Consider the following 275993-nt stretch of genomic DNA (forward strand, 5'->3'; position numbering starts at 1 on the left):
CGATCATTACAAGAGCCCTCTCTCCTGGCGTACCTTGTGGACACATCAGTGAGCCAATTAAGCAATTGGCTCGGTTAACGGAGGCTCCCAGGAATAGACTTCCCTGCTATAGAATAACTGCGCAATAATAAATCGTCTCATAAATAAACAGCCTGAGAAAGCATTACAAGATACCCAGAAAAAGCACTATATCATAAGCAGAAGCAATGCTGTGCACTTTTAGTGTGTCTATTAACCCATGGCATTGCCAACACTTCTCTGAACTGGGGCTGGTGTCCCTGTGGGGGCTGTGGGACTGGTCCCATGGGGGTGGACATGGCCACAGCATCCCTGGAGCCCCGGCAGGTGCTGCCTGCCCTGTGGGACCTCTGTTTGCCAGCAGCACATAGCCCCCAGTTATTCACCTATGGGAGTGCCATAAATGCCACCCCAGGTTATTTACAGCTCCAGCAGTAACGTGGGGCTCTGCCAGGTTCAAATGTTTGCCATAAATTGTAGCAGAGCAAGTGAGTCCTGGGATAGGAACAGGGAAACTGGGACTTAAAGGATAATTTCACTTTTTCCTCCAAAGCAGAACATATTAATAAAAGAAAATATGATAGTAAAAAATAAAATATAAATAATACAAAATACAAAAACTGTCTCCCTTAAAGAGTTCTTCTTTATTTGGGGTTTTTTTTTGAGTGACACAACAGGCTTCCCCTTCATGCATGGGGGGCTGCAGACCAGGGTCTCCCCAAGGCTGCCAGCCCCCAGCCCCACTCCCCACACCTGGCTCTGCAGCCCTACAACCCACTGCACCCCACAATTAAACACCCAGTACCCTCTTGATCCCCAAAGCCTCCCCTCAGCATCCAACCCCCCCAGGGACTTGTGAGAGGGCTCAGGGACAGAGAAACTCTAGCCATGCCTTCTCCTGCTTTCCCGTCTTCTACTTTTAAAGGGCCCCATCCCCTCATCCCCTCCCATACAGAGTCTTTGGTTTTGAGGGTATGGAGAGAGGTGTTCCTGCTCTGGTGAACACCCACTGTGGGTGCTGGGCTGCTGTTGAGGAGGACAAGCCCAGGGCCAAGGGAAGCAGGGATCAGTAGGAAGAAGCTGTGTGTGTGCAGGTACGGTACCCAGAGGGAGGGAAAGGAGAAAATGTGTTTAGCTAGGATTATGTTTTAATCTGTTCCCCCTAGTAGAGAGAAGAAAGCTGGGCTTGTCCTGGAGCTGCACAAATATTTTTCTATAAATGTTGAGGTTTTGGAGTTTTTTTTCTTATTTGGCTTGTACCAGGTGAGAAGAGCCAGAGTCTGGTTTTGCTCAATCCACCCCATTCCCACTTCCACTTGCCATTGGAACTCTACCCGTTCCCCAGACAAACAGGTTTGCTGCAAGGGCAGAAAATCAGTAATTATCTCTGGAAGTATTCTCTATCATCAAGAGTCAATAAACAAAGGCTGTGAGTGTCCTCGGCTCATGGCACTCCAGAAGCACCTACCAATTATTCCCTTGACTCAGCCAGCCGTGCCTGGCAGGCGGGGGTCCTCCATTGCCTCCTGCAAGACATTGCCTGCTTTGGCCAGGTAGGAGGAGGAGGAAGAGGAAGAAGAGGAGGAGGAGGGGTGATGCTCTGCTTTGAAAGCTGTGGCAGATGTGGATGGATGCTGACCTGGTTTGGCCATGGGCCTGTCCATTTGGAGGGGACAGAGGATGCTCAGTGGGGCTGGATCCAAGCTGGTTTTCCCAAGAAAGGTGGCATGGAGCAAGTGGGGAGTTACCTGCAGGGTGGAGAAACAGCAACAGCCACAGGACAATGCGTGCTGTGTGCCAAGCTGGGAAAAACCCTCAGATCGTGGCGGGAGGCTGCTGCTGTAGCATCTTTAGCCTGATAAATGCATTTTGCAGAATCAAACTGTTGCAAGAAGGAATTCACCACCTTTCCAGGGGCAAATACCTGTTTTATGGCCCTTTCCCCTGCAAGGCTCCTGGCTGATCCCTCAGCCCTGGGCAGAGCCCAGAACCCAAGTTTCCCACTCTGCCTGTACCCGTATCCAGGTGCATCCAAGGTCAAGGCACTTGCCAAAGTGCCTTTTTTTTTTGGCCCTTCCTTTCTCTGCCCGCAGAAAAGCCATTTACACCCACAGGAAACCCAGAAGCACCCACAGCCCTGGAGCAGCTGCAAGGCTGTGCTGGTCCCTTGGGCACAGGATGGTGGCAGTGACCACCCTGTCCCCTCCCTCCATCACCCTGCCCAAGTTTCTCCAGGCAATAAATAAAGGAGTGGCTGGGAAGTGGAGCTGCAGCCTTCCCTGGAAAGAGTGAAGGCTGTGGGCACTGGGGTGCATCCACTGTGGACACAGACCATCCATCAGTGCCCAGCTCAGAAGCTTCAGGATGATGGACATGGTGTGAGGGGGCTGCTGAAGCTGATATTGGGGGGCTGACCTGTGCTCCCCTTGTTTGGGTCGACAAAGGATGAGTGATGAGGATGCCCATGTCCCCTCCATCAGTGCTGGCTCCACTGTCCCTGTGCAGGAAAGAGGGAAACCTGTGGGGTTTGAGCGTGAAAAACCATGATGGGAGTGGGACCGGTGCAGGGTGTCACCTCCAGGAGGTGGGACACCGCCAGACAGCCCCTGAATCTCAGGATGCCTCTCCATCATCTCCAGATGGACAGCAGGGGCCTGCCAAACCCCTGTGTTCCCCTCCCCAGGACCAGGCGTGTCCCGCCCTGGCTTTCTGTGCTGGCCTCCGTGGAAACAGCCGGCTTCTCTGTTGGCAGGAGGGGGCTCTGCAGCTCACCTGCCCACGCGTCTGCTCCAACAAAAGCCTTTTTCCCTCCGTGCTTACCTACCAAAGCCTCCCGGCTTTTAGGCAGTACAAGGAAAAAAAAAACGCGCAGGGACGGACACCGTGAGCGTTCCCTTCGCAGGCTTCTTCGGGAAGAGCGGAATGAAAGAACAGGAGCCGAGGGAGGGAGGGAAGACAGGCCACGTCCTTTTCTTCCCCTTGGCTCTAAAAAAGCTCCAGACTGGAAAGGGGGATGGAGGGATGGAGCTGAAAATATGATTTTTTCCCCTCTGAGTGGCAGTGGCCGTGGCGGCGAGTAGCCCCCGGGGATCATGCGGCAAAGCTGCGCAGCCGCCGCTGCTCTCCGAGTGCCATCGCCGAAAGGTCTGACGCAGCTGGCAGAGGGGGACAGAGGGGGGCAGAGGGGGCAGAGCCCGCAGCCACATGTGTCCGGGCAGAAGAGACAGGGCCCGGCTTTCCAGACCGGGAGCAAAGCCCCTCGCTGGGCTGCGGGGGGCACAGGCAACCCCCGACCGCAGGCAGAAGCTCCCAGCGCCCCGAGGATGTACCCCGGAGCGGGGGAGAGCAAGGCTGGTTTTTTCTCACTGCCCTCCCCGCTGGCAATTAGCAGCCTCCAATCACACGAACAGCACCGCTGCCTGTTGAAGTAATTACTGCCTAACGAGGCGGAGCCAGCTTGGTCGGATCCCAGCCTCCAGCTCGGGTCTGGCTGGAGGAGGGAGTTTGGGGATGCTCAGCACAAGTTTGGGCTGCAGAGCGGGAAGGCATCGGGCTTTTGCCTCCAGCTTGGGAAAGGTGGAAGGGGTCAGACTCAGGATGCACGTCTTCCTCCAAGCCAGCGCTGAGATGATTCCATTCCTGGCTCACTCCATTTCCCGGGGACCGCCCAGCTCCTGCTCCCCTTCCTCCAGCAGCTCCCTGTGCCTGGCAGCACCTCTCTGTTCTGAACCCATGAGCCAAGTCAGGAGCAGGAGGAGGTTTGAATCCCCCAAACTGCTCGAGCTCACTCCTCACCCTTCCTTGGCCACCCCTTGTACAAAAGTCCATTTCCCTGGGGAAGCTGAGATCTGGATAAGGTGGGAGAGGGACAAGGGACAATCCCCACCCTTTTACTTTGTATTCTAATCTTAAAACTCCTTTCACGACATGATCCCCTGGGAAGATGCTGCCCAAGACCAAAGGCATTGGGGAAAGTTGTTTGGGGAATGCTGATGGGGAAAGTGGTTTGACCCCATGCAATCACCTCTTGCTGAGTTTTTTCCCCTGGATTTTTCCCCCTCTGGATTATCGTGCTGGGGCAGTGGGAGCTGTGGACAGAGGAGCCTCCTCAGCCCCTGCCATGCAGGGCTGCCCACACCACAGGGGGATGGAGCAGGCAGGAGCAGGCAGGAGCAAAGTGCTGCGTTTTGGCTTTTATAGACTATTACTGATAATGGAGAAGAACAAAAATGCTTTAAAATAAAGCACTCGAGGGCGTCAGCCTAAGCGTTAAATAGGCTTCTGCTAAAATGCTGTTTCCACTGAAAAAGCTTCCTGATTTGGATTCGAGGCATTACCCTGCTTGGGAGAAAGCTGGAGCTTTGATAAAGCCAGGGGGACAGGCAGCACCATCCCGGGAATGGGGCTCTTGTGCTTCTCCTGCGGTGTGAGATTGCTCCCACCTGGCAGTCAGGATGCTCCTTGCTCAGCTCACTCCCGCCCATGCAGAAATGCCTCAGGAGAGCACAGTCCCCCTAAATTTCAGGCTTTCCATCCCTGTGAGGAGCAGCGCTGCCCCTGCAAAACACACAGAGGATTTTGCAGTGTTAATGGGCAGCACAACGGCAAATGTGTAAACTTTTACTGCTCTGGAGAGTAAACAGAGAGTTTGGGGAGCAGACACTTCCCATTAAGACACACTAATGAAATGTGGAAATGTTTTAGTGTGCTGTAATTTTATATATTTTTGAGCGCAGCTGCAGTGCTGTTCCATTTGTGGCTAATTTAAGCACAATTAAACCAGGCTAAATTACAGCCAAGTACACCACAGGAACTGATGTGACTAAGGATGTGTCCAGGGGCCCTAAATCTTGCTGACCTTGCTGTCACCGTTCAGGCTGGTTTGCAAGCTGGGTCAAGAACTGACAGCTCCTGGAGCTCGCCCCAAGGTCACAGCAGAGCCCTGAGGACAATGGGATCTTCCACCCAGGGTGGGGCAAGTACCCAACGCCTCCCACGGGCTCCAGAGCTGTTGGCGGTATCTGGGTGTGTCTGGCTCTTGGAAAGGTCCTCTTCCCTGCTGGCTGTTGTTGTGAGCTTGGATGAGCCCAAGGCTGTGGCAAACCCTTCCTGCTTGGCCAGAGACCCCCACTCCCCCTTGCAGCAGCCCTGATGTCCTTTCTGGGTCACCTCCTCAGCCCCAAATTACCTGGCTAATGCTGAGGCTGCATCCACACATCACCCCACGTGCCTCCTGGGGAGGCTGATTCATCTCAGAAAAAAAAGCCCTAATTTTTCTGGAGAATGAAGGAACTGGTGGGATTTTGTTCTTCCTTTTGGGTAAAGGAGGAAGAGAATACCTGGAGGCTGGGTTGTGCCCGCTGGTATCACCTCCTCAGCATCCTGAGCTGGGTTGGTGGCTGCACTGCTGGGTCCTGGCTCCCTTCAGCAGGGAGGGAGTCCTACAGCCTTGGGTCCTGCATGGTTTAGGGTGCAGAGCCTGTTCTCAGCAGTTTGGGGGTGGTTTGTACTGCTCTGGTTAGCTGAGGATTAGCTGGCCTTGCACCAGTAAGGGTTGCTCCGAGGGTTTCAAAAGCACCAGCAGTCAGCTCAGTGCTCCTGCAGCCCCCGGCACAGGGAACTGCCGGCTTTCCCAAGGGCTTTTCTTGTTGATTAAGGCAATTGCAGTAAATCCCCTGTGACAACTGGTTTCCAGCTGAACCAGGTTAGACCCAATTCAGCTCAGGGGAGCAGGGCTGACATCCTCCCACAGCCTTTAGGGATGCTCCTTGTGCCTAGAGGCACCGTGCCCCTACAGATCTGTCCCCCACCTTTCCTCCAGGCCGATGGGCACCAGGCTTGGCACAGGAACAGCAGGATAGGGTCCAGCACGGCCAGGATTGTCCTACTCAGCCTTGCTGCAGGACTCACATTCCACTTTCACCTTCCTCCGTGCTTCTCCCCAAAATCTGGGGCGGAGGCAGCACCACCCACTGCCCCTCCGGCAGTCAGGGGTGAATGGGGAAGGTGACTCCGTGCCCCACCTGCCTTAACACCCACCCGGCTCCTCCTCTGGGTCCCTTCGGCTGACAGCAGAACCCACACACAGCCCCCTCTGCTCCTGCTGCCTCTTTACAAGCCCCGTTAACCAGGCCACGCCTCATCAACTCCAATTAGCGGACAGGTCGTTTCCCTGAGCCATCAGCCAGCTCCATCGCCCGCGGCCCGGTGAGTGCTGCCTCGGCATCCCCTGGTGCTGCTGGTCCAGCGCCCGGCAGGCACGGATCCCACGAATCCCAACGCTGGAGGAGGCTGCAACCTCCCCAGTGCGGCCGCCAGCTCCGCTCTAATTAATCCAATTACAACACTGCGTTGGCGGCGCAACCGGTGGATTAATTGCGGTTCGTTCCAGGTAGATGGAGGCGGAAACATTCAAACAGGCTTCTTGTTTCCTGTTAACTGTGCAAAGCCCAGGCTCAAAGCTGCTGGGATGGAAGGAATCCTGCCACCAGCGTCATCGTCGTTGGGACAGCAAGGAGCTGGGTGCCTGCAGAGCGCTCACATCGCTCCCAGAAACAAATCCTTGCCTGAGACTAAAAAAAACAAAGATTAGGGGGACAACGCTGGGAGCAGGAGTACAAAGTAAAAGGCTGCTTGCTCTCAGACACACACATATATATATATATATTCAATAGAATAAAAAGGAGATTATTGGAAACAACTAATTGTTCAGACTGTCAAAGAGATGAAAGTGTCAGAAGTAAACAGATGCTCGTCACGATTCAGCGCTCATTAAGGCAGGAGAAGGATTCATTTCATATGCATGATTAACTCCTGGCCACTGATGATTTACACAGCAGATGATCAAAGGAGAATTAATTGCACAAATCGGGCTGCTGCCAGCCTGGCCCCGGTCCCCAACGCCACTGCCGATGGCACAGCCCGTGGCCCCCAAAACCAGAATCGCCCTGGCCACTGCTTCCCCAGGCCATGCCTGGACCCAGCCATGAGCTGTTTGCCCTCAGAGCTCTCAACCCATCGAGCCCCCATCACTGCCCAGCATCTCGAGGATCCTGGGACACCAGACACCGTCAGCATCACTGTGAACGTCGGAGGGTTTCCAGCTCACCAACACCCACCCCAATCATCCCCTCCCCGTTAGCAGTAATTAACCCAGGGAAGGTGTCTCTCCACTTGACACCTTTTTTTTTCCCTTGTGATTGAGTCGCTCTCTGTTACAAATCCAATCTGTAATTAAAGGACGGAACTCCACTCCCTTCACCTGATTTATTTTTTAATACCGTCTCCTTTTGATCTCGTTTCTCTCTTAATTAAATTATGAGCTCTGAATCAACACCACTACCGAAGGTGCTCTGCCTCACTCACTTCCCTCCTCCAAGAGGGAAATAGTATCTCCAAATCCTGAGGACAGGGAATCACCAAGAGTTACAGGAAACAGCAGCTCTGCTCGTGCTGGGATTTCATGAGGAGCACAGGGGCTGCATCCTGGTGGGCTCATGGAGAGGAAACATGAACCCCCCCGGACCAGGTGGGGAGCAGGAAGCGATGCTGTGGGTGATTTTGCAGCCACTTTTGTCCCTGGCAGGTGATGGAGGACATGGGGCAGCTGGGAGAAGCATCACTCTCCTGCCTGTGCCCAGTCTCAGGGATGGGAAACCCTGCTGGAAATAACACCTGGACTCTGCTGGGATGGTCCATCTTTGGGAACAATCGGTTGTGAATCCGCAAAGGCCCTGCAGCACTCACCAGCTCCGGGATCTCAGCCCATTCTCGAGCATCCCTGGCATGTGTGGTGCCTGTCCCCGCATCTCTCCTGCACCATGGCACCCCCGTGCCCTCCAGGCCTGCTTCTCCTGCACTTCCCCTCTCAGCTCTGAGGCCACCACGAAGGGACAGTCGGATGTCAGCCACCTGAGCCAGCAGAGCCCTCCCCCACCGCGGACACGCGGCACGGCCGGCGCGCATCCCTGCGGCTGCAGGAGGGGCAGGGAAGCCGTGTGTCCCCGGGACCAGGATGGGACAATAACTATCGCCCTATCGCCGTGCAGTCTGGGTGGTGACAGAGCTTTTAATGACGGATAATGGTGGTTTGCATTTAAATGCACCGCACTGTTGACTCATGACTGCAGTAACACCGGGACAGGAGGAATAAATGAGGGAGGGCTCCCAGGAGCCTCATCCCACTGGAAGCATCTCCTGCGGACACCCCAGAGTGAGGGCAGGGGAGGCGGCACAGACGCCTCTGCCTCATCCCCTCACTGAGTGCAAATGAGCCCGATGCCAGTTTAATGAACTGCTGATGACTATCGCCTTTATTTTTAAATCTGAATTCCCGCAGGAGTCACCTTCAGCAGGGAAGCAGCCCTTCCCCAGCGACGGGAGCGTGGATTGATTGCCTGTATCTGATTAGCAATTACACTCGGCGCACTTCAGTGGTAAATACCAGCACCCTGGGCTAGGCACGAGGTGATGGCAGATTGTGGGGTCCCGGGGGAGAGGGCTGGGGGGCCGGGAGCCTGCAGGGCTGGGACCCTGGGTTCGGTGCCTGCACAGTGCAGAGCCGGGGGCGACAGGCACCTCCCGGCTGGAGGGGACAGTCCCTCACATGGTTTGCTACCCAAAGATTGTGAAGGCTCCGTGTGGTGGGCTGAGCTCACCACCCTTCCCTCCCCCAGGATAACTCTCTCCTGCTGCCGCCGAGCTGGTACTTATAGGCGTTTATGAATTGTGCCTTTAATAAGGCGCTGGAATGTTTGCCCCATAAATTCTAAAGATCAGATTTATGGATGAGCTTTTACTGACATTACAGACTACTAATAAATCGGTTAAACCTACAGAGAAGATTGTACTGCCCCATTTTACGATGGCACAGTAAGCATATAAAAAGGCCCATAAGGCAGCAAAGCAGCTGGGGGTGGTGATGCCTGGCCACCGTGGCAGAGGGGCCATGTGCTGCGTCCCCCAGGCCACCTGCCCTGCTCTGGAAGCCACCAGCCATCCTTCTCGGTGGGGCTGTGGGATGCCCGGGGCTGAATGAGCAGCCCGCCAGCTCTTGCAGCAAAGCCAGGGATCCCACCACATCCCCACTTCCCTGGAGGCAGAGGTGCCTCAGGGGAAGCAGAGTCAGTGCCGAGGCACTCGAGAGGGTGGAAGGGACACAGAGGACGCTGCTCCGACCATGCTGCCTCCTCTGCTCAGGAGAGGAGCTATTTGCAGAGCCGTCTGCTCTGAGTGCGCAGCTATTTCTGGGAGAGGCTTCATTGAGAAATGCCATCTGGAGAAAGGCGGCAGCGGAGCCGCAGCTCCAGGATCTGGTGGGTTCCCAGGGAAAACGTGGAGTCTCTCCTCATTCCTAGCCACATCAACTGGCTGGATATTGGGATGCTTTGCCCCTAATTCAGAGCCAGTGAAACCTGGTGGTTTTATCCTCACTCCCACCCTTGGCAGGGCTGGTTCCAGCCTGGGGAGATGCTCAACCTTCCCACGTGACGCCTAAGATTTAGGCAGACAAGTCCTGGAGACACCCTAAGACCAGATCCTGGTGCCATCATGAGTGATAGGAAATGTGGGATGGAGGGCTTGAGCCCAGCACCAGCTCCGGGAATGCGGGTACCATGTAAGACCCTCTTCCTGAAGAAAAAGGGGCTGAGTAGAGCAGTGGCAGGAGGAAGATCCCACTGCTGGGATGCCTGGCCAAAGCATGGGGCTGAGAGCCAGCAGGCTGGGAGCTGGTGGGCTGGCAGTGACCCCACATCCAGCCTGTACCTCCCAGTGCCACCAAGCATGAGGAGCCCCCCATGAGAGTCGGGACATTGCCCCAGGAGCACAGGGAGAGATGAACAAACAAAAATGCAGTATTTTCTTCCACCACCAAGTTTCCATCAGTGCTGGCTGGCTGGGTTTGATTAAACCTCTCATTTATTACATTCTGCAATATAGTTTTGCTACCAGATTAAACGCACATAAAACCCACACAAAGAGTCCCAGCACATCCAGTCCCCAGAGCCAGCACAAGCCACAGCAGGATGGGCGGGGGGAGGACAGTGGTACTTTGGGGTATGTCAGCATCCCCTCCCAGAGTCCCCCAGGCTGCCAGCCTCTCCACCAGCTTTTCTCCAGCCAAGAATGCAGCTTTGTGTGGGTGGATTCCCTGGGGATTGCAGGCATGGGGGATCCATGCAGCTGAGAAAGGGCCAGTGGAGCACTGCAGATGCTCCTCCAGCGCTGGGCTCACCAGTACACATCACCTGGTGAAGGGACACCCATGGGACATGGCCACCCAGCCCTGATCTGCCCTTGTCACTGAGCTGGACCATCCCCTGGGACAGCAGGTCTCCATGATGATGCAATCCCATCCCTGATCCAACCCTGGCAGCTGCTGAGGAAGAAGTCCTGCTGTTCAGAACCATCTCCACGAGGCCTATTCCAGCATGCAGGTGCAAGGTGGCTGCCCCAGCAGGCTCTCAGCTCTCTGCCTGCTGCCCTTGGAGGAGCTGGCTGTTCAAACTGCACTCAAGCACTGCAGCTGCCGGGCTGTGCAGGGTCTCCGTGACACCATCCCTGCTCCCAAGCACTTGAAAAGCCTCTGTGTAAAAGAAATTAATAACAAAGTGAATTGCACTTGAATGCAGCTTCTGTAGAGATAAAGCAGTGGCAGGGGATCGGTGGAGTGTGAAGGAGGAGTTTAACCTCCCCTCCCTATGCCCCCAGGCAGTGATGGATGATGACATTATCACAAAACCAGGTCAGATTAAGACCAAAACAAGCTGAGATCCACCAGGCTTTCTGCTGGGGTCCTCACCGGCAGGGATGGGTGTCAGAAGGCTGACAGCAAATGCCAAATGATCGCTTCCTACACAGGCTGAGCTTCCTTCCCAGCCCAGTGGTTGCAAGCTGGGAGGGCTGGAGATGCCTCCTGACACCAGTGGGGTTCTGGCTGGGTCTCACCCAGCAGCCAGCGATCAATGCTCCCCCCGAACCAGCTGCCTCCAGCTCTAAGCTGGGCTGGGGGTGTTTGTTTGCTTTGTGATGGACAGAGTTTGGGAAAACTCCATCATAAAAGCTGTATGGCCTCGTCTGGAGGCTGTGGGGTTTTCACCCCCAGCCTTTGCCAAATCAGTGTAGCAGCAGATCAACCGACCACGGAGCTGCCCTTGATCCTGACAATCATGGAGAAACGAAAAATATATTTTAAAAAGATGCAGGTTTGCAAGGGCACAACTCTGCGTGCCATGGGCAGGAATGAGAGGCTGGCACATAGAAGGAGCATCTCCCACAAGCTACGAGTCCCGAGGGGGACACAGTGTTTTCCCAGTTTTCAGCTGGAGTTTTTAGGGAGCAGCATCTGCAAAATATCCCTGGCTGGGGAAGCAGCAGCCACCGGGACCTCGGCACCGCAGCTCCATCATCATCAGTGATTAATGAGACGTCTGAGCTGTCCTTCAGCACCAGGAGATATTAGGGAAAAAGCCTGCGGGAGAAGCAAAGGGCTGGGCTGGTAACTCCAAACCTCACAGACCCACCCAGAGGCTCCTGTTGGTGTCTGACTTGGCACACAGAGTGTCCCATCCCCAGGCAGTGTCACCCTGGCTGGCATCCCTCCCCAAGCACCACTGTGCTCCTGATTCCCAAAGGGATTTGTCTTGCAGGGCCCCTGCAGGTGCTGGCAGGAGAGGGAGTCAGGAGCCATTCCGACCTGTCAGGGTAGAGCAACAATGTCATTCAGAGCTAGGATCTCACCTCCAAATCCCTCCTTCTTTGACAAGAGCACAAACCATCCCCTCAAATCTTCAAACAGCAGTTCAAAGCCTTTACATCACTCTCAAGATTAATGAGCAGCTAAATAATAATCCAGGATAAGTCTTATCAAGGCATAAGAACCACAACGTGGTCAGTTAGTGATGAGTGGGATCCAAGGCAGGAGAAAGTTTCATGTTCCTGGTTAAATCCAACATCTCCCAGGAAAATGCAGCCTCTTCCCATAATAAACAGCTGTGTCAAGAGTCAATCCTCACCAGAGGAACATTTTAAAGCAAACTCACCTGGGGCAGAGGGTCTGTTTGCTTCACGTGTGTTAACCTCAGGCAGGGCAGCAGCAGAGCTCTGGTCATTGTGGGGCAACCCAAATTCCCACCAGTGGGTTGGAGGACAGATAATGGTGGGTCAGAGCTGCAGGGTCAGGCAGGTCCTGGGGCAGGAAGCTCAGTGGAGGCATGGGCATGGCCTGAGGATGGACATTAAACAGTCAGACCTGGGACATCCTCACATGCAAGCAGTAGCAAGAGGAGAAAGGACTGCTATTCCCTCATCCTGATCTGGGCACTGAGCCCAGGGACCTCTGCCACAGCCCAGAATGATGCCATTCCTGCTCTCGATTCCCACGTGATGCTCACATCCCACTCCAGAGGCCTGCAGGGTACAGCCCAAACCACAAGTGGAAGCCCATACCCCCACCAGCCTCGGAGTGCCATTCCTTTTCTACCAAGCTCCCTTTTCCCAGGCACCTCTGAATTCTAGGAAGAATAAATAAATAAATAAATACATACATACACACATAAATAAATAAATTTAAAAAACCTCCCTCTGCAGCAAGCTGGCTGCACCAGAACATTTATTTCATACAATGCATCATTTATTTTCAATTATCGTGGTGCTTTCCCCCTGCCCCCTCCTCCCTGCACATCTCGCTGGTGGAAAGTTTGCAGAGTTGCAATAGAGCCTTGGCAGGAGCAGCGGCTCCAGAGGAGGGACAGACAGGATGGGGACAGCACTGGCACCTCTCGCAGGGCCAGGAGGAGGCAGGCAGCCCGGCGGGAGCAGGGGAGGAGGGACACCTCGGGGCTGGGGTCAGACAAGGAGAGCTATCCCGGCTGTCAGCTCACCTCCGGATTAACGCCGGAGGAGCTGACAGCAGCGAGCAGAGCAGAGGCGGTGACAGGGACACGGCGGGGGAGGGCACAAAGAGGGATGAGAGCAGCGCTAGGGGCGTCTCCTTCCTCCGGTGTCAACCCTCCCAGCCCCAGCCTTCTCTCCCTTCCCCTCTACTCCAGGGACCCGCTCTCAATGCCTGGGTGAACCAGAGCTTGGGGTTGAAGCCAAGTCACCCTTTGGCTCACAGGAGACATCCAGCCCTGACCTCTGGGACGCAGCTGGAGATGCAGCTTCCAGAGCATCCCAGATGGCTGAAAACCCCCAGACCTCCAGGGGCCAGGCTGCCCCTGAGGCCGGGGTGCTTGTGTGACACCCTGTGCCATATCCTCATCCCACAGGAGATGCTGAGCTGTGACCCAGGCAGGGAATTCAGTGTCTTCACCCCACACTTGCACACCAAGCAGCTTTTTTATTCCCAGGTCTACCTCAGCCAAAGCCATTTGAAGATCTCTGACGCATCATGAAGGATTTTCTAGTGGGGCTCAGCAGACTCTTAAGATTTATATCAAAAAGGCCCAATTTATTGAATTAATGCTGCAGAGCAAAGCCATGGCTGCTTAACAACTGGAGTATCAGTATTTTACAGCAACATAACTAATAAGGCCATTAATACAAAGTGGGCTCACTCATGACATTTATATCGCTGTAAATCGCACTCTTAGCACCGGAATTATTTATGCCATCCCAGGCACTCGAGAAGCGCTGCCATCCTTTATCAGGCTGAAAGATTTGAGCCAAGAGACAACGAATATAAACACAATAATAAAAAAAAAAAAAAAAAAAAAAAAAAAAAAGGAGCTCAAGCAGAGCTGGGACAGGTCCCTGATGCGGAGGTGGGGCTGTCCCTTGCTTCCCAGTAGGGATGGGACCGAGGGAGACCTGTAACCCAGCCAGGTCTCTTGAGACTGAACCTGGCTGCAGCTCCCCACATGCACCAGATGTGCCCTGAGCAATGAAAACTCAGATGATTTTCACAGAATCACAGAATGGGTTGGAAAGAATCTTAAGGATCGCCTAATTCCAATCCACCATGGGACTGCTTTTGCTTAAGGCCCTGGGTGCATTGGGTGGAGAACACCGACACCAATCCCACTGTTACAAATTTGAAGCAAGGATTGTGGATGCAGCCAGGAAGACTGAAAACTGCAGAGTGAGGAAGATCTAACCACCCCACCCCCCCCAAGAAAAAAAACCCCAACCATCCCCAGCACTAACCAAGCACCTGGGAAACTGCAAATAGGAAGGAGATGAGGGCAGGGGGCTGGGAGAGCTGAGGAGCCCGACAGACCTCACTGAGTACTAATTATTCCCGGCATTATCTGCGCAGACAGATAAGGTTTTCATTAATAAACTTGACGGGGATGTGGCAGGGGCAGAGGGAGCAGCAGCCGCCGCTGAGAGCGAGGCAAGAGCTGTGGATGAACCACCAGCACCAGCGAAATGCAATCAGGACAGGGAGCAATTAGGGGCCCGGCCGGCAGCGGCGGCAGCGGAGGGGCGTGGGGACAGCAATTAGCGGCCAAGCCTGTTCCCGCTCGGCATTGCTGTGCAGGCTGTCTCCTAATTCACAGCACGCCGGAAATGAAATCGTTAGCGATCTTCCAGAGGCAGGGCCTTGATAAGCCCGCTATCTGGAGAGATAAACCCCGGGCGGCACGGGGAGGAGGGTGAGGGAGAAGCATTCCCCCCCCCCCCCCCACTGCCTCGCTGCACCAGCACTTCTCTGTTCTTCCCATACCCAAAGCTCTCTCCCTGTGGCACAAATCCAGGGGAATGCCTGGGAAATAGATCACTCTTACCGTGGAAAGGTGAGATAAATCTCACAGGGACTGGGTGTCTAAGAGGATCAGCGCTATGCAAGCAAGCAAGAGGCCAGGATGGGAGGTCAGCTCAGGCCCAGCCCAGGAATACATGTTTTAAGTTCATCATGCAAGACTGAAAAAGGGAAAAAAAATCCCATCCCTAACTTTCTAGGATCTCCTTTCTCATACCTTATCTCCCAGCTTCTCCATAAGCCAAATCCAACCTTTCTCCAGCTCTTCCAGACAGCAGCAGCAATTTGCTCTGCTTGGCTGTAATTAGCTGCAAAACCACCTCAAAAATTGCCTGTTTGAAGAACATTTAAGGAACTAAAAAAAAAAAAAGAAAAGGAATGGAGCTGCAAGAAAGCAAGCAAAATCCATCATAGCTAATTATTTACTCTTGATTGTCAAAAAAAAGATGGGTTGATGGAAGGAGTTGGTAAGCGGGACGATAGCGGGAGTGTTGTCGAAGGCAAGCACTGCAGTGGGATCCAAAACCAGGAGTTTTCATAATCTATGGGCTGTTAATTATCAAAACTGAGGTCTCTTGGAGCTGCCTGAGTGAAGATTAATTAGTTTTTGGAATAATAGCTAAATTGATACTGGGAAGGAGTTTGGGTTCCAAAATAATGGCTGAAAATTAGCCAGCCTGTTTCTCCATTTCTCTGTGTCATGTTCAGGAGGACATTTGTCTCTGTTGCTTTTTCAGAAAAGGGCCATTAATCAAATCAGCAGATGGTTCTTCCCAAGCCTGGGGTGTTGCAGAAACACAAAAGGGAGGAAGAATCACCAGTGCTAGAGAAAAAAAATCCTCCAGCCCAGTGATTAGCAACTCCAGAGTCATTTCCCTTGAAAGAGCAGGATCTATTCAACTGGAGTAACTCTTCTGGAGACAAGGAACATCTCCCGTGACAAACAGGCACCTCCAGGAAAGGGATTTGTCTGTCTTGAAAACAAATTACCTGCACTAATCCCAAATACCAGGATTTATGTCTCCTGGCTGACCCAGGTTTGATGTCCAGGTTGTCAGTCAGTGCCTGCTCAGGCTTTCACCCATGAGTGGGCCACACACATCAGACTCATCTCTGCACGTCCTGGGGGTTTGTGTGCTGGCTTGCCCCGCTGCAGAGGTGCTCACCACTACCCTCTCCCAGCTGGCTGTATGTTCCACAGGAACATTTCCATGTAGAAACATCTCCTGTCAGCACCGGTGACAGCTCTGCTATCACATGCGGCTGGGACCATCTGAGGGGTTCAGGGGCTGTCACATGAACACGCACACAAAGAGTGCCATGGCACATGTCTTTTTTCCTGGGAAATCAGCCAGCGGGAGCCTCAGCTCCTTGGGGAAGCCCCCCAGTCATCCCTGCCTTCCTGGGGTGGCATCAGCCACAAAGCACCCTCGCAGAAGGTGCCCTCACAGGTGGGACACTGCTCCTGAAGGGACCCTGCTGTCCCAGCTCATGGGGAAGCAGGTCCATGTCACAGTCAAGCTAAGGTGCAGGCAGCTGAAGGCTGCCCCATCAATCACCAGCCCCTGCTCACGGTGCCCCTTGGCTCAGAGGAGCATCTGCTCTGTCACACACACAGAGCTGACACGTGTGAAACCCTTCACAGCAAGCACTGATGTGCCTTGCCTTGGATTTTATGGCACAATAAATAACAGGGGAGAAGCAGGCACCCATCCCGTCAGCACTGCACCCTGCCGTTCACGGTGCTCCAGCCCAGCCCTGCAGATATTCCTAACTGGATGTCATCACTCCACACGCGGCTGAGGGACAGGAGGTTGTGCTCCCAAGGCCTTGTTCCCTTCCCTATCCAGCAGCCTTTAGCGAACAGGCATCACCAACAAAACCCATCCTTCCAAGCTGCTGGTTATCTTTTCACAGCCAAACGAGGGGCACGTGGCTCAGTTCGGGGCAGCCTCCTCCAGCACCTGCCAGAGCCAAGGTGCAAAGCTCAGACCCTCTCCAGGAAGATGACAGCTCCACCCTTTGCCATAGGGAAGCCTCCTGGAGCCCATTGCCCTGCTCCCAGCTCAGAGCAGGGACCACCCACACTCAGAGCCACCCCCACCTCACATCTCCCAGCAGCAGGATCAGACCTCAGCAGTTTGTTTGCTATGGAAGAGGCAGAAGCAGCGCTCAGAGCAGAGATCCTTTGGATAAGAGGGAGCGGGTGGCAGGCCTGCAGCAGGAGAAACCACTCGGTTTATCAGCACGGGTCTCAGAGTACCACCGCGGTGCAGGCAGCCGGCAGCAAACAGCTCGTTAGTCACGGGGAGGCTCCTGCTGCTCTGCCAGCCCGGCTGAGCCGGCTCCCGGCCGGGAACACTGTCCCCCACCGGCAGCAGAGCAAAGGCGAGGCAGGGAGAGGGAGGGGGAGCACTCCTTGAGGCTGCTGGTCCAGCATCATCCTCAGCTCCTGGAGCGTGTGGGCTGGGTAACCTTGTGGTCTCACCCCACTGCAATGCCTTAACTGGATTTATCACTCTGCCATGCGCAAGAGAAGTCAAGTGGATGCTGGATCCTTGGCCATTACTTTGATTTTTCATCCTTCACCTGCTGTGAATAAAAATAAAAATGACAGTGAGAGCGGCAGCCCCCCAGCCCAACACCTGCCGTCACCCCCAGAGCAGGGTGAGGAGCACCCATTGCTCACTGTGCCCTTCATGGTCCAGAAAGCCACTGATTTATCCCCAGGTGCCAAAAAGAAGGCAGCTAGCCAGCAATCTTTAATCAAAACAGAGGTACCTCTGCCTCAAGGAAGGGCCAAGTTCTGTGCAGAACCCAGGAGTAGTTTTCTGATTCGGGTGTTGTCAGCCTTGCATGGATTCACCTTGTTGCCAGAAATGCACACACTCAGCTGAGAAGATACTTGAGTTGCCAAGTTTTGGGGTGTCTCTACTAAGAGCAGAAGTGGGGGAGTGCCAGGGCCCCAGGGAAGAGCTGTGTTTCAGGAGCTGTAATGGAGCTGGCTTACAGAGGCTCGGGATGCACAGTCTCCACATCACCTCCTCCAGTCAGGCCCTGGGAGGGCAGGCACGGTGGGCTGGGGAGCAGATTCAGCTCCAAGGCAGGATGCTGGGGCTTGCTTCCTTACAGATATCTCCATGTCTGGTGTTTTCAGCTCTCCAGTCCAGCCCCAGGCTCTCTGCCGGCACACACCCGCTCCTCTGGGCTCTCCAGCCCAGCTAACACGGTGGGGTGAGCACATGGTCCCTTCTCCAGATTCCTTTCCAGTTATTTCCCAGCCCCAGGCAGGGGGATGGTTTTTCATCCCCTTTCTGCAAGGTGATTAAACGCTGCACTTGTAAAACACTTCATTCTGGGAAACAAATTATGCAAAACACACTCAGTGGGATCTCATACAAATGGATACAGCTGGCTGACAGTGGGGACTCTGCACCCAGGATTTACTTTCTGTGGGAAGCTGCCTGGCCAGCCTGCTCCATCCTGGGAAGGGGTGTTCAGCACAGAGCTCTGCTCCATCACAGCCCCCAGGGACGTCCTCTGGGGAGGGCTGGCTGGTGGCACACATGGCACAGGGACAGGCTGGTGTGGAGGAGGCTTGAGCACCGCACAGAGCAGCTCTGGAGCCCCAGCACATCTGCATCTCCTGGTGTTCCTTATTTTAACCCTCACATGGGTTTTTCAGAGCACTTCTGCTGCTGTTGGCAGGGCTGAAGCACTCATGCACCATGCTGGGATGAGAGCATCTGGATGGATCTTCACTCACTGTGTTTCCAAGCAGCTCCAGGGATGCTCTAACTGCCCACAGCCTCCACCAGTGCTCTCCCAGCACCAGACCTCACTGACCAGGCACAGCTTTCCACATCTTGGGCCACTAATGATGGGCAAGGAGGCTGCTCAGCTGCAGACAGGCACTGGCCATGGCAGGCATCAGAGGACAGAGCTCACTCTTCTGGAGTGGCTCCGGGATGCTCCAGGGGAAGGGACTGCAGGCAGTAACATGCTGGATTAGCACCAAAATCAATCCAATCCAGAGCCTACCTTGGGTGCGTCATTGTTACAAAGAAAAAGACAAAAAAAAAAGGAAGAAAAGAGAAATTAAGATTCCCTGCCCCCGAATTGCTGACTCATGAGTGACTCAGGGGCTAAGTTTAGCTGTCGAGCTCTCGGCACTGCTGGGGTGAGCACTGCTGACTTCTCCTTAACCTTCTTATCAGACCTTTCAAGCAAACCCTTCAGCAGCTCAGGAGAGATTCTGCTCATGCTCCAAGGGGATTATGAAGCACCTCTGAAAGCTGGGATGAAGCATGTGGATGTCCTGAGGTGCACACACAGCTCTCTGGTGGGGATGCAAGACCTGGGAGTGGAGACACAGCACCGAGGGCATCACACTTGGGGAGTCGCCATAGCAACAGGGAATTCTAACAGCAATTAGGTGTGGGCTCCGCTGCATCGAACCGAGGGATCTGGGGACAAGGGGCTCCTCTGGTTCACAGGAGGTAGCACTGCCTGACCCCAGTGGACAGACCCCAAATGGCTTTGCAAGTCCTGCAGGTGTTGTTCCAGCCTGGCCTGGGCAGTGGGGATGCCCCCTGGGGAAGCGCAGAGCTTTGACCCAGACCAATTTCCACAGCAGGGTGTCATGTTCAAGACTTTCTGATCAAAGAAAACTCTCAATTTCTGAGCAGTGATCGTATCAGCACCACAGCTTGACCCGGCTGGGAGCTGAGTTGGCTCCCAGCCTCAATCAGACCTGCTCCTATCAGGTCAATCTTTACACAACCTCACACTAAACCTTCATCAAGCGCTTCCCAGGAGCCCAGCCTGGAGAGCAGCCCAGGGCTCATGGCTCATCCAGAAAGCTGCTCCTCACTCCTCTCCAGCCCCAGGCAGGATCTGGGGGACCTGCCTGCCCCGAGCCCCCCACGCTCCCAACTGCTGCTGCTTTGGGCCATGGCAGGAATCGGAACAGATTCCCACAGGGTCACTGTCAAATGAGCTGAAGGCATCATCCCTTCTCCACAGAGAACACCACACACTCAGCTTTTCCAAGTCCAATAGCATTGCTGAGAGCTTTTTTCTTTCCCCCTTTTCTTTTTCATATGCTAAAAATCAATTCCTCCTCCTCACTGCTAGTAATTCCACTGAAGTTTCTCATCCCATTGTTTCCTTCCCTTCACAATTTCTACATTTTCCAGGCTCTGTACTGGATGAAATGCTATCCATTCCCTCTTTCTACATAATTTTTCACATTTTTGGCTCGTGGTGGCCCCTCTGGCCAGGAGACATGCTCTGGCACTCACTTCCCTGGCTAGGGACATTCCCTTTTCATCAGACAGCTTCCAGGAAGCCCTGGGAGCCACAGAAACTTGAGCAGTGCTGTGTTCATGCCTTTCTTCAGCATCCAACCTCCCCTTTTATTTACAGGTAGAGAAGGGGTTGTGGCAGCGATTCGGCTGCTTCCTCCCAGTCTGGAGGCAGAGGGGGGCAATGCACATCTGCAGAGGGGAGATAAGGGAATGGGGCACCTCCAGTGCCTGGGATCTTATTAAAGGAGAGCTGGCTAGCGAGATCCTATCGCTGCCCAGAAATATCTATGACTTCATCCTCGATGAACGCGGACAAATCAAGCGAGCAGGGTGGGCACTGCTGTGGGGCAGGGTGCGCAGGGAGCGAGGGGAGGCTGCCCCTTCTCCAAAGGACCCCAAGTCACGCTGTCCCCTGGCCAGCGTCACTGGTGACGGATAAGCCTGTAGCAGCTCGGACCTGGCAATTGTTCAAGCACACGGCAGCACCAGACCTGCTGCCCACAGCATAGAGCTGGGGTTTAAACCCGCCAGCCCCCCACTCATTCAGGGACACAGGGGACAGGGACAGCTCCTGGACGGCCATGGCACCACCTCCCAGCCCTGCAGCCTGGCTCAGTCAGTCCCATCTCCCACTGCCAGCCCCATGGCTGCAGCTGGTGAACCGTGCCCCAGTATTTTCCCACCCCGTGCTGCTTCCCCAGGAAGAGCATAGTTGATTTGCCAGAGTTTGTTCCCACCTCTCTGTTCCATGGCAGAGGGAATCGGGCACCACAGCAGCTGATAAGCAGCTGCACAGAGCCAGGTTTTGCTCCAGCAAAGCCTAGAATGAGTTGCAGCCAGGTGAAGATCAGATTTCCAGATCCTTCACTTCTGCCCGGACATCTGGGAGCCCAATTTGTCTCTGATACCGTCATGTGCTGCTTGTTCCTCTTAGGAACAAGCACAAGGCAGACAGCAGTGCAGGGAGGAATCCCTGCCAACAAACACCACTCGTGCTGGACACAGCCAAGAGGAGCCACAGGGACAGGACCCAGTGCCAGAGGCTCCTTTCTGCCAGGGCAAAGCTCACTTTGTCCCTGCAGCAGTTTGGCAAAGGGGTTTTGGAGGGCAGCAGGAGCCTCACTGATGCTTGTGGGGCACAGACAGGAGCAAACAACAGCCAAGCAGTGACAGCAGTCTTCTTGGCAGACTAAACACTACAAAAGCCATGTGAATAACTGCAATAAATTCTCCCCACCCTTCGAAAGGGAAGGCAGGTGTGCAGGAGCCTGCTCCGAGCCCTCCTGGAAAGGCAGAAAGGATGCAGCTCCTCACCATGACCACTCCAAAAAGCCTGTGCACAGCTGCCAGCTCGTGGTAATCGCCTGAGTCACAGGGGCCTTGGTGCTACCTCCCACCTCATCCTCCCCTGCACAGCATGTGCCCTTCCCACTGCTCCAGGGAAGGGGGGCAAACACGGAGCCCCCACAGCCGGGCATGTGGGCAGAGCGTGACAGGGTGGGCTCTGCTCCCAGGGGAAGCTTCCCAGCACTACTTGGGAACGAGCTGTGCTGGCCAGGAGAATGCTGGGAGAGGGTGGCTGAGCTGGAGACACTTGAGGGAGCAGAACAGGCCATGCACGGCAGCAGGGAATGGACATGAGCATCAGTGGAAGGAGGTCAGAGGAAGGAGCACTTCAGGAACAGGAGACAGAAACAGCTACCAGGAGCTCACAGAAACACAGAATGGATTGGGTGGGAAGGGACCTGAAAGATCATCTACCTCCAACCCCCCTGCCATAAGCAGGGACACCACAAGTTGACCAAGAGGAGCAATATTTGGGGAAATGAGCAGGCCCCAGTATGCCAAAGCAAAGGATGGGAAAAAGCTTCTGTCAGCTCCCCTCATCCTCAGTAAACACCACCCTGGGAGCTCCTTGCCTAGGATCACAGCCTGCCCAGCTCAGTGGGGCAGGAATATATCCCACATGGCAGAAAACACGTTTCTGGGAAAGCACAACACATCCAACCAACCAACCAGCAAAGTGTGTTAGCAGCATGTGGCTCTGAGGGTGCCAGCCCAAACACCACCAGGACATCTCCTAGACAACAAGGCCAACCTACCTTGAGAGCCCTACAGCTGGAGAGAATTCCTTGTGCTCCTCAGCATTACAGAGCAGCCCTGATCCTTTTGGACTCCCCAATTCCTCACTCAGGCATCTCTGCATTCCACTGTGGTGGAGGCAAGAAAGCCCCTTTGGGTGATAGAGACTTGGCCTATTGCCATCAGCTCCCCTCTGCAGGCCCACAGCTGCCCCCATGCTCCAGCACATGCCACCAGAGGGGATCAGGGACATTTAGGGATCCAGGGATGATGGCAGGAGAACAAGGTTCTGGCTTGGTGCTAAGTTTTGCACTGTGCTGCAGTAACCCAGACTAAATTACCATTTACACTGCTCTTTTGTAGCTAATAGAATAAAAACCACAACTGGCAAACGGCAGGAGAGAACTTCTCCCTGTGACAGCTACCGAGGGAACCCATACCCTTTTCCTTCAGCCCCTCTGCTCTGACACTAGGGCAGGTTCCCAAGATACCCCAGCTGGGCATTTGTCACCAGCACCAGGGTGGCAGGGAACAGCCAGTGCTCCTGATGCAGCTCCAAGCTGGTTATGGAAGGAGAGTCTATTTAAAGGAGTCAGAGCCTTTTTAACCTACCTTTCTTTGAAAGGAAGAAAGCCCACCTAAATATATCATCCCAGAATTAGAGCTTTTAACCTGCCTGCCTCCTGCAACCCATTGTCCGGCGCACTGAGATCCGTTTCCCTGGAAATGGCAGTGCAGGCTAATTGCTGTTTGAAGCCTTTCCTCCTACAGAGCAGAGCAGCAGCCTCGGAATGCCATTCCCATCTCTGATAGCTCTCTGTCAGAACAGGCTTCCCAACCTATTTCTTCCCGGTTTTCTCCCTGGACAAGCAAGATTTAATCAGAAGCAATTCCCTACAGAAGCCACCCGAGGGTGTGTGCAAAGGGGGAGCTGCTGAGAACACACAAGGGGACTGACAGCTGCTGGGGACTCAGGGGACCCTCAGCAATGGGATGAAGCCTTCCCTGCAAGTGAGTCAAGGCAGCCAAGCAAAGGAAAAATGGTAACAGGAGGAAAAGCACATCTGATGTATGTGGTTTTTCACCTAAGCTCCTGAGAAGAGCAGGTTGTCAGAAAGCAGGACAGGCATTGCAGTGACAGCTTCTTATTTTGTGTAATTGCTACACCTCAGGAAAAAAAAAAAAAGCCTTATCGCGAGCCAAGATGATTTTCCCTCAAGAAATCCTTGAGGTTTGGTGCTTCCATTGAGCTCTGCAGAGAAGAACCCTGCTCCCAGTCAGCAGCTGGGGCTGGGAAGGCACTCCGTGGAAAGGGAGAATACTGGGGAGGAATGTGGCCCGGCAGTGCCCTCTTTGGGCACAGCCACGCGCAGGGTGTGCAGCCACATCTCTCCTTTATCGGCTGGAACACACTAGGGACTTTGTTCCTCGCTGCAACAGAGCCGGGCTGGAGATGCTCACACGCAGCAGGTGTTTGCTCTGGCAGCCTCCCCTTACCAGCCACAGCCCTGCCTGCTGGGACAGACCTGCCAGACCCCGGCACAACGGGAATCACCTGCAAGAGGAGCCATCCAGAGCCCCGCGGCTCCTCCTGCCTGGAGCTCCTCACACAAACCCCACAGAGGGCAGAGATGGGGTGTCTGGAGAAGCTGAGGCGCTTGGATCCATCGAAGAAGCACTTGGGAGGGAGTATTGAGGAGGCTTTGCCAACTCAGAAAGGGACCTGGAGCTGTGCAACAATAACCCTGCAGTTTGAGTCAAACACCCCCCACAGCCTTGCTCTGCTCCAGCCCTTCTTGTCTGCAGGTCTGGTCAGGATTTCCAAGGGGAGAGACCCCAACGAAGACAATGCCTAGGCTCTTTGCTGGCACACAACAGCACTGTGAGCCAATCACCTCTGAGGTTAATTAGATAAGGTTCTCCAACATGGTCTCTGGCAGAGCAGGATTTCCTTTCCTCTGCATTAAGCCCTTTTTTAACCCTCTGACAGGTCTCAACATTGCAGTGCCCCCATGGCACCACTGACCATTACAGGGGATCTGCTGCAGGACGTCAGGGGTGAGCTGCAGAGAACCACGAGCAGCAGAGAAAGAGCTGAACAAGTTTAGAAACGGTCAGCTCTAGCAGCAGCCCCAGAATCCAGCCAGGATCTGGGGTGAGTGCAGCAGCAGGAGACCCTGCCCTGCGCTGGTCATGCACACAGAAAAACAAACCAGGCAGAAAAGGAAGGAGGAAAACACCCTGCTCTCTACCCCCGTGCAGACCCTGCTGTCTGACCTAATCTCCCCACCAACTCATCTGCATCCACAGCCTCTGCTTCTCAGCTGCCTGCACCGCCCAAGAGCCGGCAGAGAGCCAAGATCCCGGCTCCAAGACATTAACCTGATTCCTTGTGACTGGGTAACCCTTCCTCAGCCCACTCCAGCCTCCCCCAGGGCTGGCAGGGCTATGGTGCTGCGCAACTGCACAGCGCCACAGCTCCAGAAAGCTTGGGTTGCCCCTTCCTCTTCTGTGGCTTAATGGAAATGCATAATAAGATCTCAGCACGAGCCGAGGAAATTGCCTTCCTTTATCATACCAGTGCCTTGCCCAGGCTAGCTGGGGAAGGAGAACACAAGTAACAGCCAGAACACTCTTCTGGGGGCAGCAGAGCCCGACAGTGAAGGAGTCAGCAGCCCCTTTGCCCCTCAGATTTCCATTTCATTTGCATTTTAAGTTTGGGGACTGCTGAACTCAAGCCCTACAAAGGGCAGGGGATGCTCCAGGGCCAGATTCCTGCTCTGCTTGTCAGTCATGGAGAGGGAAGACATGCTCCCTGCAGCCCCTGCTCACCGCATCACGAGGCATCACCAAGAGCACAAGGAAGAGGTCAGGATCAAGAAACAAAACCAGAAACCCTCTGGCAGCATCCTGGCATGCTCAGCCTAGGAAGAAGGAGGTCACGCTTCTCCATGGATACTTGGACAAGGATATTAAAGAGGATCATCACAGCAGGCAGGCAGTGATCCAAACTCACTGGTTTCAGGCATTTCAGAAGCCAAAACTTGCCTGCAGGAGCTCCCAGAAATTATCCCAACAACACAGTTCACTGCAGCACTAGAGGCTCTTCCTGCAAGATCCTCCGTAACAAATGGCCCAGTAGCATTCCAGATGGCCAATCCATCCAGGCTGCCATCCCTACCCACTCCTGAGAGTGTGGAACACTTCCTGTACCCACAAACAGGAACTATGGATCAGGCTCAACTGGAGACAGAGGCTGGGTACAACTGTGTCCTTGGCAGGCTCAGCAGGGCTGAGGAGGAAGAGGAGCATCTCAGGAGGCTGCCACAAGATAAAACCAGAATATTTTGCAATAATTTGTCAAAGTCTGCAGGAAACATTGGAGTTTTGGCAGCGCCTCTGGAACCAAACCAAAACCAGGACCTCACAGTCCTATATAAATACATTCACCCCCACAGATCCGAGTCCCATAGGAGGGGAAGAGGAGCAGTTCTTTTTCCCCATTTTCCAATGGTCCCTGGGAAGCATAAAAAGGTGAAGGTGTTGCTAGTGTAGATGGCAAGACACAGCCTAGTGGTCCATGAGCTGGAGAAGGGAGAGCTGCTCCACCCCCAAAACATGGGAGGCTGCTCCCTTCTCTCAACCCGACCCCAGCTGGAGACAAAATGGAGATGAAACTGGATGAGGGTGGCAGGTGTTGCAGTCTCCTTGTTTGGACACTTCCCCAGCATGGGGCTGGAGGGCTCTGCCCCACAGACCGGCTCATCCTGGAGGAGCTGGTGTCCCAGGTAAACAGCTCAGCCACCTCTAGAGGAATTGGCCACAGGGCTACATGTCAGCAGAGCTTCAGTTCAGCATTGCTGCAGCTCTGAGCAGCAGCCTGTGCCAGGGAGAGATGGGAGAAACACAGCCTGATGGCATGCTGCACAGATGCCATCCCTGGTGCTGGCAGCCTGAAAGACGAGTGTGTAGGGCCTCATTTGCTTTGGCCTCGTTGATTTTCTGCAGCTCTGCCCTGAGGTCCACAGTGAGGTGTCTTTTCCAGACTTGCAGGAGCTCTGGAGCAGGATGAGGACATCCAGATCCTTCCAGGACAAACGAAAGGGAACAACTGAGACAGCAAAGGCACCACAGGACCTTTGGGTTGACACAGCCACAAAGAGAGGATGGCATTCCTGCCCCTGGCCTGTTTCCATGCCCCAGGACAAGGACTGCCTTGAGCAAAAGCTGGGGTATCTGGGTGCAAATCAGCTCGTGGTATCCCTGGGAGGCAGGATCCGCCCAGAGTCAGCCCTGGCTGCCACACTCAGGCTTTTCAAGCCTCTCAGATCCCAGCCTGGAAAGCAAACTGCAGCAATTACCCGCTCTTGCCACTGTGAATAGCAACACTGTAAATAAATTACATCTTGGAATTAATAAGTGTTGCCTAAATGGGGTTTAGCATCTTAAATTCCCGAAAATCCTTGTAAGATGACAGAAAAGGAAGAAGGGAAGGTATTTACTTGGCCGGAGAGCCCTAATCTAGCCCTAGCAGTAGGCAGGACACCCAAGGAGACTCAGCCCTGCCTGTTACGGGGTTGTCATGCTCCAGCACCAGGATATGTCCGTACATCCCGAGGTCAGACCAATTTTACTCCTGGCAGCAGAGCAGCAGTGCTGCAAATTGCTTTTAAATACCAAGCTAGAGCTTGAGTGCTTCCAAGGCAGAGCACCAGGGATGAAGAGAGACCAAACCAGAGAGCAGCTGCCAAGCTGGGCCTTTGTACATGAGGCAGAGAACCTTTGGCATTCAGCATTTGCACTGGAGGAAGCTCAGTGTTCCTCTCCTCCTCCTGACAGCTCTTTGGTGTGTCCCACCATCACCATGGTGAGAGCTAGATGAACTTTGGTTACCTGGGAGCACTCAGAGCCTCTGGTGCCATGTGAGGAAATCATTTTGCAGCCAAAATCCTGCACAGATTCCCAGCAGACAATTCCCCTGGCACCAGGCTGGCAGCTTCCTCCAGGCTGCCCCCTCTCCCATGCCAAGTCTGCTCCATCCAGCCTCCGAGCAATCTGTCCCCGTGCAGGGAGCAAGGTCTTGTCCAGATCTTTCCCTTGCCTGGAGCACATGTGGACTTGTGCCTGATGAGAAGCAAGTCAGAGCCACACGTCTGTGTGATGCTGATTGTTTTTGCTTTCCTTCACATTTCTCCCAGCTGCCTCCCAGACAGCCCAGGGTTTCCAAGGGGCTCCATCTCCCAGCCTATTACTGGGAGATCAGGAGACAGATAACTGGGACAAGAGCATTTTCTAGACATCCAGCTCCCTGGGGCTGATCCCTGAGGATCCCTCAGTGCCTGCTGATGGACACGCATCCCATGGCACACAGAACTGGCATTGCTGTGGAGCCACTGTCCTCCTCCCCACACAGATATCCTGAAGGTTAAAGCACCACTCCCCTTTTCTCCTGCCCTCATCATTAACACATCCAGGTGAGCAGCAAACACAGCCCCTGACACTGAGCACTAGTTTTCCTCTCCACTACCTCCTGGGGGCCCGGCATGGAGAAACCTTAGTGGATCCAACACAACTCCCAGCACAGAGCAGCTCCACTGCTCGATGCAAAGTTTAATTTGATTTCTCACTTGAATAACTGAGACATCCTTGATGCACATCCTTCCGCTCCTTCCAGATAAATCTGCTGCATACAATTAGCACCAGGAGTCACCTGCATTTCACCAGCCTTCCCCTCCACTCCAGCCTCCACCAGCACCTCCCAGGGATGCAAAGCAACCCCATTCCCACCTTTGGAAAGGCTTTTCCATGGCATTTGCCCTCCTCTAGCAAGGGGAGAAATGGGGTTAAAAAGTGGCAGCAATCAAGGAGAGCTGATGGAGGGGGCAGAGGCCAAGGCAGGAGCTGCAGCAGCTTTCCCAGCTCAGTCTCCAGCTGTAATTCCTGCAGGAGCACAGTCCAGGGCAGCAGCATTCCTTGCTGCCCCGAGCCGCTCTGTTCCTCCCCAAAACCAGCTGCACTTTAACAAGGCTTGGGTCAGCTGTATAGCCCCTGAAGAGCAGCAAAGCACAATGCTCTGGAAACAGGGAGCAAACGCTGTGATTGCCAAGAAAATATGGGAAGCGCAGGTGGGAACATGGTGTTCCTTTTTTTCTTTTTTCTTTTATATAAAAGTCTGGAGGTTTTTCTGGCATCTGTTTTCAGGACGCTCTGAAACTTCAGCCTACAATCCCCAAAGCCTGGGGAGCACAGACCTGCTGAACCAGGGTCATTGTTGGGGCAGGAGGGAGACGCACAGCTTTCCAAAAAAGAGAAAGCTGAATAAGGAGAACAATGTTGTCCTGTACGAACCCACAGTGATGCACAGGCAAAGGTCTCACCTGAGACTGGAGAGCCCCCACAGGCTCTGGCTGTTTTCTGTCTGGTTCAAAACTCACTGGTGAGCCAGCTTGACTGAATCCATTCCCTTCCCCGAGCTCTGAAGCACAACAGTTGATTTTAAAACCTTACAGCAAACTGTTGGGGAGTGAAAAATGGATTTTCAGGCATTAAAGCACAGACCAAGGAGCAGACACCTTTGATTGAGAAATCAATGCCGGGGTTTTACAGCACTTCACACTAAGCAGCGGCAGAGCCCTGCATGTGCCTCATCCCTGCAGGGCAGGGGGGAGAAAAACCAGCAGAAAGCAGAGAAATTAAACACTGATGCTTCCCGTGGCCTTACCAAAGCCAAACATAACATGTTTTCAAAAGAGACTCTTCAGATTATAAACTGACAGGGAAAGGGTCCATGCCAGACCTTTCAGAGGGGGCTTCACCTGGCTGCTCTCGAGGCTGAGGGCTGGTCTCTCCTCAGCCCCTGCTAACCAAGACCCTGATCCAGTGGGTAACATTCCTGCCCGTGGCAGGGGGTTGGAAGTAAATGGCCTTTAGGGTCCCTTCCAACCCCAACCATCCTGTGATTCTCTTATCTCTTCCAGCCCACTTCATGAGGTGATCCCCACCCAGGGCAGCACACAGGAGCTCCTGCTGCTCTGTGAACCAGCCCTGGGTGCAAGAAGGACAGAAGGACAGAAGGACAGATATTAAAAGCAGAGCCTGGGATTGATGAAGATGCCAAAGGGAAGGAACAAGTCACAAAGGGAAGAGCAGGAACAATCCCTGCACCCAACAGGGATGTTACAAGCGAGAGAGACAAGCAAACAAATTAAAACAGACCACAAGAACGCCTGATATGTTTTAAAGCCTTCTCTCAGCTTTCTTCTTCTCTTTTGTATGTTGAAAAATAATCTTCAATTGCAATTGCAATGCCCCCAGAGGGAAAAACACCCTGGCATAAGGCACACTTCCCTCTAGGCAATGTGAATCTGTATTACCAGAGCAAAAAGCCTTTAATCTCAAAATCATTCCTTTCCAGAGCACTTGACCCGAAAGGAAGTCTCCTTTATTTCTGTAAAAGTCACTTTCTCTCCCACATCCTGTGGCCTCAGAAGGGAGCTGGGAGGCAGCTCTCTGCACTCCCCAGTGCCTGCCCTGTGCGCCTCCACCACCCTGCTGCTGCCAGGGCACTGCTGGGGCAGGGACAGCCCCTCTCTTGCAGCACCAGGGTGGCAGCAGATCCCCCGGCCAGCAGCTCAGGGACACCCCTGCTCCCCAGAGAGCTCCTCTGCTCCTGCCAGGCTTGACAAGCCCCTTCTGTTTAGAGAGAGGGACAAAGGGGGACCTTCTCCAACTGTTTCCGTCCCTCAGCAAGAGCCAACGCAGCCGGTGCAGTCATTGGCATCTGACTTGTTTCTCCTCAGATGCTCCAAGCCAAGAGCGCTCCTTTCCCAGACAAGGCTGCATCCACAGCACCCGGGTGGTTTTGGACAGCTCGGGGGTGCCACCAGACATGGCAGATAGAAACCAGCTTGTGCAGGCAGCAGGGGAGCTGCTTGTGTCCCAGGAGCTGTCGTGACTCCACGAGGAGCCAGCTGTGATCCGCACCCCCAGTGGTTCCCAGTCCCGGGGATGTCCCCATGAGGGCTGAAATGGAGGGGAAAAGCGGTACCAGCAGTTCAGCAGGAGGGGTGGAAAGGCTGTTTGCCACAGCCAGAAGGCAGCCAGGAAGCTGGCATGGGTGAGACAAGAGCTCCTGGTTCCCACAGCCATCTGAGATCCAGGGAAATTGCCACGGACAAGGATCTTTGAACCAAGGCTCCCAGCCCAGCTTCATCCTGTGACAGGGGCTCCACATGCCAGGAACATGCACCTCTGCTCTGCCCTCCAGGACATCAAATACCAGACACCTGCCCACACAGGACACAGCTCAGTAGAGCAACCCCAGGCTCATAAAGCCAAAACCCAGCGTAAGTCACTGATTCCATGCTGGGTTTTGCAATGGATTTGCAGTGTCATGTTGGGAAGGACAGAAGGCTCATGGAATTACAGCATATTTCTGCCCCTCCAAGCTGACAACCACCTGGATCACAATGTGCTGGAAAAACCCAGGGACTGGCTGTGCAGAGCTCTGCAAATTTCATGTTTTTAAAGCAGCCCTTGGGGTTGTTTGAAGCACCTGCTGTTGGGATCCCTGCACACAGCTCCCGAGCACAAGCTTTGCTTTCTCCTGAACACACACATACACACAGGTCTGGGCTACTCACTGGGCTCAGCCGTCCTGGAGGGAGCAGGTTTATCAGGCAGGACTGGCAATAAAGGTACCGTGTTGGTGGTGGTTCCTTGAACTGAATTGCTCTCAGTGCACTGGGGACGTGAGATCCAGTGCAAGATACCCACAGGGTTCTATAGAATAAACACAACCTGCTTCAGTTCACACAAACCAGCCCCACAGAAACATTAAAACTCAACAGTGGGGCCGTCAGCTGCTTCAGGTTGGACTGATTTCTGCATGCCTTTTTAGGGAGGCTTTTCTTGAGGCTTTTTTCTTCAGCTGACAACCCCCTCAGCCCCTCTCTTTCTGAGGGCCCCAAGGAAAGTGAATTCTTGAAGGAAAATAACCTCTAAACCTCTCAGAGATAAATAAAGTCCTATTAGACTAATTTTGAGGATGCAGGGTGGAGAAAGCTTAAGCTAAACAAACTAGTGGAAAAATTGATTTATTAAAGTGGTGGATGCTATCAGGGAAGCAAGCAATTTCCTGCAAGCACCATAGCCCATTCTACTAGAACAGATCTGTCTCAGCTTCCTAGCAGCGTTTCCTCTCCCTGCCCCCAGAGCAGCTCCAGTGGTGTGATCCCCTTCAGTGACCCATTAGCAGCCATGGCACATTTGCCATTGTGTAAGTGGCAGCAGCAGCAAACATTACACTCTAAATAAATTTTCGGCGGCTGCAGAGTGGTGTAATTAATTACAGGGTGTTTCACAGTCAGCAGCAGGCAGGGGAATGCACAAGGCTGTGGGAAAAAGGACATCAGGTCCCCCTCCTGCTGCCTGTCCCCACCCTGCCCTGCCAGAGGAAACACAGGACCGAGGGCTGAGACCAGGCAGCAGCTGGAGCTGGAGTCAAGGTCAAACTCTGTTTCACAGCTCATCCCAATTTGTGAGCTCCAGCAATTGACTGTGTCCCCAGCCTGCTTCGTTTGGGCACATCCTTGATCAGCAAATAAAGAGCCCTTGCTGTCAGTGCCTGCAGAGGTGTAAAGTTAATCCTGCTCCAAGTCCACTCCTTGCATCTTCCTTTTCCCACATTCCCTGAGGATCAAGACCTGCTGACAGAGCAGGAGCAGATGAGGAAGAAACAGTGTTAAACCCCCTGAATTGGATCCCTCCAACTCTTCCCTTGGCAGACAAGAGCCCTCAGCTCTCTCTCCCTGCTCTCCCCTCCTGCACTCCCCGTGAAGCCTCCTTTGGGATGCTGGTTCCTGTTGCCCACCCAGCAGCTAAATCACTGGTGATTGCTTGGTAAGCCTCAAATTTTCCTGAGTTTAGGACACAGCACATGCTGTCAGCGTGCCTTGCTGCCCGACAGCTGGATCCCAAGGTCATCAGCAGAAGCAAATGAAATAGCTCAACCCTGGGAGAAATCTCACATAAACCTCACACCACCACCACCACTTCAGAAAGTCGTCAGAGACTTTTGAACTCACCAGGATGGCACAAATGGCAAGATGGGAGCCTGCAGGACTTCTCCAGGGAGAGCTGACAGATGCCTTGGCCCTCTGCTCCTCCCATCTTGCATCCTCCCTCATCCAAAGACACTGGCCCACATGAAGGTGTCCTCCTGCTTCTGAGGGGTGCTGCCCTCACCTGTAGAGACAGAGACAAAAAACCCCAGGTTTTGTTTCCTGATGCTGAACAGAAAACTAAAGTCTTAAAAGGCTGGTGGAGTTGAAGTGTCAGCATTCACGATGAGCCCCGAAATCAAGAACCTGAGACAATCCTCCTCTTCCTCCCTTGCTTCAGCCCCACTCCCTGCTCTCTGGCAGGGCATCCCTCCTGCTCTGACTGGCTGCCGTCTCTCTGAGCAACACCAAAGCAGTGTTGAGCAGAAGGAAAAAAAGATCATATATATACGGCAGCCTTTGAGCCATGCTTTTAATATTTCATCTTTCTTTTTCTGCCAGAAGAAAGGAAATTCCTTATGCTGGCTGGGCTGCAACCTCACCACCACACCCTTGAGCCTCAGACAACCCTGGCTGCCAGCCCCTCCAGGTGGCACCCCACCCACCCAAACATTGCCTGGTGCCAGTCAGGAGGTGGCACTGAGGGGACAGGGAGGGCTGGGCAGCTGCCTCAGAGCTACAGAATTCAAGATATGGCAGAGAATCCCTGCACTAAGCTCCACAGGCCACTCAGACGCCTCCATGGACCAATTGTGGTGGAAACTTATTCAGGAAAGGTGACGGGTCAGTAGCCACCAGGTCACCCCAAGTGACACCTGCCAATCCCTGCCATCACACTCCGTGTCGGAGCCAGCCGCCATCCCACCCGCACACATCAAGCATCATCTGCGTCAAGCCAGCTTTTATTTTTAAATTTACTGCCTGTAAAGTATTTTGGCTTTAAATTATTCCGCAGCCTCCCTCGGTTCGGCAGCGCTTCCCCGTCTAGACAGAACAATCTTGTTGTCAGTGAAACAGATTCGCCCTGACATCCCCGCAGAGATGCTGCTGCTGTTTTGTGGGAAGGAAAAGGGCTAAAAAGCTCTTTCTTTACAGTTTTGAAATGTGATTCCTGTCCATTCAACTTCAAACAAACACCTCAATAAATAATCCTGCCGTCTCAGGTTTGAGCTCTCCATGTTAGGAAGCGGCATGGATGGCTCAGCATCAGTGGGATCCTCCATCTCCCACTGCTACTTCCAGTGTACCTGCCCTCCTGGGAGCAAGGAATTCCCACCTCTCCTGTTCTTCCAAACCCACCTGCTTTGGCTCTTTCCCAGGCTGCAGACCAGGCTGGAGTGCGGAGATCCCTGTGGCAGCAAAGTCCCTGCTCTTAAACACTGACCTGGATCCTCCGTGGCTGCAGGACAAGCCTTGGGTGGCTGGGTGGGAGATGCAGGAGAGGCATCAGCAGCCTGAAAGAGACATTAAACCAAGTCAAAATATATCTTGCGTACCAGCTTTGTTGCCAAGGCTCTGCCAGCATGAAAGACTACAAATACTTCCTTTATAATTAAAAAAGCACTTTTCCCCCTTGTTCACCAAAGCAAAGATAAACCAGAGTGAGTGTTCAACAGCACCTCGTGTCAGCCTGTGGTACTTGGAGAGAGAAAACAGCCTGATCCAGCCAAAAATAGCATTGTTCCCCTTTTGCTCTGCCAGCGACACATCCTTGATGTCTGCAGTCAGAAGTGACAAGTTCCAGTTGGGCATCTTTCCACCTCCTCTCCTGGTAAAACAGCCACCCACCTGGCAGCAGGGAGGTGATCTCCACCTTGTGTGGGGCATTCCCTGCCTGGACATCACCCAGGGGGAAGGCACAGCCCCAGAACTCAGCCCCTGAGGAGCTGGACACACAAACAATCATGCAGGAACAGAGGGGCCTCCATATGAGGGGCAAGAGCTCAGCCCCAGGGATGCTTCTCAAGGGTGCCTGTGGACAGGGGGGCTGGCGAAGAGCTAAGCACACCAACAGGCACATCTATAGGGTGGCAAAGGGCCATATTAGCTGATTTTATTCCCCAAATGCCTCTAGACCTCCAGGAGGTGCCCAGGTCAGAGCAGACTGCATCAGCCCTCCTGTGTTAACATTTAATCCCAGTGCCAGAGCATCACACCATAAATCAGTTGCAAAAGTACCGTGCTCAGGAGGAGACACTCACCTCTAAATAATCAAGCAGAAAAAATGCCTCTGAATATTCAAATGGGAAAAATGAAGTCGTGAAGCAAGAAGGGCTCTCAGTGCTCTTTGCACAGGCACCCACGTCCAGCAGAGCAATGGGAAGAGCTACACCAGGAAAAGCTTCTGGACAGCTAACCTGCTTCCCACCCTTTATGTGATATATAACCTCGTGAATTCATCCCTGTCCCGACCTCCATGGAGATATGGAAGTTCCCTTCCCCCAGCTCTGGGAGCAAGCTGGCTCTGTCCCATAGGGAACAGCAATCCTGGCTGTGCCATATTTGGAGCAGCCCCCAGCACACCCACCCCAGCCAGGAGCAGATGGCCCCAGGATCCAGAGAGGCAGAGCGGGGGAAGATCCCACCATCCCAGAGATGTGCCATGCAGAAGCAGCCCAAAGGACTGCCTGTACCAGGGAAAATAGCACCAGGAATGCATGGCAAACAGCAGATGGATGTGGCCTTTCCTGGGTGCACAGATCCCACACAAGATCCTCCACCAGCACAGAGCCCATGGATGGCTGAGAGCATTCTGCAGCAGCACTTTCTGCCTCTCCCTTTACTCACAGCAGTATTTTCACCAGCTCATTAATTCAGTGAGGTTTTGCCCCAGATCTGGGGGACCAGATCTGGGAGCAATTGCTTCTTTGAGGTGCCTTGAGCACCTGCTCTCTCTGTTGATGGAGAGTGGAGAAAAGTCCTCTCCTCCGCCCCTCCACCTGCACCAGCCCTGCTGATGCCCAGAGCCATGATAAATGGAGCTACAGCTCCAGTGGAGTGTTTGCTGTCCTCTCGGGATGGAGGTGTTAATGCATGGGTTGAGCTGGGGGAGTGAAGTGCTGGAAAATGATGCAGAAAGCTCATTAGCACATCCCTAATAGCCCTGAAATTGCTGTGAGGGCCTCTGGCAGCTCTCCTCCCCCTGGGTGGGAGGAGCCATTCCTGACAAGGCACCTCTGTGCTTGCAGTGTCTCCACGCCGGGCACTGGCTCACCTCAGCAAATCTACTCCAAATCCAATGACGCCAGGAGGAGCCGCTGTCATCAAGCACCCAGATTTTACTGCTACATGCTGCTACTGGCCTCTTTGAGAAGACTGTGCCTCAGTTTCCCTGCCTGTACGGAAGGGCTGTGACACCTTCCACCCACCTCAGTGAATATCTCCTGCTCTTAATTCTTTTTCTGCACTCACAGAGCTTCAATTATACATTTTTGGGGGGGGGGGGGGGGGGGGGTGGTTTCAGGCAGTTCAGAGGTGCTGACTGAATTTCCAATGTCACCCAAACACATCAACACATCAGCACAGAATCCCAGAATGGTTTGGGTTGGGAGACACCCTAAAGCTCCTCTCATTCCAGGGACACCTTCCACTAGACCAGGTTGCTCCAAGCCCCATCCAGCCTGGCCTTGGATACTTAACACATCCCGGGTGTCCCGGTGCTCTCTCCAGTGGGAGATGAATGTGGACACTGCTCCAGGCAGGTCTCCTCCAACACACACTGATTAAGCTCAAGTGCTCAAGTCGCAGGTTGGATCAAAGGAGCAATTCTGGTTCACCAGAACTGGGGCAAAACCTTCTCTCTGATTTAATGAGCTGGGAAAATGCTACTCCTGGGGAAAGAAGGGAGCACAGGGCAGGAGCAGGTCCCGTGTCCCACCTTTAAGCGCTGCATCACAGTTCCACTTTTCATGGCACCGGAACCTGCACTGAAGGGATTTGATGACTCCTGAGAAATCCAAGCCAAGAAGCTTTTAAGAACTCCTGAACTGCCTTTTTAAGACGCAGGGCACATGTGCAACTAATCCAGTCTTAAAACTAATGAATTAATTTACCTTAGGAGAAGCAAACCAGCATAAATTAATATCTCCCAGTAGTATAACATAAGCATGTTTTATCTAGAGATTATGTTGATTAAATCATCAAGTGCCATAATCTTCTCTTCGTACCTCAGTAAGTTGGAGAAAAAAAAAAAAAATCCCTAAAAATGTAGATACAGCCTTCCAAGCCACAGGAGGGGAAGTGCACGTTCAACTCCAAGCAGTTTCCTGGCTCAGCAGAGTGTGCACAGGAGACTCCCCACCCTGGAAGAAACTGCTCCAGCTGGTGTGGTACCAAGAGGTAAAATAAAGCACCGTGTTCCTCGTGGAAGAGGTGCCAGGAGATGAAGGAGCTCAGAGGCAGCACAGGCGTTGCACCTCTGGGGTTTCACTCCGCAAATGGAACTGAAGAGGTAAGATCTGGCTCCTCCAGGCCCTGTATCTGCTTTCAGGATATAAGACACCAGTGCCATTAGTCATGCGAGCTGGATATTCCAGTGGCTCAGACCCACCACACAGGGAAACAGTGCCTCAGCAGAGGGGGGAGAGCACAGAATCCCCTTTAAAACATCTCCCTCCCACCTCCCTCATCTCATTTCTGCTTGTTCCCACCCACCCTGATGAATCAACAAGACCTACCCGGACTTTTTCCACCTGCCGGGGGCGGCTTTTCAGACAAAGCCGGTTCCTGCGGGACTCAGCTGCAAACTGTCTCCAAGTAATCATGCCCAGGCACTTCAGGTTTAATGGCTTTGTGTGCTGGCTGTTTGGATTGCTGGAGAGCCCTTGGGCTGGGCACTTCAGACACACAACACCTTTTATTCAGAGCCAATTCAGAACCTCAGGCGAGCTGGAAAGTTTCCCTGGAGAAGGACAAAGGAGCTCGTTAAGAGGAGGTGTCCAAGGCCAAAACAACATCTCCAACAACAGAAAGCCCCTCCCGTGAAACAGCAAACTCTAAACACTGTTTGTACTGACCCCAGACACCAGCAGCAGGTCTCCAGCAAGAAACCTGGATTTACAAGTCAAACCTAAACGTGAGCAACACAGACTCTCATAGTCTCCGGTGCTTATGAAATAAGTGGATTTTGCAAAGAAAGGGCAATTAACAGATGTTGTTGTATTTGGTTATTGGCAAGTTGGGGCAAACAGTGAGAACCTGCCAGCAGTGCAGGCACCACAGCTCCGTGCTTGTTTCCTCACAAGTGTCATTTCTCCACTTTTGTAAGAGCTTGAGAGCCTTCAGAAGAGAAATGGCATTATTTCAAAAAATGTTTTAAAACCAACGTGAAGTTGTCAAGAGGAACACTCTGCTCAGTGTCTCGGGCAGAAAACACATCTCCATCCAAACACTCTGTCCCTGGTAGGAAAAATACACGTGTAAAGGATCCATTTTCAGCTTCTGAAAGGAGGCAGGTTCTGAACACGAGTTTTTCCTCGGAGAGGAGACACTGTGTGCTGTCTTGCAGCATTACAAATATGGAAGCTTCAAGAAGTTTCCCGACTTTTTTTTTTTTTTTTTTTACTCATTTCTGTGGTCCCTCAAACCTGCCTGATGATTCAGAGAGCAGAGGAGGGTTGTGTTTCTTTCTATGAACACCTTTAAACTAAAACACAGACCCAAGCCCTTTTCTCCCCTAGAAGCAAACCTCCAAGCCTTACTGACTTCCCTAAAATGATCCGGGCAGAGGAGTGTAATTTAGGAACAGTTCTTCACATCCTTCTGATGCCATTTTACTGTAGAAATAACCTATCTGACCCTCTCCCTCTGAGAGTGTCTCTGCCTGCCCAGCTCTGAACAGCATTTCCCTTCTAGGCTTTATAATATCTTCAGCTCAATTAATGGGGCCCCCAAAAGCCTGGGGACTCCATTACTCCTAAATGAAACATCTTCAAAGACATTAATACCACTTGTCTTCTGCAGGACCCTCATTCCAGGCGAGGCTGACATGTTGACATATCTTCACACTCTTTTTCATCAAGGAAATGCACCATTACACAAGGTTAATTTTTTTAGGATTGATAGAAAATCTCTTCCTCTAGGTAAACATAAGACAAACATCTACACATTGTGTGGAATTACATGTCAAGCCACTCGGTAAAACCAACTTATCTGCCAGGAACAAGCCTGACAAATCCTCAGTACAGATGTCTTTCTTTCCCCACTTTAAATTGCACACAGAGGCCTCGAAGTTCAGGGGAAGGGAGGGGGTTCCCCTCATTGATCATCCCCATCCTGCCTGTGCTTCCACCTCCCTGCTGAGACAGCTGCCTTTGGAAAGGAGGATTTGGAGAAGATATCTAGAGGAAAGCCTTAACAAAAAAAAAAAAAAAAAAACCTAAAAAAACCAAAAACAAAACAAAAACCCACGACGGGAAGGTTGCCTGAGCTCTCCCCTCCCTCCTGGGGCTGGAGGTGTGCTGGGAGAGCGATGCTGTCTGCAAATGGCACCTGTGCCACATGTGCCCCTGGCAGAGCTCGTGGCAGAGGATGTTCAGCTCCCCAGTGACAGTGACCAGCAGAGCCGTGTCACTGCTGCTGCTCATTCCCCAGGAGAAAATTCGACTGAGGGAATTACTCCTTACAGACCTGAACTACAAGCACGTGCTTTCTGGTTTTTAACACATTCCCCTCTCCCCGAAAGCTGAGGGGAGAAATCTTTACAGCAGATCAAAGCCCACAGATGTCAGACAGTTTTTCTTCCTCTCCTTTTGCAATCCTTTAGCTGCTTGATGCCCTGGGGGAGCCAGAGGTGTCAGGGAGAAAGCCCATGATCCCTTCAGGATGGATTTCATTGTTTTTAGCTAATGAGTTCCACCTTGGAGAGTGAGATCCTCCTTTCCAAGAGCCACAGTGCTACCCCAACACCACAGGTCCTCTCTGAGCTCCAGCTAAAATCTGGATGGACATTGCCATTCCACACTCAACATCCTGGACCAACAAATGATTAATTATTCCCAGAGAGCTGCCATCTGTCAGCCGATCACGGACGAATCTGATTAACAGAACATCCCCGTGATCTCCACCTACTGCCAAGGGAAATGTGCTCTCTTCCAATGGTTTATGCAACCAGCTTCTCACACTCAACTACCAAATGTAGCTGGTGGGCTCAGTATCCAGAAATCATCCAGTCACCTGCTCCGGAGTGAGCCTTGGCCTGTCCAGCTGGATGGAGAAGGGACAAGAGGGTGACACTGAAGAGACAATGCACTCAGAGGTGTAGGTGAAGTTCTGACATAGCCAAAAACCTACAGCAAAGCCTTAAGGAAGGTTAAGCTGCCCTCAAGCCCAGAGTAAAAGCTAAGTTGAGGAAGGAGAAAGTAATTTCTAGGTGAATTACAGAGCCAGCCCTCAGCCTTTGGCTGATCATTGTTCTCCTGTGCCTCAGCCTGCCCGACTGAGCCATCAAGTTTGTTCTCATTTACTTCTCTCTGTAGAAACCGTTGAGATTTGTATTTCAAAACCACATTGGGAGTAAAATCAGTGGCGAGACAGGCAGCAGCAGGCACTGGATGCCCTTCACAGCAGCGCCCATGCAGGAAAGGAGGATGCTCTGCCCTGATGCTGGGCTGGCTCCTCCCGCCCGCTCTGCTCAGCAGCCGGCGATTGCCACAGCAACAAGAAACAGAGGAGAAAAGTATTTCTCCAGAACGGATTTGGTTGCTTTTAAATGGATGAACATAGGAGAGTTTGTTTATAAACGTCAAGAGCAGGTCGGTGTGAAATTGGAAATGCGAGAGGGGTTTGGCTCTGTGAGCAACACGCGGAGTGAGGGGATGGAACACCTGAGCCGGGTGTGGGTCCGGAGAGCTGCAGAGTCTCAGCACTCGAGAAACCTTGTCACTAATGCAGACAGTGCTGCTCACCCCCTCTGTCCCCAAACTCCACCACAGGGCTGAGCTAGAGTGATCTGCCTTCCCAAACAAAGACCCTAGTGCTGGAGTTCCAACCCCATTGCCAGCAGAGCCGTGCAACCACACAGCAAACAGGGGCAGGGAGGTCGAGCACGAGCCTGTGCTCCGCCCCAAAACGGTTTGAGAGGTTCATTAAACCAGTTAATGGTGCGGGAGCAGCACTGACACCATGCCGCCCATCTCCTTTGTAACAACGTCCCAAAGGGCTCGAGCATTTGGCTGGAGCTCTAAGGGACACAGGAGCTCTCAGGAGTCCGGTCCAGCTGTGCCAGGAGTGAGAGCGGGTAGCACATCCCAAAAAACACAGAAGGTAAAAATCCAATTCTTGGGTGAACAGCGAGGCTTTCCATGTGCTCTGATGATGATGATGGCTGGGTTAAACACCCAGGCAGCAAAACTCACCCTCACCGCCTGCCCTCACAGCAGGCATTTGGGACACAGCTGCTCCCTAAAGGAGACCTCGGGGGAAGCAGGGTGAGAGCTAAAGAAGCACTTTGAACAGTCACATTTTTGTGATTGTCCTGGCAGTCCCTTCACAGCACACTCAGCTCACTGAGGGAACAACTGCAGCCAGACAAGTGACAGGCAGGGTCGAGGACCAGGACAGCTCCCAGGTTAGAGGCACATCCTGCAATCCCCAGTGACAAACCACGTACCCAGAGCCTGCCTGGCTATGCACCACATTCTTCTTCATCTGAGACATTGATTCAACCAGGTACTTGGCAATAAAAGGCTGCAGAAGCAGTGAAAGGGCTCACTATAATACATTAATTAAATAAAGGTAGCAGTGCCTCAGAATTTAAGTGAATATGCAACACCACCACTGAACAGGGTGTGTAACACAGCATGGTTGGGTGACTGAAGGAGAGGGCTCGTGCCTCTGCTCGGCTGACTGGCTGCATCCATTAATTATATCCCCATTAGGCAGGCAGGAAATGCTCCCACCAGCAGCACCTTCCTGCTCTGTCATTCAGCCCAGGAACATGACAGGTAGAGCAGAGCTGAGGCATAATCGAGATGGAGCACCTGCCAGGCAGGATGGATAGGGAGGAACCCCTCTGCTCGGAGGCTGTGCGGGTTACTGATACCTTGGGTTAAGTGACAAGATAAAGAGACCCTGCATGCTTCGGGAAGGCCACGGCCAGTGTTTGAGGCTGTTCACATCCGTTACAAGGTACGTGGATGAGATTCCCCCCGAGGCCCTCAGCACTGGGGTAGCAGAGGCTGGCACAATTCCACCACATCCTTCATGCTCCCTTTGGCCCTCATGGGATTTCCGAACAAATGACGCCTTCAGACTTCTTTGAGAAAGCCAGCTTAGCACTGAGAGGTGTCCAGCCCTGCTCACTGCTCCAGAGACTCTTCACTGGGCCCATGCACAGGGTGCCCAGAGAAGCTGTGGCTGCCCCATCCCTGGAAGCGTCCAAAGCCAGGTTGGATGGGGCTTGGAGCAACCTGGGCTAGTAGAAGGTGTCCCTGCCATGGCAGGGGGCTGGAAGATGACCTTTAAGGTCCCTTCCAACCCAAACCATTCTGTGATTCCATGATTCCCTCCAAGGACAGTCCAGAATCTGCCTTCCATGCCCCACCTCCCTTGCCCAGACGCACCACACAGGCAGCCCAGGTATGAGAGCACCAACACTGCAGTTTTGCACCCCAAAATATCTGCTAAATACTCCCCTTCACAGCACCTGGAAATGGCAGACAAGCAAGCGCCTGTGTCTACTCAGATGGACAAAATCCTCTAAGAGCAAAGGCCTGCTGGGGCAGAGCCACTCACTGGGTTGCCACCAATTGTCCCTTCCTTGGAACAGACAAGGGTTTATCCATCATCAGGGGACAGACACTGCATTTCTGTATTTCACCCAGACTTTCAAAGCTCTTTCCAAAATTGTTATTTCAATGAAGGAGGAAACAAATCAATAGTTTTGAATTCTCTCAGGGGAGAATGAGGCCAAGAGGCTGAGGCAGAGCTAGTAACAATCCTACCATGTTTTATTTCCCTTTCCTGAACTGCAAAACTCCAGGCTTGGTCCAAAATGAGACCTAATCAATACTCTAATGCTGAGATCCCATTACACACTGAGCATCCCTGGCTCCCAGGTTAAAGGGTCAAACTCTCCTTCATGTCTTAGTTTTCCAGACAGTCTTAAACCAATTGTTTCAGCAATTCCCAATCTCAATGGATGAGATTTTTACTACCCCAGAAATCCTTTCCAACAGAATCTTTGCCTCCTGTTTTTATACCCATTTTGTGCAACTGTGTTACACGATTTAGGATCATCAGTATTCAGAGTCTTCCCCATTACGTGATGCCTTGTGATGTGTGAGGTTTGGAATGTTTCTTCTCTAATCACATCAGAAAAAAAATATTCCTGTGGCTATTAGGCAGTGTTACTAAATTTTAGTTCATGGGCAAAAGGCTATTTCTTCTCCAAAATGAGTAATTCTTCAGTGTTAAGAGGAGCTTGACATGATCAAGCAGCTGCCTTCAACTGTCTGACAGACCAATTAATTGTTTATCAAACACCATAAAAAAAAAAAAAAAAAAAAAAAGGAAAAAGCCCAAAACAAAAAACTTGACTTACCGCCTCATTTAATGATGGAAGCAGTCATGGAGCTCCATACATGTGTCCTGAGCCTGTCCTCCAAATCCATGTCAGCCAGTGCCACCAGTCTGTTCACTTTAAAACCCTTCAGTCACCAATTTCAAATAGGATTTAAACCATCAAGCAGAAACCTTGACTGAAGACACCAATTTTTCCCCTGGACTTGCATTTGTATTTATTTTTGTTAAAGCTTGTTAGCTCTCATGACCTGGGCTGGCCATTAAACCTGCAGAGATCTGCAGGCAGCGCCCACCCTCCAAAGAATCCTGAACTCAATAAAAATAAGGAGCATTAATAAAGTGAAATGAAAAACGTGCATTTCATCACTATTCTGCCTTTTTTTCCCCCTCACAAGATTCGGGGCAGAACATGGGGATGCAAATTAGAACTAAATGAAAAATGACAAAGCTACCTGAGGCATCCAGAGAACTGATAGCTTTCAAATGTGAGATTGATGGAATAAATCAGCAGCTGCTTCCCGTGGGTTACAGCTCTCGGTTCCAAAGCCCTCCAAATGCCTGGCTTTGCTCAGAGCATTGCTATTTTAGAACCAAAGGCTTAAGTAACTCTTCCTGTGCTGCTGTTCAGCATTTTAATTATGTGAGGGGAGTTGAGACACCCATCCTGTTTAGATATACACCATGGAGAATATTTTGCATTTCTTTTGTCACCTAAATGTTATTTAAATGTTGGTCCCAAGGTTTCTTTGAGCCACTCTCCCCTTCTGCTTATTTATTAGCATCAAATTAGAGTAGAAAAAAAACCCCAAATATTTTATGGGGGTTTTGGTTCTCATAAACCCAAGCTGTTCTTTGTGCCTATTTAAAAATTAAAATCAGTATTTTACAGAAAAGCATTCTTGCATAAAAAGGAGGAATCTAAATAAACAGAATTACTCCACTGTAACGTGATAAGTACTTAAGTATTACAAGATATTTTGGCATCCCCAAAGTTTGAGCTGATGTTAAATATTAAAGGTGTTTTCCACATTCAGCAAAACATTGCAATAGTGGAATTCTTTAACTGTATGAAATTTGGAGTTTCATTGACAACAGGTTTTCAATAAATCATAGAAAAAAAGAAACGTGCATTCTTTTGTTTTCTAAATATTTCACTGTATATTAAATTCTTAGTTTTAGAACTGGGCAAACTAAAAATAGTAGCAGCAAACCTTAGACACCCATTCCAGATTTTCTGAATATTTCAGTGTTTGCTTCTGTGGAACAAAAACCCAAAAGCTGCTTTTTCTTTTTTCTGAAGGAGGAAGAACGTCAGTTATTCACAAGGGTCACAGCTGTTTCTTGCTCTTTTAGGCTTTATTTTCTTTAAGTTCCCCAGAAATTTACAAAAAACAAGGCAAACAATTAAGGTTTCTGTCATTAAATCCCTTTGTCTCTTTACAAAATTCCAGGCAGAGCACATAAACTAAAAAAGACAATTTTGTGTATTAGCATTTGTCCTTGGAAAAAGCCTCTTTGGAAACCTTTCCATGAGTATGATGTCAAAAAGCTCCTGGAAGTTGGCTCCCTGATCTGGCTTCCTTCCATTGGAACATCTAATGGCTGGGGGGGATGTCTTTTTTATTTTACATGTATCAACATCACAGTCCATTGCTCAAAGCAATAAAAAAAAAAAGTTTAATATGAGTCAACAGCCAACTGCAATTTAACCCTCAACAGAAGTCTATTTTTGGCAGAAGGTTCACCTTTCTTTAAAATTACTGTAATGACGAGTTAGAGCCATTTCCTAAATTTACTTTGAATGCTGTTCATAATGAGGATTAAATTGTTTCATACCTGCCGCAAAGCTGTTTCTGTTCAGAGGGCTGGGATCCTTCAAGACTGATGATAAGCAGGCAAAGAGCAGACAGAAAAGCCAATTTTCTCCTAGAATTCAAGCAAGACCTTGTCCATCTCCTTGAGTAACTTGTCTCTATTTTTCCAAGCTGTGGCAGGAAATCTTCAATTCTACAGCTGATGTCTCTACTCTTGATCTCCACATGCCTCATCCTCACCACAGAACTACTTGTGCATCCTTTTAGGATTTAAAAAAAAAAAAGGCATTTGCTTCCCTGAGTGCACAGCAAGGCACTGCACTTTATCACTTCCAGCCCTGCAAATGGCTCAGGCCATTACAGAACAGCCTGCCAGGATAAAAAAAAATACAAGATACAATATTCATTTACTCAGTGAGACACATCTACTCTTTATGGCGATCAACAAAGGCAAGGCAGACTTTCATTTCGTTAAGAAACTGAGGATGAAGTAGCCTATAAACAAAATTCCTTCAGTGTAGCAGTTAAGTTTGAGCCATTTCCAACAGTATAACCCCTACTCAGGGCTGCCAAAAGCAGAAATTAACTCTTCAAAGGCTGACCCAAGGGCACTGGGGAAACTGGCAAGGAATTCTGACAGACGGAGGTTGTACAAACCTCACACATCCTTCCTGGAGACACAAGATTGGTGTGAAAGAGTTTGAGACCAGGGTTTGCCAACTTCCATGAGGAAGCAGTGCCCTGATTCACCATCAGTTCATGGAGCCCCTCTTCCTGTCCAACACGCGCTGACGTCCCCTCCACATTTCTATTTTCTTATTAACACCCAAAATTACCCCAGAACAGGGAACACCACGGAAGCAGATGGCTGTTGGCAAAGTATCTCCCCCAAAACTGAACCTAAGTCCCCAGCTATTCTCACAAATACATATATTGATAAAGTGATACAGACAGGAAATAAATCCTGCTACTTCCTTAGCACTTTTTATTATTAGAACAATGTTCATTTAAAGACTCAGTGACAAATCCTGTCTGATACATCATCACCTTATCAAAAACCTGTGACATGTGCAGAGAATGTTAAGTTATATTAAGTAAGCTGTTAAACTTGACAAAATCCAGCCTGCTGCTTTCTGCCTGCCTAAGCTGCAGTAGAGATGGCACATTGTCAAGGGGTGGGAAACACCCTCTCCTTCCTTGCCAGAGCTCTAGATCCACTCAAAACTCCAAACACAGCAAAAACCAAGTCAGGTGTCTCAGTCACATCAGGAACTCAGCCATCACACTCCACTCCAGACCCACATACAGGCGTCAGTTTTTGGGATGTGACTGTCACCCAACTGCAGGAAGGAGATGGGCACAGTCATTGCAGCTCCCCTCCCTTTACTCCATTTACCCAGATACCAAAGAAAGGCTTGACAGATGTTAACAAGAAGGCAGCTCAAAAGCAAAACCAAAAGATGCCTCAAAGGGACAGATATTGAGAAAGACAGAATTTACAGTTTTTTGACTAGTAATCAAAAGGAGCACAAAGTTGTTCTGCACAGAAGGCAGAAATGTGACAGCACTGCCAGGGCACCATGTGGCTCCTGCCAAGGCAGTCACACATGGCATTGGTGGTTCCAGCCATCAGTGAATGACTGGGAATAATAAAGGAATGCCAGAGGCAGATCTTTAAACACCTAGGGAGTACCTTAGCGTCATTATTTGGGCATTTTCACTTGTGCTGCAGGAGGGCAAGCATAGAAACCCAGGGTTACCTCCTGTAATTAAAAAAACCTCCATGGGGAGCCCTTTGCAAAGCATTTCAGGGAATGACGGTTCCAGCTAACAGCACATCAACACCACTTTCTACTCTATACCAGGCTCCTTGGGAGGATACTACAGATCCCGTATCTCCTGTCAGCAGGATCCCACCTGTTATTCTGAGCATCCACGAAAAAAGGGAAATTGATCTTTTGCCTCTCTACATCTGTGAGTGATTATAGATACACAGAGTTTATACAGCCTTGCTATCTGCAAAATCCAGGTAATTGTTCCTTTAATTTAGTCATCCACCTATTCCAGGTAATCTGTATCAGCAAACAGACATACTCTGCTTGTTCATTGAAGGGTTTTTTAATGTGAAGAGAAATGGAAGCTTCTGACTAACCACGCATGACTCTGAGCTACATTAAAATCACTGTATTTTCAGCAGTTTCTGAGCTGTTCACACCATCCTAAAAAACTCTCAAGCGCTCCAGTCTTTCAACAGTCCACCCAATAAAGCTGATGTTATGCACCAGGTATTCTGGAGGCATCTCTCAGCTGCAGCTGAAACCTGGCAGGATTCATCTTTTGCCCAAAATCCTGAGCCTTGCAGGAAAACAAGGCCAAAAAGCATGAATAACCTCAAGCCTTGACAAGCAAAGCTTCGTCCACGGGTCTGACTCCCAAAAGAAACATGATGATGTTTTTGACATACGAGTCCCATCTGTGCACCACGAAACAACGATGAAAAGGAGGATGATGCAAAGTCTTCTCAAACAGTCAAAATACAAAGAGAGCGTACGGAAGCTTGATGCAAAATCCAGAAATAGTCCAGGGCAGTGCTTGGGCATCACTAAAGGTTTAAGGACTACTGGGGATTATGTGGCCAGCCACAAAGTGTCTCGTTAGAGGTCAGGACTGTTCCCTGCTGCTGGGAGGAGTGAGCAGCCTGTGAGCCCCTGGCAGAGGTTTGGTGATCCGTTAAAAACCAGGAAAGGGCTGGGGAGAACAGAGTCAGGCGGCTGAGCGCCGGCGGATCACGAACACGCCCCGCTGCAGCTGGCCCAGGTAGATCCTCATCTTGGTGCTGTCGCTGGTTTTCCTCACCCAGATCTGCAGGAGAGAAAGAGCAAAAAGAATGGGGCAGGGTAGGGGAGAAAAAGGGAAAACTCACAGAAAGCAATACAGAGACAAATTAACTCTGTGTCTTAGTGGCAGAGCTGAGCACCTCAGGGGGCACAGATCAATGAGGTTAATCCCTTCTCCCTCCCCACGGGAGGCATTTGCAACCTGAGCAGAAAATGAAATAAGGTATCTAAACTTCACCTCCTTAACTTCCTGCTCAGAACAGTCCTCAAGAAAAATTACTCTTTCAAGCACCACCAGGAAAGCAGGTTCCTCCTGCTACAGTTCACAACAGAACCGTGGCACTGAGCTTTGCCTAATCAAGAGTAAGTCTCTCTAGATCCACAGATCATAAAATTATCTATCCTGGGATTTGCCCAGACAAGTAACTATTAGTCAAATGAAAAGCTTATTCTGATTCTGTTCCATGAAGCATTTCCCACAATGTACCACAGAAATCATGTCTGGAGATAAAAGGGCCTCTCTCTTAAACACCTGCATGGAAGGATTCATACCACGTGTTCCAGAGGACAAAGTGCTGCCACCGAGGCAGCCACTCCAGAGAGTTTTTAAAATCACCTTCAAGGCGTTTAGATCTAAAAACATGTATTTTAAAAATCAAGTTGGCGCAATTTCCTCTGCATTATATCCTTCTAGTGCATTTCAACATATTTCAATAAATACATTGAGCAATAATTATCCAGCTCTTAGTACTGGAGTCTTTTAGGAGGGAAATCCAGTATTTCCTACTGCAAAGGATTATAAAGTTATGCTGGCCTATGATTTACACTAAACTTTTCTTTTTTTATAATTAGCTACAGGTCTGGTGCAGTAGATTGATTTAACTCTTATTATTTTAGTTATAAATTGACTTTATTAACAGGACCCCTCAATGTAAAATAAATTTAGTATTCGCCTGGATTTCTACTTCAATTATTTCTCCAGAGAAATTAAAATCAACATTCATTGATAATCAATCTCCCAACGGCAACATTTCCAAGGATTTGGCATGTTTTGCTTGCTAAAAGAATTCAAAAACCCACAAACTTTGAACAACTGTAGGAAACAAACAAGTACAATTTTATATTCTACCACAGTATGATGGAATGATACATTAGTTTTGCTACATTACAGTAATAACTTTAAACAAATTTTAATGCATCCATGAGCACACTACCACTGGTTTTATCTGAACACCCAACTGAGTGCCACAACTGTCACTGAAAGGGAACAGCTGTGACACAAACAGATCCCACATGCAACTCAGTCTGGGGAAAATAAAGTGTTTTCCCTTAGCTGCCACAACAAATTAAAGTTCCTTTATTGCCTGATTGAGGAGAAGGGCACTCAAGTCTATTATTTCTTTCCCTGAAGTGTCTGGAATCTGCAAGCAAAGAACAAAGTGCTCCCTTTTGCCCAAGTGCTGCAGGAGCTTGCAAAATGTAGGATTATCCTTCAGAAACAGAGCACATGTCTTCCCATCTCAAAAAGAGATTTCTCAAGTCAGTTTTATCTTGGGTTCAGCTTCTTTACACACCAGACAGAACCTATCTTTAGCCCTTACTGGACCCCTATCTTTCCCCCCTTTCCTGACAAATAAAAGCAGCCCAGCACCTCGTTGGCACCCACAGAACTGATCACACAGCTGATTTTTGTGTTCTCTTTAGACTCCAGGTAAATAGCTTGGCTCTTGTGGTACCTGCAAAAAGAAGAAAAAAAAAAAAAAAAAGAAAAAGAAAAAAGGAAATGCATAAAACCATTATTGATAAAGCTGGACAGAGTAAATGTGAAGTCTGCCTTTCTTTCCACACAACTTTCTCCATCTTTACAAAATAGTGGGTGATCTGATCACACACTCTGCATTTAATGGTATTTTGAAATGCAGGAGGGTCTTAGTTCACTGAAAACAGATTTCACAACTGCAAGGGGGAGAGGCAGAGCCCCAGCCACAACCCAGGGGAACAGTGACTGACAACACACCCAAGCTTCAAGGTTTAATCCAAGCAGCCTTTCCCATTTCAGACACAGGATGGATTTCAGAAGGCAACTCCTTATCATGCCTGACAAAATATGACAGAGCAAATCACAGATACTCAGCTTATTCCCCAATACAGAATTACTAGAGCACCACCACTAGCAAAAGTGAATTACCCTCAATCAGTGCAGTCTGTGCATTATTTAATGAGACTTCAAATTTCTAATGCTGTCATGTTTTGTGAAAATACTCAGAATGGTAACTGACTTTGTAACGAGCTGTAAATGCCCGCCATAAGGAAGCCATGACTAAGCACATCCACTTCATCCCATTTTAGATCATATTTTAAGCTCTATATTGTTCTTAATGTGTTGCGTATAAAACAAAGCCTTTGAAATTTGTAACTCTGAATTGTTTGATTCCATGGACTTGCCTCTTTCACAGCCCACATTTGTCTAAGTGCTGCAGTGTGCCAGCCCCAAAACCCCAGTTTCTGTTCATTCTGCCTCATTCTGTTCCATAGGCAGAACTAATTACACTGGAACAGGAGATTTTTAAGTAAATCATCTTAAGCAAGCACCAAAACACTTTACAGTTATAAAAGCATAAGTGTAGTTCCACCTTTCCCCTAATCATGATTTTATCTGGGCAATCCAAGCTGCAGAACCCCTGCACAGATATTCCCTCAGTAGCTACCCAGTGCAACCCCCTGCAGCCTGACTGCCATTTGCAAAATGCACAGATTTACTTAATCTTTACAGTTATTGCTAAAATAACCATACTGTACATGTGGAAGTCTTCCAATGGTTGATTCCACAATCTCTTCCTACTGGCTCCTGCACTCAGAATTTTCATAGTGTTTGCCAGTAACTGGAATGAGTGTCAGCTTTGAGCCTTCCAAACACACTCATTACCCATGGAGGGAGGGTGGTGAGGGAATAAAAAAATCCCCACATCCTGCAACCTTTAAAACAATGGTTGGGCACAGGTGTCTTTCTCCTTCATCTTGACAGAAACACTGTCAGTGGGTTCCAGGGCCGTGCAACAGCAACAATGATCTGAGCCAAAAAAATCTCAGTTTAGCAAGTCCAGATGTCATTAAATGATACCAAGATACTCAATAAACTACTACAAACCCAAGGCCTCACTAAGATGAGACAAAAATCTCAGTCCAGCAGTGCCCCACCATGCCATGCTGTGAGTACTTAAGCAAGGATCTTGATACAATCAGCAGGAGTGCAGGAGATACCAGGACAAACAACAGCTCTCAAGTATTCTGTGCCCACACGGCCAATGAAATATTTTTTCCCCACTTTCATTTTTTGATTACCAAAGCTGATGACACACGTCAGAGGCTTCATTCAGCCCTTGGATTTCACATCATGAATTACTCTCCATCAGGAAATTAATGTTAATTGTGCACAGAAAAGGCAAAGAACCAAGTCAGCAGTGTTTCACTGTAGAGTTGTCTCAGCTGTCTCACGCTCCACGCTCACAGAGACAGGGCAGCTGAAGGCACAGCACCCTGGTGCATTAGCTACCTGGTCAGGTCTCACCCTTTTGCCAAGTTTATGTATCCAGAGAGAGACTGAATTGAGGAAATTACCTCAGATGAAAAATGCAATGGGGTTTAAGTCGGCTTTCAAGAAAGCAAAGAGCCAAACAACTCTCGCTGTTGCAGCAGGTAAAACACACTGAGGCAAGCAGAACTAATTCTATTTCCTGCTATAAAATATTTTGCTGAAAGGCTGAGATTTCCAACTGCAACTCCATCAGAAGATTGAAAGAAATCCCTCTGCATTATTGTATGCAGCAAAGCTAAAAAGCAAAAAGATGGTTGCTTTACAGGAACTGTGGTTTAGGATTTGCTGGGGGAACACAGAGCTCTGAGGATAAAATACTGAGTCTAATTCCACATTCACCTGAAACACTCCACTTTGGAGACGTCTGTGAAATGTCTCTGCAAGACCTCATGGGGTTCATTACTGGCCTTAAACATTCCCTGTTTTCAGGTAATTGTCATGCAGGGCTGCATCAGGAAACAGAGAAAGTCATTCCTGGGCTGTCAGGTTTAGGATTTCTGTGTATGCAGCACTCTTTATGCACTTTAGGAAGAATTACCCTCCCCCTACCGAGAGTTACTTCATTATTTTAAAACACCAGCTACTTTGCACAAGTACTATTACTATCAATCAAAAAAATCTAAGCAGAATTATTACAACCAAAAAAAAGGTAAAATACTGGTCTTAAAACAGCATAAGAACAAGGCAGCCAGGAAAGACAACAGCTGGAATTCCTGACAGTAAGACCCCCATGACAACTGAATTCAGCAAGATGAAAGTATCTGTTAAGTGGTTTTTCTGTCCCAGCTAGATAACCTTCAGAGAGAGCTGGTGCTTTGGTGAGATTCATTTGGGCTCACTGAAGCTCTTCCAGGTTTACATTTAATGGCAAGTTTTGAGCTTTACTGACAGATTACTTCAGATGCCTTTTTTTTCTTTCTTTCTTTTTTTACTATGAACACTTTTCAAGTACTCCATATGCTTCAAAATTCTGAAGAGTTTATTCATCCAAATATATCCTGGGGATAGTCACTTTATACACAAAAAACTTTATGAAAGCAAAAAAAAAAAAAAAAAAAAAAAAAAAGCACTTGATGAATCTGTGGAATAAGTAGCCTGTTCAGTTCTTATCTGCTTTATGCTTCATGGATGTTTGAACTGCAGGGAGCAGCTTTTATGAGAGCTGTGTACACTGAACTCTCAATTAAACTGCAGTCAGAAGGAAAAACTGACCAACTGGCCAAGGTGATTGCTGTGTAAAAAACCAGCTTCACACCTACTTCTGTGATAAAATTACAGCCTCATCATGTGTTATGTTGAGGCACCAGAACACTGAAGTAGGCTACAAATAAGCAGATGACTCGCAAATTGCTTTCTGCTCAAGGAGTTCAAGATTACCCCCTTGATTATCCAGGTTTGCAAATCTCATGGATTAAGTTTAAGATCTATTAAGACTCCTCTGCAGAATTTAATATTTTCCTTGTGTTTTGTGAGGCTTGTACAGCTGTATGGCCATAAACCTCAACAGACATAAATCCAATCAGCAATTCTGAAGTTGCCTCTCCCAGGTGGGTTTGATCTTTAAAGGTTATTTGGATTTATTAGAAGCATTTTTCATCCTGAGCAGCTGGTGGACGATTTCTTCTGCCACCTTGTGGAATGCTGGGAAAACTGAACCTCAGGAATGTGAGTGGTGCTGACAGCAAATCATGGAGAGTGTCTGTATCCAAGCTGGGCAGCTTCAGTTACATACCACTGTGGCTGCTGCTGGCTCTCCTACCTCGTATTAGGTTTGACTTCCTGACTGCCACAGTGGGCCATAGAAAAGATTCAAGTCTCCTTTTATTGGAGCCACCAGTTATCTCTGAAAGCCTGCACAGTGTAAACACTCCATCATCACCTCTGCTTTACTGGATCAATGCTGAGCCTGTGCAGGGAGCAGCAAATCTCTGCCCAAAAGCATTTTGTCCACCAATTCTTTGATCAAAGCCATTTCTCTCTGCAGCCTCTGCCTCCTCACTACTTAACATTCAGACTGATGAAAACAGAAATTCCCCAGGCCTCACCATCTCTTGTCATAGTAGAGTTTTCCATCTTCTATCCGAGCTTCAAATCGCTGTGCTGGAGACTCTGCTGGTGTAGCTGGGAGGTGCTCGGGAGAGGAGGGGGAGGCTGGAGACAGAAGAGACACTCTGGTTAAAGACCAGCACGAGTCCATCAGCAGCACCTCTGACTGCAAAACTACAGTTAATAAAGTCATGTGTACAGAAATAACAAGCAGAGAAAACAAAAACTCAAATATCCATCAGGAAAATATTATGTATTGTGATGAGTAACTCAACCTCTGCCTTGAGTTAAAATATTCACTGAAATACAGCATTTATCTGAAAAAACATTTATGGATAAGTGATGGGCAATATGTCCTTGATTTTGTTTTAGTTATAATCCACAGTTAATTAGTTAAATATGGTTAAAATTACTGAGGCAAGTTAGTCCCACTCTGTCTTGAAATAAAGTGTACAGGCACATCTAGAGAGCTGGAGGCAGATTGACCAGAAGTGGTCAATCCCTGAATGGACCTGACAAGCAGACAAGGTGCCCAGATGCACCTGAATGTAATGGAAAACCTCTTTTCACAGCTTGATTGTTCCATGCCCAGGCATTTCAGCCACCAAAGATGCACATGCCCCCCTTCCCATCCCTGACCAACATCAGCACCCCACAAAGAACAGCAATTCCATAGGCAAAATGCACAGCCAAACATCTACAATACCATTCTCTGTTCAGAACAGCACCCCTGTGAACAAGTTCCAATGCGTCTGTAACTCACCTGGTCTCTTGGGTGATTTAAGCTACATGGGAAGAGAGTAAAGCAGTGTTAGAGATCTGACAGGAGCCACAGAAGCTGCAGTGCTAATTTCGGATATCTTACTTTCCATGCTCTGAGTATTTCTATTTTAAATGCTCTGTTCAGTGGCATAACACATAACCAGAGCAGTGTGCTATAAACTGCCAAAGGTGCAGATAATCAATATAATGATACAAAAGCCCAAAAACCTGAACTTCAGAGCATTCAGATAACCCACTCAAACGAATCAAACCCATCTAACGCACTATTTTTGAACATCATACAACATTTCTCTGGGTACACAAAATACAGGAGATAAATCACTAGGGAAACCTCAACAGCTGGCACAAAACCAGTGTCCCACTACCATCCTGAAATGCCTTAAGGAGCAGCTTATATCCTAAAAAATTAGATAAGCCTTCAAGTGTTCAGCAAGAAAACAGTATGTAAATCCAAACTAGAAAAACTATAAACACGCACACTGCCCCCTACCCAGCTTGCTGAAATACTCTGACAGCAGGGAGGAAAAAAAAATTAATTAAAAAACCTACCCCACACTAAGGCCTAAACCAAAGGCGGACTATGATCTCCCAGAAAAACACACTGACATCTGTTCAGCCATGAGGAAGAAACTCCTTAACATAGCTCATCCCTTGGTTCAGACAAAAGGTAACATTTTTAGGTGACAGTCATTCTAATTAGGTTAATTAAACCTCAATAAAAAGGAGGAGATACCATCTCACTAAATCTTTTATTGTGCTACTTCAGAAAGCCTACAGGGATGAAATAGTCCCACATCTCAAAAAGGAACATAAAAGAGATCTCTGTTCTCTTCAGGGGAAAGCATTTGCCTTCTCTTTAAAACAAAGAAATACCATCAAAACAACAATCCCTACCTTATTCAGCGTCCTTAGGTCCTCCATTATTTGCTCATCAGTCAACAAATAATTTAGCTGAGGTATCCAGAATTAAGGTTTCCATAAACTCTTGACAAGCAAGGCTAAAAATTAAAGGTCAATGACATTTCACTTGACTAAATGTAAGCCAAAAGGTTTCCAGGATTTTAATAAATGTCTTACTTGAGCTTTTTTTCTTTGTCAGAGGAATTAATATAAGTCCATCCCCACTGTCTTAGCAGCAGAGTGCAAAATAATTTTAACTTATTCAGACTCAACCATCAATGAAAAACCTTGACTGCACTGACATTGACTTCACGGAGGCATCAAGCACCAGCATTTTCAGTGTTTTTCATCTTGTATTTCTGTGGAGAAGAGTCTGTGAGCTGAAACAACAGACTCACTTCAGGTTTTTACAATGAAGCTAAATCCCACTTAAACCTAGTTAAACAAAACTTTGTGTGGCTGGGGATAAATAAGAGACTACAATGCACCTAAAAACAAACCCAAAACCTGAGAAAATACAAGTAAGTGTATGATAATCTTATTAGAGGTCTGCTGTATTCAGTTTCTTCAAAACAAGTGTTTGGCCAAAAGTATTCAAAGTATTAAACTAAACTTAACAGTTGTTGGGCTCCATTGCAAGGATTTTGGTTCTGACAGACTTTAATCCTCTCCCAGTGAGCAAAGGCAGAGACTTTCATACTGTGGCTGCTGTATCATGCTCAATTAGCAGGTCATGTTCACCATGAAACTCATTTACTTTGGATGAGATAGGGGCACTAATAAATGATTTTTTTTTCCTGAAAGAGTGAACAGAATCTCCAACCAGAAGGAGGTTAATTGAAACTGGAGATGCTCATGACCATCCTGCATGAACTCCAAAAGTTCAAGGTTTGATATTGCCTTCAGAAAATGAGAGTCACTCAGATAAGTTTTTTTTAATCCAAGACATACAAGTTTAGAATCTAATAAGAAGCCTCTGCAAAGCAAATATCCTTGCCTTCCTCTCCAGGTGAATTTAATATACAAATAGAAAAAGTGCCTATCATCACAGAGGAGCTAAAAACGTATTTCCAGAAGCCAAGGAACATTTTAATTCTGAGACATGCAGCAAGGCAGATGCTAAGGATTACACAGACATATTTTTCTGACTCTTGTGATACATGAAAACAAGATGAATCTTCATCTTTTCTCATTCAAAGAACAAATCTAGCACTCCTTGCTTTTGCTATGCATCTCTGGATTAGAGATCTGAAGCCTTTATCAGAAATTGAAAAACTAGTTTGATATGACAAATATGATCTTTCTGGTAAATGCTTTGTCATGTCTTGAAATGAAAAAAGCCATTTACTATCTATGGAATCAATTATCTCAGCATATATATATGTAATGTTCGTTTAAAGTTTTTCTTTTGTGAACTAAATTGCCTGTAGAATTCAAACTATTCTCACTGACAAAAAAAAAAGTTATCTCATGATACTGTAAGGTTTAAGTTAGGATACCAAGGGATCTCCAAACACTGGTTTCTATATATGTATTGTATTATATAACTGCTATATTGCTTTAGCACACATCATACAGGACAATTGTGCTTCAGTATTTCCCAGGTTAAAATCTGAACCTGACATTTCATTTCATTTTCCTTGCTGTACAAAACAACAGAGGGGTGGGTAGCACAGTGGCTGCAAATCCAACAGTGACTCCATGAAAGGATATCAGGGGCAGGTTTCCTCCTCTTGTCTGGGATAGGAACTGGATCATTTGGTCGCCGTCTCAGTTTCCTTGTCATAATAGGCTTCACTTCCATTGAATCTGTAGAGTAATGAAGTTGGAGAGCTGATAAGACCAGAGAGAAAGGAGTAAGCAGCAGCAGCTTTCTACACAAGGCACAAGGAATATAATCTTTCCTCTTTCATACAACAAATTGCCTTTTTTTTTTTTTTTTTTTTGTGATAGCTTCCAGCATGGAAGTGCTGACAGTGAATCCAAGTTCTCTCTCCCATCAGGTCACTGTTCAGTGCGGCAATGCCATGGTTACAGCTGCTCCAGGTACAGATAAGCAGCACAATGATGCTACAAGGATTCAAGGCAAATTCTTTTCATGCTAATGTTATCTGCTTGGGAACAGAGCATTTAAAAGACCAAGTTCATGGAGTTCTTTCCCAACCCAATTTGGATCATTAATAGCATGTAAAACATCAGCTACAAATCAATTGCGCTCTCATCTACAAGGCAGAAAAACAGCTTTGTCAAAAGATTAGAGAAAATTTCTGCATTGAAGACTGCTACAAGTCTGCTGGAGTGATTTCAAACAAACAGTATTTAAATTCAGATTATCTAAGAATGATTAATGAAATGAGCCTAATTAATAACACACAGAGCAGCAGTTGACAGGAAGTAAACTGCAGCATATGCACTGAGGAAAAACAAGAAAGTCTGTTAAAAACTTAAAACACCAGTCTCATCACCAAGTAATTATCTGAACTTCGTTTGCCCGAATGTCTACAGGTAACCTTTACTGAACAACTTTACTGAAAAATCTCGCAACTCATTCCTTAGTTCATGAAGTTATGTTGAACTGGCAGCCAGGAGACCATATCATAAATGCCAGACACATCATTCCACCTCCCTTTCTATGTGCTGAGATTTATTTGCTCATCTCTAAGCACCCCTGAATCACACCCTGGGTAGCACTTCAACCTGTGAAGCCCCTTTGGCTCCCTCTAGACACTAAAACCTTGAGCAGCTCTGCACGTGGAAAATACACCAAATTCCTTCTCTCCTCATCTCAAAGGTGAACAAGGATGACCATGAGACCAGACTTCGTAAATAATAAAAAGTTACCAGGGAAACAGCATAACTCAAGCTGATTTCAAGTCCACATCAGCCCTTAGAGTTTGTATGAAGCTAAGAGTACCATTTAATATGCCAGAACATGGTTTAATTCTTATTTCTGAGTATTCATTAAATTGTTAGTTTATATAAAAACCTGTAGATACCATGCATTAAAGGTGTAACTCATGGACAGGCCTCGGCAACAAAACCAACATTATCAGTCCATGAAGTGCAGGAGCTGCTCTCAGAGCATCAAATCAGACTTTTGGTCCACTATCACAGCAACAGAACTCTGCAGGAATAATTAACCCCTGACATGGCTCCCCTGTGTCCATTACCACAGAGCACTGCAAGGCACCAAGGGTACCAACTGTCTCAAAAAAATCTGTCCATTTAATATAAATTTTCTAGAGCCTGGACACATATGTAACCCACAAATCTATTTTTTCTGGCTTTAAGCAGCGTATTTCAACCTTTATTGTTTGGCTTTCTTCAACTACTTGACCACTCACTCCTGCAGGAAGACCAGGACACAGCTTTACAAGCTGGCATCACTGGTTAGGTCAATACTGTGGCATATCTCAATAGTTTTACTGCTACATCAGGGAACCAAAGCAGCGTCTTTCCCTGCATATAAGCAAGCCCATCATCCACTCTGCTGCTTCACTGGCACTGCTTGATTCACCTGGTAGCAATCCAGGTCACTGAATTTTGAGCTGCTTTCTCCATTAAAAGACCCTCAATTTGTGTTCTGCCCCTCTTGGCATTTCCCACCAGCGGTCTGTGTAAACCAGCACTGCCACCTTTACCTAAGCACTGCCACCTTTTCCTAAGCAGAAGCAGAGTGGATAACACAAATGACAGGTGCTTATCTTCTTTACCTCCTGTTAATTCCATGGTTAGCTTTTCATTCTCAATCATCTTCTTCTTCTCTTCCAACTCCGCTATCAGATTTTCCTTAAGCTCAATTTTCTTATCTTCAAACTCCTTTGCTGCTGCTTTCTTTTCCTTCACATAATTTTTCTCCACCTGATCTGTCTAACGCAAACCCAAAGAGCAAGAAGGTTAATTAAGCACTCAAGTTAATGATATCGCAACAGCTTTTCAAACGTTTTATTGGTCAGCTTTTCAGTTCAAAACCGGTGTGAGTTCTAAAGATTATCAATATTCACAATCTACAGAAAAACATCTAAATATGAGTACCGTGCTATTATATTGGCAAAAGAATTAGTTGTAAAAAGACATTTTAATGTTGCATAACAAATCAAGTCTCTAGCAGAGAGCTCTGCAGATTTATAAACAGCACTTATCACCTTAAACACCCTTTTTAGACCAGCCCAGGGCACAGCCAGATACAAGAGGCCAATAGCAAATATTTAATTCTACTTTAACAAAAGCGCAGAAGTTACTTGAGGTAATACCAGCAGTAAGCTCTACTACATCTCAAATGTAACAAGCCAGCTTGAGGAAGAAAATTTCTTTTAAGCCTTCTGGGAAAACAAGCCCAAACACAAGTTGATAAAACAAGGTTTATGCCTCTTCCATCTAATTAATGCATATTTTTGATAAATTAAGAGTACTTACTTCCAGCTGCAGGAACAGTTCTGAAACACAAGAAATACTTAATTTATTACCTTCAAAGCTGCACGAAATTACTTCCTTAACATTTTAAGCCATTGAATATTGCAGCCAAGACAGGAAGTGAACCAAATAATGCATGTACTTATCCAACCTCTACTCTGACTTCACAGCTTTATGTTGAAAATAAAGTGACTACGAAAAAGTTCCACAAAAATGCACTGTTACTAGAGGTTTTTTACAGATTGTCACCACACTGAAAAGCTTCCAGTATTCTACGCTATTCGGTTCAGCTACTATTCCCAGAAGTACTAAACAGGCAGTCCAGCTTCCAGTTTAATTAATCAACTAATAATAGAAACTTGAAATATGCAGCTAAATATTCAAAGTTTTAGCCAACTTCATGAATCTCAGCAGTGACTGGTTCACAAATAATTCTGCAGCTGTCAGAGGCTCAAATGTGTGATTTCAGGCTGGTTAAGCCTGGGGCAACAACAGAATTGCTGTGCAGCACTGAGGGTTAATTGCCAACATATGGCAATGATTAGTTCAAGTCAGGCCTATGGATGAGGTGAGTGGATTTCTGGGTGTGAAATAGTTCTGCTGATGATGCTTGTGTCATCTCTAACAACTTGAGATTAAGCAGGATGGGACCCTTCTTGCATTTCTTGGAGGAGTAATGCCCAAACCAAAATTTTTACTCAAAATAGCGGCAACAAAAGCAAACTAAGGCCCCTGATCAGCCCTCAACTCACCACATTTCACCAGCATACTAAGCTTTGGCAATACCTGAAATAGTAAAAACTTCTGCAAAGATCCCAAGCTTCAAACATGTTTTGGAGAAGGCTGTAGTAGCAACACTGTACTACTCCACTATTTTAAAAAAATGTAAAAAACAGCAATAGATACACACCAAATATGAGAATGGTGCAATAAAAATCAAACTTCCTATTTGCAAAGCATGAAAGCAGCATTATGCAGACAATCAAATACAGGTAAATCTAAACTGTTGTTTTAATAAACCTCAGCATGGCAAGGACAAGCATAAAAGACCCTTATTCCCGTAGTACAAGCAGCTGGATTTTTTAATCATAAAATTCCAAGTGATCACCACCTGCCCTCCTGTGGAAGAACTCTGCTGCTACAGCACTGCTCGTGGCCAGCCAGAAATACCAGTTTGCACTTAGGCTTAATTTTACCAAAACAGCCCAGGCTTGCCAGAATGCAGCTCTAGTGCATGTGAAAGGTCTTTTTGAAGGTCCTTTCCAACCTAAATCATTAGTGAAATTCATCTCAGGGGACAGATTCCTGTCATCAAGAAGTTGTTCAAACCAGTTCAGTTCCTCAAGCAAATCCTTTACCTTCCCAAGCACTTTCAGAAATACAGAATTGCCTTCTTTTTCTAAAGGAGGAGCAGCTACATTTCCTATTTCCACATAAAGCCTTCTATAAAGGCCCTGCTTCAATATCCAAGGTAAGAACTACCTAAAAGTGAACAAGCAAGAGTGAGGGCAAGCAGATGGATCTGATTCCCAAGCCATTCCTCTACAGCAACACAATAAAAACACCCAGAAGGATGAGCACTGGGCACTTCAAAAATGAACTTGGGCCTTTGCTCCTTGAAACAGAGCAGGACACAAAGTCCAGGCAGCCCATTCCATGGCACAGTCATGCAGAACAACAGTTCCAGTAGCAAATCCTCTGTATTCATTGCTCCAGGGCATAAAACAGATCTTTGGGAAAGCACCTGCTCTTAACTTCCCACTCCTGCAAACTGAAGGAGACAGGGCACCCAAAAGCTTCAGCAAGAGCCACAAGACAACAAACCAAAGTGGGAGACTGAGGGTTAGGCAGATAAAAATAAAATAATCTTTTTACTTGTGCTGTTTCACACAAATGAAGACTAAAACTGTTTATCAGTCAGCAAACAGTGCTGATCAAGGGAAAAAAATTATCAAGGTAGAGCCTGTCATGTTTGGTGGACTCTGAAAAAACCCTAATATATACCCAAAGATCCCTCTGCTCCAGCAAGTTCCTCTTCTTTAAAGGGCAGAATTACCTCTTTTTTACTTCAGGTGTTATACAAGACAAACATTTAAGTTATTTGCGGTGTTTTAGAGAGAAATTCCATTTACCTGCATTTCGTATCCTTTCTTTGTACTGCTGGTCCAACTTTTTCATCCTTTTCTGATACTCCTGAAGAGTACCTAGTGGAAATAAATTGTATATTCCCACTGAATTTTTTTTCCCCAAGTATTAAATATCCTCAAGGAGCCATACACCACTCAAAGCACATTCCCTGCTTTTGTGAAAAGGGGATTACTCCTTTTAAGAAATGTTTTAGCACAGAAGCTTAACTACAAGTGGAGTTAAGATGGAGAAAAGATGGGAAGCGGCTGGATTTTTAACTCTGCAGCACAGCTGAGAGCCAACGTGCAGTGAAGGATACTGCTCACATCTTTCAAACCCCCCCTCCTTCTATGACATTTGGAAAGTGCTGAAAATAAAAAACAAAGCTACTCTTCGAAGCTTACCTTCCTGCAATTGCTGTAACTGCCTCTTCAGAGATGCCAGTTTGTCCTGATACATCCTGCAAACACAGCATGAAACTTTAAACACCAAGCACACATAGTCTATTCCACCATCTCTTTAAGTTACATGTTTACACAGAATCAAAAACTTTTCAAAACTTCAAGAAACAAATGAACTACAAACTAAAAGGATTTTATTCAAATGAAAGGTTCTCATTGTCTTAAAAATTCTGGCACTTCTTTGGTTCTACAATGGGTTTACAATTTGGGATAAAATAGGATTTTTTTTTTTAATGTCAAAATCTAAAATGACATTTAGATCTACAAACACCAGAAACTTCACAGCAGAATCATTCTTCCACTATTTCAAGTTTTATTATCTGTGTATTAGCTCCTCACATTATTAAAAAAACCACCAAAGTCTATTCCTGGCGCTGCTGCAAACCTGCCTTTCTTTTACCACACATCTGTGGTTTAACACTGGCCAGGTCTTCCTGACTTGTATAAAAACAGGTCTCTGCCAGTAAGCAAGAACTCAAAATACTGCAAAATGCTCCTAAACACCATGGGGAAACTATTGCAAGTCTCCAAAAATCCATTTCTGATTCAGGACTAGAATTCAATTGTTTAAGGCATTTGGACAGGCATCTTACTTCTCCTTAACTTATCTAAAGCAGAGCCTTTATTTTATTTAAAGGATCTGTCTACAGCAGGATCCATTTGCAGCTGCTCCCAGAACTCATAATTATTTCTTTGCCCAAAACAGCAGCAGCCCTTAATTCCCTGAATTTATATAGAACAGAGAAAGTAACTGGGGGGAGCAGAAATACAAGTGTATGGACTCATGAGCTATTCCATTGGGGTAAGCACTTTGAACTCCCCATCTTGGCCCAAAATTTGGCAAGTTTTAGGCAATAAACACCCCCAAACCCACAAATAAACAGAACTTCACCTTACTTGCAATTTGAATGGGTTACTTACTGTTCTTTCATTTCTACAAAGTCCTCCTCCTCATGCTTTGCCAGGTCTGTTTCGCTGGCATCCTCAGTGTCTAAATGTGGCAAAAAACAACTTGTTAAAATTTAAGAAGTATTTTTAAAAAACCCAAACTAAGTAGTAAATTATTTAAAAACAAGGAAACAGGCAAACAAAAAAAGTCCCCAAACCTCAGGCAATTTAACAAAGACAACCTGAGAGATTAATTCAGGATTGAAATGAAGCATCTCAGCTTCCTACAACTGTGAGTTTTGCAGTGCAGCTTTGTATCAAGTCTGAACAACTTCAACTTCAGAGAGCCTGGGAATTTCTTCCCATTTAAGACAACGGGCTCTACATTAACACTCACACAGGTGAGACACAAACAGTCTAAAGACTGAAAGACATTTCACAAACTTGTTACTAGAGCTCCACCAACTCAGTGCTGCTCGGATTGACCACAAAGATCTCACCAAAGAGAGCAGTTACTGGCTGGGATCTGAACTTCTCAGCTACACTTCACTTAGAAGTACTTCAACATTCAAACAAATACCAGCACTGCCATAAAGATAGCTGCATTTTATAAATAGACAGTATAAACTATAAATAAAGTAAATCACTGTGGGATTGCTACGAAAAGTAGTACTAAGATTTTTCAGGCTTCTCTTTATAATATGTGGGTAGCTAAGAATCCATTACCTTTCCAAAGAGGGGTCAGTGTGCCTGGACTTTATAGGGTACAGATGAGAAACCTAAACCACAACTAATTCCCTACACATAGAAGGGGGGCCCAGCCCCTTAAACCAAACCTTTCTCAGATTTTTCTTAAACTACAAACAAACAGTTTAAACTTAAGATAAAATTTAACACGCCAAAGATAAACCAACAAGCTTTTCAACTGCAAGAAATGTACTTAAGTGTCTGTATCACCACAAAGGACTTCCATACTGTTGTGAGAGCCCTCATTGACCCTGTCACCCTCTGCATCTTTAACATCATCCCACACATAACCAGACCAGAGGGGATGGAGAGCTCTGCTGCCAGCAACAGCCACTGTCCAAGAGTTCTCCTACATCCCCCTTATCTGCTATTTTATGCCCTCTACACTCTTGGATATTCTGGGTTTTACTTAATTTCTTTTTCTCCCCCGCTCTCTGGTTCTCCTACTGTCACATCCTCCTGCACTGCTATGCTTCTGTCCACACTTTCTCCTCCCTTAGCCGCCTCCTTCCCCCTCCAAACTGCGGAAATAGAACCAATATACTAGATTTCTCCACTGTTTCCACCCTGCTGTCCCACTCAATGCCCCTGCTCAGCGCTCTCCTGTGTCCCACTGCCTCCTCCTCACCTGGGAAGCCACAACTCCACCTCTCCGGTGGCTTCGCTGTTCTACTCTTCCGCGGGGAACCGCTGCAACCTGACAGGTAGGTCCTTGTTTCCTTCGGGTGTTCTCGCCGCTCCGAACCCTTTAAGCACCCTGCCCTTCCCCAAGCACCCTGCGGAGAGGTCCTCTCCATCCCACACCCCCACGAGAGCCCCCATTCCAACCCCCTGTCCCACTCCGTCCCCGGGAACCAACCCGCCCCCTCCCCACACACCCTCGTCGGAGTCGCGGGCCCGGGCGCTCCGCTCGCCGTCCTCCTCCTCGGCGCTCTCCAGCTCCTCCTCCTCGTAGTAGTCGGGCGCAGGGGCCATGGCAGGAGCGGGCGGCCCCGGCGGGGCTGCGGGCGGCGCGGACACGAGTCCGGCCGCGCTCATGGTCGCGGGCGGGACGGGACGGAGCGGCTGCCGCTCGGCAACCGCGGCGGGAACCGCGGCCGCGCTTCCGCTTCCGGGCGGCGCCGCCGGAGCCGCGGCGCCCCCGCCCGGCCAACGCGGACCCTGCGGGCCACAGGGTTAAGGGTTCGAGTCCCGGCCCCGCCCGGTGCGTGCGACGAAGTTAAACTCTGCTGGCGGTGGGATTTAACTCCTCAGCGGATTGTGGCCACCTGGGCTCGCGTTCGTGGACCAGGCTCTGCTCAGAGGTGCCAAGAGACAGAACAAGAGCAGCGGGCAGAAACGTGCACAGGAAGTTCCACCTAGATATGAGGAAGAGCTTCTTCACTGTGCAGTTAGCAAGCAGTGGAACAGAGACCAGAGAAGCTGCGGAGTCTCCCTCACTGGGAATACTCCAGAACCGTCTGGACACAATCCTGTGCCACGTGCTCTGGGATGACCCTGCTAGAGCAGATGATCCCTCTGTGATCCCTTCCAACCTGACCCATTCTGTGATTTTATGATACAGACACACAGCAGAGCTGTTCCCCTGGCACGGAGCAGGACCTTGCCTTGTTGGGGATGGACTCATTAGGACACTTGTACTCTTTCGAATTTTATTATATTTTAATAGACAAATTATTTCCCTGTTCCTCCATACTCAGCAGAGCCCCGCCACGGCACTGTGATCTCACCCAGGTGAATCAGTTGCTTCCTGCCAGTGAACAGCAGCTTTTGTAGAACACGTGCCCCGCATCTGCCGGGTACTGCTTATCCTCCTGACTAGACACTCCTACAAAAATAACGATCAAGATACATATCCTGTGGTGAGAGTCATATGCAGGATCCCACTCCATCTGAAAATGCCTCACATTGGTATTTCAGACTAAATAGCTCATGTATCTTATTTCTGCAGCTCTAATTCACCTGGGAAGGACTAATTAATCTCATCACCTCCAGCGCAGCCACACTAATCGCTCACCTTCAGCTGTGAGGTGCATTCCTCACATGCACAACTTACTGACTCACTGAGGCATTACAAACACCTCACCGAGGGGAAGGAAATGGGTTTGATCTGAAGCACTGAGCTCCAAAACCTGCAGCGCTTCTCCAAACCCGCCGAGCCGGGTGCTCAGCGCCCGGAGCAGCACCAGGTCACACCGTGTTCTGAAAGGACCTGTAATAACGCAGCGCAGCCACTAGGCTTTCCTGCCGTTCACCCCAAAGGTCTGTTTGCCCAGACTGACAATTTTTAACTCGGAACACCCACGCCAAGTATGCTCCGTACCTCTTTCCATAAGTCAATATTGCCTCTAACAGGAGACGAGGCTGAGGCACGGCCAAAAGTCGGCACCCGTCCAAGCAGCTCCCAGAACTTCTGGGAGCGTTTTTGTCTCAGAAGAGAGACACCACCAGAGCTGCTCACCACCTGTCCTTTTCCAAGGCATGCTGTGGGTTATCAGCATTTTGGAAACCCCTCCTTTTCCCTTCTCCCCGCTCAGGCAGCGTGGCTGGCAGGGCTGCCTGCGGCCATGGGGTGAACAGGAAAGGGCGTGCCGCATCGCATCAACTGCTTGGTGCCCACGGGTTTGTCCTCTCCCCAGACTCACATCTGGCTTGAGCTCCTCCAATCACTTCCCAAAGCCATCCAGTCACTGAGCTAAAAATAAAATGGGGTTGCAGGATTCAAGAACTAATCAGACCCCACTCAGAGTTTTACAAACACTAATATTTCTCTTTTCTCCTCTATTTCCTGTCTGTATCTGTTCCATCTGTCCACGTACTCGGCTCACCAGCTCCCCTGCCAGCCGGGTTTGTGCTGCTGGGGATACCAAACCAGTTTTAAGTGTCTCTGAATCGCAGCTGCCCTCCCAAGGATCATCTGCCCTGCCTCACTGCTGCCTCAGCTCTTTCTGTTTGGAACTGATCTGGCCTCCCAGCACAGCCCTTCACACATCGGGCAGGTGCAGGCACCAACACGAGGGCACAGGAACACCCTGACCAGGAGCTGTGTGTATCCAGTGGGTAAAAAACCGGCAAACTGCTGCTGCTGCAAAGCTTTCTAGCTCATTCTGTGGTCTAAACTGGGATCTCACAGTTGCTCCCTCCATGCTAATTCCTCCTGTCTAATAGGAGCCTGCTGGAAACACCCTCTGCTGTCATCTCTCAGGCATTCAGTGGGAACCCGAGGGAGGAGGCTCAGCTTTAAGGAATGCCATGTTTCCCTTACAAATGCAGAAACTTAACTGTCTCCGCCCCAAGGAGTTGTCAGGGAAAGTGTAAAGTTCTCTGTCGAGCTCTTGTTCTTGGCTCGTGCTTCCATCAGAGCTGTTGTTCTCATCACAACTCAGTCAGTGCTTTATACACATTCAGTTTGGGGAGAGATCTCTGCCTCCTGCTTGGTCAGCATCAGCTTTTCACAGAGCTGCTGACAGATGAGTCGTGCTCACTGTGCTCTTCTTTCCACTTGTAAGAAACAGAGGGGGGAAATAAAGTTACAGAGCTCAGCTTATAAACAGGAAACTCATTGTGTGAAATTACTCGACTACAATGAGAAAAGCTGGTATTGTACCTTGGCCTCCGAGGCACAGGACACACCAACACCCCTCACCTGGGACTCAGGGCTCTCAGGTTTCTGTACCTGTGGTTTCACACAGCTCTCTAAGGATGGTTTTTAGAAGCCCAAGAAGCGGAACAGCTGTCAGGAGCAAGTTGGCAGAATGAGGCTGCACGAGGTACTGGCAGATAAAGCTCTGCTCCTTCAGTTTTATTTAGAAAAATAATTAACACCCCACTCCCCCCCCCCCACCATAAGCCTCTGCAATTATGAAGTGTTTAGGTTCAGAAGCTGTGGAGAACCCCCAAGTGTGGGAGAAACAGCACGAACTCACCTTGCCCTCTCTCTGCTCTGAGCAATTCCTAACCCAGAGTTCTCACCCCCTGCTACAACTCCTTTTCCTTTGGGGCTTTGCTACCAAATCACAGCTGCTCCTATTTGGGTACTAGGAGCCTCTTCCTGCTGGGACCCGCCACAGGACACACAGCCCCTTATCAAGGCTCCCCCAACACCTGTAACAGAAGCTGCAGAGCTGCCTTTTTATGGAGCCCAAACACTGTCCCCTCATACAGGAGCTGGTTGTGGGCCCCAACACCCCCCCACACACATACACACACTCACTTAAGACCACTATAGACCCTGACAATGTATACACACACACACGCACACTCACCCACCCCTGAACTAATTATGGGCCCTAACACCCCTCCACACACCCCTGAGCCTGATATGGGCCCTAACACCGTTCCCCATACTTGAAACCACTGCAGACTCCAACAGCCATCACCCTCCCCAACACACACCTGAGGTTACTATAGCCGCTCGGCCCCTCACCCCCCACTATAGGTCCGTAAGTCCCTTACACACACCTGAACCCGCTGTGGGTCCAACCACCCCCCCCATACACACCTGAGAGCACTAAGGGCCCTAACACCTCTCACGTCCACCTGAGTCCGGACACAAACACCCCCACCCTAGGCCCCTGTAGACCCTAACACCCCCACACTCACAGCCCGATCTCGCTGTGAGCCCCACACCCGAGGTCGCCATTCCCCCTCCCTCAGCCCCCCCGGCTCCCTCCGTGCCCCGCCAGACCGTGCAGGCGGCTCAATCGAGCGCCAATGGCGCGGGCGGTGCGCTCCATGAGGCTGCGCCGCTCAGCGGCCGGGCTGAGCTGCCAGGCGGGGCAGTTGAGCGCCGAGCGGGGCCGGGCAGGAAGCGGCGGTGACGGGCACGGCCCGGCAGACACGCTCCGTCTCCGTCCCCCTCCTTCTCCTCCTCCTCCTCGTCCCTCCCTGCCCGGGCCCCGCGGACGTGGCCCGCTGCCGCCGGCCGGCACCAGGTGAGGCACCGGCAGAGGGAGCGGCGCCGCTGACAGGCGGGTCTCGCTGGGGCGTGGAGGGCAGGAGGCAGCACTGGGACTGGCAGCGCGTTTGGGGCTAAAAAAAGCACTTTGTGGGTGCTGCGGCGGCGCGGGGCGCTCGCTGCCGGGACGGGGGGCGCCGGGTGTCCTGGGGTGTCTCCTGGCGGGGCCCGCCCGGGGCTGCTTGGGGTCGGGGCAGTTCCCGCGGGGCTGCGAGTGTGGCGTCTGGGGGGTCTGAGAGCCCGGCTGGGGGCAGGGCAGGGGCAGGGTGGGGGGCAGCTCCTCCGCACCTCGTGCTGGGTCCGGGAGACCGGGACAGCCGCTCCTTCCTTCCCTTCTTCCTTCGCTCCCTCCTTCCCTGCTTTTCTCCCGTGTGCCGGGAGCTGTCCCTGAGAGCTCTGTGGAAGTTGGAGCTCCAGGATAGCAGCCCCGAGCGCACGGAAACGCCCCGGTGGGAGCGTGAGGAGAGGAGGGAGAGCGGCCGCCTGCCTTCACCTGGAGCCGGGCATGGCTCGGATGAACGGCGCTGCTCCATTGGGATTACCCTGGGATCCGTCCGTGAGCAGGAATGTGACCTGGTGAATTCAGGGGAAGAGGGAGCTGCGTTTCTGTCAGTTTTGAACGGAGTTGGAAGCAATGACGTAGGTCTGGTGCGAGCAGATGTCTCTGTCCTTTTAATGACATGGAGAAATTATTTGCTGTAGGTGCTGGATGCCATCGAGCAGCACTCGTACTTGCGTGGGAAGGAGAAGGAAGGAGGACACGAGGCAAGTACTAAGCCTTCAGAATTTTGTTTTATAAATACGTCTCGTGTCTCCTCACCCCGCTTCCCCGGGAACGTGAGTGGAACGAATTCCCTAATCCTACAACTGTGGTAGTTCTAAACTTTAGTTCTGGTGGCATCCAGGTTTTCCCTGGTCATTTCCTCAGCCTGGGCAGAAGTGAGCAGCTCGGTGCTGGGTTTGCTATCCCTAGCTGGGCTGTTCTCCCCAGAGTGGGGGAGAAGCCAGTGGGACACCGCTCTGGGAGGTGTGTGGAATGCTTAGCTCACACACAGTCCAGCAGCAGCTCCGTGTTTGTTTAAAAACAGCAAAGCAGGCGATGCTGACTCCAGCCCTGGTTATGCCAGAAGGATTTGGAATCCCCCTGCCCACCTTTGTGGAATCAGTCAGGGTTGTGGATCCGTGTGGATGCTGTTCCACAGAACACAGGGTGATTTAAAGTTACTGGGTACAGCAGCACTGGCTGTGGTTTGTGGTGCTCGTATTGTTTGAGAATAAGTGGGTTTAAGTCTGTTCTTCAAGGTCTGCTGACATATTTTAGCAAGTCTTTAAAATGCTGCAGTGCTGGGAGTGATGCAGCTTGTTTTGCTGGTCATTATTTTGATGTATCCTGTACCAGATTTATGAGAAGACACGTGTTGGTGTTTCTATGTTGATAGTGGATTGTTTGTGGAGAGAGATAATAACACCATGCTTGTTCTCTCTGTTTATGTGCTTAAAATTGGGGTATTTCTGGTAGGTAGCTATTTCTGAGTTCTCAGGGGCTAATTTAACAATATAGGGTATGTTTTAAATGTAAACTCCTGTCTGCAAACTCTCTTTTAACACTAAGCTTCATACAGATATCTGACAATTCTTTCATGCATCCACAGTGAGGCTGCAACCTGTTCCTATCTACATAAATGTCTCATTTATCAAATCCAGTTTTCTTATTTGCTCTCCAACTCATCATATAACTTCCTCTGGCATCTGATTTGAGGAAACCTTGAGCTGGGTTGTTTTCATCCACCCTTCTCTATATGAGGGCTTTCAGGTTGCAAACTAATTCTTGTTTGTGTGTGTGTATTACTTACAGTGATTCTCTGTAAGTACTTCCCTTTTACATTGTTTCATCATTATCAGTTAAAAAGGATCTTAGCAAGCTAAAGCTTTTAAAGATGAGGTATTTCTACTTTTGTGCATTCTAAATGTGGATCCTGCATCAGCAGGGTTTTACTGTTAGATTTCTTTTCCGTAATGTGTTGCTGGATTTCAGCAGAAATGAGTTCTGTTCCTTCTGAATAACCTGCTGTCTTATCTTAAAGGAAAAAGCCTGTTTGTATGGAGCTGGGCTGGAGTTTGCTGGAGTGCTGGGGAGTGGGGGGTGGGGGGAGCAGGGACAAGGCAGTGGTCAGTGAGTTTGGACCGGGAACACAGACTCGCTGTTTCCTCCACTTACGGGTTTTTGTTCCAGGTTGTTCTGCAGCCTCGTGAGATGCTGCAACATCCAGGTTATGAGAAATGCCAGGGGAGGAGGTGTTTGTAGAACACTTTAATATTTATTTGTTGCTTTTACACAAAAAAAAAAAAAAAGAAAAGGTGTCTAAGGTTAATGTTTTTAAATAGGAAACAGATCTTTTGTTTTAAGACAGAACTCTAAATCTTTTAACAGGACTCCTCTACAGTTCAGCATTTACAGCAAACTGAGTTTGACTAAAAGTGCAGCTTTGGCACCAAAGGTATTCAAGAAGTAGATTTCTATAAAATTCTGTTGCAGCACATGCTCAGCTTTATTAATAGACGCATCAGGGAAATTCACAAAGTGAACCCAAAAGAGTATTTTGTTTTGTGCTTATTATTTTCAAACTACTTCCTCATTTGAAGGCCATTGATTAAACCAGAAGGATCTGATTGCCTTTGGCTGTGTAATAAACATGATGCAATTGCTTGGTGCCTGCTTGGTCATCAGTTCTTCCAGGGGCAGCTCAGTGAGTTTCCCTGACAGTCTTTTTATCACTCCCTGAAATCACTCTGGCAGCTTTTTTTTTAATTTTCTGAGTGAAGTGTGTTTTAGAAGATATTGATCTGGTAAATTTAAGGTTCCCTTTGGGTAAAAAGAAGGAAATCTCTCCTCTGATTTTTATGTGGGTAGCACAGGTTGTGACTTTGCATTGTGATCGTGTAGTGGGCATCACTTAAAAGTCTTCACTGGCATTGCATGCCAGGAACTTTCATCTGTGAGAGCCTCAGCTCCTCCTGAACGCGGAGGAAAGTTGAAATAGAAATCAAGGTAAATTAATTGGGTGTGGTCATCCCTTTCTTGAGTTACTGAAGGATGTTGAATATCCGAGTTATTAATGGTAATGTGGCAGCTTCTCAATTTTTATAAAGCCCCACTTCCAGCATTAAAGAGCAGTGTTCCTAACGTGACATGTTGTCTTTATTCTGTAGAAGTAAACCATGGGAATCCACTTTTAACTTCCTGTTAAAATAAAAAACATGTATTTTTAAAAATCAGTAGGTTTTGCTCTAAGATTCAAGAAACCTGGAGTACTGCTAGTGTTCATTTTTAAATTATTTTAAAATTTATTTAAATTAATTAAATACTGAAATTAGATTGACTAATAAGTTTGTTCTTGTTCAGGATGGCAAAGAACACGTATTTGAGTAGGTTGGAAGATTTCTTGTTTAAATGGTCATGTTTGTGTTGTTTTACTGGACTTTCTCTTTGTGTCAGAAATCGTTAGTTTAATTTGTAAGGGCAGGGAAATCTCAAATTTAATATAGGGAGCTTACAAAACAAGTTTGTCTGAGTTGCTAATGAACTAGGCACTTATGCCCTTGGACAGGTAATAGCTTGATGTTGATGTAATTGCTATTTTTTTTCCCCACCCAGAATATTAGGTCAAACTGGACTCCGGTTTGCTTAGAATTTAATGAAACCAATCATTCCATGGGAGCGTGTGGTTGCTTGTGGTCCGTCCTTGGCTACTAAAGGCATTCAAATAGGGGCATTCTCACAGTTTGGCCTCCATTTGCTCCTCCTCCTTCTGTCACTGTTAATTGTGATGCTGGGTTACCTGAGAGCCCAAGAAATTCCTCAAAAGGAGGGCAAATGGCGACCTTGGTGTTCCATGACTTTGATTTGGGATAAGCAGGTTTTGTGCTGCAGTTGATGCTGTCTTTGGGAAGAGAGAGAAAAAGCCGTTTGTACTTCCCTAAGAAATTGTCACTGTCAGAGTGGAGATGTTAACCCCAAATCCTGGATAAGCCATACACTTCCAGCTGCATTCCACTGGAGTCTAAAACACACACATGGGTTTGGTTTGGGTTTGTTACTTTTCTACAACCTACTCCCCAGGATCACTGTGGTGTAGAACCTGGCACTGGGAGGAATGAATCTGGTATGCAGTATATGTATTTCCACGCGTATTAAGCAGTTTAGGATGAAAGGTGTTGGGACTACCAGATACCATCAACATTTTGTGAGCAGGATGTCATGATTAGATTGGAACTGCTGAATGTGTGCCAAACGTTGTGGTGAGTCTGTTTTTGGAGAGATGCAAACTCTGCTCACTTCCTGCATTAAACCTCATTTTCCCCATATTTTTATATGTGAGCTGTGATTCTGTTGCACAGAACCTGGCATAATATTGAGCAGATTTATTTAGGGTTGCCCTTGAACGTTGTGAGCATTTAAGCCAGATTTACAGGAACACAGTCAGTGATGATTCACGTTGAGATGATGTTTTTCTCCCTTGTAATGGAACATATGGGACTACGTAGCATATGGTACCACTGAAAATTGTTAAACGTGGAGCACTGATTTATTACACAGCAAAAAGGGTTGGGGTTTTCAGCCTAACACTGAGCAGAAAGCTTGTAAGCAGCCCTGGCTGTTGACTTGTATTGGGTGCACTACTGTGTTGTGTGGTAATTTCAAAGGATTCCTTTAAATGGAGACTGAAGGCTTCCAAAAGTTGCGTGTGTGCCCTTTTACTGTGGTTCAGTCTTGCTCTGTGGGATACAGCTTAAAAAACCTGAAAAAAAGAGAAATCCTTTCTCTCAGATGGGAAGCAGAGGTATTAAAATGTGTAAATAATTTTCTTCCACTCTTACTACCCAAAACACCTTCTTTCTGTGTTTGGGGTTTTTTTTTGGTCTTTGTGACTTCTGGAGGGTTGTTTTTTTTTTAAACTGAGGCAGGGAGAGGAAACAAACACACACCTTAGTCCTTCCAGTACACAAGGGAAAGTGGACTAAAGTGCAGCTACAGAGAACATAAATTCCAGTCACCTATTTCCTCGTGCTCTCCTGTGTTTCTTAACTACTCATCTTTTGGATTATTGTAATCTCTCCAGAGCAGGCATCGCTTCTGGTCTGGCTCTGCAGGGTCTTGCTGCAGGGTAACTGAAGCTCCCAGGTGCTGTGGTCATACAGGTAATTAATAGTTGGTCATAAAAATACATTGATTAAGCTTTTTCAGAAATTATTTAGGCAAGAAACTTCATTTAAACCTCAGAATGATGTTTGTGTTTGTTTCGTCTTTTTCTAATGACTCAATTTATTTGTACATCTTAAAGTACTGATTAAAACAGACTTTATGATAAATTTGCTTTTGTTAGGCCTAAAATACATGATTAAGAAAGAATATATATTGTAAATTTTCAGGATAAAAATCAGGTCTTTTTTCCTCCCTACTTGGTTAGGGACAATCTACCTCTCAGTTCAGGGTTTCTTGTGTGTTTCTGCTTACTCTGCCTGGTTCAGGTAAAGTTTGAGTATGCTGTGTCCTTTAGAATGGCAACAGATATTTGACATCATTAAAAACTGCTGTTATTTAATAAAAGGAAGTAGTATCTACCCTTGAGGGAATTAACTAATGACCTCTTGTTACCATCGCCTTCAGGATCTTAGATCCTCCCTTTGCTTGCCTCATTCTTAGTCATAGATTGGAAGAGGAAAACAGGCTTTTTTCCCCTCCCTCCCTCCCAACTCTTGAGCAGTTTCTCAACTGGAGATGAACTGATGGTTGACCTAAACCCTGTGAGGAAACTGAAGTGGGGAACACACTCCCTTTCCCCTTGTGGAACATACTTCTGGTGTTAAAACTTACACACAACATCTCAATTAAATCTAATTCTCAGCCTTAGCCTGCACATAAAATATTTTTTAAAAAGCGTTAGCCCAAATGAATTTTAATTTATAGCATTTCTAATCTCAACACTGGCAGTGGTGTCAGTTTTAGCTCTTTAAAAGAGGGGAAAAACATTTCTTATCTGGAAAGTATGTGAGTGGCAGAGCAGATAAGATAATTGAGCCCTAAATGTGAGCTGGGATGGAAACAGGCTCTGTTGAGAGTCAGGTCTCATCTGCTGTGCCACAGTCCAGCGGTGCTTTAATGCATAATAATCCAGGGAGTTTGGTCTTCCTGGGCAGGACACAGGGAGTTTTCTCTCTGCTGTTTTTTCATTAAGAGACACTAGCCTTTAGTTCCAGTGTGAGACGCTCGCATTCTCAGTGTCAGGAGTTTTCTGTCATTTGGGAAGCAAACAGCCAAAAATAGGATTTTATGGCTCTCCTGCCTGTAAAACAGTTAGCTGCTAAAGTGAGGAATAGAAATAAAAAAACCTTCCAACTTGTTCCACTCAGGCAGCTTTCTCTCAACATTTCTTGTGTGCTTTTTATCTGTGGTGTCTTTTCTCTGTGGAGAATCCCCACAGAAAGTAACAAGTTTTCTGTTTTCAGTTCTTCCCTTGGACTGAAAGATCTTGTTGTGGTTTAGAGGTTGTGTGTTCAGGACTTGGGCATGGTCCACATGGGTGGGAGAGAGCAGCACAGGTGTCTAAAACCAGAATAAATGAGTAACTACTGGAATTAGTTTTTTGCTGCACAAAGTCTTATTTTTCCTTTGTTTGCTTTAATACTGGTTTTGCAGTTTTCCACTTGGTTCCATAGGGTTGCCTTACTAGAAAGTACCTAACTTCAAATTAAGTTAGACTCTTACAGAATAAGACATGAAGGGTTTTGTTGCAAAATCAGTATTGGGCTTAGTATGTTGCTGCAGGAAATGTAGACCAGGAGTTAGACCTGCTGCAGGTATTGAAGCTGTAGTGCAGAAAAAGATCTGCTTCTTTGTAGTGCCATATGGAAATGCCATAAATCAAAATTTATCTCACTTAGGCATTCGAGACCTGCAGAAATTACAGGTAAATATGTGATAATACAGTCTGAGCAGTTTGAATGATTGACTTGGAAAAGTGCTCCAGATTTTGGGTGTGTTGGGCACCTTTTCTACATTGCAGGTTTCCAGTTCTTATGTTACAGGGAGATTTCTGCCAGTCTGACTTAAAGTAGCAGAAAGTTGCTGACTCAGGCTTATTGTTAATTTGCCTTTTCCTGCCTACCTGAGTATTTTAGAGCAACACTCTTTATATTTTTAGAGCAGTCTTACATTTTTTTGATAGGCTGAGTCCAAGCTGGAGGTGGTCAGGTGAGATCGTGGTCTGATCTGTTGGACAGTTTGTGATGGATCCAGGCTCTGGAGACATCCAGGGAGGCAGAGGGACAGAATCCCTGTTCCAGTGCTGTGCAAGCTGGTGCTTGGAGCCCCAGGCTACCAGTGCAGCTCTGCTGGTGTTTAAGGTCAACTCCTTGGCAAATATTTAAGCAAGGCTTATATTCAAATGCTATTTATAAGACCAGACTAATTTCTTTCCTCATAATGATGGCCTTTTGGCTGATGACAGGGACTGGAATCTGGAAGATCTGGATTCTGTATGCCACTAGTCAGCTGTGTATCCACAGGGAAGTTGTTTGCCAGCTTTCTGCCTCACTTTTTATCTGTACTTAAATGAGAAAAAAAAGAAAAAAAAAAAGGCTGACTAATACCTGCCTCACAAGGCTGTGAGAGCACAGTTAGTAGCCTCATGCTGTAAGATCTTTGGAAAACACTGTAGGAATGTTCAAGGGGCTTATTATGGTTAAAGTCCTGCAATGGGAGAACTGGTTAAGCCTGGGTCCATTCATTAAGGAGCCTTAATAGCTGAAGCTCTGATAGTGGTTGTTCCCTGGCTTCACCTGCAATTACCCTGGGTAGATCCAGGCTGCTGCAATTCCGGAGTTTCGGAGTGGTCTGGAGCAGAACTGGAGCATGTGCAGGGATGTTTGAGCCTGCCTTGAGCGCTTCATTGCGATTTCACGGCTGGGTTTGCATGCAGGTCATGCCGTATCCTCAGTGAATTTTGGCAGTTCAGCATCGTGATGATGACTTATTCTGCCACTAGTGAGCCCTTAGCACCTTCATGCCAAAAGAAATGCTATATAATCAGCTGGATTTTTCTTGTGTGTCTGCCTAACTCAGAATTTGCCCTGCTTTTGCTTTGTGAAATGAACAACAGCAAAAGAATCTTTAAAAAATGTATTAGGCAACAGAAATTTTAGTATTAAAAGGTGTAAACCATTGAAAACCTCTTTGATTTGGTGATCTTCAAGCTCAGGTCTTTTGACAATCTGTGAAACTTTTGTTTGTGAATGCTCATGTTGTGGTTTTTAAAATTAATTTGGTAGTATGTTTAGAAAGTGTATATTGGAATTTTATCCCTTTTGGCCACCATTATAATAATGTAGCTATGCAAGAAAAGGAGAAATCTCCATTTTTGGGAGGGCTGGATACCAGTGTTTATTTCCCAAACCAAGTAACCTTGTTAGTCACTAGCAATAGTACCTTATTAAACTTTAATAACTTTCTTTAAATTCAGTCACTTGAAAGTCAAGATGCAGCCTTGACAGCTGGAGGTCCAAATCCAGACAGTTTTATTTATCTTCGCAGTTTCATCTCTTCATTATTATATACATAAGTTGTTTTCTGTGTCTTGGCAGATTTGAAATGTATTGACTGAAAGAAAAATAGAAACTTGGATTCCTATTGAAACACAGGGCTGAAGGAGGTAGGGATCAGGGGTTGGGTGCAGGAAATGGATTGGTTGAGAACTTAAAATCATGAGTCTGTAAATTAATATTAATTTTGAACTGATTTTAGTGCTGAATCAAAACCAGCTGTTATTCCACCTCAACTTCCTCCCACTGAGCTGGGTTGGCACAAACCTTTGTGCTACCAGAGGGTGGTTCAGATTAGGAAACTGGTCCAGCTGTGAAATAACTGGGGTAGCAAAGCCAGGAGTTGGGAGATAGGAACAGACAGAGGGAGGGTGAGGATGGTGCTGGATGGTACAAATGTCCCCTGCTAAATTACACTGTGAGTATCTTTCTAAAAATATATATAAACCAAACAAAAACCCTCCTCTGCCACTGTTAGATTTCGGTTAATGAGTAAATTAATGAGTTTCACTTTCTGTTTCTTGGGCCCGGGTTGGGTCCAGCAGCATTTGGGTTGTCCTGGGGAAGACTTGAATCATTGGTAACACTCCTTCCTTTCGCTGGGGTTGTTGTTGTTGTTTGGGGGTTGTTTTTGAAGTGCTTTTTTTAGGAATCACAATTTTGATGCTTTATATTACTTGCACCTGCTTTTTATCTTTTTTTTTAAGGTTTTGTGTTCAGATTTAACTGAGAAAAGGCTTTTCTGAGAGGCTGACACATTTTGCTATATGTTCATTGTTCAGTGTTTTATAACCTATGTGCAGAAATATCCCTGCCTTAAAAAGTGGGGGAGGAGCCCAAGCAGAATGTTTGTCTCAAGGCACTGACAATATTGACTAAATGATGATACTATATTCATCAAACATAAAGCTGTATTTCATATCTCAGGTATACAGTGGCTTTTTAAAATGTTAGGCCATGGCCCCATATCACAGGAATCACATGAAGGTGAAAAGTTACTTCATAATATTAAATCCTACTTGTTGTTTAAGTGTGAGAATTACTTGCAGTATGTAACCAAGATCCTAAAGTTAGAAAAGGAAGCACCAATTTATATTAGTTGTCTACAAATAGACTGTTTCATTAACACAAATGAGGAAAGTTTGTTTTTTCTTCAGGAAGATCATTGTTTTGGGTAAACAGTGCAGCACAAGCCTTTCTGAGCACTGCTAAGGCTACCTGGCTTGCAAAACCATCCAGGGAATTTGTGGTGGGTGTTTAAAGAATAAAACATCTCAGTTTAAAGAGCATTTGGCTCCTGATGGCAGGGCCTCCCCATCGAGAGAGCGTTTGCAGCTGCTTTCAGTGAAGTTGTGGGTAAGAGCCTCGAGGGTGTGGAGAGAGGAAGTCAGAAAACTTTCATATTTATGATCTCTGTCTGAACAAAGGGGATGCTTAATTGGTGTCATCATTCATCAATGAGGAACTCTTGCAAAGCAGAGCTGAAAGGCTGAGGGTCAGAATGAAACCCCATCTGTATCCCGTGCCTCTGTATTCCAGCAGCTTGGAAGTTGTGTTGGAGATGGTGGGGTTGTGGAGGTGAACAGTTACCACTCACCCTGGCAGGAGGAACTTCCGAGTGCTGATGTCGCAGAACCACAAGGGTTTGCTACTACTATTTGTAGAAGGGGGATGTGGGGCAGAATCTGCCTCCCCCAGCTGAGCACAGAGTGAAGAAACCTCGCAAAGCTCATTGTCTTAAAGAATGAAAGGATGGCTGTGCTGGGGTCTGTGCTGCTTGGGGAGCTGGGGGAGTTGTGGTGCTTGAGTTGGCCTTTAAAAAACGGGGTGTTTAACCACCAAAGAGCAAAAGCTGGTGGTAAGAGGTGGCTAGGGAGCTCTGTATCTGTGCAATGGGAAAGGTTTTGGTTCCTGTTTGGGGATGTCCACACCCTGCTCAGGCTGCTGTGCCCAGCAGGTAGTGTTACCTCTGGAGCAGGATGATACCAGCTCCATGACCTGGAGCCTTCTCCTGGGCTATGTGGGGTTTTTTTGGTCTTCTTGGTGTCAGGGCACCAGTAGACCAAAAACTGTTATCTTGAAAATTTTGATTCCATAAACTACCACGTGGTGTATTCTGTCTTCTCAGGGGAAAATCTGTATGCAGTGTACCAGGGTTTTCTTGTTCAGGAATTTGTGTGCTGCCCTTTTTTTAGGTCAGGTTAGGGGAGAGCACTTCGGCTTTTTATTGGGAGCTTGCAAAGATTTTGGAGGATCTTTGCTGCTTTTGTAGGTTACTCTGATGTCTTGGACCACCTTTGAGTGGGACATTCTGCACAACTGAGTTTTAGTTTTACATTATCCTACTTTTCCTTTTTTTTCTCTCCTCCCCCCACTATTGCTATCACCCTTTATGTTTTATGTACTAAAAGTAAAGATCAAATACACCTTAAAATGTCCTCCTGAAGAGGTTGCATGTTCAGGGGTTTGATCCCTGTACTGACATAGTACTGAGATAAATGAATGTGTTGATGTTCTACAGTGAGATTGGGGAAAAAAAAAAGAGTTAATGAGACATCTGGGTGGAGGGAGCAAACCTCAGAAATGAAAATTGCTTTTCTGTTTTATGACAAGTCAAAATATTTTGGAATTAAAAGCAAAACTGAAGCTGAGTAAATTGATTTATTTTTTTTTATTTTTTTTTTATTTTTTTTTTTTTTTTTTTGAACCACTTGTACTTGGAGCTTATTTTATGTAATTACTGGGGCGTGACTTTAAGTTCTGGGTAGGACTTCGTGGCTTGTTAGCATCGGGTCGAGTCTCTGATGTTGCAATGAAGAAGGAAGTGAGCATGTGTCTCCTTGGGGAGGGGGACTGCAAAGCACGCCTGCCTGCATAAGATGGGAATTGCAGCTGGCTGGGTATTTTTAGCTTCAGAATACCTCATTGTGAACGTGAATTTTGGTTTTTTCTTGTTAATCAGAGTATTTAGTAAATTAAGCTCTCAGTTACTGTTTTAAAGAGGTTTTTTTCATTCCAAGATGCACTAAACAGATGAATTTTTCATCCCAATTTTATTCATTAAAGATTTTAATTTTTTTTTTTAAACCTCCAAAGCTGCAGGACTGGGTGTGTTGCATTTCACGAGTGTCTCTATCTGCTGTTGGTTTTTGCAGTTGTCCATCCATAGGTAGGGATAGTGGCATACTAGGGATTGCAGGGAGAGGTGAGGCTTTATAGATCATCCTCTGTTTCTCCAGATAATTAAAAAAAAAAAAAGGGAAAAATAGTGGATCTGATTTTGTTCCCTCCTTGTAAAAACATGCAGCAATAAGGACTTTTTCATGGGTTGGAGGGAGAGGCAGAATACAGCCTCAGTTTCCATCAGTGTTTTCCAGTCATTTGCTGTAACAGTGATTCAGTTTTGTCCAGGTGTTCATCCTGGCCTGAGGTGAGACATATATAGAATGTTTCTATTTTAAGCTCTTCAGCGTAATGGATGAATAAACTCACCCTTCCTATGCTGGTTTTTGCCACAGTGGGTGAGCTTCCCTTTCTGGGTTCTTTGTTTTGCTGCACTGGCCTAAAATACTCGCCCTCTGAAAGCTCTTGGTGTGCTATCCACACCAGTGGAAGAAAATGTTCTGACCATTTTGCTTCAGGGTTGCTGATCTTAAACTGCACTGTTAAAAATACCAAGTTTTCTGAAGGCACACAGTGATGTTTTCCTGGCTCCCTGCCTCTTTCCCCCAAATTGATGTGATCAAATGCCACCAAAACTCAGCAATCCCTAGGTCAAGTGCATAGCCATGTGCATTTGCTGCAGCATTAATAGTGGTTATTCCAGCTTTCTTAAAGAAAATAAGGATGTTTTAATAAATGGAAGTCTTCTGCTTGTCACAGTAAGTACCACACAAACAGGTTATGTTCCAGGGCATAGAGTTTTGAAATTATTTTCGTACTGCTTTAAACTGTCTCATGCTGACTCAGTTTGGCTGTAAAAGGCTGAAGTCTTGTGATCTAGAGCAGGGTTTTTTCCTGCTGGGAGAGCAGGTGTATCCTGGAGATCAGTTTTTCTCTATGACCAAAACATTTTTTATGTTGATCTTGAAGGATCTGCTTATCCCAAATACCATTTCACTTGCTGAGCTTTGGGATCAGTCTGTCTTTGCCAGTGTTGGTGGTGGCCCTTTAGCATTTTTTGTTTAAGAAGCTGAATGGAAGTCTAGAGTGTCTGATCTGAAATCAGACAGACCTGAGGGGGAATGCTTTCAGTTATGGGTTCAATAAACCCACTCTGGAAGGAAGGACAGGGCAAAGGGCCATTTCCAGGCTGCTTGTGGCAGTACCTGTAACTGTCTGAATTCTGTGTAGCTTTTCCGGGATCTTTCTACAGTAATCTGGGTATATTCCACTGTTTTCAGAATCGGCTTTAAAATTTTATCCTCCCTCCTTAATTAGATGCCGAATGATGCATTTACTGAATTGAATCAAGAAACCTCTGATGGTTCAAATGGAAATCTTGAGCCCATGTGTAAGGCTGCCAAATTTATTTGCTGAGGTTTGGAACTCAGAGCAGTGAGTTGGGACTGACTTGTTGGGACTGACTTAAACCCAGATCCCAAACCCTACCAGAAAACAAATTTTGCTGTGGAATTTGTTTGAAAAGTTTCGAGCATTAGAACATTTGCCGGCCTGTATTTAATTTTAATGATGATATATTTTAATTGGCTGTCAAAAACGTGCTTCAGATAAATGCAATGCACTTCTCTTTATGTGCTGGTCACCTTGTTCCTTGTCCTTAAAGTGCTTGGGCTCTGTGTGTCCCTGTTTGGGAAGATAGTGCAGCCTTTTGAAGGATGCGTTTTCTGTGCAGCCTTTAAAATCTCTCAGGTTTGTTGGGTGTTACCCTTTGAGATTTACAGGGCAGTTCGTGTTTGTTTTGACTGTTACTTTATCTCACTTTGTCAGTAAGTCCAGTCTCTTCTGGCCATGAGTGATAGGAGGGGAGGATTAGGAAGTTCTGGGAGGCTGTGTTTGGAATGCTGCACTTCAGGGTGCACGCTTGGATTCTTTTCCTTAGCCTTTGTGGTGATTACATGATCGAAAGAGCTGTAAAGGTACTGTGATGATAGAAATGAATTAAATGGTTAAATGTCTTAATCATTCATATGTGAAATGACCTTTCTGCTTGTACTTCCCTTGGTGTTCTTGTGTATTGGCACATCTTTGGTGACAAAACACTCCTTGTCCTTCCCTTACACAGCAAAGGGGCTTCCTCAGCTCATTTATTAATTTTTAACCTTGATACTGACATTTCACTTCCAGGTTTGGAAGCTGTTTCACCTTGCCGACACAGAAGTCAGTGGTCATATTTACAGTGTAGTGGTTGGTTAATAAATGTCCCCATGGCAGGCTGGGGGATGTTTGCCTGTGTGTTATTCTGCACACACTGTGGGAATTGTTATGTCTTCCTGAGTAACACTCACGCAGCAGTAATGGACGTGAAATGGGTTTTAAAACACTGTATAAAAATGGCAGTGTTCACATTCAGCTCTTTACCAGAGCTATGAATGATGCAGTGCTGAGAGCTGGTGAAGATGTATTTCTGGGTGCGTTGCTTTTTTTTTAAGAGGCATTTTTAAGCTATATGTGTTCTGTGTGTGTATAGTGGGGTAGCTGAATCATTCTGTGTGGAAAAGAGCATTTTAAATCTACTTACGTATCCAGTGCCAGCACAGGTAAAATCTTTGGGTCCTCCTTTTTTCCAGGCTAGGTGAGTGTCGAGGTGCAGTGTAAGATTCCTGAGTGTAATTCAGGCTGTGCAATGCTATGCTGAGAACTGAGCTCCTTCTGCATCCCATCAGGGCCCCTCAGGGGTGCTGTGCTTCCTGGGCACTGGCAGCTGAAACTCAAATTGGGGCAGCCAGCTCACTGCACGGATTCTGCAGATGTTCCTGAGGTGGAGCTTCTAGCTACAACTGACCTCGTGTGCCCAGCAGCCCTTATTGCTTGGAGACACTGCTGGATTTTAAACCTTGGTTTGGAAAATCAGTTCCTGCAGTTCTTGGGAGCAGCAGTGCTGTGCTTGTCTCCATCAAACAGTTAAGCTACTTAGAAGCCACAGTTTTAATCTTTATGGAGAAGGAAAGGGGAGTGTTGCAAGCACACCTTATATAATGCATGTAATTACTGACATTACCCACACTTCTTGTGCTAATACCAACTCCTGGGCATGCAGCTGGCACTTCCCCAGAAAGGTGTCATGTGACAAATGTGTTATGGCCATTTTGCTGAGCAGGTTTCCTGTAACAGCTGCCCATGAGCTGCTCTTCAGATTCCCAGAGATCTCTGACAAACCTGTTTTGGTTTGTGTTTCAGTAGTGCTTCCCATAGTGTAACTTAAAATGCTTAAGGGGAGATGGAGGCCATTGTATGCACAGGCCTGTCTATGCACTTCCCTGTTGCTCAGGGAATTTGGATTTGTGTTTTTGGGAAAGCAGGAGGGACCTGGGGATTGAGTAGACTTGTGAACATAGAAGTTTTGGTTATAATATTCAGATTTTGTGTCTTCATCTCTTTTTTGTAGTACTGATTGCAGCTAGAAACAAGACTCTATATTAATATGATTGTGTTGACATCTGTGGACTCTGCTTTGGTATTTAATGAATGCTGCTGTGCAATTGATGGCCATATGATGGCTGAAAAGATAAGAAATTCTGATAAAATTGATACTCTCCTTCAGAACTAAAACCAGCTATGGATTCCTGCTGCCTGGTCTGTGCCTTACTTTGTTGCTGCCAACTGTAGCGATCTGATACTTCAGAACAAACCCTTAACTTAGTGTAAATATTTGTAAAGAATCCCAGCTTTACTTTACATCAGGTATTTTCTGAAAAGCCCCTGTCCAGAAATCTTCTGAAGAAAATTCAGTGTCTGGGAAAAAAAAAAAAAAGCAATTTAGGTGATGTCTGATGCTGGCAAGGGGGTTCTGTGAGTGCTGGGGAAAACTCTGTGTATTAGTAGTTCTCTTTGTCTTTGTTGACATGCTACTGCTAATTTATTATAATAACATGGCAGACTATTCAAATGGGGTGCCACATTTAGCTAAACTAGGTGGAAATATATATTTAAGTTCATCCTTGAAGAACTTCATTGTCAGTGTAAATATTGCAGATAAATTGGTGGCATCACACTTTACAGAAAGTTTTGTCTTAAGAGAGCTAAAGAGCGGTCTGGGGTTACACAGGCAGCCTGTATGAGTCTGGGGACTCATTCTCAGTAAAACCAAACTCTCCTCTGGATTTATTCCTTTATTGGGATAGCAAATGGTTTTTTGTCCTCAAACCCAGGGCTTGTAACCCTCTTTTCAGTCGCTTCCTTGGTGAAAATTAGTGAATCTTGTTCTGTGTCCATGGTCTTGCGTAAGCAGCTGTCCTTCCAGTTGCTGGCTTGTGGTGGATTTGTTTTAGGCTCTCTCCACTGATGAATGAGGATGTGACTTTCAGGTGGAATTTCTCTTTTGTCCTACTGGATTTTTATCAAGAGTCCTGGTAATTCAAGAAGGCCATGGTGTACTCTCTGAAGGTGAGACTGCTGCTGTTTGGTAATTCTAGGAGCTCCAGGCCTTATCTGGAAGGGTTATTAGTTGGCTACTTGCACACAAATGTCTGAGCTCTCGTCAGATTAGAAGTCGAATCCAAAAATGTATCTTTAGCTTGCAATATAACCAGTGATCCAAAACTGCATGAATCTTCATCGCAGTCCTTCATCCACTCACCTTCTTTGCAGCTGTTTTGATCATGGTCTAAAAATACTGAAATCGGTCAACACTATATAAAATAACTTCCTAAATTTGGTTTGGACCTTGAATTTGTGCCTAGCAGAAGACTCAGTACCTGCTAAAGTAAGAACTAGCTGTGTGCTGTCAGTGAGGCTGTGTTCCTTCCTTAGAGGCTATCTGGTAACATGACCTGACTCTTAAAATCCAAATTACTCTGACTGACCAGCCTCAGACCTCAGGTAAGTTTAAATTTTGTGCATCACAGTCCCTCTGTTACAGTGGTAGCTTGTTTGGAAGTGAGAGGTGGACATGACCAGGATGCTTTTGAGTTCAGGGTTTACTCCAGAGGCCAGTCTAGAGGCAGCAGCTGCTGTGGATGTCCTCAGAGGGGCTTTCGTGGGGCTGTCGCGTCTGAGTGAGGGGACAGCAACAGATTCAGCTGTTGGCAGAGTGAACACAAAGTATCTCCGTGATTGGGAACATCTGGGGATGCAGGAAGCAGTGTGGCTGTTGAAAAGAAGGCATTTCTAGTCTGGTGTTTTGGAATGGAGAGAAATCATAAGGTGAGAGAGTTTGATCCTCTGTAGTTTTGTCTAAAACAGAAGGTGCAGGGGGAGAGATGAGATTATTTAAAGTTTGGGGAGGGACAGATGTGGTAAAAGATTAGAGAGTTAGTGATGCAGTACTTGAAAATGGAGGCAAGTGCTGTGGGGTGTTGCTTTGTTGCATATTTACTTCCCTTCTTCAAAATGTCCTCAAATTCTTGCAATTTATTTAAATTTGTTTCTCTTCTTCCAGTCTCTTCTGACCTTTAACATTTCTTGGCAAATTTACATTGCATTCATATTAAACTGGGGAGTATTTTCCCAAAATAATCTTTCTAATTGTAATCTCTTACTTGCAATCAGCAGTATGTTACATATAATGTACATTTATTGATAGAAGTTATTTCTTCTCATTTGTGTGGGTGTTACATATAGTCACATCACTGTTTCAATCACTGGCTGCCTGACTGGTTCCTAGAAAATACAGGGGAATTTCCTACCATGACTCATGTTGGAAGTAGCAGATGCTACATGCTCTCAAGCTGTGTATGGTAGCTCTGGAGTCTCAATAAATTTAATTGAGTGTTAGGGACACAAAAATATATTGGATTACTGTAATAATTACACACTGCTAGTATTTATCCCTTTTTAATGAGGATAGTTAAGCAAAATCCTTATGGGGTGATGTTGCTTTCTTCCCTTTCTGTCCTCTGGCACTGCTGTGGAAACGTGTTTCTGCTTTGAAATATCAGTTTTACCCTGCTGTCACTGGGAGGTAGCTCCAGTTTTAGTACTTTATAATTCTGAGACACCTTCCCCATATTTTTTCTTTTCCTTTTTTTTTTGGCACCCTTGAAAGTGACCCCTGAGCCACATGTCACTCACAAACAGTTCCAGTCCCTTATCAGCAGCAGATTGTGTCGCTGGCAGTGGGTCTGTGCTCCTGGGGAGTTCCTGGGTACCTGCTGATCCCAGATACAGAAATGAGTCTGCGAGTGTTGTACCATGGCCAGCAGGCTCACAAGGGCCTCTGAATGATCTGTTATGGGGCAGGTTTGCATTCAGTGGGATCACCTTGGATGTGCAATAGCACAGGGAGGATGGGATTAAGCATGTCCTAGAACTGTGCCCTGCTGGGATGTCCAGCATGCTGGGAGTTGAAGAGACAAGGAGCTGCTGGGCTGGGGGTGCCTGGCGTGGAACACAGCTCCCTCCTGTGTGGAGGAGGAGAGGACAGAGGCAGTTTGAAGGGATATGGAAGGGAGTGTGGCTCTCCTGCAAGCTGAACTTGCGAGATGAGATACCCAGCTCTGGCTTGTAGAGTCTAGGGATCAGTTCTCATTTCAGCATTATCCAGATAAATCCAACCTGCTGCTTCAGCAGCTGATGGGCCTGTTTCTTCCAGTGTGTAAGTCTGGATTCTCACATAGGGACAAATCTTGCCTGGAGGCACATGGTGCTCCAGAGGAGTGCAGTCATGTCCGGACCCACTTCAAATCCAAGAGATCATTATGGCTTGCCCTTTTCCATAGCTGAGTGAGGGGTGGCTTGCTGAGAGTGAAATTTAAAGCTTTGGGAAGCAGTGGAATGCCAGGCTGTTGGTGTGCAGGGCTCTGTGAGATGCCCTTACCCACCTCCTTTGTGTAGAAGCTGTATATAAGACTTGGAGACACAGGACCGTCTCATGCTTGGGGAACGTTCCCTGAATTTACTCCTTTGGGTGCCCAGGATGTGTGGTATTTGTCTTCCTGATGTGTCTTATGACTATATTTTAACGTGGGGCTTGTCAGTTTGGGAAGGTCACCCATCCTGGTGTTGGGGGCTAATCTGGAAATGAACAGAAAAACGCTGGCTGGGCTTCTCAGCCCCAGATTTTGGGTGGCAGTTCCTTTGTTCAGAAACACTGAATGAGCCATGCATGCCTTCTCTTCTGGGACACTCAGTGAATTAAGTGAAGAAAGATGTAATTACATTGTTACTTGAAGTTTTCCTGGGAAATGGCGAGTCCTTAAGTGCTTTTCCCACTCTGGTGCCTCCTCTGGATTGTAGAAATGGGCTTGTCCTGTAGTGGCACTGGAGCGAGCAGCAGCTCTCAGCGGGAAACTGCAGTGTTGCATTTGGTCAAGGAGCCAGTTCTGCAAAGCCAGGCCCAGTTGGTGGTTCCCGGCCCCAGACTGGGGTAAGTGGGACAGGGAGGGGGCCCCGTCCCTGCCGTGCCTGGAAAAGAGGAAGCCTGGAGCTGAACCTCGCTGTGCTGCACTTCCCTTGAGAGCAAGATGAGGAGAGGCAGTTCCTCTGCTGGGCTTCATGTATCATTAATGGAGAGTTTAAGCACAGTATATGCTTGCTCTGTAACCTTGCTTTGCTCCTCATATTCTCTGGCAAAGTTTGCTTCTCACCAAAGAAACGTGTAGCTGAGTTTTTCCAACAGTGGCTGCATGCAGCATCATCTCAAGTGGTTGGAAGCTTCTGTGTTTGAGTTTGCAAGATAAAGTCTTTGGTTATTTCTGATATTTTTTTTTTCCAAAGTCACATAATACTTAAATTTGGCCAGGCTGGAAATACTCCTTTCTTGTGTGTGTTGTTTGAATACAAATACTCAGTGTTTTTCTCCTCTAGTTACACTTTTGAAAGTGTTGATTCTTTTCAGTATTATAAAGAAAAATCACCAAAATGTATGGTTATTTAGTACAAAAACCCTTAGTAGAATAGTTCAGTGCAGCTTCCCCTGAAGGCTTTCCCTCCTTGGAGGCAACAGCTTTAAAATTATATGTGTAAACTCAGGGTTGCTCTTCTAAGACCATTCTTGTTGTCAGATGTAGTTATACATTTGTACTAGGTACTGATTAGTTAGGAAGACCCATAAAGGAGTTTTTTCCCCATTCCTCTGGTCTAGAGTATCCTTTTCTAGGAATATATAGAATATGTAGAAGCTCCTATACAGTAATGACTCTGATACAGGTGACTTTCTAAAGTCCCCTGAGCTCCTTTGACATTTCGGGCTGATGTGATCGTAAAGTAAAAGACTGAACTATCATGAATTTATTAGTTAATACTAGAATTTTTCATTCCTTTAATTAGTGGCAGGAAAACATATTTCAGTCATAGAGTGTCTCGGCTGTGCTTAAAATTAACCAGAACAAAATTATGAGCCCTGCAATTGAGAAGCTGTCCACAACTAAAAATATTCCTGCCTTAGACCATGGGATTAGATTTTTTCGTAGTTTTACTACAAATATCCCCTTAGGTTCATTATGCCTTGGATGCTGAATCCATAAAATAGGGCTGTTAATATGTACATGAGGCACCAAGTAGTGCTGGAGACTTTCAAAAACTGGTAGTTCCTTGATTTATTCATAAAGCAGGGAGCATAACTCTTGAAAATTTGATCAGATGCCAGTTCCTTCAGTAGCCACTCGATCCAGAAACCTTTTTATAGCTGTGCTAACATCTCTGAGGACTGTTAGGCTTAATTAATGTTTAAGACTCTTATACAGAACATGTCATGAGAAGGGAAGCTCTTCTAACGAGCATGGGGAGGCAGGCAGGAATTTGGCTTCAGGGAATGGGACTGCAAAGGATGTACCAGCATTTGACTTGAGTAAGTTTGTGTCTATTCTCTCATTTAAAAATATCCTTTCTGTGTTTTTTAGAGAATTACTGTTATTTGGGGTGTTGGCTGTGTGCAGAATCCTTCACATGGACTTTCTTTTAGATATTTAGAAGTATTTTTAGGTTATAAAAAACACAGAATGGCCTTATTTAAAGTGTATATTTGTCACAAAAAGAAGGCTCTTTGCTGTGGTATGAGGATGGCGAAGCCTGATGAAGCAATCCTGAAAATGTTCACTGTCAGGCAAAACACTTTAATTTCTCCCATCTGCAAAACAAAATAATATTTATATTCTCTCAAGGGTCAAGTGAGGGGACCATTTCTCCAGGAAACTCAGCATCTTTTCTTGTACATAAACTTGTTATGGATCCAAAAATGAGTGTTTTCTCATGAGCACTGACATCTCCCTGCACAAATACCTTCGGGGCTGTGCAGAATATCATCAAACAACAGAAAACCTTTATCCTGTGGGCATGTCTGGTGCTTCTGGGGCTAGAGTGGAGGTGGGTGATATTCTTTATCAGGAGAAAATTGACTTCATCTGTTGACATCTTGCTTAACAAAGGTATCAAAACCCTCAAACCTCATTTCCCTGCTCTCTTTCCTCAACTTCCCCAAAATCTAAGTTACAAAAGGTAAATGGAAAAGAAACTGTAATCACAAGGTAGGAGTGGTTGTATAGGTGTTTGTATATTTTTACCTGGGGAAAAAAAAGTTGGAGTATTTCAGAAGAATTTGCCTTAATGCTGTGAAGGGTCTGTTTTTGTGGTTTAGAACCCTGTATCTCACATAAATACATTTCTTAGAGGAGCTTAAGCCGAGTATCCATCCCCTAAGCAGGTGACGTTCACATCATGAACGGAGAGGAGAATGAAGTGTGGAAAAACAGGAGGTTTGTCCAGCCCTAGTGGTGGGGAAGGACTCAAGTCTGTCTTAATAGAAAGCAGAACTGGAATAGACTGACATAAATGACTGATTTTTTTCTGATTTAAGTCCAACAACATCACCTGCAGGGGAAAACACTGTTGGCAGAGATGTTTCTGGTGATGAAAGCTTTACTGTAGTAGTTAAGCTTAGTTGTCTTTAGACAAAAAACTCATGTTTTATTTAATCTCCATTCAGGCTTTTTTTCCCCCCCTAGTTAAAAAGGTAACAAGTAGGACATTGAGATAATATCAGTGAATGAACTATAGATATTTTATTCAGCAAAAAGACCATTTTGGTTTCCTCTTAGAAAAGTTTAGGGTGAGATTTAAGAATACGATACTGAAATTCTATTACAGTCTTCAAAGCCTTTAGCATTGCTTTCAAGGCAAGGTTTGCAGGAAGAAAATGTAATGGAGTAATTTTTAATAGAAAATGGGGAGTTTTTGTCAAAAATCAAGACTTAAAATCAAGGATGCCCAGCCTTGTCTGGTGGTCGTGAGCTTTGGGTTTTTCCCCCTGCAAAGACAGCTTTGCTACAGCAGAGGATGTAAATGAGCAGTTGTGTAATCGGGGCCTTGTCACACAGTCATGTTGGCTAGGAGCTATTTTATCTCATTATCTGTCCAAATAAACAAAGCTTTAAGTGGTCAAGTGATGCCTGAACATCTCTCTCTGGAAAGCACTGGGCTGTAGCTTCTCAAGTGGCTCTGAGAAAGGTGTTTAGATCAAATTAGGCAATTGTGGAACACTGGGATATTTCATGGCTCTGGCCATGGTCAAATGTAGCTGTTTGTCAGTGGAGACCAGTCCTGAGCCAGCCTTGGTGGTGACAGAATCCACAGAGTGCTGCTTGATATTTTGATCAGTGTTTTATCTACAGTAACCATACTTCAAATGGCTCTGATTGCCAGAACATCCTTGGAATAAGTCTGACGGTTCCAAAGAGCCCTAGAAAGCATAACTGGAATTTGTCTGTTAGATGAAAACAAATCTACAGAGAGGAAAAAGCGGTTTTTCTTCTCCTTGCTTCAGAAATTTGCCACAGAAATAGGAAATAGATCAAGAGTTTTTGTTCATTATCTTCAGCTGTCACTCTTGACATTGTTGGAATACACTGAAGTATTGTATCAAATAGAACTATAATGTTTGGCAAGGATAATTTCTTACTAGGAACAATAAATGTGGCTTAAAGCAGTTTTTTTGTTACTTGTCAGGTTAACAACAGGTTTGGAGTGAGATGGTTTGAGCAAGTGTATGTGAAGGAAAGAAAAGAGTGAAGTGAGGAAGGAATGTGCTGGATTGCTGTGGGAGTTTGCCGGGGATTTACTGTCAAATTCTGGATGGAGGGAGAACTGAAGTAAATCCAGAGGGAAATGGTGTGTGGTGCACTTGTGTATGGTTGAGGGGGATGCTGAACTGGGTCTCCTGAAGGATGGGGACAAAACCCTGGGAGGTGCTGCTGGGATTTTTGCCTTGGTCCTGGGCTTGGGCAGCCCATGTGGTCTCACAGAAGTGAAATTTTTCTGTTTTCCACTGCAATTATCAGTTACCTTAGCTCTTCATTCTGAGCCTTGCACTCAGTATTGCAAATCGGTGAATTAATTGATTGAGAAGGTTTTGTTGCTATGATCAGACTAGAAACATGTAATATTTTTATGTCCATCCATATTTTTGGCCACGGCTTCTTGTCATTGCACTTATCCCAACACTCCATTTGCCTGTTTGACTGCCTCTGCATGCTGAGCAGATGTTTTCAGAGAGCTGTCTACAGCAACCCCCAGGTCTTTTTCCTGTGTGGTTACAATTAATTTAAAATTCAGCAATGTGTAGAGTAGCTGAAAATATTACTACTGCTGTCTGTTACCCTATTCTTGTACCAAATGCATTTCATTAGCCCCTGTTCTGCTTGCTGCTGAGATATCTCAGGTCTGAGTCACTCGAGGTAGACCTGGCTGTGTGTGTTTTTAACATAATGATTTATCACCTCTGCTATGAATTAATGTTATCAGTGAGATAAGTGACCAAAACTTTTTTGGTAGTGCTAATTCAATACACACAAATCTGTGTCATTACTCCAGCAGCCCTCTCAAAGATAGAAAACAGCTAAATGGCTTTTTTGGTATTCAAAATAGTAAATTATCATTAGAGCAAAAATAAAGCTCAGTCATATCTTAGAGCAATCTCCACGTGGTTCTTCCTGCGCAGTGTTTGCCAGTAAGCCTGGGTTTTTGTTAGCCATTGAACACACATTCTGACATCAGCTGCCAGTTCCTTGGCTTCTCATGCAGAAATAGAGATGCTTCTAAATTATGGTGGCCTTTGCTTTTGCTTTGCTATCCTTTTCATTATATTTTCTTGTTTTAGTGATGTCTCTGGCCTGAATTTCTATTGCCTGTCCCCCCTGCCCTCAAATGCCGTGTCTGTCACTGCCACCCACAGAAGCTCCCCTTTGTCCCTGCTGCCCCCCCTCCCAAGCGCTGTCACTTGGTATTTTTATGCAGTGATCTGATGTGATCTGGGGACTTGACATAGAAGTTGGGCCAGCAATTAGGAAGTTTGACCCTCTCTTCCTGATGGCTTCCTTTCCTGGGCTCTGTGAGTCTTCAGATGTCTCCATCAGGGAGCTCAGTGACCAGAAAATTGAGTTGAAGCTTTGATAATGATTTCTCCAGCTGATACCCGTGGTGTCTTTTGCAGCATCCGTTTTTCATTTTTGGGAATTCCAAAAGACAGAAATGCACTCACTGTTTGTGCTAAAAGCTTTTCTAGTTGGTTGGAAGGGAACTGCTGCTCGCCTGATTATGTTCATATCATAGCAAATTGCACTGCTAAAGTACTTCATAAAATACTCTGTTTCCATGGTGATCTACCTTCCACTTTTCCTAAAAGGACCCACTAGGTCCTGGGAGACAGACTCTACTTTCTTTGCCTGTGAGAAGATTAGTCACATCCTTTATTTTCCCCTTAGTTCTGCCTTGTTTTCTTTACACCAAGTGGTTTGAGTTTACTGATCATTTTTTTTCTCTCCGCCTTTAACATTCTCAGCACATTAAAGCTCATCTGAGGATGTCCCTGTGCACAAGGATGTGGTGCTGAAACTTGCATTTGGAATTTCAAGTGGAAAAATGAAATTTAAGCATAGATTATTTTAAATGAGAATTAAAGTAATTTAAAACTGTGTGGTGATTCTTCAATGCTGCAGTGCTAATTAATAAAATAGAAAAGAGAGAATGCTGAGGGGACAGGTACCTGCCAGGTGGCACATCCTAATTCAGGTGACTTTCTCCTCTTCCCTGCCTCTGCCAATCTCCCTTCAGTGGAACCAAAACTCTGTTTGCCTGAAGAAGCCTCTGACTTGACCTGCAATGTTAAGTTCATTTTAAACATCTGATTCCAGTGCTCGCTGAAGCAAATTTTTGTTTCCCCTCCAGTTCTAATTTAAAATTTTAGTTTTTCTGCATTAAAGCAACATTAAGGGCCTTTTCTGACCTGATAAATCCCAAGATGACAGAACTTAAGGCTGAAATCACAGACCTGGACCTCTCAGTTATCCAGTTATTTAAAGAGTCTCTGGGTGCTGCATATTCTCATGTAATGGGAATAATGACATGGTGTGGTAGCTGTAATTTCAGTCTTAACTCAGAAATTTTTTTTCTGCTAAAGCAAAACAGTTGTTTCAGTTCATAATTCAGCAGGATTTTGATTTGGGTTTTTTGTTTATTTGTAGTCTTCCTTACCTTTACTCTGGAACTTGTAATGGATATATTTGATAATATATTGAGGTTTTTCTTCCTTATTTTTTCTTCATTTTCTTTTTAAATTTTCTTTTTTTCCCCCCATTGTGTGTGATCCCCATTATACTCTCCTACCTAGAAGGAGCCATTCATCCATCATTCTCAGTTATACTCCTGCCTGAAAACTGGCATCATTCACTGTGGGTTTTCTTGCCATCTCAGCAGTCTGTGTCATGCTGTTTGGGGGTAGTTTGCTGTATTGTGGCAGGTAGGAATATATTTATTACTTTCTTAACCATGATACTTTGGTACTTCCATGATAACTGTGATAACTTGTGCATGCAATTAATTGTCATAAGGGTGTTAAAATGATCCTGAAGAAGAGGGATCCATGAGGGGGCTGTCTTATAAATACATATGATGACTGAGCCAACTTTAGTTCTTTGTGGGTGTTGAATAAAAGCAGCACATGATCTTTCTTCTTTCCAGACTTTAAGCCATCAGTGCTCTTTTCATAGAGGATAAACACTGTCTTCTTGGACACTGTTATTAGATGATAATAAGGAGATTTTGGATGTTAGCCACTCATATTTCACTTCTGTCTGTGTCCCATAAAAATTGCAAGTTATAAAAGAATAAACTTAGAAAGCCAGTGGGTAAGTCATGTTATATTAATGACTGATATTTCCTTAGCTGGTACCTGCTAGACTATGTCTATCATCCTTTAATAATAGTATTCCCATGTGAAATTGAGTTTTTTTGGTTTTCCCTAATAAGCTTTTTCTTCTTTAGCTCCACTCCTGAAGCAGACTTTGGCACCTGAATGAAACAGGCGTAGCCATTTCTAATGGTACGAGAGTGGAACAAATTCCTGTTATTTATGGTAATGGTTGCAGTTGTACCTATATATTGGTCAGGAGGAGAGCTGGATGTGCTGGAGTCAGAGACACTGAGAGCAGGCCAAGCAGAAATGATAAACTGAAGTAGTCAAAAAGGCCATTTCCTAAAGTGTTATCGCTGGCTGGCACAAAGGAGGCAGGAAGGAAGGAGGGCTGTGAAAGGAGAAGTTGTAGCAGGGAGAGATTCAGGGGCAAAGAAAGGGGGAAGTATAACACAGTGAAAAGGAGGTGTCTTGGGGGACATATATCATAGAATTGTGGAAAGCCACATTGGGAATGTGGTGGAAATGTGTTGGCGTGCTATGGCTTTCTCTGCTTCTTAAACCAGCAGCAGTGCGAGGTCAGGATGCCCAAGCCTTTCCCTTTTATCCTTGTAGAGGAGGAAGAACATATGCAGCACTGTGCAACTCACTTGCTGTAAAATTGATATTTGGGGTTGTTTTATTAGGGTTGTTTATTAATAGACAGTCATGATGAAGATCCATGGATTTTCTTAGAGTCATGAAGAACATCACACATACCTTCCCCCCTCCCTTCAAAGAGGAAAAAAAAACGTTAAACCCCTACAGTTTGTTTTCTTGTGAGGGGTGTTCTCACCCTGCATGACCAGGGAATGTATTTTTTTTTCCTCTTCCGTGCACACAGCCCATATCTGTTTCCTTACTTTTTGTAAGGACCTCCTGCATGATTCCTTCTGGCCACTTTTACTGTGATGCAGCTTCCAGAAAATCAGTACCTGAGTTTACGTTCTCTTGCAAAAAGAGAATAAACAGGATTTTTAAATAGAAAACTCCTTTTTCAAAGTCAGATAATGTTATGACAAAATCCATGTAGCTACACCAGGACACTTACTCGTTACCCTGCACTTACATAATGACATCCCATTTTGCCCCAAATGGTATTACAGGCTTTTCTCATGTAAATATGTTTATGTTCATGTGCCTCTCCTAAAACACAGCTGTTCCCTGACTAGCACACAGTAGCATAATTGTATGTTAACCTCAGGTAGTTAAATCTAACAGTCCCCACAGTTTCTGGCTTTAAGGGACAAACTGGAAGTCAGGCCATCTAAGTTGTGATAAGGAAACTACTTTCAGAACGCAAGGAATTTTATTGTGTTCAGAGTTATTGTAGCAGTTACTTCTTACACTTGAGGAAAACTTGAGATGGAGATGAGGTTTCAGCCTCATTTGATGTTTAAATGACCTGGTGGCCATTGTGGTGGCTTCAGTGTCCCCCATGGGGATCCTACAGCTCTGAGTTGTAATGCAGGTGAGTAGGAGCAGCTCAGATCTCACTGCAGCATCACCCGGGACACTCTGGAAAGCTCTGGGAATAGATTTGTCAGTTGCTGGATGGGTTTTTTGTTTTCTTTTTCTTGATTATGTGGTGGTCAAAATATAAACTCTTTTTAAAAAGCGCCTAAAAATAGCTTTAAGCCACAAAATGGATCCAGCTCTTTGGAAGCCATTACATGAATAGGTAGGAAACTCTGAGTGTGCTGGTGTCTCTTGAGGCTTCCACAAACAAATCCGATGACTTATTTGTGCCTCTGAATAGCACACACAGCATAATACTCATCAATTTATAGTGGTCTGGAGTTTTAAGCAATATGATGAAGAGCCTGATAAAAACGCTAAAGAGAAGAAAAAGATGATGAAAATAGGGAAGCAATTTTCTCCCTTTCATGACCCATCTGTGATGCTTTTTAGAGACGTTTTGGTGAGAAGATCTGATGAAATTCGTATTTCTGTGTATGATGCTATTTGGGCTTATGTACATTAGGGTTTAAAATGATTCATGGATCTTTCCTCCCTTCCAGATGTACTGCTGAATTATTTCAAGTGTGCCATGATGAAATATTATGAAATGTTGTTGCTGGGAGCAGGAAGCCTTTTTTCTTCCCTTTATTTTTAATTAGGCAAGGTTTATTTCATGACTGAAAGTATTTAATCTTGTTAAATAAACCTGAGAAACTCTAATAATGCTCTCTAGATTTTATGATAAAATACAGCTTCTAATCCAAGACATGTTAATTACCCTTAAACTTAACAAGGCATACATATTTCATTGAATTGTTTTAAATTCAACAGGAAAACTATTGGGAAGCAGCATCCAGTGCCTCTTGCTTTTTCATTACAGATCTATTGTGAGAATGATGCTGTTTGACTTTTAAACTAAAGCCCAGGCTGTACCCCATGATTTTGGGTAGCTGTGATTATACATATTTAGCAAAGCAGTGGAATTCCAGAGAACGATTGGGACTATTCCTTTGGGGAGGGCTGGCCTGTGGCTTGACTTCATACTTGTTGAAACATTCCCGATGACTAAAACTGATTGTTTCTTGACTTTAAGCCCATTGATTTTACATTTTTATGTTTTTTAAAAATAAGATTGTCTTATATTTTAAGTTTTAAATAAGTTTGTCTTTTGCTGCATAAATAGTGGTCATAGGGGAGTTATAAATTGAATGTTTCCTTTAAAACTACTGCTCCTCATCAGGAAAAAAGCTGTTTTTGTTAAGGTATTTGTCTCCAACAAGCCCTGCAAGTTACTAGCTGGATTTCATACCCCAGGGGCACCGTGCAGTGATGGCCTGGGTCAGAACAGTTGTGATTCAGGGTTTTATTAGCATGAGTAATCTGTGAACTCCATATGACCTGATGCACACATGAGCTCTGGACAGCCCTGAACCCAGTGCAAAGTGCCCGGATGGAATTCCAGGTGCATTGCAGAGCCGAACACACCAAAGGGAAATTCTTGCTCTTCTTTTTAGAAGCTGGAGGTGGTGAAGAGCTGTGGTTGCACCCAGATATTAATAAGAATGCTGTGTGGCATTGACTTGGGTGTTCTGGGAAGTTACTCCTTGGAAAAGCCAAACAATAGAGATGGTGTTTGAGGAACTGGTGCTGCTGGTGCCACTCGTGTGGTTCTCATGACATTGTCCAGCTCTCCTGGCAGACTGTGTCCTGATTCCTGAGTCTGCTCCTCCTGCTGTGTGCCCTCAGGGAACACTACCCTGATATCTGCAGAGCCTCAAATGCTCAGGAATATTTGTGTTTCCTGCTGAAGGTCACTGGGTACCTTCTGTTCTGGGTCTGTACCGAGTGAATCATTTTGCTTCAGAGAAATCTGAGGGAAGGATGTGAGAGGACTTGCTGCTTCTAGACCAGAGTGAAATCTTTCCTGAGTGTCTTGGAATTGGTGATTAATTTAAGCAGACAAAGGCTGTAGTAGAGGTGCTTTTTGTATGCCCTGTCGGTAGCTTGAGTTTCCGTGCCAGGTATGCGAATATGACTGGTTTAAGCATTAAAATAAGTGAAGTGCCTAGAAAAAACCATGTATGTTGTGTTCACTTACATCAAGTTAGCTGGGAAAGTAATTCTTAATAATCAGAGAAATGACACTGAACAGCTTAAAAATGTGGAGATTCAAGAGTGTTCTCCAGAAAGGTTATCTAAAATAAAGGGCTGCTCATCCAAGGTCGTGGTCTTCATGTGAGGGACTCAGCCCAGAATGAAGTGTTTGTGTTTGGCCTGGCCAGCCAGCCATGTGTACCAATTAAAGGGAAGGGGAAAAGCTCCAGCTTCTTGAAAACAACACAAAACCCACCCAAATCAAACCAACAAAATCATGTTAGTTTGTGGGTGAGGACTGCAGGGGAACTTGGGCACCTTCCTTACTTCAGGTTTGAAAGGTTCCTTACACAGGATAGTTATCAGCTGAATTTATCTCAGAATTTCCTTCCTTATGTTGTTTTCCAGATTTTGGAGAGACTGAAGTGATGAAAGGGGGCTCTGTGCTTTCCATTCTTGGGAAAATAATTCTGGTGTGAATTTATTCCCCTCAAAATAGTCATCTAAAAATGGGTGCATGAACCATGTCATGTTGCTCCTCCTCCGAGTGGAATCTGATGCTGGTCCACCCTGTTTCCTGTAGTTTGTTTTTCTGCATGAAGTGGAAAACTTTGTCCTTGTTTTGGGAAGTACCCTAGTGTAGTTAGGAACTAAAATTAATTTTCTGCATTTCTGGGCATATTTGAAACAGCTCTATGGTGCTGTGAGATGCAATTCAAACTGTGTTTTTACAAGCCACATACTTTGAGTTCTCAAGTTTGTCTTATTGACAGACATAATTTTAGATCCATGGATTATTTGGGAATGTGGGTAGTTTAGCTCCTCTTAAAGGTGCTTCCAGTTATGTTTTGTTCTTTCTTTTATATTCGGGTCAAGGCGTTTTCTGTTGTTACTAATAAAGCACCTGGAAGTTGTAACTGGTAGGGGGGAATCTTTGTGCAGACACCTGTAGCAAAAGCAGTTAATTCATGGTTTTTAAATGGGAGGGTTGCTTAGCATTGAGGAAACTCTGCTGTCTGAACAAAATGCTCATCTCCCAAGCCCTCAAAATCTTGAGTCACTTGTCACTCCCAGTGTGATTAATGATGCTTCCTTTTGAGGTCTTCAGGACATGCAGAGTCTCAAATGCTGCTTTACAAGGATGAAAAGCAGAAATCAGGCTTCTAATAGAAATTTTCTTGCTGTGTCAATTCAGCACTTTGGTAATGAAAAGAACCTGCTCAAATTGACCATACCTTGAACTTGAGTTTTTTTTTTGGAATGGCACTTGACTCTTACAGTGCTCTGCCTTGATTTAAACAATTTTTGGTTCAGTCTACGCATTCAGAGAAGGGAGTTGTGATGTTAAGGATTTGTGACCTTGCCAGCCTAAATGGAAGTGGTGTGATGTGCATCTGTGGTGTTTTACACTGCCAATACCCAAATTGTGTATCTGGTGCTGTGGTGGTGTCAGTGCACAGGGTTCTCAGTGTTTGTGGCACTGTGGGATCGGTATGGATCATTCTCTGATCGTGTTCAATCAACAGGACTCAGGTTGCTGCTGATGCACTTTCCATCCTAAGTTTTTTGATGTTCATTACTGGAAAATAATAGTCCTGCTGAGCAGATTTACTGAGAATATTTATTTGCATCACTACTCATGTCTGCCCTAATTGGAAAATGACATTATTATTTAGGGCTTAACTCTAAGTATTAACATTTAGCTTCCCATTGTAAATACCTTAAATACTGGAGCTGCACAGGCTTTATTAATGGCAGAGAGGTTCATTTGACTGGAGATGGATAAATTGTTTTCTCTGTCAGTTTGTTTTTATTGTTTTAAAGCCAGATGGATTTTTCTGTTGGCTGAAGAATGCCAGACCTGAAATACTGCATTCTTTGCCCTGTCTGCAGGTCTGTAGTAAATATAGCACCTGTAGGTGAGGCCAATCAGCTGAAAATGAATAATCATTTCATTCATTTGGCTTTTGTTTATACTTGAGATTTTTTTTATTTTTAAGCAAAACATTGCAGAACCTTTTTTTGGTGCTCTTCAAATAGCCTTTTAGCACCTCAGTAGTATTGGCCTGTGGTGAGATAAAGTAACAAAAATAACATTTTTGGTAATGCTAGCTATTAGCAGGAAGATTTCTGCTCATCTATTTTTTCCCTAATAAAGGAGAGGATGAGTTAATGTGTCATTAAATCAGGTGCCTATTAATTCAGATTTTGGCAGTGTAACTATTGCAGTATGCTTAACTTGGAAGCATTTGTACTGTGCATGTAGCTACATTTTCCATGAGTTCAGGCTGATTCCCAGCTCTCCCTGTGTCCCACTCCCCTGGGGGACGGCGGTGGCTCTTTGGGGGTGTTCCTACAGCCATGGGAGTGGGTGGCTGCAGTGGGTGACATCCCTCACTGTGACCTGATTTCAGCTGATGGGTCTCACTGGTTGGCACTCCTATCCCATCTTTTCATTGCTCATACTCTCCCTGCTGGAATTCAGCAGTGTTTGACTTACTAATGCCCAAGACTTTCCCTGGAATCTCGTGTGTCATCAGGTAGAACACAGAGAATCAAGTAATGGACACTTTGTCAGCTTCTCACGGAATCATGGAATGATTTGGGTTGGAAGGGACCTTAAAGCCCATCCAGTTCCACTCCCCTGCCATGGGCAGGGATACCTTCTGCTATCCCCGGTTGCTCCAAGCCCCATCCAGCCTGGCCTTGGACACTTCCAGGGATGGGGATTTTTTTCTGAGCTTTGTCCTTTTTATAAATGATCTAAAAAGCCTGGGCTGAGAGGAAACTTCCTGTGCCCTAGCAAGCTTAAGAGTCTTTATAAAAGACAAAGAACTTGGCATTTAACCTCTTTTCCTGGTTTTCTGTCCTGCAGTGATATATAGTCCAAGGTCTGTGGAGCACAGGAAGTGCTTATCCTCGCCTAAAGTCACACCATTAGCATTCTTAGCCAGTTCTCCTTGTACTTTCCAGTGGGGCCCTGGAGTCACTGGCCTTTACTGGATGTGGTGTTTTTGTGTGTTAGAATTAAGGTGTAAAACTTAAAAATCATTTACCTAAACACTGTTACTTGTTTTTCTTTGCAGAATAGGAAAGTCTGGAGGGCCGGGAGCACAGGACAATGCTGCTGGAAGGAATGTGAGCCACAGAGCATGGTTGGTGCCACAGTTATCCAGGTGGGCTCCTCTCACTGCACCCCTCCTGGCTGCTCCATCACTGACCCTGAGCCGGGGAGGCTGTCTCAGCATCAGGCCAAAGTTCTGCTTTCATCCAGATGGCGCTTGAAGTCCAAAACCTTCAAAAACCTTTGATGTGTGTTTTAGTTTTAAATTTATCTGATTGTTACGTTTCAGTTGGTCTCTCATTAAATGTTGCCCTGTTTTATATCGTGGCATAGGCTGAAGGTCCCTAGAGTGTGTTTGCAGGAGTCTGTTGTGCACAGACAAGATGTGGCCTCAGTAGAGGTGCTGAACCATGGGTGTGAAAGTAGCTCTGAGACTTGCTCTGGATTGATGGAAACTGCTCCAGGTGACTCAGCTGCAGCTCATCTGCCGGGTTTCACATGCCAAAAGCAGATGGGTAGAGGCCGCCATTGCTTTGCGCACCAGTATTTAATGAGTCAATGTAGATTTTTCAAGATGTTTTGCTAAGAAACGGAAAACTTTCTGATATTTGGATGTTTCCTCCTTTTTTTTTTTTTTTTTTTGTCTTCCCACCTAAATAAAATTTTGGGGATGAGTAATGAAAATCTTCATTTAGATGCAGTTCAGTTCTGTGCTAAGGGAAGATGTTAAGGAGGCAAAGAGCTGCCTTATATGATGGAGTTTAGGATTCTTCAAAAGCGATTCCATGTCCTGGGAGCGATCACAATCCAGCAGCACTGGTTGTCTTGAAGCTCTGAGTAAATAGAGAAATAACAATTACATGGCTGCAAAGTGTTGCTGTGGAATAGCAGCTGACTTTTCTATGAGCACCAGCTGGCAATTGGGAGTAGAGAAACAAAGCAAACAGCCCAGAAAAGTAGGAGGAACAACAGAGAGAGTCTAAAAACTGACACATCGGGAGCCTGGCGTGAAGAATAACAAACTCCTGTCACAGGATGTTTTGCATAGCAACAGGACTCTTGAATTCAAGTGGACTTCAGTGTCACTGCAGCACTTGCTTCCTGTGTGAGATAAAGAGCTGTTGTACCCTGAATGCATTTTAATCTCTCTATCTTAATAGAACTAATAATTAAAAAGAATTAGCTGGAGGAAGTGATAGTGAAGCCTATTGCTGCTGGAAGTGTTTCCTCCCATTTTGCTGTCAGGGGAGTGTGAACAAAAACACATGGAAGGGAAGCAGACTAAAGATGAGCTTTTCCAACAGGTGCTGAGAGCTGTCTGCAAACGGCTTTGTCGATGAAGGAAGAAATTGGTTGGGACTTGAGAGCACAAACCAGTTCCTAACACACTTCACCATGCGCAAAGGGGTGCCAAAGGACCCAGAAATAGCTGACCTGTTCTACAAAGATGATCCTGAGGAAATATTTGTGGGTTTGCATGAAATTGGACATGGAAGTTTTGGAGCAGTTTACTTTGTAAGTATAGTTCTTTTTTTTTTTTTTTTCTTTTTGAAAACAGAATCATTTCAAGTGATGTCTTGGAGGTTTTTCAGCATTTGTAGAAGGAGGTGTTCTTTGAGATTTCAGTACTTTGTGTGCATTGGTTTTGTGATAACACATCTCAAAAATCAGCATTTCCAAACCACTCCTGATCTCTTTAATGTTACAGCTGTATTTATAGTAGCAGTTTACTATAGTCTTAATAGTGTACCTAACCATCTAGGTCAATTATATGGTGTTTTGTGCTGTTTGATGCTGAAAGCTGAATTTAAACAGCTTAAAATTAATTTGCCAAACTGGAATTTCAAGATACTTGGAGTTCATATGCTTGGAATTCACTGCAAATTCCTTTATGGCAAAAGCAAAGAGCGAGTCCTCAGAGGAATGGGAATTCAAGCAGGAAGGATGTGTGGCATTCATCGATACAGGCAAGAGAATTTAATCTGGAAGTGAGAAAAATGGTGCTTTTGCAGTTGGTATCAAACAAGGCCAAATCCAAAATACTGGGTTTGGAAATAGTTATAATCCAGTTGGTATTAGTGAGACTGAAATAGAATCAATATTGAAAAAATGAGTTAAAGACAAAGCTGCTTGGTAACGTGGTCGGTCACTCAGGAGGATCAGGTTCACTGGAATTTGGTTTCTGAATATCAGACAGTCAAGTATTTAGAGAATATCCCTTACACCTCTAGCTGACAATAGGTAGCATGAGTTATTTTAAGCATTCCAGTTCACTGTTTGGAGTTATGTGACATGATGGAGGTGTTGGTGGAGCTGTTGTTACAAGAGGAACCTTAAATTTTATGTCATATAAGTATTTCATGTGTATTTTGAGGGATAACAATGTAATTTCTCAAGGTATCATCTCAGGTATGGCCAAAACTGCTTCAGCAAGTGGCTGTTCCCCAAGTGAGCTCATACAGTGAGTTGTTTCAGCCAGGAACATCCCAAGCACTTGGTGCAGCCACAACTTCCCCCACAGCTCTGGGAACGTGGCAGCATGTCCTTCAGTGACAAATCACAGCTGTAAGGAGAGATACCGTGGTCAGGTGGAGCTGTTGAGAATTAATGTGACAGAAATAAAGCATTAATACATCTGAGTAAAATGCTCTTGATCTTCTCTGTGCTGAATCAGGGTGGCAAGTGGTGGGGAAGGGCTTTGCCTTATCCCAAAGTTCCTTGTTTTCAGCTTTTTCTATCTCATTTGAGGAGTGTGTGCTGTGAGGGGCCTGTGTCACCTCCCTTCAGTAATTCCTGTGCTCCCTTGGTTCACCCAACACAGTTTTTCTTTGAAGTCACCACATGCCTCAAAAAAATGTCATTAGTTAATACGTTACTTGAAAGGAGGATTTACCACATTTAGCTCCTATTATAGTTTAAGCTTTTAGCTGTCACTAATTTTTTGTCCCAAAAATGGTTGGATGTACAGAGATTTCAGCAACTGTTTTAAGACCAGAAGCTTGATGTTTTTTGCCCTTAACATGCAGAAATGAGGGTACTGCCAGTCCAGGCAAGCAGAGAGATCGTTCCAAAACCTGAGTTTTTGTCTCCAGTTACCATCCCTGCATCATCCAGGCTGCAGAAAAGTAGAATTTTGATGGCTGTATAATAGTCATTGCAAGACTAAGATCTGGTGCAGTGAAAGGAAAGCTTTTTAATGGAGATGAATTCCAGGTTGAATCATCTTCTTGAAGCTGGAACTTGAGATAGCTATTTAAGAATATCAGTGTTGTATGGAGTTTTTGGATGAAATCATGGAGATTTTGATGCACCTCTTTATTTGTTTCTTTGGAAAACATTTTGCCAATGGTTGATCTAAAACTGTTTCTATGAAATTCCAATAAAACGGTATTTTGCATGTTCTCAGTAGGTACGGTATTGGGCCTTTTACATATCAATAGAGAAGTAGCACAAAGTCTGAGGGAGGAACAGTGGATGTGGGCAAATAAAACAATGGAAAAGTGTCGTAATAATTGTGTGTAAATCTTATCCTGAGGAAGATGTCTCTGAGGTGTAGGAGCTTGCAAGGATATAGGAGAAAAAAGCCTACATTTGCCACAGGCACAGCTTTCTCTGTGGGGGGGGGCGGGGGGGGGGGAAATGATGCTTTTTTCAGTCTATTTCTTGCTTTTTTTCAATGTTTCCCTTTCCCTACTCCAGGCTACAAATTCCCACACTAATGAGGTGGTGGCAGTCAAGAAGATGTCCTATAGCGGAAAGCAAACGAATGAGGTAAGAGGAGTAAAGGCAATTGTGCATTCAGGAGCTGTGGCAGCTCCAGTGTAAATCTGAGCAGTGAAATGAGCTGCAGCTTTGGTTCGACTCCAACAGAACAGCCTTTAATGCAGGAGCTGCTGCTCCCTTCCACGGGGATTGTGGAGGTGTGGGGAGGGAAAATGAGTTTATGCAAATTTTGACACATAGTTCAGTTTAAGGAAGTGGATGGGGATTCAGAATGCCTGGATGGAGCTTGTTTTAGAAATAATTTCATTAAGAAGTGTGTTAAGAGCACGCTGGCGACTGGAGCGCATCTCTCTGAAATGTGAGAAACTCTTGAGGATCTGTAAAAATGCATAGACCTGCTGACCTCAGTCTCATTTCAATTGTTGATAATTGTTCATCTTATTTTTGTGCTGAACTTAGACCCTGTTCCTTTGGACTAGTGTGTGGATGTGCAGGGTGTGTTTGTTTGTTAATAGCAAACAGGGATGGTTTAAACTCATTTTTCCTTGCTTGCTTGTTGGTCTCCCAAATGTCAGTGGTTTTGTGCTGTGTTACAGAAGATGAGCAGCTCACTGCTACTCTCTGTAGCACTTAAGGTGTCTCTCGGGACAGTGGGTTTCTTGCTAAGTTTGAGGCCACTGAACAGTTCAATTTGCAAAGCAGCAGCATTTAAGTAAAATGTACTGCATTTAAAATGAGAAAAAGAAAATTGGTTTTGCAATCTTCAAGCTGTTAAATATGTCTTGGGGCTAACTCAGTGCAATAGGGACCCAGACAACTCATTTACAGCTGTGCTTTTGCAATTCCGACTTTCCATCTTTATATTGTAAAATAGTTCTATGGTCATTTTTCAGACTGTCCTACACTGTGTGGAGTACGAAAGGATGTAGAGGATTAAGAAGAGAAATGTATTTATACTTTTTGCTTTGGTTTTTTTTTCATTAGAAATGGCAGGACATCATCAAAGAAGTCAAGTTTCTCCAACAGCTGAAGCACCCCAACACCATAGAGTACAAGGGCTGTTACCTGAAGGAGCACACGGCATGGGTGAGTGAGGGGTTCTTTAGAGCAAATGGACACTGCAACACTCAAATCCTCAGCACAGGCAGGGAAATAGCTTTGGGTTTGTGGTGAACAGTACTAAAATAGAGTCTAATTTTGCATCTTCTGATGGAAAACTAACAAAACCTACTACTTACATTCTTTTCCTTTATCAGGGCGTTAAAGCCACCACATGATTTAAGTCTTGAATGTAAAGACATTTTTTACTTTCAAAATGCTTCAAGAGATACTTGAAGGCATGATGTTCTCTTTTTTTGCAGTTGGTTATGGAGTACTGTTTAGGATCAGCTTCTGATTTGCTAGAAGGTAAGTTTTATATATCTTGGCCTTTCTTTTTGCTAGTACTCCCCACCTGAGTATGATGGGAGACTGTTTCCTCATGGACTGGGGTTTTGTAGATGGTAGAGGTGGTCTGTCTGTCCCACTTCGTTCTCTGGGTAGAATTTGAGGCTTTCCCAGTGCTGCAGATAGTTGGCCTGCACATTTTAATTTTGTCAAGTGACGGTAGAAAAGTGTACAGGTATGTTCCTGTATTCTGTGCCTTTTTAGGCTGCCTATTTTCTGAATATCCATGATAAAATCCTGCAGAGATCACCTTTATCCTTGCCTTGCAGTGTGCAGGAATAATTACAGATGGTTTTTAGAACAAGAGGTTGATGTGACCTCAAAATAAGAACGGCTCCTGCAAAGAAATAGGAGACTCTAAGTCAGAATAGGGAATCAAAGCCAAAGTTTACAAAAACTAGTGTTCCTTGGGGGCCAAGATCACAGGATCACAGAATGGTTTGGGTTGGGAGGGACCTTAAAACCCTCACAGGGAAGAATTCTTCCCTAATTTCTCTTCGTAGCAGACTGGTGGGATTCCTTTTCTTTAAAAAATCACTTTCTCAAGCAAATATCCCATTTATTTTCTTCTGTTTTATTTTCTTGATTTTTGTTTCCCGTAGTTCACAAGAAACCACTGCAGGAAGTGGAGATCGCTGCCATCACCCACGGTGCCTTGCAGGGGCTGGCCTACCTGCACTCCCACTGTAGGATCCACAGGTAAGGCTGGAGCGTGCTGCTGCTGCTGCCCTTCCATCTGCTGCTCCCTGGAGTCTCAAAGCTGCTTCACTGGATTTAAACAGCTTTGGTAAAAGCTATTCTACCAAAATTTTCTCTGCCTTGTTGGCAATTGTTCTGTGCAGACCATGGTAACAAAGGCTACACAGGAATGTTGTACTGAACACTAATAGAATAATATCACCCTAAATTTGCCGAATAAATTGGAGTTCATTGAGCAAGACTATTTCTAAGACTAGATATTTTTTCTTATTTACATGTAAATAAGTAAAACTCTACGCTTTCAAAAATCAGGTGATGGAAGTGTTAAGGATAAAACTACCCGAGGAGAAATCAAAGCACTTCTTTCCATGGAAGGTGGTAGAACTCTGGAACAGCTGCCCAGGGAGGGTGTGGATTCTCCCTCTGTGGACACGTTCCAAACCCACCTGGACATGTTCCTGTGTCACCTGCTCCAGGGGGGTTGGACTGGGTGATCTCTGAAGGTCCCTTTCAGCCCCAACTATCCTGTGCTTCTGTGACCTGGGTTTCATCCGAGGGGTATTCCACCTTTTAACCTCTGAGGTGGGAAGGCGAATCTCCTCACCCAGAAATGAGGACTAGCTACACATTCCTGGTTTTGTGGCTGCTGAGGCAGAAAAGGAGAGGCGAGAGAGGGAGCCCTGGCTGGGCGGGGAGCAGTTTTTGTGCCGGTGGGAACGGCGAGGCTGAGGGAGAAGAGACAGGATTTAAGGAGCGGGGACCGAATTTTGAGATTGGGGACCAAATTTTGGGAGCGGGTCCCGCGGGTCCGGCCCCACGCGGGACCTGGCGCGGGGGGCCACCTGGTGGCGAGGGAGCGGCACTGCAGGCCCCGCGCCCGCTGGTCCCGCGGCGTGCTGTGGACGGCAAAGGAGGGAATTATTGTTGTTATTATTATTTAATTGCAGGCACAAGGCTGGCAGGTATGTTGTTGATACCCGATGTGGCTGTTGAGCCGTTGTATAGGATCACAGAATGGTTTGGGTTGGAAGGGACTTTAAAGCTCATCCTGTTCCATCCCCTTTCCACTATCCCAGGTTGCTGCAAGCCCTGTCCAGCCTGGCCTTGGGCACTTCCAGAGATCCAGGGGCAGCCACAGTTTCTCTGGGCAACCTGTGCCTCATAGGGAAGGATTCCTTCCTAATTTCCCATCTGACCCTGCACTCCATCCCTTGTAAATAGTCCCTCTCCATCTTTCTTGTAGGCTCCCTTCAGGTACTGGAAGGCCACAATTAGGTCATCCTGAAGCCTTCTTTTTTCCAGGCTAAACAATTCCAGTTCTCTCAGCCTTTCCTTGTAGGAGAGATGCTCCGTCCCTTTGGCTGTTGTACAGGGAAGGTGGCAGTGGAGATGACAGTAAGGGGCACAGGCTGTGCTGTCTCTCCTGTACATTTGAGGTGTTCATACTTGCACCCACAAGACTTGAGCACTTGTCCTGCAGCAGAAGTGTCAGGATGTATGAGTAGCACATGTGTATTAAATATTCCACAGTATTCCTTTTGAAGCGATGCTGTCCTGGGAATGGGTGAATAGAGGTTACTCTGGGCTTGCTGCTGAAACACTGTCAGTGAATTCTTTCTGTCCCAGCATCCCCTGCCGTGTGGGTGACAGGATATCCTGTGCTTGCCCTTTGCAGACAAAGGCATCTCACCAGAGTTTGTATCATGCTAAATCACTGTTTTTTCTCTTTTTTTTTTTTTTTTTTTTTCTCTATTAAAGGGATATTAAAGCTGGAAATATTCTTCTAACAGAACCAGGTCAAGTGAAACTCGCTGATTTTGGATCTGCATCTATAGTGTCCCCTGCCAACTCTTTTGTGGGAACGCCTTACTGGTGAGTGAAGCCTGCAGTGCTTTAGTCCTTTATAGAACTGCTCTCTTCCCTTTCCAGTGCTTCACAATACAAAAATAATACCTGGATAAAATCTTCATTAGCCAAGCAGTTTTCCTGACACCCCTGTGTCCAGACCTTCAGGAAGTGTGTCCTTATGTGTCCATAAGGAGAGGTTTAGGCTGTGCAGTGCTTGGAAATGGCTCCACTCTTGCAATGCCATTGGCTTAAAAATAACTCACACTTGCCATAGGTGATGGAAATAAGACGTTCGTGGAAAAAGGGGATCCTGTTAGTCTGGCTGGAAGTCACATGGCTACTTAAATCCTATTTTGAAGGAGTTGCTGAGGGGTCACCCAAGTTCCTTGGCATTCCCAGCACCGAGGGCCAGCACAGCTCCATGCTCCACTGATTTTGTGGCAGAGGCCCCAGGCAGTGCTGGGAGGTCACCATGGCCCAGCCTTGGAATGAGGCTATTTGGCATGAAGCCTTTTTTTGGAAGAACACAATTTAAGAGGCTGAATTTTTGCAGGCTGGGCCTGCCGCTTCTCTGTGCCTGCTTCATCCCTTTATCCTGGACCACCGTATTTCCCTGTTCCACTCATAGCTGCACACACAGGCTGCATATGTCTGCTGGAAATGCTCCTGGTGTGCCAAGGGGAAGCCTGGGGGAGGGTGCAAGGGGTGCCTTTAGGGCTCTCCCAGCCCTTGCTGTCAGCCTGCAGCTACAATGCCTTTGGAAATAGGGGGGGTCTCCCATGTGCCAGCATGTTCTGCTAACAGGAAGATGATTGGGTTGACCCTTGTCCCCCGCCTTTCCTCTTTCCCCCAGCCCCTTTCCTCTTTTTTTCTCCCTGCCTTTCCTCTGACAAGTTGCTGGTGTGGTCAGTCTTTGTTCCATTCCAGCACACTTTTCCTCAGCTCCCTGCTCTCTGTCCTGCTCTGTGGCTTTGCTAAAGGGGGTGAAACCACCTCAGTTTGTGTGCTTGGAGTGACCCTGTGTGTCCCCTAACGCAGCCTTTGCTCTGTGGTTGGCAGGATGGCACCAGAGGTGATCCTTGCTATGGATGAGGGACAGTACGATGGGAAGGTGGATGTCTGGTCTCTCGGGATCACGTGCATCGAGTTAGGTGAGTGAACCCACAGCAGCTGAGGTGGATAATTAATTCTGCGGTGTATTAGGAACTCCTGCAAAAAGGGAAGATCCTTATTACTCATAAGTTTTTCCTTTTAAAATGCCTGACTTGGAAAACTCTGACAGTTGAGTTAAATCTTTTACTCGCTGGCAAATCAAGAGCAAGCTGCTGATGCACTGTGCTTTCGTGTTAGTCTGGTGTGCTCAGTTATTCCCTGGAGAACCAGAGCATTTTGCTCTTGAGTGAGGAGAAACCCTGGTTTGTCATCTGTTTTCCAAGCTGGACTCGAAGAAGGTTGTCCCAGCTGTTGTGTAAAGGGAATGGGTGTCCTAAGGATTGTGTGTCAGAAAGGACCTACATTTAATTTTCAATTCTTCTTACTTCCCTGCCTTCTGAAACAAAAATCTTCAGTCTCAGCTGAAAAGTTTGTGCCATGAATCATCGTGGACAGGTCCTTTACATGAGGAGAAGGAAAGGGTTTGCACTGCAAAGGGCAAATGATACACATCCACAGAGCTTGGAGCAGAAGTGGATGTGATGGCAGGTACACAGAGCAGACTCTAAGTGTGTGTTTCAAGTTTGAATATTGACACTGCATGTGCTGAGTAGATTATTTTCAAAAATTAGTCTTGATATAGTTTCTATTTAACAGCAGTACATCAATAACTTATTATGAGGGTGAGTTCACTGAAAGTGTCACTGGTGAACGTTTAATCAGCAGAAATATGCATGAGATAACAGAGGGGGATGTGCAGGAGAAGAAATGTTGTCTCCAGAATTGAGATGGTGTAGATAACTAGTAACTAACATGGCTGTATTTTATGTGCCAGCATGCTGACATGGTCTGTATTTTGATACAAAAAATGCCAAAATTGGAAGTTTTAGACTTCTGTTGTTGCATATGGCCAATGACTTTTGTTTGTATGGAGTTCAGGTGTGTCACAACCTCTAAGGAGTAAATTACAGCAGTAGGGGAGAGACTGTGCAACCCTATGTAGACACAGTCTTGGTACCAGAATTTCTATGGAGCTTTTTACTCAGGAACCTCAAAGCCATTTTACAGAGATGATGGATTTGCTTTCTTTAAAAATACCCTTTTGAGAAGCATTAAACTTTTTTACGTTGCGAACTTTGCCTTCACCTGGTTCCCTGTCTGAACATGAGGTCAGGCAGCAGTGGGAGGAAATCTCTTGTTGAGCAGCACTTGGCTTTCTTTGAATGCTGATGTCTTAATTCCCTTTGTAGCTGGAGTAGGTAGTGGTTAAAGAAAAGCAGATTTGGTGCTTTGTCTGCATGCTGCATGGCAAGGACAAGGGACTTCCCTGGCCTGAAAGAACTGAAAAATCTTGGCACCGCTGACCTTGGTGAGAACCAGCCTCCCCCGGTTTTTCTGTGAGTTCTGCCCTCCTGAGAGGTCAGGGGCTGCTGGGCAGGTGCCCTCTTGGTGCAAGGACTGGGAAGGATTTCAGTGAGAGGGAGTTCATGGCACATCTGGCAAGTGAATTTGGTAACCTGTCCCACTTGCCGTGACAAATGAGGCAGGGCAGCCACTCTTTCCTGTAATCTAGATGTTCCAGCAGTGCATCAGAGATCTGTAGGGACTGATACAGAGTGTCCTGGCCCTGAACTGTGCCTAAGCTCAGTTTTACTCAGTTTCAGCTAATTCTGCCACAGCAGATCAGGTGTGAGATGTTGCAGTTAAAGCAAAATTTACTGCAAACTCTTCCTTATAATTTGTATCCTGCTCTGTTTGGATTTTGTCATCCCTCTCCAACTGAACAGTAGCTTTCCTTGAGTGAGTGTCCTGGTCTATCTTGGGATATTAAAATAATTGGCCTAAGTGTGATGACAACAGCACTGAGCATTGATTTAGCAGTGATACTCTGCTCATACTTCCATACATTTCTCTTTTCTTTCCAGACAGCCTTATCACACCTTTCTCTTCTCTTTCCAGCTGAAAGGAAGCCTCCACTTTTCAACATGAATGCAATGAGTGCCTTATATCACATAGCCCAGAACGATTCCCCTAGATTACAATCAGATGAATGGTAAGAGAACCATTAACAGCCGATTTGTTGTTTATTTCCCTGAAAATGCCCTGTGACATTGCACAGTTCAAACCTGACAAGGAAAGTGTTGGTTGCAGTGCAGTGATTTGTGTGTGTTCTCAAATCCTGTGTAGGCTGGCTCAATTTTGACCTTCTGTCAGTCTGGCTATTCTACAGTCTAAGTGTGTGGAGGTGTTAATTCTGGGGCTGTAGCTGCTGAAGGAATTAAAATATTCTTAGATGCATTAAACCAGCCATGGCTCAGCATCAGCAAAGTTTCCAGCTGCCAAAGATCTCCGTTAGCAGAAGAGTTGTTAGCATTGCTGTGCAGCTGAAACGTTGAGAAAGGGAGAATGTGGAGGTAACTGGATATTTTTTTCAGTGGGTGACTCCAAAAGCCATCAGAGCTCAGTGGCCAGTGAATACTCTCCATGCTCCAGGCGTGTTCCAGAATCTGAGCTTGGATACAAGAACAGTTTGTTACTCTGTGGGAGCAGAGGGCTTGCCCTGTATGCTGTTCCCCGTACCCAGGACTGGGATGTTGCTGTGGGGTGATGCTTGGCAGAGCTCACAGAAGGCTTGAAACAAAAGCTCCTGGAGAGGTGTGAAGTTCCCCCATTTTTCTGCTGGGCATTTAAGCAGCACAACTGTTTAATTGCTGATCATTTAATCAAATGATCATTTTATCAAGACCACTCCAGTTTCCTTATTTCATCCTCTCTGTTTTGTCCATTTTTCAGTATTCCAGGAGCTTGCTCTGCTGCCTGCAGCATGGTCCCCACGTTCTGTGCAGAGTTTGCAATGCAGAGCAGAGACAGCTGTGAACAAACAGCACCAGATCAGAGTTCTTGATTGCAAGCACTTGTTTACAGTGCCCTGTTTGCTCTTTGCTCTCAGAGGGCACAGGGAGTCACCAAGGTGCCTTTTGTGCTGCTTTTGAGTCCAGTGGCACCTGAAAGATCAGTTTCCTTCTTTCCAGCTGTGATAAAACCTCACAGAAAGCCTCAAGTGTTGCTGAACTGAGCATTGAGGGGCTTTACCCCGAGGCAGGATTACCTCCATAACTTCCCAGAGATCAGTGAGTGCATTTCTGGAGTTGCCAATAATTCCACTGTCATTTTTTAAAGCAGTTGAAGTAAAATCATAAATAGTGACTGGTACATGTAGTTCTAACCTGGTTTTCAGTTTGTGCTTGGGGATGATTGTGTGTCCATGTTGTTTCAACAGCCTTTAACTGGGAAAGAACTGATGGGATCAGCCTGGAATTTGGAAAAACCCAGTAACTTTCTCTGCCTTAGAACTTAAGAGCAAATTAGTCAAAATTTTTCTTTTGCTTTGCACAAATAAGTTTGAATATATTCTAGATCCTAAACTTTTTTGCATTTAGAATTTTTTTTTAATTTTTTTTTTTTATTTGCAGGTCAGACTCCTTTAGGGGATTTGTTGATTACTGCTTACAGAAAATACCTCAGGAAAGGCCATCATCAACGGATTTGTTACGGGTAATTTATCAAATCTTTTCCAGAAATTTGGGGGGAAATCTGTTTGTCTGCCGAAATAATTATAAAGATGGTGAACAAATATTTGTCCTTACAAAAATCCGCTCTTTGGTCGGATTTTTTTTTTGTTTTCTTTTTTCCTCCATTCATGCATCATACTTAGCGGTTAAAAGTAGCATTAAAAGGATAGGCCAAGGCTGACTTCCTCCCCTAATCAAACCACCAGACCCAAAAGTTGTTTAAATCCCTTTAATGGTTTCTATACTGAACCCAATTAATTAAACTTGTTTTGGAAATAACTGAATCATTTTGGAAAGGGTTTTTACAGGTCCTAATTGCCAAGAGCCTGTAGGAGGGGGACCTGGGAGTGATGTGTGTAGAGTTTGGCAAGGTTTTGTCAGTGAATCATAGAATCATAAATCAGTTCCAGTTTAAGTCATTTGGTTTCAGTTTACCTGGGAAATAGAGGAACTGTTTACAGCTCCAAGGGCTTTGCTTTTGGGAAATTCAGGAGCAGCCTTCCATTAGAAGGTAGCGGGGTGTGAAATCCTGTCCAGCCCCTTCTCCATCAGGCTTTGGCTTTTCTTCTAACTACTGTCTTTCCTTAAAATTGATTATTAGCCCTGCTCTCCCTCTGGCTGCTGGTGCCAGTGACCCCTCCAGGTAAATGATGAAGGAGCTATTTGTGCTCCCTTTGGCACCTGGTATATTTTTTTTTTCCTATGGTACATTTGTGCTGTGGCAAATAATCAGTGTTTTGTTCCCTGGTTCTACTTGTAGCACCCTGACCAGCTAATAGGTTTATGTTGTGGGTTTTGGAATGATTCATTCCTGGGGATTGGCAGCTGTGTTGCTCTCCAGGAACAGGCTGAGTTCATTGAAGGATGTGTTTTCAGGAGTACCTTGGGTTGGAGTCTGTACAAACAATTAGAGCTGAGATCTGAGTCTGAAATCCTGTATATTCTGTATTTTATATTTATATTTTATTTATATTTATGTCTGCCCTACACTTTTCATGTGGTCACACTTTAATATTTGAGTGCACACATAGAATGGATTTTGGTTCAGGATCATTGTTCCAAATACTTTGCTGCTTTCTAAAAATGATCTACAATGAGATAAAAATGGGTTCCTTTTTTTCCTAATCATAAATAAGCTGCAGATTGTTACTGTTCATGGAGAAATAAATGGTGGTTATCTGCGTTGAGGAGCAGAAATGATTCATTTTGTTCCTGTGTGAAATGATGTTTAGAACTTTCAGCTCTGATTCAAAAATAAATACCATCACTGCAAGCAGAAAATGGGTACTGAAATGACTGGCTGTCCCCACTAGCAAAACTCAAATGCACAACAGTTTGAATTCAATTAAAAACAAGAAACAAACTTGTGGCATGATGCTTTCCTTATTTATTTACAAATCATTAAAAGATGATTAGCTCATCCTTTCAGCTCTTCTGTTGAAGGCTCCTGTTTTAGGGTGGGCTGGGGCTCCATGTGCTGGTTACTTCAGCTCCAGGGGATGAATTCACTCTTGAGCTGAGCCCACAGGAGAGCTGTGAGGCTGAGCAGGTAAAGGTAACCCTCCTGAGAATTTCCTTGCAGGTGAGTCCAGCTGTTGAGGCTCTAACAAAAGCCCCTTGTGGCATTTGCAATGTGCAACAGAGAACAACATTTTCCCCCCAGTTTCTTTTTTTTTTTCACTGCAAATTTTTCTGTTTTCACTGTAAATTTTTCTACAGCATGCAGAGGATGTTTGTGCCCTTAAGCCATCCCCCTTGGGAACTACTAAGCAACACACCGAGCTGTAGTGATGCCATACAGAATATTGGCAAGTGGACACTCAGGTTGTCTGCTTTAGCCAAGGTTAAATGGGAAAGCTGAAGACTTTAATTTCCACCGCCAGCTGTACAGTTCAGGAGAATGTATCTGATAAATCAGAGAAGAGGCTTTAATAATGTTCTTAAATACCATTAGAGAATTTATTAAGTGTGCACTTAAAACCTGTGCAGGAGTTGGCAAGAGCCTGATTTTGTTTCAACTCTGGCTACAAAAGCTTTAGGTATAAACAGACTTGGTGGTCTCCTTGCTGGTTTTATGTGTGAATTGGAATAGATGGATGCAGGATAAATCTTTGCAGGTTGATTCTTCTTTGTCCTGGCTGCATTCTGTTAATTCTTGTGCCTCCAAGGTTTGAAGTGTCACCTCGTGTGTTTTGAGTGAGCCAGTTCAGGAAGGGACAAATTGTCTGTGTAACCTGGAGAGATCGGAAGACCTGACCCCAGTGCAAGCTCAGAGTATTTGGAGTTTTTGAGAAAGGGTATTGCCAGTTATTGAATATGAACAGATACGTTCCAGAATGGGAACTGTCACTTCAGGGGTCTCAAAAGTCCCCATTGTCCCTGGTGTTACCCCAGTGTCTGAAATGAGGTCCTTTATTTCCTTTAACTCAGCACGATTTTGTCCGCCGGGAGCGACCACCCAGGGTGCTCATAGACCTCATCCAAAGGACCAAGGATGCAGTGAGGGAGCTGGACAACCTGCAGTACCGGAAAATGAAGAAAATCCTGTTCCAGGAGACACGGAATGGCCCCCTGAATGAGTCCCAGGAGGAGGAGGAGGTACTTGTGATTTGTTGCCCCATTTACACTCTTACGAGTAATTTTAGGGCCAGGGAGATGTTCCTGTCCTTAGGGTGGCAGAACAAGCACAGCCTAGGTGAGGAATGTTGTTGGAGTATCATCTGGATCAGCAGAGAGACAGGACAGGATAATGATGAGTAGCCCTTACTCAGTGTTCAAACTGCCAGTTACTGTACATGTAAAACTTTGGATTTTTTCCAGTGCTGCCCTTTCTTCTGGAAGCTTTATGGAAGAAACTCATTCTGAGGGAGGTTCTCTGTGAGAAGTGACTCCCTGCCTGTGTGGAGGAGGGTCTTTGACAGCCCAAGCTTTTCTTTCTCATCTGCACAGTCAAAACAACTCCATTAATGTTAATATTTTTTCAATTACCATAACTTTACTGTAAAGTAATTGGCCTCTCATGAGCTGAAAGGCAAATCACCAAATTAGTAAGACTTATTTTTTTAAATTCTTTAATGTTAAAGAAGAAAAAGGTTAAAGACCTAAAATGCAGCTTCAGTTTAAATCTTGTAATAAACAACCCACTTAATCAGTGTATGATAATTGACCCTAACTGTGGCTGAGAGAAGGAAACCAGTCATTTTTCAATTGATGAGCTTAGATGGAAATTAATGTCACTTGGTGTAGGCACAATGCATAAATAAATCTATGACTGCTTCTCAATGAAAAACACTGACAGACAAATTGATGTCTGTATTCCTTTTGCTCCAGTGGAGTGAGGCAATAACACACAGTGAGGCACCCAAGCTCAGAGTATTTGCAGGGGGCTGGGTTTGAGGTTTGGGTGTGTCAAGTGCTCCTTTAAAGCTAAACTGGAGCTCTGGTTTAAGAAATGGGCACCTGGGTCTCAGGTGGAGCTGCAGGAGGAGGGGACTGGCACTTTGTGCTCCCCCTCCCTGTGAAGAAGCCCCAAAGGAGCAAGAACAGCAACTGCTGGGATTAAAGGTGCCCTCCAACTTCCATACCCGGAGCTTAGCTGGGGAGTGGGGGATTGTCAAACTTGTGTGCTGAAACCTTCCAGTTTCTGTCCCCACATGTGACAAGCTGTCAGCAGAATGACAGGGCAGTAGAGTGCCAGGGAATGGCACTTGGCTGTTAAGCACTTCCAAGCTCAACAGGAAACACTATGGTAGCGTTTGACTCCAAGGTGCATCTTCTGTTCCTCCTGTCTCCACTCCTCAAAAAAGCAGGGAGAGGAGCTGTTGTCTCTGCAGGGACTGGCAGGGATGCAGCTGATGACACTCTGCATGTGCACAGCATGGTCTGCACTGACCCTTGAGCCCCTGTCCCACCACAGGAGGTTTCATTGCTCGTGTGTGTCACTAACTGGCCAGGAGAAGGAGACCCAGCATGTGCTGCAGTTCCTGCTTCACTGGGGACAGAACCTGCTCCACTGGAAATGCCACCAGACACTTCCTTCTTCTACCTTGGGCTTTCTAAGGTGGAAGATGAGCCTTACAAATCTTTAATATGCAAAATACTACTAATGCTTTCCTCAGAGCCCTTCCAAGAAGGTTAAAGTTGAAGTCAGGAAGCCAATGCTAAGGTTGCAAATGCAATCTCATCTCTGTCCTTCATGCATAAACATTCATTAATTACACAGCCTCAGATCCTTCATTATGTGATTTCTTCTGCAACTCTATATAAGCATCCTGAAAATACTTTCATTCCCCTGCGCCTATGTTCTCTGTAAAATAGTAGTATTCTGGATTTTAAGTGCTCTCACGCAGGCTCTGAATAATGATCTGCTGATTGCTTAAAAAATAATCACACAATCAAAGGCAAATCTATCTAGTCTCAATTTTATCTTTCTGTCAGTCTCCAACAAAATGAGTTCCCTGTTAATTGATTTGTAATGGAATTCTCCCCAAGCTCCCTTCAGAGGCCAGGGCAAACTGGATGCAGCAGCAGGCTGCTCATTTTAGTGAGTCAAGGCTGCTTCACACCAGGAGCTGAAGGATGTTCACAGTTCTGTCCTCACTGTGAGCTCCTTGCAAGCCTCTTCGGTGCCACTAGCTAATTACAAAGGACTCCATAAATTCTCTAAATCAGTCCAGACTAAGTGCATACTCTGGGATTGCTGTACTCCTATGGGTATGGAAGAAGAAAAAAGGCTGCTAACTTCTGATACTTGTCTGTAGAATCAAAAATACCTCTTGTATGAGGAATATTTATTTATGTATATCCAAGTTTTAACCCCTATGATAATGCAGGCTCATCTGAGTCAGCTGCTAAGATACTTCACTCACCTTTATCTTGGCTGAAAACACAAGGTTCTAGGGGTTTTTAGCTTGATAAAATAGAATTGCTGACTGCTTGGGACGTGGAAGTTATCACCTCTACACCATGTAGAATGTATCAAATAATAAACAAATGGATTCATTGTCTTACATATTTTCTGATACAGGAAATGTGTTATAGCAGATCCTGACTCAAAGCATTGTTTTAATTCAAACTTGGATCATTTCTCTTAAATTACGAGGCTCCTTCTACCAGCCATCCAGTATTCCTGGATGTATCCTATCAAGCCAAGAGCCATGCCCAGACTTAAGGATATAAGGAAAAAAACTGACTTGAAACCTGATGTAATCAGATTGCAGGGGAAAAGGCAGAAGCTGCCTGCCCAATATGGAGAATTCCAGAACCCAAACAGCCCTTTGAGATGTGCAGTTGGCAAAATAATGCCCAAAGACCCTTGAAGTCTGCAGAGTCACCTTTAAAACAAATTCTGGGCGTTGCAGGCACGTGCTGGGCAGGTGATCCGCGGGATCTGTAACTGATGCCCCTTGTTTTATAGGACAGTGAGCATGGATCAAACCTGAGTAGGAAGATGGACAGTCTGGGCAGCAACCATTCCATCCCCAGCATGTCTGTGAGCACAGGCAGCCAGAGCAGCAGTGTGAGCAGCATGCAGGAGGTCCTGGATGAGAGCAGCCCTGAGCTGGTCATGATGCATAGTGACGAGAGCACCATTAATTCCACCTCCTCCGTTGTTCACAAGAAGGTACGTGTGCCCTGGTGCTCTGTGCTGAGAGCAGGAGCTGCTGCTGGGCTTGCCAGAGTCAAATTCTATGGGGTTTTTGTCTTTAAAAGCATCTAAATAACCTCTGTCCATGTTAAGAGGTTGCTACTGAAAGAGTTGTCAGTGCCTAGGCAGGGTCACCCAGACTCCCTGCATGCCCTGCCCTGCATGTGCACCTCTTCCTCTCTGCTTGGGACATCCTTGTTTCCATGGGAATGCCTGTCCTGTGTTCTCTGCTGTGCTGACAAGTGGTCCTAGCAGCCAAGCTAACCCTCTGCCAGGCACAGTGTGTGATTCAAACCTCCCTGCACTTGGATTTTCCTTGTGAGGAGTGGAAGCGTGCAGAACTTTGGACCCTTCCCACGAGGTATGTTTGGAGTTGAGTTCCACTCAATGCTTTCCTGCTCCTTTGCTGCATGCTGTGATCTGATGCCTTTCATTTTCTTAGGGCTGAATATCAAGCTAAGGTTGTCTAGCTGTAAGCCAGCATCTCATCTCCACTGTTTGTCTGACTAATAATACAGTTTTGGCTTGGCCTTAGCAGTGTCATTTGCTAGTGGGCAGCAAAATGTAGGTTGGTTGTGTTGGTTTCATTTGCAAGGAACTTCAAAGTGTACGTTTGCTTTTTGCCAGAGGAGCTAAAACATTGCAGCAGCATGAAAAGTATGAATTTCTTGTTTGTAAGGTTACAGTAAAGCTTGGTTGTCACTAACTAAATATTTGTAAGCAGTTTTTCCTCCTGAAGTGCAGGGTTTGTGTCACTGAATATTAAGAGGTATTGAAAAATTTTTTCTTCAACAAAACATGGTCCTACATATTTAAAGATACTGGTAGAGAAGTTGCAAAGGTTTTAGGGGTTTGCCTCTTTCCTAAAAACAGTTGACAGCGTCTTCAGAGAAGATTGTTTATTCAGAAAGGTGAAAACAAGGTGTTAGGTACCAAATGCCAGCCCATGGAGCTGTCCTGAATGAATAGCAGCACCACTGATGGATGTTCTGGGTGGTTATGATTGGAGGTCTTTCTTACTTTGTTTTCAAAATGTGTGCTAACTTTAATTTCACACTGTTAAATGGCCATATTTACTTGTGCATTAAAATGGAAGTTTGAGGGACTGATTTACACAGAACTCATAGGTTGTAATGAATGCTCAGAGTCATTACAGTTGATGAAACATGAGGTGCTTCCACCAGACTTAAATGGCATTTGTGGAAGGAGCAGAGTTCCTGCTTGTTTCAAGACTAATTTTATGTTCTGTAATGTTATCATGCACTTTTAAAGTACAAATACAGGATTTCCGATGCTGTGAATTCAGTCCTCTTAGACTTGTGTGTAGCTGTTCAGTTGAGTAGGATGCACAAACAGGACACCACATGGAAGTTTTATCTGATTTGAAAAAAAACAGGGTCTCTTGCACACTTGCAACTGAAGTGTTGTAAAAGAAATCACCTCTAGATCACTTAACACAGGTGTTTTAGGGTAATTTTGAGTGCAGAAAGCCCAGGTCTGCACTGATGGTCTTCATGTTAACAGTTAACGATTGGCTGGGACTGCTGATCCTTGGAGTGGAGTAGATTCCTTCTCCATTGGAAAATGTTCCATTCTGCTGTATATAATTCATAAAGCAGATTTGGACTCTGTGTAGCAGGACATATTTCAGTCTGCAAATACATTGTTTTAATTTAGTACACTATTTTTTTATTCTTTGTTACTTTTGCGAATGCAATTTTAAATGGAAAACTGCTTCATGTGTGTATTGTGTGTATTAATATTGTGTGCAGTGAAGAGACTAAAATTGCACTTCAGGGAGTTCATATCCACACGCATCCCACTTGATTTTCAAGGTGAAGTTCCTTGTCCTGGCAAGATTTCAGTTTGTCTTTGTGCTTTAACTGTGTTTCTGGAAACTGTGATGAAGCTGAGTTTTGGATATCACTCTGGAGCCCCTCACAAACACAATGGAAAGAACCTGGGGTGAGAGCTTAATTGAAGCTCTTGTTTTGCATTTAATCAGCCTTTAAAGGCTAAAAAGAAAATAATGATGAACATAATCAGCACTTTGTGGGTATAGGGTCATGTATGAGATGCTTTTGACATGGGCAAAATCAAAAGTGTTGTGTAAAATTGCAGTATTCCACAAACGTGGAACCCAAATTAACAACCTCCAGATTGTGTAAAGGGTGTCCAAGATGGAAAAATGGCCTGGAGTGTAGGTGTTTTCTATGGCTCAAAGCTCTGAAGTGTCAGAGGTCTTTTGGTGTTTGGGCCAGAGCCCCAGAATGTCATGTGCAAGTAAAATGTAGGATGGAGGAGTCTGTGGTTGTGTGAGATGCAATTCTCAGCCTTCAGTGCTTCCAGCTGCTGCCTGGTGTGGAGAGCCAGGCTGGGGTGGCCTTGGCCTGCAGGAAATCTGGAGCAGCCCATTCCCTGTGTGGTGCTTGGCTGGGAGAAGCCTCAGGCATCTCTGTGGAGCACTCTTGGCATCTGTCCCATGACCAGTTACCCTGAGGCACAGGCTTAGGGAAGAGGCTGATGGAGTAAAAGCACTTATAAACAACTCATTTTCTTTCTTTTTCTTAACAGCTGCTAGTTGGCTGTAACTTCCAAAAATGTTTTGTGGTCACAGGGTAAGTGAAATGACCTGTTCTGATCTGGTTAATTTTCACTGGCTATGCTAGTTCGTGGCAGCCAAGGTTCTTGGGGTTTGCCTGCATTTGGGATAAATCCTCTCTGGAAAACAGGCACAGCCTTATCCGGATAACTTCCACAGCACAATAGAGCTCCATGGTTTTAAACTTTTGCTTAGAACAAAGGTGACTCCTACCTGTCAGAACACACCTGTTAGGTTGGAAGAAAAATCACTGAACAGGAATGAAATTTTAAGAATAATTATAAGCCGTAATTGAATGTGGAGCTTTTTATGTTTTTTAGTTTATAGCTGTGTCCTAAACTCCTGGGAGGAAAAAAATGGCAATAATTTGAGCTACTCAGGCAGGAAGCCCATCCTTGGGATCAAACCCTGCTCCCTCAGGAGGACACCTTAATCAGCAGCATATTCTTTTCAGGAAATTCAGATGCCTGGCTTGGATGAGGAAGTTTTCCTTGCCCTGTTGCAGGTTCCAGGTTGGTGACCTCCTCCATGTACATCTCAGTATGGTCAGTGTAAGAACTCTGGGTCTCTTTTGAATATAGTTAAATAACTTTGCTACTCCATCCAAGGATCATCTTGCCTACGGATACACATTCTCACATCCATCTCCTTTTAGGAGTTGTTCAGCTGCACAGGTTGAGAGCTGAAAAGACAGTTCTGATACAAACCCAATTGTATCTGAGAGCCCCCAAAAATTACAAAATGGGGCAGGGAGTTAAACTCCAAATACATTATGCTTCAAAGACACATAACCCAGATTTTAAAATCAGATAAATATCAGTTTTAATTCGTCTTAAAAATGAAGATAAATTTTTTTGGCTCCCAGAGTAAGACAATAAAATGAGTATAGGCATCAGCTGATGCATCGGAGATGTTTTGTCACCTGCTTTGTTCAGTTGCTGGTAAATGGCAGTGTGAGCACGGATGACTTCCCAGAAATATTATTTTGTTGTCCCCAATGAATTTATTATTTTATTCCCACAAAACTATAATAGTAAGATGTAATCTTTTAATCTAAACAAAAATCAGGACTATATTGGGTTTTTTTCTACTGCAGTACTAACTTTTTGCTGTTTCTTGCTTCAATCTTAAAATCATCAGTGCTTTCTGAAACTTGGGCAGTAAAATGTCAGGGAAATCTTGTGATTAAGATCTAATTTATAACAAAAAGATGAAAAGAGGATGTTTGTAGTTGATCGTCACAAATTCTCACCCATTGTCTGTAATAATGAAGTACCTTTGCAATAACTGCTACAATCTGAGTGACTGCCCAGATCCGGTAAATGCACCTGTGCACATCTCCTGTTGGTGCTACAATTAATTTCAGCATTTGTGGGGAATTTTGTGAATGGAGAGAGCTCTGGGGTGGCTGCTGCACATGAGTTACAGCCAAGGGAAAACTGAGGGTGTTGTCCTGGGTGTCAGGATTTATGACTCACACATGGAAAAGATGATTTTTATGAGATGTAGAGGATATTGAGGTAATGGCTTGGTTTTGTCTTGCATGCGCTGGCAGTGATGACCCCTCACGTGCCTTCTGGAATCGTGTCAAGCAAGTTGGGGACAGGAAGCTTTGTCTTGAAAGACTTTTGATGCTCAAACCTCTCTGTCGATCGTTGAGGTACTTAATGCAGTGTATGAAGACAACCAATGCCACACTGTTGTTTTCCTTGCTCTTTAAATTCCTAGAAAGCAGGGATTTGCTGCAATTCCGTAGAAGTCCTTACTATGGCTTGGAAATTGCCTTTCCTGTTTGTGTAGGAGACTGGCAGCCCTTCCAGTTAGTGAGTCCTCCTGCGTCTGTGAAGGTTTTATTTGGTTTTTTAGCAAAAAAACCCAGTGTGAAAGGGAGTGTTCCTCCTGAGGAGAAGGTGTCCCAGCTTGGGGCTGGGCAGAGTTTGGATGGTCAAGGCCTTTTTTCAGTGAGGAGAAGGATGAAAAGACAGTGTGTGGTAGAACTAGGATGGGATTAGGAGCAAAAGCCACTCTGTAGCGGATTTTGAACTTACGGTTTGAGCACAAACTCACTGTGAAGTGCTCAGAGAATACACCAGGAGAAGCCATTTAGATCCAGCTGGAAGCCTCTGGAAGTTCCACCAGCTCTGGTCAGATAATGCTGTGGAAATACTTGAGAGGGGTTTTGTCCTGGCAATGTCCCAGCCAAATCCCTGGCCCCCCCCCCCCCCCACCTTGTTGTGATCAACCTGAAAACTGTTTATGTGGATGATACAGTCAGAAGAACAAATTATTCCTTTGGTAGGAAGCTGAAGATTGTGGGTTGTTGGCCCTGAAGAGAAGGATTTTAATGAGTGAGTTGTGCATGCCCAAACTGGCATCCTTAACGCAAATATTGCAAAAAAATCACAGAAAACAGGTGGAAAATAAAACATATACAGAAGATACATTACTTTAAAAACAAACCAGGGTTTGAAGTGCAGATTTGGGGCTGAGAGGTACCCTGACCCAAACTTGGTAAGTTTCTGGGGTGCTTTCAGTCAGATTTTACTTATTGAGTACCTTGAGCTGAGGTGCCACTTTTGGGTCTGTTTCCCACGCATCTGAAGCTAAAAGTTGGAAATAAAATTTCCTTATCTGTGCCAACAGTTATGACTGCAGTGTCTCTTAGCGAGTTTTTGGGAGAAGAAGAATTTTATTTTAAAATAAAAGTAGCAAAATTCTGTTTTCTGGGTTTGTAGGGAGATGTTTGTCTTTGCCATCAGTCACCTGATCTGTGGAAGGCTGGTGGAGATGTGGCTACTCTTAGATTTATTTCTCTCACCAGCTGTCCCTGGGGCAGTGTAACCTGTTAGATTTGGTAACTCTTCGTGCCAAGTTTTTTTTTTTTTTTTTTTTTTTTTTGGTAGTGGGACAGCTTTTCAAAAAAAATGTTTTGCCTGTTAAGGTTCTCTTGGCTTAGCTGAGAGTTGGTGGGTGCCTGTCTGCTGCAGAGTACTTTGATCCCAGATTAAGGGGTGCCAAGGACAACCACTGAGTTTTGTGCCCACTTGAAATTGGTCCTTTGGCTTGCTCAGTTGCAAAGGAATTTTCCCATTTCTTGCCCAGCTGAGTTTGAAATGTAGAATGTGGTTAATTCACATTCCTGAAGGGCAATTTGATTCTGCTCTGAGCTTCTCATGTGCACTGAGGTAACCAGAGATCCCATAAAACAAGGCCGGGGTGACGCTATGTCCTCTGAAAATTCACCTCACAAAGTAAATCACAGATTAATTTTCCAGCATAAAAAGCAATTGCAATTTAAACTTGTTATTTTAGGTGGTGTTTTGGAGCATTCTGAAAAGTCTAAATGCCCATTTTAAAAGTTGGGGTTCTTTTTCAGTGATTCACAGCTTCTCTAGACTTAATACTTCCCATTCCTCCTGCCATACCAGTGTAATGGAGAGAGGGAAGATGATCCAGGGATTTGGGGTATTGCTTAGCAGACCTTGGGAGCCCTTTGCACTCACAGGTGCTGCTGCAGGCTCTCTGTGACATGGGGTGACATTTGTCCTGTCCCCACCTTCATTTCATGGCTGTGTACAGGACTGGTGGCTCCTGTGTGCTGTTGTTTCCTCTGTGGTTCAGGTGGGTTAGTCTGGTGTAGATCTTTCCTACAGGGTTTGAGATCCCTCCAGTGAGGCCATGAGTCAGATTAAACTGAGTGATGCTGTTGGACTTTAAATGTTTAATTAGGATTTTCTGGGGATGGTTGTTCTAGAGCCTTAGATGTGCCTTTCTCAGGAAAATGGGCAAATCGAAGAGCCCTGTGTGTCACACCAACGTGCACAAGTCGGAAATCCGAGATCAGCCCAATTTTCAGTGATGTCTCTTGTGGTCTCACTGCCTTCCCTGTCAGACAGCGCCACAAATGCCCAGTGTAAGGATGACCAGTATAAAATGAAACTGCAGCTTTTCACGACACTCCGTATTTCTGTGGAGGACTGTCCTTTTTAGCTGTTTTGGCTCATTCTGTGTCCCTTGTGTGGGTGTAGGGGAGCTGGTGCAGACTTGGCTCTTTGGTGGCCTTGGGCACTGTGCAAAGGCAAGGGAAAGGTGAGCATGGAGTGGGAACAGTCAAAAGAAGGATAAGGAAAGGTTTTGGGGTTAAAGCTCTTTTAATCCATGTGGTGTTCAGCATTTAATATCAGCATTTCTGCACCTAATTGGCTTTTGCTTGAACTCATTCCCAGAATCCTGTTGAAAGGGACTGAATGTGTGTGGGTCCAGGTGAGAAGCAGCTGGAAATTGAGGCCAGCAGAGAGGAAAACAAGGTGTCTGTGGGGTGGGAAAGGAGCATGGGGATGACAGCAGTGTCCTGATGGAGACACCATGGTGGCTGGTTTCTCACTGTGGGGCTCTCTGACCTTCCTGGTGTCTGCTGGGGCATGGCAGGGTGGCAGAGCTGCTCCTGCTTATGGGGGTAGCTCTTCCCTTCAAGGGCTTTCTAGGCACTGACAGCCTTTATTTTGCACCCTTGAGAACTGGAAACTTGATTTAATTCAGGAAGAATCTCAGTCTTCGTTAGAGGTTTTAGGAGCTGGAGGTTGAGGATGGGAGTCATGACACTGTGGTGGGTGAAATGTGGCCCTGCAGAGCCAGTGCTGCCGGGCAGGAGCGGGGTGTGCCTGGTGTCCAAAGGCTGCTCCATCCCCAAGGTGTAGCCTGCAGGTGCGCTGACTTTTGGCAGTTGCCATTCCAAGTGGGAAAATCGCGGTGGTGTGGTTTTTTGCTGGCCTTTCTGAGGAGGGTTTCTCCTGGACCTTTGTTCCACTGCAGAATTTGCCCACGCCGTTTGGGAAAGGCACAGCTGGTCCTGGTGAAGCCTTGCCAGGGAGCAGGAGGGAAGCTGCACCGGGGAACCATTTCTGCTAAAACCCGGGAGCTGTTGCTTTAAAAAGGAAAAAAAAAAAAAAAAAAAAAAATCCTTTGTGGGCTGTGGAGAGAAAGTGCTAGAACTGTGCAGGATCATGACTGGAAAGCAGGATCCCTGAGTGGTCACGGAGGTTTTCCTGGTCCTCTCCAGCCTGCCGTGGATTTAGCCAGGATGCTCATCCCCCACAGCAGATAGCAAACAAGGGACAAAGAAACCCTATCGAGGACACACCGCTCGGCAAAGGGAATGAGGCAGGATGTTGCTCTGGTGTTAAAAGGGAACAGGATCTCCGTGGCTAGACATGGGAATCACGTTTTCACCAGGATCGCTGGGTTGCAGTGCTTGAAACCGACCTTCCCGAGGACTCCGATCACCCTGCTCCGCTTTCTGCTCCCGGCTCGCTTTTTTCTGGCACATATGTAATACTGGAGGTTTAAAAAAAAAAAAAAAAAAAAGGGAGATTTAAAAAAAAAAAAAAAAAGGCAGCCCGATCCAGGGATTCGGAGGCATCCCGCTAGCGATCAGCTGACGCGCTGAGCCGAGCTGCAATGTGTTGCTTATTCATTTTGTACGGTGGGAGCTGCCGGGGCTAAGCAGAGAGCTGAACTATGCCTCTCCTACAGCCGCGCTTGTGCAGACAGAGGGGTGAGAGAGAGGCAGCCGCCGCGGGAAGAGCACAGCCGGACTTTCTCCTTGTTTTTATCCATTTCTGCAGGATCATGTATTTATAAGGGATGAGGTGGGCCACAGGGATCGCAGGCCTGAGGTGCGGCCTACCCAGTCAGTGCAGAATCAGGCCCTCCACTACCGGAACCGAGAGCGCTTTGCCACAATCAAATCAGCATCTTTGGTAAGAGCCCCCATCCCACCCCACCCCATCCCACCCCACTCCACAGCCCCTTGCTGCCATTGCCACCCATGCTGTTGGTGCTGTTGGCATAGCAACTGGATATTGCACTGAAAGAGATTTTACCTGTGTGTGTGTGTGTGTGTGTGAGAGAGAGAGAAAGAGAGATATGTTAATGTGAAATATGTTTAATTTCTCTGTGCTTTTCCACTGTGAGATAACCCACCTTCCTGTGTGAAGTTAATACCATCTCATTTCCCCCCCGCTCCATTTCCCACCTGCCCCTTTTGTTAATATATTTATCTGCATGTGCATAAAGTATGTGTGAGATGTGTGAAAGCTGCTGAAACGCTGTGGAGATGCAGATGGGTTTGGGAACAATAAGATCGCTGCTGCCTGCCCTGAGCTGCTGCCTGGTTTTTTTTTTCTTTTCATTCATTCATTTATTTCAAGCAACTGTACCGTGACTGCATTTTCCAGCCTGATCCTGGAAGGATTGCTGGGCTGTGATAAGGGAGAGAGAGGGAGAGGGCTTACAGCGGGCTGTGGGCTTACAAAGGGGAGGGGGATGGGATGAATCCATCAAGATTTGTACTATTGCAAATGTGATTGCTGAGGATGCCTTTGTAGTAGGGAAAGGGGTGTGTGCCAGAAGAGTTAGTTGTGTGCCACCTCCCCCACCCCGCATCCGCCCGGGCTGGGAGCTGCCTTTTCCAGGGAAAGCAGTGAAAAATGGCCCTTCAGAGGTAAAATGAATGTCCTATTAAGTATTTCAGCCCGCTGGTATTAGAGGTCAGATGGACGGGGAGCATTAGAAAGTCCCCATGGTTTGGCCACGGCACTTGCTCAGTGCTATGACATCATCCTGGACCAACCCCGAAATTACACCAGCGAGCCCTCCCCTTCCCGCTTTCTCCTGCCTCCACCATCGGGGTTCTTCTTCCAGACCACCATTTCTGGATCCCCAGAATTGCTTCCCATTCCTGCATGCACAAGACACTGGGGGGGGGGAGGGTGTGTGTGTGACCACAGCTAAAGGTTGTGAGTGGAGGGAAGCAGCAGCAGCCATGCCAGCAGCCCAAATTTTTCTGTGTGATTGTTGCTGCTGCTGCTAAAATCTAAAATGATGCTGTGGCATCTGCCCAGATGCTTCCTGGGAGTATCTGAATCTCATCTTCTGCAGGTGTATTTCTGGGTGCCCATACCCTGAGTGCTCCCTAGGCTGGTGTCCCCTGTTCCCCACCAGTTTCAAGAGTGACCTAGAAATGTGTGTGTTAGAGGACTTCATGCAGCACACCTGACAGGGGCAGGATCCCTGCTCTCCTGGAGATCCTCTGCCCTGGGAATTTCTCCTTTTGGAGTGTGTTTGTTTGTACCCAGTGTAGTGCCAGCTCTTCTACTGCCTGCACTGAGCAGATAAAAGTAGGACCCAGTTAGGTTGGCTGGAGGGAAGAAATGATGAATGACTCATGTATCATACTCCAGACATACAATTTCATTGATAAATTGATATGTGTGATGAATATATTCATGTTCTTTTAGTCCCTGAGCAAAGCTGCTGTACCTTGTGTCCTGCCTTCAGCAGCAGAGCCCATAACTCCTGCCTTCCTTTGAAATGTCACCCCTGGGCTGCTTGGGTGGCTTGAAGGGATTGCACAGCCCCTTTGGGAGCTAATGGAAGTATGGGCTGTGAGGTATTCCCATATCCCTGAGCTCTGGGGAAGACAGCTGATATCCCAAGGTCACTCCTAAATTCCACGGCAGCCTTTGTGGGGCTGGGATTGTGTCTGCCTTAATTCCTTGCTCACTTGGATTTGCGGAATCTCTTTGCTGCAGTGACCAAGTGATGATAAAGATAAAATTAATTTTGGGTGGGGAAGATGGAAAGCTTTTTGGAGAACTTCCTTTTTTGGGGGGAGGTTCTGTGGAACATGCTCTGTTGTCCCTATCATACACACATATCCTCTTCCCAGTGTAGAGGGAAGTTCCCAACACACCACCTGAGCACTCTAGGAGGTGTTGGTGTGTCCTTACTTCTGAGGTTATGTGGTGAGGCAGAAGTGTCCCTGTGTTTGCCACAGAAATATTTCATTGTGATGAGCTTTCCCGTTAATAATCTTCCATTCCTGCCTCTTCATGTTCCAAAATGGAAATCTAGGGGGAAAAAATAAAAGTTTAAACTCCATTGCACAGATTCTGGGTGTCAGTGCTTGTGTTGGAGCACTTTTTATCACTGTCACCCAGTGCCTGGATGATGTCACTGGGGAGAAGTGCTGAATGCTGCTGCTCCTCTGGCCAAGGGAGAACTTCTTCCTGCTTCCTTTGTCCAGTGTTTGTGAGGAGGGCAAGGTCAGTCATGGAGCTGATACAGGGAGAAACACCTAAACATGCCTGGAATTTTTAGTGTGAACCCAGAAATTCAAGCTTTATTCATTTCTCCGTGTTAGTTTACTCTTTCAACAGCAGCTGGAAAAGATTCTTCCTATGTGAATGGGTGCTCAAGATCCCACAATGGTTAGAAACAAGCAAACCAGCAAGCTTTGATGGTTCCCTACATCCTGGCTGCTGCCCATTTCTCAGCAGCTTGGAAGCATCTTCCTGGGCACAGAAAGGTTGTGCAGTTGGGAGCATCAGGTGGCCTGTATTACAGAGAATCAAAAATGGGAGTTCTGGCCCCATAAATCAGTAATATGGGATGATACCTGGATGCAAAAACTTCCTTTTATGAGATTTGCTGAGAACCACCCCCCAATATGAGATTGGGGCAGTGCTTTTAGAAGAAAAGCATCAAGTCTGGGGCTGGTCACTCCACAGCTGTTCCTGCTGGTGCAGTCCAGGATCTGGGGCCCTCAAGTCCTTGCTATTCTCCCATAGATCAGGATATTGCAGATGGAGGTAAGACTGGCATTCCTACAAGGAATCAAACGTACAAGTTGGATCTCTTTCCAAAAACAAGCTGAAGCAGTTTCAGGGAGTGCAGAGATCACAGAGGAACTTGTATTAGACAGCTGAACACTCCAGGTGACCCTGTGATTTTAAGAGACTCCTCTGCCCTGTTACTCTGCAAAAGCATCATGTGAATATGAAGGAAACTGGTCAGACCTCCAGAGAAAATAGTCAAATGAACTATCCACAAAGAAACAGGCTGTGGATATCCTTTTCCAGTCTTACAGTAGTGCTTTAATATTGCTGAGATTAAAGAAAATAATGAAAATGAGCAAATGTATGTAAGAAAGATGAAAGAGCTTAACTATTGTCATAATTCAATCAGCAGTTTTAGTAGTCATTTTTTTCCTGGACCACCTTTCTGTTTAATCAGTTTTGTGTGGTAACAGTAACCATCACTCACCTGGAACAGTGGTGGAAAATACCCTGCATATTTCTGCCGTTGGAGTAAAAGTTGCCATCTGAAATGGAGACCAGGCACCTACATCTCCATATTTCACAGATTATCAGTGATCCATAAATTAAAAGTTACAACCAGAAATCTCTTGAAGCTCAGCAAGGTGGTGTTTGAAAAGAAGGGCAGAGGGCATGTTGATGAGACTACACCTCTCCACATTTTCAAGGGAAAGCTGTTTTTTGAATCTCTTCAGAGATGCACTGATCTGCACTTCTGGGTGTCTTTTAAGCTTAACCCCTTAGGTCCCCTCTGCCTCATGCATCTCCTTAACAGCTGCTTTTACAGTTTTCAAAGGCAATGATCGAGTAGTTAAAACTTCATAGAATGCCAGAATGGGTTGGGTTGGAAAGGATCTTAAAGCTCATCTCATTCCACCCCCTGCCATGGACGGGGACACCTTCCACTAGCCCAGGCTGCTCCAAGCCCTGTCCAACCTGGGCTTGGACACTTCCAGGGATCATGGGGCAGCCACAGCTTGTCTGGGTACCCTGTGCCAGGGCCTCCCCACCCTCAGGGGAAAGGATTCATTCCTCACATCTGTGACATCTCATTTCATAGTAAGATCAGACAGTGAGGACTCTATCAAAGGCCTTGGTGTTCTCTTTGAAATCCAAATGCCAGTGAAAGAACTGTGTGATCTCATCTGGGGCCTGCAGAGCCAAGCGTATGTGTCCATGTGAGCAGGATTCCCTGGATGTGACCAAAAAAATGGCACCAGGGCAGCCTGGCTCCACAACCAGGTACCTTCACATGGAGCTGTTCCCTTGCACCCTCTTCTGCTGAAGCACTGATGCTTTATTCCAGAGGGTTGAGTTTCTGTCAATGGACTCATCTGGCTGCTGCCTTTGTAGACCTTTCTTCTAAAATTTTGGACTTGTTCTTTCTCATCTCCTCTTGCTCTGAGAAGCAGCTGGCAGGGTCTTGCTCAGAGCTCTGCTTCCTCCAGCATAGAGGAGCTCAGTATTTTGGTTATTGAGAAGTGAGAACTCCTTTCCTTTAGGAGAGGGTTCAGTATCTTGGATAAACAATGTAAAAGGGAACTCTAAACAGCTGCTGGTTTGGAGGAGAAGTTGTGAGCTTAACTTCCTTATGTAAAGCTAAAATCTTGGAGGGGTGAAAGAAAGTTTGGATTTTATGGCAAGTGAACTGCCTGTGGGAGTAGGTTGGAAAAGACATCTCTGTTCTCAGTTCTGTGTGTGCCAAAGATAGAGAGAGATAAGAAACTGAGAAAATGTCATACCTTATTAAAAGCTGTTCTGTTTTATACAGGTTTTTTGTTCTCCTGATGACCTGATTGTTCTATGCTGCAGGGAGAGCTCCAGGAAACTGCAGCTTCCTGGTGTGAAGGATCCTGACATTTCCTGGTTATGTGGAGAACAGATTTTGTAGTTACCACCTTTTCTCCCATGATAATCTATGGGGTTATGTTTGTGGACTTCCTCCTGAGGGGCAGGTCCAATCTCTATTCTCTGTGACCAGGGACAGGACCCAGGGAATGGCTGGAGCTGTGTCAGGGAAGGGGTGGGATGGAGAGCAGGGAAAGGTTCTTCCCCCAGAGGCTGCTGGGCACTGCCCAGGCTCCCCAGGGAATGGGCACGGCCCCGAGGCTGCCAGAGCTCCAGGAGCGTTTGGACAGCGCTGCCAGGGGTGCCCAGGGTGGGGATGCTGGGGTATCTGTGCAGGGATAGGGGCTGGGCTCAATGATCCCTGTGGGGCCCTTCCCACTCAGGGTATTTTAAATAGTACATGGAGTTCCAAGTGTCTTTGTCTGAGAACACCAGAAAGGTGATTACTGGAACATCCCCAAATTTTTTTGTTAAAATGGTTGCTGGAGCTGCTCATTCATTAGGGGCTTAATCTTTAAGACCATAATCCTTTATTCATTCATAGTCTGAAGGACTTCTCTGGTACTGAACTGGGCATGTTCAGTAACTAATGTTCATTTTTTCCACATTTTCTCATCCCTGAGATCACCATGTGCAGACTTTGTCTTCGAAGACAATCCTGAAGAGTGTTGGACTTGATTGGAGATTATGGTGATAAATGAAGTCTTTATCATGAGCTTGCTGGACACAGACTAAATCCACGAGATGTCCACCAAGACTGCTGCTCTCCTCTCTCATCTTTAGGATGAGACGCTACTTTTGTTTTCTTCTGACTTTTTAGTGTCTCATCTTCTGCTGTGACTGGAAGGCTTTATCAGCTAGGCTTGTAATTAGCAATTGCATCCTATTGTTAGGGATAAATATCCCAGATTTCATGGGAAATCTTTCCAAGATGGAGTTCTTATAATGATAAAGCTGAGCAAAATTGGAAATGGGGTACAGAGGAGCAGGGGAAAAAAACAAGGGTAAAAGTTAATGAGTTTTGCTGTAAATAAAACAAGTGCACATTCTACGTCTCATTAGAGATCAGACCAAAGGAGACTGGCAAAGTTGCTGGAGGATCCTTAGATCCATTTTTTCTTAGGCTCTTGCTGTTTGCTTTGTTCTGCCAACATCTGGGAACAGAGTGTGCTGTGCAGAACATCCCATTGCTCACAAAAGGGCCAGGCCCCAAAAATAGCACATCCAGGAAGATCTTGTACTGCTGGTGGCTCCCAGGTCTCCATCTCTCTTCAAGTGCCTCACCAAGGCTGTTCTCTCCCAGCTGGATGTCACTTAGCATTGTCAGTGGCATGTGTGAAGTGTTGGGGGTCTGCCTGTCTTACCTGGCATCTGTCTCTTATCATTAACTTGGATTCTCAGAGGAATTTTCCTTACCTGGAAGCTTCTGGCAGGGATCTTATTCTTGCTGAACTTGACTGAAATGTGCAAGTTCCTACAAACACTTCCCAACTTCTTCCAAGTGTGGCTGTCCTTGCTACGCTTGGAAAAACCAAAAGCTTTTTGAACTGTAGCAGAACACAGAACACAGGGCTAACCCAGTGTTTGTGTTTCTGTGGTCATTCCTACAATCCCACATACTCCTGCTGGCTGCCTTAGATCTGTTTGGGTCTCGGGCATTTACAGGCTGCTCTGTTACACCAGTTGCTGAGGTGTGAGTACGTATTTAATCCAGCCAACTCCAAAATAACAACCTCGTAGTGGATACTCAGCCTCACTAAAGTGACCAGCCCAAGTATGACAGTGCTGTGGTCAGGATGGTTTTTCGGTTCCTTTGCAATCAGGTGCTTCCTTGGCTTTGGGAGGCTTTTCCTAAGCTCCTCTCCACACTCCTCCCAAGTGTTGGGAGTTATTTGAGCCAAGACAGGTGGCAGCACCTGCTGCCTGCCTTGGGTGACCTCAGTCAGGGTGTTAATCTGTTGATTTTGGAGCTCTGACTTGGTCGTGGCTTCCTGTCACCTCCCAGCCCTGGAACCAGCAAGTGCACTGGGATGGCTGCTCCCTAAAGCATCTGCTCTTCTGTTGAACCTGAACCTTTCCAGCTCTGAAGGTGCATCCCATCCTACATCTGAACTTTGAACATCTCCACAAAACTGCCTTCAAATGACAGCAGCTCTGTAGTAGGGGTCAGATTTTTGGGCTACTGTGGAGGAATCCATCAGGAAGGCTCTTTCAGGCTGCAGGAGGGACTCATAAAAGGGTTCATAAAGCTTCAGTGATCATCTTTAGAGGACTTAAGTGTGAAAGCAAAGGTCCCCTTGCACAGAATCAGGGGCTGCTGTTCCACACATGTACCAAGTTTTTGGTTCTCAGGTCATATAAATGATCAGCAGATCATCATAAGTGAAGTTCCTGAGACTGTCTTTAAAAAAATTGAAATCAGTCTTGGGCACTTTTCTTCTTTTGAAATGGAAGCATCACCATTTGCATTTTCTTCTGAACATTTTTGGCACAGCTTGTTGGTTTTTTTTTTTTTTCCTTCCTTTCACATGGATACACTTGGGCATGGCAATGAATGTGGAACTTGTGAGTTTGTTTCAGTTGAGCAGGTTTTAAAATCTGCTTAGACCATCTGATCAATCTTGTTAAGAGCACACAGTTCCAGAACAGCATTCACTTGTTAGAAAACTTTCAATTCTGAGAGGGAATGAGCTCAGTCTGCCATCATCTTGAATTTTAAGGGGAAATTTTGAAGGAAGATCCTCGTAGCAGAAAATATATGTTGAGGGATTGAATTGGCATGGGGATGACTTGAGGAGGAAGGAAAAAACAGGTGGGTTGGGGGCGTTGTGGATGCATCTTGGGAGTCCATGTCACCCTGAGGATCTGAGTCCTGTGTCTGAAGAAGGGTGTCCATCAGCCACCTTTGTTTCCAGATCTCCTCCAGTGTGTCTTGGAGTGATAGGTAACCAGTCGCTTCCTTTATTTGTAACACATTTTCTGCTCTGTTACTGAAAACACATAAAAGTCTCAGGAAGAGGTGGGGGCTAAAAGTTAGGAGAGAGAGAAACCTTGTGCCTTTGTGAACTGAAACAGCAGCACCTGCGGCAGCTGATTCCTGAGAGCAGAGCAGGGCCTGGGTTATGGGTGAGCAGCCAGCACAGAGACAGCTTGTGTGGGAAGGAAGGCCATGGAGCACTTGTTGCCCTGTTCCTGACCGCAGGTTACAAGACAGATCCATGAGCATGAGCAGGAGAACGAGCTGCGGGAACAGATGTCAGGATATAAGCGGATGCGGCGCCAGCACCAGAAGCAGCTGATCGCCCTGGAGAACAAGTTGAAGGCTGAGATGGACGAGCACCGCCTCAAGCTGCAGAAGGAGGTGGAGACACATGCCAACAACTCGTCCATTGAGCTGGAGAAGCTGGCCAAGAAGCAAGTGGCTGTGATGGAGAAGGAGGTGAGTGCAGGGAGCTGTCCCTGAGGATCCGAGGGACAAGAGAATCCAGGTCTCCAAGGGGGGCTGTGGGAGTTGCTGCTCAAAGCCATAGTCTGAGGTGCACCTTGTGCTCCCTGTCCTTGGCCAGAGCTGCCTCAAGTCACCCTTCTGGATGTGGGCAGTCCATTGGCATCCACCAGTGCACAGCTGGGTAAAAGAGGCTGTGGGAGCTTTATCTCACAGCTAAGGAGGTGACAAAGCCATCAGTCTAAAAATCAGCACGTTGATCCCTATAGTGAACTAGTGGGGTTGTGCCCTCTGGGGTGGTTTTGGTGGGGAAATAAGCACAAGGAAGCCCTCAGATTTATGTGAGCATTTTCTGTGCAAGTAGCTTTCCTGTGGCTGAGTGCTCATGGCTTTGTCTAGCACAGTCACCAAAATGACTGACCAAAAATCACAACACTGATTTGTGCTGGATTTTGCACCTGCTCACTCACCCTTTTTTTGGTTTGTTTTTTTTTTTTCCCCCCCCTCCTCTCTACATTGCAGGCAAAGGCAGCTGCAGCAGATGAAAAGAAATTCCAGCAACAGATTTTGGCTCAGCAAAAGAAAGACCTGGCGACCTTTTTAGAAAGTCAGAAGAAACAATACAAGCTTTGCAAGGAAAAGATTAAAGAGGCAAGAAATTCTCATTTTCGGGGCTGAAGGGATGTGGAATGAACGCGAACCAGTCTTTTGTTTTGATAAACTTGGACCAGCCCAGGGGTTTAAGGGATCCTGTCAGGCTTGGAAGCAAATTTGGATTCTCAGCAAGTGAATTTCCAGAACAATTTGTGAGGGTGGCTACAGGTGCCTTCACAATTTGCTGTAGAGCAGAATCTTTGAAACCAAGGGTGATGAGGGAAAATGGGACTTCACAGAGAGTTCTTCTTCCCCTTTCTCCTCATCTGTTTTCTTTTTCTAAGTAATCAGAGCAGCCATTCAATGTCCCTTGACTAAAAGCCCTGTGATCACTTACATAAATTAGGAAGAGAAGCAACTTCATATGTAGCTTATCTGTGCCAAAATGCATTACTTCAGTAGTGTCTCCACGACATTGCAAAAATAATTTGCTGTTAAGAAGGTAAAGGTGAGAAAATGATTATCAAGGAACTCAGTGGCCACTTTTCCTCCTACTCTTGGTGTGGGTCCTGGTACAGCTGTAGGGGCAGCAGGGCTGGGCATGGCCAGGTGATAGGTCTGGTTCTGTTGTTTTTGTAGTAGGGTTTTGGTGTCCTTTCATGAACTGAATGGCAGAGGAGGAGCCAGGAAGGTCCCCAAGTCCTGTGTCACTGTAGTGCTAAGGGAAGCCTTGTTCTGACCCTGCAGGAAATGAACGAGGACCACAGCACGCCCAAGAAAGAGAAGCAAGAAAGGATATCCAAACACAAAGAGAACCTGCAGCACACACAGGCTGAAGAGGAGGCCCAACTTCTCACCCAGCAGAGACTCTACTACGACAAAAACTGCCGTTTCTTCAAGAGAAAAACGATGATCAAGAGGCACGAGATGGAGCAGCAGAACATTCGGGAAGTATGGCACTCCTCACTTCCTCTCCCAGTGTTTCTTTAGCTGCTTTAGCTTTGTGTCTTGGCTGAAGTTAGGTCTTCATGTTTCTAGTTGCTAAATAGAACTGAGAAAAATGTAACAAAAAAGTTTTGGGAAGTGGTCTTCCATGCAGCTGTGGCTGCTTTGATCAGTTGAGGGATGGCATTGTTGACTGCAGACACAAACACCCTGTGGACCACCCCCTCTGGGCTTGCTGCTTCATCCCAGCTTCTGAAGTGTTGGATTTGGGGGATCCTGCCCCGGTTTGGGCTGTGGTGAGGGGCCAGGAAGAGCTGCGGGATGTGGATGTGGGTTGTCAAGGAGCAGCTTTTCACATCCTGCTTCCCCTCGTTGGTTTTTGCCCCTTGCCTCAGGGCTGCCTGTGGTCAAACACCACTTTGGAGAAAGAGTTTTCCACTTGGAGATGTTTCTGTGGTCATCACTGTAGTATCTGAATTCTTGCTTGATGTTATTTTTGGATAAAGACTGGCAGATGAGAGGGTGTTTTAGTGAAAGCTGAGTGAGGAGTGGTCAGAAATTTCCAATTCTACTTGGCCTGCTACCCTCAGGTTTTCCAGCATATTTTGTACTTGTTCAGAGCTTTGCTGCCCTTGAGTCCAGATGTGGCTGGGGCTGCTCAGCTGCTTTGCTGAGATCCAGATATCTCAACCCCGGCACCCTGAAAACGATTGACTCCAAAAAATCAGATTTGAGCACCCTTATCACAGCATGTCAGCTCTGTGGCAGAGTTCAGTTACCTAGCATGGCATTTAACCAGGAACACACCTGACCTCCTGCATTTAAGCTCTTACGAGAGACCTAATTTTCAGAATGATCTGAGTTTTTATTTCCTGAAAATTATGTCCCTACTAACTCAAATGTTCCAGTACTAACTACTTGGATCACTGAAGTAAATAACACTTTCAAAATGTGTTTTCCATGATATTTTAACTAACCACAGAGGTTGTTTTTGTGCAAGCGGAAAGTGTTTGAGGGAAGTGGAGTGACTTTGTGTTCATGCTGTGTGTGATCTAAAATCAGGTGTGGAATGGGCTCAGGAGAAGCTGGCTGAGCTATCCTGGATGAAAGCACATGGGCCACAACTCCTGCCTGGTCAGTGTCCCACCTGCCTTTGTGCCAAGTGGGAAGTGATTTTGGCACACCAGTACATCTAATTTTTAATCTTGGCTGTCAGGGGTCAAGTCTTGCTTAAATCTAAACACATGCTACACCCTTATGGCCAAGAGGGCAGAGAGAAACTCTGGCCCCGTTTCCTTCCCCATCCTCTCAGCTCAAACCTGTCCCAGGTGTAGCAGCCACAAGGGCTGAAGTTTGCAGGTGCTCCTGTTGAGAGTTACAATAGCATTACCACGTGTGAGCAGCAGCTCAGAATAATTAACATTTTTTTGCTTCTCCTGCAGAAACTCGTTAGGCTGAGGCAGCACTGGGCTCTCCCTGTGCTGAGTGCAGCGTGGGGTGGGGCAGCCCTGCTGTGCCTGGCTGATCCAGCACAGAGCACAGCGGTGAGGCTGTAACCTTAGCCTGGATCTGGGATGCACCAGCACCATCTGTGTCGGGGTACAGCTGGAGTCAGCTCTGTGCTCGACAGGGTGTGGCTGACACCTGGAGACACAAGTATTTGCAATAATTAGGGAGAGAACTGGTGTCTTCCCCTTCCTGGGCTTGTAGCTTAGAGAAGGTTATCCCGGACTGTGGACACCCTGTGCAGCACCTCTTGGTGAACGCTACAAAACTCTGTGAGCCTCGGGCTCCAGCCTCATTTTAAAAACATGCTGCACCTTGGGCCAGATCCCACCTGGACAATTCATTTTCTCACCTGAGGTGGTGTTAGAGCCATTGACCTCTGCTATGGCCACTCTAGTGCAGGTGACTGGGGAGGAGCTCATTCCCAGTGCCTGTCAGGGGCACAGGGGAATTTAAACCAGACAGGAGCCCCCGATTCTGTCGGTCACTCCAGCCCTGAGCACCCTGGGATGTATTCACTGAAAGCTGCTGCGAGTTTCAGCGGGCACAGAAGGCTTGTGTGAGGTCCTAGTGCCACCTGCTGGGGACTCCTGGGGCCATCCCAGAGCTGCCAGAGGATAGATGGATGGATTGGAGGGATGGGTGGAGGCATGGATAGATGGATGGTCGGTCGGTCACTAGGTGGTCACTCTTAGCATCCCCATGGTGCTGCTGGGTTCGTGTTTTCCTGTGACTGGTGAAGTCCCTGGTGTTGTGTAGAGGAATGAGCAGGACCCTCGGCCTCGTGAGCTCGACTCCTCCAGGCAGGGATTCCCCCTCCTCAGCTGTGTGTGTCTGGCGCAGGAGCTGAACAAGAAGCGGACGCAGAAGGAGATGGAGCACGCGATGCTGATCCGGCACGACGAGTCCACACGGGAGCTGGAGTACCGGCAGTTGCACACGCTGCAGAAGCTGCGCATGGACCTCATCCGGCTGCAGCACCAGACTGAGCTCGAGAACCAGCTGGAGTACAACAAGCGGCGGGAGCGGGAGCTGCACAGGAAGCATTTCATGGAGCTCCGGCAGCAACCAAAGAACCTGAAGGTGCTGCAAGCTTTCCTTCCTCCTCCTCTGGCCTGTGTCGTCCTGTCCATGTCTCTTCCATGCAGCACCGTGCTGTGGGACCACTGCTCTCCACACCCTATGCTCTCCCTTGCATCCCCTCCCTTTGCACAGAGCAGCTCTAGATAAGGGAAGTTGTGGGCTGGGGTAGCCCAGAGCTCACAGAGAGTTTTTAAAGTGCTGTGCTAATTGAGGTTGTTGGGAAAAATAGTCCAGTCCTAAGCAAAGTGGTACAGAACGTGTTTCTGATGAGCCGTGTGTTGTTCAGGCCCTTGCTGGTGTCAGCTTGGAATGATGAGGAGTTGGGTGCTGCTTTCAGCACCAGAGAGAAGACAGAGCACAGGGGTGTGCTGAGCTCTGTGCACTGCCCCAGTGTTGTTACAAACCCCTGAGCTGCTCTCTGCAGGAGAAGCCTGTTCCTCCTCCCAGTGTCAGCAAATCACGGAATATCCTGAGTGGGAAGGGCCCCACAAGGATCATCGAGTCTGAATCCTGGCCCTGCACAGACACCCTGGCAATCCCACCCTGTGCCTGAGAGCATTGTCCAAATGCTCCTGGAGCTCTGGCAGCCTCGGGCCGTGCCCATTCTTCCCCTTCTGGGGGGAAGAACCTTTCCCTGATCTCCAGCCTCAACCTCCCTGACACAGCTCCAGCCATTCTCTGGAGTTCTGTCCCTGGTCATCAGAGAGAAGGCACATTGCTGTCACTCTGTCACACCGTCACTAGTTCTCAGATCTATAGCCTCCACATAGTGCAATGTTGAGGTGGGAAGGAAATGGAAGGGGAATGATGCTGTGAAAAAGCAAATACGTTTTGGGAGGCAGGCGATGGGCTGGGTGATCTGCAGGAAGCAGGGGCAGAGGGTGGAAGTGCCCTGGGCTGAGGAGGGCAGAGAGTGGGTCTTGTTCCTGGCCAGGCTGCAGCAGGGCCTGAGCTGATGTTGCTGGTTCATCCCTGTGGGAAGCACATGGAGGGGAGCACAGGGGAGCTGTGGTTCCCAGCACCCCCCACCCATGTGGACATACCACAACCTCTCCATTCCCAAAGCCCTTCACGCTCTTCATGTCATTCCTTCCTTGGCAGGCTATGGAAATGCAGATCAAAAAGCAGTTCCAGGACACATGCAAAGTGCAAACTAAGCAGTACAAAGCACTGAAGAATCACCAGCTGGAAGTAACTCCAAAGAGTGAGCACAAGACAATTCTGAAGAGCCTGAAGGACGAGCAGACGCGGAAGCTCGCCATCCTGGCTGAGCAGTACGAGCAGAGCATCAACGAGATGATGGCCTCGCAGGCGGTACGTGCAGGGGGCTCAGGGGGCTCTGGGGCCTGGCAGCACCCTGGGAGGGGTGCTTCTCCCGCCATTGAATTACAAAAACTGTTTAACTAACACATCAGGTGGCACTTTGCCTCTTGTAGTAAGTGTCCTGCAGAACATGCATCCTTCCCCTGCTCCCGTCACGTGCTGGGGTTTAGAATTGGATCTTCTGAGGCTCTGCCTCAGTGTGAGCAGAGAAGCTGCTGTTCATGAAGCTCTTCCTGCCTTCTCCCTCTGCCACCAACACCAGCGGCTTTGGGAAGAAAGAGTGGTGTGTCACTTGTGTCAGAGCAGAGGAATTCCCAGCGGGGGTTTGAGTGTTGTTTTCCCGATGCTCTCACAGCTCCGGCTGGATGAGGCCCAGGAAGCAGAATGCCAAGCCCTGAGACTGCAGCTCCAGCAGGAGATGGAGCTGCTCAATGCGTACCAGAGCAAAATTAAGATGCAGACAGAAGCACAGCATGAAAGGGAACTCCAAAAGCTGGAGCAACGGGTGTCGCTGCGCAGGGCACACCTGGAACAGAAGGTACGTTCCAGAGGGGATTTTGGGGATACCTAGAGTTGGGCTGGGACACGGAGCAGGGGTGGAGCTTCGCTGGGAGGCTGCTGACTGTGCTCGTTTCAGATCGAAGAGGAGCTCGCCGCTCTCCAGAAGGAACGCAGCGAGAGGATCAAGTTTCTGTTGGAAAGGCAGGAGCGAGAGATTGAGACGTTTGACATGGAGAGCTTGCGGATGGGCTTTGGGAATTTGGTCACATTAGAATATCCCAAGGAGGACTATAGATGAGGTTAAATTTCTTTGCCATTTTAAAAAAAACCAACACAAAAAGCAAACAAAGTAAGGATAAAACTTGCAAACCCAACATTCCCCATGTTGACGGGCGTGCTCTCTCTCTTTCTGTCTCTCTTACTGACATCGTGTCGGACCAGTGCCTGTATATTCTTACTCCATCAGGGGCCCCTTTCCCCCGTCACGTCCCGGTGCAGGACAGCTCCTGGCAGTCTTTTCCATAGTATGTCACAGTATTGATGTCTCTGTGCAATGATTAAAAATGTTTCAGTGAAAACTTTGGAGACAATTTTAATGGAGAAAAAAAAAAACCATAAAAAAAAACCAACCCAAGTGGATGTATGTTGCTTTTGAGCAATCACTCATTTTACCACCAATCAATGAAAGTACAAGCAAAAAAATATTAATAATTAAAAGATATCTACGATCCCAGGGGGAGAGAGACTGAATCCGCAGCCTTACCTTAACTAGCTGCTGCATAATTTTATTTTATTTTTATTTTTTTGGTATTTATTCATCAGGAATAATTAAATAATAAAATTTTATTAAAGATTGAAAAAAATTTGATACATTTTACAGAAAAAAAACCTTAAATCGTGCTGTACATATCAGTGGTGACATATTATTACTTTTTTGGGGGTGGGGAGGGGCGGGGCAATGACGTGGTGATTTTTAGGAGAACCATGCCAGGGGCAGCAGGGACGAGCCCGGGCCCCTAGGCATATTCTTGATTGTATCATAAATCATTTTCTGCTGTCGCAGAGAATGTGAATACACTTAAATGAGCCCACAGGATCCCAGTAGCACAAATTGGGCTTTGTCAAATCGTGTATTTTGTGTATAGAAGGAATTTAAGGAGAGCTTTTACTTATTTTCATATTGTATTTTAACTGTTTCTCTGATCAAAAATTTTTTTACTTCTTTCCCCCGCTCCTGTCCCGCTCCAGCCACTCCCCACTCTCCAGTTCCGTTCCAGAGCTCAACACTGTCTGTTAGATCATCCCAGCCCTTTTCAGTTTTTCTTTTATTTGTTTTTTGGGGGTTTTTTTTTGTTCCTCCCCCAAGTCCACCCCCAACCCCATGATCTTGGACATAAATATTGCATTATTCACACTTTCAAACTGTGTATTTTCTTACAATAAAAAGAGGAAAAAAAAAAGGCTTTACTTCTTTTGCATGCACTTTAAAAAAAAACCAACAAAAAAAAAGGACAAAAAAACCAACAAAACAACAAAAACATTTTTCAGGTTCCAGGGAAGAGCATGAATAACTGTCAGAGCTTTTAATTATATTTGTAAATAAAAGTGTTCATCACAATGCCTGGCTGTGTCATTGCGGGAGGGGTGGCTCGTGGCCCAGCACCAGGTGCAAGATGGGGACAGGACACATTCCCAGGTGTCCCATTCCCCAGGTGTCCCTCAGCCTCAGGGCCTGGTTCCAGAGCTGGTTTCCTGACAGTGGAGGTTTTTAGGGTAATGAATTTTTTATTTTGTTCATGTCTTCCTCCCAGCCCAAGCAGTCCCAGGATGGATCAGCCTCGTGAGCAGTGCTCCAGCCTTAACTCTGGTGGGCCTTGGTCTGGAATAGCTGGGGATGTTTTCCTGGAAAACCATCGATCCTGTTGAAATGTTTTAATGGCTGGGCTGAAGAACTGCCCCAGGGCAGCATGATCCACCTTTCTGAGTTATGGAATCCCCAGTTTTTACATGGCTGCTGCTGATTCCTGTTTGTTGGACCATTGTCATGGCAGAGCTTTGATACAGCAGCTTGAAAAAAAGGGGGAAGGCTCTTGATTCCATGAAGTTGAATTGCATTGGCTTCACCTTCTTTACATTTTTATAGCCATCAGGCTTGATCAAAGGCTCATTTCTGCTCTAAGCACATAGGAGACACCCCCAGGCCTGACTGCAAAGCTGCTGCAGGAGCAGGAAGCACCTGGGACCTGCAGCTAGGCTGGGAAGTGGCTTCAGGTCAGTACTGCTGGGGTGTCAGATCTGCTGTGGCAATGTGGGGGCTCCTGTGGAAGGAAGGAGCCTCCACAGGTCTGGCAGTGTGGGAAGATCCCTTGGAAAGGAACTAAACGCTGGACATGATAGCTCTGAGCTGTGTCCCTCCAGCATCAGTGTGTCCCATGAATGGGGAGCCCTGGGCACAGGGTCCAGCCTTGTCCCCAGAGGACAGGAACCCCACACCACCACACTGCTCCCTGAGCATTGCCCTCATCCCCCAAGAAGACAACCAAGCACACCAAGTTCCTTGGGAAGCTTTTAATTGCACTGTGAGCAAACAGCAGGTCACCACAGGACTGAACAAAAAAGTAGTCTCAGCTTTGAGTGGCAGCAGAGAACAGAAGGAAGTTCTCCAGGCCAGCCCCTGCCTCCCCCTCGAGCTGCACCTTCACTGCTGTAGTGAGGCACTGGTCAAATGCAGTACAGGGAAAATAAAAAAAAAAAAAAGGGGAGGAAGTTTCCCTTAGACTGCACTCTCCTCTCCTGGAAAAGGGAGTCTCCACAGGCAGCATCCACCCCAAAGTGGTTCTGTACCCACAGCCCTGCCACCTCAAGCCATCCCAAGACAGCAGAGACTCCCTGAATTGACACTAATTCACAAAGGCTTTTGCTTCCCTTAAGCAGGTCAGTTTTCTAGGGACACCCATCAGCAGCTCTCTAGCTAGGATACCACAGGCATCAGCACAGGCCTGGACACAGGGACACAGAGCAGGGACAGCGACAGGGTGACATTTCCAGCGGCCAGAGTGGGACAGTTGGGTTCAACTCATTAACGAAATGGAACTACAGTGCTGTGCCCCACCCATGGGTGCTGCAGTGCCCCACAGGCCCCGGCCCTACTTCCCCGAGAGCTGCTCGTAGAGCTTGGGCACGTAGTCATCCCACTCGGCCTGGTAGCAGGTGCCCGCCACTGGCGCCCCCAGCCCGTACTTGCTGCGGAAGGCGGCCACCTTGAACTTGCCACGCTTGTCCCCAGAGCGGTTGGACAGGACGGGCTCGTTGCAGGACAGCTGCTGGGGCTGCTCGTAGACCAGCCACACGTAGCGGTGCAGACCTGCACAGAGGGACAGAGGCAGGTGCTGAGGTGACCCCTGGAGATGGCTAAGGATGATGGAGATTAAGGCAGCTTAGCAAGGATGCACTAGATAGGCTTGATCCCTGCTTGTGCTGGCTGTGGCTACGTGCAGCCCCCAGCAATCCTGCACAGATCGTTTCCACAGGCAGTTTCCTGCAGGTTTGCCCCCCACACACCCTTCTGCACTGGGTGGTGATCCATGTAGCACCACGGGGGAACTGCTGCAGGCACCAACCTGTTCCCTTGGGAGGCCCAGAGCCAACATAATCTGACATCACGGTCCCGCTGCCCACATTGTTGCCTTTCATGTTGGTCACCAGGAAGTGATGCCACTCCCTGAAAGGAGAGGGCAAAGAACAATCAGACTGGCAGAACCCCAGGCAAAATCCTTTGTCACTCCAAGCTGCTGCTTTTCCATGAGGCTGTCAACACAGGGCAAACAAACAGCTGCCACTCCTGGTTTGCCAAACCCAAAGAGCATCAGTCCCAGAGCAGGTACTGCTTCGCTGGGATGCACAGCCTGCCAAAACCAGCTCCATGTGGCTGCAGAAAACCCACAGCCTGACCTCTGAGAGTGGGTATTCCACACACTGCTGAGGCTGACTTGGGGAAAGTGAGCTGGTCCCAGATTTACAATTCTGCCACCAGCAAAGACCTAATTCCAATTCACGTGATTCCAATATCCATGTGATAAATTAGAGCAAGTAATAAATGCTGTGCTGCTCCAACTACAACAGACCTTTAAACACCCCTGGGGAAGGCAGCTGCTCCTCTTCAAGCTGTCCCTGGCTCAAGGAGTAATGCAAGGACACAGTTTCTGTGCCAAGCCACAGCCCCACAGCTGCACCTCAGGCAGAGCACAGTCCCACCTCCTCCTAAGCCTCTGCTCAGCCCAAGAGGGATGCTCCATTTTCCCCAGGCAAGACACGGAGCTGCCCAGCCCCATTACCTGAACTTTGGGTCCTTCCGACTGGGCGCATCAGGGTCTGTGAGAACCAGAGTGTAAAGCTTCTGGGGATCGCAGCCGTCCCACTCGATGCTGATGGGGCGATGCTGGACCTGCAAGGATGACCACGTTAGCACTGGCCCCGCTGCCAGCGCCAGCCACCTGCCCTGCACACAGGGCCAGCATGACCTGCGCTGGCAGCGACACCCGAGGGGTTCCAGGCCATTCGTGCCAGCTCCCCCTGGCTGTGAGAGCCACGGGCCTTCTCTCCCGCGGCACGGCCGCCCCCGTACCAAGGCCGGCCCCAAAGCTCAGCCCCTCTCTCTCCCGCCGCACCCGGCGAAGCTCCGGCGGCGGCTGCCGGAGCGACCGCACAAGAGGCCCGACCGCATCCCGCCATTTTGCCGCGCCAACCCCCGCGCGCCGGGCCGGGCGCTGCTCACCTGAGTGGGCGTGAGCACCTTGCCCAGCTCGTCGATCTCCACGGAGCCATACTTGACCCGCAGTGGGTGCGCCGGCTTCTGCTCCACCTCGGCGAGGCTCAGCGGCCCGTCCCACTTCGCCAGGTCCACCGGCATAGCGACGTTTGCGGCAGCTACGACAGCTACGGCAGCTACGACAGCGGCGGCGACGGCTCCGCGCTGCCCGCCCCCCGCGCCCATTGGCGGAGGCGCCGCCTCGCTCCTCTCCCATTGGCGGAGACGCACCGCTGGCCGCCCTCGAGCCAGCTTTAGGGCGCCCCCAGGCGGGGCCGGCCGAGCTGCGGTTACCTGGGGCAGTACTGTCGCCCCTGCCGCTAATTAGGTTAATTAATAATTAATGTTCCAGGGCCCAGTTGGGAAGCCCTGTGTGTTTCAGCGCTCTGCTTCACGCACGCTTTGATGCTTCCAAGCTGCCATGTGTAAGGTATCCTGGAGAAACCCGTGGATAGTTGCGTGGTTACGGCCCATGCTGTGGGGTTATACAGAGGAATAACCGTTTATCTCCGCTCTCCGCGCTCCGCTGCTTGTGGGGTGTCTCTAAGTAGGTGGATTGCAGTAGCTCTCTGGACGTGGGGGTCGCTGACCGCTCAAGGAACACCACTCCGGGAACACCGCTCTCTTTGGTTTAAACGCCGCCCGTCCATGGGCGGTACCGGGCGGCAGCGCCGGCCCCGCTCTGCTGGGGCCGCCCCACGTGGCGGGGGGGAGTGAGGTGACCCCAAGATGGCGGGCGGGGTTGGGGGGTCTCAAGATGGCCACTGCCCAAAATGGCGCCCCTGAGGCGGCGGGGCCCGATCGGCGACCCCATCACGGGCCCCTCACGGGCTCTAGCGGGCGGGTCCCCCCAGCCGGGCACGCCCGCCCTTCCCTGGCCTCTCGCCGGGGCGGCGGCCGGGCAGTACCACCTCCGCGGCGCTCTGGCAGCGGTACACAGCCATGCAGCTCCCCGGCGGGATACCGCCGGCCCGGTTCTTCCTCGCCCTTTGTGTCTGGAGGCTGGTGCCGCGCCGGGAGGCCGCAGGTAGCGCGGGCTGAGGGGAGGGGAGTAGGGAGCTGTGTCCCTTTTTCCTGATTCTGGTCTTCGCTGGTTGTTTTTAGTCACCTCAGAGATCCCTCAGCAGTCCCCTAACAAGCACCCCTATTTGACACAACTAAAATATCCAGGTCTTTGCTGGCAGGAGGCAGCTTTGCCCGTTTCCTACATCCTTAACGCCATCCCTTCTCTTTTCCAGGAACAGATGAAGTGGTTTTTGGGCAGGTGGGAGGAAGCATCCTCCTTTTATGCCGCAACGTGTCCAAGGAAGCTACCGAGGTGGTCTGGTTCCAAGGGGATCCGCACTCCTTTCCACCTCTCTTCTCCTCGAGGGTCTCCTTCCCCCCGGACGTCCGCTTCTCCCTGGTGGACAACAGCTCCCTGAGCATCACAGAGCTGCGTGTGCAGGACGAGGGCAACTATACCTGCAGGGAAGTGCTGAACAAGACGGACCATGAGCACAGGGTGCAGCTCCTGGTGGCCAGTAAGTCATTCCCACAGCTGAGCTTCCTACCCTTGGCCTTCCACATCCCCAAATTCATCTGGCACTGGTGGAAAAATAATATTAAAAAAGTGCAAGGTGGCTTTATCATGCAAAATCTCTCTCACATCTGCTCACAAGCACCAAAATGTGTGTCCAAATGGCTTGTCACAGATCTGGCATGTGCAGGGGAAATGCCAGCTCTTAAGTCCTCACTGTGTCTCTTCTTCATTGCTGGTGATAAACGAGTTTTTGGGCACATCTTCCATTCCCAGTAGCTATTCCAGGGGGCCCCCTTTGCCTCAGAATCTGGCTGACTTGAGCCTTCATAAACCTTGGGGTGGGGGCTGCTGCTCGCTGTCTGCTTTTCGTTGTTTGGGATAGATGTGCTGTGTCATGCCTTGGTGCCATCCTTTCAGTGGGAGAACGGAGAGGGTCCCCAGCTGAGGAGTCGTACAGTGCAACCTTCTGATAATGACGGAAGCACGAAATTCCTCAGGTTTATGTGGGAGCAGTGTCCTGAGAGCGTGCCTGTTATCAGCACAGGCCAGTTCTTCCCGCCCTATTGTATCTTCTGGTGCCCTCTCCCCTTTCTATCTCTGTTTCCTTCATTCATTCCCTTAGAAATGCTCAGAGCACAGGTGGAAGTTCGGGCTGGAAAGCGCTTAAGCTGGTTAGTTCCCTCCTGCTTCTGCCAGGGCACCATTATTTTGCCCTGATGCCTCATGTATTCCATGGGAGCAGCCCCCTCCAGATTAGCAAGGAGCACAGGTCCTGTGCCTGGTGCCACTCTTGGGCCCTTCAGGATTGAGAAGAGGGAAAATCCACTGCTTTTCCCATTTTGACCCTCTGTACTCCCTTGGCCCTTTCCTCTTTTGCCGCTCTTCCCATGTGTGAGAGCTGTTTGCCTTCAGGGTGTTCCTTCCTTTTACCTGTGTGTAAACATTGCACCTGTTTTGTACAGATTAACCTCTTGAAAGTTTACAGGAATAAAAATTCCCTTCCTGCAGCAAGGAACGTGCAGATGGGCTGTGCAAGGATTGAACCCCGGGCAGCTGCAGGGAATAAATATGTAGGCACTGGGCTTAGGAGTGGGGAGCCCCAAATCTGGAGCACTGGGGCAGAACACTTGGGAGAAAAACATATTTTTGGGGTGCCAAGTGTTGGTGCTGCACTCTGAACTTCATTTATTAGCCTGGAATTAATTGTGTGAACTAATTTCCAAATATGACAAAGGTGATGTGGGCATGCCCTTTGATAGATAAGAGAGATTTCTGGAGGTGCTTTAGGTCAGCAGGAGAAGCATCAGCAGAAGTTAGAAGTTTAACCTCTAACCTGTAGCAGGGCCCTGTTTTTTCACAATCCATGTTGGTGGAACATCTTATCCTGGGCTGGAGCAAATTTTGGACACAGACTTGGCACTGCTGTGAAAGAGCCTCGCAGAATCTGTAGAGGCTTTGTGTGGGAATTACCAGCTGACAGTCTTCAACCTGTCCCATGGGTGGTACCAAAAAGTTCTCTTTTTGTTTAAAACTGCACTTTGAAAACACCACAAGCAGTACAGTAAACATTCTAGTGACAGGACAAAGGTGCAGCCCTGCCTTATTGGGCTGTGATTCTGTGTTTGTTTTGGATGGGAAGCACCTGTGAAGGAGACGTGCAGTTCCACACCTCCCAGGGATTCCTTGGCGCATTTGTATGTGGGTTGATACAAGCACTGTTGGCTCTTCTGTGGGTCAAACCACAACAGGTCCAAATTTTGCTGGTGTTTTGTGAGGTTTTAAGGCTTGGGAGGGTGGAGATTTTTAGGCTTTTGGTTTGGTAACTTTGTGGGAGCAGATCTCTTGTTTAGACAGAGTTGTGCTGGGAGAGCCTGGGAGTTCAGGGTGCAAAGCTGATGGCTTCAGGAGGCTGTTCCTGAGGTCAGCACAGAAAGTGCAGCTCTGGCTGGACATCCTGGAAGGGCTGTGTCCACCTGGACATCCTGGAAGGGCTGTGCCCCACTGATGTGGGGCAGTTTCTGCTGGTTCAGGCTGACAGGATGCCATATTAAGCACAGCCAGGGTTTGGGATCAGTTTGATCCTCCCCAGAGCTGGGACACAGGGAGTGTTGCAGGGAACTTTCTTGCCAGAACTGGGTGGTTTCAAAGATCACCCGAGGCGTGTGTACAGTTCCTGGAGAGCCAAGCCCCAGGAAGGTGCATTCTTGCAGCTCACACGAGGGTTTGCCGTGATGTTTGTTTTATTAATTCAAGTCATTTCAAAGTCCCCTGAATAAATGCTCCCCAAAATAAGCCTCAGACATCCCTCTGACTCCTCTGGTGTGGGGCTTGCTTTGGTTTGATCTCTTGGTGGGGTCTTGTTCAGCACTGGATTAGGCACACATAGGGGCACGGTGTGTTAATTCTGTATCAGAGTCCAGAATTCCTCTGGCTGTTAAACCAGCACATGTGTGGATCTGTGTGCGGAAGTAGCAGCTGGGAGAGAGCCAGGACTGTGCCTTGTTCTCAAGTGGTGACTCCATGTCCCTCCGTGGTACCTGTGGCATGGGGACCAAGGCAGTGGGATTTCATTCTCCCGCTGCATTTTTAGGTGTTTATCTCATTTCCATTGGATAAAACTGTGGCAATATTTTTTTCCTCCCTCAAGGCTTGGCTGTGGGGACTGTGACAGCCCTTCACGGTCCCTGCTGGCTGTCACTTAGAGCTGTGCATGCCTGGGGCTGCGGGATGCAGCTCAGGGAGCAAGACTTGCAGGGAAACAGGAAAGATTTTTCAAGGGGAATGATGACAAATGAATTCCAGCCCTGGCAGTGTTTCTGACCACATGCTGTCCTTGCTGCTAGATCCACCACAGGCAACGCCGAAGTGCTGGGCTGAGACCTCCTCATCAGGGCTGATGCTGCAGCTGTTCTGCAGCTGGCCCGGGGGGTACCCCCACCCCACCCTGCACTGGAGAGAAGAGGGGCAGGATCTGGAGAACTCCAGCTGGGTCATCAGCTCCACCAGCTCCTCGGACACCCACGTGGAGACGCTGAACAGCTCCCACCTCTCCCACCAAAAAGTCTTCAAGTGTGTGGGTAGCCACGTGGTGAAGCAGGAGCAGCCTGCCTGCACTGTGGAGATAAGTGAGTGGATTTGCTGCCTCATTAACTGTTAATGAAGCTGCTGAAAGTGGGGCAGGTGGGTACCCCGGTCATTCCCTGCTCTCCAGAGCACTGAGGTGGTCAGGGAAGCCAAGAGGCAGCATGGCAGGGCACACGTGCAGCCCAAGGCACAGATGTCCTGCAGCTGAGATCCATCACGACAGGGTTGCAGGTGAGCTGTGTTTTGGGCCCATCTTCAGGGGCCGACAACTTTCACCACAGCAGTGTTTTCTCCTGTGGAAAGCTTCCACACACCTGCATGAAAGCGAGAGGTGGTTTGGGGACTGTGGGCAGCTTGAGATGGAAGTTTGGTAGGGTTGGGTGTAAGGGTTGTGTGTGCCCTTCAGGCATCTCAGGGATCTGAGCGGTTTATGAAAACCTGGGCTGTATTTATCCTCCAAGGATTGTCAGGGCTTCTTCACAAGAGCTCTGCTGACCCCAAGGAAAATAATACCTGGGCTGCTCTTCTCCTGTCTGCCATCTACCTGCTGGCTACCTCAGACCACTTTTCCCCAGGGATATCAAGACAGGTGTCAGAAGGGGCTGAGCACCATGAAAGCTGCTCAGGTCACTCCTTGGGAGGCACTTGAGTGAGCCAAATGCTAAACCCACAGTGCTCAACTCACAGACGCCTGCCTGCCTCCCTTCTGTTAATGATTATTAATCAGCCAGAAGCTTGATTGCTCGTTATGTTAATTGCCTCCATTCCCTCCTTGACTTCTGTTTTTGTTTTCGCCTGGGGCTGTTCAGAACTCCCTTCCCTGGAATCTGAGCCCCCCCAGACCTGCTTTGTGGGTGACAATGTGACCCTGACATGCCGGGTGACCGAGAGCACTCCGGCGGCTCGGCTCAGCTGGCTCCGGGACATCACCCAACCCGAGGTGGAGATCCAGCCTGGGGGGAGGTTCCTCATCGCCCAGGAGGGCAGCGTGTCCCGGCTCACCATCCAGAACTGCTCCCAGGGCACCGATGGCGGCTGCTACATCTGCAAGGCCCAGAACCCCGTGGGGCTCAGGGAGCTCTTCATCTGCCTCACGGTGAAGCGTAAGTGGGGCTGTGGCAGGAGGCCTTGGGGGCACAGCACACCCGCTCTTTGGCTTGCACTGAGAATTCCTCATCCATCTGTGTCCCGGTGACAAGCTCCTCCTGTGTCCCCACTCCGCAGAGCCAGTGAACATCGTTGGCGTCGTGGGTGCTGTGGTGGTCCTGTCCCTCCTGGCTGTTCTCACCGTCACCGGGGTTGTGTTGTACTACAATCCCCTCCTGTGCCTAAGAGGTAGGGATTGGTTCCTCCTTCCTGGGGGTTTATCCCTGACCTGCTTGTCCCTCCCAGTGCTGGAGTCAGTCAGGGTTGCCTGTGACCATGTGGGGGAGGCAGACGTGGAGGCAGGATTGGCAGGGATTGTCCAGTGGCACTGCCAGGGGGGCAGTTTCTAACACTGTCTCTCTCTTCTCTCCCATTCAGGTGCTGCATTCAGGTGAGTGTTGACATTCCTCAGCCCAGTCCCTCATGGCATCACTACTCTGCATTCCTGTAGGGCAGGGAACAGGCTCCCCTCAGCCTTTCATCCAGTTTGTTCTGCTGTTCCCAGGAATGCAGACTCGGGGGATGTCTTAGTGCTGGTGGACTCTGAAGACGACGAGGAGGGGAAGGGGTCCGAGGAGGCCCTGAGCAGCTACACTGAGCACGAGGCCATGGCGCTGGTCAGTGGGAGCAGGGCCCAGGCTGCTGACCTGAGCCACCTCACGGAAGGTGAGGAGCCACCTGCTCCCTGCTGAGCTTTGGGTCTTCCCAGAGGAATTCCTCATGGCTGGCGTAGCTGAGATGCTGCTGCTCTGTGCCCTTTGTAGGTGATGATGACGAGATCCATGGCACGCTCTCCCCACAGGAAGGGAGAGAAGAAACACGAGGCCCATAGCTTCTGTCCCTCCTTGGGGAAGCACACAGAGCTCCCGCTGGAATCCAGCATCAAGCAGGCCCTCCTTGTATGTGGCTGAGCACAGGCTGTCAGTGTCCTGTGCCAGGACACTTCAGGCAGAGCCATCCCACCTCTCTCCACCTGCCTGTTCCACAGTTTCACTCCATCCTTCCCCAGCCATGTTTCTCCATTCCTTTTCTCCTCTTCCATTTCCCATCTTGTTTTGGGTGTCCTTAAAGCAAGGTGACTCCCAGCGCAGGCAGAGCATGGGAACACCCACTCACTTCAATGCCTGTGACAGACTCAAATTCACGTGTGGGATTCTGGCTCAGTCTCCATGAGCAGCTCTGGGATGGAGAAAGTCACCATGGAGCTGCAGTGGTCCTGGGGTGAGGGAAGAAACAAGGGGTGTGCAGGCAGGACATGGGTGACACTGACTCTGGGGAGGCTGAATTGTTTTTATTATAAATATTTCCTCTATTCCTTCTGTGGTGTTGCTCTGTGTCCAAGCCAGGAGTTAATCTGTTCCTTGTGGAGTGTGTGGAGGGTAATGGGGGCATGAGCACACATATGTGGGGACAGAGGGGACCTGACAGCACACAGGGGATCAAAGGGAATCTGATGGCCTGTGGAGTGGAAGGGAAGCACTCCTGGGACATGCAGAGAGAGGCAGGGACTGCACTGTGGGTGAAGGCGGGGGGTCTGAGCCATCCCTGGGATGTCAGAACAGTGTGAGCTGGAACAGAGCTGAGGGGGACAGGGGTTGTGGCCCAGCTGTGCACAGTGGTCTCTGAAGGGCCATGGAGCCTGAACGGAGGGTTCTGAGGGGCTGGAGCAGGGTCTGAGAGCTGGAGGGAATGGAGTGTGGGTGGAAGGATGGAATGGTTTGAGGGCTGAGAGTGGGAGCCCCCCTGCAAGCAGCCCTGGTGCATTCCCTGTGCTCAGCACCGCGCCCTCTCAGCGGCGCTCAGAGCCAAGCCAGGAAAATCCCAGGGAGCTGCGGGAGCCTCTGGCTGCCCCTGGCAACACTGTTGTGCTGCCACCACCGCGGCCGCCCCGGTCCCAGCTCCTCCGCAGGCCCCTGGGCGAGGAGGAGGCACCGGCGAGATGGACTCGGAGCTGGAGGAGCAGTTGCGAGCAGCCTTCCGGGACAAGCTGCGGCTGCTGTGAGTGAGACCCCTCCGTCCTCCCCGTGGCAAGGGACCAAAGAGTTGGCAACAAGGCCAGCATGTCCTGTGTGCCCGGTGATCTCGGTTTGTGTTCCCATCTCCGGGTGCCACTGCCAGGGTGGGTGTCACTGGGTGGGCACAGTGTCCCCAGCGGAGGCTCCCAGGGAGGAGAGGATTCCAGCCGTGGGCTGGGGGGAGGCAGGCGGACTCCCCGGGGTCTAACCAGAAAGCTGAGATTGTAACGTGATTTGTCCTTCCCTGGGGAACAGCGCCGGTGCTGGGGGTCTCCAAGTGGGAGAGGCTGAAGTGGGAGGGATGGGCAGGAATGAGGGTGGGCAAGAAGATGAATGCAGGCAGGGATAACGCAGTGTGGTTCCTGACAATCCCTGCACACACCGGGGAGCGGGCCAGGCTCCCCAGGCCGAGCCCCGGGAGCAGCGGTGGCCCAGGGAAGTCCTGCCCGTGCCACGGTGGCAGATGCCCCTGCCCGGACTTTCCCTCCCCAGCCAAGTCGAGCTCCACGCAGCCCGTGGCAGGACGGTGACAGGGCGGGACCCGGCCCCGCTTCTGCCATCCACTCGTGTGCTCCTGAAGAGGCGGGAGGTGGCGGAGGTGGAGCAGGAGCTGCAGAACCGGCGGGAGGTGAGAGCGGCCTCAGCCCCCCGAGTGTCCCCTCCCCGGGTCCTTCAGGTGTGCCATGGGGACAGGCAGCGGGCAGGCATGTCCCCAGCTATCCACGGGCTGGCACCCTCGGGTGCACAAGCGTGGGGCAACGCTCTCAGCACCCCGCCATCCCACAGGAGTTTCGGCAGCGGATGCAGCGCCTGGCGCAGCGCCGGCAGCAGCTGGCCCGGAGGGAACGGCAGCACCGCGACGCCGTCCTCAGATTTGACTCCTTCCTCAAGGTGCGGGGGCGGGGGCCGGGGCCGGGCTGGCCGGAAGGTCGCCGCTGACCCCGTACCCACGGCGCAGGCGGTGGCGGCCAGGCGGGAGCGGGCGCTGCGCCGGGCGGGCGAGGAGCGGGCGCGGGCGGCGGCGGAGCGAGCTGAGGCCGCCCGCCTGCAGCGGGAGCTGGCGGGGCTGCTGCGGCACAGGGATCGCCTGGCCCGGTGCCTGCGGAGCCTCCGGCCCTTCGGGGACTACTTGCGGGACGTGCTGGCCAGGATGGGGCAGGTGAGCGTGGAGTCCTGCGGCGCCACCCTGCGTGTCCCCCAGCCCCTTGGTGGCGACATCCCTCCACCGCTGCGGCCTCTCGGCCGCCTCCCACTGCCCAGTTCCAGGACGTGCCGGCCATGCTGGTGCATTTCGGGGTGCTGGCGGGGGTGCGGGCAGCCCTGGCACGGGAGGCAGAGGCCGGGCAGGAGCGGCTGGCCCAGGGCAGGGCACGGCTCCAGCGGTATCGGCAGGAGACCAGCACCGAGCTCCTGGGCACCAAGGACGAGCTGGCCCGGCTCCACACACGCCTGGAGGCCGCCCGCCAAGATGTGCTCCAGTGGGTAAGGGGGATGTCGGGTGCCCAAGGACCCCCGCGGGGAGAAGGGCAGCAGTGCAGGTGTGCTGCACAAGGGAGATGCCCAGTGTGGTGGAGGCGCAAAGTTGGGCGCACTCCAGGCTGAGCTGAGGATCCCTGCAGCTCTGCTGGGTCCCCCTGGCCTGGCGTGGCCCGGCCCGGGGGGCACAGGAGGACAGAGGGCAGTGGCCCGGGGCTCACTCTGTTCCCCAGGAGTCCTGCTGGACCCACATCCAGAGTACAGCCATGCAGAAGACCCTGCTGCTGGCACAGATCAAGCTGGCTGTGCTGAACCTCTTCCAGCTCACCACTGCACAGCTCAGGATCCCCACAGACAGAGCCCAGGAGGACACCAAGGCCCAGCTGGACATGGTCAGCACAAACCTCTTCCCCAGGCAGTGGGGCTGGGGACATACAGGGACATTGACATCCCTGGCTGGCTGTGGCATCAGGCTCCAATCTTCGCAGGTACTGCTCTGCATGCGGGGCCTGGCTGACATCTGTGCCACTGGCACACACCCACAGCACATCAGGGGTGCCGGGCTGCTTCAGGGCCAGGAATAGCCCCTGGGGACACCTCCTGCTCCTGGGGCTGGGGAGAGGCTGCCAGGGCCAGCCTGGAGCCACAGGACCTCTGGGGATGGAGGTTGTTCCTTGCAAGTCTGGAAACCCCACGACGAGAGGCAACATGGATGGCAGTGGCACAGGCACACTGGGGTGGCACCGCACCCAGGCAGGGCCAGAGTATTCCCGGGTTCCCTCCTGCCCAGAGCACCCCAGGCAGTGGGAGGAGGAGGGAGCTGCTGTTGGCATCTCCAAAGGTGTCTCACATCAAAATACATCCAGCTGTGGAGCCGCAGTACTTGCTTGTTCTTGTGTCTCTGGGTGGCCCGAGGAAAAGAAGTACCCCAGGCATGATGCTTGGAGCAAGGACAGAGAGAAGTCAGGATGCAAAACCAGCCAATATTTACTGTCCCCTTCCCCAACTCCCAGCCCAGGCATGGGGGGCATGTCCCCTACATCCTCTTCCTCAGCTTGCCCTTCTTGGCAGCGCCCGCCCGGCGCCCGAAGGCCATTTGCCGCAGCTCCTGCACGCGCTGCCGGTTCCTGGCCTTGAGGCGCTTCAGGCCCCCGCTCTGCAGGAAGCGCTGCTTGGCCGCCTTCTTGCGCTGCTTCAGGATCTGCTGCTTGTTCTTCAGCTCCGAGCGCACCCTGCCCTGCGCCGGGGGCTGCGTGGGCCCTGCGGGGGGACATGGCTGTGCTCAGGGCAGGGGACAGAGCCAGGCTGAGGGGGACAATGCAGGGCTCTGTTGCTTGCTGCAGGTACTCACCGTGCCCATGCCTGTGCTTCCCTCTGAACTGCTCCCTGCTGCGTGGCCCTTCCTCATCCTCATCCCGCTCGTCAACCTTGTACTTCTGCTTCCACTTCTCATAGCTGGGACGGGTAGGTTAAGGGAACATGGGGTGACTCCTCACCTGACCCTGTGCTGTGGTGTCTGACTGTGCTCCCTTCCCCAGCTGCTGCCCTGGCAGGGGATGGATCCCTGACACGGGGGTCCAGCCCCGCTCCCGCAGCCCCCAGCCCAGGCAGGCAGCAGTGCCCATAGCAGGATACAGGTTGTTCTTGTAGGAGCTGCTGATGTAGCGCCCGCTCTCTGTCCGCACCTTCTTCTTGTCCTCCTGGCCCGTCTGCCCCACAAACCGCTTCTTCTTGCGGTCCCTGCGAGAGACAGGAGGGCGGTGGCACTGAGCAGTGGCACCCCCAGCCCTGATTCTCCCTCCAGCCCATGGGTAAACCCCACTCACCACTTGAGCAGCTGTTTGCTCTTGTTGAGGTTGTGGTTCTCATCACCCATGAGATCCAGCACGGCCCCGGCCGCCTGCTGCTCAAAGGCGCTGCCCTCGCCGCCCACGCTCAGCCTGCAAAGGGGGGTGATGAGAGCAGCCCCCACACAGGCTGGGATGGGACAGCAGCAGGAGCCCCCCCAGACTTACCCCCGCTCACTCTCAAAGTCCTTGGGCCGGTATGGGATGTAGAAGTCCTCATCCTGCTGTGCCAGCTGCTGCGGCTTTTTGCTGGGACCGTCTTCTCCCCCTCGGCCCCATTTTCGCTTCTGGCCCCCCATGTTGGAGAACACGTTCTGGAGGGGAGCAGTGGAGGGGTTCGGGAGCCACGTCCCTCCCAACATCCCTGCAAGTCTCTGCACCAGCCCCCAAGCGCCGGCACAGTCTGGAGGCCCTGGTGCTGCTAGCACCAGGCCAAGGCTGCTCTGCAGCAGTTCCGGCATCCATGACCCCATTACCTGGAGATCTTCCTGCTCTCCTTCCCCATCCTGGGTCTTGCAGGGGGCCAGGCACAGCCCCTGCCCTTTAAGTGCTGCTGCCCGCTTCTCCTGCTGCCCGCGCTGGAACTTCTCAATCAGGGCATGGTCGTGGCGCCGCTTCGATCGCATCACGGTGCTGGCCGGTGTCCGGGACGTGGCGTTGATCTCAAAGATGGTCTGTCCCCAGGGTGGGCGCATGATCCCCAGTGAGCCACCTGGGCCTCCCCTCCCATCCCACTCCACGAGTCTCAACTCACCGCCTTGGACTTGTAGGTTTTAATGCTATCCACAAACTTCAGCCTCTCCAGCTCGGTGTCCTCGAAGCGAGCACCTGGGGACGTCAGGCAGGGAGAGGGGCACAGATCAGTTCCCTGGGGAGGGGAATGGGGTCCCCTCCCTCAGCATCCCCTCAGCACTCACTGAAGAGTGGGTGCATGCCCAGCTGGGACACATCCAGGTCCTTGGCCCTCTTGATGGACTCTGGCGACGGGCCGGGCCGGGAGCGCAGGTACTGCTTGTGGGCGTTGTCAGCAACGCGGCGGAGGCTGTGCAGCTCCAGAGAGGCCTCGTGGTCCGTCAGCAGCAGGCACTCCTCGTCATCCACCAGGCTCTGGGGGACACGGCCCAGGACCCCGCCAGCGTCTGCAGCCCAGGGGACACCGTGTCACCTCCCCAGCACCCACCCTGGATTTATCAGAGCAGAGCTGACAGCCCCAGGGAGCTCGGTACTGTTCAGTCAGCATCCCTCACAGGGTGTATCACAGCCCCCAACACCCCATTTTCCCCATCACCCCTCTACGTGAGGGCCCACCACAAGACCACAAACTCCAGCACTGGCCAAGGGTAACACCCCAGTGGCCACCCAGCCACCCCTCACCAGCAGGCATCTCCTGGGCTCCAGCGAGGACAAGTGGGTGCCCCAGGAATAGGTGGAGGTCGAACACGTAGGGCATCTCGTCGGGAGCCACCAGCGAGTAGGCAGTGCCACTCCGGCCAGCTCGGGCCACACGGCCTGGCGAAGGCAAGAGGAGAGTGGGAAAGCATACCCAGCGAGCCCAGCCTGTCCCCACCCCAGCAAGGGACTCACTGGTGTCCCTGGGAGTCTACACATGTGACATTTACCATGGGGGCATGGCTAACAACAGACTATGAGTGGCTGGGGAAGGGGCAAGGGGGAGCCCTAAAAGGAAGGTACCAGTCCTGCCTCCAAGACCCCTCACGGTCCAGCTGGGACACCAGGAACACTCTGACACTGCTTTGTCCCCAGTCTGTCCCCCAGTGTCACAACACAGTGAGGGCACTAGCACCCACCAACACGATGCAGGAACAGCTTGGCCCTGGCGGGGAAGCTGAAGTTGATGACATTGTCCAGCATGGGGATATCCAGCCCCCGGGCGGCCACGTCGGTGACCAGCAGCACTGGGCACTTGCCCTGGGAGAACTTGGCGATGTTGATCTTGCGGGCAGTCTGGTCCAGAGAACTGTAAATGTGGGTGCAGCGGATGCCCTGCGCCGTCAGCAGCTGGGAAGGGGGGAAGAGAGATTGGATCCCACCTGGGCATGTGCCCTCAGCAAAGAGACAAGGCCAAAGACTCCAGGGTGGCCACGTGGACCTCCAAATCCCACTGTGCTCCCTCGTCTCTGAGCAGTGAGTGGAGCAGCACCTCCACGATCACATATTCTGGGATTTCTCCTTCAATACAGTGAAACATAGGGAGAGATTCCAGCAGGGACCTGCCACAGCTGCAGACCCCACACGGGCACCCCCAAATGCCACTTACCTCCTTCAGATACTCTGTGTGGTGCTTGGTGGCCACAAAGACCACAGTCTGGTCCTGGGGCTTCACCACACTGCGGAGCAGGTGGAGCAGCACGGCTGGTTTGTCGTCCCCACGCACATGGAAGAACGCCAGCTGCAGCGTGAGGGCAGTGCTCAGCCCTGTGCCACCCTTGTCCCCTCCTCAGGAGCAGGTGGCTTGCAGGGGGTGGGGGGCACAAGGCCCATCTTGAACTCCCCCAGCCCGTCTCACCTTGAGCTGCTCGCTCAGCTTGGACTCCACATCCAGGCGGATCAGCATTGGCTCAGTGAGGCCTGTGGTGACACACGGGACACGGGTCACATATGGCATGCGCTGCTAGGGACATCCACTTGGCCCAGCGTTAATCCAGCTCTGTTTTCCCAGTGCTGGGCTCGGCCTGGCTGAGGGACTGTGCTGTGTCCCTGTCCCCAGTGCCACCTGCCCCCCGTTCCTCACCAGCCCGGGCAAACTCGACGAGCAGCTTGGGCAGCGTGGCGGAGAACAGCACGGTCTGGTGGCAGTCTGGGAGCCGGGTGATGATCTCCTGGAGCTGCTCAGCAAAGCCCATCTCGAAGAGCCTGCAGGGGAGGGGATATGGGACATGGCAGGTCCCTCCTTGCCACACCCTGGGCATCTTAGCCACGTGGGGACACTGCCAGCCCTGGGGACGCCCTGTGCCCCCGTGCTGACCTGTCAGCCTCGTCGAACACCACGTACTCCATGGTGTGCAGCTTCAGCTTCATCTCCACTGCCACGTGCACCAGGCGCCCAGGGGTGGCTATGATTCTGTGGGGACAGAGGTGGTGACAGGACCAGGCTGAGGGGGAGACAGTGTCCCCACACCATCCTGGGAGCAGGTCCCAAATCCAACCCAAAGAAGATACAGTAGAAATCCTGTTGTCCCACAGGAGGCTGCTCCAAGGGAACACCAGGAATGCCCATCAGGCACACTGGCTCTAAACACCAGTGATGTCCCCGGATGGCTGGTGGCCATTCCCCACCAGGTCCCCTTCCTTCACCTCACTCACATGTCAGGGTTCTCGTGCAGGGCAGCAAACTGGTCCTCCATCCTGTGAGAAAGGGGAGACTGCGGTGGCACTGGGCAGCTCGGCCCCTCACCAGGTTTTGGGGATGCTCAGGAAGCAGGGATTGGAGGGGACATGGGGACAGCTTACTTGTCTCCTCCCAGGATCAGGGCTGTCTTCAAGCCAGTGAACTTGCCCAACTGTAGGGTGAGGAAGAAACATATTGGTGGGATGTAGAACCAAACCCATTGCCCTCATTGTTGCCACTTGGCCCCGTTGTCCCCTGTACCTCCTTGGTGAACTTGAGGGTCTGCAGGGCCAGCTCCCGGGTGGGTGAGAGGATGAGGGCACGTGCCCCGGCCTGGCTGGGCGCCTTCAGCCGCTCGAACATGGGGATGAGGAAACAGGCCGTCTTCCCGCTGCCTGTCCGCGCCATCGCCACCACATCCCGGCCACGCAGGATGGCGGGGATGGTCTGTGGGACACCACCGTCACTATCACTGTCCCACTGCCACCCCCTGGGGCAGGGACCCAGGGCTCCCCATGCTCACCTTCCTCTGGATGGGTGTGGGCACCTTGTAGCCCTTCTTCATGATGCCCTTGAAGACGGGGTAGCTGAGGCCTAGGCGAACAGAGACAAGTGAGGGGGCATGGGCAGGAGGGGACAGTCCCTGTCCGAGGGACAGCTGTCCCCTGCCCCACACGCACCCATGGACTGGAAGCCCCCGGATTTCTTCTTCTTCTGGTTCTGGGCCCGCACCATGGCCTGAGTGTCGAGCTCAGCATCGGCGCCATCGTCCTCCTCGGCCGTGGTAGGGAAGGCAGGCAGTGGGGTCACAGGGACCTGGGGACAGTGCGGGACATGGCTGTGGTGATGGCTGTCAGGGCACTGCAGCTCTGCACTGCTGGCATGGCAGGCAGGGGCACCAGTGCTGGGGACTGTGGGTACTGGGGACATTGGCACTGGGGACACCGGCACCGAGACACTGGTACTCAGGACATCGGCACTGGGATAGGGGTACTGGGGACACCGGCAGTGGAGACACCCGTACCAGGAATACGGGCACTGGGGACATTGGCACTAAGGATACCGGCACGGGGGGCAGCGGCACATGGAGACCGGGGACCCTAGTGCCGGGCGTAGCGGCGCGGGGTGCAGGGACCCGCCTCGCTCGGAACCCTCCCCGCCGCCCCCCGTCCCCCCGTGCCCCCGTACCGGCGCTCCGCGGGGCTGGCGGCGGGCGCGCGGCGGCGCCATGGCGGTCCCGGCGGCGGAACCACGTGAGGGGGCGGAAGGGGCCGGGCCCGTCCCGCGCCCGCCCCGGGGCCGCGGCCATGCGGGCGGCGGGTCCGGCCCTGGGCCGTGGCTCCGCAGCGACCGCCGGCCGCCCTCCGCGTGGCCCCCGGGGCCGCCGCCGGGTGCGGCCGTCCTTCGTGGATGAGTCGCTGTTCGGCCGCCCCGCGGGGGCCCGCCCGCCGCCTCCCGCCTTCCCGCCGCCCTGGGCGGCTCCGGCGGCTCCCGCTGCCGGCGCGTCCCGGCCCGGGAGTCAGTGCAGGTGAGCGGCGGCTCGGGACGCTCCCTCGGCTCGGATCCCCGCTGCCCCGGGTTTCGGGGCTCACTACGCGTCGGTGTCCCCGGGGCGCCCTACGGAGCCCCTCGACTCCCCCAGCCCGGGCTCGGCTTCCCCGCCGGCTCTCGGTCACTCCCCTGCTGATTTCCCCCACTCTAACGAACACGTGTTTCTCCGCTTGTCGCCCTCCAAGGTCCCGAAGCCACGCTCCGTCCTTCTGTGACGAGTCTCTGTTTGGTGCCAAGCCCCAGGGTCCCGCCTGGGCAGCTCCACGGATGAGGAAAGAAGATGTAGCCAAGCTCCATACGCTGCTCTGGAGCCCCCCGCCTGCCCCCCGAAACCAGCCTGGCCTTTCCCCACACTGCAGGGGGCCTCCCCTGCGAGCCGTCCACCCACCGGCCTCCGCGCCTCCGGCCACATCTGAGCCTGTCCACAAGGAGAAGTTGTGTGGCTGGAGGCATCCCAGCAGCGATGCTTGCTCCAAAGGCTGGGGGGCTCCTGGCAGAGGACGTTCCCAGTCTGTCATCCGGCTGAGCGCCCCCATGGACAGGATTTGCCTGTCTTCCAGCCCCGGCACAGAAAGGTGGAAAAACCAGAGCACTCCGACAACCCCTGCTGCCCCCCAGGGCCCTCCGATGAGGGGTCGGTCCAGCAGCGTGTCTGGATCACCTGTGCTCAGGAATGCCAAGGCAGCAAGTGGCTGCAAACCCAGACCCCCCTGGAAGTGATGCCAAATGACCCTCTGGATGTACATACAGCCTTAGTCTACCCGAGACCTCCCTGTGACCAAGCCCACAAGGACCCTGGGCTTTTCCGTGGCTGGAAATGAAGGATGGGGCTGTTCCATGCTGGAAGACAAGCCAGGAGCCAAAGGTGACCACAGTGCTGGGAGCAGTGACCTTCTTGTTTAGGGCACAACTGCACGGCACCAGAGTGGGATAGCCTTGGTGGGAACAGCTGTTTCCCTTGATGTCCAGTGGTTGTCAGAGGAGGTGTGGTAACACAGCAGGTTCCTGCTGTCTGGGAAATCCAAGTGGGAGGTTGGAGCAGCAGGAGACAGGAGTGTCCACAGTGCAGTCCAGGCACGGGTACATGGACAGCGTAGCTCCAGGGGGACAGGCAGGGCTGAGCTCCATGGAGCTCCCAGAACAGGGGGTGTTGCTGGGGTGGGGTCCCAGGTGAGTAGCTAGGGCAGTTGAGGTGTGAGGACCTTTGCTGACCACATATGGTGAGAGCAGTCCTGCTCCATCCTGCCTGTGCTTGTGCCTGTGGGAGTACAGGAGATCCCTGGTCCGACCTGCTCAAGGCAGGTCCAGTCAGGTGGTGGAAACCCCTAGGAACAGAGGCTGCACAGCCTTGCTGATCCCCTTCCCACTGCTCCACTGTCCTCAGGGTGAACATTCTCCCTGTATCCAGTCAGAGCCTTTTTAGTTTGATTTTTGTGTCTGTCCTCTCATTCTGCACCTGAGCACAAAACTTGGCCCAACCCTCATGGTCGCGTACTCTTTGCAGGTATTGAGAGGCTGCTCTGAGGCCCCCCAAAAGGTTCCCTTCTCCAGGAAATGAGCACCATTCCCTCTGCCTCTAGGCACAGGATGTGCCTTGGTGTCTCCCTGCTGTCCTTGCTTCATATCACCAACACCTTATGGACTCCTCTGGCAAAGCAGGACAAGGGAGGACAAGCACAGAGGTGAGGAAAGCGTTGCCCTGCGTCCTGCTGGCAGTGGGATGGTCCCAGCCTGGATGGGGTTTGTGACAAGAGAAGGATCTGCACAGGGATTTTGGCAGCTCGTGGTGATGAGGAGGTGCTGAGCAGATACATAATTGTGTGGCTGGTGCTGAGGGTTGTGAGGTGCTCACAGCAGTGCCATGGTGTCACCAAATAAATGCTCCAAGGCAAATCTGGGATCTGTGGGATGCTGCTGAGTGATCTGAGCACCTCCAAAGCTCCTCCACTTCCTTTCCTGAGGTGGGAAAGAGCAGCTCTGTCTGTATGGAGGCAGATAAAGGACGTGGGGTGGGTGACTTGGGGTTTGCAGTCACTGCTCCCTGGGGAGGGAGGCTGCGATGAGGAGCTGCTGAGGTTACTGGGAGAGTTTAGTAACTCCTGTAACACTCAAACACGCCGAGGGAAACACTCAAATTCACCCAAGGCCACACCAAGCCAGGTTAAGAGCATCATTCTGCCCTCAGAAATTATTTTATTGCACCTTCAGCAGCAGCAGTATCAGGCCTTGACCCACTCCAGCACGTGGAGCTGGAGCCAGCCAGGAGCCTGCACTGACTGGAATTTCTGCTTATTTCTTTGGCTGATAGGAAGCAAGAATAACCTGATGTTATTAAAACCTGAGAAGGTGGGTAAGGATCGTTGTGATTAGTTCCAAGCTCTCAGATCTCTCCCTATGCTTCCCATTGAGGCAGTCCAGCAGCTCTTCTCCACCTGGGGTAAAACTGGAGGGACATGAAACAATGGTGGCCTTCTCAGAGAAGGGGTTGGGAATGCTGATGTCAGTCCAAGCCTGATGAGCTGTGTTTGGGATGTGGGCACAATGACGTGCAAGCTGTGAAGACTGCTGGTCTCACTGGGCTGGGAGAGAGTCCGGATGTGATTTGGACACTAGATGGAGACAAGAGGGTTGAGGATTGACACAGAAGCAGGAACACCGTTCCCCGGCAGTAGGTGGATGAGCACGATCCAGTGGGGCGAGTCGTCAGCAAACTGGGGGAACTGCCCCGGAATCTAAGCAGCAGAAAACTGAAACAGCGCAATCTTGGGAGAGCTGGAGTCCTTGAAAGATGAAGCCTCTTAAAATGAAGAGAGATTTTATCTGAAAATCAAGTTGACAGTGGCCTGTGTGGCCAGGATTGGCCACTTTACCCCCACTGCTGTGCTCAGATTCCAAGGAATCAGTGGAGGAAACTAGAGCCCATCACATGAGCCACACTTTTCTGTCCCACACTGGCCCAGGTTGTCACCAAGGGTTTCCAGGAGGTCAGAACTGACATTTCCTTGCTATTTACACATGAGGACAACGTTGGTTAAGTATAGATGGGTTGTTTGCATTTTGTTCTGTGATTCTCACTCACATTGATGCTTCACTGCTGCCCTGTCCTCTTGTTCTGCCAGAGCTGTGCAGCCCAGCATGAGAGCAAAAGCTGCTCTGTTAATGCTGGAACTGGTGCTCACGTGGAAAAAAACCAGATTAAATCTGAATAAAATGAGGTGGAGGAAATGTTATTTCCTACGTCCAGATCCAGCCTGTCTGGTGTCACTGGTGCTTAGCTCAGGCCAGAGTTGATACAGAGGCCTGAATCAAGCGGGGGCTCCTCCCTGCTGCTGCTCTCATTTTTCTGCCTGCTCAGCACTGACATAAATCTCATTCTCCACCTTTGACTCCACCCTGACTCCTTGACTTGTTGCTTACTCGGGGGTTGAAGTTGTGTTGCTGCAGGGCTGCTTTCCACTGAAATCAGCAGAGCATTGGGACAGAGCAGCTGCACTCCAAAAACCAGCATAGCTGGCAGGAGCCAGGTGATAACTTGACGGAGGCAGCAGCCTGACCTTAACAGGCTTAATCTCCTGCAGGACCCTTATGAGAGCCAGTGCTCCTGGATACCCCTCACGGCACCTACTGCGCTCGGGGCTGGGCTGGGCTGCACTGCACTCAGGGCCCGACTCATTCCCACAACCAGCGGGGCCTGGGAACAGGGACGTCTCCATCCGGAGCGGGGAAAAGGGGATGTCCCAGCCCAGGAGCAGGTTGGGGTCCCGAGCCTGGTCCCCTCAGGGGTCCGCAGCCGCTCCCGCCCGCGTCCCGCCGTTGCCCGGTGACCGCTCCTCCCCGGCCCGGGGGCGGGGCCTCGGCGCAGCCAATGGCAACTCGTGCTCCCCTCCCCTGGGGCCCACCCCCGCCGCCTCGGACCAATCAGCACCCCCGTCTGTCTTGAGGGACAGCCCTTCTATCTAATGGCGAGGCGAAGTGCGTGAGCGGAGGAGGGGAGGCGGGAATAACGCGGAGCTGCTCGCAGGGGGCGGGGGCGGGCACGACGCGTGGATTGGCGGACGTGGGGAGGCACCGCCTCTTGGGGCGGGGCCCGCGCTGTGACAGCCAATGGGAGGCGAGGGGCGGGGCGAGGAGGAGCCGCGTCGCTGCGGGCGCCGGTTCGGCGGGGCCGGGGCGGGCCGGGGGGCGCGGAGGGTCCCGGGACGGGCCAAGCTAGGCTGTCCCGGGAGGGTTTGGAGAGCCCGGGGGCCGCGGGCACGGGGGGCTGGTGAGGAGTAGGTTCACCCAGGGGCGGGGGAAGGGGGCGCCGGGCCGGGCCGGGCCGGGCCGGGCCTCGCCTCCCCAGCGCGGTGACAGCACTATGCCGGTGTCCCTCTCTCTGGACAGGGACACTGGCTGTGGATTGTCCCCGTGGCGCTGTCCTGGGCCTGCTTCATTTTTCTTTTCCATCACCTTTTAGAGAAATCCGTGACCTTGTGGCATCGCGCAGTTAAGAAAACGCCTCCGGGAGCTTCATGTGTGCGGACTCCAGGCGGCCTCCGGTGCTCCCGCGTTCGCCTCCCCAGCTGCGGTCCAGGCGCTTGGGCACGGCGGGGGACAGAGCCATGTGTGACGGGGACACTTAGCGCCATGCTGGCCCGGGATGCGTCACGGCCGCTGCTCCTGGTGCCGAGGGGTCAGGAGCTTGCCAAGGATCAGTTTCTCCTGCGTCCCTGCTGTCCTGCGAGCCGTGCGCCGGCTGGGATAGGCAGCCCCGGCCTCGCTTTGTGAATTGAGCTTTGGCATAAATCCATCGAGTCCGGTACCCTGCGCTGCTTTTGGGAAGCAAGTAACTCGGTCCTTTCTGGAGCTCTGGTGTCCGGAGATGGGTGCGCGCACTGTTGTGTCCGTGTGTCCAGCAGACAGCCCCGGGGGACGACTTTCCAGGCAGAGGTTCTGACACAAGCGTTTCCCAAGTGGAACTGCAAAAAGCGTTGTTTAAAGCTCCGTCAGCAGGAGCCTCAGAAGGGACGGCATGGCTGTGAGCATGGACGATGACGTTCCCCTCATCCTCACCCTGGACGACAGCGGGAGCAGCACCTCAGCCCCTCTGGATGACCTGGAGCGGGAGGAGCTGCCTAACGAAAGTAAGAGCACTTTGTCATTCCCCGCCCGGTGTTTGTCTCTTTGGGGTGGCTGCTCTTCCCGGTGAAACTCCCAGAGCCGTCGCTCAGTGTCCCGGGGCTGCCTGATAAAACCAGGTCAGGAAGTTGCTTGTTGTGCTGCTTGTTGCTCACAGCTTCCTGTGACACCGCGGGCGCTAGACGGGTCTTACCCGTGTTGTTTCTAACACACAATTTTGGGGTTTCCCTGTAGTAACCTGTGACATTAAGCCCTTTCCTGCACGTTGTCCCAGAGTGTCTCCTTCCCTTGGCACTGTCCCACTGCAGTTATCTCATGTGGCATTCTCCTAGCACCATAAACATCTGCCCTTTGTGACTTTTGTTTTGCCCGTTTCTAGTTTACGTTCTGATTTTTGCGAGAAGGGAAGTGTTGATAAATCCCTTCCACATTTTTATTGTGTTCGTGTCAAAGAACCTGGAGTATTTTTAGACAACATATTCATGTTGGCCCCAGCTGTTTAGTGGGGCATAGCCAGCCTGTGAGCACTGGGAGGGGGAAAACAACAGCCACCATAGCTCAGAAGCTTGGATGTCTCCTCAGTGTGTGTCTTCATTAAAGCCCTCACCCTGCAGCAGGTTGGATGTGGCCAGCAGACGTGTCTGAGCGTGTTCAGTTAGTTTCTGGTTGGTGTTACACCTTTCTGGATGTACCTGAGCAGTTTTGTCCAGCACATCCCTGTGACTTCCAGTTGACATTGCAGGTGCAGGCACACTCAGGTCTTGTGATCCTGTTCCAGCCCTTGCTGCCACAGGTTGCACATTTGGAACAAATGCATCATTTCCTGGCCAGGCATCCCTTTTTTTCCACATTAGGCCTCTGTGCCATACTGCCTCTGAGATTAGATTCCTCTTGCAATAAGATGGGTTCCCTTAATTTTCTCCTTCTTGACTTCCCAAGTCAGGAATTAGTTTCAGATAATCAAGATTCTTCCTCCCTCCTCCTCCTCTGCCACCCCACAATGCAGGTCCCTGACTAAATTGCCCAGTTGACTTTCTCTAAGCTCTCTTTTATCCTTGCTTCATCCCATCTGTTTGTCTTTTAAAGTTTAGCTCTCTATTTTTAAGTTAAATAGAAGAGAGATTTCTTCCTCGGTCCACGGGTGTATTTATAGGATTCCTTGTGACTAATTTTAATCACTCTTCCCTCTTTCATTCCCCCGCCTCCCATCCCTTCAAAGAAGAAGTTGGGTGAGGCTTAACAATTGCTTGAAGCCAGCATGACTGTGTTAAAGCACAGGCATGAGAATGAATGTATTAATAAATAAAATTTTCACATTGAAATACAGGGAAGTTGTTTAGGGACCAATTTTGTGCTTCTTAAAAGATTGCTGTGTGATTTTTGGGAACTCATTTCCTGGGATCCTTCAAATGAAATGTCTCTTATTTTGCCGTATGTTTTAATCACTGTTAAAGTTGGATTTGCTGCAGAAATATAAAGCTTATGCTGTGGAAGAGATAGGGAATGATACAGAGCCTTCTGAAGTCAGGGTGAGATGAAGGATTAGGAGGGGTAGGCTGGCATCAACAACTTGAAAGGCACGTTTATCTCTGGGAAGCGGGAAGCTTAAATCAGGGAGAGAGCATGCGGACACCAGCACTGGCAAAAGTAAGCTTGTTTAAAAACCAGGACGTGTGGTCTTCGCCTGCACAGAAAATCTGCTGTGAAATTTGTTGTATCTCGTGGAGGCTGTGAGGAATCAAGTATGTCCCCTCTGCTCTGCCTCCGCTTGGCTGCTGAGGACTGAAATGGCATTAGCAGAACTGTGTGATGTCACATTTGCAGTCAGAAGCTTTTCTTTTCCAGGCAAAAAGAGTGTGTGAGAAGTCCTTGTCAGGGGAGAAAGAGCCTGCCAGGGTGATGATGAGGACACGGGGACAGGGAATGTCAGGAGGCTGTTTCCTTCTGGCTTTGTCTTCCCTTTGCCTAAACTCTCATAATTGAATATTCAGCCAGAATTTGGAGGAACAGCTCCCTTGTTACTGCGCCTGACCATCATCAACTCCAAGGGATTCAATGGCAGGTTAAACACAAAACTTTTGCTGAAGTGTGTCCCCAGAACAGGCTGGGACTGTTTGCAGTGAAGGACCCACCATCCTCTTCCAGGTGGCACTGAGGGAAAGACAAAGTAGCTGTAGCTACCCCTTGTTCAGTCACATGTTCGAGGTTGGTAATAATGAAGTCTCACTCTTGCTTTGTGTTTCTGTGTGCACAAACTCCTCTAAATTTTAGTCCGTTCTCCAGCCTGTCACAACCATGTCACTAAGTGCTGTGTGGCTCAGTGTATCAGCTCTCATGTTTTTTTAAGGAACTTCTTGTGCTTTTAAATTTAAAAAAAAACTATCCATGGTGTGGCTTTGTTCCAATCAGGTCTTTGGATAAATGAATTTTTAGTTTTGGATTCTTAGCATTGATTGCCTGGAACTGGAGACAAGTTTCTGGGTTGAAATAAGTAGAAACAGGGTTTTCTGAAAGCAATCCTGTAGCAGATGTAAAAAGAAAGGACTGAAGTGCAGGAGTGAATTCCTTTCCAAACCTTGCAGGAGAGTCCTCTCCTGGGTAAGGGGGTGTCTTGGGGTTAGAATAAAAGAAAGCTAAAGGAGAAAATTGTGTGGAAAATTACATTCTTAAAGAAAATGTCCAGCTGCAAAAATTAATCTCCCAAATCCTCCAGCTCTTAAGCATTTAACGAGAGAAAATACTTGCATGGGGAGGAATACTAAACTCTGCCTTGCTTGGCTTGTGCTGGGATACAGGGAGCTCCCATGTGCAGCCCCCACAGAATCCTGCAAAGTTGACAAGAATTCAGACCACATCCAGAAAAATGTGGTTCCTGTGGTGCTGACGGTTTTCTGACTGCGCTGTGTAGGGGCTCGATAATTTTTCATTCTAGCTGCAGCAGCTGAAGAAGCCAGGGAGAAGCTATTGAATCACCTGAATCCACAGTAATGAATGTGACGCTGCCCTTCCCTAGCACATCTTATCTGAGCATCTCCATGCAAACTCCAGTTAAGCTCCCCAGCAGCTGCCTGAGGGGAGTGACTAACAGGAAACTGAATTTCTGTAGGAGGCAAGAAGGGAGATGTGAACCTGGCATGGCCTTTCCCAAAATCCTGCACTGACAGTGATGAGAACCTGCCAGGGTTTAGTGATTTCCCATCCCTCCTGAACTCCTGGGAAATGTTTGAATGGAGTTCTCAAAATATCTCCCGAGTGCAGTGTCTGTTTTCCATCTACAAAGGTAGTGTGGATAGCCTTGAAACTCTAGGACAGTGCCTCTCCTTGAGCTGATGGGAGCTATAAACAGTAAATGAGTGCACATTGATTTATCCTGTATTAGATCAGATACAAGACTCTCCTTTGCCTCCTGCATGGAAATTGCTGCAGCCTCAAGTAGAGTTTCAGTGTGTTCAGAGCAGAAAGTACAGCTCGGAGTGTTGTACAGGGAACAATGGGATATTGTCTGTTTTCCTACACAATGGGTGATGGCAAGGGAAAAGAAGTCATCTTTCAACTCTGGGCTTTTACAAGAAAGCAGCTGCATCTGCTATTGAGGTAAAAACTAATTATTAGGGAGGTGGGGGAGCAACTGCAACAACCAAGAGTGATGTTTTCTAGAAGGATTGCTGGAAAATGGGAAGTTATGACTTTGAGTGAGGTGCCTTTGCAATCTCACTTTCTGCTGCCTGAGAGGTGAATTGTCAGGAAAACCAGAGCCAGCCTGGCCTTTTGGAAAGGTGAATTATGTACACACATAATGTTCCCCTGTGCCTGGCACTGCTGGGAAGGAGCAGGTGGCTCAAAGAGTGTGAAGAAAATGAGATTTCTCTGTTGGTGAGGTTGGAGGGGCTGCTACAGGCATGCTTGGTGAGGAATGTGGGTAGGGGAAGCCCAGAGACTGCTGGTTGTGCCTGTAGAACAGTGTGTGGGGTGTGCTGGGCTTCCCAGAGGGCTGGAAGGGGCCCTCTGCCCTTGATTGGGACAGTTCCCTGACGGAATGTGGGATGGGGCTTTCAGCAAAGCTGTTCCTTTTGTAACTGGCTGGTGGAGACTCGTGGTGATTCTGAACACAGAATCTAATTACAGCATTAATGGATGTTGTAGACACCTAACTTGTCTTTTTTTTTTTTTTTTAAATCCTTTACTAAGCCCCAGTTAGATACCTGCATATGGAACTGGCTTGGGATTTGGGGCAGTTAATGTTCTTTTGAGGCATGTGAATCACCTGGATTTTGATGTATTTGTTAACCAATGTGCAACCTGAAGTGACAGAAATCTCTTCTGTGTTGGATTTGGTTCCAGAACACGTTTGTATTGGCAGTGAGAGAATTAATTCTGTCCATGTACTCCACAGCTTCAGCCCATCTGGTCATGGAATCATCTCAGAGAATCCCTGAATGGTTTGTGTTGGAGGGGCCTTAAAACTCATCCTGTTCCATCCTCCTGCCATGGGGGAGATTTCCAGGTGTAAAACAATTCCCAAACGGCTGGGGAAGCAGAGAATAAACACCTGATCTTTGGGAAAATGCTGCAACCACACAAACTCTTAGGACCTGTGCTTCTTGTGGAACCACTTGAACTGCTGTGGAAGCATTCTGGCTTTGCTACCTTTGGAGGAAAAGAGGCATTTCAAATGTCAGCCACTTGGTAGATTTAATAAATCCTTCAGGATCTGTAGGTTTTGATCCTTGTGTGGAAGTAAGGATTTCCGAGGTGGCTGTTTGGACTGAGGCACTGGGTATGAAATGCTGTAGCTAATTAAGGTGAAGAAATGAAGGGGATGAGGGAACAAGCAACTGCTTGCAATGGACCTGGCAGATTCCAAGATTTCTGACAGCCAGGCTCTTAAACAGCCTTTTGGATTATCTGGTGGCTTTCTTGGATGCTATGCAGGATATTTTCTCACGTCATGGCCCCTAGTTCTACCAATTTGCCTTTAATTAGTTCCAGCAGCAGTGCTTCTGCTGCTGCCTTTAGAGGTGAAGCATGGCCAGAGCACAAGACTGGGATCTCATTTTGGGAAGCAGTCTGGTTCTGCTGCTGGAGCAGCTCCTCCTTGCACCTGGGGTAAGTCATTAATGCCAATCTCACCTGGAAATGCTGATTACACTGGTGTGGGAGTGGACAGGTAGGCTTCATTCTTTTTTATGAAGAGATGCTGTTTTGCATTCCTGTACATGATTCATTTTTCTTAATATGCACCTGCTTAAAATTTATAGAGAGAGGAATAGTTTCCAAAGCATGAGTGGTGGTTTTGTGGTGGATTGCTGTTTATGCCTCTGAAAGTCTCATTTCTCTGACCTAACAGCCTTGCATTCTGCAACTTCTGCCAGGGCTCCTCTAATCCTTTCCTGGCCTAGATGACTTATAATGAATGTTTTAAGCAAGCAAAGCGAAGCAAAACTGCCTCCGAGAGGAGCGAGGGGTGAAAATCTTGGAAAGGGAAACGAACACCCAAAACATAAGGAGATTATTGTTTTCTCCTTCAGTACAATTCGTTTCCCTGGGTGATGGGTTCTGTAAGCTCGGAGGAAGGAGGGAAATGCTGCCTTTTAGAAGATGTTGGGGATCTTTTGCTATGATGTTAGAAATAGTGAAAAATGTGTTTCTGCTCTGAACTATCCTCTGGAGTCTCACTTGTCCTGAGAATTCAGGTTTTAAGGCAGGGCTGTGCTTAAATACTTGGGTAGAGTCGGTACCTTTCTTTCAGGAGAAGCAGCACTGTATTGTCCAAAACTGAAAAGCATTTGTGTGGAGACATTCTCACCATGGCTCTGTGAACATGGTGCCTGTAGAGGAAGAACCACAAGCACAGTAAAGTACCAGGAGGTATCAAGGGCTGCAGTTATTGTGGGTATTTTTTCCAAGCCTTCCTTGTTTTCTGAGCTCTGCAGGAGAGCGGTTTGCACAATGCACACATTGTGTGTCTCACAGTAGGATGCTCTGTCAAACAGAATCTCTGCACTGTTGACTCTTTCACGCAGTGAAAAAAAAAATTCCCAGTGATTTTTGTCTTGAATGCCCCATGCTGTTCAAATCTGAGTTGGTAACTGCGTCTACAAGGTGGAGAAGACTTGGGTTAGTGTTCCATTATCCTGGAGTCAAATGGTTCTTTCTCCTTTGTCATCTCCTGGAGCACTGGAGATGGAGATCATCTTGCACTGTAAATCAGGAGGGATGCTGCAGAGTGGGACAAGGAGTCTGGAAGCTCCTCACTCCCTTCCTGAAGATGGGAGTGATGACCTTGATGCTTTGAGGGAGGGAGCCCATGCCCTTTGTGTGTCTCTTCTCCAGCACAACTCCCATCTTTTTGGGGTGAAAGCAGAAGAACAGGGTAGTCTTAAGTGTTTCCTCCCTGAGCTGATTGCTTTCATTGGAAAATGTGGGCTGAGGGCACGTGTCATGTCATCAGAGGGCCCTGGTTTTTTGAACAGGTGGTCCTGGAATTACAAAAGATGTTAAGGAGTTTGAAAGTGTTCGAGCTGCAATTTTAAATCGACAACTTTCCAGCTCTAACCGGTCACTCCTCAGCCACCACAGCTGACTTGGAAACATTTGGCTCAGGAAGCGGAACAACAGTTGGAAACAAATAGTGATTAGTTTTTTCATGGCTTCCCAGGGAACGCATCAGTTTGTTCGTTTCCCCCCTCATTTGTGGTTCCTGTGGATTTTTAAGGCACTGTAGATGCAGGATGTTCAGTTTAGCCAAGCCTGCATACTGGCAGATTAAAATGAGCAAAGGCTGAGCACGCTGAGTTCACTCATCATAACCAATATGATGCTTCTCAGAACTTCCTTTGCCCTTGGTATCTTCACCGAGGAATCCTGCCTGCTGCCGTCAGCCCCCCTGCGTTGAAATCCCATTTTACCCATTTGAATGCTGTAAGAAGTGCTGTATAAACTAAACAGGAGCATCTGTGAAGTGGTTAGAGTTGTTGTTGATTGCCTTTTCCTTATTGCCTTCAGGGGATTTAGGCTTGAATTTGCTGGAAGTAGAATTTATGAGCCAGAACGCTCCATTTCTGATCCTTAAGCTGGGAAAAGTGCAGTGAATTTGATCGGTCTTTTCTCTTGCCTCCCATGTCTCTGGCTTTTGATCTGGACCTCGCAGGGCTCTTCGTGTGTTTTCAACGTAATTGCTTTTTGCATGTGGAGAAGCAGCCTGGTTTTCACATGGCTGCTTGCTTTATGGGGAGCTGTAGGAGCAGCGTTAGGGTTTTGTCCATCTGCTCGCGGTGAGCAGTTCCGCAGGAAGCTCCTGCACCTGTGCTCCATCCGGGAGACAGGGAGGCGGGAAAGGCTGATCCATGGCAGCACCGTGGGCTTGCTGAAAGATCCTTAGGATGACAAGAGGGGATTGCTGTGGTTTGAATCATGCTGTGGGGGTTTGGAGCATCCAGCGCTGCTTTTACAATCACAATCTGGTGAGGTCTGCTTGGAACAAAAGGCTTCTCTTTTCTTGCTTATGTGTGGGGGAAGAAAATTTGGGATGTATCTCTCTGCACAGCCGTGTTAAACCCCCTGATTCTGTGGGGCTGGACATCTCAGCTACACTTTTGTTTCCTCCATAACAGGTGTGTGTCTGTATTGCCACCTGGGAATGCCTGTGTTTTATTCCAACTATAACTGTTCTGCAGAGAACACTTTCACTATCCCCCATGGATTTGGGAAAGTTTATGGCGCAAAAGCAAAGTGAATTTCCCTAGAATGCACAAATATGTTCCTGCTCTTCATTAACCGAATGAAGAAATGCCTGTAGAATTAAGGCTGAGTGATCAATCCTGCAAGTGGGAGCACTGAGGAAAATTTTGACATTTGGGTCAGCGGGGTGAAATGACCAAGTCAAAGCCCCTTCCTTTCAAATACAAGGCTGGTGGCCAGACCTTATCTCTAGTGGTTGCAAAGGAGAAGACTTAAACGTTGTAAATTTTCTATACTTTGAGGCAGCACAAATGCATAGAAAACAAAAATGTTAATGGAAGCTTTAGAGCTGTTGGAGAGGCAGCAAAAAGTCACAGTACTGGCATGCCTGGGCTGGCTAACGCAAAAGACTTACAGATCTGTAGATAAATATATATCAAATGAAGGAATAGCAACTGGGAGTGGAAAATCATGTCTAGGAATGTGGTCAGCAGAGTTAAAGGTGCTCTAAAGGACTTGAGAAATAAAAAAAACATATTAAATGATTCCAGCTTGTCAGAAGTTCCAGGTTTAACACTCCAATAGTGCTAAAGGGAAGCTCAAGAAATACTGAATGTATTCTATATTTGCTGAAAAGCCAGATGACACAGTCATTGTATGACCTATTCTTCTATTCCCACAGTAAATAGAGATTAAACAGCTGATTCTAAAGGTTGACATTTAAAAATTAGCAGATGACTTTTGATTTCTAAGGCTGCAGCTGAGGCAGCCTGTACACTGCCGTGAAGAGTGACTTTCTTCCAGCCCCAGAAGGTGTTTTGCACCAGGCAAGAGATTGCAGGACAGCCAGCCCAGATTTCCAGGCAAAATAATGGGAAACCAGCAGTAGTTCTTCTAAAATCTGGATTCAAAGGACAATTTTGTGTGTTTGTAAGACTTTTGAAGTCAAAGTTGTCCATTTTCTGAAGATGTGGTTCTGTGTGAGGGCTGTAGGACTTGAAGTAAGGACCAGTTGAGGGAAAATCAGCTGTTTTGCAGTTGTCACGTTAATGGTTTAACTCCTTCCTTCCTCTCCAGCCAGTAAACAACCTCCAGTTCCTGCCAGCAGTGGTTTCCACCAAATGTGCAGAAGCCTTTTTTCCTAATGGAGAACAGTTCCACAGCACTTGAGGCTGGGGTTTTCCCTGCTCCTTTACATGTGTCTTCCCCTGAAGTTGGCAGCTTCTCTTTCCTGGCTGAAGGACGAGGCAGAGGAGATGCAGCAGTGTTGTATTTCAAAGGAATCAGTGTGTTGGAGTCGTGTTCTAACACGACAAAACTCAATTACCTCCTTATTATTGCTGCACCACAACAAATAACTTTAACTGGTCTCAGCCTGTCATGGTAAGATGTTGAGAGTTTGTTATTTAACTTCTAAATTTATGTCGTTATCCTGCTATCCCTCTCTCTTCAGGGAAAAAGGGTCAGTAAGGCACATAGCTTATTACTGCCTTCTTCATTCTAGTCCTGCTTTGGCAATGCTGGAGGTTTGTTACCCAGATTAATCCAGATTTCTCCCATAAGGGAAGCGCTTCCTCTCTGCTTCCCACTGCTAACTTTGTGACTTCCCTGGAGAGCTGCTGGTGGCTGGAGCTGGCAGTCAGTCCTGGCAGCACACTGCTCCCGTTAAAAAGGCCAGATTGCAGCTTAATCAAACATCTTTCCAAACTGCATCAGGGAAATCCAAAGGCTCTGCTTTGGAGAATTGAAATGAGGAACGTGCTCTTGAACTGCTGACATTGTGCTGTTACCAAAGCCAAAGCAGATCTTTAATGTGTTAAAAGCAGGAGGCACTGGTTTCCCTTTTTGGAACAAAAAGAGGAAATTCCTTCATGTAACAGGATATGTTAAAGAAATGCTATAGCTGAGGGTGTCTTATACTGTCTCTTTCTGTTACTTCCTCAAAAATTATGAATTAGAAATGTGTGTGTGTGTATTTCACGTCTGGCCTCTCTCTCTGCCTTAGGCAGAGCTGTCTCTTTTATTTTTCCTTTTTGGTTTGGTTCAGCAAAAACTTAACTGTTTCCACTTGTTTTTTCTATTCATTAGTTGTTCCATAGAGCCCCTCAATGACTCAGATATTTAATTCCAGTTATGGTATAATTTTATCTCAGTGTGTGTAAAGCCTTTGTTGCTGTGATACGATCGGACTGATGAGATTATGGAGCATTTTGGCTGCTGAAAGGATGGATAATATGAGTTGTAGGTGATCCTTCTGTTGCGGCTTTGGCTTCTCCTTTTTGTGGTGGTGTGGTTCATTTGTTAAGGTAAGAAATAAAGGGTATGAAACTGGCAGCAATTTGGCTTGACACAAGTGAGATTCTTCGTTCTAGCTTCCTGATGCAGCCTTTCCTTTTATGGGACTTTTACTGAATAAAAATGCTTTGGATTTGACTTTGCAGCTCTGTTAAGAAGCAGGAACTCCTGTGTTACACAGTTAGATATTGAAGGAGTGTCTGGTTCCAGCTCTCCCTGCGGTATTTCATGGACTCAGATGCAGGGGGATTTAATCCCACATCTGTCAGGAAGCAGCTTTGTGGAGCAGGGCTTAGACAGGGGGTGGTTTGCACCTGTCAGTTCATCTTCAGCCACTGAAGTCTTACTAACCTAATTATGGATCCCAAACATCCCAAAAAGGAGGGATCTGCCCCTCTGCCTCTTGCTGCTATGTATTCAGGAGTGAAAGTTGTCCCAGGATCAAATAGTTCCTGGCCAAAACTTGCCACATAATATTTCAAGAGGAAAAAAGCCCATAGTGACTCAGGGATGAGATCAGAGGAGAGCAGGTGTCCTGGGGAGAGGAGGCAGTGAACTGCACAGATGAGGATCTCCAACCAGCCAAGCTTGGCTGCTGTAGATGGGTAAAATTATCCTCGTCCTTATTTTCCTGGAAGTCTTTAATTTTTTTTTTTTTTTTTTATTCTTCCTTACGAATGTCTCTGTCCCCAGCAGGGTGGTGCAGGAAGTGAATATCCAAGTGAATCATCATGGCTCTTCTCCCAAGCTGCAGAGCAAAGGGTTAATTGGCTCTGCCTCACTCAGAGCAAGTGCTAGATGGGCCAGGGCTTCTGCTGGGACTAAACTATTTCCTACCATGCTTTAGCTCTTCTGGCATCGTGTTCAGCTTGTGCACCAGGGGTTTTACATGTGTGCAGTGCAGATGTTAGCGATGATACAGTGGTCCCCTAATTAAAGAATGCTGGGCTTAAGCTGTCTTCCATATAAGAAACTCGGCGGCACGACTGAGAAGAGGCAATGATATATAAAATGTGACTTACCATGCTGAGGGACATCTGCTCCTCCTTCACGAGGATTCAGCTCCCTGTGGTGATGAAGGCATGATGTGAGCTCGTGTTGATGCTGTAGGAACTCGCTTGATCCTCGAGTCAAGGCGAGGACGGTCAGCTCAAGTTGCCTTTTGCCACTAACAGGAAGTGGCAACGTTCATATTTTTTTTTAAAACTTTCCTGTGTTAATAGGAAGCTGAAGTGACTTTATTTGTTGATCTTCACGGCAAGTGAGTGCTGTGAGAATACAGTAAGACAAAGAGCCCCAGGCCTTTGCATATGTTTCTGCTGTGCCACTGTCTCTAAGGAAGAGCATGACTCAGTTACGCTGGCTTGAAATATTCCGAAGTAGATTATTTCTCTTGCAGCAGAAGGGCTTGGCACTGCTCTCTGTTGGAGATGCCCTTTTTTCCTAGGCAACAAACTGACAGCAAATTGTTTAGACTTCCCCATGGCTGTTCTATTCCTTCCCACAACGTCCCCTGAAACAGGACAGGCACTAAGACTTTTGGGCCGCAAAGATCAGTCCTGCGATGCTCCCGTTGGCACGGCGCTGAACTGGCAATCAGGCAGCAAAGGCAGTGATTTCCCTGTCTGTCTCTCTCACCTCTGAGATGTGTGGCCAAGTGCCAGACCAGCTGTGCTTTCCAGGCAGCTTCCAGCTTTTTTTTCTCCCGGGTAGGTGAGCCTGGCCTTGAAGAGACAAGCGCATGTGTGTTCATGCCTCAGTGCTTGGAAGGAGCAGTTTCTTATCAGCCTTCTTGGAGGAGGGAGAGAAGACTAATCCTCTGGAGGTGAAGCTACATGGCACGTGAGCCCTTGGAAGGGAAAATGCCATCACTGGTGCTGGGACAACTCCAATACTTGACTGAAATCTTGGCTTTGGGACTGAAGATGACTGCACAGCTTGTGTTGGGGAAGGGTAGGCATCTACTTTGTTTCCATGTTTTTTCATGGATTTACACCTTCTGTAGTGAGTGTTCCATGTGGTTCAGCTGATGAGGGCTTTCCAGGAGAGAGGAGTGCCTCTGGAGTGCTGTCCTTCTCCTTCTCCTTGTCCATCCTCACCACAGCCTCAGGGAGCAGCACTGTTGAGAGAGCCGGAAACCTCAGCCAGCATGGGGATCCTGCACTGGGACAGCTCTTGGATGTGAGCTCAGGAGATCCAGGAACACCAAGAGAACCTTTGACCTGCTGCGATCTGCTTTCTTCCATGGGCTCATGCTCAGTGCTGTGGCATGCCTGGTTATGTTTGCGTTAAACTGGAAGCTTGGGCTCTGTGGCTGAGTTTGGGAATTACAGATACAGTGAAGATGGAGGGTGTAAGAAACGGAGGGGTTGTGGCCGTGAGGAGTGCAAAGCCTGAAAAACAATGGCTCCAATTGAACGGTAGAATGGTAAAATCATGGAATGCTTTGGATTGGAAGGAACGGACGCATTCCACTAGAACAGGTTGCTCCAAGCCCCATCCAGCCTTGAGCACTTGAACACACTGGTGACTCGAGCTGCCCAGACCATGTGCCCTGGACAGTTTGACCATTCCCAAATGCAGGAGGTGATGCCTTCCTTCCTCTTCCCTCTTGCTGCTCTATTTGGTGAATCGGGGACCTTGCAAGGCCACGTGACTGAAGGTGTGTCCTGTCTCCGAAGCTGTGTGTCCTTGGCATTTCTTTTTTTTGCCTGTCAAGAGAAATATTACTCACACATGGAGCTCAGTGGAGCAACTTGCATATTGCATCTTACATTGACTCCACACGTGATGTGTGAACAGTTTGAATGACAGAATAAGGATATTTTTGCTGATTTAAGTCACTTCTGCCTTCACATGTTCTGCAGTGTTCTGTCATCACAGGTGTACTTGCTAAAACAGCAGTATCTGGGCAGGATGGCAACTAGCACCCAAACCATCCTTAACCATTTAGGAGAAAGCCCTGGTAAGTCCAGCAAAGGCTTTGGAGTCAGTCAGTGAGCCAGTTAGGGAATCTCAGTCTGTTTCAGTGCAAGGCTATAAAAAGTGTGTGCTATCTGGAAAGCAGAACATCTGGCAAACACGCTAATGAGAGCCAGACTGGGAGAGCTCCGAGGCAAATGGAAGAGCTACCCTGTAGAGTTGGTTTATAACTCTTTGAATTTGTAGGAGGTTACTAGTTTGTTGGAATTTTTTTAAAAATAGTATTTATTTAAAGAAGTGCAGGCACCAAAAGCCACGGAATTCCAGAGTGACTTCGGTTTGATACATAATAGCTGGCTGGGAAGGATGATTTATCCCAGACTCCCCTGGATGAGTTTTCTGTCCCTTATTCCCCTCTCAGCTCTGCCCTGGAGATCCCCCATGGCTGCATGAGCTCCTCCGAATGAGAGGAGTTTGTTTGCTCTCCGCCCATGGAGAGTTTTCCCTTCCCCTAAGCAGGGAATTTGTTTTGCAGAGGGAGAGGTTTGGGCTCTGGAAAGTTTATGCTCCTTCTCTTTCTTCCTTGTTTTTTTGTTTTTTATTGTAATGATGACATATGGAAACTATTTACACAGGAGCATGCTCCGCTGCACTGAATGGAAATGCTGGAGTCCCGGCAGTCTCGTTCCGGATGCCTTGTGTAAGCAGCCAGCTGGTTTTGCTTTTCCTTTTTCCCCCCCTGCCTCTTTTCTTTTTTTCCCTCCCTCCCTCCCTCTCTCTCTTTTCAGGGAATGACTGGGATAAGTTACACAAGCGTTAAGGAAGGAAGCTTTGCCATCTGTGACCAGCTCAGATCGCTTCCTTTGTCATGCCCCTTGCGCTGTGAACTTCATGAAATACCTCTTTCCTTTTTGTGCTGGAGATTCCTTGCTGTGCCTACTCAGCACTTTGACTCCTTTCCCGTTAGCTGATCGTGCTTGCTGGTGAGCAAGTTGTGCTAAATGCCAAAATACGAGAGCGCAGCACACGAATCCCCGCTTCGCCACCACGCTTGTGCCTGGCAGCTCTTCGTCCCGCAGCCAAACCTTCCAAAATCTCACCCTCGGAAACACCCAGGGAAAGGATCTCACTGAGGTCTGAGCCACCTTCCTCTGAGGGGAGGGGAGAAACTGTTCAGTTCTGCAGCCAGCAGAGCAGAGTCTTTTGTGCGGAGCTTTCCCTTGAGGAAGCTGCGAAATCGAGGATCAGCTTTCGGAAGGGAGGGAGGAACTTCAGCTGTGCCCGGCTGCGAGCACCAGCGGCTGCCATGCAGTGGAGAGAGCTGCCTGCCATCTACTTCGAGGATTCCGGGAGCCCTGTGGAGAGATCCTCCTATCTCATTGAGCTCCATACTGATGGTAAACGCCGTCGGGGATGTTGTGCAGCACGAGCGGAGCCGAGCTTGCATTAGTCTGTGTCATTGTTATCATGGGAGCAGCTGAGGAAATTAGCTCGCTGGAGGGCTGCCAAGCACACAGTCAGAGGGCTGCTCTTCAAATTTATTATTATTTTTATTATTATTTATGACCCAGATGATGCTGTTGCCTCAGGGATGCTAGATCAACCTTCTGGTACCTGATGGGGAAGAAGCTGATCCACAAAATGCAGCTCCCCACTGGAACACGTCAGTGCTTTTTCTGTTGTCTGTGCCTGGTTTAGACAGCAGGGAAGCATCTTGATTTCTAGAGCTGTTTTTTGGTTCTGATTTGCATCTCTGAGTGCTGTTTTGTATTTGCAGACGTGGTCTCAGAGCTGGGACAACTCTTCTGTTTCCAGCTTCTGTGGGAAGCACAGAGCAGGGTCCTGGTCCTGGGTTTTTGCTGGGGTGTGTCTTTTCCCAGTGTCGATCCTTTCCCGAGAGGTTAATTTTTGTAAAAGAGCTGCTTTAGGGTTAAAGGTGATTTTGGCATCTTGTGACAGGGTCCAGTGTGTTCGTGTTTAGGTTCGTGCTACAAACCTCTGCTGTTTTGGCCACAGTGTGTTTTGATGCTCTTAAATTTTGTATATTCTGTAACGTAAAGTCCAGGTTCTGATGAAGGTGTGCTCTTCCTATAACTGTTAAGCATTAAATGTGAAAAGGTTTTGCTCTCAGGCTGCAGTTTGAGGGAGTCTGTCATTTTGAGACACATCCCCAGCAAAAGCTTCGTCAATAATAACGTTTAAGAACTTTTTAGAGCTCGCAATGTAACGCTTCTGATTTTTGCATATGGCTGTCATCTCTTAGTTTAAAAGCAGACAAACCAGAAGGCTGCCATTCCAGCTCCGTGGATAAATAAAAACTCCATCATTGAGTTTTTTTCAAGAACTGTGCTAAATTGAGGGGTGTGGGGGAGGAACCGGCCTCATTCAAACATTTGTCCAGATTTTGAGTGGTATTTTAAGGGGTGTGGGGGAAGCAAGGAAGAGGAAAAGGCTTCGTGCTGCAGAATGCTCAGCAACCTGAGCGTGCAATCTGGAAGATCTTCACAAACCCCAGAGAAATGCTATCTTAATTTGATTTGGGGGTGGAAGAGGCAGCTGTGGCTGTGCACTGGTGAAGAGGTTCTGATTTCTTCCCACTCCCTGCCTCTGCCAGGAGCACATGGTGCCATTTCTCCTGGCGGGTGCAGAGATTTTGGCATGGACTCTCTCTCCACTCCAGAGGGTGTTCTGGAGAGACTGAATCAGTAATTCATCGAGGATTATTTTGTCACAGCAAATCTTCAGCAGGCTGTCATGAGAGGGGAAAAGAACCTCACAGTGATTTTTGCCCACTCTCAAATAACAACTTCTAACACAGAGAGAACAAGCTGCCACACCACAGCTCCTGTGCTTATAAAAAGGGGGCAAATCAGCACTTCTGTGCTGGCAAGCTCGATTTTACATGTACCCACTTCGGGAACATGAGGCACTGGAGGAGGGAAGTCTCCTCTGAGAGCAGGAACAACCATGTGGTGTGGGAAATGTTTGAAACTCTGGAGAACTGAGAGTGTGGCTAGGTCCACCGCAGGCCCTAAGCAGGTGTCACTGCTTTGGGGTCTCTGCTTAGTATTCTTTGTCAAAGGTAAAATAAAACCCCCAGACCCAGAAGAAGAAACCAAGTGACATTCCCTTTTTGTACAGTAATTGTCTTCTTGCATAGTTTTCATCTGTCTTAATAGCAGTGAGGCTGCAGAATGCAAAAATGGCAATTATTTTGGAGTTTATATACATGCCCTGAATGTCCCATGGGAAGGGCGCTGTGTGCGTGTAGCTCTGCTTGGAAGTTGCTTTTTGCAACTGAATTGTTGTGGGGTTTTTTCAAACAAAATCTTTATTTACCAAATCTGGCTCAAATGTTCAGTATGGCATTGTTCTGTAGTTCTTTGCTGGTGAGAAGGACTGGCGCTCAGAAATTTCAGAATTAATCTGTGGAGTGTGAACAGCAAATTCATCTTGTGGTTTGTTTGCATCAGAGGGGTGCTGGTACTTCTCAGCACCTCAGAGTGGTGTGAGGATGTGTTGTTTAATGGCTCTGAAGTGCTGTGAAAAGTGGGGCTTTCTACTAAAAGTACTGACAGCTTCTCTCCTCACACTGGTGCCCCTTTGCAGGGGCAGTGCCTACCCATCCTTCCATAGCCTCTGCTCCACAGACATGTGCAAAAGCTTCTTGCTCTTTCTGCAAACCCTCTTTTCTTCGGTGGGCTGGACATCCTCGGAGGCTGGTGGCTGTTACCTGCCTGGTTGTAGTTTGTGATGTTGATAGCAAGCTTCAGGCATGACAGCACACACCTCCTGAGCCAGGAGACCTGCGTGCTGGATTGAATAGGAAGCTGTCTCTTTTGATGATCTTCCAGGAACGTTCCCGTGTGGAAGTGCTGGGTTTTGAGTGTCTCTTTAAAGCTCCTACCTGCGAAGAGTCAATTTGTCAGTGTACAAGCTGCCACTTTCCTGGCTACTCTGTCACCTCCTGATGTCTGTGATCCCAGAGCCTCCTGGTCCATCCCAGCTTCCCTAATTGTCAATCCCTGTTTCTCTGATGCAGATGGAGGCAGCTACGACGTTGTCAACGATGCCTCCAGCCCCGCGGCTGGGGAGTGCTGCACCCAGCAGAGCTCTGCGCGGCACAACTGGGAAATGAACTACCAAGAGGCAGCCATCTACCTCCAGGTGATCCCTGCTGGATCGTGGGCAGAATGGTCTGCAGGAACTACGGTGCTTCTTGGTTGTGGGAAACAGCTTCCATTTTGAGGCTGAAAATTCTGTGCTTTGCCAAGGATTCTGCTTCAGGAGTGGGGTGATGCTGGAGGCACCTCCAGATGGGCTCTGGAAGTCATTTGGAGCAGCTGACTAACAAAATACCCACCCTCTCCCCTTTCTGCCAGTGTCAAGGACTGTAGTGGTTGGGGGATTCAACACATGTTCAGTTCTGCCACCTTGGCATGGAGATCTTTGTAGCTGATCATAGATGGTCATTTCACCTCTCCAGTCGCTGCAGGGGGAATGGTCAGTGCGCTCCTGGGGACATGTCCTGTTCTGGAAGTGCTGGTCCCAATCCTGCCTTGGCCATGGGGTGGGTGGGTGGCCCAGTTAGTGTCAGTCAAGTCCTGCAGGTCATGTGAGGTATGAGAGAAGGCAGAGGTCTTGATTTCTACAGGAAGAAAGGGTGCTGGGATTAGGATCAGCCCAGGAGTGAAATTTATAATATTTAAAACAACAAAAAATCAAACCCCACCTATGCTCCAGTTATCAGAAATACCATCCTTACTGCAGCAAAGGGTTTTTTTGAGGTTGCTGTACATCTGGTGTGAGGAATTAGCCACCAAAACTGAGCTTCTCCCAGAGCTGTCCAGCCTGAAAGGGTTGCTGGTTCCATTACTGTCTGTCCTTCCTTCTCTTTGTTCCCTTTCAAAGCTCTGAGGTGCTTTGGACCCGGTTTGGGTTTTTTTTTTTTTTTGTTTAAGCCACTGCAAGGTGACAGAAACTATTTGTTCCTCCCTGCTCTGACCCCACAGGACTGAGAAATCTCACTTTTCAGATATTTTAAAACAGTGTGGGCTGGACCTTGGCAGCACTTGAGCTCTGTGCTGTGATGGAGCAGACCTGACAGTGGCAGGGTGGCTCCAGCCTCCCTCCCAGGCTTTTGTTTAAACTCCTGATTATTGGAGCAGTTCTGCAAAGGGTCATTGAGCTGCTGCAGCTCTGATGGTAATGGGCACAGCAGGCCTGGCCCTTCGGATGGGGGTGATTCCTGCTGCTGCCTTGACCAATGGCCACGATGACACTGTCCTTGAAATGAGGTAGAATCACTTAAAGAGTGTCCTGTGAGCAGTAGCTGCAGGCAAGTGTCGGGTCTGGATAAGAGGGCTTTGCTGTCCAGCCACGTTTGGAATTGCTGGGCTCCCCAGAGGCAGGATTTAGCCTGTTTGTCATTCTGGAAGTGTGTCCTGCCAGGCATGGATGGGAATGACCCTGCTGATCTCAGCCTGGGCTCTCTGCAGGGCTGGCTGGCTCTGCCCGGCTCCAGCCTGGCTCTCTGACCCGGCAGTGTTTGTTCTGAAACTCAGTGTGAGCTGGAGCAAATGAGAAATATTGGAAACCCTCTCCTGAGCAAGTCTAGAGAATGCTTCACTTCCTAAAGGAGAGTTGCCTGACCTCGTTATCCATTTGCAATCACAGTTACTCTGCTTTGATAGTAATAGCTTGGCTGTCCTTACAGTAATTGCCTGCATGGAAAGATGTAATTTAAATAAAACCTCACCACTTCTTATGCATCCATGTGGCTCTGCTGGGGAAAAGTGGTCTCTTATGACAGTTCCCAAGAGGCAGCAAGTTTCCTGTGAGTGACAAAAGCTCCCTTGCCAAAACTGTTGACTGAAGAAAGAGGAGAAGCTATTGGGTGGTTGTGCATGAAAACCCTCTAAAATCTCCCCAAACTAAGTTTCATCCGAGGGGTAAAAATAGTCACGATATAGCTGTTTGAAAATCAGTTGTAGGCAAAGTGTTAAGATGGAGTATCTGACCTTTTAATGTTAATTAAACTTTCTAGTTAAGAGGGAATGACAAATCAGCATAGAGACTTGTTAATTTTTCATGGAGTCTGTCTTACATTCCTGAAGCAGAAAACACTGTGTGCGCTCCAGTGTTTTCTCCCAGACATTTTGCAAGGCCAAGATAAGGAGGAACAACTGTCAGCCAGGTGCCCTGGAGCTTATCTGGGTGTTTTCGTGTTCTGTCCTGGAGAAGTTTAATCAAATAAGTCTGTAAACATGTGGAAGTAGTTGCAAGTAAATGAAGTGCTGTGTTTATGTTGGGATGTTGGCTGAAGTTTTTTGCCTGCCTTTATAAACTCTCCCAGCTCTCTGCCTCATTGTGAAGAGGCTCAGGGGTTTCTGAAGCAGGAGTTTGTGGATATTAAAAAGTTTCATTACTGAAATGTGCTTATGAACAGGAGGGGATGTCCCGTGTGTGTAGAGTCCATTCCTCAATAAACAACAGGCTGTAAATGGGAATAGTCTGTTGGGAATTGTATCTAATCCCTATAAAAGTCTGCATTCTTCACTTAGAGTATTAAGAGTCACTAATGCTGTTCTCTCCTTTATTCCTGCTGCCCTAGGAAGGAGAGAACAATGACAAGTTCTTCACTCACCCCAAAAATGCCAAAGCACTCGCTGCCTACCTCTTTGCACACAACCACCTTTTCTACCTGATGGAGCTGAGCACGGCCCTGCTGCTCCTGCTGCTGTCCCTCTGCGAGGCTCCAGCGGTCCCCATGCTCCGTCTGGGCATCTTTGTAAGTACCTGGGGGCCAAATGAGGAAGTCTGCTTGCTCTGCAGTGTGGGTAAGAGGAAAATGATGGCCAAGCAGAGAGGAAGAAGGAGGCAGTAAGAGGAAAAAACCCACCTGGCTTGTTCTGTAAATGGTTGACAGCAGACAGGCCAGACAGCAAAACTTCCTTTTTCCATCTGATCTAGGCAGACCACAATGAAAGTGACACTCATTTCGTGTTATCAATTTGTGCAGTTCTTAATTTTGTAACAGAAATGGGTGGATTTTTCCTTTTTTGTGAGATAAATCAGCAATCTGTGTGCTTTGATGGGGTGGTTTCAAAGTTGTTGTCAGGGCTGGTGCCATTACCCCAGCACCACCACTGGTTCCTAGAACACACATCAGTACTCTCCCTGTGGTTGTCCAGAATGTATAAATCAAGAGAAAACCCTTCTCTGTGTAAAATCTCTCTGCCCAGCAGCTCTCCTTCTTGTGTTTCACTAAAAAAATTAAGAGTCTCCATCTTTTTTCAAGGAGTTTCTGCTCAAGTTGTTGAGCAGAAGTTGTTGGTGTCTTGGCCTTTTGTTTCAAATGTACCAATAAGTTTTTTTTGTGTATTGCTCAAGCCCAGAAGGGACATGGATTTCCAGAAATTCTGGCCTGGTACTGCTTAGAGGGAAATTGCGCAGGCTTTAACAAAAGCACAAAGCAGTAAATACTGAAATTTTGAAAAACAGTGCTATGTTAGCTTTAAAGGAGTGGCTTAGGGTTTTTCTGCATGTTACAGGGCAGTGCTCAGACTGTTGCCAAACCCACCTGCTCCTTGAAAAAGGAGGGGCAGCAGTGTGGCCTCTGCTGTGCTGCTGTTCTCACCAAAGCTGTGTTGTGGCAGGTCCACGCAACCCTGGAGCTGTTTGCGTTAATTGTGGTCGTCTTTGAACTCTCGATGAAGATGAGGTGGCTGGGCTTTCAAACCTTTATCAGGCACAAAAGGACTATGGTCAAGGTGAGTTGTCTGCTTCGTTGTTAGGATTTCTCCTTCAGCACCTCCAAGACCAAAGAGCCAGATTAAACACTGGCCTGCACTGTGGCAGGGATGATGCAGCCATCACGTCCCAGCTGCCAGACGATTCATGTGAGATCCCTCTCAGGGACAGCTCCCATCCTTCACATGTCCACATAAACAGGTGGTCAGCCAGAGCTCTGCCTTTCCCCAGAGCAGACTGCAGCTGTGCCTCTGATGCCTCCCTTTCTTGCAGACCTGTGTGCTGTTTGTGCAGTTCATCGAGGCCATCGTGGTGCTGGTGCGCCAGACCTCGCACGTGCGCATCACTCGCGCCCTGCGCTGCATCTTCCTCGTGGACTGTCGCTACTGTGGGGCTGTCAGAAGGTGATGCTGGGCTGCCTGGGGATTCTGATGTCATTCCTGGGGCTGGGCTGGAGGGAAAGCACTCCTTTTCCTGCAGGCATCCCAGGAAAATCGGTGTCTTTCACTGGTGTTTATGTTGGAGATGGTTCTGTAGTGACCTAAGTGTGGATGTGCTGATGGTGCACAGGGCTTGGATAAGCCACCTCAGAGAGACCAGCACAGGGGTGTGGCTGCATTGGCTCTGCTCCTTGGCTTGCCTGGAAACTGCACAAGGAATCAGGGCTGGTCTTCAGTCTGGAGAAGGAGACCTGGCAGTGTGACATTAGTGTTGTTTGCAGTACCTGAGAGCTGACTGCAAAGGACAGATGGGTAGCTTGGAAAGGATCTTAATTTAGCAAGCTTTCTACTTTTAATCCTTGGAGGGAGTGGGAAGAAAGCCCTCAAGTGTGGGGTGGTGGTGGTGGTTTTTTTTCTTTCCCCTGACAACCTGGAGGAGTAAACGTGCAAATTTTAGTTTATTAATGTTTTCTTATTTTTCAGAAATTTGCGACAGATCTTCCAGTCCCTCCCACCATTTATTGACATCCTTCTCCTCCTGCTTTTCTTCATGGTGATTTTTGCTATTCTGGGTGAGTTGTATTTAGGGAAGAAGAAGTAATGCTCTTAACCAGTGATTGTCCAAAGCAATGTGAACAGCCTGGATGAATATAAACTGATCACATCCAAAGTGTTGCCAGGATTTTCCATTTATCCCATTTCATCTGCAGTCATCTGGAAGGCAGAGTTAGATCATCCAAAAAATCTGAAAGCTGGGTATTTGATTTTGAGACAAAAGTCCTTTTGACCTCTTCCAGAGCACAATCAGTGGCCTGTGTTTTCAAGCTCTGCTTCCACCCACTGTTCCTCGATCTTGACAGTTTAATCTACATCCCCACAAATGCACGTGTCTGGAGTGTACCTGCTACAGTCCAAACCATCTCCAGAAAGTGTATTTTCCAAAAGGATCAGTGAAATGCCAATGGCATGTATTGGCAAATCTCTGTAGAGAAAGTCCTCCAGATACTCCCATCTTCAGGATGTCAGAGAGGATTTACTGTTGGTGGGACCTTCCCTTTGGGAACTGCTCCACTCTCGGCGTTGAACTGACTTTATTTTTGTTGTTCTTTCTCCTTTCTCTCCTCTGTTTTCTCTGGTGCCTGTTCAGGTTTTTACTTGTTTTCTCCTAACCACTCGGATCCAGTGAGTACCTTGATTCTTTCATTAAGAACCCAACATTACAGTGCAGACATAGTTTATTCCATGTGAGACCAAATGCTGGCTGGTCCAAGGCTGCCTGGCAGTGTCACCCTGCTTTACCCTTTGCTGGGAAGGAAGACCGTGGAAGGAACTTCCTCCAAGACAGGATGTCCCAAAGGGAACATTCTCAGAACGGTTCCTTGTTCTTGATGCCTTCATTCAGCCAGAAGAGCTACCTGCCGCTGTCCCCAGGGGAGGAGGTGTCTGGAGGAAAGCTTGGCCACTTCCACTGCTATGGTCAGAGTCCAGCAGCTGCTGGTTCCTGCTGCTGCCCAGGCTGTGGCTGGCTGGGAGAAACTACTTATAAAAATGTGCTTTTTGGTTTAAGCCTTCACACGCCATTTCTCAGGGGACTTTAAAAAGGACCAGTGCTGAAGTACTTTTCCCTAGGAAAAGCATCAGGGAATTGTGGGAGTGCCTGCATCCAAAGGGGTGGGGGTGTTTTTTGGAACAAAATGTCCCTATGAAATCCTGCTTGCATTTTGTCATTGGAATTTTTTCTTTCAGTACTTCAATACCTTAGAGAACAGCCTGGTGAATCTCTTTGTGCTTTTGACCACTTCAAAGTAAGTTCATGTTCTTCTATCTCAGTCTTTCCCTTTGTCCCAAAGGCAGAGCCAAGAGTTTATCTGCAGAAATGCTCTGTCTCCAAATGTGTGACCCCTTTCCTCTGCCTGAGAGAGAGATGTGCAGAGTCAGCCTGCATGGGAAGAACTGGTATTTCATTTGCTTTAGGACACTGTGGCCTCAGCTGCAGAGTTATCTCTAAGGGCTCAGACCTCTTCATCGCTGTGAGGGCAATAAGGGGGGAAACAGCTTTGTTAGGCCTTGGTCCAAGAAGGGAAAGTTTGTGTTTGTACTCCTTCGTCAGCCAGCAGCTTGCTGCTGAGAAGTAACTTCCCATTCCTGTGCTGCAGTTCACCTATCAGCTAGGAAATTGGGATAACAGCAGTGGGTAAATATTGATCTGCTGTCAGGGAGAGCCCTGAGGATTAGGAAATTAGCAAAGGATGGAATAAATCTGAGGCTGTAACACTTACACCGAGGCTGTGCTGCTGTTGTTAAGTATCAAAGCACAACCCTTACCCACATCACAAAGCCCATTTGGTGTTTGGGATGGGCAGGGAAAGTGCTTGCCATGTTTATTTTTTTTTCACGAGTTTTGTACAGATGTGCAGACCTTTAGATGTGAGTTTATACAGACACACACGCTGTGCCCTGTGCCTCCTGCCTGTGTGTAACGTGAGTTATTTGGTGCTTACACTGGTGTCCTTTGGGATGCAGTTTCCCTGATGTGATGATGCCGTCCTATGCCCGGAATCCCTGGTCCTGTGTCTTCTTCATCGTGTATCTCTCCATTGAGCTCTACTTCATCATGAACTTGGTGAGTCCCCAGGGGAGAGCTTGACTTCCCTCTGCCTGGCTTTGGAGCTCATTGCTCAGCAGAGTCTTCCCCATTCCCAGAACTGCTCTGTAATCATCTCAGACCCTTTGGCAGAATCCTTCTAGAAATGGCAGCTTGGCTACAAATAGAACTTCTTTACTGTCTAACCATGAGGAATTGAACTAAATCACAGAAAACCAAATTATACGAGCATCTTTCAACTTCTCTCACATTAATATCGTGCTTGGAGTGACATACTCGGTTGCATAAAATTTATTGTCCTTCTGTGTCTTAATTATTTATCATAAAATGGCATTTTATGATCTGGACTTGCCCGAAATACTTTGTAAATCAGTTTGAAGGGGATGGAATTACTCAGTGTGGCAGGACTGCAGTGCTGATCACTGCAGAGTGAGAGCACGGCTGCTCAGGGGAGGCTGTGAGTGGTGGAAAAGGGTTTGCCAAAGGAGTTGAGGAATTCTGCAGTCCAAGGTGAGGGATTTGATGTTTGTGGTTGGATTTCACTGCTTGTGTCCCAGATGGAGGGTTACCTTTGATATGTGTTAGCCAAAGCTCCCAGGAAGGGTGAATCCAGAGAGCAGCCCTCAAACCTTGCTTTCCAGGAACAGATCAGGGCGTTATAATAAATCTGATACGGTTTTCTGTGTGCTTTAGCCTTAGCTCTTAAAACCCACTAGCAAATGTTGAGAGGCCAGAAACATCTGGACCTCCTCCAAGAAGTGGATCAGTGCTGTGAGCTTGGGGATCCCTTTGTGGGATCCCTCATGCCAGCGGGACCTCGCCGACTCCATCGTCCATCAGCGTTCCTGCTGCAGGCAGTGCCTCTCCTTGCTTCCCTGAAGCCTTGCAGAGCATAAAGTTAAAACACCATTTTTTCCCCTGTCTTCTCAGCTTCTGGCTGTTGTGTTTGACACTTTCAATGACATTGAGAAGAGGAAGTTCAAGTCCCTGCTGCTGCACAAGCGCATGGCCATCCAGCACGCGTACCGGCTGCTGGTCACCAAACAGGTACAGCTGTGTTAACAGCACCCCTGGGCTGGGCTGCTGAAACAGCACCTCCAAAAAAGGGTGATTTATCTCTGTTGATTGTGATCAGACTCACCATGGGCTGGTGGTTTTTTCATTCATGTAACTCGTTCACCTCTGTTTCTGGAGAAAAAGCAGAGTACTCTGAATTTCAACCCTGCGTGAGGTTATGGCTTGATAAAATGAGGGGAATTTGTTCTGGAGTGCATGTGATCATTGATTTCTCTCTGATTCAGTCTGGGTCACTTGAGGACTTGTTTGGCTTAGAAGCACCACTACGAAGAGGAGGCATGGGTCATCCAATTGAAGATATAATCCATTTTCTAGATCCTGCACCAGTGAACAGTGCAGAAACAGAAGGAATTCACCTACAAACAACTTTTTACAGGGACAAGCACTTGGGGGAGAAGGTCGATTTCTTGCTTAACTTGTTGGAGCAGCAAGAGAAATAAGACCCAAAAATAACTAACCCACTTCTAGTAGATTAGTTCATGTTTAGTGCACATAGCTGATGGTCTTAGAAAAGTGCCGTGGTGGGATCTGTTAGGCTGCCTGCTAATTTCCCAAGAAGAGGGGTTGAACTCTGCTTGGGGTGCCTGGTTGGACAGTTTTCAGGTGGTGGGGCAACAGGGAACAGTTCTGCATTTGCTGGAGGGACCGATTGCCAGGAGGGCTTTCTGATCTCTGTGCCCTGGGATTAGCTTGGTATGTTAAAGTAATATCTCAGGGTACTTAGGGGGCTCGGTTATAATGTATGAAATCCTGCTTAAAACAAATCCAGAGTGAGAATTAAAAGCCTCTGTGTGTTCCTGCCTGATGCTGCTGCTTCTGACAGCATTCCTTTGTTGCCAGAGGCCGTCTGGAATTTCCTTCAAGCACTTCGAAGGGCTGCTGCGGTTCTACAAGCCTCGGATGTGTGCCAGGGAGAGATATCTCACCTTCAAAGCACTGAACCAGAGCAATACCCCTTTAGTCAGGTAGAATGGTCCTACTGCTGCACCCAGAGCAGGGAGGTTGCTCCACTCCCTGCAGCTGGGCTTTGCTTTGGAGGGGATGGCTGGGTTTATGGAATGAGCGTTGTCTGGGATGTGGGAATAGTGTTCTGCGATGGGAAGGATTTTCCTGGGAAGCAGGGAGCTGGGAGGGGTGAGTACCCTGAGAGCTGAGGTTTTCCTTGGGAGGTGATGGAGTTCCTGCGTGCCCTCTTGTGGATACAGCGCTGTGCTGGCACTCACAGGCAGGATCTGCTTCCCACTCCCCTGCCAGAGCAGAGCCAGGAGCTGGGGAGCAGCACTGGAGCCTGCAAGGAGCATTTCCTCACACAGCGCAGCCTCGCAGCTTAACAAGTTTTTGCTTTTCTCCAGCAGCTGGCTGTCCCCCCCCAGGGTTTTGTTAATTAAAATCTGGTTCTGCTGGTGCTTTCAGGGCTGCCATCCTCTGTGTTATGAGGCAGAGAATTGCCATTCTGGTGGGTGGGTGCAGCTATCTCCAGCCAGCAAGGAAGCAGAAGGAATTAGAGCAGGAGACCTTCTCTTCCTTTCCCTTTGTTTCGGCCACAGACAGGTTCCAAGTGACTCTCCTGTGAAACTGGTGCTGATGCTTCTCCTTCAAGTCAAGTACCACAGAAAAGGATTGAAAATGGCATAGGGAGAGAAAGACTGAGTTGAGAAATGCAGGCACCAATGTCACCAGTAAGAGTCCGAGAAGTTCAGCATCCTCACTTTCAGACATGTAAAAGCTGTTACAGGCCTGACCCCGAGCACCTAGACAGGCACTCATGTTCTAGGAGTTTCTTTGCTTTCATGTCCTTTTTCAAACTTCATTTTTACCTTGAAAAGAAAATGTGCAAAGATGTTCGAAAAGGACTGTACAAGCAATTAAGAAAGTCCAAGACTTGTTGAGAGCAGTGCAATCTCCATCCCTTGGAGTTGGCATCAAAGCCTCAGGTCTTTCCTCTCAGTGGTAGAATTCTGGAGCTCAGTAGAGTCAGAGTTTCCCTTAAGGGCTGAAGCATTACAGAAAGGAGATTCTGGCTACTGTCAGTAGGGAACCTTTGGCCAGGCTGGGAAGAGGTCACTGCTGAGTTCTGTCAGCTGTGGCTGCAGTTCTGATAAGGAGTTAATAACTTCCAGGGACTGTGCACTGGTGATGTCTGACAAGGGCAATTAAGGATCTAGTTAGTCACCCTCAAGGCTCTGATCAGATGTTTCTTTGTTTTGCAGTCTAAAGGATTTTTACAATTTCTATGAAGTTGTTGGCTTAAAATGGAAGGTGAGAGTTTGTTGGGGGGAGAAGAGGGGAACTGTGTGTGGGAGGGGGAGAAAATGAGTGCTCAGAGAGGAGCTGGGTAAGAAACAAAGGCAATCTAAGAGAAGCAGATGATGGGGGTAAGGTGGGTCTCCATCCTTGCCCTTTCTTTTGCATGGATGTAGCTCTGGCTGCTGCTGACCGAGGCTGTTCTGCTTCCAGGCAAAACGAAACCGCGAGCACTGGTTTGATGACCTTCCACGGACTGCATTCCTTATTTTTAAAGGTAACACACTGTTTTCATGGCAGCACGTGTTCAGCTGACAGGAAGAGTATTTTCTTACAAAGACAGGACACTCTGAAGGGACTTTCTCTTAACACCCCTGGAAAACACCTAAGGGAAGGCTTTCTAACCAACTCCCTGGGTATCCGGAGCCTCTGAGGCCAGAGCCTTACATTCAGAGTCTCCAGGGAAGATTTCTGTCCTGTAAATATTCCTGCAGTGACCATGGAGTGGGATTTGGGTTGTCACAAAAGCTCTTAGGCTGCCTGGTCCTGAGCTGTGGTTGCAGCTCCTGTTCAGGTCAAGGACAGCAGTTTGGGAAGGGAAAAGAGGCCTCAAACACCCATCAGAGTAAATCAGTCTTGCCAATGGGATTTATCTCCTGTGTCCCAAGTTTCCTGACTGAATGGAGCTATTCAGAATTAAGAACCTGCAGCTCTTCTGAGGTGGTGTGTGCTCCTGGGGAACAGATGACACCCTCTGATCCAAATACAGCTGCCACAGGAGCCCTCAGAGCTCTGCTGATGCTCCCAACCCTCCTTGTTGTTCCAAACACGGACAGCTGCATTTACCTCTGTCCACACCCCAGAATTAGGACATAGAGACCAAACATCTTGGGGGCATGAGGATAATGACTTCATTGCTGCTGGAATTCTGAAGGGTATTTAAACTTGTTCCCAACAAATGAAAGTTAATAATCTGCTGATCTGTTTAGCTTCTGTGTTGAGGATTGGTATGAAAAATGTCTCTAAGGAGAAGATAGAGGGATCTGTGCTATGGAGGATGGTGTAAACATTTGTTCTGTCATCCTTCCCTTCACACAGGCATCAACATCCTTGTGAAGTCCCGTGTGTTCCAGTACACCATGTGTGAGTAGAAGTCATGAGCTGTCTCTGCTTGGCTCCCTTGCTCATGTGGGTCTGGTGTGCTGTGTCTGCTGATGCCTTTTCCTGGTCTTAAAATCAATAATCAAACACAGTTAGAAGGGAAAAAGGGATTTTACCTTGGTATTTATTTAAAGGATCCTTAGGTGCACACGTCCAGGTGGAATGCACCGAAATGCACCCCACCAAATGCACACTCAAAATAGATCTGGTATAACATCATAGGTGTTACTAATTAGCATACCTATCAAAGATTCCCCAGTGAGAGGCTCGAGTGAGCCCCCTTCCCCAAGGAGCCTTCCCCTGGATGGTTCTATCTTAGTTTACAGAATATGTTCTGGAGAGGACCTTGGGGTCTGGGGCACACTGATCCCTAGCTACGAGGCTTCTAAGTTGTTTAGTCTCCTAGCTTGACAAATAAGTCCAAGAATGTAGGCAAAAAACCACTAAGAATACAAAAGCTATGAAAAGGTATATAAAAGGGGTATAAAAGAAAAGGCAAAAAATCATCATGGCATCACTGCCAGCACTCCAAGGAGTTGGTGTGGTCTGAGCCATGGTTTATGGACAAATCTTGGAGTTTTGGTAGAGAGGGAGGGAACTGCTCAATTGTACCACCAGCCTGGGCTCTCAGCTCTGGTTCCGGAGAGGCTGCCTGGCTCACTGCACAACACCCCCGTGGGGCTGTGCTATGGGAGTCAGCTCCTTGCATTTAGGTGGGTTGGTGGTCAGCTTTCCCAAACCTTGGGGGGTTTTATCTTGCAGCTGGAGGATGCTGGATGAGGAACTGCCTTGCCAGTCAAGCACATTCTGTTTGCTCTCGAGGAGGTGTGATCGTCCTCACTGCTGCAGGGAGTGCTTGGCAACTGAGCTGCCTGTGAGAAGGAGTCTGTGCTTCTCTTCTCTAGAGGAGAAAAGTTCTTCCTCCTGGTGCTGCCTGCTGGCTTCTAAATGATCTATTCCTACTCAGTAATTTGGGGGTTGGGTTGGTTTTTTTTCGTTTTGTTTCCTTTTGAACATAAAGGTATTACATCTGTTAAGGGCATGGAAAAAGATGTGGTGGAAGACTCCCAATTTCTGAGTTCAGTTTGTTCACTGAGTTGGAACCAATGACCCTGCCACTTGTCCTATATTGTACTCTTTTTTTAGCCTAAGAAATGGATATCCAGGAGTGGTTTTGCTATGGGTTTTTCCTTTGTTTTCCAGACACTGTGGTGGCTGTGAATGGAATTTGGATTCTTGTTGAAACCTTCATGTTGCAAGGTAGGAAACATCACAGCTTGTTCCTTGACTGTGGTGCTGGGGGATTGAAAAGGGCAAGGCTTGAGAAATCTGTTCTTGTGTCTTGCAGGAGGGAATTTCTTCTCCAGGAACGTACCGTGGAGCTACATCGTCTTCCTCACAAGTAAGCTGATGCCTCCCAACAGAGCTGTGTCATTTCCTGAGGAGCTGGGAAGGGAACTGAAGTTACAACTTAACCATGGGTGTAGAGCCTCCATCAAGAACAATGCTGTGCCTGGCAGGGATTGTTTTGTAGACTTCTCCGGAGAGAAATCTCCATGAACACAGGAAAAGGTGTTGATTTGGAGGGGAAAAGTCTCACTGAGAATAAGGAGGATGGGTGGGGTCTGTTAAACCCCTGTTCAGAAATGCTCTGCTAAAATCAGCACACATCCATGCAGGCAAACCTTCACACGAGCCTTTCCCGTGATGCTGCTCATTCCTGACTCCTCCTGTTTTGCAGTCTATGGCGTGGAGCTGCTCCTGAAGACCACTGGGCTGGGGCCTGTGGAGTACCTGTCCTCAGGCTGGAATCTGTAAGTGCACATTCACCTTTTTGGGTTGGAAAAGCCAACTTCTGTCAGGAGTTTCAAGCCATCAGCCAGCTCTTAAAATTCTTCTGCCCCTGGCCTCATGGATCTTGTTAAGCTGGAGCAGCACCAGTCCCTCTTCTCTGCTGAAGCACTACTGATAAATCGTTGCTCTTATTTTTATTTTATTTTATTTTTCTCTCCAGCTTTGACTTCTCAGTCACCCTGTTTGCATTTTTGGGACTCATGGCACTGGCATTTAACATGGAGCCCTTTTACTTCATTGTGGTCCTGCGACCCCTCCAGCTGCTGAGGTGAGGTGGGAAAGGCTGGGAAGGGAGAATTCCAGAGAGCCCGTGGGAGAAAACAGGCTTGTTTTCCATCAGTCCCACTGGGCACCGAGCTCCTTAGCAGGAGAGGGCAAGGATTGCTCTGTGGGAATGTGACCATGGCAAACAGGAATTGCGTGGGGTAATGAGATTAGCCCGAGTTATCAAAATGAACGATAACAAAAACTTGGGATGGGATATGAAAACCCATGCTTTGGAGCTTAAGCTGATCTCTAATAGAGATCAAGGGATTTACTGGGGGCAGATTATCCTGTGTCTGCCTTCGTGGGGTTCTTACACCTCCTCTAAATTGTCTGATGCTGTTCAGAGAAAAGCTTTTCTGTCAGGGTGAGATGGTCTGAGCCAGTTTAATAATTTCCACTGAATTACCAGAAATTACAGTTTTCAAAGGATGCTGCTTGCTAGGGTGAAGTACTGCCCTGCTCTAACTGCATCTCACACTTGGAGCAAGACCATGGCCTGTAACCTCTCTGCAGTTCAGGGAGCTGGGGCTGATTAACCCTCTCATGTCTAGGTTACTCACCTTCACAAATGCCTCCAGAGCCGCAGGGGGGAAGGGATTTGAGGCAAAATGTTTTGTTAAAAACAAGCTAATGTAATTTAGCTCTTCAGTGAGGATTTTAAGAACACTTCATGACACTCAAGAGGGGAAAAAAAATAATGTTTTCTCTGTTCCTCCCCTGCCAAAGCCTGTTTGGCAGCTGTGTTTCTCTGCAAAGGCTGATGGGGTTGCCAAATCTTAAATTAGCAGGAACAGTGTAGTATTCTTTCATCAATTTTTATTAGGTCATGGGGGAAACACAGAAAAGCTTGTGTCCGAAGGAAGCAGGAATGAATCCTGACCCTGTACATGGGACTAGTGTAAGTTCTTACAGTTTTTAGGGGTTTTAAATAGCTATTTATAAAAAGACAGCCTTTTTTTCCCTGAGATCCTCAGTCCTGTAGTTGCATGTGTCATAAACATTGAGATGGGACAGCAGGACACTGGAAGGTGAGCACAGATGACTTGAGCAAGAGCAGTTAGGTGTCAGGAAACCTCCCTGTCATTGACCTGCGAGGTAGAGAGAGCTGGGATTCTCCTTTTAACTATTTCCCCAACACCAGGAAAGCTGCGGGGTGTGGGTAACTCCTGGCCTCTCCTTTCAGGCTGTTTAAACTGAAGAAACGCTACAGGAACGTCCTGGACACCATGTTTGAGTTGTTCCCTCGGATGGCCAGGTGTGGTGATGCAATACCTTTATTGTATTTTTATATAAGTTTTCTGTACCCCAGTGGTTCATCCCTACCTTCCCCACTCCTATTCCCAGTTGGTTTCCCCCAGACCCAAGCCTCTCCCCCGGTGCTCCCTACATGGTTGTTCTCCTCCCCTTGTTCTAGCTCTTTCCCTATCAATCACCCAAACCCCTCCTGTTGTTCCCGAAGGTTCAGTGTCCATCATCTGAAACCTCCCAATTTACCCTTATATGGTCCCCATCAATCCCCCGAGACCCTACCCCTCTAGATACCTCCCCCTTTGGAAATCCCCTAAACCTCGATGCCCCATTGGGGCATGTGATCCCTTTCCCCTCCTCCCCTTGGGGCTATTGGCCCAAGGAAATGTCTATCCTCGTCCACATCCCTCTCTTAGAGATTTCTATTGGTCCCCAGTTAAGCCATCCCCATTGTAACACCTCCCTTTATAAGGGGTTCCCTGGAGCTGCTCGAGGCTTGTCTCCTGGGAGTTGCTTCCAAAAAATTTGGATTATCCCGTGTGGCAAGCCTCCTTGCTACTTTTTATCCTCTCCCTCGTTGGGACTGCTGACAGCCACTGTGCCTGGAGCTTCAGCTCCCCTGGGCAGAGCTGAACTCCTGAGGAGCAGCTTTAAAGCCAAGAGCCTCCAGCTGCTCCCCACTCCTGTCGCACACCGCAGGAGCTGGCCTGGGCAGTGGTCAGTGGCGGTCATTGCGACAGCCAGATACCAACTTCTGCTCTTTGGGTGATGGCAGGGAGAGGGGAGTGAAGGTTTGGGGTCAGGATAGGGAGCTGTCAAACCTGCTAAAGGGATTTATGTTCTGATCTGTCAGTGGGTCATTATTGACTCTTCACTGTGCTGCAGGGGAGTGTTAATCTTCCAATTTCTCGGAGCGGCAACACTCCAGCACCTCGGGCCTCCTCCTGCTTTTGTGTTTGGAGGAGAACCAAGAGTTCCTGCTTGTTTTAACTTTTCTCCCCCATCCCAGCTCTTGGTGAGGAGGAAGCCCATGTGGGAAGAACACTGGCACACGAACACCCTCGGCCCCAGATGTTCCCCTCTGCAGAGCCACCTGAGAGCATTGTTGTGCAATGGTGGAGCAGGGGTAGCCCGGTGCTTGAATGGGGTAGCCCGGTGCTTCAGTGGGGCAGCCTCAGCCCTGGTTCCCTCGCAGGAGGCCTGAGCAGAGCGGGTTGGCTGGAGAGCCCTGCTCTTGGCACAGTCCCTGCATCCAAGGATGTGGAGAGGGTAGAAACTCTGTGTGGTGTTCCTTATTGAAGGAACTGTGGAGACTCGTTTATTTAACAGAAAAGGACAGACTGGGAGGGAGTCCAGGCTGCTCTTTGGTTTCTCTCTTCAGCGAGTGGCAAACGCCTTGTCCAAGGCTCCCTGAATGAGAGCAGGCCAAGAACTGCAGAGCCACAGCAGCAGGGAGAGCGGTCTGGGGTTTCCAAATCCCTTGGAAATTCCTCCCAGAGCAACCAGCCTGGGATTTTGTGTTTCCCTGCCCTAGCAACTCTTCAGCAGCACAGTACTCTTTCTGTTTCTGCCTCCAGCCTGGGTTTAACCCTGCTGATCTTCTACTACTGCTTTGCCATCGTTGGCATGGAGTTCTTCGCTGGCGTGGTCTACCCAAACTGCTGCAAGTGAGTACCTCAAATCCAGCCCCCTCAACAGTGCTTTTGGTGCTCAGCCAGCAGCAAGGAGCTCTGGCAGCTTCATTTCCCTGTGGAAAAGTGGCCAGAGGATGGAGCTGAATGGGGTTTTGTAGCTAAGGCAACATGTGGCAAAAATCCAAGAGATACTTCATTTCTCTTGCCCCATACCTGGAAGTGCCCCAGGCCAGGTTGGAGGGGCTTGGAGCAACCTGGGATAGTGGAAGGTGTCCCTGCCCATGGCAGGGGGTGGCACTGGATGAGCTTTAAGGTCCTTTGCTACCCAAACCATTCTGTTTCTATGATGCCAGAGTTGCTTGTCCAGGGGTATTAGATAATTAGACCTCCCTTTATACCAACATAAATTCACCTGATCCTGGAATCTAAGCTATCCTGTGCCTTTTCACCTTAAATGATGGCAGACTACTTGGAAATACCAAGCTTTAAGGGTACAAGCCATGGAACTCAAACTCTCAGTTTCTCTGGTGTAATATTTGCTGAATGATCAGAAAGACTCCATGTGCTCCCTGGGCTTGTGCTGAGCTGTGAAGGAGAGAGGGTTCCTTCCAGAGGAAAAGACAAGTGTTGGCCAACAGGTAGAAGTTGCTACTCTGCTTGCCACCCTCTCTAGAGGGGCTGATATTTATAACTTTTTAGATTTTCCCTGCTTTTCCAGTCTCTGCTGATTCTTTGTCCTGGTTCCTCCAACCAGCACAAGCACAGTCGCAGATTCCTACCGCTGGGTGAACCACACAGTTGGCAACAGAACAGTTGTGGAAGAAGGTTATTACTATCTCAACAACTTTGACAACATTCTGAACAGCTTTGGTAAGGGCACTTTTTTCCCTAGCAAAGATTATCCCATGTTCCTGCAGAGCTGGATGGCTCTGTAATGCTGTAATGTTCCTGTGAGCCTGGGACTCTCCCAGGGAGTCCTGCTAATGCACCTCACTCAGCATCCTGCTCTTTCTGTCTGGAGAGCTCCAGCTGACTGATTGTGCCAGGACTGCTTTGCAGCATAAGCAGAGGTCGCTCAAAGCCAGATGGAAGCCAGCAGATCTGTTCTGGCTGGTGATCAGACCAGAGATGTTTAAGGAGGGCATTAAGTCACTGCCCTTCTAAAGAACCAACAGTGATGCCTCTCTTTAAACCCTCTGATGAAGAATAATTTGAATGTGTTGATTACTCTCCATAATTTTTCCTAATGTGTGAGCAGAATGCTTATCTCCTGAAGATTTCAGAGGTCTCCCATGCTCTCTGGTGAAGAGTCAGGTCTGATTTCTTTAAAAAACAGAGATGAAGCCATGCTGCAGGTCTGACCCCCTTTGTCTGAAGTAATTTCAGTGGGGAGGGTCTGCATTCTCTCTGGATTTGCTGTCTTTATTCAAACTTCGCTGTCTTGTGTCAGTCTTCCCTGTCAAATAATTTACCTAAAAATCACTGTAAAACAGGTCAGGATGGATAAAACAATTACCTGTATGTGTTTTCTCCCTTTCTGTGCAGTGACACTGTTTGAGCTGACGGTTGTCAATGACTGGTACATCATCATGGTGAGTGAACCCCTGCAGGCAGCATAGACTCTGTCAGCTCAGGCACCACTGTTTTCTTCCCATGGGGATTGGAATGGGCTCAGTGTTGTCACTTGTTGACAGGTATCTTTTGCTCCTGACTGTTTGGAGGCATTTGACCCCTGCCATGCTGCTGGGCATGCTTTCAGGCTTCACAGTCTGGACAAACGAAGTCACCCTGCGCTCCAGTTTGTCACCCTGCTGTCCAAGCTGTGTTCTCGTGGCACAGCAGCTCTTACAGCCACAAGCTTTGGATGTTCTGTGTGTTTGCCTGTAGGAACCTCTCTTTTTAGCTGCAAGGACTTGTTGGGGCATTGAGCACTGCACAAGCAGTCCCTGGGGCCAGCTGTGGAGCCAGGAATGAGAGACAGAGAGTTTTATTATTATTATTATTATTATTATTATTATTATTATTATTATTGTGAACAAGCAGTTAACAGTGCCTCTCCCTTCTTTTGTGCACTACTGACTTCTTCCCTTTCCTCTTCAGGAAGGGGTGACATCCCAAACCACTCACTGGAGCCGCCTGTACTTCATGATCTTCTACATTGTGACCATGGTGGTGATGACAATCATCGTGGCGTTCATCCTGGATGCTTTTGTCTTCCGCATGAACTACACTCGGAAGAACCAGGATTCAGAAGGTCAGAGCTGAGGCCTGGCTGACCTACAGCATTGTCTTTCCCTGGTGCTTTATGTCTCCAGCAGAGAATGGGCTTGGCCAGGAAAACCAGTTGATTTTTTTTTCCAGCCTGACATGCGGAGCTAATTCTTTCGCTTTTGTGTGATATTTCTGTCTGGTCTTTCTGCTCTGCCCCTCATCTCTCCCCCAGAATTCCCCAAAAAGTGGATGTGGGTGTATTTATGTGCGTTTTAGGTATGTCTGTACGTTTGTGTGCGCACACACATACAAACTTCAACTACTTGAGCCATTTCAACCAAATTCTTTGAAAATAGGAAGTCCGTGTGCATTTCATGAAAGACTTCTAGGAAATATTGCAGCTAGGATGTAGCAAAACTCAACAAGAGACCTTACAGGAAGGGAAGATGAATAATTTTTTTAAACCAAGTTCCCTTCCTCACTAACACACTCACTGGTGGCAGGATGTGTCTGCCAGGTGATTTGCCAGCACTTCTTGCCGTGACCCAGAGAACAGCAGACACTGCCTGCCCAGTTCTTTCCATATTTTGTGGTTGTACTTGGGCTGCTGACTCCGTGCTGTTTTTGGACATGCCTTTCCCTCTAGGAACTGGCAGTGGCTGGGCTCTCCATCCCCTCATCCCTCTGAGTCATCACTTACTCACTGTCCTTTTTCTCCTAAGCTGGGGGTCTGGAACTGCAGGTACCTTCCTGACCCGCTAATTCAGGTGCCAAAGCCACACTAATCTCTTACAGCCCTTCTCCTGCTGTTCCTGCAGGTGAAGGCCCCAGCCCCCTGTTTTTTGGTTTTTTAGGTGCCAGAAGATCAAATTGTGGTGCAGGAGTTGTTAATTAGGGAAACACTTGTGGTCCTTCCTACACCCAGTTTGAAGGGAGCAGTGAAGACATTGGTTAGTCCTGGACTCCCAAGCTCTCTTAGGCAGGTGAAGGTCAAAAGGCAGCAACTCTTGTGTGATTATTTGATTTCTTGATTTACAGGCAAGCAAAAAAGCTACAAGATTTTTTTATTTTTTTTTTAAGATACCAAGGAGCCTGATGAGAATCATTTGGGTCTGAAAGTTTGCTGGCCCTACTCTACTAGTTAACCTTTTCCCTGCCTTTTTGGGGTCAAGCATATCCCTTTCTTGTCACAAAAGCAGGTACAGACTGTACCTGACCTCTGGCTTGGTCCTGTGTGCTTTAGGCTTTGCCTTCCAGGGTTACCGTGGTGGCTGTTGAAGCAATGCTCATCTTGGAGAGGGTTTTTTTTTCCCTCTTTCTGTTTCTTGCCTCTCCAGAAGATAATGGCATTGTGCTGGAGAAGGAGATCTCCAAGGAGGAGGTGATTGGCATAATTGAGCTGTACAAGAGGACTTCAGGTGCCACTGAAACAGCCCAGCTGCAGAAGATTGTGTTGCAGATGGACAAATACGGGGTAAGAGGAAACACTGCAGGTTCTCACCTTCAGGAGAGGGAGGTGTGCCAGTGCCCCTTTGTGTGACTGAAGAGAGAAGATCCACTTGCCTCTGTAGTTGTTGAGGGCTGAGCTGCTGGAGCGACTCTGCAGCATCACAAAATGCTGCTGCTCTAGAAAAGTAGCAGCTGCTCCTTGCACAGCCTTGACAAAGGCTCATCGCTGTCGCCTGCAAAATTCCGTTGTCCTGGCCCCATGCTGACTGGAAAAAAGGCACATTTATTTTTCTTTAAGGAAGCCACTGTCTCATAATTCTCCTGCCTCTCTCTCTGTGCCATCACACACTGAGGCTTGGACAGTCCTGGAGCATTATGCAGCAGCATGATGGCGTTGATTCCAGGTCCTTCCTTCCTCTGTGGCACTGCTTATGCTTCCATTCTAAAACATTTTAAATTGTAAAATGAGCTCTTGTGTCAGAACTGTTGTCTCATCCATCTGGGAAGAGCTGAAGTGGTTGCTTTAATAATGGCCATTACACCCCTGTGTCACCATGACACAGGGCAGGTGCTGCAGTCCCTCAGGGGACAACAGAAGGAGCCTGGGACAGCCTGAGCTCATCAGTGGATGAGGGGTGTCCACAGGAAGGATGCCTGAAGTTCCAGGACAGATCCAGCTGCTCAGTGACTGATGAATGTCTTCTTTGGTGTTTCCTCCTCCTTCCCCCAACTCCTTAGCAAATGTCAGCAGTGTTTCTGGGACGCAGATCGAGGACCAAGAGTGATCTGAGCATGAAGATGTATGAGGAGGAGATACAGGTATGTGGGCCTGAGCTGGGGCTGCCACCACGTCTGTGGTGAGAGCACTTTCTGGAATAACAACCCATCCTTTCAAACCCTGGGGACTGCTTTCCTCTGAGACCTGGGATTTGTTACTCCACAGAGCACATCAGAGCTCCTCAGTGGGTGCAGGTGTGTCAGGCCAGGCACAGTGACCACACTGGGGGTGTGCACAGGCACTTCTGCTCGGCTGGGCTGCCCTGGGCTCCCCGGGTGTCTGCTGGGGCTGTGAGCACAGCCTGGTGCTGCCTGGGGCTTGGCTGCTGAGCACAGAGCTCTTAAACCTCTGGAATGTGGTTGTGCTTGAGCTTAGGTGTGTCTGTCTGACACAGAAACCAGGGGCTGTCCCAGGCAGGGCTGCCTGGTGTGCAGGCTGAGCAAGGTGGGAAACTCGTAAATCAGCAGATTCCCTGGATTTTTAGCACCTTCTGCCACTGCCCTCTGTGCTTGGGAGCTTTCTGCCATGGGTTTGGTCACTGTCCTGCCAAAGGCAGCTGAAGGTCGTGGGCCAGTGTAATGATTAGTGCTGAAAGAATTAATCTTGTAACCATTTCAATCTGTCCTTTGTCCCCGCAGCAGACAGACTGGGGACGAGTCTTGAGTCCCCCTAAGGAAAATGCACGTTATTTACCGTGGGGCTGGGCCATCTGCAGAGAAGCTCCCTGCCTGTTCTGCTTGGTCTGTGACTCAGGGATGTGACATTGTGGAACACCCTGGGTGCTGCCCAGCATCAGGAGCAGCTCTGCAAATCCCAGACATGATGGGAACAGCCCTGGGTGTTCAGGAGGGACATCCAGAGGGAGGGATGTTTCCTTGCCTAAGTTTGCTTGGTCTCTGCATCCACCACAACCATGCTGCAGCAAGCTGGGTTGTTCCAGGAGTTTGGGCTGTATCCAGGGCTTTGGAAAGAGCCCTCTGTGCCTGGAAAAAAAATGTGCCTGGAAAAAAATGTGCCCGCACATGGTAGAGTGACAGAAGGCTCTGCCCTTCTGGGGTGTGTGGGGCACAGCCTGATCCCTGCTGTGTTTGCTCCCCACTGCAGGAATGGTATGAAGAGCACTCCAGGAAAGAGGAATCCCAGACACCACTGCAAGAGCCAGCATCTGCTTCCAGCAGCTCTCTGAAGCCCCTGAGCCTCCGACAACGCTCCCAGACTGTCATTTAGGCCTAGCTAACGCGAGCCACCTTCTATGCAATAACCTAGAGTATTCCTCCCCAGCCTGTATTTTGGGAGGGTGTATATAGATCTGTCAGTGTACCAGTGTAGGGATCCAGTCTCTCCCCCAGCAGTGGTTGCTGGAAAGCCTGAGGCCCAGGGGACGCTGGGGAAGGCTGCTGCACACAGAGCGTGGTGACCACACTCAGCGCATCTGGGCAGAACAGAGCCCTTGTCCCTCTGAGCCCCTTCCCAGGCTCCAGCTCCTGCTGCTTGTCTTACCACTAATAGACCTTGGGGAAAGGGATGTGTAATCCATTAACAGCAGGGAATTTGCTGAAGTCACCTGCTTAATAGTAAAACTTCGGCCCTGTTTGAAGATCCCTTTTGCTCAAAGGGTACCATTAACCTAGGGATAAAAAATCGGAGTGAGTTTTTGTTTCTTCTCCACCTTCCTTGTGCAAAGAAAGGGGAGGTGGTGTGAAATCTCAGCACTTTTGGAAGGGCAGACTGCCCTCCCCCTCCTTTTCGGCACACCTAGATGCACTCCCTGTAGTAGCTCCAGCTCTGATGATTGAATTTTGCTGTCCCCTAGCAGTTCTGAGGCAGTTCTGAGGCAGAACTGAGGGCCAGCACCTCATCACATTATGACCATAGGTGGGACAGGGCTTTGGAGACTGTCTCTGCTGTATGTGCATCGCTGTTGGTCAGTCCTGCCCGTGGCACTGCCTGGGCTTGGGGTCACATGTGCAAACCCCAAAGCTCCTGTCTCCGTTCAGGGAGGGGGATTCTGCAGGGTGATGTGGCTGTTGGGCTCTGCTACTTGGCCACCTGCTCTGTAAAACCTTCTGGCTGGTCCTTAGCTCAGATAAATGACTGGGAAGAAGAGTGGAAGGTTTTGCAGTTACAAGTCCAGCTTTTTTTCTGCCTGGCTCTGGGCTAAGGAGAGCTCTTAGGCATCACACAGTCCTCCTGGCTCAGTCCTCTGTCCTGGCTCTGGACAGCTGAGCAAGTCCCAGCACAGAGGGGGGCTCCTCCCTTGCAGGGGTGTTTCTCTGGCTGGAAAATGTCGGCTCAGTCAGATCGTGGGAAGATCCACCGAGCTCCACTGTTCCCCTGCATTTTGGATGCAGGAGGAACGTGGAAGACGACGATTCTTCTCACCCGTCTGCTTTTCTGCAGCTACCACACCTGGGAGCTGAGGGATGAGGAGGAAGGGGGAAAAGGGATGCCTTCCCAGCTCTGCCACGTTGGTGGGATTGTGGCAGTTGTGTCATCATTTGAACCTGTCTCTCCAAGTCCCTCTTTTCCCTGTCAGCACAGGAAGTCCCTGGCAGCTGGGAGGTTCCCTCACCTCTTGCTGTTTGATCTCTCCTCAGGTTCAGACTGAGTGGAGCCTCCTGGGGAGGCTTCTGCCTTCCTCCAGGGGCATCAGGCAGGCAGTGGGAGATGTGTGTCCCCCATTCCCTTTGTCCCCCATCTCTGTCTGTTCCTTGGTGGCCTCACCACATGGCACAAGGACAGCGGGAGAGGGCTGATCCTACCCCGGCAGTTCAGGAGCATTTCCTGGATGGGCAGGACTTTCAGAAGGAGGCAAGACAGAGCTGCTTCTGGAAACCTCTCCTCCATGGCACGGTGGGGAGCACTTGGAAGGAGTGGGAGAGCAGCTTTCCAGGCAGCACACACACACCAGTGGCTGCTCCCAACGCTTGCCAAATTCCCTGGGTGCCTCACGGCAACTCTTTGTTTCCTTTCTGGATACTTGCAGGTATGAAACTACTTCTGACCTGACCCGTGAAGGACCTTAAAGGGCTGTTTTCCAAACCATAAATTCACAAATTAACGAGCGGTGCAGTTGTTGCTCCTGCAGTTGCTCTGCGTGGAGTCGCAGCCCGGGAGGTTTATCCAGATTAGTCCTGGGACTGCAGGAGATGGTGTTTATTGTGCTTTAAATTGTGGGCAGGATGAATGAGTATTATGGTTAGCGGGGGAAAAAAATGTGGCTGTGTTTAATCTCCACATTCCCCTACAGCCTATTTCTCCTGGCAGGGCTGTCAGTGACCTTTTTTGGGGGTGCTTTCTGGGTGTGAAAGGAGCTGTGGCTTTAAACTGTGCTGAGGGGGGCACTGACTGCTGATTGTGCAGTAACAGGGCTCCCTGGAGGCCTGGGGGCAGGGTGCTGCCTCCAAGGCGTTGATCCTCCCCCACATCCCCACTGTGTTCATTATTTTTGTAAAACCAAGGAGGGTGGCAGGAGTTTGCTTCTTCCATGTGACTTTGGAAGGAAACAAAGTTTGAGTACGGGGCATCCCCTTCTATTTATCCTCCTCTCCCTCCCCCGACACACAGACTGACGACGGAGACAATCATTTTGTAGGGAGCACGGGAGGAAGCACTGCAGGATTTTGTATGCTGGCGTTTTGTTTATAAAAAAAAAGATTTTATGGACATGTCTGTTAGATGTTCTCTGCATTTTTTTCAGGCGCACTAATAAAGAGCATCCTCGGCTTTGTAAAGGCAGCGGCTTCCTTTCCTCCTTCCCGTCTTATTCCAGAGGTGGGGTTTGGCCAAGCTGGAGCATTTCCAGTGTTTGAAGAGGAGCCTGCCCGCCCTCTCCAGTGGCAAGTGCTTGTGTTGGGAATGTTTTGCGTGCATGCCCTGCCGAGCTGCTCCACATTCCTGGTCCAGGACACTGCAAAGCCTCTGCGAGGTTTTTCCCTAAACATCAAGATAATGCTTTCAAAGTTAGGTGTTTTAAAGCTGCCCCAGAGCAGCGTTGAGGCCAGAAGGGCTGTTTGACCCTGTACCTCTGTCCTGGGGCGTTGGCCGTGGTTTCGACTGCTTTAGCCCTGCTTGTGGCAGGAAGTGGAGGCTGTGTCCCGGATCGTTCCGGCAGCTGCCGGAGCAGGTCTGGGGCAGAGCCAGTGGCTGCGGGCACAGGGAGCGTTATTTTCTGTGAAAGCTGCTGGTATCTGTTAGAAAAAGGAGAAATGCTCCAGGCCCAGGAGGAAAGGAGGAGGAACCGGGTCTGACAGTTGTGGTGCTTGCACAACACCGCCCTCGCCCGTGGGGCAGGGATGCGGGTGTCCCTCTGGAATGACAATTCGCTTTCCAGCCTGTGTCCTGTGAACCCTCCAGCTGCGAGCAGAACCACCAGCCCACCCATTCCCTGCTACTGGGACCATGAGCCCCCCTGGCCCTCTGGGCAGCCCCGCAGGTGTCCCTGTCCGCAGGGACTGAGCCGGGCTGAGCCTGTGCCGTGGCCGTTCCCACGGTGACAGCACATGTGACTGCTCTTGGGACATCGGCTGCTGGAAACCACTTCCCCACTCCCTCGGGAAAACCACTCTGGGCATCCCAGGGTCCTCGGCTCTGGCTGTTCCCTCTCCACTGCAAAGGCTCTGTGCTGAGTCAGGGCTGTGTCACACCAGCGCAGAGCAGGAGAAATGGCCCTTGCAGCAGGCAAAAGTCAAGGTTGGGTTTGTGTTTGGTTTTTGTTTTGTTTTTTTTTTTTTATTGCAACTTTTTACACTGCCTAAATCTAGCCCTGCCAGGAGTCAACACTGTGTGCAGAAACCTCCAAGTCCTTTCCTACAGCTCTGCCCACCCCAGGAGGAGAAGAAAAGTAGGATCTGAAACTCAGGTTGAAAAACATTACTAAAAAAAGCAGGGGAAACCATCCTCCCTCGGTTTGGTGTTTGTTTTCCCTCAGGCTTTGCTTGCACTAAACCCAGTGTGTCCCTGGAGCGTTGTGTCCCCTTAACCCTGTCTGGGCTCTGCCCTATCTGCTGTTCCAGCCCACGGTGCCAGTGGGGAGAGTCCTTCTCAAGGACAAACGTGTGCCTGGGCCCTGGCAGGATCACCCTGTGCAGCACAACTGCCCCAGCTCTGTCCTGGAGCTGAGGAGGGAGCTGAGGAGGGGAAGGTGGAGCGGCTGAGGAGGCAAAACCTCTCATGCTGTGCCCCTGACCTGGAGCTTCCCCATCCTCTGGTCCTGCCACTGCGACCAGACACAGCCAAGGTCTGGATGCTGCTCCTGCCCAGAGTTCCTTAAATTTCATGGATTAAAGAGTGAGGAGAGGATGTGGGCACTGACAGCTCCTTCCCCAAAGGACAGCCACCCCCTTTCCAAACAGCAGGGGCTGAGGCTGGGCTGGCACCTCCAGCAGCACGGTGAGGTTGAGGTGCCCTTGTCCCCCTGCCAGGGACAGGGGAGGGGACAGCGCGACCCCAGTGTGGTGGGGAGGCAGAGCAAGATCCAGGGCTGGATCTCCTGGGGCTGTTCATGGGGTGGAGAAATGGATCACCCTGAACTCGGTGAGCAGGGCCACACACAGGAACGCCAGGTAGTAGGCGATGAGGCAGATGCCGTAGGCCTTCCCCAGCTGGAAGCACTGCGCTGGCACCGTCACGAAGGAGAACACCAGGCTCAGCCCCAGCGCCCCGGCCAGCACCCACACCAGGGGGCTGTCAGGCTCCAGCTGTGGAGACATGGGAGTGATGTGGGGTGAAACCGGCATCCTGCTGCCAGCCTGACCCGTGTCACCATGTCACCACAGCCTTACCTTCACCAGCGGCTGGCTGCTGGTCATCTGCAGCAGGCAGCCGAGCCCCACGCCCACCAGGATGTCTGGAGCACGTTCAGGATGGCCGCACAGCACGGGAAGGCTCGGGGGAGCAACAGCACTGACCACATCCCTGTGCCCCACATCCTCCTCCTCCCTGTATCTCATGGCTAAAGCGCTCTCTGTCTGTGGGGAATACAACCTCAAGCACTTGAGGAGAGGCTTCAGCCTGGTCTGAGGACCACCCAAAACCCACTGGAGGGAGGCACAGCCCCCTCCCCTCCTTCCCTTTGGCAGATCCCAAATCTGCACCACTGCAGCCCAAACTCCTGGCCCTCTGGGGCTGGGACAGCTGTGGGGACAAGGGGGTGCTGCTGGCTCTGTCCTTGCACCTCCCAAATCCCTCACTGACCCCTTGCACTGTGGGAACACTGTGGGGTTCGCTGGCATTGGAGGGACTCTGGGATGGATCCTGCCCCGCTCCTCTCCAAGGGTCCCACAGCACCAGGGGCTCTCCCTGGTGTAGGCAGGGAAACTGAGGCAGCTCCTGCCCCACATACCACCACCCTGCTCCTGGCACCCAAAGGATACTGAAGATGATGCCCCCGAAGCAGGCGGAGAAGGCCATGCGGGGATAGCCCTGCCGGGCCATGGTGAGGTCGGAGAAGGTGTCTGTGGAGGGACAAAGGGAGACCTTGGGGATGACAGGGGGACCCCAGGGTGTGCCAGGGGGGCACTGGGGACCAGCAGAGCCCTCACCACCAATGCTGTTGCCCCAGGCCAGCAGTGTCAAGCCCAGCACAGTGTTGCTGAGCTGGAAGATGACACCCAGGGTCCGCAGGATGTTCACCAGCTCCGTGGCTGCGGCGTTGATCCACATGGCACTGGCCAAAAACCCAAGGAAGGCAAACACCTGACAGGAAGAGGAGCAAGCTGGTCCCTGTGTGCATCCCACAGGACCCTGCACACCTCTTGGGGACACTGGGGACTGGGAAAGAGGTCCAACTTCCTGCTCTGCCCCCAGGGACCCTCAGCCCCATCTGGAGCAGGCTGGGCTGGTCCCTGGTGGGTGTTCAGGGCTGGGAGACACCTTACACAGTGATACTTGGGTGGGTCCTCATTGCTGGTGGTGATGAAGATGATGAGGGCCAGGACAGAGGCAACCAGTGTGACCAGTCCCCAGACTGGGAAGACGCCCTGGATCTGGTACAGCCCATCTGCACATGGTGGGGAGAGGGGGTGTCAGAGTGGCTGGGGCAGGATCTAGCCAGGCTTGAGGCAGGAGGTAAAGCCTTGTCAGCTAAGCCACCTCTACCCTACACCCTCACAGAGCTGCCCCCCTCTGTGCCTCAGTTTCCCCAGGCAGGCCAGGCCTGCTCCATTTTTCCCCAAGGCCCTGGATGCTGGGGGCTCAAGCCCCTTGCCCCTGTAGGGGGTGCAAATCATGCAAATCGGCTGCAAATCAAGCCCCCAGCTTGGCTCTTCCCCACCCACAATGGGAAGCCAGTTCTGAAAGGCTCCTGCAGTCCCCAGGGCTTCGGGGGCCATCTCAGTCCTGTCCCCTTCTGGAAGCTGGGACTGCCTCAGGCTCTTACAGGCGCCCGACTTGAGGGTGAGGACACAGAGCAGGGGGCTGGTGAGGATGTGCAGGCAGTTGAGGGGTCTCTTCCAGTTCAGGTCATCCTTGTCGGGGTCCACAACAGGAACAGTGAGCAGCAGCACCAGCTCCACAGGCACCTGGGACGGGGGACACCCATCTGGGACACCCTGCGAGGTGCCCCACGGCCTGCTCCCAACCCGACAGCCCCTGTCCCACCATCCCCAGGGAGACAGAGCCCCAAGGGCCAGCAGGGACAGGGATGTCCCTTGGGGGGCTCCTCCTGGCTCGTGTCCCCCCTGCTCACCTTGAAGGCCTTGAAGAGCCGCCAGTACCAGGGCTTCCTCCTCCACTTGCGGTAGTCCAAGGGGCTGAGGGCCGTGGTGAGGATGCGCAGGGAGGTCTCCCGGGAGGGCAGCAGGGGCCGGTACTCCTCCCCTGTGAGGGGCCACAGGGGCTGAGTGGGGTGGGGGCTCCCTGTCCTCCCAACCCTTCCAGCATGGGGCTACGTTCCCTGTGTGTCCCCAGGGAGCTCCCCCTGCCCCATGGGCTCAGTCACACCTGCAGCAGCCTGGGGGTCTCTGGGACCCCTGAGGACAGAGCAGGGAACAACATACCATAGTCCCCACTGTTTGTGCCTGAGGGCTCCGGCTCTTCCACATCTGTCGGCATCTCTGGGGGAAAGAAGAGCGGACAGGGGCAGTGGAAGGGGACCCCAACACGCCGGGGGTCCCATCCCAGCTGGGCAACCCTTACCTGGCTCCCAGGGCCCAGGAGGGGCCAGCCCGTCCCCCCGCTGCCGACGGTGAATGCAGGTGCAGAGCACCACGGTGAGCACGTAGAACACGTAGAGCCCCAGGTAACCTGGGAGGGAGGAGTTATGGGGGGGTCACGGCACCCCAGGCTGCTCCAACCATCCCCAGCTCCCACAGCGCTCACCCAGAGCCTCTCCCAGCCTGATCCTGCCCAGGTAGAGCACCACGAAGGTGAGGAACACGGCCGCCATGTAGAAGATGACATCCCTGAGGAAGGGTCTGGAGGCAGCCGTGAAGGGCTTGACCAGGGCGATGCCCCCGGCCACCACTGTGGTCACAAACACACCGGCACCTGCCAACACAACGGGACTCTCTTGGGACATGGGAACATCCCACAGCTCCAAAATATCACCCCGTGAGGAGCTGGCAGTGGGGTCCCCTTACCAAAGATGGCCCCGATGGCCAGCCCCGCTGTCCGGGGGTCGGAGAAGGCTACCACAGCACTGAAGACATCAGGTGCCCCATTTCCAAAGGCCAGGAAGGTGACACCATGGAGAGAGGACGTCAAGGAAAAGACCTGGTGTCCTGTCCTCCTTCTGTGGGGACATGGGTGCTGTGTACTCCTGTCCAGTGCCAGCACATGGTCCTGCTGTCACCTCCAGCTCACACTTCGAATTGGTTTCCTCTGGCATGGTGCCGAGGGGACACAAAGTGACCCTGTCACGGCCACCTCCCCTGCCCTGTCCTCACGGCCACCTCCCTGGTCCGTCCTGGCTGAGGTCCCCTGTGATTTGCCAAGGATACTGCCACATTGTGGGACAGCTTCAGGTTGGTGGAGATGGCTGATAAATTGGGGCAGAAGCTGGAAGGGCAGAGAAGGAGACAGAGAGAGGTGATGGAGCTACTTGGGAACCACAGGGCTCCTGGTCACTCTGGGGACAGTCCCCTTCTCTGCAGGGCCACTCACAATTTCTCCGCTGTCACACTGAGGATGATGAACAGGTACAGGAGCCAGAGAGCCTGTGGGGTCAGGGGTGCACAGAGAGGGGTCAGTGGGGTCCCCACCCCACACCCCCACAGCAGAGCATCCCCAGCACTGCCTGTTCCCGTCCTTACATAGAGGGTGACAGCCAGGGGCAGCAGCTGGGGCGGGAAGACACAGAAGACCCCATTGAGGTAGTCGAGGAAGCCCCCGTCCAGCCGGCAGTCAGGGTTGCTCCAGATGAAGTGGCACCACTCGGAGCTGTTGTGCTTCCGAACCTCCCAGCACTGCGAGGCAGAGGGGAGGGTGCTTGGCCAGGCCCCCCCGAGCACCCACCGCCCTCCTGAGGGCTGCCACGGGCACCCTGAGGGAACACTGCCCACCCCGAGCACCCACCGCCCTCCCGAGGGCTGCCATGTGCACCCTGAGGGGACACTGCCCACCCCGAGCACCCACTGCCCGCCCTGAGGGGACACTGCCCACCCTGAGCACCCACTGCCCTCCCGAGGGCTGCCACGGGCACCCTGAGGGGACACTGCCCACCCCGAGCACCCACCGCCCTCCCGAGGGCTGCCATGTGCACCCTGAGGGGACACTGCCCACCCCGAGCACCCACTGCCCGCCCTGAGGGGACACTGCCCACCCCGAGCACCCACCGCCCTCCCGAGGGCTGCCATGTGCACCCTGAGGGGACACTGCCCACCCCGAGCACCCACTGCCCGCCCTGAGGGGACACTGCCCACCCCGAGCACCCACTGCCCTCCCGAGGGCTGCCATGTGCACCCTGAGGGGACACTGCCCACCCCGAGCACCCACTGCCCGCCCTGAGGGGACATTGCCCACCCCGAGCACCCACTGCCCTCCCGAGGGCTGCCACGGGCACCCTGCCGCTCTGCGGGGCTGCTTTCGGCAGGTCACTCTCATCCCTGCCTCGGTTTCCCCATCCGTGCTCCGTGCCAGGCCCAGCACATGTGGAAACCCGCGCCCCATCCCTGTCCCCACACAGCCCAGACCCACCGCGGGCCATGGGAAGGCGCCGGCCTGGCAAGCAGCGAGGGTTTCGGAGGAGAAAACCAGCAGCAGAAGAAATCCTGGTGAGATCCCTGCTGCGTTGGCGGGGACAGGGGAAGCAGGGCCGGGACGGGACCCCACCACCCCGGCAGCACCCAAATCCCTCCCGGCGGCCCCCCCAAACCCCACCGCAGCCCCCAGACTTACATCCAGGCCCCGTCCGTGGCTCAGAGCATCCCCCCCGGGAGGGACCGTGTCCAGCAGCAGCGGGGGCCCGGCTGGCAGTGCCCCGGCCAGGCTGAGCGCCCCGGCCAGCCCCGTGGGCCCCGGCCCCATGGTCCCCTGCCCTGGTGGGGACAGCCCCGGCGGGCACCTACCGCCGGCAGCGGCCCCCGGAGGGAGACAGCGGGGGCTGCCCCCGAACCCCCATCCCGCGCTCCCCGGGAGGGGCGAGGAGGGGTTAAAAATTAATAATAAAAGTGGAAGTTAAAATTAATGCTAAAAATAATAAAGTGGATAAAAAGCAGAGCCCCCCGCGGGCACGTTGAGCCCCTGCCGCCGCGCCACGGCCCCGCCGGGGGGGCTCAGCCCGGGGCCACCCCGAGCGGAGGGAGGGGGAATGGCACCCGCACCCCACGGACGGGGACCAGGGGACCGGGGGGCACCCCCGAGGGCACAGAGGGGCCGCGGTGCGGGTGGGGACGGGGACGCCGGGGGGGTGGGGAGTGCCGAGCGGGGATGCGGGGATGGATGCGGGGATGGATGCGGGGACGGAGGGGGTACCGGGGACCCCTCCCGCGGCGCGGCCCCACCGTGTGGCGCGGCCCCGCTGCCGTGCGCGGGCAGCTGATCCCCCCCGCCCCCCCGCCTTAAAGGGGCCGCCACCCTCCGCCCTTAAAGCGACAGCGACACTTTCCCACGCGGCTGGCGGGGCGGCTGCGGAGATGGGACACACGCGGCTCTCTGCTCCGTCCCGTCCCTCTCAGGCCGGGACACCCACCCTGGTGCTGCGCCCACCTATATCCTCCCTTTGGGGTGACCCTCTGAGAACGGGCGAGCTCATCGCAGGCATGGCCGGGGATGGTGTCCCGTGGTGGGGCAGCCTCGGCACCGTGCCGGTGGTCCGAGACCCCCTCAGAGGGGCCGAGGCTGCTGCTGGTGCCCCTGTCTGCACCAGGACACCCCAGCCTCAACCGTGCCGCCTGCAAGCCCCATGCCCTGTTTGTGGGGTGCAGGTTGGCCCCCATGGCCGGAGCCCCAAGATCTTAATGGCATTCAGAGATCCATTTCCCACCTTGGCCAGTTTCTCCACAAAATTGCACTCTGCCCTTCTCCCTGGGGAGAGGTGAAAGGAAGGAAAGTAAAAAATAAAGGCAGTGCCCAGCTGGGTGGGTCTCCCCCAGGATACTAGGTCCCCCCTAAGACCCGAAGGCCGGTGGCCTCCACTGGGTGCAGGCTCTGGCCCTGCCAGAAGCTGGCACGGGGCATGGCCCCCAGCCCCCGCTGGGATATGGCTGCTTTCTTAACCGGTTTTTCTGGTTTTAGGCCAAATTTGGGTGTTTGCCCCATGGCGTGGGTCCCTGTGCACCTCCCTTGGCTTCTGCACCCACGAGTGGCCGGGTCCAGGTGCCTGAGCGCGGGGGCGGGGTGGGCACTGGACAGTACTGGCAAATTCACCAGCAGCAGCTGGGAGCTGCTGGGACGTGCTGGGCTCCAGCACACGAGCGGTGCCTTTGGGACGCTGCCCTGCCCAGAACAGGACAGGGCATGTGGCACCTTCTCCAGCTGCACCGGGGGACTCTCCAGGGTGACTGCGTGCACCCCACCGTGACTCTGCCACGCGGGTGGGGGGTCCAAGCCCTCAGTGCCTGCCCCCTCCCCGGGACACCCGCGCCGGACGCGGACTTTGCCCGCCAGATGAGGAGGAGGAGGAGCAGGAGGCAGTAAACAGGCGCCGGCCGGGATTGCGCAAGGCCGGGGCTGCCGCGGGGCTGGGGCCCAAGGGAAGCATCAGCACCTTTCCCCGAACACGGGGATACGCCGGGGGGCGGGGTGCCCACCCGAGAGGGTCCACGCGTGTTCCGCAAGGGCGGGGAGGGGGGGAACCTGCGCACATCTCCCGTGGGCGTGGCACTGGGAGAGGCGAGACAGGAACGGGGATATGAGCGTGGGGTCTTGGGGCAGCATAGGGGGGACAGGGGGTGTTGTGAGGGGGGCCGGGGGTCCCCACGGCCGCAGAGGGGGACGTGGCCACAGCGGGAGCCCCGCCCCGAGCCCCGCCCCGTGCGTGGCGCGCACACGAGCAGCGCTGCTGTGGGCGCGGCCCCGCCCCGCCCCGCCCCAACCCGGTCCCGCCCCATTCACGCGCGGCGGCGGCGCTGGGGGCGTGGCCACGGCCGCGCCCCGCCCCAATCTGACCCCGCCCCATCGGTTCGCGCGGGCGCCGCTGGGGCCGGGGCCGCATTCGAGCCCCACCCCCGGACCCGCCCATTCACCCCCGGCGGCGCGGCGGGGGCGTGGCCTTCCCCAGCCCTGCCCCTCGCTGTCCCCGCCCCTCGCTGTCCCAGACATGGCGGCCCCGCGGGCGCTGCTGGTGGCAGCGCTCCTGTCCCCGCTCCTCTCCGCCGTCCCGGCCGGCGCAGCCCCGTCCCCGGTGCCCCGCAATGTCTCCGTGCTGCTGGAGCCCGGCTCCGAGAGGCTGCGCGTCCTCCCCGGCCGCCACCCCGCTGCCGTCGCCTGGGCCAGCCTGGATGACCGCATCCCGCACGTCGGGTACGGACGGGGCGGGGCGGGACGGGTTGACCCGCGTGGGACGGGACGGGACGGGGGTCGCATGGAGCCGAGCGGGCATGGGTTGGTGGGGGTTGCCTCGGCCGGGATGGCGCCCCGTCCCACCCGTGTCCGTGACCCCCCGTGACCGTGTCCCCACAGCTGGGCCTTCCTGGAGGTGACCACCAATGCCTCGTACAATGACAGCCTGCAGGCCTACGCCGCCGGGCTCGCCGAGGCTGCCGTCACCGAGCAGGTAAGGGGGGACCCCTCCAGAAGTGGGGTCCCGGGGGGCGTGACATGGTCCCTCCCCGGGCTGTCCCCTGCCGCTGACATCGCGGCCGTGTCCCCCAGCTGATGTACATGCACTGGATGAACACCATGGTGGGCTACTGCGGCCCCTTCAAGTATGAGAGCGAGTACTGCCAGAAGCTGCGGAACTACCTGGAGGCCAATCTGGCCTGGATGGAGGAGCAGATGGCAAAGGGGCAGGACCCCGACTACTGGCACCAGGTGAGGATGGGTTACCCCCACCCCGGGGACCCCCCCTGTATCCTCCTGGGGCTTTAATCCAGAGGAGAGGACAGGGCAGCAAGATGTCCTGGCCGAGCTCCAGGTGGGATGACAGGGATGTGGTCATCCTCCTTCCTGGGGTGACTAGACGTGACTCGTGACTTTCTCCCGGCCACAGCCTCGCATGCTGCAGTTGGGGTGCACAGGGGGCGGCTTTGTCACCCTCGGCCCTGGGTGCTGAGTCATGACCTTGCTGACGGTGACACTTCCCCCCTGTGCCTCTGCAGCGGCACTGAGACCCAGCTGGTCTGCTCTGTCTCTTGGGGGAATGAGAGAGCCTGTCCCCAAAACCTCTCAGCCTGCCTCCTGGCAGGAGCCAGGTGCCAGCTCTTTCCCCTATCCCCAGGTGCGCCTGGCCTTGCTGCAGCTGAAAGGGCTGGAGGACAGCTACAATGGGCGCCTGGACTTCCCCAGGGACAGGATCACCCTGGCACCCTTTGGCTTCCTGTAAGCTCCTTCTCGGAGGTGGTGGAGAGTGGGGGATGGTTGTCCCAGGGTTTGGAGTGCTGTGGGAACAATTCCTGCATGTGTGGGAACAGCCAGTTCTGCTCGCAGTCCATCTTGTCCACCTTTTCTGGGCACTTGTCTTCTGCTGCTGGGGCAGGACGGAGCCAAGGCAGGTTGTTCCCCACACCATGGCCTGGGTGGTGGGTTCCCCCCACAGCCCCTGCCTCAGTTTCCCCATTGCTGTGCTCCCCCTTTCTTCCCTCCTCATGCTACCAGGGTGCTCCCAGCACCAGTGCCTGCACTGGGGTGGGGTGGAGATGGACAGACAGAGAGCTCTGAGCCAGCTCAGCTCCAGGGCTGGGGCGTCCCTCACCTGACATCTTAGGCCTTGCTTCCCTGCAGGCTGCTGCAGTTGGGGGGTGACCTGGAGGACCTGGAGTCTGCCCTGAACCGCTCCTCCCCGCAGCGTGTCCTGGGCTCGGGCTCCTGCTCGGCCCTTGTGAAGCTGCTGCCGGGCCACCGGGATCTGCTGGTGGCCCACGACACCTGGACCTCCTACCAGGCCATGCTGCGCATCATCAAGAAGTACACGCTGCCCTTCCGCGCCTCGGCCGGCGGTGCGTGGGCTGGGCTGGGGGAGCTGCGCCTCACAAGCCCCTCCTGATGCCTCTGCATCCTCCCTCCAGGCAAGTCTCAGATCCCTGGGAGCGTCCAGGTGTTCTCCTCCTACCCTGGCACCATCTTCTCCGTGGATGACTTCTACATCCTCAGCAGTGGGTTGGTGAGTGGGTCTGGTCCTCAGGGACCTCTCCTTGGCCCTGCTGCCCTCCCCATCACTCCCTCCCCTGCAGGTAGCACTGGAGACCACCATTGGGAACAACAACCCGGCCCTCTGGAAGTACCTGGACCCCCGGGGCAGCGTCCTGGAGTGGCTGAGGAACATCGTGGCCAACAGGCTGGCCCGCAGCGGGCCCGAGTGGGCCGCGGTCTTCCGACGCTTCAACAGCGGCACGTGAGTGGGGTGGGATGGGGCCTGGGAACTGGTCCTGGAGGGGTGGGATCGGATGGAGGGTGCCCAGGCTGCCAGAGGGATGCGTTCCTTGTTCTCCGTGCCAGGTACAACAACCAGTGGATGGTGGTGGACTACAATGCCTTCACACTAGGCAGAGCGAGCCCAGCACCGGGTGTGCTGACAGTGCTGGAGCAGATCCCGTGAGTGGCTCCTGAGCCCCTGCTGTCTCCTCTCTCATCCCTGTGGGTTTGGGGAGGGTGGGGCCTGCCCCAGCCCAGTGGGTGGTCCCAGGGCGACGGGGTGTGTCTGTGGCTGAAGGCTCTGGGGATGCTGGTACTGAAGTGATGGGTGACCCCCAGGATGTGTTCCCCCCAGCCCAGCATGTCCCCCACTGTCCCCAGTGTCTTTTTCCCTCTCTGCTCTGACCAGTGCTCTTCCTCCCAGCGCAGGGGCCTGGTGGTGGTGGCCGATCAGACAGAGCTGCTGTACCAGCAGGGCTACTGGGCCAGCTACAACGTGCCGTGAGTGCCATCACTCCCCACAGCCTGCCCTGTAATGAGGGGCAGCAGTGCTGGCCTTGCACCTGCTTGGTGCCAACTTGCTGTTTGCCCCCACCCCAGGTACTTTGAGGAGATCTTCAACGCCAGCGGGAACCTGGAGCTGGTGAGGAAATACGGGGACTGGTTCACCTACGACAAGAACCCGCGTGCCCAGATCTTCCGCCGGAACCAGACGCTGGTCCACGACCTTGACTCCATGATCCGCCTGATGCGGTGCGTGCTGGGGACCCCCAAACCCGCCTGTTCCACCAAGGAATTTTCTGTGATCCGTAGATTTTTCCCATGTCTTCACCGTGGCTCTCTCCTGGCCCTTCTGCAGGTCCAACAACTACCTGCAGGACCCGCTGTCGTGGTGCAGGGGCTGTGACCCCCCCCAGAATGCTGAGAATGCCATCTCCGCCCGCTCCGACCTCAACCCTTCCAACGGCACCTACCCCTTCCCTGCCCTGCGCCAGCGCTGCCACGGCGGCATCGACATGAAGGTGTGGGAGCCAGGCAGCCCTGGGGGTCTCCTCCCTGGGGGTGCACCCCCCAGCAGCTCTCCCGGGCTGTGCAGCCCGTTCCTGGTGCTGACTCGCTGCCCTGCTTTGTGTCCCCATCTCCAGGTCACCTCCTCGGCCATGGTCCCCACCTTCGGGCTGGTGGCGGTCAGCGGCCCCGCCTGGGACGACGTGCCCCCCTTCCGCTGGAGTGCGTCCCCCTGCAGCTCCCTGCTCCACATGGGCCACCCCGACCTCTGGACCTTCCCCCCAGTCAAGGTCCACTGGGACTGAGCAGGCACTGCCGGGCTGGTCCTGTCTGTCCGTCCGTGGGCGTCTGTCCTGTGGGGGATCCCTCTGTGGGGGCAGCTGGGTGTGGGCGGGTCTCAGCTCTGTCATACACCCAGCCCCCCGCTCTTTCTGCCTCTCAGGGTCCCGGCTGTGCTGCACAAGGGGCCAAGCCCAGTGTATCCCCTCCCTGCCATGGGGCTCTCCAATCCCAGGCCCTTTCCCTGGGTGCTGATGCCTGGTTTGGGGGGGCTCTTCCCAGAAAAGGGGGGTCCTGGGAGGCTGGGGCTCGCCCTCAGGGTGGAGAAGAGGGGCGTGAACTGGTTTGGCTGTGGCAAATAAAGTGCTCTGTGCTGGTGGCTGTGCTTTGCTCTCTGCTGAGATTCTTTGGTGGCTTGGATTAGGGTTGGGCTCTCGCAGGGGTCTTGCCCCCTCCCCATTAACAGGGCGATCTGCTTCTCTGCTGGTGGGAGGGTGTATGGCCAGTGAGGCCGGGTCTTTTGGGGTGCAGGCTGTGAAGGGTTCTCTGCTGCTGGGATGGGGGAGCCCCACCGCTCACCCCCCAGGAGGGGGAGGCCATCCTCATGCCTTTTGTCTTCCTTTCCTCTGGCACCTGTGTGTCCCCATCCCCAAAACCCGCGGTGCAAAATCCTCTTAGGCAGCTCCCTTGATCCGCTCTGCCTCGTTAGGAATAACGAGGTCATTACTGGGGGATTAATGAGCGGTGGCTTGGCAGCGCTTTGAAGGTGCCAGGTTCCCACCGGGGCTGGGGCTCCCTGGGGGCTGCGGGGGGGTGGGAGGGAGCAGGTCTGGGCTATTGGGGTGCTGGCACCACAGAGGCTGGGCTGGGTGCCCTGGGGGAGGTGGGGTGTCCATACCCCACTGTGCTGGGATGGGTTGCAGGTAAGGTGGGAGTGGCAGAGCCCATGTCCCCTGGTGTCTCCATGGTGTGTGGGTTACTGTGGAAGAGGGGGCTGCTTTTAGGGTCCACGTGCCTCAGCTTCCCCAGACAGATCACCACCACTGGGTGAGGGAGCAGCAAGGAGGAACGGGGCATGCTGGAAATGCTACAGTGTTGCTGATTCCCTTTTTTTATTTCCTTAAAAGTGGAAAAATAAGCAGAATGTTGTTAAATATCATCCCAGCTGCTGCCACAGTGTCACCCAGTGACCCTGGCTGAGGGAAGCGACCAGGTGACAGCCTGGCATGCCTTCCTCAGGGCAGGGATGGAGCCAAAGGGGAGCAGAAGAGGGACAGGGAGGTGGGTGCAGGGTGGAAAGGGACCCTGGAGCACTCCAGGGCTGAGCTGAAATGTGGTGTCCTCCCCAAGGGCGTCTCCAGCCTCATCCCTGTGAGCTGGGGGAGGTTCTTGCATCTCTTTCTTAGCTCCTGCCACCGTCCCATCCTCTCTCTGCCTACTGTGGGGTGGGGGGGGGGGGGGGGGTGGGGGGGGTGGGGGTTGCTCCAAAGGCCCCCAGAGGGACTGGAGCTGTGCCCCCCCGGTACCCCCATTCAAGAGCTCCTCCTCATTCCCACCTTTCCAGTCCCCTGTGTCCCAAAAGCAGCGTGACTCTGTGCAGAGGTGCTGTGCTCTGTGCTGTTCACCCGGGAGCCCAGTGATGATGTGGGAAGCAGTGATGTTTTGTTGCCACCAAACACCAGCTTCGTCTGCTCCAGAGCTCTGCCCCTGCTCGGTGCCTGTCAGCAGTGGTGCTCTGGGGAATTTTGCAACACAGTTTGAGTCAGGGGACCGAAATCCCGTATTCTGGTTTCACTGCTGTCTGCCTGGCCCTGGGCCAGAACTGGGCACAGTGTGGGGCTCTCAGTGCACCCAGTTTGGAGTGTTTGGTTCCAGTGCAGTGTCCCCCCTTCGGGACTCCTTGTGCCCTCTGCTTCCAGGCTGCTCCCACTTGGCCAGAGGAACAGAGGAACCTTCTGCAGCTGCGGGGCTGTGAGCCAGGGCTGGGCCTTCTTCCAAATCCCACCTTCTTCCTCCTTGCCTGCTGTGGATGGAGCCAGCCCCTCAGAGCAGAGGTAGGACTTTTACTCTGGGGGTGTCACCAGGGCTGGGTGACAAGGACGGGTCCCAGAGGAAAGGAGGGGGCTCTGCTTTGCCTGGGGGCTGCTGGACCTTGGGTCTGGGCCAGGCTCTGGCTGGGTCACTTGGGACAGCCCCTCTCCACGGGGTGACCTGCGTCCACAGGGTGCCCAGCATGGCACGGCCAGCTGGAGCTGGGGGGGGCCTCATCTCGGGGGTCTCCCCCAGCTGGAGGGGCTGAGCCTCCCTGAGATGTGAAGCTTGGAGAGGATCCAAGGGCTGCCGTGGGTGGGGGCTTAGCAGGGTGGGCAGAGGGATGTGATGGCTCATTTGGAGGCAGTGAGGGGTGTCTTGGCTGGGGATTTGGGGGGTGCAGGCTGCCCTGGCTACACCAGGGGTTCAGAGGCAAAATCCTAAAATCTGCTGGTATGAGTTTTTGGCCAGACCTGATAATATCCAGTGCAAACCCTTGCGGGTCCCCAAAGTAATTTGGGAGCTGCCTCTCCTCTTCCCCCATCTCCTGGGAGCCCACATCCCGTCTCCCGGGCATGTGAAAGCTGCCGGGATCTGGCTGGCGGGGCCACACGTGTTTGTCCCCGCCGCGTCACCCTGCAGCGTGCCCGGCCATGGCTGGGCGCCTTCGGCACCAGTCCAGCCCCGCGGCTGTAAAACCCACCCAGCGCTGAGCAAGCAGCGGGGCCGGGGCAATGTCTGACTCCTGCCCCTTGGCCAGCTGCGTGGCTGAGCACGGGGACGTGGGGACACCGGCACGGCCTCTCCGACGTCATCTGTCCCTTTTGTGTCCCGCAGACTCGGCGGTGGGTGAGGACACTCAGTGAGGTCCCACGGGACACCAGGTAATCCCCGCCTGGGTTGCAGGACAGGGTTCGCACGGGGCGCCTGGGGACACCGGGGGTGTGGGGACCGGCGGGATGGAGGAGGGGGCGGCACAGCCTGTCCCGGGGATCTCCCAGGGAGAGCCCGTCGGTGCTGCTGCATCCTAGAGATGGGAGGGAAAGCTGGGGACAGCCCTGTCCCTCCCGAGGAGCTCCTCTGCTCTGCCCCGAGCCCGCAGTGGGCATCGGGGCTGAGGGGGGGGACCCGTGGGGAGCAGCTGGTGACTCCAGCACCTCTCCCCAGCAGAGCATCCGTTGTCAGGCCATGGCAGCCCAGCCAGTCGGGGGCCAGAAGCCCTTTCACGTCGTCTCGCCCGTTCTGGAGAGCCTGCCCCTCTCCAAGGCCGTGGGCACCAAGGTCTTCATGAAGCTGGAAAACGTCCAGCCCTCGGGCTCCTTCAAGATCCGGGGCATCGGGCACCTCTGCCAGGATGTGAGTGTGGGCATGGTGTGTGCAGGGGGCTGCTCCTGCCCTCATGGGGGGCACGGGGGGGGACGCAGCCGTCCCCTTCCCTCTTTCTCTCCTGCCTTTCAGGCTGCCAGGAAGGGCTGCCGCCACTTCGTCTGCTCCTCAGGTAACTCCATCCCGAGCCGGGGGGGTACTCCTGAGGAATCTGGGGATGTCCAGGGGGTCGAGCCCTGCCTGGCCCCTCACTCTCCACAGGGGGAAACGCGGGGCTGGCAGCAGCGTACGCAGCCAGGAAGCTGGGGCTGCCCATCACCGTGGTGGTCCCCAGCAGCAGCGGCCCCACCCCCGTGTGCAAACTGGAGGAACTGGGGGCGACAGTCGAGGTCTACGGCAAGGTACCCCCAAAACTGGCGTCTGGGGGGTCCAGAGGGGGCTGAGCTCAGCCTGCTCATCAGTGCTTGGCAAACCCCATGCCAAAATGTCCCCCTCCTGCATCCCCTGCACCCCGGCATCACAGCAGGGTCAGCCTGGGAACCTTCACCCGTTCTGGTGTCCCCCAGCCCCGCAGTGACCAGAGACCATCCCTGGGTTGTGAGGGCTGTATGGAGCCCTGCTGAACCCCCATTGCTCCCCCCAGGTGTGGGATGATGCCAACAGGAGAGCCCAGGAGCTGGTTAAGACAGAGGGCTGGGTCAGCATCCACCCCTTCGACCACCCCTTGGTGTGGTGAGTGCTGCCAGGACTCAGCTCCTGCCCCCGCTCCCCATCCCTGGGATGGGATCCAGGCTGGCCCGGGATGACCCCAGGCTGCATCCTCCTGCCCCCCTCACCCTGCAGGGAGGGTCACGCCAGCCTGGTCCGGGAGCTGAAGGACTCTCTGGAGGCCAAACCAGGTGCCATCGTGATGGCGGTGGGCGGCGGGGGGCTGCTGGCCGGTGTCGTGGCCGGCCTGCACCAGGTGGGCTGGCAGGATGTTCCCATCATCGCCGCTGAGACCCAGGGAGCTCACAGCTTCCACGAGGCGCTCAAAGCCGGCCGCCTCGTCACCCTGCCCGACATCACCAGGTGAGCAGCCACGCGTGCAGCGAGCTGGCAGGGCTCACTGGGGTGTCCTCACCTTGACCGCCTTGTCCCCTCCCGTCCCAGCGTGGCCAAGTGCCTGGGAGCCAAGACGGTGTCGGCGCGGGCGCTGGAGTGTGCCCAAGAGTGCCAGGTGATCTCGCAGGTGGTGCAGGACACGGAGGCCGTGCGGGCTGTGGAGCAGTTCCTGGGTGAGTGGGGGTGACGGGGACACCGCCGGACCTTGGGGGTCGCTGGAGTCGGGGTGCTGGGGGAACTCTGACTCCGCGGGCGCTGCCAATGTCCCCCTGCTCTGCTCCCCGCAGACGACGAGCGGATGCTGGTGCAGCCAGCGTGCGGGGCCGCCCTGGCCGTGCTCTACTCGGGGCGGCTGCAGCGGCTGCAGAGCGAGGGGCGGCTGCGGACCCCGCTGGCTTCCGTGGTGGTCGTGGTGTGCGGCGGCAGCAACATCCACTCGGCCCAGCTGCGGGCCCTGAAGAGCCAGCTGGGGATGGAGTGATGCCCGCCCCGGGTAGGGCAGGTGACAGAGCCTGGCTGGCACACTCTGCTTGCTTTCCTTCCAAAATAACCAAAATAAAGCCCGGGGCACGCGGGGCCGGACTCCTCACGCAGCCTTTTCCAGCGAGGATGGGGAAACTGAGGCATGGGGCTCGCACTGCAGGCAGGGATGGAGCCGGGGCGCTGCCTGTGCTGAGGGCGGGACCGGGATCCACACATCCCGCTTTTCCCCTGGGATTCACCAGGTATCCTCCTCTGCCCCCTCTCCTCCCTCCCCCTGCTCCTCCCCAGGCTGTTTGGGCTGCAGCTCCCCACCTCAATTAGCAAGCGCTCCCTCTCTGACTAATTACTTTGCTACTGTCTTTATGCATTATTATTCTAATGATTATTAATTATTACAATCCTCTCCCGTTCCTGCCGCGCTGGCTGCGGCCGGACGAGAACTACGCGCTTGTTACGGTGATTTATCCGCGGGGATCCCCGGCTGGGTTTAACACCTGCGGGCTCCGAGGTGCTCCAACATGTGGAGGGGATATACCCCATCCTAGACCTCCTAAGATCCCTCTTTTCCCCCCATCCCACTCTTTCCCATCCTCCCTTTCCCTCAGGCTTCCGGCTCTCCCCCGTTCCCACTCCAGAGTGCTGTGCTTGCCCTTTGCTGTGGCGCCTCCTGGGGTTTTTTTGCGTCCTCTCAACAGTTCTCCCCTCTCCTCCCTCCCATTCCTGGGTGATGTGAGATCTTGCTCCTGCTGGTGCTCCCCAGCCCCACCTGGTTCCCCTGCTGAGCCCGTGCCCTGAGCGCCACCCCCGTGAGGTTGGGCAGGGAGAGAAGCCTTCTGCTGCCCCAAAACCCCTCTCGTCCTCCTTCCTTTTGGAGCAGAGGGGTGTCAGCCCGAGGATCAGCTCACCCACATCCCCCCACAAAGCCCTTTCCCCTGACCTGGCTGCCAACCCCCCAGAAACCCCCTCTCTGCCCTCAGCCCCTTGCCCCTATACCTCCCACTGGCCAGGCCACCTCCCCAGGTGCTTCCTGGAGGCCAAACCCCCATAAATCAAAACTCTGCCACTCCATCGTGAGCAATATCTTATGTAAAAAGGTGTTTCCAGGGAGCACCGAAGGCTGGAGAATCCTATTACGAGGCACACTATTAATTATACAGAGTCAGCCCAACCTACTCCAGCTATTTTTTATCCCAGGTCCAAAACCTGATTACTTTCCACCTTCTGCAGACCTTCCCCTTCCGAAAAAAAAGGCAAAAAGGTCAGAAAAAAAAAAAAAAAAAAGAAGAGAATACCATTGGTGTTTGCCCAACAGCTTCTAAAAAGGAATTTATTCCTGGAATTCTGCTCAGGGGGAGCAGAGGAATCAGGAGCTCATGATGGTGTTTCTTCAGGTCCCACGGAAGAGTCATTGCTGGTGGTGACATGGGCATGACTTGGGTTTGTGGTGACTCCCCCGGGCACCCCAACAGGGAGATTTTCCCTGTCCTGAGCGGGCACTTGGCCTTTGGGTGCCAGCTGGGGGGATTGGGCTTTGGAAGTCCCTGGCAGGGATGTGGGCCTGCAGGTGGTCTGGGGGCATCCCTATGGGGTTGCATGGCCCCAGCTGGTGGGGGGTCACCTGTGGTCACTCTGCAGCTGGAGACAGGCAGGAATCCTGAGAGCTGTTGCCTTCCTGGGACCTCTGGGATGATGGGGACCCCGGCCTTGGCTCCTGCACCCGGCTCGGAGCTGCAGAGCTCCTCTGTGCCGGGGGATCATCCCTGCTCTTGGTGGCTGCTCCTGCTGAGCCCCATCCTCCTGCCAGCCTCCGGCCTGGGAGGGGGCAGCCTGGGGCATCATCCCCAACCCCTCCTGCAGCCTCTTCTCTCTAGGGCTCAGAGATGGGGTGTCCCAGCAGCCTAAAAACCACCCTCAGGTCCATGCCTTGAATTCTGAAATAATAGTAATAATGATAACAATAATAATGATGATAATAATAGTAGCAGCCAGTGTTCATCTCGTGGTTGACCTTGTGTTCCATTTTATATCCTCAAAATGATGCCGGGAGGGGGTTATTTACCAACACATTCCCCGTCCTTATAAAAAGTCCCCATCACCAGCTAGCATGGACAACCTGGAAGTGCTGGCGCTGAGGGGAGCAGCTAGCTGTGCTCCTGCCTCAGTTTCCCCACTTGAGAAAAGGGGAGAAGGTGTTTTTCTTGGGGGAGTGAGGGGACAGCAGTGTCTGTGCTGACCCCAGCTCCTGGCTGAGGGCTCCCTCGGGGCCTGGCCTGGCTCGTTGGCCACCCCGTTATTAATGCCAGTAATGGTATAGGAAGGATAAATTCCACCACTTGACTGAACAGAGAAAATATGCAGAGAAGTGGCTGGCTTTCCATAAATCATCGGTGCTCCGTGCTACAACCGAGCCAGGACTTAAAATTCAGGTCAGGAGAGAGGGACTCTCGTAAGCCAGCAAGGGAAGGTAATTTATTCTGTTTATACCGTTTTACTGCAAGACAAGGAGCGGGTGGGGGGGGCGGGGGGGTGAAAACTCTGCCATGATTTTGCATTTTAAATATTAGTTCAGAGCAGCAGCCTGCTTGGGACTTTTTATTTCTGTATCTCAAGGGATAGAAAGCAGGAGAGAGAAGGGGAGTGAGCTGGGGTGCTGGGGAGGAGACCCCCCTGCTGCCACCAGGGAAAATGGGGCAAAAGCTGCTGATGGCATCGATGAACCCCTACATGGGGTGTCCACTTCCAGCTGACCCCCGAGGCTGGAGGCACTCCCGAGCAGGGCTGCAGGTGCCCCTGGGGTGCTCTGGGAGGGTCTTGGGTGCCCCCCCAGGGGAAAGAAATTGTGCATTGGGCTGTCTGCTGTGGGGGAAGGCGCTGAGCTGGGTAATGTGCCCCTTCCCAGTGCCAGAGAGCTGTGGGAGTGCGGGAAACGGGGAGCACTGGGGTACCGGGGGGTGGTGCAGCAGCATCACCTCGTACAGGTGCACATCACTCACCCCAGGGCGTGCTGGGGCTGCTCCCCCAGACCCCACACAGGGCTGGGTGACAGTGGGGGAGCCCGGCCAGCACCTCTCACGGTCTCGTGTTAAAACAAATCAAAATAAAATAAAATGAAAGGGACCAGGTGACCGAACAGTAGGTAACTAAAAGGTTTTTTATTCACATTGAACAACAAGAGCCATTCACACTAACAGCCTCCGCAAGAGGCAGTGGGGACAGGAAACCCACGACGCTTTCAGAAAACAACTTTTTTCTTTCCTTTTCCATTCTCTTTCCTTTTATTCCCACCCCGCCCACCCCCCCACCCCCCCCCCATCCTCTCACCTCCCTCCCTGGTGCCATCCCCTCCCTGCCTTCAAAATAGAAAAATTCGGAGCCTCCGATGACTAAAGTACAATAAATAATCAGTAAACACAAAAACATACTTTATTTGTTTCTCCTTTATACAAAATAAAGAAACTAGAAGCAAAAACTATAATACATCCGTAAATTGGCGGAGCCTCTGGGAATCGTTGGGGTGGGACTCGGCGTCGAGGCTCGGGTGAAATTTCTGCTGTTGTGGTTGGGTTGGTTTAGTTCTGGGGTTTATTGTTTGTTTGGGGTTTTATTTTGCTGTTGTTGTTGTGTTTTTCCTGTTTCTGCCTCTTTCTGGTGTCTTTTCCACCACGTGGGAGCCCAATCTCAGCCAGTCACTGGGGCAGCCCCGGGCCTTGCCCCCGCACAGCCCCTCCTCCTCCTCCCCACCACCAAAAACCGGGTCCGAACCGACCTTCTCCTCGGGAGTAAAACGGGAACAATAAAAATAAGGGCAGGGAGGGGCCACGGGGGGGTTTATTCCTGCTATTCCCCATTCCCCCCCCCTCCTGTGGTAAGGGATAATTTAAAAGGATGCTAATTAGCAGGGGGGAGCCCTGCCCCAGCCCCCTCCCCCGGTGCCGCCGGGGCGGTGGGACCTGTGTCCAGGCGAGTTCAGCTTTGGTCCGAGAGGCGCTGGTCCCGACGCCGGAGGGGTCTGCAGGGCTGGGCACCTTTCTCTGCCCCCCCAAGTGTCGGGGAAGGTGCCGGGAGGGGGGAGGTAGCGGGGCGGCCCCAGGGTCCCGGTGGGGCGGGGACGGGGAGGATGGGCGATGCCGGGATGCGTTTTGGCATCGGGCGGGGGGGCTTTATCCGGCCACGGGGACGTGACCGGCCCTGGTGCGGCGCGAGGGGGGGGACACGCGTGGGCTGGGGGGACCGGGGGGGTTTCCCCCGCGCACACGCACACGCGTGCCCACGCCGGGCCTACCACACCGCCGCCTCGCTGAGCTCCGGGTTGGGGTGCGACAGAGCCCCGCTGTAGCCGCTATTGCTGGACATGGAGAAGGGCGGGCTGGGCCCCCCGCTGAAGACCTCCCCCGGGATGGGGTGCAGCGAGCCGGTCATCCCCGGCTCGGGGCTGGGGGTGTCGGGGTGCGAGATCATATCCGTGTACCTTTGGTTTTCTGAGGAGTGGTGTCCGCTTAGGGGGGGCTCCAAGGGTCCCAGGGGTGTGGAGCCGGGTCCTGAGTTCTGAAGGTAGCTGGAGTCGGCCGGGGACTGGGCTTGGGAGGGCGGCCCGTGGGGGAAAAAGTCATAGTTGCCTCCCGGCCCGTAGTAGTCACCTTGGTAATCTGTGGGAGGCGGGGGGGAAGAAGGATGGAGCTGGTCTCCTGAGGCTAAAAACCTCCCGAAATCCCACCGCACCCCAAACCAGCCCCGTGCTGTCCCCTCCAACACGCTCTGCTGGCTCCCAAAGGGGGGGTGTGGGACCCAAAGGGCATGTGGGATTTGAGTCGAACCACGACTGCACTGCCCATCACCCTCTCCTTGCCCAGCCTGGAGTGAGGGAGGGTGAAGAATCCGGGCTGGAAGAGCTGAGGGGGCCGGGAAAATGGGCTCGGTTTAGTGCTTAATTAATGGTGGGGAAGAAACCAACGTGTATATATTAATATATATGTATGTAAAAATGGAATGGGGAAAAGACAGATATAGTAAGAATGGGCAAAAATAAATATATGACGGGGGAAAATGTATATAATGGGAATATATATATATACATTGGGGAAATTATATATAATAGGAAAAAATATAAAATATATATATAATGTGGAAATTATATGTGTGTTTAAGCAGCTTGGAAGGGATCTAGAAACTAACTGCAGGGCAACAAGGGGTGCCTAGAAAGCCCCTGGTCAGATGGGAGGCTTTGAAAATGCAGCTTTTGGGGGGGCTCTGAGGGGAGCGGGGGGAGAGGGGAGGCGCGGGGCCGCCCCGCTGCGCCCATAGCGTCCCGTCGGGGCAGCGGGGGGGCGGCCGGGCCGCACTGACCTTCCATATGCTGCGGGCCCGGGAGGTAATTGGAACAAATGCGGCCTGAAAGGGGGACAAAAGCCCCGCAGCTGGGGCTTTGTTCGCGGGAGAAGGGCCTCGCAATGCCGCGGGTGGCGGGGGTGTGGCGTGGGGGTGCGTGGATCTGCGTGTGCGCGGCTGCGGGCACGCGTGTGGGCACGGGCGGGGAAAGGGGGAAACCCGCGGAGAAGCGGGACGTGAGGAACAAAGGAGGAGAGCGGGGACAGGGCAGGGACCCCGCGGGCCGCCCCTCACCTCCGTAGTACGTGTAGGGCGTGGAGCCGAGCATCTCGGACTCGTCGAGGCGGCCGCCGAGGGGCCGCATCCTGCGGGGGCTGCGGAAGAACGCGTGCCGGCGGGCGCCCAGTGCGCTCAGCTGCTTCATCCGCCGCTCCTTCGACCGACGGTTCTGGAACCACACCTGTGACCGGGCTGGGGTCAGTGCCCACCGCGGATGGGCGAGCAGGGACCCCTCTGGGTCAGCGACACCCCATCCCCCAAAGTCTGGGCGGGGAAAGCGTTGGAAATCTTGCATCCACACGGGTTTTCCAATATCTGGGTATTTTTTTTTACCAACACCGACCCCTCCTTCCTGCTGCTGATACCTCAAAAAGTGCATGGGGACACCGCACCCCACAAATAACCAGGTTAATTAAAATCCTGCCCCTCCTTCCCCCAGCTGCATCCCCACATGCATCTCTCTCAGTCCCTGCAGCTGGAAAAATACAGGAGGGGGAAATTTCCCCTATGGAAAGGGGGAAGAAGGGAGGAAACGTGGGAAGGAAAAAGGGGATAGGACTCTGGATCATGGCAGAAGCAGGCAGAAAGCGGGGAGCAGAGGGATGAGCACCTGGGGCAGCAGGCAGGGTCAGAACAGCCGGCGGTGAGGATGGTAATAAAAGGGAAAGGGGAGACGTGGCTGCCTCTCCGCGGGCATTGCCTCATGCGAACCGCACGCCTCAGCAGCCTGGTGGGGCGTCTGGATTATTGTCTCGCTCCCCCAGGGATGGGGCAGCTCAGGGCTACGAGCACAGCACTCTCCTGCGGGACTCGTGCTCCCCTCTGCCAGGAGCCGGCAATCGCAGCTCCGCTACCAGCAAAGCCGGAGAGTCCTCCCCTATTAATGCCGCTATTAAAGCCCATTAATCCCTACATTTCCGCAGGGATTTTCTTCACGGGGGCAGCGCGGTGAGAAAGAGCCGGCTGCCTGCGGAGCGCGATGGATGCTCCTCGCTTCTGCACGGCACGGAGCATCCATCTCCCGGCGCGCCGGGGATCCTGCTCGGCCCCACGCAAAGCCAGGCTGCCTCGTGTTTTGGGAACGGGTTTCATCCCTTCCCACGGGGTGGGGGATCCCCGCTCACCCCCGAGAGCGTGGGGTGGGTGCAGGCCTGGGCCTGAAGTGACGCTGGCAGGGGACGAATGGGGTTCGCCTGTTCCCATTCCTTGAGGGACCAACCTCCGTGTCCCAACCCCTTCCCGGCACCCGGGGGTCACTGTCCCAGCCTTGAACTGTCTGGGCTCCTACAGGACCCCTTCCCCTCGCTCCCGGTGGGCTGGGGCTGTCCTACCTGGATGACTCTCATGTTGAGGCCGGTCTCCTGGGCCAGCTGCTCCCGGATGTGGCGGGTGGGTTTGGGGGTGGCGGCGAAGGCAGCTTTGAGGGTCTCCAGCTGCTTGGCTTTAATGGTGGTTCGGGGCCCCCTCCGCTTGGTGCCCGAGTTCTGCTCCTCGTTCTCGTTGTTGGTGGTCTCCTTGTCCGAGGAGGTCGAGTTGTCCGTTTCCTTGGTGTCGTCCTGCATGGGGTCCTGGAGATCCGGGGACAAACTCCTGTCTGTACACGAGGACACTGTAAAGGAGACCCAGAGAGGAAAGGGGGGGGGAGGTGGATGACTTAGGGGAGAGATTGACCCCCCTCTCCTCTGCCCCCCCCGGCCCACCGGGCCCGGCTGCTTTCCAGGGTTGGGGGGTGCTGGAGAGCAGCAAGGGGTGCAGATGGCCTCTGCCCCGCTGGTTCCCCTAAAGCATCACCCCCCCCAACACCACGCGGAGCTCCGGGCAAGCGCCGCCCGCTCCAGCCCTGTGCACAGTGTCGTGCCCGCGGGGGGCAGCTGGGGAGGGGGCGATCCCCCAGGCCCGCCGCTGCCCCCGGCGCTGCCCCTCTACTCCCGTGCCGGGAAGCAGGATGCGCCAACTGGGAAAAATGCAACCGGTCCCTGTCGGGGTTTGAGGGGTCCCCGGTCACTGCCTTGAGCCTGGCTCACCCCCCGCCCCCAGCCACCGAGTTCCCCCCGGGGACCCTGCAGCCGGCACCCCCCCAAGGCCAAGCTCTACTCGCCTCGCTCACAGCAGCGGCCCCACTGACTGGCGTGGCAGGATCCGGCCCCGGGTGCTGGACGGAGAGAGAGCCCACGGAAGGGGGTGAGCAGGGGCGCCCGGCATGGCTGGGACAGCAGGAGGGGGCCTGGCCCTGCTCTCCTGACGCAGAGACAGCTTCCAAGGAAGTCAAATGGGAGCTTTGCCTCTGGGTGAAAGGAGGCGAAGGATCAGGCCCACGGCGCGGGGGGACCGGGCACACTCGCAGGGGGGGCTCTGGGGAGTGAGGGGCTCCCGAGCCGGCCCTTGGGGGGATCCTGGTTCCCCCCGCCCCGCATCCCGGTTGCCGTAGGGGCCGTGCGCGGGGCAGGAGCCAGGGCTGGAGGGGGGAGCTCATCCCACGCGTGTCCGCGTCCCACGTGGGGGGTGTCACAGAGGCTTCCACCCGGTTCGAAGCCTTTCACCCCAAATCCCTCCCTCCCCCGGCTGATCAACTGGCTGCGGGGTGCAGCCCCTCATCCCAAAAAGCCAAACCTCCTTCCCGGCCGGGAAGGTACCGGCAGCTCGGGGCTTGTGCCCGGCGCTCTCGGCGCTGCCCGCTCCTGCCGGTGCCGGTGGCAGGGATTACCGGGGGAGTCGGGCTGGCCGCGGGGTGCAGCCCCTCAGCCCACAGATCCAAACCTCCTGCCCGGCCGGGAGGTGCCGCCGGCAGGAACCGACGGAGGGGACGGAGCGGTGGGCGGGCTGAGCCGCTCGTACCTGAGTTGAGGCTGCCTTCCTTCAAACTGGGAGAGTTCAAATAATCCTCTTTGCAAACAAATTTGTTTTCGTCGATGATATAGAGTTCCTCGCCCGTGGAAAGCTGCTTGTTGCAGACCATGCAGGTGAAACAGTTCAGGTGAAAGACTTTATTCCGGGCTTTTCGGACGAGGTCACTGGGAGAGATCCCTTGGGAGCAGCCGGCGCATTTGGTACCAAACCTCCTGGGAAGGGGGAGAAAAGCAAGAGCTGGAGCCCCGGCAGCGATGTGCTGGGCGCGGGCTGTGTGTGTGTGCTGTACCGAGCCCCCCTCCTCAAATCCCACCGCGGGAGCCCGATTCTCCAGCATCTCCTGATGGAAGATTTGGGGGAACAGGCGATTCGCACCTTTGGGGCGAGGATGAGGAGAGCCTTCATCCCCGCGCAGCCCTGGCGCTGGGCTGCGGGAAAAGCGCAATTTTGGGGTGTCCCCACCCGCGGGGGACACACACGAGCATCCTTGCCCGGATTTGGCCCCAGAAGGGACGGGAGGGAGGGGAGGGCGGCGGGGAGGCCCCTCCGCGCTCCGCGGGACACGATTTCGTTTCAGCCGGTGTCTCCCGGGAGGGGAACGGGGGCACCGGCCTGAAAATCCCGGGGAGAAAACGGGGCTGATCACGGCCAGAGAGACGGAAAAAGGGAGCGGCGGGTGCGGGGATCAGAACAACGGGCGGTGGAGGAGGGGGCTGCGCTCCCCGAAGCGTCCCACGGTCCCAAACCTGGTCCTCAGCCCATCCCGCTCTCCCGAGGGGGAATTTTACCAGATCGGGGGGAGTGCTTTGTAAATGTCGGGTTTTCCCTTCCTTTCCAGAGCAGGTCTGGGCTTAGGTGTGTTTTTGTTTTGTTTTTTTTTCCAAAGGAGATGGTTTTTAAAAAAAAAAAAGAAAAAAGAAAAAAATTTCTAGGGAATCCGAATCGGCTGGGAACGACCTCCCAAGAAAAAAGAAAAAAGGAAAAAAAACCAAAACCAAACAACCAAAACCTCCCACAAAACAAAACTCAAATCCCCACAAAAAAGCAACAACAAAAGATAAAAAACACAGCAAAATAAAACAAAAACAAAAAATTCCAACAAAAAAACCCCAAACCAACCGAACAAACAAAAAAGAAAATTACACAAGGAAAAAAAAAAACCAAACCAAAAAACAACAAACCAAACCCCTCAACCCCCCAAATTAACAAAAAAACTCCCACAGAAACAAAAATTCTGCCCCCAGAACAGTGAGCAGGGGCTGTCGCTGCCGGGTCCCCGAGGTCCCCGGGGGCTGCCAGGCCCCGGGACGCCCACGCAGGGTCCCCCCTTTTTCCCCTCGGGCCGCGGCGCAACTTCTGCCTCCCTCGCTGCTCCCCGTGACGTTGATGTAGTGCGAGCATTAGGAGTCATAAGTCATCGCCCCCCTTTGCCATGCCGGCCCCTAATTTCCTCTCGGCACCTTATCGCGGTCATTAGGGGCGTTTAAGGTGCGGGGTCCCCCGGAGGGGCGGGGGGAGGATTTGGCCACCGTCTTCACCGGGGCCTGCGGTCCCGGCAAGGGGGCTCGGGGAGCCAGGCCGGGCCCGGAGCGGGGCACACAGCGGGTCCCCCGGTGCCCGCCGAGGCCTGGCGCGACGGGGGCGGGTGGTGGCACCGGCGGAGCGGGGCCCGGGGCTGGCGGAGGAAGGTCGTTGGGAGATGGGGAGGGGGCACAGCCTCGCCGTCACCTCAGGCTGCAGCAGCGGCCGTAGCGCAGCCGCCGGGTCCCTCCGGGGCTTCCCCGGGCCGGGGGGTGCTCCCGAGGGAGCGGATGGGCAGGGGCGTGCGGAGCGAGGGACGGGAGGGGACCCTCCTGAGCTCCCCAGAGCTCCGGGGAACACCCCAGGGAGGCAGCGGAGGCCGGGCGCGATGAGGAGCTCCGCACCCTCCGCTCCCCGCTGGGGTGGGGGTGAGGACTCACCTGAAAAAGTCATTTTTGCAGTAGAGTTTCCCTTCCCTGGAGAAGCATTTCTCGGTCAGGTTGCACTTGCACTCGCAGCACTGTACGCATTTGATGTGCCATGCCCTGTCCAAGACGTTCAGTAGGAACCGGTCCAAAATCGGCCTCTCGCAGCCCGCACAATGCACCATCATAACCTCCGCCGGGGGATGGAGACGCTCAAAAGGAGAAGCCAGCCCCGCGCCGGCAAACGGCGGCGGCAAAAAAAAAAAAAAAAAAAAAAAAAAAAAAAAAAAAGAAGCAAAAAAGAGGGGGGGGAAAAAAAAGCAGGGGACAATAATACAAAAATAAAATAGAATAAAATAAAATAAAATTGAATAAAATAAAATAAAAAATAAAATAAAATAAAATAAAATAGCAAAAGAAAAAAAAGAAAAAAAAACCAGGAAAAAACCCAAATCAAATGAAACGAAATAAAATAAATTAAAATGGAATAAAATAAAAATAAAATAAAAATTTTTAAAACCCAAAAGGAAATAAAATGGAATGAAATAAAAGAAAAAAATTAACAAAATACAGAAGAAGGAATAACAAAAAATTCAGGAGAGGACAGCGGGGCGGCTGTCAAGTTCTTCCCCCTCTTCTCTCCGGAGCCTCGACGACGGGAGGGGAAAAACGATGTCCCCCCCCAAAATAATCCAAACCACCCCCGAGAAATAATAATAACAATAATACTAAAGACCCCCCCAAATCGCCCTCCGGCGCCTGCGGAGCGGCCCGGGAGCCGCCGGAGCGGCGGCCGCGCTGCTGGCGGGCTCTGCGGCAGCGGGCGCGGCGGGAGGGGTGCATGAACCCCCCCCTGCAGCCGGCAGCCCCGGTGCCTCGCTGTGCTCCGCCGCCGCCGCGTCGCCACTCTCATGCTGTCCCCATCGCCAGCTTTGTCCCCCGCCTTAGTAATTCGCGCATCCTTATTCAGATTTGGTGACGTCGCGGGCCGCGTCACCCGGGATGCGGCCAATGGGAGGGCAGTAACCATGGCAACCTCTTAATTTATAGCATATCTAAATTGGCTCCAGCCTTGTGCTTGGCACAGAGGGAAAAAAACAACGCGCCTCTATTGTTGAGGGTGGCTTGTACCTGGGCCGCGAAGTGAGTACGCACCTGGCTGGGGGGCCGGGGGGGCACGGCCAAAACACCGCTGTCCCACCGTTTTTCCTTTAACTTTTATTTGAATTTCCGTTTATTTCTTTTCAAGGGATGCTCGGGGAGGAGTTGGGGGGTCTCGAGTTGCTCTGGGCGAGAGCATCACCTGGTTTTTGGGGCTTTCTGTTTGTCTTGCACAAGGGGAAGAGATGCTTTTGTCTGGAAGAGCAACAAGTGGGAAAGAGAAGGGGGGTGGATTTGGGAGGGGGGGAGGGGTTGGTGGGGATGGGGAGGAGGCCGGGGGCTCCTTCCCGCAGCGGAGCGGGATGAAAAGTTCCCCCGGAGGTATGCGGCCCCCCCGCCACCCCCGGCCTTTGTCCCAGGGCCCGCCGCCCTCTCGCCCCGCGCACCCCGCAGGGGGAGAGGGCTCGGGGCATCCCGGGGCGGCGGCGGGCGCTACCCCCTCCCACGCTGTGTTTTGTCTTTAGTTCCAGGTGCGGCGGAGCTGCGACCCGCGGGAGGGACGGGGGCAGCACCGGCCCCGGCCCGGGGTCAGGGCGGGTTTTGGGGAAGAGGATCCAGCCTGGGGCCGGGGGCTGCTGCCCCGGGGGGGTCGGGGCGGGGGGCGGCCCCGCTGCCTCTCCCTCCGTTTCTCGGGGATTTAGGGAGGGGAGGAGGCAGCGCTGGGGTCCGGCCGTGCGGGGAGGAGGAGGAAAGCGGCGGGGCAGGTGAAGGCCGAACCTTCCTTCCCCGTTCCCCGACGTTTTCTCTAGCCAAAATCCCTGAATTTTTATATTAAAAAAATATAATTTTTCCCCCCCTTTTCCCTCTCTCCGTCCCGAAGTAACTGGTGGCTGAGGAGCACCCTGGTGCTGGGAAATGCTCTCGGTAGCGGCAAAAATAAAAAGAGAAATCTACCTCAAAATCCCAATGAATCTGCCATGGCACGAGGGCATCGGCGGGAAGTGGAGTAGGTTTTGTGGGTAGGGATGTTTGTGGAAAGAGGGAGAATCGAAATAAGAAAATACGGAGAGAGAAGAGATTCAGGGAGGAAAAAAATAAAAAGAGAGAAGGAAAAGGGAAATAAAAAAAGCACAGGAGGAAAAGGAGAAAGTGTACCCAGAAAAAAAGAGACAGAGAAAGGGAAAGGAAGAGAGAGAGAGAGAAGAAAAATAACGGAAACGAAAAAGGAAGGAAATAAGAGACAGAGGAAAAACACAGAAAAACGAAGAAAAAATGAAAGAAAGGCAAAGAAGCAAAGCAAGAAGAAATAACTGAACGAAAGAAAAAATACCTAGAAATAAAGAAGGCAAGGAAGAAGATGGGGAAAATTGAAGGAAAAATAAGGGAAAAGGAAAAATAAACGGAGGAAAGAAATAAAAAGACAAAAAGAATGGCGAGAATGGGAAAGAATGGAAACCAAAAGGGAAGGGCGAAGGAAAAGCGCCAGAGCCAGGGATCAAGGAAGAGAAGGGGGAAGAAAAGAAAACAAAGACAGAAGGAAAAAAGCCAGGAGAAAGAGAAGAAAGGAAATTAAAACTACAGCGAGCTAAAACGGGGAGAAACGAGCAAGAAAGGCGAAGGCACGGGAAGGAGGAGGGACCGGACCCCCGGCCGATCGCGGCCGCGCTCCCGCCGGGCTCTGCCGAAGTTTGCGGGATTCCCTGGGCTCTTCTGGGGAATTTGGGAGCCGCGGAGCGGTGCGGGGATGTGCGGGGATGTGCGGGGCCCGCTCCCGCCGCAGCCCCCACGGATTTCGGGGCAGGATCCAGCACGGGAGCGGGGACAGGGCGTCGGGAGCATGGGGCAGGCCCCACTCCCCGCGCCCGCGGGACCCTCCCACGGCCCCGCACGGCGGAGAAAACCCGCGCTATTGAGGGGCTGGAGATCCGGGGCCACACGCGTGTCCCTGGGCGAGGATGCGCGCTCCCACAGCGCCAGCTCCGCACGCACACGCGTGGCCGCAGCCACCGCAGGATCCCACTCGGGCGCGGGGGGCGGCCGGGGCCGTCCCAGTAAGTGCAGGTGTGTGGGTACACCACGTCCCGCGCCGTGACGGGCCCGTATGGATAAACCTATGGATAACCTGGGTCCTGTGGATAGTCCGTACGGGGTGCTGTTTGTGCCCACGCACTCGCGCTGCTCTCCCGCGGCCTCACGCACCCCGTGTCCTCCCTGGGCTCCGTCCCGGCCACCTTCTGCTCCCCCAGCCCTCTCCCCACCAAGCCGGGACCCCTAGCTGGGAACTCCCGCCCCGTCCCCTGCGGGCTCGGCCGCGGCTCGGGGGCGATGCCGGGGGGTCCCGCTCCCCGCGGCCGCCCTCGGCTCCCTTTTTCGTTTGAAAGTCAAGGAATAAATAAATCCAAGGGGAAGGGGAGGAGGGAAAAACCACCCCGAGCCCCAAGAAACTCCCCCCCCAGCCACATTCCCCCATGGTAACAGATGGTAATTCAGGGCCCATAAGACCGCCTATACGTAACTAATAAACCTTTTGTGTTTTAACAGGGTAATGCGTGGAGAAGCAGTGTCGCTTATACAAGATGTTGGAGGAATTTACCATATTATTAAAGGCAAAAAAAAAAATCCCCTTTCAAGAATAAAGTGTATCAACTTACAACACAACAGACGGCAGAGGGATAAGTGAAACAGACAAAAGACAAACAAGATAATAATCTGTTTCCAATCAGTTAAGCCCTGTAGAATTTGTAATACGCGGTTTGCATATTCCCCCCGTGTTTTGTAATTAATTATCTATCTGTTCGGATGCACCGCCGCCGACTTTGTGGATATTTCCAAGTATTTTTGGGGTTGTAGGCGGTGATCACGCCGGGAAAGGAGCGCGGAGCGGGGCCGGGCTCTGCGGCTCCGGCCGGCCCGAGGATGCCGAGCCCGGGCGCGGTGGGAGGCGGCGGCTCCGCGCCGCTCCGCGCTCCTCTGGCGGGCGAGGCTGCTCCCCCCGCGCTCCCCTCCTTTTCCCTGGTAAGAGGGGGGACGGGGCAGGTTTTAACATTAAACAAACCCAGCAAGCATCTCCTCGCCGGGCCATAGGCGTTTCTGAGTGACTGCGTTACAAATTGTAAATTTAAATAGCTCACAGGATTCATTACCTCCCGCGTCTGATTTCACCCAGCCGTGAAAAATTGTCCTGGTGTACCACTGAGAAAGGGTTTGCTGCAAAGAGCCACAGTCTAATCACCAGCTTTCTCTCGCCAACAAAAGTGTAATTATTTTGTTTTGGGTGTAAATATAACCCACGGTACAAAAAAAAAAAAAAAAAAAAAAAAAAAAAAAAAAAGGAAAAAAAAAAAAAAAAAGAAAGAAAAATATAAACCTCCAGCAGCGTCTGAATGCATTACAGGGCTGTTTAGAAAGATCCGTCCTAAATTAATACCAAGGTTAAAAGGGGAAGGCAGCTGGGACATGGAAATTTCCGTATTATTGGGGCGGGGGGACACGAGGTGAGTGCGAGTGCCAGTGTGCACAGCGCCGGCCAACAATGCGGCCCCCCCGCCCCGCGCACAAAGCCCCACGCAGCCCCCACGCCGCCAGCCGGGCCCCCCGACCCACGGCTCCTTCTCCCCCTCCTCCCCATCCCCAAAAGGGGCCCGAGGAAGGTGCCGGGGAGAGGGGATGCCCCAACTCTTTGCTCCCCACTGGTGTTGCTGGAACCGCCGGCGGGTGTGAAAAAGAAAACAAACAAACCAAGCGCTCCAACCGCACCGCGGCCCAAATACAAACCAACAGCCGGGGGATTTTTAATTCGGGTTTTTATCCCGTTTACTTAACGAATTTTTTGTTTCCTTCCCTCCGAGCTCCGGCACGGGGTTTCGGTGGAAGAAAAGGCACAAAACGAACGGCGATGCCGGCGGCAGGGAGAAGCCACGGGAGAGGTGGAGCGGCCGCGGGACCGGGCTCTGTTGAGGCGGTTTAACGGGAAAAAAGCGAAACAAAACCACACCACCAAAAAAAAAAAAAAAGGGGAAATAAATTCCAAACCAAAGTGAAGACACAAAAATCTCGAGCGGGGGCAGAAAAGCGGGTACCGCCGGCGGCCGCGGAGCTCGGAGAGCCGTCGGTGCGAGCTCGGTGCGGAGCGCGGTCCCCGGAGCGCCCCGAGACCCCGCGGGACCCCGTCCAGGACTGCCGTTCCCGGCTCTGGGGGCAGCCAGCGCCGACCGAGGTGCCGCTTCTCCCTGCTCCCCTCGACCTTTCCACAGTCACCCCCCACCTTCTCCACAGCCATTTTAATCAGTCCCTTTTTTTTTTCCTGCGGGTTGCGGTAATTAGCGAAGCTTTAATTGCACCCCCCAGCCCTTCCTGGCTCCAGCACCATCCCGGCACCCCCCGATCCTCCCCGCCCCGACGGGTCCCCGGCGCTAACTCGGCCCTGGCTCGGGGTCCCGCTCTGCGCGGAGCCGGCCCGGAGCGCCCGCGGCTGCCGCTGCCCGCGATGCCGACCCGCGGGTGGGCAAAGCCTGGCTGTGAGCAGCGTGTGTTGATAGGAACGAGCCGGAGAGAGGTAAACCCAGACCTTCGGAAACTTAGTGACTTGAGGGGAATGCGGCAAAGAACTCGCTCCAAATTTCCTCGGATGATCCCCGGCCCGCTACAACCTCCCGTCGATGCGACCGCCCCCCCGGAGGGGCTGCTCGAGCCGTTCCCACCCGCTCCCCCCGCCGCCTCCCCGCTAATGAGCGTGTGTGTTGACACGGCGAGGCGATGCCCCCGTTTGCTTTTGTTTGGGAGGTGTGAAAGAGGGAATCTGCATGAGAAAAGCCGGCGGCAACCGCGGAGCTCCGCATAGCAGCGGCGGGACGGAGCGAGCCGGTGCGTGGGGAGCCCGCCCTGGCGGGGCAGAAGCCCCCGGAGCGGGGGGGGGGGGGCCGGGGGGCACACGGGGGGGCAGGGCTGGAGCTGGGGCTGTGGAGCTGTTGGCGAGGCAGGGAGGGGAAGGGAGCTCGCCCCGGTGCTCCTTTCGGGGGTCTCATCCCGGGTACGCCCCGCACACGGGACCCCCGAAGCTGTCGGGGCGTGGGGTGAGCCCCACAGGCTGCGCCCCTCTGGGTCCTCCTCCCTCCCTTGGATTTGTTCGGGAAACAGGGAGGGGGCAGCTCTCGGCCCGCACCTGCGGGCGGGATGAGGGGAGCGCAGCGCTCCCACCTCGCTGCTAAACGGGCACCGTGGGGAGACTCGGGGGGACACACGGGGGAGCTGAGCACGCTCCAAAGGCCCCCGGAGCCAAGGGGGTAGGCAAGAGGGGGGGAGAAGCTCCACGGGAGCGGCGAGGGGGCGGTTTTCAAGGGGAAAGTGGAACAGGAACGCCGCTCCTTCCCGCCCATGTCCCGAGTGGAAGAGGAGTCCCGTGCCAGGACGGATCTGACACCGATGCCTTCGGCAGGGCTGAGCCCCGGGATGGAGGAGCCCTGCTGGGATCGCGGCCCCTAGCAGCGCCGGCTCCCGCCGAGCCCCCGAGCCCTGCCTGGCCCCGGCCCCGCCGTGTCCCCCTCGGTGTCCCCCTCGGTGTCCCCCTCGCTGTCCCCCTCGCTGTCCCCCGTGTCCCGCCGCAGCCGCGGAGCTCTCCAGGGTGCTGAACAGCGCGGCCCCGCCGGGCCCGGGCCCGGCCCCCGCCTCGCCCTGCGGGCACCGGGTACGGCTGCCCCCGCCACCCTCCCCTATTCTCCATCGCCTTCGTCCTCTCCACCTCGATCTTCCCCTCTCTGCTTTTTTTTTTTTTTTGTCGGTTTTCCCTTTTCTCCTTTTTGTTTTCTCCCTTTTTTCTTTATATTTCCCCTGGTTTTCTGTATGTCTCTATTTTTCTATGGTTTTTTGCCTGTTTTTCTCTTTTATTTCTTTTTTTGTTGTTGTTTTTCTCCTTCCTCCCCCTATTTTTCTCATATTTTTCCTACGTTTCCTTCATTTTATTCTTTTTCTCATTCTCTCCTTTTGTTTTTTTTCCCCCCGTTTTCCTTCATTTTCTTTTTGTCTCCTTTCCTTTCTCCTCCCTCAATTTTCTCTTTTCCTCTCTCTATTCGTTCTCCCTTTCTCTCTCCCCGCACTCTCCGCTGCTCTATTTTTCGTTTCTCCCTCGCATTTCACACACATTCCCTTCCGATCTCTCCATCCCTCTCTGTTTTTCTCACACTTCCCGTTTCCCTTCTCCCACAGAAAACCGCCTCGGCCAGAAAGACTGGAAATTTGGCCAATACCACGATAGAATTATCAGACACCCCCTGCCCCCCCAGTCTTTCATCCCGAGGGGAGCGGAGCTGTGCTGCTCAGGACCCCGCTGGCCTCGGGCACCGGCCCTGCGGGACCGGCGGGATCTCAGCGCGGTTTTTTTTACTTTACAGCGGCTGCGATTAAAAACGACCCCCAAAAAGCCGCCCCGAGCGGTGCCAGCGCGGGGGGGGGGGGGTGGAGCCCCATGGGGACCCCGGCGGCCGGGAAAACGAAGTGGCGAAATGCGAGTGTCACGGAGAGGCGACGCTCGGGCACCGCTGCAAGTGCTCCTGTCCTTACACACTCACACGCTCACCGCACCCCCGGGACAGCGAGCAGGGGCCTCCTGCGGGGTGTCCCCCCCGGGGCTGGCCGGGACACCCCCGGGGAAGGGCTTGGGGTGTCTCCCTGCCCGCCTGCAGAGCTCTTTGTCTGCCTCATCCTCTCCCGCATCTCCCTTCCCCGCGCTCGCCGCCCACCCCGCACATTCCCTGCATTCCTCCGTGCGTGTGCACGGCCCCTGCTCACACGCACGCTCCCTGCACGCCCCAAATCCTCGTTCCCCCCACAACTCCGCGGCTCGGAAGCGCAGCCCTGTGCCACGTTACACACAAAACCGGCCCTTGCACACGCACATTTCCCCTGCAACACCCATCGCCGTGGCCCTGCCTTCTCTGACGTACCCAGGCTCCGGGGGAGCCGAACCATCCCTCAGCCCCATCTTTTCATGCCGGGGGATGAGGTTTTCCTCTCTCTGTGCAGGTCAGAAGAGAGAGCCCTTTCTGGGGTTGTCCTGGGACCAGGAATGGGGTTGAGAGTTCGGCCTAGACCCCTCCAACACCCGTTTCACACCCCTGGTCAGAAGCTGGGACAGAAACGCCTCATGTTGGGCAGGGATGGGATAATTCCTCCGCTGCCTCAGGGAATGGGGAGACGGTACAGGACCTCCCTAACCTCATCAGCTGCCAAACGTGTGGTTGTGCTGGGTGTGCTCGGACTGTCACTGTCACCTGGGCACGGGGCCACACCGCTTCCTCTCTCCTGCATTCCCCTCTCCTCCATCCCCGCTTCCTCCTGCTAACAAGTTCTCACTGGAAATGCACACCTGCCTCTCTTAATCACAAGCAGGACCACGAAAACAGCTCCACCTGCTCTGATGGAGGGGTTATCCCATTGATTCTGGATATCCCGGGCTTCCCAGGATGTCTGGAAGACAGAAGAGAAGATCCAGAAGCAGGGTACTGTGTGGGGCTGTGCAGGGTTTAAAGGCAATCAGAGTTCCTGGGGACTTGGGAAGCTGTTGGTTTCTTTTTTCTTTTCCTTTTTTTTTTTTTTTTTTTTTTTTTTTTAAATATTTCTGATAGGTTTTAATTTTGGGGGTTTTTTTGATAGCAAGGGGAAAAAACCCAGCCGGAGGGGAACATAGGTTTAGCTGTCCCATTGGAAGTAACTCCTCACAAAGGGAGGTAGGGATGGCCAAGGACCAGTCCAGCCTGGGGGAGTCCCAAGGCAGGGTCAGCCTTAACCCTTGCAGTGCCTGAGTGGTGACAAAATCCCCCTGTTCCCAGCACCGGGACTAAGTGGCCAATTGGAATAATGAGCATTCAAACTGTTGAGGACTTGCTGGGTGGTGTGCTGCTGTCCTGAATTCCTGTAAAGAAATGGGCTCATATCAGCATGACAAGGGTGTTTGGGCAGGGAATTTAGGCCAGGCTGGTGCTAATTATGAGAGGATGAAGTATCTGTATGTACACATATGAAGGTGAAGGTATTCCACACAAGCACACAGCTCTAAACTCTTGCAAACCACCCAGGGCGGATCTGGGATGCAAACCTTCCCCTGGCACCCCACACCCAGAGCACTTCTCTCCACTTGCACACCCACACACGGTCTGTGGCTGTGGAGGGAGTGGGGCTGGAGGTGGGAGCCTGTTCCTGCTGTGCAAACCTTCCCCTGGCACCCCACACCCAGAGCACTTCTCTCCACTTGCACACCCACACACGGTCTGTGGCTGTGGAGGGAGTGGGGCTGGAGGTGGGAGCCTGTTCCTGCTGTGCCCCCACAATCCCAACCCAAGGCAGCAATTGGAGAGGCCATTTTCCCTCTGCAGGGTGTGAAGCTGAGCCTGCACTTGGAAGCTGGGGGGGGGGATTAAACCCGGCAGAGGCAGGCTCTGGCTCGCAAATGCTTTGCGCAACTTCTCCCGACTTCAGCAGGGACAGAGCTGGGAGCAGCCCCAGCCCTGGCTCCTCATTTCTTTGCGTTGGTGCATGAGAGGAGATTAAAAGGGAGAGCAGAAGGCTGCACCTCTGAGCTCCTTGGGCACACCTCATACAGCTCCTCTCTTTGTTTTCCCTCACATCCCCATCCCTAACCCTGTGCAAACCAGGCTTTGGCTGGCTGCAAACCGCAGGCACCAATCCTGTGGTGGGCCTGGTACAATTCCTTTATAAATTTATTTTTTTTTCCTCCAGAAACATAAGGGATAAACACAATAATTTCAAAGAAGCGACAGCTTCCCACTGGAGAAGCCAACAGGGACCTGCGGCGGAGTCCTGGCCCGGTGTGTCAGTGACACTGATTCCATCTGACACCTGGGTGTCTCCAAAGCCATCACATTGTGTGCTGCAAATGTATATTAACATTAGTATGCATTGGCACAATATGGATCCATTATTCCAAACGCTTATGAGAACTAGGTGCTGCATAGGAGCAGCTGCTGCTTTTTAAGCCTCAGAGCATCAATAGATTCATGGATTTTAGGGCCAGAAGGGACCCCAATGAGCGTGGAGTCTGACCTCCCACGGAGTGTGAGCTGGGGGTAATTTCTGCATCTTGCCCCACGATGTGTGGGCAGGCAGCAGCCTCCCCCGCGGCCGGCTGCCAGCTGAGGGGCCGCTGTGAGGAGAGGGCTGATGTGTCCCTCTGTAAATTTGTTCCCTTGTTTTATCACTCTCCTCGTTAATCCTAAAAGGGCAGATTTTAATTTCAAAGCTTGGCTTGTGTAGCTTTCCACCTCTTGGATTCCCTCTTCTGTATAAACCCATTTTCCCCCTTTTGTTGAAGTAGCAGCGATGTTGGAGAAAAGGAAAAAAAAAAAAAAAAATCAATGTCCTGGAATGTCAGCTGGAAAAAGGATTGGTACTTCTTACGGGTGGAAATGGTACCTGGCAAGTGTTCAAATTTTGGGTGATCCCCTGACTGTAAGCACTTCAGCTTTAGTCTTTGTTTAAAGAAAAATAAATCTGCATTTTGCAGAGAGGGGTGATGCCAGAGGACTTTGGGTTTACAGTGCTTCCAGAAAATGAAAGGAAAGAGAGAATGAAAATCCACTAAATCAACGAAATAAAAAGAGCTGAAACTCCTATATTATGGTCACAATTCTTCACATAAACACCTCCTAGGTAACAGCTGAAGATGGGTAATTATCATTCCAACCACTTCTGATCCCCAAATCCCTGGCAAAACCTCGCTGTTAAGTGAGCCAGGATCAGATGCTGAGCTTGCCTTTCTACAGGGGTTTGTCCCTTTTGTTTCTCCCTCTTCCCCTCATTTTGGGGACAGCAGCTCTGTCCCCCATTGCTTTCCCATACTGATGCCACCAGATTAGTGGCTTCAAATGGGGTGCCAGCCCCAAAACACAGCAGCTCCCCAGCCATTCTGGAAATCACCTGATGTGGGCCTGTGCCCAAATTCATACTCAAATTTTAAAGCAGAAACCAGTTGAAAGTGGACGTTTTCCAGGAACACCGCCCCGTGTTTGCTGCTGAACCTGTGGGAGAGAAAGGATTAACTCATGGGTTGGGTTGAAAGGCATTATCCAACAGGAAAATAGGAATAATCTGGTGATCTTCAGTTTGTCCCTCATCAGGAGTGTTGGTGTGATGCTGTGAGCCAAAGTCACCTGAGAGCCATGGGAGCAGAGACAACCTCAGCCCTGGGGTACCAGAAATCCAGGGAGGAGAAGGATACAGGGATGCACAACTTCCCTGGGTTGTACAGGGCTGGGGGAGAGCCTCAGGGACTGGGATGGGGAGCTGAGGGGTGGCCTGGTGGCCACGAGCCAAGGGATCTTTCCTGTGCCCTCGCTTGGGGTAACTCCCAGTTCCTTCCCCATGCAGGGCTGCTTTAGGATGGAAAGATGCACTTGTGCATTCCCAGGGGAATGTCTTGCCTGACCTCTGGAGGGTTTTGCTTCCTTTCTGAGGTTATGTGGTGTCTTTGGCAGACATTTCCAAACCAAAGCCCCTTCCATGCCTTCAGGTGAAGGTGGGAGAAGCAAGATTTAAGGCAAACTGTGCTCCTTGCAAGGAGTTATCTCTGGAACTCCTCACTGCAGGAGCTCAATGGATTGAGAGGGAACTGGGCAAGCTCTTAGGAGAGAAATTCCCGGAGGACGTTAAGAATGCTGAGCCCACGTCTGATTCCCAGGAGCATCCCGAGGAACTGTTATTTCATCTCCTGGGAGCAGCAATCTGAGGGATGTCCTCTCCTCAGGATGTGGCCACTTCTCTGTCCTTGGGAGACGGCTGTTCTCCAGCTCAGAGGTTTCTCCTGATCTGAGAAAGCGAGGAATGAGCGTGCTTCTGGAAAAGATGTCTCCGGCATAACCCCTCCTACCCCACCTGGCAGGAACAGCTTCCTTCTTGGCAGCTAAGCTGAATCCTCGTTCGCCTTTTCTCTTCCACTGCTCGGTTCATGTCAGAGCAGACATATCCCTCACCTCTCCGAGGCTCTGGCAATGAGGAGAGGAAATGAGAAAAGATTATTTATTGTAATTTTTTTTCATCCAACGAGACATTTCATGTAGGAAACACTTTCAAAGAAGAGGGATGAATCATGAAACCACAGAAATTAGAGATGGAAAAGACCTTTTAGGTCAGCCAGTCCATTTTCCTGTGAATGTAGAGAAGCTTCTGAGCACAGTTAGAATTTTTCAAGGACTTTGTCCAGTCTAAGCCAACTTTATCAAGAAAGTTTCAACTTAAATCCATTCCAAAGAGGCTGCAGCTGGAAGAGGGGTGGTCTTCAGCTGAGTGTCATTTGAATGCTCCTAAACTTTCAAGGGAGGCGTGAAGCTCTGCAGAGCTCTGCTGAGGGGAAGTTGCAGAGCTGAGCGCATGGAGCAGCCGGAAGGTCTTTGGCAGCTCAGCTGGCTGGGAACCAGCCCCCTCCCACCCCACAAAGCTGTGGGGGATTGCAGGGGGTGATTCCAGCAGCCTGAGAGCACGGGAGGGGCTGTGGGAGTGTGGCCGCAGGGTGGTGGGCAGAGATATGCTGTGACCACCACGGGTGGAAGCCAAGGGCCCAGGCTGGATGGCCTTGGGGTCACCACGGAGTCACAGGATGGGTCAGGCTGGAAGGGACCACTCTGGGTCATCTGGTTCAAGCTCTCTGCTCCAGCAGGGTCATCCCAGAGCACAGGGCACAGGATTGTGTCCAGACGGGCCTGGAATATCCCCAGTGAGGGAGACTCCACAGCCTCTCTGGGCAACCTGTTCCAGTGCTTGGTCACAGGAAAGAAGCTCTTCCACATGTTCAGGTGGCACTTCCTGGGCATCAGTCCCTGCCCGTTCCTCTTGTCCTGTTGCTCGGCACTGCCAAGAGGAGCCTGGTCCATGCTCAGAACCCCTCCCTGCAGGTATTTAACTGCTCTGGAGTTTCCCGTTGCCTTTTTGGGAGTTGGGGCTCTGTGCATCGGGCTGGCACAGTCCATGCTATGAATGGCAACGCAGCCATTCCCACGCTGGGCTCTGAATTCAGTATCCCAGGCCACCTTCCGAGCCGCAGAAAACCTCCCTGGATGTCAAACTACAATTAACTAACAACACAGCCGGAATTAAAAGGGAAAAGATCCGCTCAGACATTTCATCTCTGAGTGGAGTCACTTCACACACAGCCCGGGGGCTGAGCACTCCCAGCCAGCTCCTCCTGCTGCCAGTCTAGGTGGAAGCGACGGGGGGGACATCTGTGCCCCATCCAGTTCCCACAGGAAACTGCTTCTGTCTTCCCAGGGAAGGAAGAGGTTAACACAGAAGTGGGGAAGGGGAGGTGAACTCATAATGATGTTGATGCTCAAAGGAAGCTCCCCAGCCTGGGATTTGCTGTTGAATACAGACTTTTGGCCATGTGAACTTTCCCTCAGTGACTCTGCAAATCCTTGTACTTACCTTTTTTGGGGGTCATTCTCAAAAGACATCTTGTCTCTGAGCATGGGATGCAGGCAGGAAGGACCTTTCTAATTAACCCAGGAGGGAGAGCATCCCTCTTGCCTGCTCTGACCCTGCACCGTTAGGGAAGGAGCAGGATTGCCAGCGCTCCCCTAGAAATGGTACCTTAATCCGCCTCCCCAAAATCCCCGACCCCTGATCCGCACAGAGACAACCATTTTAAAGAGACAGTGCCACGATGTGCCACCTCCTTCTCATAAGTGGTCACCTGCCAGCTTCGACTGAAGGCGTAATTACCATCCTCGAGGCCTGATCCATCTTATTCCCCTTGAAGTCGATGAGGAAACCTCCCCGACTCTGCTGGAAGCGGTATTAAGATTCCTTCCCCCCCCACCTCCTTTCCCAGGATTTATCTCCTTGTGAGGCTGGAGGATCTCCCCAGCACTGAGGCTGGAGTGGCCGGGGATGGAAGGGTCTGCAGGGAGGCAGTGCCTCCGGGAGGGAGTGGGTGAGAGGGGGAGAGAAAGAAGAGCAAACACAGGTCCATTAATCCGCAGTTAGTCTGCCTTTTTTGTTAGGAAGATGAACTTGATGAGTTAATTAAGCCACAGCCTGTAAAACCAGTTTATTTGCATAGCAAACTCCTGGGCCAGTGTGCTGTGAGCGGGCATAGACGTGCAGACAATTCCGGGGAAATTACAGCCTCATTAATATGCTAATCTGGTTGCAGGCCTGGAACGAGTTTTGGGTTTGCGGTGCTTTGGGGGGGGGTCGGGGGGGAGGGGTTGCTTAGCAACCCTTTCCTCCAGGTAACCCTTCTCTTCCTTGCCCTTGATATCCCCCAAGGATTGCCAGGGGAGGGGGGCTCGGCGGCCACGCAACAGTGAGCAAAGCGAAAGGCAAACGGGGGGGGCTGCGGGCCGGGGGGCGCAGGCTGCCCCGCACAGCATCCCCCACGCACCCCCGAAGGGCGGGGGGCAGCTCCCCCTCCCCGGCTCGGGGTTCGAGGCGCTGGATGCGGATGCGCAGCCGCGGCCGGCGAGCGCGGAGCGCGCAAATGCGAGCACGCCCGGCGGCGGGCACGGCGGAGGGGTGGGCAGCGCCCGCAGCCCCCCGGCTCCCCCTGCCCTGGCCACCGGAGCTCCCCAGCCGCGCTCTTCCAGGGGCTGCTCCCCGATGAGGGTCCCAGAGAGTCGCAGCGGTGACCCCGCGGCCCCAACACCCTCCCCGCTCCCCTCTCCATCCAGCGGGGCTCCTCCGGCCTGCCCTTCCCGTGTCCCCTGCCAGGCCCGCAGCTGCCCTGTCTCCCTGACTGGCCTCCTCGAGCGGCACCAGCCCGGTGCTCTTTGCCTATCCCAGTCTCCTGCAGCGCTGCTCGGGATGGGAGAACCGGGAATGAGCGCGGGGATGCAGCACCTGTGCCCCCACCGGCCCCTGCAGCTCCCGCACCGCCCTGTCAGGGGCAGAGCGGGGATTTCATCCCGGCTTTGTCACCGTCAGGACCTTCCTCCTGTCACTCCGCCTCCAGTGACACGTCATGACCCCATCCCAGCACGGGCTGCCACGGGGAGCTTTGTGCCCTGGCTGTCCCAGTGTCCCACAGCGCTCATGTCCACCAGCCAGGCACCACAGGGGAAAGTGGCAGTGGGATTTCTGCTGGAATACCAGGGCTGCTTGTCAGACATGGCACCTCGGGCATTGTCCATACCGTGAGGGTCGAGAAGACGAAGCTGTAAGAGCAGATGGAATCTGGGAAAGCCCCACATCCTCCATCCCAAGGGATCACACTCCGATTCATCCCAGGCCCTTTTCTCCCAGGAAGTGCTCCTACCTGCCAGGGCTCTGTTATAGATAAGCAATGGGAATTCTCCTGTTCCAGTGTTTGCTCTCCCAGCACAGGGTTCAAACCCTTCCCTGAACTACCAGACCTACCCTTTCTCTTCTGACATAGTCCTTGCTTGGGATTAGAAGATTTTCCTCAGCCGTTCTAGGCTGCTTCCCTGGAAGCTCACACATGGCTCTGGGATGAGCTGGGGCACTCCTGTGGCACCTGACTGGGTGCCAAAGCAGTGTGACTTTCTCCCAAAGCCCTGTTCTCCATGTTTTTGTAATCCAGAGGTGATGGCAGAGCTATGGCAGCTTTTCACCCAGCTGCTCTCCTTAAGGTGTTGTGTGGGTGGAGCCTGACAGACATCAAAGCTGGTACTTTAGACCCAGTGCCTGCCAAGCAAGGCCAGGCCAGGCGCCTCGGGGCTGATGGTGACACCTGGCTCAGGTCCATGCAGTGCTCTGCCTTTGGGATATCCCCTCAGCTGGAGTTCAAAACCCTGGAGGTGCATGCTCAGCTCCCTTGCTCTGCCACCAAGCCTCAGGCCAGGTGAATCCAAACCAGGCTGCAGGAGGAATTAGATGCCTAAACAGCTTTGAGAGCCCTTTGCTGGCCAAATCTGGCTCTTGTTCAATGGGAACAGAGCTTGTGCTGGGATGGGGGAGGTTTTCCTCTCTCCGTGGGTTTGCCCTGTGATGCTTGGAAATGTCCACCTCTACTCATTCCCCAGACCAAACATTTGAAGTGTGAACAAGTGTGCCAGGCAACAAGTTTTAATGTCAAACACTTCCCCGCCAAGAAGCAACTCTGACTTCTCAGGAGGAGGCAAATTCCCTGGCTTGCTGCTGGAAACACTGACATGTGGAAGGGAACTTCTGCCTTCCTACCTGGGGAGTCCCAGTCTCCAGGGTTATCCATCCGTTAACCTTCATGAGCTCAAATATTTATTATTCATATTACCCTGAAATGTGCTAAAAAGATGAAAAAAGGAATTAATGTGCCAGATCTTGCATCCACCTTTTAGCTTATTACAGTGCTAAAGCAGCATTAACATTTACAGTGTGTGAGCTCTGCTTTGCTCGTGCCTGAGGCCAAGGGGTTTAAGCCAGTACTGAAGTTAATAGCAAGCGCTGGTTAGAAAAAGCCCATTATGTCATAAAGTTGCAATTTTACTTGGGCAGTGGCCACTGGCTCTTTCCAATTGGGATGCAGTGCCATCCCCTCTATCCCTTTCTGCTCCGCCGCCTGCTCCCGCTCGCTCTCCCTCTCACAAACAAAAACAGACTGGGGAAAATGGTGTTTTTCTTTTCAGTGCTGGTGAGTCGAAGGGCATCGTGTTTGCCAGAAGATTCAGACTCTGGCCAAGGAGCCTCTTGGATTGATGCTGGAGGTGCCATGTGGTCAGAGGCGTTCCTGGGCCTCATTCCCTCTGCTGGGTTCCTTGACATCTCCTCTTTTACGGCTTGAACATATTTATACATCCAACATCCATTTGTTCTGCTGGAGGGCGGCCTTAGGAGCATCTTCTGTCTCCCCTTGGAAAGGATCTGCCTATGAAATTGTGTGAGGAGCAGCTCTGCTTTTTGGATTCTCCTTCAAACCTGACAGTCCCATCACGAGGCGGGGTCTGTTGTGGTGCCTGTTCCGTGATGGTGGTGACCACGCCTGTCCCTCCCTGGCAGACACCTCCTCTCCCCTCTCCCCACACCCCCTGTATCCCTGCAGAGCCCTGGGTCTTGTGGGCAGTTTGTGCCCTCCAAGGACAGAGGGTTCCTCGGCCAGTCCTGTGGCTGCCAGGACTCCCCTGACCCTGCCACCACCAGGAGATGCTGTGGACAAGGCTTCAATCCAACCAAAAGCTCTCACATTTCTTGGAGAGGTTGGAACGGGACTTGCTGTGCCCTGGTAATGGGGCATACTCATGCTGGACACTGGGGAGAATGCTCCCTGGAGCCAGGAAGAGCCCTTTGCTGAGGTGAATGGGAGTTTGGCACAATTCAGTTTGTCTTTGCTGCACTTGAGGCTCAGCTGATTTTCTTCTGAGCATGGGGTGTGTTAAGGTTTTTGCTATTTTTATAACTCAGGGCTCCTCCTATGTTCCTGTGCACAGGGTAGCTCTTCCAATGATCCATCAGGGAAGAGCTCACATCGAGGAGAGGGCCTCACCCTTCAGGGAATCAATATTCCTTCCAGCTCTCCTTGTCCTTGGTGTGTGCAACCCAGCAGCCACGAGCTGGGGGTACTGAGTGTCCAGCAGGATGAGTGACAAATTCACAGCATTGTGTGCTGAAGAACTGGTTTTCTGGAGGTTTTGCCATCAGGCTTTTTAGCTGTTTTTTGGACACCAACAGAGGTGTGGGAAGGCTTGGAGAGCTTGGTGGCTCTGGGAGAGGGACTGGTGCTGGCACATCAGAGCTCACCCTTACCTGAGCACCGCTCCATCTCCACTTAGCCTGGCACTTGCCGTCTTCTGCAGTTCCCCCTCTGGTCAGGATGAGTCCTTTGGAGCATCTCTGGGGCTGATATCCATCAGAAGATCTCTGTGACCACGGGACACCTGAGCTGCATTCCTTAAACCCCCGTGCAAGGGGCCAGCACTACACTGAGCCCACTCAGCAGGATCCAGGGATTGCACAGAGCCCTGGGATCTGGGGAGCAACGTTCCCTCTGTAAATGAAGATTGTTGGGCTCTTTCCTCTGTCTGTTCTCCAGCAGAGCCACCCAGACTGTCAAAACAGAGCTGAGTCCTACTTGAAATTCAGAGGGCACCATCAGTCCGTGTCATTGGCAGGGAATAAATAAATACCTCTTTGGAGCGCGTCAGGAATGATGTGTGGCTGGGCTCATTCAAGGTCACATCCGTAAACACGGAATGGAGAGGTAGGGAGCAAATCTAGGCTGCACCCAGTCTCAGCCCTCTCTTTCCTGTCCCACCTCACTGCAGGAGCACCACCTGGGGGGAGACGGCAGTGCTGGGGCTGTGCTCTGTCCTGGGAGGGGTGGGACAGGGCTGGGGGTGACTGGGAAGGGTCACCGTGCCTCTGGGCAGGGAGGGTGAGTTTCTGAGGGGGTGGCCTGGTGTGTGACATCCAGCAGGGGAGGTTTTCCATACGAGTGCCTGGTCCTGGTCCAGAGGCTGCCTCAGCACCCTGGCACCTGGTGGATTCCAGTATGGGAATCCACCCATGGTTTATCAGCGTCTGGAACAGAACTTCCCTGGGGAAGGAGCTCGGTTCCTGAGGTAAAGCCCAGGCAGGTCTGTGGTTGATCCAACCACTTGTCCATATCCGCTTCACCCACTCCAGGCGCTGCGGAGCCCCTTGCTCTGGGCACTGCCCTTGCCTGCTTGGCTGTGAAGTGTTCCTGGGACATGCTTGTCCCCATGCTCCCTCCCAGCATCCCGTCTGCTTAACCTATGGAAGAAGCAACCAAAGAGGGAGAACCCAACAAAACCCCACCCTTGCTCTGCCAAGAGCCCCTTCCTCCCCTGGCAGGGCTTGGACCCCAAGTCCGAGGCTGCTAAGCTCTGTGTCGGTGGCGCTCCTCACCCTTTGACAAATCCTGGCATTTGCAAAGTTATTATACCTCATTATGAATTGGATTTTAATCTAGTGTAAATAGTCCTACCATTATAGTGTCATAAGAAGCAATTAGCCCCCCTGCCTGCTTCTATGCATGAGGGGAAAGCTTTAATATCATGGAGCTGTGAAGGCTTGATGGGGCTTCAGCCTCCATACACACATGCAGGCAGAGCTTTGCTCTCCTGGCACCAGCCTGTCCAGAGTGTGCTGAAGGTGTTCCCTCTGTGTCCTAGGAGGTCTCCAAAGTGACCATCTCCTGAGCTCTGGGGTTGATTTTGGCCTGGGATCTCTGCCTGCCATTGGGTTTGCTCAGCAGCAGGACTGGAAATCATCTTCCAGAGGATGGATGTGGTTCAAGCAGATGATAAATCGTGGTTTCCTCGCCTTGCCCTTACCCCAGTCACAAAGGGGATTATCCTCCGCAGGGTGAGCAGCGTCTGCAGTCTGGTCCCTGCCTTGCCTCGGGGTGATTATTTCCAATCTCAGCGAAGCTTTCCTGCGCTGCCTATTGCAGGAAATTCGTTTTGTGGAGCTGGTGCGGTTATAAACCAATCCCACCTTGTCCTGTGTCACCTGCAGCTGGGCTGGGGGAGCTGGTGGCAGCCTGGGCACTCGCACGTCAGGGCTGTCCCCGCTGGGTAATGTTGCATGATTAATAACAACCCCAGGTTAATGGGGTTTTAATGTTCCTCCGAGCGGCGGGAGGGGGTGGCATCCTCAGCTCCAAGCAGGGGCTTTGATCTTTGTTTTAGGGGGGGACTGAGGTGTCTTTGTGCTTGGTGCTGGTTGTGTGGCTGTGGATGCTGGGCTGAACAACACAGGCAGTGCTCCAGGTGCTCCGGGGTTGGGAATCCGGGTGTTTGTAGTGTGAATGTGTGATGGACGTGAGTTAAATGCTGTCCCCGGTGATCCTGGGGGGATCCCAGTGCATGGTGGGGGATCGCTCAGAGCGTGGCACAGCAGGAAGATCCATCTTTGTGCCATTTTATCAAACAGGGCTCCCTGCGCTGTGGGTTTAGCAGAGGAAAGGCTTTAACTCTGCCAAGGATGGGGAAGGACCCAGTTTGTGCACGAAGGGAAATCAGGGCTGGGCAAAGGCGCCTGCAGCGCATCTTTCCCTGCCCTGGGGCCTGGTCACAGGCGGTGCTCTAGTCCAGTCCTGCTGGAACTCGCTCTCAGGGGATGGGTACAGAAAATACCCCCCCAGCCCTCCCCATCCTTTCTTTGTCACATGAAAGAAAAGCTGGCTGCCTGTTAATTACATGAACCTTCTCATGGGCAATTGAGCTGGCCCTGTGTGTGTGTATTCATGCTGCCCGCGAGTTCTTGTCTGATTCATGCTCACAGGTGACTGAAAGGAAGCCAAATTTCACAACAAAGCAGGGCCCTGCTGGCTGTGTCCAGCTGCTTCCAGGCCCTGTCCACACAGAAAGGCAGTGGCTCTTTCTCCCAGGGCAGGGGCAGTGGCCACCTCCACCCCAAACTCACTTTTTGAGTCCTGTGATGCCTCATCCCCATGGCCAAGATGTTACAGAGCCCCAAGGTGCGGGCATCCCTCTGCCTGTGGCTTCCTCTCCCTGAAATTCCCAGGGAAGTCCTTCAGCCTGAGTTTGGTCCTTCCCTGGGGAGGACGTGGCCCCCTCCCCTTGCTGGAGCCTGGTGCTTTCGGGAGGGTCTGGGATAAAATGCCAAGGGGTTCCTGGCGTGGGGATCCTGCTGCTGCTCCCTGTGTCCTGGATCTCCCAGTGGGGCCCAGTGACCCTGCTGGCTGGGGACAGTCCTCTGGTGGCACTGCCAGCCCTGGCACTCGAGTGCCCACCGCTGTCTGTCCTGTGTGCACAGAGGAGCTGCCAGAAGCCCAGGGAGGAGCTGCTTCCTGGCTCTGCATCTCTGCATCTGCATCTTGAGATGCTCCTCAAGGACCCTTTCCTCCTACTGGAATTTGCTGGGAATGTTGGCCAGCAGGGCTCCCAAAGCCTCTCTGCACACCTCCACAGGGCATAGATGAGAGCTCAGGACATCTCTGTGTCTCTCCTGGCACAATTTTGGCCCATTCCAACCAGTACCTTCCCAGCCAGTCCCTGGGAACAGATGAGGGTTGTCCCAGGACACAGGAGGGGATGTGCCACAGCCTCCCATGGCTCTGCAGCTTGTCTCCTTCCTGCCAGCTTGACTCCAACCTCTCCAGCACCGAGTTTCCAGGCCTTCATTTCCAGCTCTCATTGCTATTCATCAGTGCATCTGAATATTTTAATCCTTGGGGAGGGGGGACTGGAGAACAGCATCCTCCCCCTGCTCTCCCAGCCACCTTCCCTGGCTTATCTGCTGAAACCAGGGCCAAGCTGTCCCTGGCCTCAGTGGGTGAGACAAATCGTGGAAGGAGCTTAAAGCAAGACCAGCATCTCCCACCTTGTGCTTGGAGGGGGCTGGGGAAGGAGAGGAGGGAGGGGGCGAGGGAAGCAGCTTGTAATTACAGAGTAAGAGGCAGCGATAAAATGATAATGGAAGAGTTCTGACCTGGCTGAGCCAGTCCTGCAAAGCTGTGAAATAAATTTAGCAAAGAGCGAGGGCACGGGGGGCTCCCAGGCTGGGTTACAGCTGAAATGCTGGTTTCACAAACAAGACGTAAATTGGATTGCAAACATCTAATTAACCTCTTTGCTTATTTTTTTTTTGGTGGGAGAGGCGACAGATTCCAGCTAAAGCTGATACCATGGCTTGATATCCCTTTGCAGGGGAGAATCTGGAGGAAAGGAGAGGCAAATGATGTGGTGGTTTCACCTGCTGGCTCTCTCCTTGCTGTCCAGGCGCGAGGGAGAGGAGAATTCTGAGCTCTCCTGACCCCTCTGCCTTGCTGTAGCAGCTGTGTGTGCTGTTTGTGATAACCTCATCTTGGAAGGAGAAGGTGCTGGTGGAGATTCTCCCTGTGTTTCTTTGTTCTTCATCTCACCTGGAGCTCCCTGCTTCCCGAGGGACAGGAATGGGGATCTCCCACGGCCTGAGCTGGCTCCCCTTGGCTGCTGCTTTGCCCTGTGCCAGAGCTGCTGACTCTTTTGGACTTGACCCAACCTCTCTGGAGAGCAGAGTAAGAGCTGGAAAACAACCCTCTCCTCCCTTCCCTGGGCTCCAAGGGTTGCTGTTTATTTTTCTGGAGGGCAACCATTCCATGTGGATTTCGGGAGCTGCGGAGCTCCCTCCCCAGCCCCTCACCACCTCCTGCCTCCCCCTCACCCCAACCTCTTCCCTTTTTCACCCCATCTTCCCCCAGGGGCATCCAGCCAGTGCAAATGGTCCCTTGGCAGCAATGATGAAGATGGATGTCTGATTGATTCTCTCTCCTCTGTGCAGCCCCCTCTCCGGCCCCCCCTTTTCCCTCTCCCCCCCCTCCATGCCCTTCTGGCAGAAAATTAAAAGGCTATTTGTTAAAGGGCGAAAGCCCTCAGGTGCAGCCCCCGGCTGGACAATTTGTCTCCATGAAAAGGATGCTATTATGAGAGCGGCTGGATCCAGGAGGAGGGGGAGAATTTGCCAGGAAGAGAAGGGAGAGGTGGGGAGGGGGAAGGAGGCATCTCCCGGGGACAATGAGGTTGGGCTGGGGGGGACGGGAGATTGTCGGGGCTTGCCGGCTGGGCTGCCGTTCAACGGGGAGCGTGGAGGGGCGGGAGAGCCATGTGCTGGAGGGAGGGAAGCCAATCCTCTTGTTCTGGGGCTGCCGCAGAGCAGAAGTGCCGACCTGCCAAATCCTCTGCGCCAGGCCCCCGCTTCAAAGGGAACAGACGCTCGGGCCGGCCGGGCGCCCCATGGAGCGCTGGGACCCCGGCCCCCCGCCCGTCCTCCCCCTGCTGCTGCCTCACGGCCCTGCTTGCTGCTGGCCCCGGGGCTGGCTGTCCTCTCCTCTGCTCCCGGGAGGAGGAAAAGGAGGAAATAATGCACTGATGTGCCTCTTGTCTGCTGAATCCATCAGTCAAGTGTCTGCCGAATCCATCAGTCAAGTGTCCGCCTGCACCTCAGCCCGCGGTGCCCTGCCCTGGTCCATCCATCCCTCCCTCCATCCCTGTGTGTATCCTGCCATTCCATCCTTCCCTTCATCTTCTCTCCGTCACCCGACATCCCGTTTCCCCACACGCTGTTTGTCCCTTTGATTTTAGGGTTTGATACGAACACCTGGCTGCGTGGTCCCTGAGGCTCTGCAGCACCAGCCTGCAGGAAGGTCCTCGTGGGAGCTCAGAGAGCCTCCAGCTCTTTCCCTCTGAAACACTGCAAAAACTCTTCCAAAAAAGTTGCTGCTATGAGGAAATGACTGCAGGAGTGAGAGCCCCTTCTCCAGATTTGAATTGGGCAGTCTGAACATCACTGAGCTCCCCTGGGAGAGACCAGGGCAGGGCTGCCACCTCTGCTTCCCTTGGAGCTGCTAACAGCCTGGTGAGGTGGGAATGGGCCTGGGAATAGGGTTCTGTGGAAGCTGGGGAGTCCTTGGCTGTGCTCTGTGCCCAGCAGGATCCATCCACCAGGAGGACGAGGCTGGATGCATGCGCTTTGTGCCCATGTAGGTTCTGCCCTTGGCTCTTCTGTTTTGCTGCCCCAAAAATGAGGGAAGCAAGTGGTCCCTTCATCTGGGAGCAAGTAGGAAACCACCCACAGATGGCAGGAAACAGCCTGGTCTGGGGTAAAAGCGGCTCTACTGGAGCAGTTTTCCATGGGGGATCGCTGCTTTCCAGCCTCTGGGAAGGGGATGTGGCAGCTGCGGAGGTGCTGTCCCTCAGCACGGTGTGAAGCTGGTCTGGAAAGCAGCAGCAGGGCTGGGTGGGTTTGGCCTCACTGCACTGGAGGGAAAGGAAGAAACCGGGGAGGATTGGGAGAAAGCATCTCTGCAAGGACTCTTCCTGAAGGCCAATCCATGGGACAGGAACCTCTGGCCATGGACAGGCAGGACAGAGCTCTGAGTGTCTGGGGGATGCTCTGGGGGATGCTCTGGGGGTGTCACCATCTCCTTGCAGCTCGCTGAGGGCTTCCTCCACTTCCATCTCATTGGCAAGAGGCTCAAACAGGAGCGCAAACAGCTGCTAATAATGGCTGGATCCAGCAGTTCCCCAGGACAGGGTTGCTTGGGAGTATTTTGCCCAGCATATTCTAGAAATTCAAGAAAAAAGACAGGCTGTGAGCACTGAAAGAGCAGGTGCTGTGTCCTTCAGCAGGGCTGAGTTTTCCTTCTCTCTTCCCCACCAGCCGGACCAGATGCATTCATGGGGTGTGGAATGGGGAGGATGAGTGCTTGTTGGGTTAGGGTTAGTGTTAGGTTAGGCTTGTTGGAGTGTCCGTGTCCTGCTTGGCTGTTCCACCCACTCCATGGGGCAAGAGTCACCTGGCCCTGTGTTGGTGAGGCAGGATTACGCTAAGTGGTGGCTCACTCCCAGACCTGCCTGACCCGGAGGTGCAGCCGGGGCACAGAAAGCAGCTCTGAATTTCATGATTCCCTTCTGGCCCTGACTTAAAATCCCCATTTAAAAAAGAAAAGATAGAATTTTGTTTCTAAATTTTAACTCTGGACAAATTCAAAATTCCCAGTTCTGCACAGGGGAAAGGATTTTTACCTTCAGGCACAGACTGGAGCTACCTTGGCCACAACCATGAAAACCAGGGATTGCTCTGCTTTCCCTGGAGAGTTTTATTTTGGTTTTGACTTCAAAGCCTGTTGCCTCCATGCACAATCCTGGATATATGTTCTAAACCCAGCTAAAATAGGTTCCAGTGTAAGATTTAACGATTCAGCATTTCTCTTGCCACTGATTTACTGACTGATGCTCAACTTTTTTTTTTATCAGTCAAAGAGCTGCTTGGCCATCGAGAGTTGCAGGCAGCTGCAAAGGGAATTAAATAATAATATCTTTGGGAGGTAAAAATGCCTGGATCGAGTGGAGCAGCACCACCATCCAGACAGCCAAGGAAAAGTCAGATAGGAGCTCAAATGGGAAGGAGACACCTCCACGAACTTCTGTTGCCTCACGACGCTAACACAGACTCAACCCAGACACATGCCAAGGTAGTTTGAAAATTTATTTTATATGAACCAAATAATCTCTAATGATTTGATTTGGGAGACAAAGTGATGCTTTGCCTCTGCATGAGGTTTGTGTGAGGGGTAACCAAACCCCGCCACGGCCCCCAAGCCCCCCAGCAGCAGTGACCCAAGGAGGGAAAAGCCTCCAGATCATTTTCCTGACCCCCCTCCCTGCCCTGGGTGCTCCCCACCAGCTTTGCCAGCTGGGGCTGTGTGGGAGACCCCCACATTTTCTCCCCAAGCCCACCCAGGGGCAGTTCCCAGCACAAGAGGCCTGGCAGAGCTGGGTCCTTGGCACCCTACACACCCTTGGGTGGGATGGGGGGCACAGCCATACACCCAAAGTCCCACCAACACCAACATCTGTTTTGCTTTCCCATCTGCCTCCAGTCTTTTCCCCCTAAACTCCAGCAGATTTTCCCAGGACACGATAGCTGGACTTCTAATCCTGTCCCAAACCCACACCACACTATTCAGTTAGGCCAAAAGTCATAAACCAGCCACCTCTCTGAGTCCAGATGCAAATGTTTTTCCCCTCAAGCTCACGAGGCTGAAGTAGTCTCAGAAATAGCTGATCTTCATCCCTTGTTCTCACCACAAACCCTCTAACCTTGCTGGGCTCTGGGTTTCCTCTCCTGTGTCATTCCTGGAAGCATTGTCCCCTCATCCCTGCTGCCCTGAATTTGAAGAGAGATGTTTGCATCAAATTTCTGCTGAAGAAAAGAGTGGAGGATTTGGGCACACTGGAATTGAGAGGGACCTGGGGGCATCTCAGGGGCAAGGACCTGCTCCACATCTGCAGGGAAAACCCCTGCCCATGGGTGATAGGACTGCTGGAGGTCAGCTGCGAGGAGGGAGGAGTGGTTTGGATCAGGAGGAAATGGGGGGGGAAGTGTGGCCTTGCCAACCACAGGGACACAGGGATGGAGAAGCACTGCCCTGGGGGTAGAGGAGGTTCTGCAGGCAGGGTTGGGGCTGTCTGAGAGCACAGCAGGGGGTGAAATGATGGCTGGGTGGGTGCTGCTGCTGCATCCCAGCATCCTGGGGCACCTGGCATGGTTGCTCAGGGTCTCCTCTCTGAGCTGGCCCAGGGCAGTGCTGTCTGAATGAGCCTGGGGGCCAAAAACAGTTGGGAAAGAGGAGGGAAGAAAAGGTGGGGAAAAAAAGGTTGGCCAGAATCCAAAGGCAAAACCTCTCTGGAGACAGCGCAGAGCTGCTCTGTGGTGGTGTCTGGGAACCACGCAGAACGTGAAGCGGAAACCAATGAGCCACAGCGAGCACGCGGGACACGAGGCCTAATTGAGGGACAAAACCAGGAGCAGATGGGCAACCCTGCCCACCAGCCCTTTCCAGGGGTCTAATTTGCCACAGAAGCGGGAGAACAGCCATCCCTGAACCACTGAGCGCTGCTGATGTGCGTGGGGGTGGCCTTGTCCTGGTGTGTTCCTGGAGAGACTCCAGGGTGTCCGTGTGAGGGGAGCTGGCAGCATCCCACATCCACTGCCCCCTCCAAAACCAGCCTGGTCAGGGTGGGGTGCTCAAGGCCTTTATCCTCAGGGCCAAACTCAGCGGCTCCGTGCTGGGGCACTGCAAGGCCTCAGCAAGTTCCACAGCTCCTGGAGTGAGATTTGTGCTGTGCCGACACAGAACAAATGGGTATTTCGTCCGACATTTTTGCCAAAAACACGAGAGTTGGGAGAGTTGTTTAAACAACTCTGTCCTGCTTTGCAGTCAGAGACCCTCTGTATGGTATTCTGAGAGCCCCTGAATTGTTTCAGGACAAGTGTCAGCAGGTAAACCCCAATCCCATGCCAAGGACCGCTCCTAGCCCCTCTTTGGGGATGCTGGAAGTCTCTGCGTGGTGGTTTTGCTTTGACCTCTGAAAGGTGCTGCAAGCCAACCTACCAAGGAACCCTTGTGTCTGCCCATCTCAGCCTTCACCCTCGGGGGAAAGCAGGGAATTCCCTCTGGAATGCTTGTGGAGGTGGGGACCAAGGGACGCTCACTGGAAGCCAGCACCGACCCCTTCCTCCCTCCCACCGAGGCCTGGGGAAGCTTAATGAGTTAATGCTGATTAAGTGCTTTCAGATAATCAGATAAAGGTGTCATAAAAGTGCTTTACAGTGATGATGATGTGTTTTATGGTGAGGAGAAACTGATGATCCCAAATAAAAATCCAAATTAAATCGGGGGGGAAGTACAAAGGTGTCTCCAGATCTGGGTTGAACTTCACATTAAGGGCAAAAAAAGCATTCAAGCGTTTGCCAAGTTCCCATTTCTCCTCAAACCGTGCCTCATTCTGACCTCCCCCCTCCTCTCCAGGAGCCTTTCTGCTCGAGACCAAGATTAATTACCTCCCTCACAGCCCTTTGGGCTTCCCCCATCTGATAAGGTGTGAATAAGGCTGACAGGACCTGCTAAGGGTCTCTCAGCTTTCTCAGCTCTGTGTCCTGCCTCGAGCACCGGCGGCACATCCCGGGGTGGCTGCATCCCTGCTGACACCCAGCCTCAGTTAATTCCTGCCTTGTCCTCAACTTTTGGTACCCGCGGAGTGGGAAATGTAGGGATGGTGCTTCTGCCTTGCTGGGGTAAGAGAGAAACCAGCCCCAAAGCCTGAATCTGCTCACGCCAACTGCGCCAGCTCTGGAGTGAGACCCTAAATAAAGCAGGGAACAGCATTTCCCCCACTATGAGAGCTGCCTTTGTCCAGGCTGTCAGGGACCCCAGAGTTGAGGGACACATGTTAAGATCTACAGCAATTAAAAGGGGCTCCAGCCTTAATGTGCTCAGCTGAAAGCCCAGGTCCCCAGGTTGTGCACGGGAAATTGGCTGCTAATTTAGCGGCTGCTGCCAACTGGCCGCATCTGTCCAGCCTTGGATGCCTGTTTCTTCCTTGCTCTTTTCCAAGCGCTTCTCCTGGCAGGATTACAGCCCAGAGAGGAGGCAGAGCCGTCTCAGACAACCTGCTCGCTGCACACACCGGTTTGGGTTTGTGGGCACAGCCGGGCAGTGCCCCCCACCCAGGGCTGTCACCCCTGTACCTCTCCCTGAGCTTCCTTGGAAGCAACAGGACCTGGCACAACAAATTCCCAGATCCTGGCTCATCTTGGGTGGTTTACTGGGGAAAAAAAAGTCATTTCCTCCCCCTCCCCCCAATACATTTTTTTTCTTCTTTCATTTGAGTTGACTGAAATGATTGGTTAAAAATAAAGCAGCTCATACTATTTTTAAAGCGTTTTTACTCTTTTATCAAAGGAAAATGAAAGATCTGAATTTGTTTCACTTCAGCTGAGAACATCAAGTTGAAATGATCCAACTTCTCCAGTGTGGCATCTCTGCTAAAAACACATTTATTTAGGCAAGCAGCTTTGCCAAATTTGACAGGAATCTATGGCTTTGAGCTGAATTTCCCAGTCATCCTGAGACAGCAGCTTGAAGAACACTGAATTTGTCTGACAATATTTCCCAGGCTGGAGTCCACTGGATCTTCAGCCCAAAGGATGTGACAGTACACCAGAGGAATTAACTTTCATCCTGTAAATGCAGAGCCACAGACTTAAACCAAAGCAGAAGCTGAAGGTTTTGGTCAGGTTTGCCTTGGGGAAGTTGAAGGCAGGTGACCCCCAGAGATCCATGCCAAGCTCACCTCCCTGTGTTCCTTAATGGATGATGGATGATCATTTCCCCATTGAATGACTCCCCATCCGTGGCCTCCACAAGCCCACAGTGATCCTCTCCAGCAGCTCCAGGATCCAGCACAGTTGCTCCAACCAGGGAGCCTGGCAGCTCTGGCAGGGCTGTCAAACTGCCCTGAGCCACCTCAGCTCGGTGGAGGTGACAGAGAGGAACCTCAGGGGGGATGCAGAGGTTGGAAGAGCTCTCCACCACTGTCAGCTCTGGGTTTTGACCGGTGCTTGCAAAGCTCTGCTGTGTTACGGATTTGGGGTCCTGGTGCTGGCAGAGTCCTGTCAGAGCTCCAGCACTCCCTCAGGGCTATCAGTGCAGGAGGAGGAGGTTTGGGATGACTCTTGGCTGCTTTGCTGGCAGAAGTGAGGAACTCAGCACAGCGATGATGCTCTAAAACATCACTGAGGTGCTCCAGGTGCCGGCGGGAGCACGGACCAAACACAGGGGACTGTTTTCCTCCTCGAGGGAACACACGATGCCTTTCAAACCTCCTTGACCCCTTGGCAGAGGAGGTCAGTCCCTCATCTGCGGCACTCAGGACGAGCACGCAGTGACGGCTCCCCATGCATCACCCCGGCGGTCACGCCGGAGCTCGCGTGTCACTTCCATCCGTCTTTGTCCCAGCGCTCCCTGTCACCGGCAGCGCCGCGAGAGAGCGGGGGGAGAAGGGGAGGCTGAGCAAGACGGAGCCAGGGAGAAGCAGGCGGAGAAAGAGAGACTGGGAGGCACAGAGAGTGAGGGAGGCACAGCCATCCATGTTTTGTTTATTGAGGGTCGCTTCTTCTTCTGCTGGAAATTCCCCCCAGCCGTGCCCCGAGGGCAGCTGCTGGCTGGGGAGGGATGGAGGTATCCAGCCTTCATCCTTGCGGGGCAGCAAGCAGGCAGAGAACCTTGGGAACGTCTTTTGAGATCACTCCAAACACCTTCAAGCTCAGGACTCCTTTGACTTGAAGGCAGAGGAGGCGATGGCCCCTCAGGAGTGCTGCCCCCCAGCCCCGGCTCTGCTTTGTCAGGAGCTGTGGCACAGAGCAGGAACCCAACCCGGCACCTCTTTGTGCTGCTCGGCGACCTCTGGAAGTGCTGGAGGCCAGGCTGGACGGGGCCCTGAGCCACCTGATCTCGTGAGTGGCATCCCTGCCCGTGTCAGGGGGCTGGGAAGGCGATGGACTTTGGGGACAGGTGGGACGGGAGGACGCGGGGCTGAGCCGTGAATTCTGTCTCCCTCAGACAGAGATGGTGCAACAGACAAGCTCCCTCCGGGCCAGCTTTGGTGTTCTCCACGGGAACTTGGCCGGGCTGCCGCCGGAGCGGCGCTGCCTTTGTGCCGTGCCGAGCACAGCCCCGCGTTTCATCTCCCGCCCGCCTCCGCGGGCCGGGGGAGCTCCTCGGGGTCATGTTTGTTATGTTTCCAGGAAGCCCCTCCAGAAAAACATCCTCGAAACACAGAGGTTTCCCTTCTGCCGGCATACAAATGAACCCCAAACAGAGCCCACTTCAAAGCCGCCAGCTAATGAGCCGCTCTCTCCCCCGCCCCGCCCTGGTTTCAGGAGGGCCCTAACGATGCTGCGGGATTACAAAGGCGTTTGGAGACTGTTCAGAGGGAAAAAATAGAGGGAGAGGGGGCAGGGAGCAGCGGGAAGCAGCACGGACATGCCAGCACAGGCGGCTGTGGGATGGTCCCCAGCACCCCGCTGTCCCGGTCCCCACACCGGGCATGGGGCACGGGGGGCAGAGCACGGAAAGGGGTGGAGGGTGCCCGTCAGTGCCATCTCACAGCGGATCCCAGCTCTCTGCACAGGGATTGTGGCAGGGCAGCGTGCAGGGGAAATTCCAGAGGGTGCCGTGATGGTTTTGATTTTCCCCAAGGACAAGGGTGGGTGATGGGGGCAGGGAAGGGGATGAGGTGGAGGAAGCACTGCTTGCACTGTCCCCTCGCATTGCAGCGGGACTTTATTCCGCTGAGCCGGTCTTTCCAACTCTCCTTGGAGCCGCTGGTGCTGGCTGTGGTGGTCCCCCGTCCCTCCCAGTTCAATCCCAAACCCCATCGAGTCCCTGGGGTTTGGCCGTGCTGAGACTCGGGGTGGCTGCAGCTCCCTACCTGCCCTTGGGGTGGGCACTCGGGGGGTTTGGGGAGCTCAGCCCCCACGGGCTGCAGACGCTGCCCCGAATTCCCAGCATGGAGCATCCAGCAGAAGTCAGTACCAGGCGTGGGATCAGCGAAGGAAAAACGAGAACTGCGGTGGCCGTCGGCTGCGGAGCCCAAATGAGGAGCTGAGCTGGGGAACCAGCTTGCAGGTTTTTTTTCTCCCAAAGTATTCTGAGGTGGAAACAGAAATTTTCTTTTGCTTTGTTCAGAAGTTTTTCTTCTGTTTCTAACTAGTGAAAAGTAGCATTTTTCTGATTATTGCTTACCAAAAAAAAAGAGGATGTTTTCACACTTCAATTTTATCCACAATTGTATTTTTCTCTGGCTGAGGAAGCATTTTCCACTACAGAAATGTAAAACAAAACTAAAAATAAAGCTTCCTGCTTGTGAGCTGTAAATATTCACCGTGCTCTGCAGTTCCCTGTGTCAGGTGGAAGATTTTCCCATCTGGCAGCAGCAAGAACATTTTGCTCAGGATCATGCTCCTGTGTACACCCAGGATTGCTGCCACCATCGGACAAGGGTTTTTGGTTCCTCTCTTCATCTCTTCATTCCTCCACCCAGGTCAGGTCATTTTTCAGGGGAACATCATCTCCCTGGTGCAGAGCTGAGCTGTCAGTTTAGGGCTGTCCTACCCTTACCAACACTCATTATTCAGAGCCAAAAAAATGATCTTTATGATAACCTTAAAGGTTTCACACCCTCCAGACTGGACCTTCTTAGATACTTCCACTAGAGAGAATTTAATAAATAATTTTGCATCAAGAGCACCAGAGGTTTCTCTGGACCTTCTTTCCAAGAGTCTCGCATCCCAAGGAGATTCCTCGCAACACAACCTGATGGCGCTGGGAGCTTCACCTGCAAACTTCCAGTAGATCTCAACATTCCTTTCCACTCTTCACCTGGAGGATGCTCCAAACCCCAGGACCTTGATCTGCCGTCTGTCAGGGCATCACTCTCAGGCAGCCCCAGAACCTTTGGACGAATCTGGGTCGAGCACGGAGGAAGAAACTCTGCGCCACCAGCACCCCGCATCTCCCCAGTACAAATAAACAATCTGCAATCCCAACATATTCCCTCCCCCGAGGGCCGGAGTGGTGACGGATACACCCAGCCAGGCCATTGTTCCCCTGCTGGATAATAACAAATCTTCGATCTCTGGCCGCCGCTAATGCCTCTGCTGACGCTCGGCTGTGCTGAGGCGGGCTGGGCGCGCCGCGGTGATGGGGACGGCCCCTGCGGGCAGGGGACAGTGAACGGGAGCCATCAGGGCCTCAGTGAAGCTGTCAATAGCTCTGATCAGCTCCGGCATTGATTTCCAGCCCCCCCCGCCCAGCGCTGCTCGCTGCTCGGTACTTTCCTCTCTTGGTCGGGGAATAAGCAAACAGCAGCAGCCGGTCCCGTGTGCCCGGAGGTGCCTGGGATTCTGCTGCCTGCTGGCTCGGGGATTGCTGCGGCTCGCAGCTCCTGCGCCAGCCAGATCCCGGCCAAAACCTATGGACCATGTCCGAGAGCTGAGCATTGTCCAGCCCCACACCGCACATCTCCCCTGGGCAGGCACCAGGATGTGAGGAGAGGTCCTGGAACGGGCTGGAGAAAGACTTTCCTCCTTCCTCTGGCTGTTGTACCCAGGCCTCAGCCTCCACTCCCTGGGACGGGGCTCAGCTCGGAGCAGAGCCCTGGAGCCAGCTGGGTGGCCTGATAGCCGCCGTTTGCAGCAGGTCTCAAAAAATGCGGAGCCGGGACTAGAGGCAAGCCCATGTGTCCTGCCGCACCCATCCATGGGGGCACAGCGGCACGAACCGGGGAGCCACCCGAGCCATCCCCCCTCCTCGTGGCAGCTCCCCCCTCGACTGCGCCGGCTCCAGGATGGATATTCAGGAGCTACGAAGAGGAACAAACAAACAAACACCCAGACCCCCCTGCTGGTCCCCACTGCCACCGGAGGAACAAAACCCTGCAGCGAAGGGCCCTCGAGTGAGTAATCTCTCCTTCAGACGTGTCCCAGCATCCCTCGCCGCGCGCGCAGCCACCACTTGAATTAGCACCAAAGGCTTATGGGAGCCAGAGTCATTAATCTAGGTGACAAACAGGACTCTGAAGGAATATTTGCACCCCGAAATTGAAAAGATTAGGCCATATTTGTCAAGGATTGGTAGGCTTTATCGCCTCCAGAGCAGATGCTGTTAAATATTCATGAGCTGCATAAGTGGGAGAAGACCTCGCTAGGCCTGATGACTTTCAGAGAGAGAGAGGAGGGAAGGGGGGGACGAGGGCGGGGGGGACACGGTGGCATCGCCACGCAGGTGAGGAAGGGGGACACGGGGCTGCTCTGCAGAGCAGGGACATCGCTGGCACCCGGGGCAAGGTGGCTGGGGTGGATGAGGAGTTATGGGATGATCCCTCTGGACACAGGGCAGCTCATCCACCTCCGCATTCCTGGCCCCTGCACAGAACCTCTCCTGCCCTGCAATGGGGACAGGAGCCGGGCAGGTGCATTAAAGGCAGCTGGAAGCTGGGAGGGGGCCACTATTCTCACCTGCAGCCAGCCTGGAGGTGGGTCACAAAATGTCCCCCGAGGGACTGAGGTATGGAGTCAGCTGGGCTTGAGACTCCAGGACTTGTGGGCCACCAGGCTGGGACGCTGGATGTCCCCACATGGGTCCCCCAAGATGGAAACAGGCTGTGAGATGGAGGTGGGGAGGTGTGCAGAGGGTCAAGAGGAAGGATTCAACAGCAGGGGGAAGATGGAGAGGTGGGGAGAGGAGCTGGATGGGGAAAGGGGTGGAAAAATGGGGAGGAAGGAGAGGAAAGTGTGCTGGGGAAGGGAAATGTGCAAAAAAAAATGATGATGATGATGATGAAGAGAGGATGGAGGGATGGTCAGAACGAGAAAAAAATAAAGGAAGAAGAGCAAAGATAGCAGTACACAACAAAAAGAAGTAGAAAAATGGTGCACAGACACTGTTCTCTCCTTCACCTCCTATTCCCTATCTCTCCTCAAGTTTTAAAACAACCTTTCTGAGAGCTGGGGGTGCCCACTGCAGGTCCCAGACTGGCCACCTCACCTGGGGACAGAGACTGGAGTGGGCAGGTGTCCCCCTGGGCCGCCCTCGGCTGCAGAGTAGGTCACAGATTTCCACAGCACAGCCCCGAACTCCATCTCAGTGCTGGGATCAAACCCTCCCACACGAGCTGGAGTTTTCCAAACTGCAACAGAACCTCCTGGGAAAAATGTGGAGTTTCAGGCTTTCCTGCAGAGGCTGGAGTCACAGGAGCTGCCGTCTGGGTCTCTCCCCCTGGCATTTGGCAAGGAGACACCAGGAGCACCCAAACCACACTGGAGGGCTGGGATCTGAGGTCTCCCTGTCCTCCCCAAGTTTCTCCCTGTATCTTTCCCACACACATGGTTGGGTGAGATCCAGTTTGAACCAAAACCTCCAAATCTCCCCAAAACACGGAGAATTTTGGCAAACCCGAAAGCTTGGTTGGCAGCCAGCTGTTTCCCCTCATGTCACTCAACTGATAAAGCGAAAAGTCGGGGCTGGCATTAGGAAAAGCAGCGACTAAGCTGCAAAACCAGCAGAAAAAGGCTCCATTGCCAGGCTGGGGGGGGGAGACAGACGCTTAATTTAGTGCAGTCCAGGGACTTCTTTTGTAATGTTAGTGGAAAATCCTGATTCATCAAAACCCCGGTTCTCAGAGAGAACAGGTCGGTCCCACCAACACCTTTGCTCAATTTAGAGAAAACCCAAACCAATAATGGTGATTCAGAAATTTTGTACCTGACCTCTTCCCAAAGGGAAAATTGCTTGCCGGCGGGTGACCATGGATTTAAATTGTTTGCTGCTCAAGAGGTGATGGGTGAGCACGGAGTGGGAGCACCTGAACGCCCCTGCACACAGGTGCTGGGCACAGCATCGCTCCCAGGATGCTGAGAACAGATAGAGGGGAAAGAAAATGAGAGTGCTTGAAGCTGCTGGGTAATCCACTCCCCCAAATCTTCGTTTCCATCTCAACCTTCAAGAGATCTTCGTGCAGTCCTGGCTTCAATCAGTGCGCAGGATCTCCTCCTCCCGCTCTTCCCCGCGCTCCCCAGGCCCCCGGCAGCCCTCGCACAATTTAATGTCTTACAGCTCTGTCCCTATTTGACAAACAGGTGATTTTGCTAATGAGGAATAAATGAGATTCACAGGATGAGAGAAAGGGAACAGCAGCTGTCGTGAGTGCAGGATGTGCCGGCTTTATTAAAATAATATATGGCCACATGCTTGGTATTAGGGCTCGCAGTTTGAGAACTCCCATCTCATCCCTCCTGGCTCCCCCTCCCCTCGGCTCCCCACTCCTGCCTCTCCCTCCTCAGCCCCTGCCCTGGAACGTTTTCCAATTGGAGAATTACTGGCTGGAGAGCCTAGGCTGGCCCAGTCCATGCATGGGGAGATGCAGTGGGAAATAGAACCTGGCTGTGCAGGGAAGAGAGAGGGAGGGGAAGGGGAAACAGAAGGGAAGGGCGGGGGAAGGGGGAAATGGAAGGGAAGGGGAAAAGAGAAGGGGAAAATGGGAAAAGGGAAGGGGGAAGTGGAACAGGAGGAAAGGGAGAAAGGCAAGGAGAAAAGAGGAGGAGGGAAAAGGAGAAAAGGGCAAAATTGAAAGTAAGGGTAAAAGGGGAAAATGGAAGGGAAAGGAAGGAAAAGGGGGAACAAAGAGGAAAAAGGGGGGGAAAAGGGGAAAAAAGGTAGAAAAGAAGGGGGGAAAAGAGAGATGGAACCAAAGGGGCATTGAAGGTATTGCCCGGTTCCAGACATTCTTCCCAGAAGTCCCCATTCCTATGGAAGCACAGACCCTGGCCAGCTTTCAGGGGCTCAGGCAGATGTGCAGCCCTTTGCCTGTTTGCTCAGGTGCCGTCCTGCTCCAGGGACAGGCAGGGAGCAGGCAGAGACTGGGCAGGGGCCGGACGGGACTGGCACAGGCAGGGCACAGGCAGGCAGGCAGCTCTGGCCCCAGGTAAACAAGTGCTCAGTGAATAATTCGCTCGGTGAGTGACAGAGGAATTGCCGTTTAACAATTTGCTGGGCAAATATTATTTGACCATTTCTAGAGCTGCTCGAGGAGTACAAATATGACCTCCCTCTGCTTTGGGAATAATTCATTGGGCAAAAGCAGGCTGCAACTCATCTGATAAATTATTGAGAGGGGATAATGCAGCCCCATTCAGGGGTGGCACAGCAGCCACCAAAGCCCTCCTGCCACCGAGGCACAGGTCCTTTGGTCCTTGCTATCCTGCTGTCCCAAGGACAGGGGCTCCAGGAGGGTCTGGTGGGATGCTGGTGCACTGCTGATTGCTGTGAGGGGAGCTGGGCCCCATCTCTCCGGGACCACCGCTAATCCCATGTCCCCACATCTCTGGAGGATTAAGCTCCCATATGAATGCTGCTGGGACCCCAGGGAATGAGAGGAAGCAGCTCAGATTCTGCATGGAGGGGCGCAGGGGTGGAGGAGGGGACGGGCTGGAGCAGGGGAGTGGGAAGGAGCCCCCCTGCCCAGCTCAGGTTTGGGAACAAAAAGCCGGAGTTCCATGAGGAGCATCCCCTGCTGAGGCCCCGCGGCTGGAGCTGCCGCCTCTATTGAGGCGGCTCTGGCATGCATGTCTCCAGGTGTTCCACCCAAATCCTCTCCCCTGCATCCCTGCATCCTCCCCGGGGCAGCTGGAGCTCAGGGAGGCGCGGGGTGGAGGGGCCAGGGAGGGGAACCGCCGGCTGCGAGCAGCGCTGGGGGCTGAAGCCGCTGAGAAAATGCTTTTGGTCGGTCCGTGCCTCAGTTTCCCCAGGGGTTTCCCAGGGCAAAGCTACTCCTCGTTAACTGCTCTGTGCATCTCAGCTGCTGGGAATGGGAAAGCATTCAGTGATCCAGAAAAAAGAATTTTTACTGTTCTGTGGAGATCTTGAAGCCAAAGTTTTCAGCTGCCGTGAAAACAATTAATTGAGGGAAATAGAACAAAAATTTTAAGAGGAAATTTAAAACTAACTTAAAAAAAATATTTTAGAAACCAGAAAACTCAGGTGACTCAAAGTTTGAACTCTTGGAAGTGAAATTAAAAGCGAGCCTGGCTTTCAATCAGCAGCACCAGAGGGGTCACCCCACCTCTCCCTGTGGCACCACGCAGACACCTCTCCCCTCCTTCTCCATTCCCCTGAGCGATTAAACCCACTATTATCTTATTTATTTTGGCTTCCCTCCTTGCCAGTCCCCCTGCTGTAAATTAAATGATTGCCGAGTTAGATTAGCAGAAAGCATATGTGGAAATTACCTTTTAATTTCTTAATTACATTGCACTCACCTGCAGCTCAACCTGCCAGGGTAAGGAAAGTGTGAAGTTAATTTCCATTGATATATTATCTGCGTTTTTATAAATTAGGATCCCATTAAAGAGGAAGCGTATCAAGAATTCATTGTTCCTAATCAGTCCATGGGACATGGATGGGATCTTCTTTCAGCCTCCAGGGGATCTCTTACAGAACCAGGGCTGGCTATGGGTCTGTGGGAATTGAAGCCTGAGCCTGGGCTGCTCCAAGAGGATCTGCTGGGACATAAGGAAATAACATTCACCATGAGAATAAACGAGCAGTGGAATAGAGGCCAGAGGAAATTGTGGGATCCCCCTCCTTGGAGGTTCAAGACAAATGCCTGAAAAACCTGCTCTGAATCCAGTGTTGGGCTTGCTTTGGACAAAGAGTAGGATTGCAGACCTCCTGAAGCCCCATCGCACCTGGAACTACCTGCAGCCGGTGTCCCTGTGCCGCAAGGGGCAGGAATTGTGCTCTGCCCATCGTTTCCAACACGGTCCGGGATTTCTGCTTTAAACCCTGCCAGCCACACCCAGAAATCGTCAGGAGGTGGCATGGTTCAGTTGCAAACCCAATAAATTCGCTTCAGGTGGAAAACGTTCGGTGAAATTCCAAGCTAAGACAGAAGATGCCTGATTTTTCCTCCCTGTGCGGTGCCTTCCCTCACTTGACCACGCTGCATTCATTTAAAACTCCTCACTCCCCACCCAGAGGTCACATCACTGATTAATCACGCTGAAGAGCCCCTCAATTATCTGAAACCACGATTACCCCAACCCATTCCACGTCCCCCATGACATTTGGATAACTGAGGTTGTTCTGTATTATTATTATTTTTCAATTGTGGTAATTATTGTACATTAAACCATTAGCATTCATTACTCCTACAGTGTGTAATTAGAACAATGGTGGATGGATTGCTACCGACTCTAATGAAGTTTTTATAATTGTAATTTATGGTCGTCAAATTACCTTTCTTAAAAATGAAGGCTAATATTAGCCTCTTAAGTTATGGGGAGGGGGTGGTAATTACTGCTAATTGATGCTTCTTGTTTGCTCTCCACACAGAGCAACGCCGATCCCATCCTGGAGCAGGGAAAACTGGGAGGGGATCCTATGGATTTCTGTCACTGTCTGAAGGGCAGGAGGGTGACAAGGGGATGGACCAGGCTCTGCTCGGTGCTGCAGGAACTGAAACCCAGCAGGTTCCACCTGAACATCGGGGAGAATTCCCTCACGGGTTGTCCAGAGAGGTTTGTGGAGTCTCCTCCTCCAAGGTACCCAGAAGCTGTCTGGACACAATCCCAAGTGAGGTGCTCAGGGAATGAGAGGGTGGTTCGGTGACCTCCAGCGGTCCCTCCCAGCCCCAGCCACTGATCTGGTGATTTGGGGATCCCTCCAGTCTCCACCCAGACCAGGATGGAGAAACATCCTCGGACAGCCACGTTCACTGGGCCCATGCCATGACACCGTGACGGGGTGGAGGAATGGCAGAACCATGGAATATCCTGAGTGGGAAGGGCCCCACAGGGATCATCGATCCAGCTCCCAGCCCTGCCCAGACACCCCAGCAACCCCACCCTGGGCATCCCTGGCAGCGCTGTCCAAACGCTCCTGGATCTCTGGCAGCCTCGGGGCCGTGCCCATTCCCTGGGGAGCCTGGGCAGTGCCCAGCAGCCTCTGGCGGAAGAACCTTTCCCTGCTCTCCAGCCTGAGCCTGCCTGGCCCAGCTCCAGCTGCTCCCTGGATGCTGTCCCTGGCCCAGGAAGCAGAGATCGGAGCTGCCCTTCCACTGCCCCTCCTGAGGAAGCCGCAGCCCCCGACGAGTCTCTCCTTGGTCTCCTCCAGGCAGAACAATCCAGAGGACCTCAGCCGCTCTTTGTGTGGAGGAAACGCCGCGGGACGCGTGCTGGGAATGTGCTGGGAATGCTGCTGGCTCGGTGTGGAGCAGGAGGAGCAGCATCCCTGGTGGGCAGCCCGGGGGTCAGTGGGCAGGGATGGGGCAGAGAGAGGGAGAGGGCAGGGAACGGGCAGAGGGAGGATCGGGAGAGGGCAGGGATGGGGCAGAGAGAGGGAGAGGGCAGGGAACGGGCAGAGGGAGGACGGGGAGAGGGCAGGGATAGGGCAGAGGGAGGGAGAGGGCAGGGAACGGGCAGAGGGAGGACGGGGAGAGGGCAGGGAACGGGCAGAGGGAGGATCGGGCAGAGGGAGGATCGGGCAGAGGGGACAGGGCAGGGAACGGGCAGAGGGAGGATGGGGAGAGGGCAGGAACGGGCAGAGGGAGGATCGGGACAGGGCAGGGAACGGGCAGAAGGAGGAGAGGGAGAGGGCAGGGAACGGGCAGAAGGAGGAGAGGGAGAG

General features: G+C 50.8%; 12 protein-coding genes and 4 long non-coding RNA genes across 33 annotated transcripts in view; 9 read left to right on the forward strand and 7 right to left on the reverse strand.

Annotated features, from left to right (window-relative positions):
• Positions 1–1274: 1274 nt before the first annotated feature.
• Positions 1275–43256, reverse strand: LOC125335449. Of its 6 annotated transcripts, none has more exons than XR_007207461.1 (8): positions 43148–43255; positions 42715–42810; positions 36851–37074; positions 33474–33628; positions 32199–32358; positions 30756–30894; positions 12060–12241; positions 1275–6590 (listed from the first exon to the last, which is right to left on the reverse strand). It is a non-coding gene; the product is annotated as an uncharacterized LOC125335449 (long non-coding RNA). The 6 variants fall into 6 exon arrangements; XR_007207462.1 differs by having other exon boundaries at positions 42715–42820; positions 43148–43249; XR_007207458.1 differs by having other exon boundaries at positions 42715–43256.
• A 776-nt stretch (positions 43257–44032) lies between these two features.
• SUDS3 (SDS3 homolog, SIN3A corepressor complex component) lies at positions 44033–64405 on the reverse strand. The gene is made up of 12 exons (XM_048323125.1): positions 64185–64405; positions 62593–62662; positions 61615–61670; positions 61216–61287; positions 59087–59106; positions 58384–58540; positions 56384–56479; positions 54665–54726; positions 53751–53772; positions 52987–53092; positions 48998–49082; positions 44033–47371 (listed from the first exon to the last, which is right to left on the reverse strand). Exons 1-12 carry the CDS (start codon positions 64342–64344, stop codon positions 47273–47275), a joined length of 1005 nt encoding a protein of 334 aa, XP_048179082.1. The 5' UTR covers positions 64345–64405; the 3' UTR covers positions 44033–47272.
• Positions 64406–64944: 539 nt separating this feature from the next.
• Positions 64945–67799, reverse strand: LOC125335469. The gene is made up of 2 exons (XR_007207465.1): positions 66914–67799; positions 64945–66807 (listed from the first exon to the last, which is right to left on the reverse strand). It is a non-coding gene; the product is annotated as an uncharacterized LOC125335469 (long non-coding RNA).
• A 1280-nt stretch (positions 67800–69079) lies between these two features.
• TAOK3 (TAO kinase 3) lies at positions 69080–142970 on the forward strand. 4 transcript variants are annotated; one of them, XM_048323113.1, is made up of 23 exons: positions 69080–69100; positions 100784–100873; positions 102066–102276; positions 104461–104532; positions 105469–105570; positions 105846–105891; positions 106533–106629; positions 108388–108501; positions 109537–109628; positions 111589–111682; positions 113103–113184; positions 115632–115799; positions 118618–118824; positions 121423–121466; positions 121905–121962; positions 127075–127209; positions 135158–135394; positions 135923–136051; positions 136742–136945; positions 139289–139528; positions 140630–140842; positions 141207–141389; positions 141489–142970. In XM_048323113.1, the coding sequence occupies exons 3-23, from the start codon at positions 102157–102159 to the stop codon at positions 141648–141650; spliced, it is 2799 nt and encodes a 932-aa protein (XP_048179070.1). In that variant the 5' UTR covers positions 69080–69100; positions 100784–100873; positions 102066–102156; the 3' UTR covers positions 141651–142970. The 4 variants fall into 4 exon arrangements, with proteins under 4 accessions (XP_048179070.1, XP_048179072.1, XP_048179073.1 ...); XM_048323114.1 differs by lacking the exons at positions 69080–69100; positions 100784–100873 and adding an exon at positions 100910–101009; XM_048323115.1 differs by lacking the exons at positions 69080–69100; positions 121423–121466; positions 121905–121962.
• Positions 142971–143905: 935 nt separating this feature from the next.
• PEBP1 (phosphatidylethanolamine binding protein 1) lies at positions 143906–146325 on the reverse strand. Its single transcript, XM_048323129.1, has 4 exons — positions 146127–146325; positions 145687–145796; positions 144973–145073; positions 143906–144716 (listed from the first exon to the last, which is right to left on the reverse strand). Exons 1-4 carry the CDS (start codon positions 146259–146261, stop codon positions 144499–144501), a joined length of 564 nt encoding a protein of 187 aa, XP_048179086.1. The 5' UTR covers positions 146262–146325; the 3' UTR covers positions 143906–144498.
• Positions 146326–146886: 561 nt separating this feature from the next.
• VSIG10 (V-set and immunoglobulin domain containing 10) lies at positions 146887–153226 on the forward strand. Its single transcript, XM_048323124.1, has 8 exons — positions 146887–147186; positions 147398–147682; positions 150525–150806; positions 151575–151868; positions 151990–152100; positions 152290–152302; positions 152417–152577; positions 152676–153226. Exons 1-8 carry the CDS (start codon positions 147102–147104, stop codon positions 152741–152743), a joined length of 1299 nt encoding a protein of 432 aa, XP_048179081.1. The 5' UTR covers positions 146887–147101; the 3' UTR covers positions 152744–153226.
• A 94-nt stretch (positions 153227–153320) lies between these two features.
• CFAP73 (cilia and flagella associated protein 73) lies at positions 153321–156281 on the forward strand. 2 transcript variants are annotated; one of them, XM_048323127.1, is made up of 7 exons: positions 153321–153909; positions 154419–154554; positions 154713–154817; positions 154885–155085; positions 155187–155408; positions 155636–155794; positions 155875–156281. In XM_048323127.1, the coding sequence occupies exons 1-7, from the start codon at positions 153851–153853 to the stop codon at positions 155917–155919; spliced, it is 927 nt and encodes a 308-aa protein (XP_048179084.1). In that variant the 5' UTR covers positions 153321–153850; the 3' UTR covers positions 155920–156281. The 2 variants fall into 2 exon arrangements, with proteins under 2 accessions (XP_048179084.1, XP_048179083.1); XM_048323126.1 differs by having other exon boundaries at positions 155891–156281.
• Positions 156282–156371: 90 nt separating this feature from the next.
• On the reverse strand, positions 156372–161834 carry DDX54 (DEAD-box helicase 54). Its single transcript, XM_048323117.1, has 20 exons — positions 161787–161834; positions 161279–161414; positions 161122–161192; positions 160860–161045; positions 160721–160770; positions 160574–160615; positions 160236–160331; positions 160002–160123; positions 159777–159838; positions 159528–159659; positions 159058–159268; positions 158624–158758; positions 158167–158388; positions 158004–158077; positions 157726–157923; positions 157418–157563; positions 157229–157342; positions 157038–157142; positions 156754–156857; positions 156372–156662 (listed from the first exon to the last, which is right to left on the reverse strand). The coding sequence occupies exons 1-20, from the start codon at positions 161826–161828 to the stop codon at positions 156439–156441; spliced, it is 2472 nt and encodes an 823-aa protein (XP_048179074.1). The 5' UTR covers positions 161829–161834; the 3' UTR covers positions 156372–156438.
• Positions 161835–161897: 63 nt separating this feature from the next.
• Positions 161898–165394, forward strand: RITA1 (RBPJ interacting and tubulin associated 1). 2 transcript variants are annotated; one of them, XR_007207464.1, is made up of 3 exons: positions 161898–162126; positions 162335–163014; positions 163654–165394. XR_007207464.1 is itself a non-coding variant. In XM_048323128.1 (2 exons), exons 1-2 carry the CDS (start codon positions 161906–161908, stop codon positions 162867–162869), a joined length of 756 nt encoding a protein of 251 aa, XP_048179085.1. In that variant the 5' UTR covers positions 161898–161905; the 3' UTR covers positions 162870–165394. The 2 variants fall into 2 exon arrangements, 1 of the variants encoding a protein (XP_048179085.1); XM_048323128.1 differs by having other exon boundaries at positions 162335–165394.
• An 856-nt stretch (positions 165395–166250) lies between these two features.
• Positions 166251–208618, forward strand: TPCN1 (two pore segment channel 1). 5 transcript variants are annotated; one of them, XM_048323118.1, is made up of 27 exons: positions 166251–166303; positions 166606–167272; positions 184207–184331; positions 186778–186954; positions 187823–187936; positions 188190–188320; positions 188840–188928; positions 189504–189538; positions 190103–190161; positions 190880–190979; positions 191892–192008; positions 192879–193003; positions 194249–194297; positions 194496–194559; positions 195381–195425; positions 196647–196703; positions 196792–196845; positions 197185–197257; positions 197458–197565; positions 198748–198819; positions 200390–200479; positions 201201–201316; positions 201992–202038; positions 202547–202700; positions 203995–204131; positions 204845–204925; positions 205989–208618. In XM_048323118.1, exons 2-27 carry the CDS (start codon positions 167161–167163, stop codon positions 206109–206111), a joined length of 2454 nt encoding a protein of 817 aa, XP_048179075.1. In that variant the 5' UTR covers positions 166251–166303; positions 166606–167160; the 3' UTR covers positions 206112–208618. The 5 variants fall into 5 exon arrangements, with proteins under 5 accessions (XP_048179075.1, XP_048179078.1, XP_048179076.1 ...); XM_048323119.1 differs by lacking the exon at positions 166251–166303 and adding an exon at positions 166323–166413; XM_048323121.1 differs by lacking the exon at positions 184207–184331.
• A 964-nt stretch (positions 208619–209582) lies between these two features.
• Positions 209583–215849, reverse strand: SLC8B1 (solute carrier family 8 member B1). Its single transcript, XM_048323123.1, has 15 exons — positions 215220–215849; positions 214136–214288; positions 213987–214039; positions 213824–213881; positions 213464–213569; positions 213204–213371; positions 213021–213128; positions 212882–212938; positions 212572–212702; positions 212263–212404; positions 211763–211884; positions 211427–211580; positions 211259–211339; positions 210668–210732; positions 209583–210583 (listed from the first exon to the last, which is right to left on the reverse strand). Exons 1-15 carry the CDS (start codon positions 215346–215348, stop codon positions 210386–210388), a joined length of 1725 nt encoding a protein of 574 aa, XP_048179080.1. The 5' UTR covers positions 215349–215849; the 3' UTR covers positions 209583–210385.
• Positions 215850–217550: 1701 nt separating this feature from the next.
• On the forward strand, positions 217551–221499 carry PLBD2 (phospholipase B domain containing 2). The gene is made up of 12 exons (XM_048323193.1): positions 217551–217784; positions 217944–218037; positions 218136–218294; positions 218701–218801; positions 219204–219418; positions 219488–219582; positions 219653–219813; positions 219918–220013; positions 220263–220334; positions 220434–220586; positions 220693–220855; positions 220979–221499. Exons 1-12 carry the CDS (start codon positions 217582–217584, stop codon positions 221144–221146), a joined length of 1680 nt encoding a protein of 559 aa, XP_048179150.1. The 5' UTR covers positions 217551–217581; the 3' UTR covers positions 221147–221499.
• A 454-nt stretch (positions 221500–221953) lies between these two features.
• Positions 221954–226157, forward strand: SDSL (serine dehydratase like). 2 transcript variants are annotated; one of them, XM_048323226.1, is made up of 9 exons: positions 221954–223174; positions 223989–224035; positions 224319–224507; positions 224610–224649; positions 224739–224878; positions 225121–225209; positions 225321–225548; positions 225630–225754; positions 225869–226157. In XM_048323226.1, exons 3-9 carry the CDS (start codon positions 224340–224342, stop codon positions 226060–226062), a joined length of 984 nt encoding a protein of 327 aa, XP_048179183.1. In that variant the 5' UTR covers positions 221954–223174; positions 223989–224035; positions 224319–224339; the 3' UTR covers positions 226063–226157. The 2 variants fall into 2 exon arrangements, with proteins under 2 accessions (XP_048179183.1, XP_048179184.1); XM_048323227.1 differs by having other exon boundaries at positions 224322–224507.
• A 3305-nt stretch (positions 226158–229462) lies between these two features.
• Positions 229463–236724, reverse strand: LHX5 (LIM homeobox 5). 3 transcript variants are annotated; one of them, XM_048322883.1, is made up of 6 exons: positions 236477–236724; positions 234504–234727; positions 233767–233820; positions 233000–233277; positions 231684–231849; positions 229463–230710 (listed from the first exon to the last, which is right to left on the reverse strand). In XM_048322883.1, the coding sequence occupies exons 1-6, from the start codon at positions 236647–236649 to the stop codon at positions 230343–230345; spliced, it is 1263 nt and encodes a 420-aa protein (XP_048178840.1). In that variant the 5' UTR covers positions 236650–236724; the 3' UTR covers positions 229463–230342. The 3 variants fall into 3 exon arrangements, with proteins under 3 accessions (XP_048178840.1, XP_048178839.1, XP_048178841.1); XM_048322882.1 differs by having other exon boundaries at positions 233767–233952; XM_048322884.1 differs by lacking the exon at positions 233767–233820.
• An 819-nt stretch (positions 236725–237543) lies between these two features.
• Positions 237544–240325, forward strand: LOC125335393. The gene is made up of 2 exons (XR_007207440.1): positions 237544–237604; positions 240104–240325. It is a non-coding gene; the product is annotated as an uncharacterized LOC125335393 (long non-coding RNA).
• A 35042-nt stretch (positions 240326–275367) lies between these two features.
• Positions 275368–275993, forward strand: part of LOC125335411 — a 3161-nt gene continuing 2535 nt past the window's right edge. The window contains exon 1 of the long non-coding RNA XR_007207445.1: positions 275368–275600. This is a non-coding gene — a long non-coding RNA (uncharacterized LOC125335411). The remainder of the gene's footprint in view (positions 275601–275993) is intronic.

The sequence above is a fragment of the Corvus hawaiiensis genome, chromosome 18 (assembly GCF_020740725.1).
Source record: "Corvus hawaiiensis isolate bCorHaw1 chromosome 18, bCorHaw1.pri.cur, whole genome shotgun sequence".
NCBI lineage: Eukaryota > Metazoa > Chordata > Aves > Passeriformes > Corvidae > Corvus > Corvus hawaiiensis.

Excerpts from the sequence above, each read along its gene's own strand:
- SUDS3 (XM_048323125.1), bottom strand. The coding sequence starts at position 64,344 with ATGAGCGCGGCCGGACTCGTGTCCGCGCCGCCCGCAGCCCCGCCGGGG. Across the intron at positions 56,480-58,383 it reads AACCATGGAATTAACAGGAG|ATTCAATGGAAGTGAAGCCT; the intron begins GTAAAGAAGATA and ends ATTACTCTACAG. Across the intron at positions 47,372-48,997 it reads GTTCTGTGGGTGCCAACGAG|ATCTGGGTGAGGAAAACCAG; the intron begins GTGCTGGGCTGC and ends TCTCTCCTGCAG.
- TAOK3 (XM_048323113.1), top strand. The coding sequence starts at position 102,157 with ATGCGCAAAGGGGTGCCAAAGGACCCAGAAATAGCTGACCTGTTCTAC. Across the intron at positions 121,963-127,074 it reads TGCCCTGTTGCAGGTTCCAG|GATCATGTATTTATAAGGGA; the intron begins GTTGGTGACCTC and ends CCATTTCTGCAG. Across the intron at positions 135,395-135,922 it reads TGGCTGTGATGGAGAAGGAG|GCAAAGGCAGCTGCAGCAGA; the intron begins GTGAGTGCAGGG and ends TCTACATTGCAG.
- PEBP1 (XM_048323129.1), bottom strand. The coding sequence starts at position 146,261 with ATGCCGGTGGACCTGGCGAAGTGGGACGGGCCGCTGAGCCTCGCCGAG. Across the intron at positions 145,074-145,686 it reads CGGAAGGACCCAAAGTTCAG|GGAGTGGCATCACTTCCTGG; the intron begins GTAATGGGGCTG and ends CTCTCCTTTCAG. Across the intron at positions 144,717-144,972 it reads TGGGCCTCCCAAGGGAACAG|GTCTGCACCGCTACGTGTGG; the intron begins GTTGGTGCCTGC and ends CCCTCTGTGCAG.
- VSIG10 (XM_048323124.1), top strand. The coding sequence starts at position 147,102 with ATGCAGCTCCCCGGCGGGATACCGCCGGCCCGGTTCTTCCTCGCCCTT. Across the intron at positions 150,807-151,574 it reads TGCCTGCACTGTGGAGATAA|AACTCCCTTCCCTGGAATCT; the intron begins GTGAGTGGATTT and ends GGGGCTGTTCAG. Across the intron at positions 152,578-152,675 it reads CCTGAGCCACCTCACGGAAG|GTGATGATGACGAGATCCAT; the intron begins GTGAGGAGCCAC and ends TGCCCTTTGTAG.
- CFAP73 (XM_048323126.1), top strand. The coding sequence starts at position 153,851 with ATGGACTCGGAGCTGGAGGAGCAGTTGCGAGCAGCCTTCCGGGACAAG. Across the intron at positions 154,818-154,884 it reads GATTTGACTCCTTCCTCAAG|GCGGTGGCGGCCAGGCGGGA; the intron begins GTGCGGGGGCGG and ends CCCACGGCGCAG. Across the intron at positions 155,795-155,890 it reads CCAAGGCCCAGCTGGACATG|GTACTGCTCTGCATGCGGGG; the intron begins GTCAGCACAAAC and ends CAATCTTCGCAG.
- DDX54 (XM_048323117.1), bottom strand. The coding sequence starts at position 161,828 with ATGGCGCCGCCGCGCGCCCGCCGCCAGCCCCGCGGAGCGCCG. Across the intron at positions 161,193-161,278 it reads CGGGGGCTTCCAGTCCATGG|GCCTCAGCTACCCCGTCTTC; the intron begins GTGCGTGTGGGG and ends CTGTTCGCCTAG. Across the intron at positions 158,759-159,057 it reads GCTGTTCCTGCATCGTGTTG|GCCGTGTGGCCCGAGCTGGC; the intron begins GTGGGTGCTAGT and ends TGCCTTCGCCAG.
- RITA1 (XM_048323128.1), top strand. The coding sequence starts at position 161,906 with ATGCGGGCGGCGGGTCCGGCCCTGGGCCGTGGCTCCGCAGCGACCGCC. Across the intron at positions 162,127-162,334 it reads CGGCCCGGGAGTCAGTGCAG|GTCCCGAAGCCACGCTCCGT; the intron begins GTGAGCGGCGGC and ends TCGCCCTCCAAG.
- TPCN1 (XM_048323118.1), top strand. The coding sequence starts at position 167,161 with ATGGCTGTGAGCATGGACGATGACGTTCCCCTCATCCTCACCCTGGAC. Across the intron at positions 167,273-184,206 it reads GGAGGAGCTGCCTAACGAAA|ATGGAGGCAGCTACGACGTT; the intron begins GTAAGAGCACTT and ends TCTCTGATGCAG. Across the intron at positions 195,426-196,646 it reads TGTGTTCCAGTACACCATGT|ACACTGTGGTGGCTGTGAAT; the intron begins GTGAGTAGAAGT and ends TTTGTTTTCCAG.
- SLC8B1 (XM_048323123.1), bottom strand. The coding sequence starts at position 215,348 with ATGGGGCCGGGGCCCACGGGGCTGGCCGGGGCGCTCAGCCTGGCCGGG. Across the intron at positions 214,289-215,219 it reads GCCACGGACGGGGCCTGGAT|TGCTGGGAGGTTCGGAAGCA; the intron begins GTAAGTCTGGGG and ends TCTGCCTCGCAG. Across the intron at positions 211,885-212,262 it reads CACCCTCAAGTCGGGCGCCT|ATGGGCTGTACCAGATCCAG; the intron begins GTAAGAGCCTGA and ends CACCATGTGCAG.
- PLBD2 (XM_048323193.1), top strand. The coding sequence starts at position 217,582 with ATGGCGGCCCCGCGGGCGCTGCTGGTGGCAGCGCTCCTGTCCCCGCTC. Across the intron at positions 220,587-220,692 it reads TCCATGATCCGCCTGATGCG|GTCCAACAACTACCTGCAGG; the intron begins GTGCGTGCTGGG and ends GCCCTTCTGCAG. Across the intron at positions 220,856-220,978 it reads ACGGCGGCATCGACATGAAG|GTCACCTCCTCGGCCATGGT; the intron begins GTGTGGGAGCCA and ends CCCCATCTCCAG.
- SDSL (XM_048323226.1), top strand. The coding sequence starts at position 224,340 with ATGGCAGCCCAGCCAGTCGGGGGCCAGAAGCCCTTTCACGTCGTCTCG. Across the intron at positions 224,508-224,609 it reads TCGGGCACCTCTGCCAGGAT|GCTGCCAGGAAGGGCTGCCG; the intron begins GTGAGTGTGGGC and ends CCTGCCTTTCAG. Across the intron at positions 224,650-224,738 it reads CCACTTCGTCTGCTCCTCAG|GGGGAAACGCGGGGCTGGCA; the intron begins GTAACTCCATCC and ends CACTCTCCACAG.
- LHX5 (XM_048322882.1), bottom strand. The coding sequence starts at position 236,649 with ATGATGGTGCATTGTGCGGGCTGCGAGAGGCCGATTTTGGACCGGTTC. Across the intron at positions 234,728-236,476 it reads TGCAAAAATGACTTTTTCAG|GAGGTTTGGTACCAAATGCG; the intron begins GTGAGTCCTCAC and ends CCCCCTTCCCAG. Across the intron at positions 230,711-231,683 it reads GCCCTACACGTACTACGGAG|ATTACCAAGGTGACTACTAC; the intron begins GTGAGGGGCGGC and ends CGCCTCCCACAG.